The sequence below is a fragment of the Ovis canadensis genome, chromosome 9 (genome assembly GCF_042477335.2).
Source record: "Ovis canadensis isolate MfBH-ARS-UI-01 breed Bighorn chromosome 9, ARS-UI_OviCan_v2, whole genome shotgun sequence".
NCBI lineage: Eukaryota > Metazoa > Chordata > Mammalia > Artiodactyla > Bovidae > Ovis > Ovis canadensis.
Window position 1 is genome coordinate 47,345,057 of NC_091253.1, and position 288,358 is coordinate 47,633,414.

Consider the following 288,358-nt stretch of genomic DNA (forward strand, 5'->3'; position numbering starts at 1 on the left):
CTGACTATTAAACTCCTCTCTAGGATCACCCTTTGTGAGCACTCGCATATAGATGCACGTTTATGTGCCCATTCACAGGCCTATCCTCTCTCCCCTCCCCCTTGCAGTTGGCATTTGCACCATCCTGAGAGCCAGAACCTCCTTAAATCTTGCGCACCAGGCAACTCACCTTGTCTTACCATCATCCTGACCATCCTCACATCTCCAATTGACCAATCCTGCCCACAAATTCTAGAAGTTATTGACTCACCATAACCTCTAGAGCATGCCAGGTTGGGTAGTTTGGACATTTTACGCTGAAAATAATAGAGAGTCATCAAAGAGATTTAAATTTATAGAAAAAGGCTGATGTCACTAGAGTAACCAGACACGACTCAGTGACTAAACAACAACCACCAAAAATTCGTAGAAGTCTCCCTGATTGCAGTGTGGACCATGGAACAAAGGGGAAAGGACTGGAAATGGAAAGACACATGCTCTTCCTGAATTAGCTTAGAAGAAGTGGTGGTCACTGTATCTCAATAAAGTTTATCAGAAGAGAAGTAGTGGTCAGTTCTCATGCCAGCCTAGTCTAGCTTTGGGGGTAGGGGTATTGTTGGAGTAGCTGAAAGAAAAGTTGTAAAGATGAGATAATAATCACTGAGTCCTTGAAAAATATGTAGATAACTAAGAGATCAGAATAAAGGGAAGGCAAATTCTAGGTAAAGAGTGAGCTGACAATAGAGATCTAGCCTAAGAATGATCAGAATATATACAGCCCTGTTAATATGACCCAGGACAAGATAATCTCAAGGAAAATCAGCCCCTGGGGAAGAAGTAACTCTTTTCATTGAACCCTGAGATATTCTACTGCATGCAATGCTGCTCACCTACACAGCTGAGAACTAACTGTTCTAGTTCATGTTGTGGAAGGAGTGCACAGCAACCCACTCCGGTATCCCTGCCTGGAGAATCCCGTGGACGAAGGAGCCTGGTGGGCTGCAGTCCACAGGGTCGCAGAGTCGGACATGACCAAGCAACTGACACGTATTGTGCTGTGGTCCCCAAGCAATTAACTTATTTAACCTCTCTGTGGCCCAGGTTTCTCTTATGCACAAAACTTTGGAGACTGTTTAGAGGACTATGTAAAATTTAACTTCATGCTTTTGTGTATTATTAACTGCTCTTAAATGATAGTTCTATTTATTATAATTATTAATAATGGCAACATGAGGAAATGTATAGTCATGTAAATCTGTGAATCCCTCCCCAAAATGGATCCACTAATTAATGGATATTATTCTGAAATAGGATTTTGAATTGATTCTTTCTTTGGATTATACTTGGTTTGGTCCTATTCAAATTATTATCAATAATATCAGTGAAAATAGAATATAAGTCAACTAAATTTACGAAATGATATCAAGCTGGGAGATAAAGCAGGTTTGATAGTAAACCAGAATTCAAAGCAGAAGCAAAAATGGTGGGAGAGTAGACCATTAGATGCAATTATTAGAGATTTAATTTTTAAAACAAATAAGCCTATATCAATTTTCTTTTATTCTTCAAACATGCTGACTTAATTCCTATATTATGGCCTTTGCACTGGTTTTCTCCTTGCCAGAAATGTTACACTCACTTGGCTGGCTTCAGTGTGTCATTCAGATCCCTGCTCAAAATCAACTTTTTTCTTTTTTTTTAACTTTTTATTTTGTATTGGAGTATTAACAATGTCATGGTAGTTTCAGGTGAACAGCAAAGGGACTCAGCCATACATATACATGTATCCATTCTCCCACAAACTCCCGTCCCATCCAGGCTGCCACACAGCATTGAGCAGAGTTCCTTGTACTATACAGTAGGTCCTTATTGGATATCCATTTTAAGTATAGCAGTGTGTGTACATGTCCATCCCAAACTCTGCACTATGCTGTGCGTAGTCACTCATTCATGTCTGACTCTTTGTGACATTATGGACTGTAGCCCATGAGGCTCTTCTGTCCATGGAATTCTCCAGGCAAGAACACTGGAGTGGGTTGCCATGCCCTCCTCCAGGAGACCCTCCTGAGCCAGGGATCAAAGCCACAGCTCTTACAGTGCAGGAGGATTCTTTACCACTGAGCCACCAGGGAAACCCCTCTATTGCCTTAGGTCTTCGCTCAAATGCCATTTCCCCTTTTAGACCTTCCTGGAGACATGACCAACAACTCCACACCTTCATAGCCACTAGACATTTCTGCTCTTTGAAACAAACTCACCATCACCTGAAATTATCTTACACGTTTACTGTATCATTTGAAGACTTTTGTTTCCCATGAGAATACAGTACAAAAACTTTGTCTACTTGCTTCCTGTTGTATTATCAGAGACAGAAACTTTGCCCTGTATGTTGGTTGAACAAACAAATGAGTTGATGAATAAATGAATGAGTGAGTGAACGCTTTTTATGAGGCACCCAGACTTTCAGCATTTTCCTTGACTGCCTTCCTCCTAATTCTGGCTTACTACTGTAAAAACAGTATCATGTAATTTATGCTTCTGGTTTGTTGAGTATATAACCACTAAGGGCTCATCTTGCTTGGGGAGTTCTGTAACTCTGCTTATGCATAATTAGACAACAATTACCTTCAGCATATAAATGTTTTAGATTCTTTCCTCTTTGGTTGGTCATACTGTTATAAATGATTGGAAGGATCTGTTGTTTGAAGAAGCACCAAAGACACTTCATACTTGTTGGAAGGATTTGTTGTTTGAAGAAGCACCAAAGACACGTCCAAATAACCTTATACATACCTGAAATTTCTCCTGCATAAAATATTCTTATCATCTCTTTTAAGAGTTTTGAAGCTTTTCTTATCACTGCAAGGAAAGAAATCCCAGTAAATTAAAAGGAACAGAAGCTGGAAATATGCAGGCATATTTGTGGCTCGAGTCATTGCACTCCTTGTACATTATGTGGTTTGCCTCAGTATGTGGAAAAATACAGTAAGTGCTTCATTGTATGGAGGGTAGTTGTATCATGTAACTTAGATGGTTTATTCTTTCTTGGAAATATTTTATGATAAACACATAATATGCTGAAATCTTTTCTGATAATTAATGTCTATTTGCTTAAAGAAGTAATTGTTATCTTCAAAAAGTATGTTTCTGCTCACTCCACCTTTACTAAAAGCCTTCACTAAAAATGTTCCAATCCCATAAATGTCAGGGGGAAATGCCTGTAGGTTTAGTGAAGTCATTTATGCATAGGAATATATGGAACAAGTAAGACTTGCCCATCAAGAAAGACAAAAGGAAGAAATCTGAGTTATAAATATCTTAGACTTGCTTACAACAGGAAATTTTCAACTTTTCTGTTTCAGATAACATTTCTCTGCTATTATTGGGTGGGGGTAAATTAATGTGTACAATGTATACAGAGTTTTCTGTTACATGTACAACATTCTTCAATATGAACTATTTAAAATAAAATCAGGGCCTCTCCTGGCAATCTAGAGGTTAAGATTTCTCATTCCAGTGCAGGGGATGTGGGCTCAATTCCAGGTCAGGGCACTAAGATTCCACAGGCTTTGCAGCCAAAAAACCAAAACATAAAACAGAAGCAATATTATAACAAATTCAATAAAGATTTTTTTAAAATAGTCCACATCAAAACCAAGAAAATGTTTTAAAAAATAAAATCATTAAAATCATCAAAATATTTGGTTTAGTTTCTGACCCTCTCACTAGCATCAATTTCACTAAGAAACACTTCTTTTGTATTTAGTCTTGCGATCTACTGCTCTTCAAGGTCTACTGCTTTCTTTTTCTTTCCAATCTTCAGAATTTATGGGAACTTAAAAAATTCCTGTCTGTAATATTCTGATTTAGGCATTCTAACCTGATTATAAAATTAAGATGACATCAAAAGCATAAGCTAAAACTTCTTCTTATTCCAAATGCTCACAGTTGTTTTGTATGTACAATTTCAAAACATCTGTTTTATATAAAAATTTGTTGAATATTAAATCATATAATTATGATTCATAATACTATATACTTCAACTAATCTTGTCTTTATTTGTACATTATAAAGTCTTATTTTATCATTTACTCATGTTGATCAATAGAGGTCAAAGATACTCAACAATAATATTCTATATTAAAGTTAGAGATAAAGGAACAGTGCCTCTCATATGAATATTTAGAATCTTCTGAAACACTGTTTAGAAGCAAGAAACTGTTGGTGTGTTATTTGTCATCTGCTAATGATTCTTACTCTCTCACTTCCAAACTACCTACTTTAATAAATCTCTAATAAATCTGTCTATCATAGTCTCTTCAGAGAAGTTATCAATTTTTTTCTAATTTATGCCTTATTTAAATTATAATTGTAATTTCTCTATGAGAAAAACCCTTCGCTCCTCTTTGTAATTATCCCATGATATAAAGTCCTATTAAAATTTTACTTCCTTGAAGAAACTTTTATAATCTTCCTCCATCTGATTTCTCTATAAAGCATCTGTTTGAATTTATTTGGAACTGATTTTGCATTATATTTACTTGACCTTGTTCATCTGCTGAGTTTTTTTCATGGGTGTATTACATTGCTTGGGTAAGGTGAGGTAAGGTAAGGTGAAGTCGTTCAGTCGTGTTCGACTCTTTGCGACCCCGTGGACTGTAACCTACTAGGCTTCTCTGTCCATGGGATTCTCCAGGCAAGAATACAGGAGTGGATTGCCATTTCCTTCTCCAGGGGATCTTCCCAACCCAGGGATCGAACCCAGGTCTCCCGCATTGGAGGCAGACGCTTTAACCTCTGAGCTGAAAATTACTCATGGATGGAAATTACATCTTATAATTTGCTAAGACCCCTCACAGCCTGTCTATATCATATGCACAATGAACATTCTACAGTTTAGTGTATGATTATTATAAAACTTTGTTACAACAGAACACAACTATTGACAGGGTACATCTCCATAAGTTAGGTAACTGCTTTATTCTAGGGGGACAGGGTAGAAGATGACAACCTGTACATACCAATCTAGTCCTCATGCAAAGGTTTATTAAAATGCCCTTTAAAATATAATAAGCATCTACATTTAAGTAGTTGTGTCCTTGTTTAAAAGATTCTCTCATTAAAAACAGCAAAGACTGGGACTTCTCCTGGTGGGCCAGTGGCTAAGACTCCACACTCCCACTGCAGGGGGCCAGGGTTCTATCCCACAGGCCGCAGCTAAAGAGTTCTCATGTCACAACCAGGATTGAAGATCCCATGTGCCATAACTAAGACTTCGTGCAGTCAGATAAATAAATAAAGATTTTTAAAAAGAACAGCAAAGATTTTCTTAGTGAAATTATTAATACATGTCCACATAGAGACAGGCAGGTAGATACTGATACATGCTAGTGTACACATAGGACATTAGAAGCTTATGAACAATACGTGTGTGTGCTCAGTCATAGTCATGTCCAGCTCTTTGAGACCCCATGGATTGTAACTCCAGGCTCCTCTGTCCGTGGGATTCTCCAGACAAGAAAACTGCCGTGGGTTGCCGTTTCCTCCTCCAAGGGAATCTTACCGACCCAGCGGGTCAAACCTGCATCTCCTGCAACACTTGCGTTCATAGAAGATTAACAAGAATATTTTACGATTCATATTCCTAAGTGTGACTTTGTGGATCTTTTTAAGGGTTAGATGCTTCTGGAATGTCCAGTCCTCATTCTCTCCTGGATTCTGGTGGGTGTTACCAGGTGGGAAAGATGCCCTGCTGCTCTTGATAGCTACACTCAGAGCTGGGACTTCTCCAGCAGGACAGCACTTCCCTTGCTCAGGACTGTGCAGGAAGATGCTGCAGTGTCCAGGCTTTCTGGGGACTGGGAGTTGATGAATATAAAGTGACATCATGATTATGCCACTATCAGAGCATCTGTTTTTCTCAGTAAGTGTCTGATGAAGTTCTGTCAGCTGCCTCTGCTTTTGCTAAGCAGTATGAGAAATTTCACCTGGGGTAGGATGAGGGTCAGCTCCATCCCCTGTTCTCAGGTAGCTTACAGTCTGGAGAGGTTAACTAAGGAGGAGCCACTCGACTACCATCAATTGAACAGGACAACTTATGAGCGTGTAGTGAGATCTGAGTTCTGAGATATATGCAGTCTAATCCAGTGTAACTCAGGAAGACCTTCCAAGAACAGCATGCTTAAGATGTTGATTAGGAGTTTGGGAACTCAGCCAATCTAAAATTCATAAGCAATTATTCTGCTTTACAACTGTGAGAAAATTGTGCTGGTATTTAAAGTTTCTGGGCTTCCCTGGTGGCTCAGATGGTAAAGAATCCACCTGCAATGTGGGAGACCTGGGTTTAATCCCTGGGTCAGGAAGATCCTCTGAAGAAGGGCATGGCAACTCACTCCAGTATTCTTGCCTGGAGAATCCCCATGGACAAAGAAGCCTGACAGACTGCAGTCCATGGGATTGCAAAGAGTCGGACATGACTGAGCAACTAAGCACACACACATTTAAAGTTTTCTACCTACCACCTTGAATAAAACTCTCAACTAACTTCCCTGGTGTCTCAAACAGTAAAGAGTCTGCCTCTAATGCGGGACACTCGTGTTCGATCCTTGGGTTGGGAAGATCCTCTGGAGAAGGAAATGGCAACCCACTCCATTATTCTTGCCTGGAAAAGTCCATGGACAATGGAGCCTGGCAGGTTACAGTCCATGGGGTCACAAAGAGTCAGACACAACTGAATGACTAACACAGTCAGTTAACATCTAAATAGGGAGTACAGGCTATCAGAGGAAGACAAGTGCAAACTGATAAAACACCGTCATCACACATGGACATTTTTGTAGCTGATGCTACAAAAATCCATACTTCTACTGCCATTTCCTTCTCCAGGAGATCTTCCCAACCCAAGGATCAAACCCAGGTGTCCCGCATTAGAGGCAGACTATTTACTGTCTGAGACACCAAGGAAGTTAGTTGAGAGTTTTACTCAAGGTGGTAGGTAGAAACTTTAAATGTGTGGGTGCTTAGTTGCTCAGTCATGTCCGACTTTTTGCAGCCCCATGGACTGCAGTCTGCCAAGCTTCTCTCTCCATGGGGATTCTCCAGGCAAGAATATTAGAGTGCGTTGCCATGCCCTTCTCCAGGATCCATACTTCTATTCTATCAGAAGCACCACAATGGCAACCTATGGTGATTTGTTGTCCCAAAAGCTATTGATAGACTGTTAGGCTTTCTGTAGATCAGTCAGCTGAGTCAGACAGAGCTTGTTCGATTGGGTGGAATGGGGAAATGGGGAATAGAGACACTCCTTTAGTTCTCCCATTTTGTTTTTCCCCAACCTCCCTGCCTCCATTCCTCTACCTCGTCCCTCTCTTGTGACAGACTGGCTGGCAATTTGCAAGTGTTGATGTCCTCCATTAATGTCTACTTCGAAGTCTTGGTCACTGGTGAAATGAGCAGAAAATTAAGGATATGTGGAATTTGTGACTAAATACAACAAGTTGGAATCACTGAGCTGCAGCTCAAAAGATTGATTTTTACCAATTTCGAGAAAGGAAAAAGAGTCACAGAAAAGGTAACAAAGAATACATCTGACTGGTTGTGAAAGTAAACAGGGGAAGTTATTGTGTTGTACTGAGGGCAGGTAAGAAGTGGATGGTTAGGTGTATGAGTGAAAATATTGACAATGAGAGATTCTGTAACAGATGAGTGAGGGAAGGATGAGTGGGCGGAGGAGCTAAAAGGCATTCTGACATTTTGTTAAAACCTCCCACAACATCCCGATCATTTGCAACTGATTTCTACAAATGTCAGAAATAGCATTGCTCATCCTGAAATACCAGGTAACTGAAAAATAGAACGCCTCCATGAAATTCTGAGCATATCTTTACCAAACACTGAGAAGCCAGAACATCTGCTTTAGAGAGTTCAGGGGGAAAACACACATTGAACCCTGAAGACTCCAGTGTTTTAAAGAGAAGAAATTGGTGATTAAGCATTGTTACCATCTGTGGTTCAGGGACCTCATGTTTCCTGACTTGTCCTTTTCTCCTTATTCTCTCTGGCTTATCTATTTTGCTCGTTAGACACTGTATGATATAATGGTAGAAAGGAGGAGAAAAAACCAAATTAGTTCATTTTTTCTGGCTACTAATGGACTGATTTAATATTTGATTAGGAAGAGGCTGGAATGAAATTAAAAATTCCGGTTATTTGTGTCACCTCTGATTTTTTTATTCTGGGGAAAATGAGAATTCATGAGCTCTATACAAAATAGATGGATGATGTTTCTATTATGGAAGTAGCTAAACATTCTAAGCTCACAGTTGGCAGAAATACTTTAAAAACTATCCTTAGTACATTATTTTACCCAGTCTATGAGAATGCACAGGGCATGTATATTAGTCTAATATTTCAGATACTGTGCAAGCAAATTCTGACGGCTTAACCCTTTAGAAACAGTTTAAAATCTTGAAGTAACTGGGAGTTCTGAGCCAGATGAAAATAAGAGTTCATTTATTTCATAGAAGTGGGCACAACATCTCAGTACTGAAGCCTAGATGTTTCATAGATGGAAAGGACCTGTACAGATTCAAACCCTTTCCATCACTAATTAGTTATAGATGATATTTGGCAATATAGACTTCCTCAGGAAATTTTTATATGTGTTCGGTGTGAATAACAGGATAGGAAAATCACTTCATTTAGGTTCAATTAAACTGACAGCATCTGCATGTCCTAAACAGTCTCAGCTCCTGGGGGCAATCCTTGTTATTCCTGGTAATGGATCAGTTCAACAACTCCAAATCTTAGAGACCAATGACACCTACTTCTCCTTCATCTGCACCCTTCATGGGAGAGTTTCCAGTTCCTGCTAAATCTAGATTGACTCACCTTCCCGTGTTTGTCCTTTCAGCTTCTCCAGCATTTTTGTGAGTGGTTCCCTGTATTCACATCCCTGTTTCCTGCCTGCCTGGATCCTGACTCATGCTTGGGGGATAATAATATCATTATTGACAGTGTAGGAAAAGACTGTTAGGGGCCCCAGAGACAACTGAGGGGAGTCAGGTACAGTATTAGTTTGCTTGAAACGTCCAATCCGTGGTAGTCTGGTATTTATGTACATACTATAGCATACAAGGGGTTTCCCTGGTAGCTCAGACAGTAAAGAATCTGCCTGCAATGCAGGAGACCTGGGCTCGAGCCCTGGGTTGAGAAGATCCCCTGGAAAAGGGGATGGCTACCCTTTCCAGTATGCTTGCCTAGAGAATTCCATGAACAGAGGAACCCAGAGGGCTACAATCCATGGGGTCACAAAGAGTTGGACACAACTGAAGTGACTTAGCAGCAGCACAGAATACAAGATTATGTCCTAGCAATGTCAGATTGCTATAAATGGGACTTCCCTGGTGGTCTGTGGCTAAGACTCCAAGATCACAATGCAGGGGCCCCGGGTTCCATCCCTGAGAGCTAGATCCCACATGCTGCAACGAAGAGGTCCCATGCCGCAAGTAAAAGACCTGGCACAGACAAATAAACAACTATTGAAAAACAAGTTGCTAGAGGTGTGTAGCCACAGACTTCTGTCTTCTAAACTCATCCTGTCATAGAACAGTAGCAACAGTTCACAGATGCTGCTGGTCCAGAGGCAGAGCAGTGTGAGTAGTACCAGTCCAGTAAAAGGCTAGAAAGAGAGCTTTCCTGAGGATCAGAAAATGGGCTGGGAGTTAGAGATGAAAAGTCTGCAGTTACAGGCAAATCGATGGTAGCTGGAGATAGGGAACTGGGGGAAACAATCCGCAGGAAAAGTACATGAGCACAAGCAGGCTGAGGGCAGAACATCACAGGTACTAGAATGTACCCACAGGTAAGCAGGCAGTCTGAGAAAAACGAGGAGCGAGGGTGGGAGCAGAAGGGCCCATGGAGACAGAAGTGTGGGCTGGGGGCAGGCCATTTGGGTCCACTGTGGTGGGTGCCCTGCCCAGAATGCCTCAAACAGGCACTGAGTTCCATGTGCTCTGCTAATTAAGTCAGGCTGCAATGTGTATCCTTCACATTCATACAGTGAAATCATGCTCCCCCCACCAAAGTGATGATACTAGTAGGTGAGGCCTTGGAGGTGATTAGGTCATGAGAGTGGGGCTCTCGGGAGTAGGGTTAGTGCCTTCATAAAGGAGGCCCCCAAAGAGCTCCCTGTCCCTTCCCCTGTTCCATCTGAGGACACAAGGAGGAGCTGGGCTCTCGCCGGACACCACATCAGGGGCTGCCTTTATCTTGGACTTCCTGGCATGCAACACTGTGAGAAAATAAACTTCTGTGGTTTATAAGCAACTCAGTCTATGGCATTCGTGCTGTAGCAGCCCAAACAAAACAAGACACGGGCACACGAACGTATGACATCATTTAGAAAACATCCCATCCAAATAGTTAACCCAAAGGTGGAATAGCTTGCTTGAAAAATCTAATCACAGAGAACACTGCCCTCACTGATAAAACAAACATGAAGTGTCAGTACTAACAAGACTTTCTGGGGTGATGAGAGAAATGTTTTTTCTCTGTGCCTCCATCACATGGCTAATGGCACTTGAAAAGTGGCTAGTGGCACTGAGAAACTGAAGCCTTCATTCAATCTAGTTTTTAAATTTAAATAGCTCACATGGTTAAGGACTGTGTTATTGGACAGGTAATTCATATGACTCATAGGCAAGGTTGATTTAGAGTAAAAGATTCGTAGGTTTTGGCACCCTATGAACCAGCCTTTAAATTCCCTAATTACTAACTCCATGACCTTGGATACCTCACTCACCTTTCCTGGGCCTGAGTTTCTTCTTAATAAAATGGAGATCACAATATTTATGTTTAGGGCCATTGTGATGAATGGAAATGAGGCATGTATACCGTCTAGCACAGATCTGTGAGTGTATGCTGAGTCATTTCAGTTGTGCCCAACTCTTTGCAACCCCATGGATTGTAGCCCTCCAGACTCCTCTGTCCATGGGATTCTCCAGACCAAACACTGAGTGGGTTGCCCTGCCATCCTCCAGGGCACCTTCCTGACCCAGGGATTGAACCTGCGTCTCTTAAGTCTCCTCCTTTGGCAGGTGGGTTCTTTACACTAGTACCACCTGGGAAACACAGACCTGGTACACAATAAATGAGAGCTATTACTAGTGTTAAATGACGTGAGTCAGTACTCATGGACATAACTTAACTGTTTTGATTCATCGATCATTAGCATGAACATGTAATAAATTGTGAAATGTGCAATAAAGATAACCCCTGGCTGTTGCCTGTGGTGGAGTCACCTCTTCCCATAGCAACTGGTGGTGCTTTTCTACTTAGAGACTCTCTTATCTCCGCTTTGCCATGAGCTGTGCTTTTTCAGCCTGATTGCTTCTAGCAAATCCTCCTCCTCCTAAGAAGCATCCCTCAGTGCTTCTTCTATAACCTCGGCTGTTCAGGGGAAAAGATAAATCAAGGTTGTTCAATCAATAACTATAATTTTACATACAATCCTAAATCCAAGGAGTCTTTTTCTGTGGAATTAAGAGCAGGTATTCACAGAACTTATTTACCTTCACCCTGGCTCAACATCACAATCTCTTGGGGGGTTTTTTTTAATACACAAGTCAATCCCTCTTTCCCCCCAGACCAGAGAGGTGGTGTCTTATGGGCACTCAAGAGATTCTGTTTTAGGGTCTGAAAAGCAGTGATGTATGCCCTGTTCCTGGAATGGGTTCCGGACAGATGGGGTTGTTGGATCCCTGGTGAACTGAGAGATGTTACAGTGCTCTTGGACAAGGAAATGGCACTGACATCACATAGATCTGATGTACGGACGTGGGAAAACTCTGGATATGTGATTGACATTTTCACTGGGGAATCATAGCCAATCATTTGAATAAATGTCATTCAGAGCTGGGCCAGGATTTCAGAACTACTCTTTGTTTTCTTCCTAAGCTACCCTGTCCCGAATCTGGAGATGGTTGACCTCCTTATACTATTCTTTTCTGGGGCTCAGATCTGTTTATAATGTATTACTATTTGGCTTACAGGCTTTTATACATGAAATGTCACTGGTTGTCCATACAATTGGGTACGTACCCATGTGAAGAAAGACTGGTGAAAACTCTGAATAAGGATCAGAATTCCCATAAGAAAAAACCCTTGGAATCAGAGGTTCAAAGCAATGCCTTTGGGTGCATGCAGCCCACTCCCTCACCACCAGCACTCCTATCATTCACGGAATCTGTGAGTAATGGCTAAGCAACCCTCTGACTAGTGTGTGAATGCTCCTAGGGTACTAGTCGAACATTGTTATCTACTTTTAGAGACAAGAATCTCTGAGACAAAAGAATTCCAAGCACAGGCCAATAGCCCACTTCTCCTGATGAGTAAAATTCCAGCATGACGAAACAAAGTCAGCAGTCCTCCAGAGTCTGTAGCAGACCCTACAATTGCCAGTTCATTTATAAAAAAGAAATGTTTTATATCAGCAAATACTGGGGATTATGAAGGCGCCTGTTATTGGAATAATTAAGACGAAAACATTTACTGGGATATTCCAGTTTTGAGGTGTTGTTATCTTCTCTCTTGTTTTCTAACCACATCTTTTATTAATTTTTTGCTTTTGGGAAGGACAAAGTGAAAATATGGAATCCACCCTGGGCAACAGTAATGCCCTAAATGACACCCTTAGTCCTGTCTCAAGGCAAGCCTTCCTGATAAGTGACTGTCTTGTCATCTACTTTATTTCAAAGGCCATTTAGGTGACAAGGAAGCTGCACTGTTTGGCTACATTCCTGATTTTCAGAGCCTAGGTATTATGGGAATTGTTTATGGCTTTTTAAGTGAGTATTTTGGAAAGTAATGTAGCTCAAAATAGAATAAGCTAAAAAGACAATTTATTGGTGCATTTCCTCAGACATCCAGCAGTTCTAACTGGTTTCAGAGATGGCTGCCCTGCCCATGAAAAGTTAAAATGTTAGTAGATGATCAAGTGAAGATGTCAGTGTGTTAGTCACTCAGTTGTGTCTGACTCTTTACAGCCCCATGTACTGTAGCCTGCAGGCTCCTCTGTCCATGGGATCCACCAGGCAAGAATATTGGAGTGGGTTGCCATTTCGTTCTCCAGGGGATCTTGCTGGCCCAGAGATCGAGCTCCTATCTCCTGCACTGCAGACGGGTTTACTGTCTGAGCCACCAGGCTGCCTGGAGGGGCTTGTTGCTGTTGTCAGGACTCTACCTGTTTCCCTGGCTCAGGTGGTTTTCCTCTCTAATAGGTTTCCTCCAGCTGCTGCAGGTCTCCATGGCATGGTCTCAGAAGCTGCCACATCAGTTCAGAAAAAGGACCACCCCCTCATTAGAACATGTGCCAGCCCCCCTCCACTTTGTGCCAGGGATGAGATGCACTCTGATTGACAGACCTGGGTCATGTGCTCCTGCAATGTCGGTGGAGGGGTGTCATACACAAAGGCAGGAAGCAATTCCCAAAAGGAAGAGGTTGGGGTAGAGATAGACTATTTCAGAGTGAGAAAGGTTGGTTCCATTTGCTATGGGAAGGATGAAATATAACTTCATTCTACTGTTACATGACTTTGGGAGTTAATGGAGACCACAACATAATCTGTGATCACATGGAATACATTAGTATGCCAGAGGAAAGTTCCATTGAAAACCCAGTGTCATGTCACTTTCTTAAAATGGTTCTCTTGTAAAAAGCCAAAGACTTATTATGGGAGCCTGAGTTTTCTTTATTTGATAATTTCTGAACTTGCATGAAACAAGAGTCACATAATTCAAATATAGATGATCCTCCTGAGAAAACAGGATGAATGCAACTGCATTTCAAATGTGCTAAAGATATAAAATAAAATTTTGCTACATATTTTAGAGAAGTAATTATGTTGTGAACTCATATCTCATTCAAAATCAACCATTTTGATAAATACAGGTTTTCTCTTTTAGCATTCCCAATAGTAAACGCTAAACAAGAATGGGTTTAATCTTCCTAAAACAATAAAACCCTCAAAACCCCAACCAAGTTATTAGGCAAATCAAAAGAAAAAGCATTACCAAACCATGCATTATGAGATAAATAAGGATGCACCCGGAAACAATTACTTAATTTATAAACATCAGTTGGTCTATACTCTAGGGTTAGTACATGGTACCCGAAGATTTTTTTCCTATATTCTCTAATGTCTTCTTCAAATCTCTTTTGGAGTCTCAAAAATACCTTCAGCATGTATGTGGAACCTAAAAAAATGGTATGGATGATCTTATTTACAAAGCAGAGACAAAGACGCAGATGTAGAGAACAAAAGTATGGACACCAATGGGGAAAAGGGTGGGTGGCATGAATTGGGAGACCGGGGTTGACATATACACATTACTGATAGTAGGTATAAAATAGATAACTAATGAGAACCTACTGTATAGCACAGAGAACTCTACTTAGTGCTTTGTGGTGACCTATATGGGAAGGAAATCCAAAAAAGAGGAGATTTACGTATACCTATAGCTGATTCACCTTGCTGTAGAGCAGAAACTGATACAACATTATGAAGAAACTATGTATTGAGGTCTTCCCAGGTGGCTCAGTGGGAAGGAATCCACCTGCCAATGCAGGAGACACAGGAGATGCAACTATGCTCAAATAAAAATTAAATTTAAAAAAAAGCAAAACAAAACCAACCAACCAACAAACCAAAAAAAAAAAAAAAAAAGCCTTCAGAAATTTAGTTTACAAATATTGAGAGGGTGTATCTGAGTAGATGAAAGTTAGTCAGTAGAAAACGTTGTCAGGCACCGACATCTAGGTAGGTGGACTGGCGAGTTCTCACACTCACAGAACAGGCTCCAGGTTTGGGGTTTCCTGGCAGTTAAGATCCAGCGCTTCTCGAACCTGCAGGGAGTCGGGGGCCAACGCGGGAGCGCTTTGGAGGCGGGGCGGGGGGTGCGATAGGAGTGAGGGGTGGGGTGATCTGGGGGAGGTGCTAGGAGGGGGGGGGGTTGCAGGAGGGGTGGGGCCGGGGGCGGGGCGCCCGGGGGCGTGCACACCGGCGGGGACACGCGCTCCCGGCCGCGGCAACTCGCTCCAAGTTCCCTCCCTCGCTCCCTGGCGCTGGCAGTCAGAGTCCTCCCACTCGGCTCAGACCGAGCCGCCGCGGCCGCCGCCAGCTCGGCCCCCCGCTGCCTCGCGCCCCGGACCCCGCGGCCTTCCCAGTCCCTCGCTCTACCCTCCGGTGGCCCCGGCGGCCCGGCCCTCGTCCCTCGCGGGCCTCGACAATTTTGCCTGCCGTCCCCGGAGCCCGGTGCCCGGCTCGAACTGCACAGAGGAGCGCGGACGAGGTAAGGCTGGGCCGGGGGCCGAGTTGAGGGGCAGCGCCGCGCCCCGATCGCTCACAACGCCGAAGCTGCGCGCGGCCGCCCAGCAGCCGGGTCCGCCCCTGCAGCTCCCGCCCAGCCTGGGTCTCGGTTTAACGGGGCGCGCGGGCCGCGTGGCCCAGACCGACCCCGGCCGGTGTTCCGGGCCACGAGCTCGCCGCGCGCCGGGGGTAGGCGGGAGGCCGGAGCGGGGGCCCGGCGAGCTGGGCGCGCGGGTAGGGGCTCCGCCCGGGACCCCCTCTGCCAGGGCCCTCTCGCGCGGCCTCTCATCTCTGGTCCTGAGTACTTTGCGAGAATCGGTCTCTTTTCCTCGTGGGCTGGGAATTCCTGCAAGATATGCAGATTCCGAGGCCCCGAAAGTTTGGTTTGGGGGACCCCCTCGGGCTCCATTCGTGGTCTCAATTGTCTGGACTTTATTTGAAAGCGTTCAGATCTGAAATGGAATTAAGAGACCCCTGGCGCGCTGGCGCCCCATCACCCCGCGGAGCTGGGAGCCCGGCCGCCGAGCGCGCTGCCTGGTCCACGGGCTCTGCTGGTGGTGGTGGGGACCCAGGCGGTGACAGCTCTCCCTCCGTGCGGGGTGCAGGCCGGGGAGGGAAGCGAGGAACTTCATCGTGAGCTCAAATCCCTCTGCAAAGCGGAAAGCGAGCACCTGATGTCCGGTTTTTTAACCCTTGAGAGTTGGTGTTCAGCTTTATTGAGCCACAAAAAGTAAGCAGGCTTTCTTTCCCGCCCGAGACAGGAGCTAACTGCGTTTTTCCTGCCGGCCACGTCCTATTCACAACCTGGCACACATCTGTAATAACACTGCGTGGCTGGTATGGTCAGGGCTGCGCGCTGGTCTGATTTTGAGGAGGCAGATAGTAGAGTAAGCATTTTTTGCAGTATAAATAGTAAATGACTGTGAACGACTTCCATTTTCTTCATTTCCCCTGTTGGAGCTCAAGTTATTTATTTAGCCTTTTCCTTCCAATTTACACTTAGAGTCGTTCCATGGAAAATACCCGAATTAACTTGTACTTATTTTGCGACGTCACCACTCCTAGTCATTCCAATGAGCTATTTATTAAGTACAGTTATTCTGACATAAGGGTGAGTTAATGGTAAGCCAGCCTTCTTCCTTGAGTTAACACTCCATCGTCTTGCCCTATGGTATTTAATCTGTGCCATTACTATAGATGGTATTTTGACAACCTGATAAGCTGTAAAGAGCTTAGCATCGTGCCCTCCGGGACATGGTGCTAGGGAAGTGTCAGCTGGTTTTATTTATAATTTTTATTATCAGTCCATATGTTTTTTTTCTCTATGGAAAATGGTTGTTTTGTTTTAATCCCCGATCTTTTAATTTATGGTCTGTTTTATGTCTGCGGTTTAGTTTTAGATCAGGATTGAGGTTGGGTTGTTGTTTTGCTTATGACAGACAGGCTGTTGTGTGTGTTCTTATACATGAGATATAGCAGATCTCAGAATGAGAACACAGTTCTGCACATGCTCATATGCAGGCACACTTCATGAGACCTCATTGTCCTTAAGGGCCTCCTTGTCTAGGGAGAAGCCTAGACATTAGGAGAAACCTGGGCTCTGAGCCTCATCCTGAACCCCCTTGTTCTGTAGGTTTAGAATCATACTTTCAATTCCTTGTGGCTGCTAGCACAGCAGTTAGGTGGTTCACACTGTGTCAAAAGGTAATAAAAGATAAATATATGTACCTTTTATACCTACATCAGCCAGAACACATAATTCTTATCCGTGCTTTAAAATCTGCAGAGTGTATAGTGTAACTAGCAAAGAAAAATTAAAGTGGCTTAATGATCATGTGTTCGTAACAGAAAGGTGATGTCTGTTACCTAGACATTTGAAAAGATTGTTAGGAGTTAACCCTCATTTTGAGGTTTCCCCCCTCCTCATCACTTTTAATTTTGAAGTGACATCTTTTTCATTCCTAAACAGTTTTCTTAGCTAAGTCAAGGCTCGATGTTAACTCGTGGGGCCCTGCAGAGCTGGGCTGCTGTGGGGACCATGTGGCGGTAGATGGTGCTATGACCGGTGCTGGTGGACTGACATGTGTGATCCAGTGGAATTGGAGGAGGGATTCCTTTCTCAGTTTTGTTTCTCATCCTCTCCCCAAAATACACTCTTTCTGCATTGATACCTTCTAACAATCTTCTTAGGAATAGACTTTTAAGAAAAGTTTGTTCTTTGCATTTTCAGCTTTTTACGACTATCCTCTCTGAAGAAGTCCAGGTGTTAAGAATAATTCCAGGTATTCCAGATGTTAAACATTGTTGGCCAAAATTTGATTTAGTTGACTGTACCCTAGACTCTTCTTTTCTCCTAACAGAGGAAGATTGATCATTCTGAGCCTAGAGGATCTCTCAGCAAACCTGGGCTTTTTTCTTTTTCTCCTCAACACTCAACTCCTAGGAGAGAAAAACAAATAAGAAACCTACTCACTTCTTGACTTTAAGACAGCCACTTAATAGGGTGAATTCTCGTGTATTCTGGTTTTTACCGTCATTCTGCCACTCCATACAATGCTGCAAGAGTTGAAATTCAGGCTGAAGCCTCTGGAGCTCTGCAAAGGCATGACTCATCCACAAAAAATATATTCACTCCACTTAGTACAGCACCGAGCAGAGGAGGTAGTGCAGGAACAAGGGGGTTCTGGATTGTAATGAGGATTATCTCTCTGGCCAGCTTGGGGACTGGCCAAGTCCCAGGCAAATGACACTGCATTCTCTAAACTCCTGCAGCACAGGGTCCTTGCTGTTATCTCCTTGCTTCAGGTGAGGCTAAGCGACCTGGCTGAGTCATGGAGCTCCGGAGAAGCAAAGCTGCAGTTTTAACCCAGGTGTGCCTGTGTCCTGGTGGCTCAGTGGTAAAGAATCCACCTGCCAATGCAAGGAGGTTCGATCCCTGGGTTGGGAAGATCACCTGAAGAAGGAAATGGCAACCCACTTCAGTATTCTTGCCTGGGAAAACTCGTGGACAGAAGAGCCTGGTGGGCTACAGTCCATGAGGTCTGAAAGAGTCAGAAACAACTGCGCACACATGCGTACACATAAATGTAGTATGGATTCTAAATTTTGTTGGGATAAGTTATGGAGTGATTTGTATGGAAGATTTTTGTAGTAAGAAATTTAGCGTTTTGTTGTTCATAGATGTCGTGGTTGAAACAATTAGTTCAAGTCATTAGATACCAGCGGGGAAATATATTGCAGAATACACTTTCATTGTTTTTAAACCCAGGTTTGTTCCTGGAATGTCTTTATGTGATACGAAATTCTTGAAGTTAAATCATACATCTTCTCTCCTATTCTGACATGTTTGATTCCCTCCTGCTTGTGAGAAGGGCCTGGGAGTGATTTTCACATTTTAAACTTTTTGCAGTTTGAGTCCCCTAAGGATAATCACATAAAAACACAGCATTTAAAGACATGAGACTTGTTTTTAATTTTTTTTTAAAGGAAACATTAGTAGGTGAAGCAAATTGCTTCCTTTTCCCAGTATGATTAAACAATTCTAAAGTGGAACTGGCAGTAAAGATGGAATTTGAACATTATAAACACTTCAGGGAGAAATTCAAAGGTGAAAACTCAGCCCAAGGAAACAATACGTCATTTGGCAGACAGATTTCTAGAAAAATTATAAGAATTCTGTGCTGTGTTTTATACATCAGAGCAAGATCAGTGGGTTTTGAAATTGTTCATTTCCAGGTAAAACTTTCAAAATTACAGTTTGGAAGCATATGGGAAATTTTGGAATAGTTAGGTTGTAATGCAAAGCATTCCCCCCCCCCCCCCAGGGCCCTGTTAGAAGTTACTTTCATCTTTTTTGTCTTTTTCAGGAAGAATCACTAATATCTTTCAAAATAGCTCTTCTTGGCAGCATTTTTTTGGTCCCATTGACTGGAAGGTTATGAAAATAAAGTAATTATGTGAAATAATGTAGCTTAGTAATTTCTTCTATTATGATTGCTATATTAAACAGATATTTATAGAGGGTTCTTTGTGTGCCAGGTCCTGGAGATAAGTAGTGCCCAGGAAAGACAAGGTCCCTGCCTCATTGAGGGATTCGAGTGTAAAGTGGGACAAAAATAGATGAAATAAACAAGTAACTGAAAAGCTAATTTGAAGCAGTAATAATTGCAGTCAAGACTGAGGGTGGCATTCTTATCTGAGGACCTCATGGAGGCTGATTGAGTGGAGACATTATGTGAGAAAAAGAAGCAACCTCTGGAAGGTCTCTGGGCCGGGAAGACAGACAGCCTGTGCAAAGGCCCTGTGGCCTTTGTGAGGAACAGGGGACAGTAGCAGAGGAGCCGAGCAGGGCCTACCTTGAGGACCCAGGGTGAGTGGTGGTGGTGGGGGAGTTTCTGTTTATTCTGCAGGCAGTGGGTCCTGCTGGAGGGTGTGACTCACTCTCATTCTCAGGTTGGCAGCTCATTGTGCCCACCTCGTGGTGACCAGTACCAACTGGGCTGCAAGAAAAGCAGAGGAGGTATGTTGAATTTCTGCTCACCTGACACGCTATTCCCTGGTGGCTCACTGCAGCGCAGGAGACCAGGGTTTGATTCCTGGGTTGGGAAGATCCCCTGGAGAAGGGAATGTCTATCCACTCCAGTATTCTTGCCTGGAGAATTCCATGGACAGAGGAGCCTGATGGGCTACAGTCCACCAGGTCGCAACGAGTTGGACACAACTGAACGATTAACACTTTGACACAGTATTGCTCTTAAGATGCGTCATTGCTGTGTACACCATTGAGAATGAAAGGAAACTTCCCATTAAGCTCTGCTTGTAAGGACCGGCTGTGACGTGGATCCTCATTTCAGATGTCAACACTGGAAAATAGAGTTGCCTTAGATTTGGTGAAATCTGTTTTTTCCTGGAGACCAGGCTGAGAGGGCCTGCTGGTTTGTATTTCAGTTTTACTTGTGCCTGCATAATATGAGTTGAATTCTGTGATTTGGAAGGGTCTGGGGGAAGCGGCTGTGTAGAGGGCTCTCCTACCTCTGGATTGGAAGCTAGTGTAGAAAACTGCATCCCCTGTGTCTTTCTGCTGCTTCACAACCGCGTGAGAAGGCATTTGCAGATAATGTTCCCGCAGGTGGACTGCAGACTGTGGATGTCAGAGAATCAAGGGAACTGGGACAATCTGGATCTACCAGGCTCAAGGGGACACACAGACACTGTGTGCTCATTCAGAGTGGGCGGCACATCCCCTGGGAGCTCCGAGCTTTGTTTCTCTCTGTCACTGGGAGCAGGGCGGGTCGAGGGCTTGGGTGACCAGGCCAAATAATTGTCAGCCAGCAAACTAGTAAGTGGGTCCCTGAGAGGCTGGGAGAGGGCGCCTTGCTCATGGACCCGGTGTGGGTTTAAAGATTGGCTCTATGGGCTGAGCAGGTTCCTCAGGCTTCGGGAACCTCAGTTTCCTGATCCATCAGATGAGAAACTGCGGGACCCACTTCAGGGGATCATTGTGGGGTTTAAGGAGGATGGTGCTGGCAGAGTAGCCAGCTCTCCGTGGAGCTTGGTTGGTGTCAGGGGTTACCATCTCTTGGAATGTCCTCTGTCCCTGTATCCGTCTTGAGTGTTCTCCTTACACAAGTCACAGCGTGAAAGTCTCTTTTTGAGAGACTCACCCCAACCGCTGAAGCTAAGGTACCTCCTTCTCCAGCCATTCTCTGGCCCCCAGGCTGGTGCTATTTTCTTCAGCTCATCCCTAAGGGAAATTGTGTATCTGTTGTTGTTGTTGTAAGTGTGTTTCTCCAGGTTGAGCAGGTCACTGTTGCAAGGACTGCTGTGTCCACAGGGCCTGGGATGTGGCTTATTTACCTACTGGCTGTGCAGGTGGCTCTGCTGACAACGGGTCCTTCCCATGGGACCCAAAGGACAGCAGGGCTCTTCTCTGACTGTTTTTTCGGCTGCAATGATGGGCCTTGCAGACCAGCGGTAGAATTCTGGGATCCAGCAAGCAGGCTCCAGCCAGCCTTCAGAGAGGACTTTGGGGATGGAGGTTGGGGAAGAGGGAAAATTTCTATCTGGAAATATGGGTTTCTTGGGACTGTGGGACTGCTTGTGGTTTTGCATGTCAGAGGGTGTCACCTGCTTCATCTTCCAGCAAATGTCACCAGAGGCTGATTACCTAATACCTGATATACCAGCTTTTAGGCACCCTTCTCCTTCTATAAAGCACACAAGAAAACGTGGTGGGGAAGTGTGCCTGCCATACAAGGGACCGGGCTATCACATGTCACACTGCTCTTCCCCCTCGGAAGCTGGCATTGGAACTGGGGTGGAGCTGGCAGCCTGGTGAACCTGCCCGGTCAGCCCTCTGGATCATGGGTTATTCCTCCCATTTCTAAGTCGTATTTTGTTACTGGTGATGCTGTATCCATTATAATGGCTTTTGTTGCTTCACTGATTTTGATCCTATGTTTTTGTATTTTTTTGAAAAGGAAATCATTTTGGAAATAAGAATATTGGTATTTTCTTCTCTAGGCTTTCATCTTTCCCAGTGCTTGCTTGTTGACTATAGTCTTTGGGTGAAGTTTAACACATAAAATGCAAGGATATTTTCAAATTCTCATGCAAACCCTCCAACCATCCTAGATGGGTGAGCCTGTTTACTCACCCACATGAAAACTATTAATCATCTTCCAATCCCTGGCTCTCAGGGGGCCACCGTTTCCATCAGAAATGGACAGTTGGAAACTGGGAACTCAGTGGTGTTGGGAAATACCAGTGACCCCTGACAGCGCTTCTGTTTTGACTACATAGTTAGAACAAGGTGAGTTGGGAGATTCTCTGTACACTTGACTATGAGTTGGGGATTTTTAAAATCCTTTTAGTCTATCCCTGGCCAGTGCTCATTCAAATAATCACTGATTGGAACGTTGTGATTTTAAGAATCAGATGTTTTTTTCTTCCCAGTGAGTTTTGTTCTTGTTCAGTGACCTTGAAGGAAGAAGATAAATCATTGTAGTGGTCTGGAATTCGACTAGTCCTGGGTGCTCTTCCCAGCTCCTGTAGGCTTTGTTTTAACCTGCAGCAAGACTCGGTGTCTAACCAGCCTTCTTACACTTTTTGGTCAAAGTGGCCACCATCTTTCAGGGGAGAGATTGGCTGTCTCATAACTGAGTTCTATAATTTAACAGAGATTACTTTTCTAATCCTTGTTAGTGGATTTATATTTACAACTTTTGTAGGGGAGAGTATTGCAGAGTCATACCAAATCTATCTTTTGTGGAAAGTTGAAATATTCTGTTAGGTCATGCTGGTGGATATATGCAGTCTACCTGCATTGTTTGGAATTCTTTTGTTGTTTGTTTGGCTGGGGCGGGTCTTCGTTGCTGTGTGGGTGCTTGCTCCAGCTGTGGTGTGCAGACTGCTCACTGTGGTGGTTTCTCTCATTGCAGAGCCCAGAGCCTGCAGTAGTTGCAGGCTCAGTAGTTAGTTCTCCGGCTCTAGAGCACAGGCTCAGTAGTTGTGGCACACGGGCTTCGCTGCTCACGGCATGTGGAACCTTCCCAGTCTAGGGATCGAACTGGTATCCCTTGCCTTGCAAGGCAGATTCTTATCCCTGGACCGTCACGGAAGTCCTTGGAATTTGGTTTTAAGTGAATTTTCCATACAAGTGATGGGAGTCCCATGCATGGGTGTGTGCATGCTCAGTCATGTCTGACTCTTTGTGACCCCATGGACTGTAGCCCACCAGGCTTCTTTGTTGCAGGGATTTCCCAATCAAGAATACTGGCGTGGGTTGCCATTTCCTCCTCCAGGGGATCTTCCTGACCCGGGGATCAAACACGCGTCTCTTGTGTCTCCTGTATTGGCAGACAGATTCTTTACCCCTGGCCACCTGGGAAGCCCCCGGAGTCCTATGCATGGCAGGTAGTCTGAGTGGGGTTACACTTCTCCAGCTGTAACCCCCATGCTCAGTGTGAGCTTTGCAGTGGCCACATTTTCCCAAGTAGAAGCCACCCTGCCCTCACTGCAATGTGAAGGGTTCCAGCTCAACTGGCCAGGTGGGCTTATTGGATTTCTCCCACAGGAATTTTTCCTTCCAGAATCCACAGACACACATCCGAACCTCTTCAGTTGTTAATCCTCCATTGCTATTTCCATGTGCCTTTTCCAGTAGAATCTCAGCACGAAGCATTCAGCTGTTGAAAAGCTCTGTAGTTTCTCTGGCTCTTTCCCAAAAGGTGTTGCAGTGAGCTGAGTAAATGATCAAGAGACCACACCCTGCCACTGCTGCTGCTGCTAAGTCGCTTCAGTCATGCCCGACTCTGTGCGACCCCAGAGACGTCAGCCCACCAGGCTACCCCGTCCCTGGGATTCTCCAGGCAAGAACACTGGAGTGGGTTGCCATTTCCTTCTCCAATGCATGAAAGTGAAAAATGAAAGTGAAGTTGCTCAGTCGTGTCCAACTCCTAGCGACCCCATGGACTGCAGCCCACCAGGCTCTTCCGTCCGTGGGATTTTCCAGGCAAGAGTACTGGAGTGGGTTGCCATTGCCTTCTCCAGACCGCACCCTAAGGGCTTTTAATTAAGGAAACCAGGACGTTATCACATGTTCTTACACATTTTGTCTCAGGAATACTTAAGGATCTTCATTTTATTTATGTATTTATTTAGATGAGAAAAGGAACATCTATTAGCTTGCAATTTAAAATATAAAGCCCTTCTCCCTCAGTGGTTTAAAATGGAACAATATCCTATACCTGAGGACAGGAGAAAGGGGTGCTCTCAGTTAGATGAACAACTCTCCTGCCCCAAAACTTTTATGTTTATCACTGAAATTTACCTTTCTGAATTCATTAAAAAATTGTTTTAAACTTTTTATTTTGCACTGGAATATAGCCGACTAACAAATAATGTTGTGATGGTTTCAGGTGAACAGCAAAGGGACTCAGCCATACATATACCTGTATCCATTCTCCCACAAACTCCCCTCCCATCCAGGCTGCCCCATGACATTGAGCAGAGTTCCCTGTGCTGTATATTAGGTCTTAAGGACCTTCACATTACTTTGGATTTTTCATTTTACCGGATAGTATTGACTATTCACGTATACCTTGTGTTGATATGGGTTCTCCACAGAAGCAGAACCAATAGGATCTCAATCTTGATCTCAACGAAGTTTATTTTAATAAATTGGCTCTTGATGGTTTTGCAAGTTGAGAAGTCCCAAAATGTTTCATTTGCAGCAGGAAATGCACCAGAGACAAGGGGTCAGCCCCGAGGGAGGGTGGGAGAGACTGGGTCTCAGCTCAGCCAGGTACAGAGAGATCTTATCCCTTACCTGCCATGTGGGATTCAGGTCCTCCACCGATGAGACGAGGCCACCTACACTGGGGAGGGCAACAACTGATTAGTCGCATATAACCAAAATGTACTCATTTCTCCCAGAGCTCACATTTAGATCCACTCATTTAGAATGGTCTGGGCTTTCCTGAGGTTCCATATCTGCTCCTGTCTGGATCATGAGTTGGTTTGAGACTAGAAACGACCACAGGCAGCACTTTGGTACCAAGCCTGGGAACCTTGACTGTGGTGGGTAGCCCTTGGAATCAGGTGGTGTGGCCTTAGCAGGTTCCAGGAGGTTGACTTTCGGGTCTTTTATTAAACTCCAGACAAGAGTTTTGTCTAGAATCCTAATCCCCTTAGATGAGACTGGCTGAGGCCAAAGGTAAATAGAGCTAAAATCTTTTCTCCTTCCAAGTTTCACCATTAGAACATGGATGCCAGGCCTTACTGAGCTGTTTTCCAAAACCGGTGCTCAGATTTTGGCTAACTGATGTAGTAACTGCCTCCCAAGTGGTGCTGGGGTAATCAACCCACCTGTCAATGCAGGAGACACAAGAGATGTGGGTTCGATCCCAGGGTGGGGAAGACCTGGGATCCACTGGAGAAGGAGGCATAGTGGAGGCAGGAAAGGGAAGAAGGCCCAGGCAGGGATATCAGCTGGAGAGGAAGAGCGGACTAAGACCTGAGCTGTGGGGGAAGGCACCCCAGAAGCACGGGAGATATTTCAGAATCAGATGGAGGGGGAAACCCAGAGAGGATGTTAGAGGGGGCTGGGGTCCTCACTGCAGGATTGGGATGATGGTGAGCTCCAAGCATCACCTGGCTTGGGTGTATTCTTGCCTGGAAAATCCCATGGACTGAGGAGCCTGGCTGGCGACAGTTCATGGGGTTACAAAGAGTCAGACGCAGCTGATGTGGTAACTAGTGGTGTCAATAGTGACTGACGCCACTGCCATTTCTTTGTAGCCCTTAGAATCCAGTGGTGTGGCCCCCATACTCATGTATGCTTGAGTGCCTGCTGTTTACCAGGGACCATGAATGCTCTCTGGTGGGGTGGATTTCACTTGTCTTGCTTGAAGCCCTGGTGGCTGAGCCTCTGGGCCACCTCCTGTAGAGCTTCATCTTCATCTCAGCCGTCTCTTAGAACTTCCTTTCCCTAGTTCTGCCTCCAAGTTCCTGCCCATCATGGGAGAACTGACGTGACCTCTTCCAGCCATGTCCATCATCTCAAATGCCCTGTTGTCCTCGTGGAAAGTGTCCATGTGACTGGGGTCACATGCATCACAGTGTCGCTCACTTGGCATGGGGGGTGCAGCATCCATAAAGCACAGATTCGTCTTTACAAGAGAAGAAAGTAAAGCTTTGTCCCTTTTTCTTTTTACTGTTACTTTTTGACCCCTCCATCCCCTCTTTGAACAAAAAGTAATACCGAGGGAATATTGTATCAAAAGCTATTTTTTTCTTATATTTTGAAAAGTAGCAAAGCTCCCTTAAGAAACTTCCCTCTGCTATTAAGAGGGTAAATTCCTCAAACCTAAAATAGCAAACCTAGTAGTAAGCAAGACAGCTTTTGTCTGTGCTCATAGATGCTTAATGCTTTGTGATCTAATGAAGCGACTGTGTGAGAGCCACGAAAACTTGCCTTTGGGAAGGAGTGACTTCTCCCCTCCATCTCCTGCCCCCCTACTGCATCTGAGCTGAGGCTGCGCCTGACCAGAGTCTCCCCCCCCCCCGCCCTGAGCTGAGCTGGAGAGGCCTCGGAACTGAGGGCAGAAGTCTGGCCAGTATTCTTCAGCCCATGTTCGTACCAGCTGATGCTTGGAGCTCACCATCACCCTGATCCTGCAGTAAGGACCCTAGTCCCCTCTGACATCCTCTCTGGGTGTCCCCCTCCGTCTGACTCTGAGATAATCTCCCCTGCTCCTGGTGTGCCTTCCCCCACAGCTCAGACCTTGGTCCTCTTTTCCTCTCTGACTGACAGTCCTGCCTCTACCGTCTTCCCTTTCCTGCCTCCACTGTGCTTCCTCTGAATCAGCTGTGTCACCGCTTGTAACATTGCCTGGCCACCCCAGGCCCCACTCAAGTGCCCAGGACAAAGTCTTGTTAACCCACCACCCAGGGCTGCCCTGCCTTGGCCCTGGGGCCTCTGCAGCCACTTCCCTGGGCTTTGCCTGGCGTTGCCTCTGCTGCTTCCTCTCTCTGCTTTATGCCCTCCTGATCATCCTAAAAGGCTGTTATGCCTCATCTTTAGTTATTTTCCTTGACCTCATGTGGTCTAAATAAAAAAACAGAATAAACAATCACACCTTTTGTGATGTTCAGGTAACTTGAATGCACACGCGCGTACTCAGTTGTGTCTGACTCTTTTCCACTGTATGGACTGCAGCCCGCCAGGCTCCTCTGTCCATGGGATTTCCTGGCAAGAATACTGGAGTGGGTTGCCATTTCCTCCTCCAAGGGATCTTCCCAACCCAGGAACCGAACCCAAATCCCTTGGGTCTCCTGCTTTGGCAGGCAGGTTCTTCACTGCTGAGCCACCTCGGAAGCCCAAATAACTTGAATGCGAAGGCGTAAAAGTATGTCTCTGCCTTATCGCTACTGTGGGATTCAATGGAGGGACAGGAATTGTATCTCACAGCTTTATGTGAGTATCTGCTTGTGTCCGAGTCCGCTCTGCTGCCCTGAGGGTGGTTTGCATCTCAAGATCAAGGCCAAGGGCCTCTGCGGTGCAGGGGAAATTTGAAGATAGGATGAAGATACCAGTATTGATAATATCCTGAGAGATTATGGAGAAGACAAGAGATGCCAGAATTAAATGCCCTGATTCTTCAGAAAATGCCAAGAGATCCTAGCCCTGCATTGTCCAGTGTGTTGACCACTGGTCGCATTTGACTTCTGGGTACTGGCTTGGTGGCTGGCGTCAATCATGATATCCTCCAAGCATAAAATATCACATTTTGAAGATTTGCTTGGAAAAAACATGTAAAATAGTTCATGAATAATTTTTATATTACATGTTTATGTGATACTATTTTGGACAGATAATATATTATTGTTAAAATATATCATCAAGCTTATAAATAAAATATATTGTCAAAATAACTTCACCTGTTTTGGATTGATAATATAGTATTATTTAAATATATTATCAAGTTTATAAGTAAAATAGATTATCAAAATGATTTCACCTTTTTTTTCATTTTTTTTTTTTTTTAATTTTGCTATAGCCACAGGAAGTGGCGCTAGTGGTAAAGAACCTGCTTGCTAATGCAGGAGACATAAGAGATGCAGGTTCAATCCCTGGGTCGGAAAGATCCCCTGGAGAAGGAAATGGCAACCCACTCCAGTATTCTTACCTAGAGAATCCCATGGACAGAGGAACCTGGCAAGCTACAGTCCATAGGTTCGCGGAGTGGGACATGACTGAAACGACTTAGCATGTTACTCACAAGAAAATTTAAAGGAACATACACGGTTAGCGTTTTTGACTTGCATTGCATCTTCCTGGGAGGATGCTGTTCTAGACTCTATGATTTATGGCTTTTCCTTCTCATCCTTGGCAGCGTCCTGCAGCATAGTGTGGAGCAGATGGCTGGGCACTCGTAGGAAAGGAAGTAGTGAGAACTAAAGGGAAGAACAGATCGTGCCAAGTGAGCCTCGTTTGTTTTTTATAAGGTTACGAGGCTAGGCGATCAGACAAGTTCTCCTCCGATAAGCTTGAGGACAGTTTGGGGAGCATGAAGTTGTTTTAATGGTGTGACTGCTTCTGTGGCTGGTTGGACTCAGTTCCCAGAATAACTTGTGTTGATGGTTGTGTTGAGGACAGGCTGGGAGATGCTCTCAGGCTTCCCATAGTGCTTGTTTCATAAATGAGAGTCATTTGTGAAGAGGTCTAGTTCAGTTAGATTTGGGTAGTCTGGAAAAGGTTACGCACACCAGCCCTGGTTGGCAGCTCATTCATCCATCACGCCTGTTGAGGGTGTGTTTGCTCAGACACCACGCTGACTGGGTGCTGGGTGTGAGGACTAATGATACATTGTCCCTGACCTCTAGAGTGACCTTCAAGCTATTATATTTGAAAGATCATTCTGGCTTTGCCCACTGGGTCCCTGTTTGGCTGCATCCATATAGAAGTGGATAATTCTGCATCTGGTCAGGCTTCTTGAACCATAGTTGAAAATTATGGACCTTCTGGGCCTTCCCAGGTGGCTCTGGTAAAGAATCCACCTGCCAATGCCAGGAGACATAAGAGACCGATTCGATCTCTGGGTCAGAAAGGTCCCTTGTAGTAAGAAATGGCAACCTGCTCCAGGATTCTTGCCTGGAGAATCCCATGGACTGAGGAGCCTGGTGGGCTACAGTCCATGGGGTCACAGAGTTGGACACGACTGAGTGACTGAGTATGTACGCATGCATGGATCTTCTGAGCTGTTAGCAATCTAAGAGGCTGGTGGGAAATTCTTTTCGGAGTTGATGTAGCCCATCCATGGCCCTGCTTCCCTCACTTTTGATATTCCACGTGTGCAGGAAGCGGGTGCAGGCCACGTTCAGGTGGCATGGGGTTATCTAAGACTCTGCTTGGGTCACTTTCCTGAGGCAGCAGTCCCCCTGTCTGTCCTGCTCATCACCTGGGTTGCAGGATATTCCAGAAGCAGCCATATGACATCGCTACCTGTATTTTGGTGGAGGTGTAGTCAGTATGTCCTGAGTTATTACCCACTGTGCTTGACACTTGACATGCTTACAGATTTGTCAAAAACACAAAAGACAAATAATTTGATGACAATCAATAAACTTTAGGCAGAAATGAAGCTCAACTATAGCAACTTAGAAGGAATTTATGTGTGATTTCTTCTGTATTTTGCTCTGTTTCTATGCTTTAATTTTCTCTAAGCCCTGAAGTTTTTTAATTTTCTGTTTGTCTCTGATTTTATTTTCTTTTTTCTTAAATGTATCTTACATCTTTTGGGGAAAGAAGGCCGATTTAAAGTAAAACTAGAGGCTTTCTTAATGTTTGGTTTAGACGTTAGTTTTTTGAACTCTTTACCTTGGGATGCTAGGAGTTTTATATTTGACCTTATCAAAGCTTTCATATTAAATACTTAGATCAGCGATGAGCAGCTTTCTGATTTATTTATGTATTTTTTTGTAAATGAGAAAAAAAATTAGAGGTTACTTTTTTTTTCTGTTAAACATTACAAGACTTGTTGAGTCCTATGTAAAGGGGGATGAGGCTGAATTTTTACAATTTAGTTATCTCTTGGGTAGAATATCTCAAAGAGGGGTTTGATTAGATTTCTGGGCCATGAGCAAGGTGCTCTGTGGGTATGTTTGGTCACAGTACCCGGCAGGCAGGCCTCTGGGCTCCTGTGCCTGTGGAGAGCTGCTCAGGGTCCCCTGGGGTTACCTCATTTCTTTCTCAGAACAGCCTGCAGGGTGGTGTTACTATGGTCCCATGTAACGTGGTTGTCAGGAGCTGAGATGGCCTCTTTGAGGTGCTGGCAAGGGGAAGAGCTGGTCTGGTGCCTGTACTCAGGGAGCCGGGGTGGCTGCCTCAACTCTGAGCAGTCAGAGAGGCCCCCACTGGCCTCCTGGCCTGGCCTCCCCTTTCCTGGGGTCATGCTGTTCACCACGCCCACCCAGCCCAGGCTGGCAGGATGAAGTCAGCCTCCCCATCCTTGTCTTCCCAGCTGGAGATCTCTGCCCGTGGCTTCTCCCGAGGTGTCCTGGGGTCCATTCTACCCTGGGGTGTCCCTCTGCCTCCTGCCCCCTCAAGCCACGAGGGGCTGTTGGTGGGTCGGGCAAGCAGAGGTCCAGAAGGGGTTGTGGACAGTCAGTGCTCTTTCCCCTACTCTGAGCCCAGAGTGTTCCAACCCTGACTCGTGTCCACCTCACCCATAACCTGCCTTTGTAGTTGCCATTTCCAGTTCTATCTTTTCTTTGAATATGTTGCCTCCTGTTCAGAAGCTCAGAGTCAGCTCCACGGTAGATTTAACAGAATCTATTCAGGGCCCTGTCTCAGCGGCGCATCGTTGTTGGAAAACAAGGTCATACCTCTCTTTAACACCAAAATAATCTGATAAATGCCTGTGAGTGGAGAAGGGGTGGAGTGAAGTGGCCGGCCTTCAATCCTGGGGCGTTTGTTACCGGCTGGAAAGGAGGCCAGGCCCTGTGTCTCTTGGGGGCAGGAGTATCTGTGAATTGAGATTCTGGCCTCCTGTTTGCAGGGCGACACTTTTGTCTTCTGTCTGGCTTGGCAGAGAGTCAAGTGGAATGGGAGTTCTCAGGGTGAACTTGGTGTCACAGTTCTTCCTCGAATGGCCCTTCGGGGTCACCTGCTCCAGTGGTCCGCACTGTGGAACCCATTACATACCTGGGATTCTGGAGCATCTGAGTGGAAATGGATTTGGGGGGCTGCCTAGGTAGTCTCCAGGATGACAGTGATGCAGAGGTGGCTTTAGGAGCCCTGTGTCTGGGCCATGATTCTCAGACTCTAGCTCATCAGTCACCTGAAGAGTTAAATAGTTGCTGGTCTCTTCCCAGAGTTTTTGATTCACTGAGTTTTAGAAGCCCTGAGAATTTGCATTAAAAAAAAAAACTATTAATTTTTATTTATTTTCTCTGCACAGGGTCTTAGTTGCAACATGTGGGATCTAGGGCCCTGACCGGGGATTGAACCCAGGCCCTCTGCATTGGGAGCATGGAGTCTTAGCCACTGGACCACCAGGGAAGTCCCTAAAAATTTGCATTTTTAACACAGTTCCTGCTGTTACTGAACCACTGATCTGGGCAAAGTCCTCTTTTTTTTCTTTTGTGAGAAAACGAATATCATTGAAAAAATTTTTCATACTACAATGATATCTTTAGTGAATTAAATTGTTTTGCATTGAGTGTTTCCTTAGCAATTCTTAATTGAGAACTTGTGAAAATCACAAGTGACTATTCAAAGGGTTGGGTATTCTATTTTGGCTAATATAATTTCATCATGATTAAGTTCAGTGTATTAAATAATGTCAAAGTCTGTTAACTTTTGAAAACCATGATTTACAAAAAACACAAGTAGAAATATATATATAAATAGGAAATCCTGCTTGGGCAAATTAAAATGAAGACCTCAGTCCATTCAGTTAATAGTATCGGTCAGTTGTACAGTTTTCAAAGCCAAATGATGGCTTCCCAGTGTTCATCTCAGTTATAGGAAAGGAAAACATATGATTTCTGGATTCAGTTAATGCATGTGTTTTAGATTCCAAATTCCTTTAACAGTAGCATTTTTGAAAAATCAAATGTTATGATACCTGAGGGCCTTCCCAGGTGACTCAGTCGTAGAGAATCCGCCTGCCAGTGTAAGAGACACTGGAGATTTGGGTTTGATCCTTGGGTTGGGAAGATCCCCTGGAGGAGGGCATGGCAACCCACTCCAGGCTTCTTGGCCGGGAAATCCCAGGAACGGTGGAGCCTGGCGGACTACATAGTCCGTGGGGTTGCAAAGAGTTACATATGGCTGAGCGACTGAGCATGCTCACAGACACACAGATACACACATACATACTACCTGAAGCATTTAATCTAAAGGTTGCCAGATGCTTCATTTGAGATTCTCTAGGCACCACACAACTTTGCAGGGTCCCGGAGGGTTGGTGATTGAGGTTGGGTGTCTTGTAGGGAAAATGCTGCGAAGACAGAAAGGGTTATAAAAGCTCTCCGTGGGGCGGAGGAGATGACCTGTGTGTCACAGGCTCTAACTTTCTCACCATGAATCTGAAACAAAGTGGGTAATTTTTAATCTAACACTGCTGTTTAATAAGCTGTGGACGTGTATGTTCTTCTCTAAGCATTTTGCATTTGTCTTTCGTCTGTGTGCATTTTCATAGTTAAAATATCAATTCAGTTATGATTTGCTTTTGGGGGTGCCATTTAGTAAACATTTGAAGGCCTTCAAAAGCAAAGCTATGATCTTCATATTTTATTTATGACTATAATGGAAATCTGTTCTTGAACATATTCAGAGATCATAAAATATTTTTTTTTCATAAAATATTTTAAAATGTATTCAGTATAAGATGTCTTTGTTAATTAACATCAAGACTCTGGGCCATGAAAATGTACTTATTGCCTTAGATTTAAAAAATGTTTTTCTGAAATAACATCCTTGTCCTGCGTGCTAAGTCAGTCAGTCATGTCCCACTCTGCAAACCCATGGACTGTAGCCCGCCAGGCTCCTCTGTCCATGGGGGTTCTCCAGGCAAGAATACTAGAGTGGGTTGCCATTTCTTCCTCCAGGGGATCTTCCTGACCCAGAGATCAAACCCTCATCTTTTTTGTCTCCTGCATTGGCAGGGGGGTTCTTTTCCACTAGCACCACCTGGGAAGCACCAAATTTGGGGACTTTTAATTTTTTTAGCTGAGTTAATGCTGTCCCTCCTTTCAGACAGCTTGGCTCTTTTTAAAAACTGTTTTAGAGTACATAAAGTTTACATTCTTGGAACACTTTTTCTTATTTCAACAAAAGTCAGTTAGATGCTATTAAATTGATCAAATTTAAATAAATAGAGTGAAGGTAGTTTCTAAATTTAGTCTTAGGTCCTTAAGTAAAATTGCCCTCAGTGAGCTGAAACTTTTTTTTCCAAGTTACAAGGATTTAAAGTGACATCTAGTAAAATGTGTATTCTATAATTAAAATAAATCCCATTTGGAAATAAATTTGACTCATAGAAAGTTGAACTATTTCTTATTATATCATTCAATTCATTCTATTTTTATGGTTTAATTATATAGTTGACCCATTTAATCTAAATACCTCACAAAATAGAAACTAGGGTATCTTTTAAACAATTTTAGAATCTGAGCTATCCGCCTTCTCTTTGGTGAGTGGAGCCAGAGAGAACCAGAACAGGTATTCTCTGTGCCTTTTTGATGATCTTTTTATCTGTGAAATAGATACTTTCAGATAAATGATTGCCCTGGCCACAAAGAACACTGGGAGTCGACATGCAATCGGTGTTGTCTACTGTTGCATAACCAGTGACCCCAAAACGCAGTGGCCCCAAAGGATAAAGGTTTCCCACTGTTGCATTTCTCTGGGAATTCAAGAGTCTCGGAGGCTGCAGTCAGGGGTTGCTAGGACCACAGTCACCTGGAGGAACTGCATCCAACGTGGATGGCCGGTGGGTTGATGCTGCTGTTGGTGGGATAGGGAGAGCTCAGTTCACCCTCCCCAGGGGCCTTTCCCGATACTCTTTGTTTTGGTTAGAGGTCAGCTTCTTGTCCAGGGAAGCACCAGAAGGGTGATCCTTCATTGTCTCAGACTGGCTTGCTGCCCAACTCCAGGGAGTTTGTCCTGAGGTGCCTCCTGGTGCCAGGATGTGCCAGGCGCCAGCTTCTGGGCCCCCAGGAGATGTGGATGCCATGAGCAGACACACAGGTGCAGAACGTGGGGCGAGGCAACACACCCAAGGAGGCTTCCCTGAAGAGGGTCCCACCTGGATGCAGTCCAGTCTTCCTTCCTCTTGGGGAAGGGTGGGTGTTGGTAGGTGAAGGGATGGGCTGGCCGTGGGGAGCTGGTCGGGGAGAGATTTGGACAGAACTTCTAGCCAGGTGGGCAGGACAAGGTCGAGGGACTGAGTCCAGTTACCTTCTTCCCATCCTTTGTGGGCTTGTCATATATTTTACTTGTACATGTATTATTCTGTGGGCTCCCCAGGTGGCTCAGTGGTAAAGAACCCACCTGCCAGTGCAGGAGATATAAAAGACACAGGTTCCATCCCTGGTTGGGGAAGATCCCCTGGAGGAGGGCTTGGCAACCCACTCCAATATTCTTGCCTGGAGAATGCCATGGACAGAGGAGCCTGGCATGCTACAGTCTATAGGGTCGCAAAGACTCGGACATGACTGAAGCGACTTAGCACACAGGCACACATGCATATTATTCTAGGTTGCTTTACAGCCAGATACCTTTTTAAGGAATATTTTGTTTCACTTCTTGGGAGTGCAAGCTATTTCTTCCTGATGGAGATCAGGGTGGAGTAAGAAGTGGACATTCAGATCTCTCAGAATGAAGCTAAAGTCTGAGTTACATTTGTAACTTAAAAAAAAATTTTTTTAAGATACTTTTAAAAACATTTATCCCCGCATTTATCTTTTCTGTTCTCTTCATCCCTTCCTGTATTTTTCAGTTTTTCCATTTGGTACTATTTCCCTTCAACCTGAAGGACTTTCTCTGTCATTTAGTACAGTGTGGGCCTGCTAGGAACAGAGTGTTCAGCTTTTGTTTAGCTGGAAACTTCTTTCATTTGCCTCCATTTTTGAGGGATAATTCTGCCACATATAAGATTCTAGATTGGCAGCATTATTTTTCCTCTCAGCCGTTTAGCTATGCTCTTCCATTCCTTGTTTTTTAAAGATTTTTTTTAATGTGAACAATTTTTGAAGTCTTTATTGAATTTGTTACAATACTGCTTCTGTTTTATCTTTTGTTTTTTGGGCCATGAGGCATGTGGGATCTTATTTCCCTGACCAGGGATCAAACCTACAACCTTGCATTGGAAGGTGGAGTCCTAACCATTGGGCAGCCTGGCAAGGCCCTCTGCTGTCCCACTCGGTTTCCCTGGGCCCTGATGAGAAGTTGAGCATCCTTATTTTCGTTCTGCTGTGTGTCTTTTCTCCTTGCTTTTTAAAAGTTGTTTCTATGTTTTATTTTTAGCAGTTAGACTATCATATAGATGGGTCTAGTTTTCCTGGTATTTACCTGTTTGGGATTTATTGAGCTGCTTGGGTTGGTGGGATGACTTTTTCAAATTTGGAACATTTTATTCATATTTCTTGAAATATTTTAATCCTATTGTTCTCTTTTCTCTAATTACTGTACTTGTTATCTCAGTAAATGATACTAATTCTCAAATCATTGATACTTAGTTCTTTTTCTCCTGTTCTTTTTCTCTGTTTAATTTGGAGAATGTAAGGTTACTGACCTGTTCTTTTGCAGTGTCCCATTAGCAAACCCACTCAGTAAATTTATTTCAAATCTTGTATTTTTAGCCCTAGATTTTTATTTAGTTCTATTTTAGAGTTTCTATTCTGTCCTAAAATAACCAATCTCTTCTCCCATTATATACTTATTTTCCTATAAATTCTTTAACATATTTATTATAGTTAAAGTCCCCAACTACTCATTTCATTAATGGAGTAGAGATTCTCTTTTTCTTAACTGTTATTCTTAATTATGGATCACAGTTTCCTATTTCTTAATATATTTTGTAATTTAAAAAATTGTATTCCAGGAGTCATGAATAAAATAGTAGATTGAAGTATAATATTTTGTTTGTTTCACTTCTTGGAGAGTGCAGGCTCCTCCTTTTTTTTTAATATTATTTTTTATTGGAGCATAGTTGCTTTTCAATGTTGTGTTAGTTTCTGTTGTACAGCGAAGTGACTCAGCCACGCATATACATATATCCTCTCTTCCTTGGATTGCCCTCCTATTTAGGTCACCATAGAGCATTTAATAGAGTTCTCTGTCCTTATAGCAAGTTCTCATTAGTTATCTATTTTATACATAATGTCAATAGTTTGTGTGTGTGTGTGTGTCTGTGCTCAGTTGTGTCCAACTCTTTGTGGCCCTGTGGACTGTAGCCTGCCAGGCTCTTCTGTCCATTGAATTTTGCAGGCAAAAATACTGGAGTGGGTTGTCATTTCCTTCTTGCAGGGATCTTCCCAACCCAGGGATCAAACTCACATCTCCTGTGTCTTCTGTATTGGCAGGTGGATTCGTTACCACTGAGCTACCAGGGGAACCCATATATATGCATTCTTAAAGTAAATGCCTGAAACTGAGATGTCAGCCAGTGAGTTCCCTTGCCCTCTGGCCCTGGATTGACTGGAAAGCACTGGCAGATGACCAGGGCCCAGCTGAGTGTATGAGTGACATTCTTCTAATTTTCCCTTTTCCCAAGACTGAAATCTGTGATACCCGTGCTATTCAAATGAGCCACCACTGCCAACAGAACAAGATATCTGAAAGGGAATAAAAAGTAAAATCAAGCATTGTTCTCTCAAACTTGCCCTGAGACAAACTCCTTTTCCTTTATGTAACAGACTAATCAAATGTAGGTCAGAGAACAGTAAGAGTTAAAGATTCAGAAATGGAGTGCATTCATAGCTTTGTGGTTGCTTTAAGGGGCTCCTCAGACAGTAAGAAATAGAACAGATCTATTTATCATAGGTCTGAGGACTGTGAAGTCCAAGATCAAGGTGTAGGCAGATTCCATGTACCATAAGGGCTAGCTTCTTGTTCATGACAACACTCTTGTTTCTGAGTTCTTGCTTGGCAGAAGATGCAAGGAAGCTCTCCGGGGTCTCTTTTATAAGGGCACTAATCCTGTTCTTGAGGGCCCCATCCTCGCCACCTAACCACCTCCCAATACCATCACTTTGGGGTTCAGGATTTCAACGTATTAATTTTGAGGGAAGACATGCAGTCCATTGCAATGGCATTCCTAGTACTAATGGTTGAAAGGAGTTTGATTATTTACCATCTTTCAGGTTCCAAATCACTGGTGTTAAATGTATTGCTATTTAATTCAGAACAACCCCAAGCAGAACTGAGATCCAAATTTGGATGGTTTGACTGTAAAACAGACACCTTTAACCGCCAAGCTATAAATACTACCTAGTTCAAACACTTCTTTGATGATGAATCAATTTATTTTTTATGTGTTAGATTGTTTTGTCAATCACTTCTTATTCAACCAGTAATATTTTATCTAACATCTACTTTATCGTGGACATTGATTTGAGAGTAGAACATGATAGACATGAAAGAATTCAAAGACTGTTTGTGAAACATGCAATTTAGCTGAAAAGTAAGGCTTACATAAAAGAGCCAAACAGCCCAAAAAATGCTACAAAAGATCATACAGTAAATGCTCTGTTTTTATGGAGCAAGCTATATTTCTTACCATGCAATTTAGTATTCCCATTAAGAGAGCAGAACTGCCTTAAATGTAATAGAGCCATTAATTTGATGTTTACTTATAGTGTCAATCTTTCCCTGCCAGTCCTTTATACTGATATTAATTTCCCAAAGCTCTAAAGATATTAATAGCCTACAGGAGACATTGAATATAAAAAGTTAAGTCCTCAAAAAAAAGAAAAAAGTTAAGTCCTCTACGAAATTACACCCTGACTTATTTCAGAGACATGCCACTAGCCTGGCTCATAGCTCCCCTTGCTCACGTGCTAGGGGGACAGCATTGACAGTTTGAGGGGTGTACCAGGGAGAGAGGGACTGAGAGCAGTTTTCTGCAGGGCTGGTGATGCTCGTTCTTCTGGAGGTGGCCAGTGCAGTCAGGCTCTTTCTGTTGTAAACACAGTGATGTATATTATTTTGTTGTTTACAAGTCATGTCGGACTCCTGTGAATCCGTGGACTGTTGCCTGCCAGGCTTCTCTGTCCATGAGATTTCCCAGACAAGAATACTGGAGTGGGTTGCCATTTCTTCCTCCATGGGATCTTCCCGACCCAGGGATCAAACCCACATCTTTTGCATCGGCAGGTGTGTTTTTTACCATTGAGTCACTAGGAAGCCCAGTGTATATTCAGCCCCTCCGTTTTTGTGGCCCTGCTGAGTGAGAAGCACCTGGCTGTACATTTCCATCCTGAAGGCCGTTTTCCTGTGACTTGAAAAGTAAGAAGTGCCCAGTAGACACCTGCTACCCCCTGAATGAACCCAGAGGACATGGTGCTGAGTGGAGTAGGCCAGTCAGAAAAGGACCTCTACTGCGTTCTCCTGCTTACAGGAAGTACTTAGAGGAGTCAGAGTCCTAGAAAGAGGGAGAGAGAGTAGAGTAGTGCTTGTTAGGGGCAGGGGAGAGAGGGACTATCCTGCTGGCTCAGACGGTGAAGAACCCTCCTGCACTGCAGGAGACCAGGTTCTACCCCTGGGTCAGGAAAATCTCTTGGAGAAGGAAATGACAACCCAGTCTAGTATTCTTGCCTGCAGAATCCCATGGACAGAGGAGCCTGGTGGGCTATACTGTCCACGGGGTTGCAAAGAGTCAGACACGACTAAGCACACACACACGGAGAGAGGGGAACAGACTTTAATACTTAATGGGTACAGAATTTCAGTTTCTTGAGATGAAGCAGTCTGGAAATGTTTGGTGGTGATGGTCACACAACAGTGCAAAAGTACCTAATGTCACTGAACCATATCTTTAAAAACAGTTACAATTGTAAATTCTGTGTTGTACATATTTTCCCACAATTAAAAAAGTGTAAAAATATAAAACATGATGCCTCAATAAAGCTTGTGTTTAAGTGTTAACAAAAAAAGTGCCCAGTAGATTATATTACATTTTATTAACATCATGCTGAATTTTTGTAGAGGAGAAGAAAATACCAGTATTGTTGGCGCTGTTCTCCACATGCTTATTAATGAGAAGAATAGTTGTTGTTTTTTTTTTTTTTAAGAGGAAGCTGAAAGTAGAGATCCTTTGGCCTGAAATCATTGCCACCTGCTTTGGAAAGCCCTTGAAGGAGACTCCAGTTGTATTTCTCACCTAGACCGGAGAGCCCAAACCTCAGGGTTGTGAAACAGGTCCGTTCTCCTAAGGATCAAAAAATAATAATAATAATAATGGGGGAAAACTGTGCCCACATTCTCAGTGAACATAAGGAGTGTGTGCCTTTCAAACAACTTAAGTGATTCTTGGAGCTCCTGTAGTCCAACATTGACTATATTGTGTAGACTAATTTTTTAAGGAAAAAAAAAAGGAGATTTGAATCTCATCAACACTATCTCTTACTTGGTATTTATAGATGCCCAGAGGATGGAAGTTTGCCAGTTTATAATCAAAGCAGAAAACAGAAATTTGTTGACATAATTTCTTGGCATGATATACTAGGATTATTTAAATAGTATTACATAATTTCTATTTTTTGGTTTTCAAGGAACATAGTGACTTATTTTATAGATAGTCATTTAAAAATTAAAATTTATAGAAGTATAATCATCATATGACCCTGTAATTCCACTTCTGAGTATATACCCAAAAGAATCCGAATCAAGGTCTAGAAGAGATCTTTGTTTCAATATACCCATGTTCATAGCAGCAGCATTCACAACTGCTAAAATGCGGAGGCACTTCGTGTCCATCAAATGATGGATGACTAATCAGAATGTGGTTGATACACAATGCAGGACTCTCTAGTCTTAAAAAGGGAAGAAACTCTGACATATGCTACAACATGGATGAACCTTGAGGACATTATGCTAATTGGAATAAGCCCATCACAAAAAGACATACAGTATGATTCCACTCGTACAAAATGCCCAGGCAAATCATGGAGACAGAAATTAGAATGGTTGCCAGGGGCTGGGGAAGGGGGAATGGGGAGTTATTGTTTAATGGGTCTGGAGTTACAGTTGTACAAGATAAAAGGTACTCTGGAGATGGATGGTGGTGATGTGTACAACATTGTGACGTATTTAATACCACTGAACTGTACACTTAAAGACAGTTAAGAGGGCAAGTTTTATATATTGTGTATTTTACCATAGTAGAAAAAAATGAAAGAAAATTTAAATATCAGCCTCCAGAAAAGATAAATGCTATAAATGCCTTCTATCTTAGGTTTTAATGGATTCCTTATCCCTGTTTTTTTTTTTTCTTGACAGAAATGTTTTTCATAATGTAGGTTAGCAAGAGATTTTGCACATAAAAATTTGAGTAGCTACAAAATACATGTTTTCTACAGTAGGTTCTGCTGGATGAAGAAGTACAGAGTAATTTGTTTTTTTGTTTTTTTTCAGTGTTTTGAGGAACACTGCTTTCCACAGTAGCTGAAGCAGTTTACATTCCCACCAGCAGAGTACAAGTCTTTCTTTTTCTGTACATCCTCAGCAACTTTTGTTATTTATGGTCTGTTTGATGACAGTCATTCTGACAGGTGTGGGGTAATAGCTTATTGTGGTTTTGCTTTGTTTCTCTCTGATGATTAGTGATGCTGAGCACCTTTTCATGTGCCTGTTGGCCATCTGTGTGTCTTCTTTGGAAAAACACTTATTCATTCACATCCTCTGCCCACTGTTTAATTGTGTTGTTTGTTATTTTGATACTGAGTTGTGTGAACTCCTTCTGTATTTTAGATATTAACCCCTTATCAGATGTATTATTTGCAAATATTATCTCCCATTCAGGAAGTTTTCTTTTTGTTTTGTCGATGGTTTCCTTTGCTGTGCAAAAGCTTTTAAATTTAATTAGGCCTCAATTGTTTATTTTTGCTTTTATTTCCTTTGCCGGAGGAGACAGATAAAAGAAAATATTGCTACAAGTCATGTCAAAGAGTGTTTTGCTTTCGTTGTCTTCTAGGAGTTTTATGGTTTCCGATCTTATATTTAGGTCTTTAATCCAGTTTGAGTTTATTTTTGTAAATCAAGTGAGATTGTAAATACAATGACTTTGGAAGAACCGTGTTGACCAAAAAGAAAATCTCTCTTAGTTTATTTTGGATTTGGGAAGTCTCTGGTGTTGTACAAGTTTAAAATTTTTGAAGGAAGGAAGCACTTCTGTTCCTTCTTTCCAGATTAGCATATTAGTCCCACAGAATATGTCAAGACCATTCTGGTTTATATTTACGTTCATGCGTCTAAATAACCATCCCACAATCTCGGCTGGTGCTTAGGGAACCACTATAAACTCTATTTGTTTTGTTATTTTATTAATCTCTTCTAAATGAGCTATTATTTCCAGCTGTGTGTGTTAGTCACTCAGTTGTGTCCAACTCTTTGTGTCCCCATAGACTATGTCTGCCAGGCTCCTCCGTCCATGGAATTCTCCAGGCAAGAATACTGGGGTGGGTAGCCATTTCCTTCTCCAGGAGAGCTTCCCAACCCAGGGATAAAACCTGGGTATTCCCACATTGCACTTTCCATCTGAGTCACCAGGGAAGTCAATTTCCAGCTACTAACTCAGAATCATTAAAACCCTGGAAAATGACAATGTATATAATTGGATTGCAAGCAATTAATAACTGTGCTAGGTTTAAAAAATGTATTTGTATAATAAGCTGTGTGTCAGAGTACCATTTTGAAGAGTGTTAAGAATGAACAGTTGAGATGGGCGAAATTTGTTTTAATATATTATTTGAAACTAGGTGCATTTATCTTTAAAAATATTTTTGTGACATTGACATTAGAGGAAACATTTTACAGGTTTTCCATTGTGACATTCTTCAGAAAATTCTATCTTGGATATTTATGGGTTTGAGAAAGAAATGGCAACCCACTCCAGTATTCTTGCCTGGAGAATCCCATGGACAGAGGAGCCTGGTGGGCCACAGTCCACGGGGGTGGCAAAGAGTCGGACACGACTGAGCGACTTCACTTTCACTTTCACTTAAGTGTTACTATATGCAGAGAATCAGTGAACCGAACACATCTGAGTGAATTTATTGAAACTTTTCATATGCCTCTTTTTTTGTCAAGTCTAGAGAAATAGATCTATTTCAACTCAGTCCAAAGAAATTAATTGTTGGAACACATGAAAGCCCTCTTTTTAAGGTGAGTTCACAGCATGTGAGGAGCCTGACAGTGAGGTGATTATGGTCTTTTTAGATTGAATCTCAAGAAGATGTCTCTAGCTGTATGATCCTGCCTTTTGGGAAATACAAGTTAATTTTCCAGAATGTTTAGAAATCAGTGATTCATAATCGAGTCACTCTTGTGTGCCTGGCATCTTCGCATGTTTTTACTGAAACATCTAACTCCAAAGTAGGGACTGTTTCCATTTGTTCATGAAAAGTGGGCAGAAGGAGGTGGCTCAGCTACGAGGCCCCGCCCAGTGAGTGAACGCCTCTTTAGCTACTTCCTTTGCGATCTGTTGGCATTTAATCTTCAAGATGACCTGTGAGGTCCTGGCTGTAGTTATCTCCATCTCCAGACCAGGAAATCTGGCCTCTGAAAGGTTTATTCACTCAAGGTCACATGGTTAGTGAAGGTGTGAGAGCAGGATTGAACTCGGCTGATGGAAGAATACTCAAGAGTCTCCATCAGGTAAATATTTTGGTTCCGGTGCTGTAGTCCAGCTTCGACTGCCTGGCTTCCTTAGGGAGTCACCGCCTTTAAATTCTGTCGCTCCAGGGTGATGGGGTGTTTGCCTTGACTTAGGGCTTCCCTGCCCTGATGGTAAAGAATCTGCCTGCGATGCAGGGGAGACGCAGGTTCAATCCCTGGGTTGGGAAGATCTCTGGAGAAGGGAATGGCAACCCTCTCCAGTATTCTTGCCTGGAGAATCCCTGTGGACAGAGGAGCCTGGTGGGCTACAGTCCATAATGTCACAAAACAGTCGAATACGTCTGAGCGACTAACACCCCCATCCCCATACAAACACATTGTATGAGACTCCCAGTTGCTCCATATCCATGCAAAACACTTGATGTTTTTTTTAATCCTTGTAACTTTAGCCATTTTCATGAGTATACAGCGGCATCTCATTGAGGTTTTAGTTTCCATTTCCTACTGACTAATTATGTAGCAGAGCTCTTGTGCTCCCTTGGCACTGGTGTTCTTTGCTGAAAATTTGTGTTCAGATCCCGTCTGTTTTTTCGGTTGTGGTGGATCTTCGTTGCTACACTTGTGCTTTCTTTGGTTGTGGAGAGCAGCTGTGGGCCTCTCACTGCAGAGCCTTCTCTTGTTGAAAGAGCATGGGCTCTAGAGCCTGAGGGCTGCAGTAGTTGTGGCTCACAGGCTTAATTGCTCAGAGGCATATGGGATCTTAGTTCCTGACCAGGAATCGAACCCACGTCCCCTGCCCTGGAAGGTGGATTCTTACCACTGGACCACCAGGAAAGTCCTCTCTCTCTCTCTTTAATAGTTGTTGTCTTTCTCTGAGTTTTAATACCATTAATGAGGTAATGTGGAGAATTGTAAAGAAAGTATTTTGTTGCTGACATATTTTCAGGAAATGAATATCTTTAATGGACATTTTGTTTCCTACACCATTTTTTTTCCTTTTTTTGCACATGTATAGCAGGAACTGCCGTCATCTCTTGGCTTGTTTTAATTTACCTTGCCTTGCTTTGCTACATGTACTTTTTACTGACTCTGTCAACTCATAATCTCTGGGAAAACCACTTGTGAAGGTACTAATTACGCCTCTAAACAGACATGCACACATATCCATCTATCATAGGCAAACCTTGACTCCCCTACCACTGTGAGGGCACCCTAGTGATCCCAGTGGACACTCTGCAGTGGGCACAACATCCTCTCCTGCTTTCTGGTTCCCCTGCACCCACTGCTGTTCAATGTAAATTACTGGGGAGTCAACTAGTGACTGTTGGTGATGATAAGCTCCTGACTGGGGTGGGTTAAGTGCTCTTGAATGACTCCAGTTTTAGAGAACAAGAGATCTTCTAAACTGATGGATGTAGTCGTAAATTAGTTTGAAATCCTTACTTTAAAAACTGCTTCTGTAAGCTTTAGAATACCGAGATTTTGCTTGATAGCTAGCTATAAAATCTACTTGGAAAAAAGTATTGTAGCAAAGCTGTGATTGTGATTTGGCTATGAGTTGTTGTTGTTTGATCCCTTGACCCCATGGACTGCAGCACGCCAGGTTGCCCTGTCCTCCACCATCTCCCAGAGCATATCATCCACGCATCTCATCCTCTGTTCTCTCTTTCTCCTCCTGCCCTCAATCTTTCCCAGCATCTGGGTCTTTTCCAGTAAGTCAGCTCTTCACATCAAGTGGCCAAAGTATTGGAGCTTCAGCTTCAACATCAGTCCTTCCGAAGAATATTCAGGGTTGATTTCCTTAAGAGACTGATTTGATCTCCTTGCAGTCCAAGGGACTATGAATAAGACAGGGTAATTCTATTTTTATTTTGTAAAATAATTAAATTAATTTAATGACTTTTGACTATGCTCAGTTTCTGTTGCTGCGTATGGGGTTTCTCTAGTTGAGGTGAGCGGAGGCTACTCTCAAGTTGTGGCCCGCAGGCTTAGTTTCCTTGCAGCATGTGGGGTCTTCCTGGACCACAGATCAAACATGTGTCCAAGTCCCCTGTATTGCCAGATGGATTCTTAATGACTGGACCACCAAGAAAGTCCAGTAATTCTATTTTTAGAGTAGATGTTTCTAGGTTAGACAACCTAAGAGTATTTCATGGCCTTTAGTGGTTTATCCTAGCTGTATCTGTGGACCAAAGGCAGAATATGTTCTTGATCATTGTGAGCAATGTTTTGTATTAATATGGGATTCCCTGGTGGCTCAGACAGTAAAGAATCTGCCTGTCAATGCAGGAGACAGGGGTTTCTATCCCTGGATTGGGAAGATCCCCTGAAAAAGGAAATGGCAACCCACTCCAGTATTCTTGCCTGGGAAATAACAGAGGGGCTTGGCAGGCTACAGTCCATGGGGTCTCAAAGAGTCTTACATGACTGAGCAGCTAGCACTTGTATTACTATAAAGTTGAGTTGATTCATCAAGACGTGTCCATGCTGTGTAGGATAATGAATGAGTAGAAAAGCTGATGAAACTGTGAGCTCATGGGGGGTTGCTTTTGAAATTTATGATCTGATAGAGCACTGGATTGGCACCTAGCAGATCTGAGATCTAGGACCAGCTTTGCTGTGTGACTTTGGAGAGGTCACTTGGCCACTCTGGGCTTTCCTCTGCTCTGAAATGAGTCAGTTGAAAGACTGGTGCTGTGAATTATTTTTATTACGATGGTTTTGAGGTCATGTGACAACTTTGAAAATAATTCCAGTCTTGAAGTTCTTCATCTGTGGTGTTATTCCTCATTCCAGACATAATTGCATGGCTTGTCTGTCTTTATTGCTTTCTCTTTGTTACTCTTTATTACTTTCTCTCTTCCAAAGTAAGAGAAGGAAAAGGCAAAAATAATCATAAAGATGAAAAGGAATTTTTGATACAATATTAGAATAAAACAAAAGCCTGTTTTCGAAATAGTAAAATGCAAAACTTTTTACTTTGTTATTATGGGTCACAGTCAATTCAAATTGGGCCCAGAGGTATTTTGGATTAAAATTTCTCTAATGTCCTCATAAATGTTTGTGATTTTATTCATTTAAATTTTTGGTGTCCCTTATATTTCAGCAAGCAAATAAAATCTTAAACTGCAGGCAGTAAGCAATCAAAAAGAGCCCATAGAACTTAGGGTTTATGTTTCTATTTTAATTTAGTGTTAATTCTGACTTTATGTTCCTGTTGAGTAGTGAGACAAAGGGGAAATAGATTATTTTGAAAGTTTTGAATGTGAGAGTGGGAATTATCAGTGTTAGTTATTGAAATAGACATTTTCAGGCTTGCTTTTTACTTTTTCTGAAGCTATTCAAAATCTAGGTCAAGATTTGCAGCCTTACTCATGAACTTCCGGCACATTGTTCACTACGTATTGCTCCAGAAAGGAACTAATGATGGTGGGGAAACTGGTGTCCACCTTAATGAAGTGGTTCTCAGGCATCATCTGTTGAAGTCCCAAATGCCTCCTTAAAAAATCATACTGTTGATTACTCCTGTACCCGTGCAAAACATGGAATAAATTTAAAAAAAAAAGTATCTATGACAGAGCATCTTCCTTCCCTGTTGGCTGGCTCCCACTGTCAAGTAAACAAAGATGTCATTATCTGGCTGACGGCACCAGACGAAAGCAGATGCTAAAGGAAAAGATGGTTAAGTTTTCCATCACATTTTCTTGAGCTGCTAGCTGTCCACATAACAATCACTCTCATGATTCATCCAAGTGTCTCCAAATAGAGTAAGAGCATTTACAGAAATGGCAACTCACTCCGTGTATTCTTGCCTGGGAAATCCCATCGACAGAGGAACCTGGTGGGCTATAGTCCACGGGGTTGCAAAAGAGTCAGTCACGACTTAGTGAGTGAACAACAGACCTAAGAACACTGACTTTCCTCCAAAAAGCCTCAGTTTCTTTCCACGTTTGTGAAGTGGAGTAACATTGTTTCTGGACCTGAGTAGGTGCCCAGTCAGTGTTAATTATTTCCTTCCTAAAAATGAAATACTCAAAAACTGGGGTAGTGTTGCTTCCAAGAGCTGACCTTGCATCAGGAGAATAAAGAAAACCCAGGACAATGAGGCACGTGTTTGTGAGCTCTGGTAGGAACTGCGTTTGGAGGACAAGATAAGAGAAAATGCTGACTTGTAATATTTTATTCCCTTGCAAACATTAACAAAGTTTCTGCAGTACAAACAACATAGCTCTCTCTCCTCCCCAGTTATGCAGTTTCTTGTGAGGAGGCGACATCATTTCCTGCTCGGTTTTGTGAATTACAAGGATGCTGTGTCCTACTGGGGATGCTGGGCTTGGAATGAGGTAGAGAGAGGCTCACAGGGATCTCCAGGCTAGTGGCAGCCCACAGGCTCTTTAGGTTGTTTTCCATTAAGGGCACAAGCAAAGCCCGCCTTATAGTTGACTTTTGTCTTTTTCCCAAATCGAGCAGCTCTATAAGAAAGAGGCTTTGGACCCAGATTTTTCCCAGGTAGATTAGGAAATATACACTCTCTGTTACATGGTAAAACAGTTTCTCTTTAATGATACTTGAAAAACTAATCACTTTTCTTCTCCAGAATAATCAGAATCATCTCTGCTCTTTTATTTTAGCTGTCTCCAACTGGACATCCAGGGCGCCTCTCCTGTTCTTTCTGACTCTTGAATTGGAAGCTAACAAGACTCTACAGCCTGGAAAAGAAGTAAAAGGTAATACATGTTAAAAACTGTGTTATTAAATTCATGTGTACACCTGATGACCATAAAGTAATGGCAGCTCCTTATTTGCCGAGTGGAGTTTGGGTGTCCTTCCCTGTTTTCCCACTATCTCCCTCCTGTCCCTCCCCCCTCACCACCCCTCCCCCGTCACCACCACCCAATCCCTCCTTGTCTTCTCTCTCTGTCTCCTCCTTCCCTTTCCTTCCTCTCCCTTCTTCACACGTATTCACTCAACAAACGGGTGTGTGGAGTCTGTCCTGTGGGGTCACTGGCAGGAGTGGGAGGGACAGCCTCTGAAAAGGACCTCCCCCCAGCTCTGTGCTGCCAGGTCTGAGTGAGAGGCAGTCCTTGCTTCTGGCTGTGCCCAGAGCACTCCCTCGCCAACCACCCGGGCCCTGAAACGTGTGCGCTTCCCCGGCTCTCTTTGAGGTTGGCCGGGTGCTTGCTTACAGTTGCTTTTTCTGCAAATCTGGGGCTCTTCGAGGCTCAGTCCCTCATCAGTGGACTGCCACCTGACAGATGAATTTGTAAACACTCTCACTTAGTGTGAGACCTGCTATATTTTCTCCAATCACTAATAGAACACGTATTATGCAAAAAATTTAAATGACCCCGATCTATGATGTAGAATGTGACTGGTCTCTCCCAAAGCCTGGAGATAACACTGGCTAAATTTGGGTTCACACACTTCAGTTGCTTTCCTCTCTGCATAGACTCATGTTGTTAGTAAACGTGCTTAGTTTGTAATAACTGCCCTAATCCCACAGGGTAAGATTCTGTGGGGAAAGGTGGTTTCGTAATTTCTGCTGATGGCCACGCCTTCTTTCTTGTGCGTGGCCCTTGCAAATGCAGATGGCGGGTTCTGTGAGCTGGGGACCGTGGGTGCTCCCTGTGCCTGTTCATCTCGGTGGCTTCTGCCCTCATTTAGTAAACTGATGTTTACCCCCCCATCTTGCCTTGATAGTATATTAGTCGCGCCAGGATCTGGGAAGAACTAGGGCTCAGGTGCTGCCAGCCAGGTGAGCATCCTTGTCCTGGACGCTGGGTGGGAACGGCGAGCTCCTACCTTGGCTGAAATCCTCCTTCGTGGTACACCGCCGCCAGCCTGGCTCTGGAGACATTGTCGCATCTCTGCTTGGCGCCTCTGTCTGTCCTTAAGGAGCCAGCAATCTCCCGCCTGGTGGGACTGCCCTCACCTGACTTTCTGCCTCCCTCCTAGAGGGCAGGGGCCTCATCTCGCTTCTGAGACACCCGGCTCCTGCCTCCTTCTTCAGCCTCGGTCGCCTTCTCAAATACCCTCTGACTCTACCCCATCCCCACTTGCTGCCCCCCTAACTGAATATTGGAAAGCAACTGGCCACAATTCCACAGCCCTTGGTGCACTGTTCTCCTGGGTGTCTGTCTATCTGTCTCCATGCATTGTCAGCAGCTGAGGGAGACCCTGGCCTGTTCAGCCCAGTGACCAAGAGAGCCTGTTGTGGTCCAGCATATGATTGACTGTAGGAACTAAGAGATGGATGAGTGTTGGGAGGACATCGGGCATCGTCCCTACCCGGTCTCTTTATCCTGGGATGTGGCAGTGCCTGTATCCCGTGGGATGCCGTGTACGCTGGTCAGATGCTCCGGAGACCGTGGAGCAGTGCTAGCTTTGAGGCAAGGCATATTTTCCTGACTGTGAGTTCTTCTAGGAAACTTGAGATGGTCCCCAGTTAGATTTATCAGTTGGCTTATCATCGAGGGGGCCTCCAGCTCTGGGCAGCCCAGCTCTGGTCCCCTCTCATCTGCTGTTGGAGCTCTTCTCACAGGTGGACAGAGCCAGAACTTCCTGGGGCTGGTGGCTTTGATGACAGTGGGCTCCGGGTCAGCATCTGGACTCAGCCACGTGCAATGTGCATGATGTTGGAAAGCTGTTCACTTTCTGTGCCTCAGTTTCTTCACCTGTCACATCAGGATACAGGCAGAGTCCACATCATAGGCTCCTTGTGAGCATCGAAGGATGAGTTGCTGTGTAGGCTGGTGCACAGATGTATAATCCACGTTAGAGCTTCTGTTCTATTGTCTTCTGCAGAACAGAGGTGACAATACCTATTTCTCATAGTTACTGTAAGCATTAAATGAGGTGGTGCCCATAAAATGGGGCCTCTCAGGTGGCTCAGTGGTAAAGAATCTGCCTGCTGAGCAGGAGATGCAGATTTGATCCCTGGGTCAGGAAGGTCTCCTGGAGAAGGAAATGGCAACGCACTCCAGTATTCTTGCCTGGAGAATCACATGGACGGAAGAGCCAGGTGGGCTACAGTCCATGGGGTCACAAAGAGTTGGACAGGGCTGAGAGACCAGTCAACAATTATGCTGGCTGTTTTTTTTGTTTTTTTTTAAATTTGTATAACTTAAAAAATTTGACTTGGTTACATGGTTGCACATAAGTTATGATTGGTCCTGAGATTAAACAAGTAAAAATAATACAGCTACTTTTCAAAATTTATAGCAGTGCCTTGGGAAAGTTTCTGCAAACCACAGAGAAGTTGAGTTGTTGCTCCAAACGGAGAGAGTGGGTTCATCCCCTGCAGAGGTGACCTTTGATTTCAACTCTCATTGAGTTTCCTTTCTTATTTGTTTTTGGCATTGATCTGACCTGAGTACCACCTAAGAGCAAACCATTTAAGCAGGAATATGTTTCAATATTTAATGATACTCAGTTCTTCAAACCCTTCACTGCCTAAGAATTTGTACTAAGTGACCTGTTTCTTTAAGATTCTGTAATATTCACTTAGATTTTCCTAGACTGGATTTCTCTGATTAATATGCAACCATATTTTGCTTTGGGTTTCCCAGGTAGCTCAGTGTTAAAGAATTCGCCTGCCAATACAGAGCTGCAAGAGACTCGGGTTCAATCCCTGGGTTGGAAAGATCTCCTAGAGAAGGAAATGACAACACTCACTCTAGTATTCTTGCCTGGGAAGTCCCATGCACAGAGGAGCTTGGTGGGCCACAGTCTGTGGAGTAGCAAAGAGTCAAGACAAGATTGATCGCATACTTTTACTTTTTTTTTTTTAACCTTGTTTTATTGTTTAGTTAAAGGAGAAAAACAGCTGATGGTAGGTTTTGGGATTTGAGGATTTTTTGAGATCGCTAAGTTAATTGATAGACTTCCTATGTATTCATGGCATAAAGGTACAAGTATGTTAAAAAATATTTCCAGTTTGGTCTCTAATCCTAGGCTCTGATTAACCTTCTGCAAAGCCTGTTATCTGCAGTAAATGATTCTAATTGGTACATATGCTACTTTGTAAAAAAAAAAAACCAAAACCCAATACTTAGCACTTTTTCCAGTTTTTGTACACAGATGTGTAATTTGGCTTTCCTTCTCTAAAGGAAAATTTGTGGACTGAAATTGTTTCAAATTCAAGGTGCACACTTCAGTCATAAAGATGAAGTTCCATCTTAAGGAGGAGTGCTGTTTATAGTCTTCTAAATTTTTTTACGAGCATCTCTTTTTCAACGAGTACTGTCTGGGCTGTGTTTTCTGACTTGTTTTCTGAGTTAATTAGAGTTGGAAAGCAGATGTCTCTTTTTTCTCTTTCTCACTGTTTGGTGTTCAGGGCCACCAAGCCTTGTTATCTTTGTTTTTGTCCCCTGTGTTCAACCTGCAGTTTGCACGTCATTTCAGAGAACCTCTTCCTTCTCTGGCCTCTGTCTGAGCAGATAAGGATCACCAGAACATGACGCAAGCAGGGATGCAGGCTGTAGGGGACCCAGTGAATTCTAGATTGTTCTGACCTAGTAAGTCACCCAATTTGTGTTTCCTCGTCTTCAAAAGGTCCTTGTAGGAGGATAATTGTACCTGTTGAAAAAGCGTGTCATTCTTCTCTCATGAGTAATTGCTGATGGCTTATAAATGTGGCCTAGCCTTTTCTCACTTAATTTTTTTTCCTTAAACTTATGTTTAATTGAAGGATAATTGAGGTACAATGTTGTGTTAGTTTCTGCTGTCCAGCAACATGAATCAGCCTTAAGTATACATGTACCCCTCCCTCTTGGACCTGTCTCCCACCCCTCCCATCCCTCTGCTCTAGCTCATCTCAGAGCTTTGAGCTGAGCTCCCTGTGCTCTACAGCAGCTTCCCACTCGCTATCTGTTTTACATATGATAATACATATGTTTAAGCGCTACTCTCTGAGTTCATCCTACTCTCTCCTTCCCCTTGCCCTGAGTTCACAAGTCCATTCTCTATGTCTGGGTCCATACCTGCCCTGCAAGTAGCACCATTTTTCCAGATTTCAAATATATGTGTTAATATATGATATTTGTTTTTCTCTCTCTGACTTGCTTCACTTTGTATAACAGACTTCTGGGTTTATCCACCTTGGTTCAACTGACTCAAATTCATTCTTTTTTATGGCTGAATAATTTTCTATTGTGTCTACGTACCACAGCTTCTTCATCCGTTCATCTGTCGATGGCCATCTAAGCTGCATGTCCTGGTTATTATAAATAATGCTGCAATGAATCTCAGTATTGCTCACCCTGGATCCGGTGCCACCAGCACTCCCCATCAACCCTAGGACATCATCGATGTCTGTGCTCTTTTCTCAGAACTGTGTTGTACTTGCCATATGAAATCCTAAAATGTTTAAGATGGAGATGGTGCCAAGTTTAATTCCTTATTTTACAGAGGAGAAAATTGAGACCTTTCGACAGCTACTTTCATTTAATATATTTATAAGAATTCAGCAAAGATATGCTTTTCTGTTTTTATAAGAATATATGTATTCTTCATGTAATTAAAATATTTACAGAAAGTACTAATAATTAGTGTATTAAATCATACTGAGCAACTTCCCCAGCAGTTCAGTGATTGAGACTTCACCTTCCAATGCAGGGGATGCAAGTTCCATCCCTGATCAGGGAAGCTAAGATCCCACATGCCTCGTGGCCAAAAAAAACCAAAACATAAAATAGAAACAATATTATAAGAAATCCAATGAAGGCTTAAAAAAAATCATATTGAACGTGGTCAGCCTTTGGTACACTCCCCAGTAAAGGACAGCTGTGCTTCACCTGGGGCTCTGGGAGCAGAACTGGTACCCAGAAGTGTCCTAAGTGGCCACGTGGTTGCATTTGCTCTTTAACAGTTCACTTAACACATATGTCCTGGCATCCATGGTACCATGTGGGAAGGCAGGCCCCCTGCTCTTGAGAAGTGCACAAATTACTATCCCCAAAGCAAATTCATCTGTGTTCTGTGGCAATTTATTGACTGTCTTGAAAGCAAAAGCTGTTTGTTTTCCCCTGAGCATTTCATTTTACCAGTATCCAAAATAACACTCTTAACGAGTGACTCATGTGCACACACTTAACAGACCAGACCAGGTGTTCCTGGGCTGTGGGTCCTCGAGGGTCTCCCCCAGATCAAGACCAGCATTTGGTAAGCTCAGTTTTAATGAAGCTGTAAATGTCCACTTACAGCTTTTCCTTTCTCCATCATCCTTGTTTCAGCAACTTTGTTGGCATAGGGTTTATTAGTAAAATAAATTTTAGTGACAGAAAAGTGAAAGTCGCTCAGTCGTGTCTGACTCTTTGAGAACCCATGAACTATACACTCCATGGAGGCCAGAATACTGGAGTAGGTGGCTGTTCCCTTCTCCAGGGGATCTTCCCAACTCAGAGATTGAACCCGGGTCTCCTGCATTGCAGGTGGATCCTTTACCAGCTGAGCCTCCAGGGAAACCCTATAGTGACAAATGCACATGCTTTTTGTTTTGTTTTGCTTTTAAAGAAGGGTTTAGAAATGGGAAAATCTTTTTTCTAGGGTACAGCAAAATAATGTAAGCACATGAAAAAAAATATTAAGTGAAAATGATCATTTTAGTAAAAAAAAAAAAAAGGACTACCCTTTTAATCTGAAACGTGGTACTGTTTCCCACTCTTCTCCTTTTTTATCCTTTCCCCCATACGCAAAACGTCCTGTCATGATTAAGGATTTCGGTGTTCCCTATCACTTCATTGATGGTGACATTTCAACCACATGTTTGCAAGTGTTCTTTCAGGGTTCAGTGCCTCCTCCTCCCCCATAGTGACTTGTCATTGTTCTGTTGCTTCTGCCTGTTTGGGGTCTGGGGGGGCACAGTCCAAGGAAGTCCCAGCAGGTATGCCGTGAGCGCCAGGAAGGGGAGCTGAGGGCATTACCCTGGGGGTGAAATTCACTCGTCATGGTGGTCACCGGCTGTCACAAACATGTGGTGTCAGGGTTTTGGCAGGACTACACTGGCTGGAATGACCTGTCCGGTAAATGAGGACATCCCTAAACCAGTGTATACACCACCCCCCTCTCAGTTTCAGTTGCAGGACTCCGCAATCCTTTTGTGACTTGACTGCATGGTTGACAGCTAGCTTCTGCAGTAAGCCAGGGAGCAGCGCTAAAGATTAAACTTATTTCCTGGTACCTGGCTCCGTCTCGTGTGGAATAAGCAGAAGTCAGCTTGAGTCCTTGGCAGCATTTGGACTCAGATAAGCTATGTAAAGTCTCCAAGCCTTTGTTTCCTCACATTTATCTTGAAGAGAGATTGCTTCCGATTTCTCTGTTTCCATAAGACATTGTGGTTTTTTTTGTTTGTTTTAGATAAATATTGAAAGTTCATTACAAATGTATAAGAAATAAGCTTATGTAAATACGGATCATTCTTAATTTTTATTGGAGTATAACTGCTTTACAGTGTTGTATCGGTTTCTGCTGTACAGCAAAGTGAATCAGCTATAAGGACATCATTTCTGATTGGACTCATACTCAGGCAGTGAGTAAGAACAGGTAACGCTATTAGACTGAAAATAGTATTATTCCTACTTTTCAGCTACTGTACTCTATGCTTGACCCAGAATATTACACTAATTACATTTATCGTGAAGACATTTGAGAATCATAGATGTTCGTTGATTTAGAAATAGAACATATGCATTTGTATTAAGCTGTTGAAAAACAGGGTTTGGGTGGTTTCCTCCGCTTTTCTAGCTCAGTGCCACAGTGATGGGAATTGTGGGTGGGATGCTGATGTCACTCAGAGATGATACCACGTGACCCTTTTGGGGTTTGCCTGCCTTTTACGCAGATTGTCTTATACAGCATACCTGTTCGCTGCTGGCTTCTTCAGACTTTGGTTTACCTGGACTTTTTGATGTACAGGCTTAAGTTTTGCCCAGTGTAGTCTCCCTATATCATTTCATGCTTTTATTTATTTATTCACTTTTGGCTGTGCTGGGTCTCCATTGCTGTGCACAGGCTTTCTCTTTGTTGTGGTGTGTGTGCTTCTCACCGCGGTGGGTTTTCTCGTTGCGGAGCACAGACTCCAGGGTGTGAGGGCCTCGCTAGGTGCAGCTCCCGGGCTCTGGAGCACAGGCTCGGCAGCTGTAGCGCGTGGGCTTAGATGCCCAGCATCATGTGGTATCTTCCCAGACCAGGGATCGAATCTGTGTCTCCTGCATTGGCAGGCGGATTCTTAAGCACTGGACCACCAGGGAAGCCCTCCCCATATCATTTCTTAAGAGAGTGGTACTAGTTGGGTGATGATCACATAGACTCTGGAGAGCAGTCTTAAGATGTGGGTGCTCTGGACGACTTTGGAACAGCTGGACTGTGTGTGCAAGGCCCCTGTGCAGTTCTTTAGGCAGGACCACGCCTTTCTCCGGCACTAAATGGAGGTGCTGGGGAAGACCTGCTTTTCTGTGGATGTTGTTTTCCATTATCTCAGAGCTGTAATCTGCATCCAAATCAGTTATCAACTCTCTCTGGACCCTTGTTGGGAATTTGAAGTAGATAAACAGCACCTGCTCATTAACATGTCAGCTCTTTTCTGATTTCTAGCTGTCCTACTTCACACTATGGAAATAGCCTGGCTCCCTCGGGGCACTAGGCAGGGACACTGTTTGCACTGAAATGAGTGAGATGATTTTCCAAGGTGGGAGCGGAACACAGTGGGCATTGGTTGATATTTAAAGAACAGGAGTGAAAGCAGGAGGCCCCTCACCCGGGAGAGATGCCAGGGCTTTTTGACACTGATTCTTTTCTAAGATTTGAAGTCTTGTCGATGGCTGATTGTATACACTGGACTTGTTTGTCCACTGGGTGTTCCCCTCCCCACAACGAGAGGTGACTACTCAACATCAGCTCAGGTGGCCGGTGAGGGATGCCCCATGTCATCATCAGAGCCCTGACGTGCACAGGAATTTGCTTTTCAGCCCCACATATGGCTTCACATTGTGGGCTTTACCTTTTCAGGAAGTTGGTCTCAGGGAGACTCTTACAGATTTCATTTTCATTCTGGAATAAATCACTGACGAATTCTAAAACCCATGACAAGCTATTTGGTCTCTTTCGGCCTTGATTTTCTTGCCAAAACGGTAATACTATACAATATTGCACCGCATCTGAATGGTGGAATAGTGGTTATATTGTCAGGCCCTGTTCTAGATACTTTACATGTTATCACCTCATTTAATCTTCATCACATCTCTGGGTTGAGTTATCTCCATTTTACAGATGAAGAAACTAAGGCATAAAGAGGTGAAATAGCTTGTCCAGGGTTACACAGCTAGGAAGTAGTGAAATAAGATTTGAACCCAATCAGACCGGCTCTAGGATTTCATTCTCAAAGATATGTGGCACTGTCTCTCCAAAAAAGTAACATACTGCCTGATTCTTTCTTATTTTGGTTTGATTGTGTGAACACACATGTGCCCTTTCCTGGGAGGCATGTGGACCGGTGAATATGACGGCCCTTGGTCTGGTACTGACGCAGGTTTGGGGGGCTTGCTTGAAGTCCTGTCTGTGATACTTGGGGGTTACTTCCTGCAGTAACCTGTGGAGACTTTCATGCGCTCAGAGACACCATGTGCGCTTACCAGAGTGGATGGCATGTGGTCCTGGGCACCACTGACATGGACCACCATGCATCTCCCAGGGTGCATAGTACATCGCAGCCTGTCCCACTGGCTGCCTAGCCCTGTGTAAACTGGCTAATAGCCTTGTTTACAGAGATGCAGACGTAGACAACAGACTTGTGGATACAGGAGGGGAAAGAGCATGGAGTGAATTGAGACAGTAGCTCTGATATGTGTACGCTACCATGTGTAAAGCAGAGAGCTACTGGGAAGCGGCTGTATAGCAGCTCAGTGCTCTGTAGTGACGCAGACGGGTGGGATTGGAGGGCGGCGGGAGAGAGACTCTAGAGTGAGGAGATAGACGTATACATATGGATAATTCACACTGTTGTACAGCAGAAACTAACGTAACATTGTCAAGCAATTATACTCTTAAAAAAAATTTCATGACCATACAGTGAATGAATATACTATACCTATGATAAGAGTTCACGCTTTATAAGCTCACCTGAGTACATCAAAGCTCCCTTTCAGTTAAAAATGCATGAATGAAAAAAATCAATATTTTATGTAGCAAACTTTCATATGCTAAAACTCCTATATGAAAACAACAGCTACGAGGAGAATAAAACTGCCGGGACTGCACCAGAAGGATCAAAGTAAGTCCCTGTGCTCATTTCTAAAGCAGATGGAGTTGGCCAGGCTGTGGATATTATACTTATAAAATAATCGGCTTAGTAATTTTGGAAATTATAGACCTCACGCAATAGAGTCACAAAATAAAAGCCAGTTTGAAATATTTTGGCCATTGTGTAGCTGCAGGCCAACAAAACTCACTCACGCTTTAGAACTGGGGATTCATGGATACTCTTTAGGAAAGTGCTGGTTCTGGTTAAAACCTGGCAGCACTTGGAAATTCTCATAAAACAGGGACAAAAGACCGTGTGGATGAATTGAAACAAAGCCTGCAAACTGCTTTACCAATTAAATATGTTCAGTGTTAAATAGAATGGATAGCATATACATTTGGACTGCAAGGAGATCAAACCAGTCAATCCTAAAGGAAATCAACCCTGAATATTCATTGGAAGGACTGATGCTCAAGCTGAAGCTCCAGCACTTTGGCCACCTGATGAGAAAAGTCTACTCATTAGAAAAGACCCTGATGCTGGGAAAGATCAAGGGCAGGAGGAGAAGGGGGTGGCAGAGGATGAAATGATTGGATGGCATCACCGACTTAGTGGACATGAGTTTGAGCAGAGTCTGGGAGATGGTGAAGGACAGGGAGGCCTGGTGTGCTACAGTCCACAGGGTCACAAAGAATCGGACACAACTTAGCGATTTACTGATCAACAAGTTTGTATGTGATTTAGTTTTAGGAAATAATAAGTTAACGGCTAAAATAAAAAGCTTTATTTAAAAGGCAGCTTTAATTCATTGAAAGTCTGAGTTTAATAGTCTGTTGAAGAGTTGCTTTAAAACTTAGTGAAGTGACATTACTCGTCATCTGACAGTAAGTGGGTGAGTACAGGTCTGTGTGCAGTGGGCTAACTGTTGCCATGTTTATTCCAGGAGAAATCCTATCACTGCGTCTACCACATGAAAGGTTCAGGGCACTAGAACTACGTTCTCTCTCTCTCTCTTTAATGTGTTCTTTTCCCATATGTTGGTGGTGATTTTTTTTTTATTGACAGTTAGTTGATTTGGGGCTTCCCAGATAGCACTAGGAGTAAAGAACCCACTTGCCAGTGCAGGAGATGTCAGAGACTCTGGTTCGATCCCTGGGTCAGGAAGATCCCCTGGAGGAGGGCATGGAAACCCACTCCAGTATTCTTGCTTGGAGAATTCCATGGACAGAGGAGCCTGGTGGTCTACAGTCTGTGGGGTCACAAAGAGTAGGACATGACTGAAGTGACTTAGCACATGCACACATATAGTTGATTTAAATGTTGTATCAGTTTCTGCTATATACAAAGTGATTCAATGATACATATGTATACATTCTTGTTCATATTCTTTTCCACTGTGGCTTATCACAGGATGTTGAACTGAGTTCCCTGTGTCCCACAGGAGGACCTTGTTTTTTGTCCATGGAATTGTGTTCTCAGCCACTCTGAGCGACCCTGGGTATGTTACATTCCTCACGGCTGCAGTGTGTCCCCGTCTCTGACGACGTGATCATACTCTCCCTGGCTGCTGCATCGCTCTTCATTTAGAAGGTTGACAGGTAGAACTGGGAGGTAGTAAGTTCCAGGCAGGTGGGGAGTTCTGTGTGTTTGTGATAGCTCTGTGCCCAGGGTCTGGACCAGTGCCTGACCCCAAGTGGGTGCTCCAGTGAATGGACTGACCTGCTTGCTCCCCTGCCCGGGTGCCCTCTATGCTCAGAAGACCCGGGTCTCTCATGTTTCCATGAATGGCTGTATTTCATGTGAGGCCTTGTCATGCGATTCCAGCTGCTTCTATTGATTACAGTTCACTGGCCACCTGTGCAAACTGTTGCAGTAGTGGAACACACAAACCAAGGATTCTTTTCATCTTATTTAAAGGAATTATATTAAGATTGTCATACCAAGGACTTCCCTGGTGGTCTAGTGGTCAAGACTCCATGCACCCACATTGGCATATACACTAGCGTGTGTGAAATAGATAGCTAGTGGAAAGCTGCTCTATAGCACAGAGTTCAGTTTCGTGTTCTGTGATGACCTAGAGCGATGAGATGCGGGGTGGGAGGAAGGCTCAAAAAGGAGGGGATATATGTGTACATATAGATGATTCGCATATTTGTACAAGAGGAACTAACATAACATTATAAAGCAATTATACTCCAATAAAAAAACAGACTCTGTGTTTCCAATGTAGGGGGCATGGATTCCATCCTTCACTAGGCATGATGACGAAGTTTAGCATTATCACATGAACTATGCCTGGATTTTCATATTTTCTGCAATGAAATTGTCAGAACTAGTCCCTACTGTATCTAAATACACAACAGATGGTAAAGCGTCTGCCTGCAATGCCGGAGACCTGGGTTCGATCCCTGGGTTGGGAAGATACCCTGGAGGAGGGAAGCGCTACCCACTCCAATATTCTGGCCTGGAGAATTCCATGGACAGAAGAGCCTGGCAGGCTACAGTCCATGGGGTCACAAAGAGTCGGACACAACTGAGTGACTTTTCCCTTCACTTCATGGACTTTAAAATAAAATATTAGCAGCTCAGTCTTCTAGCTTCTCAGAAGTGATTTGCTGGTCTGTGGCAGTTCTGGAGTGCCCACTTCATAGGTGAGGAAACTGAAGCACCGTTTGTAGGAGCCCAGGCATTAACTGTCAGATTGAACCTACAGCCTCATCATCCCATGTATTATGTTCTTCCTGTTATACTGTATATACCGAAAAACTCCCACTAAGTGCAAGTTACCCTTTAAGGAATCAGAAAACCAAGATGTCTTAGTACCACTTCTACATAGATAGTTTCTTCCCTTTTGGTTCATCTTTAGGAACCCCATAGATTAAGGATTTGAAGAAGGAAATCTTTGTGTACATTTTGCCATTTCTTTAGTCTTCAGCCTGTATTACCTGCTCACTTTCACTTTTTCTTAAAAAAATAGCTAATTTCTTTATTTGTTTGACTGCATTGGGTCTTAGTTGCCCCATGGCTTGTGGGATCTTAGATCCCTGACCAGGGATTGAACCTGTGTTCCCTGCTTTGGAAGATGGATTCTTAACCACTGGACTACCAGGGAAGTCCCCACATTCACTTTTGTAGAAGAGTGATTGATGCCAAGTCAGGCAAGCATTAGTTGTGAGTTTTAAATGCTCTGTCCCCATGCTTATGCTCGACTGTGCTGTTCGACCTGAGGATGGCTGTGGGTCACCGTTTCCTGGGTTGGTAGTGGTCCAGTTGAACACACATTGCCAGGTGCCTTTATACAGGGAGAATAATACGTGGGGTCTTAGATCTCACAGCTTGAACCAAAGAGCCTGTTCAGATTTCTAGAGCTGTTGATGACATACTTTCAAAGCAAAAGAAAGTTGGATGGAAGTTACGAAAATACTGGTGATGCAGGGAGCATTTTCAGACAATCCTGAAATAGTGTTCCATGCATGAACTTGATTAGGTGGCAAATGGAGACACGATAGATTTCCCCTCCTATGAAACTGTGCAAGAAGAATGAGCTACTTTACATTTGGGGGGAGCAGATACGTAAACATTCTGTAGGATTCCAAGTGGTGACATCACTCTTATGTCACTCTGTAGAGAAGAGGTCAGCGTTAATGACCTGAGTGTTGGCATCATGGTTTCTGTATTCTGTGTTTGGGTAGGTTGCTTATAGCGAGGTGTGAGGACCAGGGAGTGTATTCATGGGCTGTAACCCTATGTGGCTGGATCTGGAGGCTGCTATTTTCCCCTCTCCCCATCACCTAGACTTGTACCTAGAGGCTGCGGAACCTGGGATGTGGCTAACCAGAGATAGACCTCACGGGATGGTAGTTATTATCCTCTTTTCCTTTCTTTCTCTCTTCTTTCAAAACTAACATTAATCAAGCAAGATGCTTAGTAAGGATTTGAAGACGTTGTTTCCTATCAAACAGCAATGGAGGAAGTCTGTCTCTGTAAGGTTTATACTTGTTTTGCTGAATGACTGCTCTCTTGTAAAACTTGAGAGACTATTTAATGTGTGTAATGAATATTGAGATTTTAGTGTCTTTAAAAATAGATTCTTCACGTAGGAGGTTAGTGTGCTAGGCGACCAATTTAAGAATTTTGAACAGAAATCCTTTTAATGTCAAAGGAAGACTTAAACTTCAGTTTCTTTCTTTAACCTCTCTTTCAACTTCTCCTGAACAGTTATTAGCATAAAAGCTTAATGGATTCACATTCCTTGGATTACATCTGCGCTGTAGAAATTCAGTGTTGATTCTAAACACTTGCCTAATAATCCTTCAAGCCAGCCTGAGGCTCTCCAGTGCTTGAACCTAGTTCATTATCACAGAGTCAATCAGCAGTGAATTATTTAATAAACAATATTTTGCCGTAGATTTGCCCTGACTTAGTCTCTTTCAGAAGCACCTGCAAGTTCTTTTCAGGAAAATTTTCTGTTCATAGTTTGAGGATAAAAATAGAAGCCTTGAGTGTTCCTTTGGGGATGAGTTTGGTGGTGCTGAATATATATGCTTTTTTATTTTAAAAGGGATGCTGACATTGATTGACATAAGATTCGGTATTAATTTCACTCTTCTTGCCTTCTGAGCCCTGATGTCCTGACTCTCATGACAGTGTCCTCTTCAGGAGCCATCCTGTCTGTGGTCATCTCCTCCTTCCTCCCCTTCCCGCTTCCCCAGCTCTGCTTCAGTTTTGTCTTCTCCCTCGCTGCTCTTGAATTGATGTATAAATCAGGGACATGCTTGGTTCATTCCTTCTCCCCTGCCCTCAGGACCTCGTGACTGTTTTTCGGTCCTCCCAGGTCAGTCTCTCTCATCTCCCTGCCCCTCTCTGTCCATCCACGTCCTGTGACCTAAGTGTGCCCTCCCGCAGGGTTCAGGCTCGGTCACTGGGTCACCTTCACCCAGAACATCACACCCACACCTGTGCTTCCCCATTGATGATCTCAACCTTTACACCACTTGCTAGACCCATATCATCAGCATTCCACTCCAGGCTCAAGTTCACGATGTCATGAATGACTCCCAATCTTTCTGTTAAGCCAGCACCCTCTTCTGACTGTTCTCCTAGTACCGCTGAGCCTCCATTACCAAGGAAGAATCTTGGAAAACCTCAGAGTATCCTCTCATTAAGTATTTTTGTTCTTTCATGTTTGTCCTTTTCTTTCTGTTTCACCTGTTCCAGCATTAGTCGCTCAATTGTGTCTGACTCTTTGTGACCCCCTGGATTATAGCCCGCCAGGCTCTTCTGTCTGTGGGATTTTCTAGGCAAGAATACTGGAGTGAGTTGCCATGCCCTTTTCCAGAGGTCTTCCTGATGCAGGGATCGAACCCAGGTCTCTCGCATTGCAGGCGGATTCTTTACCATCTGGGCCATGCCCCAGGTACTACCTGTTGCAAGATAACAGATATTGCTGAAGCCTCTGACCAGTCTCTCTGCCCCCTGTCTGCTCCCTTTTCAGTCTTCCTTGAGTGTTGCCTGTGGGTGGATCTCAATGAAATTAGTATCTCTTCTCACCTTCATTCTTGAAAGTCTCGCCCTAACTCCCCTGGACCATGGGTGTAAAAGTTATGGATGCGGGAAGCCGGCCACTCAGCTGCAGCCACATCGAGTTCAGATTTATATCCCAGCCATTCCTGCTGTCCTCCTTGGAATCCTTCTCAGCTGTATTGATCTACTTGTGATCTGGAAGGCTTTTTGCAAACCCTACTCTCTTCCTTTGCTTGAAATCCCCTGCCCCTTTTCCTCACTCAGCCAAGGAATGATGATTCATGCCATCTATTAAGCACTGCATGCCTTGTAAAATGCTGATCATCACAGCACACTGTCTGCATGTAATCCTCACAGCCACCCTATTGTGCTTGCCCCATTCTGTTATTCTTTCTAGACTGTTCTCCTGGCTCCTGCTTCAAAAGGTTCTGATAAGAGTTATATGAGATGCTCTTGAGGAGCGCTTAATGCAGTGCTGGGGCTGAGGTGCCCTTCATACAAGCTGTCACTGTCTCTTTCATTGGCCCCCTCGGGCAGATGGGACACCGAGATTCGATGTCCATGGCGAGGCTGTGGGTCTGTGTGACCGAGGCTGCAGGTTCCCCAAAGCTGCGCCAGAATCTCCCCCAAGCCTGGCTCTGAGCCCCTTCAGTAGATCTCACCAGCACAGGCTACTTGCCTTTATGCTTTTGTTTTTACTCAAGAATAAATTTATTTGTTCAGTTGCTAAGGCATGTCCAATTCTTTGCGACCCCATGGACTGCAGCACGCCAGGCTTCTCTGTTCTTCACCATCTCCTGGAGTTTGCACAAACTTATGTCCATTGACACTGATACTATCCAGCCATCTCATCTTCTGCTGCCCCCTTCTTCTCCTGCATCAGGATCTTTTCCAATGAGTCAGCTCTTCGCATCAGATGGCCAAAGTATTGGAGCTTCAGCTTCAGCATCAGTCCTTCCAGTGAATATTCAGAGTTGATTTCCTTTAGGATTTACCAGTTCGATGTCCTTGCTGTCCAAGGGACTCTCCAAAATCTTCTCTAGCACCACATTTGGAAAGCATCAGTTCGTTGGCTCTCAGCCTTCTTTATGGTCCAGCTCTTACATCCATTCATGACTACTGGAAAAACTAACTCATTAGCCACTGAGTTAAAGAAACCAAAATTCAGTATTCATAATCCAAGAGGCCTTGTCCCACCTGCAGTGCAACCTTATGCAGCAGAGTACCGGGGGACCATGTGGTGGGTGGGCCGATTGCCTTTTGGGATGGAGCCCATCAGCAGAAATCCTCTATTCCAGGTATTCCCCTCCTGGTCCTCTTGTCTTTATGTATTATTGCTTTTTAAAGTCCTGCACACTTATTAACCAGATCTCCGCAGACAATGTATAAATGCCTCGATGGCTAGGGTCACGATTTGTCGGCTTCACTGCATCCCACCCCTGCATTATTTATGTGCCTGTGATTTCTAAGCACCGTGTTTTGCATCCTTGACTTTGTCTAATGCACAGCAGATGTTAAACATCTGACGGCTGAGCCGAAGAAAGTTCTTTCAGGAATAATTTTAAGTGGTGGAATTTGAAAACAGCTTGTGCGAAAAGTCACAGCTCATCCTTTTAAAAATAAACGCCAAATAAGACAAGCATTATCGCAGGGAAATTTCTCACTTAAGAAAAACCATGGTGGAATGATGGGGATTAAGATTTTCATTTCCTCCCAGCAGGACTGGTAGAATAGATACTGTGTGTGTGTGTTCATAAACTGTAATGTTCAGTATTCTCTACTGTAATCACTCTATCCCTCCCAGAATACAGTTACTGTCATTTTACGTTGCTGGGTCAGGGGTGAAATGTTTGGTTTGATTTAGGTCCCAAACTCTGGTATGCTCTGTTTCTGGGGAGTCAGCATGATTTTAATATAACTTTATTTGGGGAATTTTGGAGGTTAGTGAGGAAGATAATGCTCCCTTTCCATGCATGGGGAAAGTTTGTTGCACTCAGACTGTCATATTAGAGATGTGTACACTTAATTGTGGCAGATTAAGATCTATAAGCCATCTTTCATATTAAACAATGGATAGATGCAGCCGTGAAATTAAAAGACACTTGCTCCTTGGAAGGAAAGCTTTGACAAACCCAGACAGCATATTAAAGAGCAGAGACATCCCTTTGCTGACAAAGGTCCGTGTCGTCAAAACTATGGTTTTTCCAGTAGTCATGTGTGGATGTGAGAGCTGGACCATAAAGAAGGCTGAGTGCTGAAGAATCGATGCTTTCAAATTGTGGTGCTGGAGAAGACTCTTGAGAGTCACTTGGACTCAAAGGAGATCAAACCAGTCAACCCTAAGGGAAATCAACCCTGATTCATTGGAAGGACTGATGCTGAAGCTAAAGCTCCAGTACTTTGGCCATCTGAGACGAAGAGCTGACTCATTTGAAAAGACTCTGATGCTGGGAAAAATTGAAGGTAGGGGGAGAAGGAGATGACAGAGGATGAGATGGTTGGATGGCATCGCAGGCTCAATGGACATGAATCTGAGCAGACTCCAGGAGATAGTAAAGGACAAGGAGCCTGGTGTGCTGCAGTCCATGGGCTCTCAAAAAGTCAGACACGACTTAGCGACTGAACAATAACAACAGATGTATTTTATGAAAAGCTAGTTTTCCTTCATTAAAAATACGTAGTTGATCACAGTCCTTAGGCACACAACAAATGTCAGAACAGCCCTTAATTCAGTCAATTGTTTCTGTTTAACTCGTGAGCGTCTTGGATGGATGGACAGATGGAAATACACACTGTCTTAATTGACAGCTCAGCATCATTGTGGGCTTCCCTGATGGCTCAGTGGTAAAGAATGCGCCTGCCAATGGAAATGCAAGAGATACAGCTTAAGTCCCTGAGTCGGGGAAGATACCCTGGAGGAGGAAATGGCAACTTGATCCAGTGTTCTTGCCTGAGAAATCCCATGGACAGAGGAGCCTGGTGGGCTGCAGTCCATGGGGTCACAAAGAATCAGACTTGACTGAGCAAGCATGCTTGCACAGCACCATTGCACCAAGATTACATAATTCACAGGTAACACTGCATCTTAAGCAGTCCCCATAATACTAATATCCTACTGATTGAAATTGCTTGTTTCAGTTCTTTATAGAGACGTTTCTCGTAACAGACTCTGGATAACTGGAATTCAGGCACTGACTTACTATCTTATGTTTTTTTTTGGTGCCTAGCAGGGAGTCTGGCATGGGGTAGAAATGATACAAATATCTATAAATTAAGTAGGATTGCTTATAGAAGCAAAATGAAATGCAGAATATGTGTATTTTAGTGACTAATGGTTGCTCTTAAGAAAAGCAGTGGGTAAACATTGTCTAATACTTACTTTTTCTTGTATAATATGTAGATGGCATGTATTTCTTAGCCTTTCTTGGAACTAGTCAATAAGCACTTACAAAGGATACTGTGTTAAGTAGATAATCAATTATTCTTTTGATGAATAAAATATGAGCACCTTTCCTATATATCATGGAAACCTGAATAAATTATAATGTTCATTATGCCATTGGTGATCATGCTTGTAAAGTATCATGGAAGGGCTGGTTCCTCTTCTGACATTTCTGAGATGTCCTACTCATACATGATAATCTTTAGAGTAGGCCTGTGTGTGTGTGTGTGTGTGTGTGCGCGCGCGCGCGCGCCCACTCATGCATGTTAGTCACTCAGTTGTGTTCCACTCTTTGTGACCCCATGGACTGTAGCCCGCCAGGCTCCTCTGTCCATGGGATTCTCCAGGGAAGAATACTAGAATAGGTTGCCATTTCCTTCTCTAGGGGCTCTTTCCCACCCAGGGTTTGAACCCGGGTCTTCTGCATTGCAGGCAGATTCTTTACCATCTGAGCTACCAGGGAAGCCCCCAGAGTAGGCACGATCATTAAAGATTTGTATATTCTGCTTGGTCCCAAATATCTTGGTTTTGTAGGAAAGATAAGTGATTTCCTGGAAGAGCTCTTATGCTTTTCGTCCTCGTTCACTTGTTGGCTATACATTTCTGCCCATGAGGACAGTTTTCAGTACTGGGAGGTGCTTATACAATGTTATTTTCTATGAACAGATAGAAGCTGGACTTAGAAAAAAGAGCATTGGTTTTCCTTTGCTGCAGGATATTTCCAAAGTTGTTTCTCAGCTCAGGGTTCAGTGATCACAAGTCCTTCCTGGCTAGACTAAATCTGCTCAGGGTCTCGCACTCCAGATGTTGGCTGGCTGTGTTCTAGATCAAGGCTCTGGGGAGGACTCAGTTTCTAAGCTCATTCAGGTTGTAGGCAAGACCGAGGCTGAGGGCTGCCATTCGTTCCTAAAAGTTCCTTGAAACCACTCATAGTTCCTTATCCTGGGCCCTCTCACAGCATCAGAGCAGCATCCATGTCAGAGCCCCCTCAGCTTACAGTCTCTACAGTCTCTTAATTTTCTCCTCTGTGACCAGCCAAAGAAAGCTCTCTGCTTTTAAAGGGTGAAGAGAGTAAAGAGTCCACCCAATCAGTCCCCCTTGCCGAGGTTGTACGTGCATGCCTGCTCAGGCACTTCAGTCATGTCCGACTCTTTGTGATCCCTTGGATTGTAGCTCACTTCTGTCCATGGGATTCTCCAGGCAAGAATACTGGAGTGCGTTGCCATGCCCTTCTTCAGGGGATCTTGCTGAACCAGGAATTGAACCCAAGTCTCCAGCATCAGCTGCATTGGCTGGTGGGTTCCTTACCCACAGAGCAACCTGGGAAGTCCTTGCTGAGGTTAATGTGCCTTATAACATTGCTAATCCCAGGAGTGAAGTCCATTGTGTTTACTGTCCTATGATTGGGCAGAGCTGTGCCCCAAGGTGCTGGGAATTCTGGGGCCACTGTTTGCATTCTGCCTTCACAGAAAGCTCAGTTAAGATGCTTGGGAAATGCCAAATTTACCTTCATATACTTTCCTTTTAAAAAAATATTTATTTGGCTTCCCAGGGTCTTAGTTCTAGCATGCAGAATATTTAGTTGCAGCATGTGGGATCTAGTTCCCTGATCAAGGATCCAACCTGGACCCCGTGCTTTTGGGAGTTTGGAGTCTTAACCACTGGACCACCAGGAAGTCCCCGTAATACTTTGTTTACCTTTATGATGCTTTCACTTTGAGACACTGGAGACTGTTTCATGGACTTTCTTCTTTCTTAACCTTACTGTGTTTCTAAGAGTTAGAGAAGTCTGTCCTCCATGTGAAGATATGTTTCTACAGTTAGTAAGACTTAGGGTTTGATATTTATGATTTTCATTCATTTGATCTGTATTCTTTTAGCCAATCATCCTGAGGCCAGTGGTGGCCAGAAGAAGATGGAATCAAGAGGTCAGAGTCTTGCAGTTAACATAGAAACCAGGCTGATCCAGGCTACATCCTAACCTAGGTGAGAAACTTAACAAGTGAGGTCCTAGGGAAGACCATGAACTTGAGCAGTGAGGCTGTAGGGAGCCACCCTGTGTTCATAACCAGAGGGCTTGCCGGAATCACTATTTGGGGTAGATTAAACCATATATATGGTTAGAGGAGAGAAGGCAGAAGAGAAACCAGCCAGGGATGCAGGAGTGAACACTCATTTATCATTGGCAAGGGAGATTTTAAAATTTATTGCATTCCTTGAATTGCATTAGTAGTAGTGGCTCTAGTTAAATAAACAAGAGTAGGGAAAGTTAAACAAGATGAAAGAGACAATCTACCTGCCTGACCTGTGATCAGCTGAGTGCTATTCGGTTACTTTTAGTGGAGGCTGTACTTACTTAAGAGCTTGTCAGTGGTGTTAGTGGTAAAGAACCTACGTGCCAGTGCAGGAGACATAAGAGATGCAGGTTCAATCCCTGGATTGGGAAGATCCCTTGGCGCAGGAAATGACAACCCACTCCAGTACTCTTGCCTAGAGAATCCCATGGACAGAGAGCCTGGCAGGCTAGAATCCGTGGGGTCCCACAGTTGGCCATGACTGAAGGACTTGACACACACATCCATATGTAAGAGGTTTTTAGCCTGGACATCAGGAAAAGCCTTCGGTCAGATGCATATTTCACGGTTACGTTCACTGCCTCCAAACACCACACTTCGGTCTTGTTTCAGTCACTGACTTAGTCACATACTTGTGGTTTTCTTGGAGTCAGTGTTCAAAGGACCTTGGTTTTTACTTCCTATTTTCTCCACTGTTTGACCAAAGATTATTTTTAAGATTAAAAAACAAACAAACAGAAGTCATCTCTGAGCCTGGGAACCGGACATTAAACATATCTGTTTTCACACAAGCTTAAAAATGGTGGGTTTTGCATATATTTAGTGTGGCATTCTCACCGCATAGTTGGCTGATAAAACTATAAATAAAATGCCACTATATAGCTTTGCAACTGTGGAAAAGATAACGTCTAGCTTGATCTTTTGTGACTAAAAGTTCTGATGTAAGGCAACTAACTATAGTGGGAAAAGGTCACAGAAATCTGTGCTTAGGAGTAAAATTGGAGATGTTGAGATGCTGACATTTCTCAGGCAATCCTAGGTAGTAAATCATTTATTCATTCAATAAATATTTGCTGATAAGTTGCTCTGAGCCGGGTGGTAGTCTTCTGCAGACTGGGGATATAGTGGTAAAGAAAAACAGACCAAACGTTCTGCCCTAGTGAGGCTTACATTTCAGTGAGATGAAGCTGAAATACAGAAGATAAATATATCAAATATTTGTTATTTCAACTGTTAAAAGTACTACGGAGGAAAATAAAGCAGGGAGATGAGCAGATGTGTGTGTTGTGGGAGTGGGTGCTAGCATTTTAGAGGGCATGGTTGGAGAGTTCTGAGATGACCCCTGTGCTGGGTGGGTGGGGCTAATGGCATACAGTGAGAGGGATGAATAACACTGCTGTGACTACTAGGTTATCTCCTGTAAGACTCTGTCTTGGCAACAGAGATTCTCCTCGTGGCCTTGGAGAAGGGAGCTATGAGCTGTGTCTTGGAGAAAAGGATGGCCCTCCCAGCCAGTAGGAAAGCTGGAGCCTCAGTGCTCCAGCCTCCAGGGACTGAATTCTGCCAGCAACCACGGGAACTTGAAGGAGGCCCCTGAGCTTTGCAGAGGAAGGCTGTCCAGACCACACTTTGAGGGCAGGCTTGGGAGACCCAGCTAAGCCATGCCTCGACAGAGACTGTGCAATAGTAGGTGGGTGGGATACTTGTTACAAGGCAACAGAAACTGATGCAGATGGGGGCCAGGGAGGGCCTTGCCAGGAGGGGAGAGATACATGGAGACCTTGAGGTGCTGTATGCCTTGGCAATCCTGAGGTCAGGGAAGGAGATGAACTGGAGATGGACATGTGGGAGCCGGGCGCACACATGGGACTTCACGTGATCCCTAGGACAGCAAGCTCGGAGAGTCAGGACAAGGCCTTCCAACAGTGGGCCTTGGTGCTCCAGGAAAATATTTTCGATTATTGTATCTCAGGGAGTTTTATGCTTTATTATAAATTTTTGTTCAATATTTGGCCTGACTTAAAATATTTTTCTCTCCCTCTCTGGAACTTCAGCTCAGTTTAAAAATGTTTCTGTTTGGTTTCAGTATTGGGTGTGAGACCTGAGGAGTTGGGGAGTGAAACTGGATGTAAAAGTCATCTTACTACCTCCTGGGGCTTCACTGGTGGCTCAGTGGTAAAGAATCTGTCTGCAGTGAGGGAGACGCAGGAGACGTGTGTTCAATCCCTGGGTCAGGAAGATCCCCTGGGAAAGGAATTGGCAACCCTCTCCAGTATTCTTACTAGAGAATTCCATGGAAGAGGAGCCAGGTGGGCTATAGTCCATGGGGTTGCAAAGAGTCAAACATGACTGAGTATACACACAAACAGGCACAATATTAAATGAGTAAACTTTAACTGTCATTTAAAATCATGAAGAATAGAGTCATTATTATTTTTCTGTGTATACACAGCACACTATTAATACACATAAATGAGATATTGAAAGGTTCAGAAGAATTTGAAATATAATTTAATTAGGATGTCAAGTCAATAATAAACCTTTTTCAAAACTTGGTAACAAGACTATATTTTTAATACAATATGCAGGTTTTGGAGGTAAATTCTAATCAGATCTCCCTTTTCCACTCTGGGAAAAATATTCTATTCTGTCACCATAAATTAGTCTTCAGTTCAGTTCAGGCCCTCAGTCGTGTCCAACTCTTTGCGACCCAATGGAAGGCAACATGCCAGGCCTCCCTGTCCATCACCAACTCCCAGAGCTGGCTCAAACTCATGTCCATCAAGTCGGTAATGCCACCCAACCATCTCATCCTCTGTAGTCCCCTTCTCTAGCCTTTAATCTTTACCACTATCAGGGTCTTTTCAAATGAGTCAGTTCTTCACATCAGGTCGCTAAATTATTGGAGTTTCAGCTTCAGCATCAGTCCTTCCAATGCATATTCAGGACTGATTTCCTTAAGGATTGACTGGTTGGATCTTGTTGTAGTCCTAGGGACTCTGAAGAGTCTTCTCCAACACCACAGTTCAAAAGCATCAATTCTTCAGCACTCACCTTTCTTTATAGTCCAACTCTCACAGCCATACATGACTCCTGTAAAAACCATAGCTTTGACTAGATGGACCTTTGTTGGCCAAGTAATGTCTCTTTTTAATATGCTGTCTAGATTGGTCATAGCTTTCCTTCCAAGGAGTAAGCATCTTTTAATTTCATGGCTGCAGTCACCATCTGCAGTGATTTTGGAACCCAAAAACATTAACACTGTTTCCCCATCTATTTGCCATGAAGTGATGGGACTGGATGCCATGATCTTAGTTTTCTGAATGTTGAGTTTTAAGCCAACTTTTCACTCTTCTCTTTCACTTTCATCAAGAGGCTCTTTAGTTTTTCTTTACTTTCTGCCCTAAGGGTGGGGTCATCTGCATATCTGAGGTTATTGATATTTCTCCTGGCAATCTTGATTCCAGCTTGTGCTTCTTCCAGCTCAGCATTTCTCATGATGTACTCTGCATAGAAGTTAAATAAGTAGGGTGACAGTATACAGCCTTGAGGTACTCCTTTCTTGATTTGGAACCCATCTGTTGTTCCATGTCCAGTACTAACTGTTGCTTCTTGAACTGCATACAGATTTCTTAGGAGGCAGGTCAGGTGGTCTGGTATTCCCATCTCTTGAAGAATTTTCCAGTTTGTTGTGATCCACACAGTCAAAGGCTTTGGCATAGTCAATAAAGCAGAAATAGATGTTTTTCTGGAACTCTCTTGCTTTTTCGATGATCCAACGAATGTTGGCAATTTGATCTCTGGTTCTTCTGCCTTTTCTAAATCCAGCTAGAACATCTGAAAGTTCACGGTTCACATACTGTTGAAGCCTGGCTTGGAGAAAAAATGTTAAGGATTACTTTGCTAGCGTGTGAGATGAGTGCAATTGTGTGGTAGTTTGAGCATTCTTTGGCATTGCCTTTCTTTGGGATTGGAATGAAAATTGACCTTTTCCAGTCCTGTGGCTACTACTGAGTTTTCCAAATTTGCTGGCATATTGATTGCAGCACTTTAACAGAATCATCTTTTAGGATTTGAAATATTTCAACTGGAATTCCAGTTAAATTAGTCTTACGTGACATAGATGGAATCATCCAGTGAATACCCTTCATACTGGTTCCTCTCATCCCATAGCATGTCTTCAAGATTCATCATGTCTTTGAAGTTCATCCTTTTTGTACCAGTAGCTGAGTAATATTTATTTCATTATGTACTGCAATTTGTTTATCTGTTCTTCTGTTACTGAGCATTTGGGTTGTTTCCAGTTAGACATTTTGAGTAAAGTTGCGTGAACATTGCTGAATAAGTCTTTTTATGGATATTCATTTTCTTCTACCTTGGATAATACCCCTGAGTGGAATTGCTGGATAATCGGGATCAATGTTTGGTTAATTCAGACTTTCTTGTTAGCAGTGTGTGACAGTCTGTTTGTTCCATATTCTTGTCAACATTTGCTATTGTCTTTTTATTTTTAGTAAGTTAAGTGACTATGGAATAGTGTATTGTTATGGATTTAATTTGTATGTCCCTCATGACGGATGTCTTTGACCATCTTTACATATACTCCCAGGTCTTTTGTGCATCTTCGTGGCAAAGTGTTTGTTCAAGTGTTCACCTTTTTTAAGCATTTTGATTGTCCTTTGTTATTGATTAGTTGTTCTTTCATTTTTTTCTGGCTAAAAGTTCTTTTACATTTATGTAAAGGATATATTTTCTCTCATTTTGCCTTTTCATTTTCTTCACAGTGTCTTGATGAGATGAGCAGAAGTTGAAAAAACTTTTCAAAGACCATTTGATACGTTTTGTTTTTTTTTTTTACAGTCAGTGTTTTTTTGTGACTCTAGGAAATTTTTGCCTACCCCAAAGTTGCAAAAATCTTCCCTTATGTCCTTTTCTAGAGGGATTATAGTTTTAGTTTTTAACTTTTAGGTCTCTGAGCTATCTTAGGTCAATATTTATGGGTATCTGGCTGTCCCATCATCATTTGTTGAAAGGGCTTTACATCCTTCATTGAATAGTCTGGGTTCCTTTGTGAAAAGTCAGTTGTAATTTTGTGGGTCTGTTTCTGAGCTCTCTCTCCCTCTGCCTTGTTGATCTAACTTGTTCGTTCTCATTAAATTACAGTGTTGGAATTTCAGCGTCTTTAGTAGCTTCCCATCCTTTTCTGGGTGGGAAATCCTTTCTTATCGGTTGGAATTCAGGGCAACCACGCTGTGGGTTCCTCACTGTGGCATACATTTCCACCAAATGCAGAATAAAACTGATGGATGACTGACAGGAATTTTGCAGGTGGACTGTGTTTTGCAGTTGGATGACTTCAGTTTGTTCAGACATGAGAAATTTGGTGTCATACATTCCATTTCACTGCAATTTAGGTCATAGAGTCATGCTGAAAAGAAACACGTATGAAGGCATGAGTGAGCACAGACTGCAGAGCAGCCCCCAAACTAGTAAATCAGGAGGAACGGTAGATTGACTGAAATTCCAATTAATTTCACACGACTGAGCCTCACTGTTGTTTAAAATAGCAGTGCTTTAGGATTGCTTTCTCTTGGTTCCCCACAGAGGCTTGTTTTGTTTGTTTGTTTGATCCTCCCAAAAGGCACACAGCATCAGCATCTTTGGGGAAGACAGAAATTAAGTTATTTTTCAAAAAGAAAATAATAGAAAAAATTCTGTATATGTTCCATTGCTGAAAATGAGGACATTTTAAGAAAAGTTGTAATAACACATCAAAAAGATGTTCCTTCTCTCTCCTTCCTCACCTGGCCTGTCCCAGGGCAGGGTTTGGAGCAGAACGTCTTTTCTTCATCTCTGTGGGACCCTGGCTCTCAACCAGAGCGTCTTCATAGGCTCAAGTACTGATTCTCATCAGTTGGACCATCCATCCCACTGATGGAAGAGCAAGGCCTATAAGGTTTCCTGTGTATCTCAGCCAGACAAGCCAGGATCCGCTCTTTCACGTGGATGAGCTGTGCCCAATGTAGACAAAATAAAATGAACTAAGAACCACCCACTTCCCCTCCATCCCTCACTCTCAGGATAAGGGAACACCAGGTACCATCTTCTTAAAGCCAGATTACAAACTTGCATCACATATTCAAATTATTCTTGTTCTTAACAGTGAAAGCAAATTTGAAGATTATGCTTGCCCCTTTGGAGGAAGATGATTAAAACTTCCAAAGCTTCTTTAATCTATATAGGTGCAAAATACCATCATGATATCAGGTGGGCAGTTCCTATCACTGCCCTGTAGACTCCTATAGTGCTTTCACACTAATCTGTCAGGAACTTTATGCCATTTATTCCTATGGCAGAACATTTCTGCAATATTCATTTAAAAGCCTTCTCTATAATTTAGTACAAGAAAGCCAATTGTGTAGGCTTGACTCAGACTTTGTGTTAAAAAACATTCATCATGTGCGCTTCCACATAAGAGGAATTTAAACTCTCCTCTTCATTAGGAGACCTGCCTGCAGTAGAATTAAAATAGCTTCGCCCTGAATGGGAACACTGACTTGGCAAAGATCAGGAGCAGTCATTCAAGAGGAATGTAATCAGAATACTTGAAATTTAAATTAGCTTGTAATCTGACTTTGAAAATAAAGTGAAAGAGAAGCTCAAGAAAGTTTCCTTTAAGGGGAATTAATGTCCTTCCAATCACTTCCAGTTTCAAAGCTAATAACATACATATGATAAAGGTACTATGCAGTGAAGCTTATCTTTTCCAGGTGCTTGTTCTACCCGATACACTGATACTGGGCTTGCGAAAGGTGCCCTACATAGACAGAACCCACATCTAAAGAAATGACTTTCAAGCATCACCAGAAATTTACAGACTCTTCAGTTCTGTTTGGAGGGACAACATTTTCCTTTATTGCGTCCATAAAGTATACACTGTTAACCCAAGCAAGAACCTTAAATAAGTGACATAGATTTTCGATTTTACTTAGAAACTATTCAGATGGTCATATTTTCAAAGGATTCTTTCTCTTCAAATAAGTTCTTCCTCATTCTTGAAGAACATAGTATTTTTTTCTGCTCAAATTACTGAGTGGTAAACTTTCCAGGGAAATGCACGCGTGCTCAGTTGCTTCAGTCATGTCCAACTCTTCGAGACCCCATGGACCGTAGCCCACCAGTCTCCTCTATCCATAGGATTCTCCAGGCAAGAATACTGAAGTGAGTTGCCATTTCCTCCTCCAGGGGATCTTCCCGACCCAGGGATTGAACCCGAGTCTCCTGCATTGCAGGTGGATTCTTTACCACTGAGCCACTGGGGAAGCCTTTCCAGGAGAATAACACTTGTTAAATGGAAAAGCTTCCCTAATTATTATCCCTGCCTTGAACACAATTACATAATGAAAAATTGATTCTTTGCTGTAAAAGGAAATTTAGAAAAGGATCCCTATGTATGAAAATAGAAATAAGAGGAATCTAGGGAATCTAGATTCAGAAAACCAGTCACCATTTATGAAGAACTTCACAGTCAAAAAGAAACTGGGGGATGATTATTTTCAGTAAGGAAAAAAAAAAGTCTTGACTTTTGACATTACAGGTGATTACACACTTAACAGTATAGGTAGAACAGAGCTCAGTTTGCTTCAAGGCAAATTTCTGTTAAGTAAATCCCATTTGCACTTTAATTTCTATTGTAGAACTTTAAAAATTGGTCCCCAGATATAACAAAATTACCTTTAAAATCTACGCATATAAATGGAAATATCTCTCTAACAAAACCTTGGAACCATTGTCTGTTAATGATACTGAGCTGTGATTTGCAAGACTTTTTAAACTGTGAGGGTGAAAATAGAGTCAGTTCAGGCACATACTGAAAGGTGACTGCTTTGCTTCCAAAGTGAAAGTAGTAGTCACTCAGTCATGTCCGACTCTGTGACCCCAAGGACCGGAGCCTGCCAGGCTCCTCTGTCCCTGGAATTCTCCAGACAAGAATACTAGAGTGGGTTGCCACGCCCTTCTCCAGGGGATCTTCCCAACCCAGGGATCGGACCCAGGTCTTCTGCATTGCAGGCAGATTCTTGACCTTTTGAGCTATCTGGGAGGCCCCTGCTTTGCTCTACCTTATTTTAAACTTAATTCTCACTGGAGGAGTAGCAAAGCATTCTTCCCAAACTGCCAGAGTTCCAATCAATCTTCAGTAATGCTAATGTTTCTGCCTTTATATCCAAAGAAATTCTTTTCTTTTTTCTCCATCACTGAACCTTCATGGCTTCTTTCCAGGCATTTGAACCTGGAGATGTCTTTTAAATGCGTAAGGGTGCCTTTAGGTAAAAGGAGAGAATTATCCAGATGACTTAGGAAAGAACTATCTGAGTCGTAGTGAGCAGTGAGTCCTTACTCCAGCGTCAGCTGAGGCTCTAATGCTTAATAAGCATCAACAGATTGACAGTCCAGGCTGAACCTTTGGTTCCCACTCTGTTGGTTTGACTTCTGGCTCAGAACAATTAGCACATCAGAATCCTGGTCGCGGAAATTGCTACTTGCTAGCTGGTTAGCAAAGCTGAGCTGTATCCTGTAAACTGCCGGGAGAACAGAGACACTGACCCTGGGGAGGCAGCAGGCACCTGGGAGCCTGAGATGTTAGAGGAGCCACTCCTTAAAAACTTGTTTCCTGTCATTTGTTATTTTTCTTCCATAGGAGTGGGGAAAATATCAAGTTTTAATTGAAAATTTATGTTCAAAGACTTCCCTGGTGGTCCTGTGGTTGAGACTCTGTGCTTCCACTTCAGGGGGCCTGGGTTCGATCCCTGGTCAGGGAACTAAGATCCCACATGCTGCGTGGTGCAGCCAAAATAATAATAATAAAGTGATATTTAATAAAATTGCAAGAATAAGTTTATGTTCAACATTAGTAAGAGCACTGCTACTGCTGCTGCTGCTAAGTCGCTTCAGTCATGTCTGACTCTGTGTGACCCCATAGATGGCCTCCTACCAGGCTCCTCTGTCCCTGGGATTCTCCAGGCAAGAACACTGGAGTGGGTTGCCATTTCCTTCTCCAGCACATGAAAGTGAAAAGTGAAAGTGAAGTTGCTCAGTCGTGTTCGACTCTTAGCGACCTCATGGACTGCAGCCCACCAGGCTCCTCCATCCATGGGATTTTCCAGGAAAGAGTACTGGAGTGGGGTGCCATTGCCTTCTCTGATTAAGAGCACAGTGGAAGCATTTTAAAGTTCAGGCAAGTTGACCATGCAAAGATAAAAACTACTCTCACTCTCACATTTGCCCCTAGACTTTTTCTCCATATGTAGTCACAGAAAATTGTGCATATATACACAGAAATAATTTTAACAGAAGTAGGATAATATATATCGATTCAACTCTCACTTAATATTCAGCTATATTTCCACTTAATAAATATTCCTCTAAAGTATAACTTTGAAATAGCCGCATTCTATTCCATTCATTTTATTTATACACCATCATTTATGTAATGGCTCTTGTTGAATGATCTTTTCTTTTTGCTCTATAATAAAGGATACTGTGATAAATTCCTTACTTGCATTTTATTTGCACATATCCTGAATGGTTTGTAATTTAGCACTTGATCCCAACTATTTCCTTAGGATGAGTTTCTCAAAGTGAGTGGCCAGGGGTAAATGTATACACATTTGTAAAATTTTCAAGAAGTTTTTTCAGATTATCCCAGAAAAAAAAGTCATGCCTATATAAGGTTCATAATTTCTAGATGTTATTAATAAACTCTTAACAGTATAGGGTTTCCCATCTGTGTTGTACTCAGGGTATATTATTATTTATTTTTATTATCTAGTCCTTTTTCTTAAGAGGGTCAGCTTTTCTAATTACATTAATACCATTTGGCCTGGATGTTTTAATTTTGCCATCAGCCAAGTGGAGAGAACTTAAATAATGTTTGTAATATGCTGAGCACTCTCTACATGCTTTCTGTGTATATTAACTCATTTTATTACACAGCATCATCATACTTATGGTACAGATGAGAAAATTCAAGCCTGAGGGCCTTAAGTAACTTATCTAAGGTTGCCAGCTGGAAGGTGGCTGTTGTTTAGTCAATAAGTTGTGTCCTACTCTCTTCACCTCATGTACTGTAGCCCTCCAGGCTCCTCTGTCCGTGGGGTTTTCCAGGTAAGAATACTGGAGTGAGTTGCCATTGCCTTCTCCAGGGAATCTTCCCAACCCACGGATTGAAGCCACGTCTCCTATGTTGGCAGATAGGTTCTTTGGCACTGAGCCACCTGGGAAGCCTGGAAGATGGCTAGACTGGGATAAAAAATAATGAGACAAAAGGTGAGAAGCATACGATGGTATTATTCTAGCAATGTCATTCTCCCAAGGAGTATCCTTCAGGATGTAACCTCTGAGGTTCTGCTGTGGCCCTTTTCAAGACAGCTGCTCTTTGACCTCTGTCTTATTGCTATTCAGTCGCTCAGTCATATCTAACTCTTTGCAACTCCATGCACTGCAGCACACCAGGCTTCCTGTCCTTCATTATCTCCCAGAGTTTATTCAAATTCATTCTTTGGTCTCTACTGGCTTTAAAAGTTTCATAAAGACCTCAGATGAATTTCATACCAAATTATGTTCTGTAGTTACACACTTGTTTGGATAAAAGTCTAATCTTTCAAAGTTAGTCATGTTAAAATATAATTATGAACGTTCATGCCATGCATACTTGAAGTTCTTCCATGAAGCTCTTGCTTAAAATAGTAACATGCCTTACTGATGCAAGATTATATGTCTTGATTTTGGACAATATACATAGAATTGCATTCCCGAACTGGTACTGATACTTTATATAACTGTTTACAACTGTAGAAAACTGCTTTTGACTGAAATGTGTAGGCATTCCACTTCAAGAGACAGAGCTGAAATTTAGGACATTAATCCACTTATTGTAATTGAAGGTTTTATAAGAATTATGCCATGGTCAGTAGAGGGAGTCTAATCCTGGGTCCTTTTGGGAGGATGGAGATTAACAATGAGGAAAACACATTCAAATCCTAAAAATGCCTGGTGGAGTTCAGGAAACTTGGTATGATCTGAGAATGGAAGGGAAGCTTTTAAGCTCAGGTCAACTTCTGCCAGCTAATTCATAGCTTTTATCAGATAACAATGTCTAGGAATTATTATTATATCTAATTATTGTTTGTTGTTATGTGGTCACTAAGTCATGTCTGACTCTTTTGTGACCCCATGGACTGTAGCCCGCCAGGCTCCTCTGTCTATGGGATTCTCCAGGCAAGGATACTGGAGTGGGTTGCCATTTCCTTCACTTCTAAGTATTAGATTATAATAATTAGTATATATCAGATTTTAATAATATTTAATTATATATCCATGGATTATAATAATTCATTTTGTGTGTGTGTAGGAGCAACCATGTTGTTGCTGTTGTTTAGTTTCTTTTTTTTTTTTGATGAACAAAATTGTCCATCCTTTATTCATATTTTACCTGGTTTATTTATTTATTTATTTTTATTTTTTTTTTGTTGTTTAGTTTCTAAGGCATGTCCTACTCTCTGTGACCCCATGGATTGCAGCATGCCAGGCCTCCCTGTCCTTCACTATCTCCAGTGCTTGCTCAAACTCATGTCCGTTGAGTCAGTGGTGCCATCCAACCATCTCATTCTCTGTCGTCCCCTTCTCCTCTTGCCCTCAGTCTTTCCCAGCATCAAGGTCTTTTCCAGTGGGTCAGCTCTTTGCACCAAGTGACCAAAGTATTGGAGGTTCAGCTTCAAGCGTCAGTCCTTCCAAAGAATATTCAGGGTTGATTTCCTTTAGGTAACTGGTTTGACTTCCTTGCTGTCCACAGGACTCTTAAGAGTCTTCTCCGGCACCACAGTTTGAAAGCCTCAGTTCTTTGGTGCTAAGCCTTCTTGATGTTCCAACTCTCACATCCATACATGACTACTGGAAAAACCATAGCTTTGACATGGTTTTAGTGAAAAGAAAAACAAAATGGAACCACCAGACTGTTGGCACTTGGGCCTTCCACACCCTGGCCCCAGGTGCTAGAGGCCAGAAGGAGCGAATGAGACACAGCAGATGTGAATTATGTGTGTGTAAGTTTTGCGGGGGGGGCTTCCGTGGTGGTTCAGATGGTAACGAATCTGCCTGCAATGTGGGAGACCTGGATTCAATGCCTGGGTTTGGAAGTTCCCCTGGAGAAGGGAATGGCAGCCTACTCCAGTATTCTTGCCTGGGGAATCCCATGGACTGAGGAGCCTGGCAGGTTACAGTCCACAGGATCACAAAGAATTGGACACAACTGAGTGACTAACAAATCTTTCTGAGGATTAGTCCTACACTTAAGGGCTTCTTAGGTAGCGCTAGTGGTCAAGAACCGCCTGGTGATATAGGAAACACAAGGGACACAGGTTCGATCTCTGGGTTGAGAAGGTCCCTTGGAAGAGAGCATGGCAACCCACTCCAGTATTCTTGCCTGGAGAATTCCATGGACAGAGGAGCCTGGCGGGCTACAGTCCATGGGGTCGCAAAGTGTCGGACCTGACTGAAGCACACACAAACACCTCCACCTAAAAGCTTTTTTATTCTTCTTCCACCACGTGATCCCTTACTCTGAGGCCTGAGAAGCAGGCACACTCTCAGGGAAATGGGCACCCCTGGGCTGATCCAGTGAAAAATGGACCTGTGATAAAGCCATTTCAAAGTCCAGAGTACTGCCCTCTGTAGTCCACTGAGCGGGCTGGAGTGACAAACAGTCCAAGAGGTTGGGACCATGTAAATCTGTACTGGGGGATATGGCAGGCAAGTGGCCCAAGGAAATGGGGAGGTGGTCCCTGGGAGAACACCCATGATCTTGGCACTGTGGTCAGTCATCGCTGACTCATGCTGTCCACCACGCCAGGCCAGTGGGTCCTAGGAAGTCCCTCCCCGAGCAGCTATGAGCTGCCCTAGATCGTCAGCGTAGAGACGATGCAGTGTGTTTCAGCTATTTGTACGGGGGGTGCCCAGGGCTTCTGCACCTTAATGTGGTGACAGCTACCGCCCAGGCAAAGCAAGCCTCGTGTCAGTATCTCCAGAACTGGCCTCCTTGCAGGTTCCCGAGTCCTTCTGTCTCCTTGCTCCTTGCCATTTCATCTCATTTCACCACTCCTAGGAAACGAGGATCATTGGAAGAAAATGATCTAGGTTCCCCCAGAAGAGTGATAAGAAGAATGATCAGCAGGGCTTCCCTGGTGGTCCACTGGTTAAGAATCTGCCAGCCACTGCAGGGGACCCAGGTTTGATTCGTGGTCTGGGAAGATCCCACATGCCACAGAGCAACACGCACCGTGCACCACAGCTGCTAAAGCCCAAGGGCCCTGGTGCCTGCGCGCCGCGACCAGAGAAGCCACTGCAGTGAGAAGCCTGTGCACCACGGCTAGAGAGCAGACCCTGCTCGCCGCCTCTAGAGAAGAGCTCTCGTGCAGCAGCGACGACCCAGCACAGCCAAAAATTAAAGACAGAATGATCGGCAATTAACTGTTACCCAGTTTCGAACTAATATATGGGCTCTCAGTGTTGAAAGATAAGACCTAAGAAGGGATTATTGCTTCTTTCTCTTACAAAGTGTGTTTAATGTCTTACACCAAACAGGCATGAGACAAATTAATCAAACAGCTTTTTAAAAGTGCCCCTTTTTGAGCCAGCAGTCTGTTCCGTGAAGAGGAAGGCAGAGCTGTTGGCATTCCCAGATGAATGCCTGCGAGTGGTACCAGGCTGGATGCTGGCAGCCTCCAGGGATCTGTGCCTTAGGCCAAATCACTGAAGCCAATTCCTCTTGGAGTTTTAGCTCCCGATAATGGTGATCCCGCTTTGATAATCCATGCAGGCTCTGCTGCGAAGTAGCACCTGGGACAGTCATTTAAAGAAATTTGTGTCTATTATATTTTCTCACGGTTGGTGTCTATGTCTGCATTTCCTCAGTTTTTCACTCTTTGATGTATAGACCAGGATTCTCTGTGCTTTGCTCTGACATTTATCGGCCATGATATTCCTTCCCTTGGATTATTTCTCATACAGTTTGTGGTACCCAAAGAGGGAAGGATGAAGGATGCCCCATAGTAATTTTTTTTCCCCCACAGCTACTAATTAATCTCTGGGAGGATTTGGTTCCTCACAGCAAATCATAATGCCAGGTGGCACTAGTGGTAAAGAACCCGTCTAACAACGCAGAAGACGTAAGAAAAGCAGGATGGATCATTGGATTGGGAAGATCCCCTGGAGAAAGAAATGGCAACCCACTCCAGTATTCTTACCTGGGAAATCCCATGGACAGAGGAGACTGGTGGGCCACAGTCCAAGGGGTCACAAATGAGTCAGACACGACTGAGCACACACATACTACTGCTACACTTAACAAGCATTATGCATGTGCTGAAGGCAGGTTGAGCATGTCAGTGTTTTGTAAAGGTTTTCAAAGAAAAAACAAAACACAGCAAAGTTACAGAAATGAGAAGTTTGCATGTTATCACTGGATTGGAACTTGGATTGGTAGAACATATACCGATTTGGGGGAATTATGAAAAAGAAGTTTTAAGAGATTTGGTTAATATGATTGAAGGACTGTTAATTTTGAGGAACATATTGGAAGATAAAAGGATAAAAGTTGCATTTGACTAGCTATCCTCTCCACTGTGAGCCCTTTTCACATAAATGTGTCATTTTAAATTTAATCAGTCTCATTACAAACCTTCTCAATTTATATCCCATTGAAAATACTTTTTCAGATGTATGTGGTTAGTCATTCAGTCATATCCAACTTTGTGACTCTATGGACTGTAGCCCATGAGCCTCCTCTGTCCATAGGATTCTCCAAGCAAGAATGCTGGAGTGGATTGCCATTCCCTTCTCCTAAGGGGTCTTCCCCACCCAGGGATTGAACCCAGGTCTTGTGCATTGCAGGCAGATTCCTTACCATCTCAGCCACCAGTGAAGCCCTTTTTAGATTTATAATAGCATTTAATCTATATTACAAATCACTCACAAAATGAAATTATAATCCCTCATTTCCCAACAATTCCTTTTGAGATTGGTTCATATAGAGTCAGCTGAGGTTAGTGAATAGTACATATCCAAAAAGAAGGAGGGGAAGTAATGTTTGTTAGTACAGTGAATACCAGTAATGGTTCTGTGTGCTATCAAGTCTGCTCTTGGCTTGTCACCATTGATTACTTCCTTTTTCAAATGTATTTTTAATTGAAAGATAATTGCTTTACAATATTGCTTTGGTTTCTGCCATGCATCAACATGAATTATACATAGGTATACATATGTCCCCTCTCTTGAACCTCCCTCCCACCTCCTACCCTTTCCCACCCCTCTAGGTTGTTACCGAGCCGTGGTTTGAGTTCCCCAAGGCAAACAGCAAGTTTCCACTGGCTGGCTGTTTTTCACACGGCAGTGTATTTGCTTCCATGCTACTCTCTCCGGTCGTCCCACCCTCTCCTCCCTCCCCCACCCATCTCCGTAGTCTGTTCTCTATGTCTGTGTCTCCGTTACTGCCCTGAAAATTGTTTCATCAGTACCCTCTTTCTAGATTCTGTTCCCATTGGTTATTTCTAAATGGTGTTTCTGACAAAGCTGTGCCCTGGAGAAGTTTAGATACTTCTTTTTAGAGTAGTCTGGTACGAGGAAAGGAGGGAGATACTGTGGTGTTGTGAAAAGATAGCTGCTATGAATAACAGCTTAATTTATAACTTGCTCTGTGCCAGGGTCCATGCTGAGCGCTGAGTGCTCACAGCTCCCGGCAATGATGCTGCAAGATACTTCCCGCTATTGCCTCTGAGACTCAGAGACATCCAGTCACCTGCCCCGTGCCACACAGCAGGGAATAGCGGATCCCAATAGCCTGATTGTTGGAAACCATGCTTTTCTCCTATGCCTCTCGCGAGATTCAGTTTCTGAAGCTATTTTTACCAAGAAATTGTGCTGTGGGCAGATTTCCTTAATTTTTTAGTTTACAGTGACTTCTGGTGCCCCTTTTCCATCTCTTGTGCTTCTGAATTATTATTCATCACTGTAGTCAAAGTGATGATTTTTGACACCTTGATTAGTACATTCTCAGGATGGGTGGGAATTAGCATGGTATTTCAAGCTATATTGAGAGACTAGTTAGCACTTTAGGACAAATAAGTGGCAAATTGCTTATTAAGGTAAATAAAAACTCCAATTTTATACCACTACCACTAATATCATCCTACTACTGAATTTATTATTTATTCCTCTGTGCTAAAATCGGTGTTTTTTTTTTTTTAATTTATTTCACTGAAGTATGGCTCAGATGGTCAAGAATCTGCCTGCAGTGCAGGAGACCAGGGTTCAGTCCCTGGGTCAGGAAGATCCCCTGGAGAAGGGAATGGCTATCCACTCCAGCATTCTTGCCTGGAGAATCCAATGGACAGAGGATGGGATGCAGTCCATGGGGCCACAGAGAGTCATACATGACTGAGCAACTTAACACACTTACAGTTGATTTGCAATGCTGTGTTAATTTCTGCTGCTGCAGCTGCTGCTAAGTCGCTTCAGTCGTGTCCGACTCTGGGCAACCCCATAGACGGCAGCCCACCAGGCTCCCCCGTCCCTGGGATTCTTCAGGCAAGAACACTGGAATGGGTTGCCATTTCCTTCTCCAATGCATAAAAGTGAAAAGTAAAAGTGAAGTCACTCAGTCGTGTCCGACTCTTAGCAACCTTACTGTATGGCAGAGAGATTCAGTTATACATAAATATACACTTAATTTTTATATCCTTTGGAATCTGTAAAGTTTTTTTTTAATTTATTTTATTGAAGTATAGTTGATTTACAGTGTCATGTTAATTTCAACTATACCAAAGTGGTTGTTATACATAAATATGCATCTTCTTTTTCATATTCTTTGGAATATAAGTTTTTTAAAAATGTATTTTGTTGAAGTATAGTTGATTTACAGTGTCATGTTAAGTTCTACTGTACAGCAAAGTAATTCAGTTATACCTCTCTATATATACACATTCTTTTTCATATTCTCTGGAATCTGTTAAGTTGAAGGAAGCTGGTCACCCCATACATTGATTTAACCACTCTTTGTTTCTCTAGATTGGAAGAAAAACAAGAATGCACTTTAAAAACCACTTCTGGTTTATAAGGTGACCCATCAATCCTCACGGTGACAGGAATCAAGATGATTTTGTCTGCGGGGTTTCGTTTATTAAAATTTAATTTGCTCCTGCGCTTGGCTCTGGTCGCTCTGTGCTAGCAAACTAGCTATAATTAGATTAGCAGCCTGCTAAACGCTGGTGACAGCTGAGCCTCAGAGAGCATGTGCCGGATTCCGCCCCAGCCGCTCCTCATTGGTTGCCAGCCGAGCTGCTCGCCGGTTTGATAGGTTTCCACAGAACTCTTTATGCTGCATTGGAGACACGGATACAGAAATACTCCGCTGCGTCCTGGCCACGGCCGAGGTGCTTAGCTGGTAACGTTACAGAAGGAGTCGGGCACCCAGGAGAAGGCGGTCGTCTTTGTTGTGAGAGCAGGGCAGTCACTGGCTGCCGAAAGGGCTCAGGGAAAAAGTTTCAGCTCATGGTAATTACTTTGCATCTTTATCTCGCCTGCAAAACACGGCCATGCATGAAATGAAGCGTGCTCATCATGTCATCTGCTTAATTTGATCTTGCTTTTGTTAATGTCACGCACCCCTCCAGCGTTCCATCTCGAATAAGCTCTCCCGGAGGAGGCTGAACTGGTAAACAACCAGCTTCTTGGGGGCGGGAACCTTGTTTTTACCTGGATGCTAGAGTGCAAGTGCTAGGGAGCGAATCTTACTGGTTTCTTTGCTGTTTGGGGGAGCCCGACGCTGCATCCATTTAGGTGTCTCTGGAGGTGCGTTTTGGTACCCGGGCGACTTTGTTTGCACCGGTCCGGACTCTCCTGAATAATGAACCCTGGAGGAGAGTTGGGAGAATCACACTTTAATTAGGACAGAGCGGTGGCCCTCCTGGTGTCAGCGCAGGGTCTCAGCAGAAGTAACCTCTATTGTTTCTTCAAAGATCTGTGCAGCCTTCATTTTGGATGGGTTCTCTTTGTTTCCCCCTCTGTAGTTTTCATGAAGCCTCTTTCTTGTAGAGGATGTTTGCATATCCCATTCTTCCAGAGACACTGCAAGGTGTGTATTCGCCCTGTGCCAGACAGAATTTTTGGCTCAGGCTTTGTTTAACAGGGATGCTGTTATGGGGAGTTGACATCACAGAAGGTGGGGTTCTTGCCACTTTGACTGATGTTTAACAACATTGAAAAATTTCTCTTTGTGGTTGCCTGGATGATTTTGTAAATTAAACAGGAAATAATCTTGAATTCTCTAATAAAGATGTTGCATTGGGAAGAAGAAAATATTTAAACAGCCAAGGCTGAGCTTAAAGAAACGCAAGCAAATGCAATCGAAGTGTTTGCTTTTCAGTGTATCTAGAGTACAGCTTCTCTGCAGAGTTTCTGTTTTATTGGGAAAGAGCCCCCTTGCCACTGTTTAGCCCCCAGACTTAAAAATTGATGTCCTCACCGTATCAGATGGTGGAGACCACAGAAACTTGTGTATTGAGTCACCAGTCACACGGCTGGCTGACTGCCACCATGCGTCTGGGATCGGTGGAGAACCCTGCTGGTATCTGAAAGCCGTCAGGAATTATCTCCCTACTCCTGAAAAGCCAGGCGTTGCCATTTAAGAATCTGGTTAAAATAATTGCTTTGAATTGAAGCTATAATCTGGCTCAAGGCGTTCAGTGTGTTCTTTGGTGGAGGACAACTTCAGAATACTAACTGTGGTTTTCTCCCCACCCATACCTCCCAGCCCCTGCAAATTCCCTCCCTAATCCTTTCCTGGGGCATACTCTTTTCTCCCAAATAATAGTTTGTAAAAAAAGAACAAGGAATATTCTGAAAGTTTGTCATTTATGGTGATAGGGTGTTGTCTGTAATAAGTTGGATGCGGTTCCTTGTCATCCTGCATCTCAGTTTTGAGATACTGTGTCTGGTGAGATGGTCAGTGGAGGAGTCCCCCTGCAGCCAGCTCTGACTTCCTCTTCGGACGCCCCGATAATGCAAACCACACCCCTGGTCACATCTCACCAGGATGTGTAGAGGGGGCAGAGGGCACGGTCCAGTTCCTGGCTTTGCTCTTCCTCACCTGCCCGGAACCCTCCTGCCTCTTCATTTTTGCCTGCTGCCTGTGCAGATATGGAAAGTAACCTCCTACCCACAGATGGGCTTGGACCCACACTTGGGGAGGAATTAATTGATGTGATCCCATCCTTGTCTCTCCCCTTTCCTTCTTTGAATCTCATAAAATGCTTCCTAAATTACCTTGGCCTTAGAGCATTCTAAGAAGTTGACTGTCTTAAAAGTAAATTATTGTTGTCAAAGGTACTCTGTGTGAACCTCCCTATGAGCATCTCGTTAGGCTGTGCGTCATGGGAAGCCGAAGGAAGTGGTTCTGGCTGATGCTGACTCTCAGGTTTGGATCCTGAGACTTTCTGTGTCTAGAAGGAACTTTTTATTAAAGATGTAAACATTAATATAATGGTGTGTGAATATTGTGTAGTGATTTACTATGATATCCCAGAAGATCTTTTAACATACACGAAAGGGGCATTTTCCTATTCTGATAGCACCAAATAGTTATTTATGTTGTTGCAAAGTAACCAAATCTGCACTTTCATCTTCAGATGAATCACATCTTAAGTTTTTTTAACTACAAGAAGGGAAATCTATGTTTTTCTGAGATAAAGAAGTAAAAATTAGTGTCTGAGGCACTTGAACATTTTCTTCTTATAATTCTATAGCTTTTTATTGATGAATGACATTTCTGACCTATCAAAAATAGGCCTGTGAGCATGAACTCGAGTATAAAACATGTAATAGTTTAAAAGTAAAACATTATCCAAGTGATGCTTTCTAACCTTTTCTTTTAGAGTTTTATAATCACAGTAGGAAAAATGATAATCAGATTAAAGTTGAAAAGTCCTTCCATGTAGATTTGATGTTCCACAAAGAAACTGAGGTGAACAGGGTCTGAAAGTTCTAGTGGAAAGAAAGGAGGAATGGTCAGTGGACGCCGGGAAGTGAAGCGCTGCAGAGTTCTCCCTGCAGGTGGCTTTCTGGCTGGTTCCCTGGGCATCTGTGGTATCAAAAGCACTGAGGAAGGGACTTCCCTGGTGGTCCTAGGGTTGAGACTCTACCTTGCAATGCACAGGACTTGGATTCAGTCCCTGGTCGGGGGACTCAGATGCCACATGCCACAGAGACACCAAGACGCGAAACAGCTAAATTAAATGAATAAGTAATTAAGAAAAGAAAAAAAGCAGTGAAGGAAGTCTGTCATTGGCAATCGATAAGTATTGCAGGGTTGACACTCCAAAACCTGCCTGGGCTGTGAAAATGTTTTTGGAGACATTAGGCCTCTTCTAGGGGCTTCCCAGGTGGCACTAATGGTAAAGAACCTGCCTATAGATGCAGGAGACAGAAGAGATGCGGGTTTGATCCCTGGGTTGGGAAGACTCTCTGAAGGAGAGCATGGCAACCCACTCCAGTATTGTTGCCTACGAAATCCCATGGACAGAGGAGCCTGGGAGGCTGCGGTCCATAGGGTCACAAAGAGTCGGACACAACTGAAGCAACTTAGCACGCATGCGTGCACTCAGTATCACTTGTGGTCTTATTTGTGGTCTGTAATAAATGTCATAAATAGAAACTATCATGTATTTTCTTCCTATTTTTGCTTCTCAGAATGCACACTAGATTGTTGCATGAAAGTATTTTTGTTTCGATAGATTTATATCATATGGGATTCAAAAATAATTTTTAATATATCCAGTAATTTAAAAGTGCATCATTGGGAGTTCTGTGGTGGTCCACTGGTTAAGACTTTGCCTTACAATGTAGGGGGTGTGGGTTCAATCCCTGGTCAGTTAGCTAAGATACTACATGCCTTGTGGCCAAAAAACCAAAACATAAAAAACAGAAGCAATATTGTAACAAACTCAATAAAGACTTTAAAAATAGTCCACATGAAAAAATCTTTTAGAAAATAAATAAGAAATAAAAATGCATCTTAAAGGAAAATCAAAATGCCTTCCTAACTCTTGTGCTCTTAGTAATTCAGGGATTGCTTTTGGAACTGCCTGCATTGCCAGGAACTATCATCTGCTATTGGATGTCTCAGAGAAGGCAGTGGCACCCCACTCCAGTACTCTTGCTGGCAAATCCCATGGCTGGAGGAGCCTGGTAGGCTGCAGTCCATGGGGTCATGAAGAGTCGGATACGACTGAGCAACTTGACTTTCACTTTTCACTTTCATACATTGGAGAAGGAAATGGCAACCCACTCCAGTGTTCTTGCCTGGAGAATCCCAGGGACGGGGTAGCCTGGTTAGCTGCCGTCTGTGGGGTCGCACAGAGTCGGACATGACTGAAGCGACTTAGCAGCAGCAGCAGCAGCATTGGATGCCTGTTGGCTCTTTTATTTGTTTAATTAGCTTTTTTATTTACTTCAGTCATTTATTTTGTTTGTGGTCATTAAAGAGAAGCCCTTAAAATCTGGGCTTGGAATATAACACTTCTGTTTGACCTTACTATGATTAAGGCCTTCTGCTCTCTTTTTACATTTGATGGAAAATGGAGAAGGCAATGGCACCCCACTCTAGTACTCTTGCCTGGAAAATCCCATGGATGGAGGAGCCTGGAAGGCTGCAGTCCATGGGGTCACTGAGGGTCAGACACGACTGAGCAACTTCACTTTCACTTTTCACTTTCACGCATTGGAGAAAGAAATGGCAACCCACTCCAGTGTTCTTGCCTGGAGAATCCCAGGGACAGGGGAGCCTGGTGGGCTGCTGTCTATGGGGTCGCGCAGAGTTGGACACGACTGAAGCGACTTAGCAGCAGCAGCAGCAGACAGATTTTCGGGGCTTTCCTGGTGGCTCAGTGGTAAAGAATCCACTTGGCAGCACAGATGTGTGTTTGATCTCTGGTCTGGGAAGATCCCCTGAAGAAGAAAATGGCAACCCACTCTATATTCTTGCCTGGAGAATCCCATGGACAGAGGAGACTGGCGGGCTACAGTCCACGGGGTTGCGAAGAGCTGGACACGACTTAGGGACTAAACAACAACCACCACCACCTTTATACTTGCTGTCTCTGGTTAAATATGTCCTTGAAAAAGTTGTCAAAGCAAGAACACTGAGCTTGTAGATGAAGTGGTTATATAAGAACTAACACAGTTTGGTTTACTTCCCTGTTTGTTTTTGCTTTCTTATTGACTAAGTTTTAAAAGAATTATCATTTTCTGTTCCTGTATACAGTTAATAGCCTGCCTATTTTTGTCAAATAGAAAAGCAATAGCCATCTCTTTTTTGCCTCTATTTTTAGCTGTTTTGTGCAGTGGAGAGTACTTGAAGGAATCAAGGATTCCCTGCAATTCCTGCCTGCAACTGGGCAAACACTTACTCCCCTCTCAGGTAAGTCAACTGCTTTGTTTTGATCCATTCTGAGCAGAAGATATTGATTCTCTCTGAAACCCATGTCAGTATCGCCCTAAGACAGAGAGACAGAGGTTTCAGATACTTTGCTATCTGGCAAAAAAAAAAAAAAAAGGCATCCCACTATTGAGGTGCTACAGGACCAAAAATATTAATAACAGTAATGATGACTTTCTTTCCCAGGGGTTTCCATGTTGTTGTTGATATGTCTGCTGGCAGTTACAGTCTTTTAAGGGCTATGTCATATTAATAGTTACTAGTAATCTCCCTGATAACTGGAAGTGCATGAATTTGAAGACAAAATGAAATGAATGAACAGTGAGAAGCGCTATGTGCTTGGGGAATAAGGTGCTGCTTTCTGGCTAGCCTAATGCTGTGGGGCTAGCAGCAAGCACCCCAGGGTTTGGGACACAGAGATCTCTGTGGGACAGCCTCCCACGGGAGGTCACGTCAAGAGGGCAGAGCCTCGATGCCAGCCAGGGGACAGGCCAAGAGGGTGGGCAGGTATTGGAGGATGGAATGTTTGTGTCCATCCTGGGAAAGACTGAAGGCAAAAGGAGAAGAGGGCAGCAGAGGATGAGATGATTGGATGGTGTCACTGACTCAATGGACATGAGTTTGAGAAAGCTCCAGGAGATGGTGAAGGACAGGGAAGCCTGGCATGCTGCAGTCCATTGGGTTGCAGAATCAGACATGACTGAGCAACTGAAGAATAACACAACAACATAAAGGACATCGCTGGGTGCTTTGTCCCACGTCCACACCACTACCAGATTCCTTCCTGATGGTGAGCATGGAAGCTTCCTATAATCAGACACATCTTCTCATGACGGAGCTGAGGAAGTGGCTGAGCAGAGATCAGTGTCTAGGGGCTTCCTCCGCTTTGACAGAGGGACTGAGATCCCACTGTCACCAAATGAAGTTGGGAATATTTAGGAAAGAGAGGCAGCTCTCTGGTTAACACAGGTCTGCAGGGACCTGACAAGTGGTGAGAAGCAACCCTTATGAAATCACTAAGTTTGAGCCTTGGTGTCCATGTCCCTGAGTGACCACATGTTTTGGTTTCATTGCCAGCCTTCCTCCAGCCTCTTTTCCAGCATTCATATGTAACACACCTTTTTACTTGGACAGCATACCACGCATTTTATAGTTGTTTATTATTGCATAATGCAGAACTTTATTGGGTAGATGGTGTTGGCCTCCAGCAGTCTCAGCATCTAACTCAGGCTGACAGATAAGAATCAGCTCCTGCCTAGTGGAATTCTACAATGTGTGGAGAGATTCAAGAAAAAGCCAACAACACATATCAGTGATCTACCCTGAAATCCATCAATGTTATCACCATGTTACCTTATCCCAGATGTGAGAAGCTCTGACATGAAAGCCTTGAGCTCCTTTTGGCTGGAGGAAACTTGGCGTCTCCTGTTCCCAGCCCCCAGGTCATAGAAAGGCACCTGCTCACAGGTGGGTTTTATGGAGGTTGTCTCCAATAGAGCCTGTCTTCCCAACTCCACTTGTTCCAGGAACCCACCCCTCTTGAGTTGCCCTCAAGTGCAGAGTTTTCTGGAATATGAGACTTTCAAGTGCTAAAAGCAGGACAAGTCCCCAGCAACAAGGGGCATCTTTATCCCTCTTATGATTCCCTGCACCACCCCCTCCCCTCCACCCAAAGGCTGGCTCCTGACAGTAAGGGAATTGGCTGCCCAGGTGACACCAGTGGTAAAGAACCTGCCTGCCAGTTCAGGAGACAGAAGAGATGTAGATTTGACCCCTGGGTCGGGAAGATCCCCTGGAGGAGGAAGTGGCTGTACCCTCTAGTATTCTTGCCTGGAGAATCCCATGGACAGAGGAGCCTGGAGGGCTGCAGTCCATAGAGTTGCAAAGAGTCGGACAGCTGAACACACGTGCATGGTGACCAGGAAAGTACCGGGCGTGGGAGGTGGAGTGGACACAGGCGTAACCTCAGCGCCTCTGCTTGCTGGCCCTGCCAGTGGCTTTCAGCTCAAGCCTCAGTTACCCACATCCCAAGTAAGAATACAAACACAGCCCTACGGATTTGGGGGAGGTCACATGGCAGCCACGGGAAGTGTCAGGGCAACTTAGGCCTGGAAGAGTAGGGCCACTCTTCCTCCCTCCTGGATAGGCTGCCTGGAGGAGATAGTGAGTCACCTTCACAGCGGCATCGTCTTGAGCTTTGTCAATATTACTGTTTGGCAAGATCTTGCATCAGGGAGATGAGAAAGGAGTCAACCCTGTCAGTCCTTAACACAGTGTCATCAGGTTGTAAGCTCTAGCTCTGGGTCCCTGTGTCTAATTCTCAAATAATGCCAAGTCACTGTGTGCTGCTGCTGCTGCTGCTGCTGCTAAGTCACTTCAGTCATGTCCGACTCTGTGCGACCCCATAAACGGCAGCCCACCAGGCTCCCCCGTCCCTGGGATTCTGCAGGCAAGAACACTGGAGTGGGTTGCCATTTCCTTCTCCAATGCATGAAAGTGAAAAGTGAAAGTGAAGTCGCTCAGTGGTGTCTGACTCTTAGTGACCCCATGGACTGCAGCCTACCAGGCCCCTCCGTCCATGGGATTTTCCAGGCAAGAGTACTGGAGTGGGTTGCCATTGCCTTCTCCCATTGTGTGCTGCTGCTGCTAAGTCACTTCAGTTGCGTCCGGCTCTGTGTGACCCCATAGACGGCAGCCCGCTAGTTACTTTAAATTGTTTTTGTATCAGTTTTCTCTTAGGTAAGCTAGAAACAGACAAAAAGTACTTTAGAGATTGCTATGAAAAGCATAGTTTCTGTCTTATTGTCCAAATGTTTTCAGTTGTTTTAGGCTATTTTCACATGTAAAGTTTGTTAAAACTTTCTTCTTTTCTGAGTTTACAAATGCCAAATAAGTCTCCTTATGAAGAATATATATTACTATTGTCATTAACATTTCTCACCACTCCTCGATGCATTCGTTTAAGATTGTTACGTTTTTAAAGTACAAGATGGGTCCTTTATTGTTTTCTTGAAAGTGGTCCCTTCTTTAAGGAAACTAAAAAAGAAAAGGCAGGCGTAAAATGACCTTATCATGTTCTTTGGGTCAAACTGTTGAGTGTTTTCAGCCTAGAAGCTCAGTGCTCCTGTGAAATGTGTATGTGAGTCACCCTTCTGGGGACACACAGCCACCAACCTTTGTGCATTATTCATGTGATTGAACTTCAGGAAGTAGGTTATAATGTTCCCTTTGGTTGTAGTTGCTTGTTATCTTAATCAAACTTAAGCAATTGATAAAGTCAGTTTTCTCCCAGAAAGTCGCCTTTTTCAAAACCTCTCGGGATGGAGTTTTGTTCCTTTAGAGCATGAGTGCTGGGGACTTGAGATTGCTGGCAGCAGAAACACCGTTGCACATTTGTGTGTGTGTGAAATGGCCCTGACCGGGCATGCCTGCTAGCTTTCCACATCACTTCTTCTCCATCTCAGTGTCTCATGAAGCTGGTCATCTGCAGAAAGGAATCTAGTTCTTGTCCATGACTTATCTTCCTTTCATGCCAGCATCTCTGACTTCTGCCTTTTCCCACATCAGTTCTCAGCCAGGCCAGTGACTCCGAGCTCAGGTTCCACCAGGCCTGTCGGGTGGCTCCTTGAAACTGGCAAGGCTGACCTTGAGCAGGTCTCCTGGGGCCAGGGAGAGCCAGCCACCAACGAGAACCTGACCCAGCTCACTGCCTTTTAGAAAAGAAGAGGGAGATGGGGAGGACCTCTGGAAATAGCAGCTGGGATTTCAGTTGTTTTATTTCTCTCATAAAAATTGAAGACTTTTGGAAGAATAGAAATAGGGATATTCCCCTCTCTAAAATAAACCTCCACGACTCAGTGGTTAAGACGTGACCTTCCAATGCAGCGGGTGCAAATTCCATCCCTGGTCAGGGAGCTAAGATCCCCCATGCCTTGTGGCCAAAAACAACAACAACAACAAAAAAAAAACCCATAAAACAGGAGCAATATGGTAACAAATTCAATGACGACTTTAAAAATGATCCACATAAAAAAAACTCTTTAAACTTATATAAATAAATAAAGTTCTCCAGTACACAGATTCTATTTGTGAGGATTTAGCACACATTTCGGGGAAGGCAGTGGCACCCCACTCCAGTACTCTTGCCTGGAAAATCTCATGGACAGAGGAGCCTGATAGGCTGCAGTCCATGGGGTCACTGAGAGTTGGACACGACTGAGCAACTTCACTTTCACTTTTCACTTTCATGCATTGGAGAAGGAAATGGCAACCCACTCCAGTGTTCTTGCCTGGAGAATCCCAGGGACGGGGGAGCCTAGTGGGCTGCCGTCTATGGGGTCGCACAGAGTCGGACATGACTGAAGCGACTTAGCAGCAGCAGCACACATTTATAATGAAGTTCAAGAAGCCACTGCTGATTGCAATTTAAATTATTAAATTACAAATTAAGTGATTTGGCATACTTAAAACACTCTTTTCTTAAATGAAAGACATATTCTGTAGGTTGCTGTGTGCACAGTTTGTTGTTCCTTATTAGTGGCTGTTACACTGTAAGTCAGTTCATTGTCAATGTAGTTTCTTTTCTGCAAAAAAGCAGAAAAGTTAAGGCTGTTGTCTATGGAAGGCCTGCTCTGGGGTGGGGGTCACAGCTCCCTCTGCAGTCTTCACATGCCCTGTAGATTAGTCTTTGTGGTGTAGACAAGGGCACAAGAATTGTACAGAGAGTAACCATGTGACCAGACACACGCTGAGTATAACACCCAGGTCCACCTTGACTCTTCTGTCAGACCCCAGACCTGAATATCATTGCTTAGTGATAGAATCATAAATGGGATGGGAAGATCGGTTGAGGGAAATTGGGCTATGGGGAAAGGGGTGGGAAAGTTTCCAGAGGACACAGCTGTCTGGTGGAATATTATGAGACCCTAGAAGCCAGGGGCTTCCTTGGAGGCTTACTGGTAAAGAATTTGCCTGCAGGACAGAAGAAGCAGGTTTGATCCCTGGCTTGAAAAGATCCCCTGGAGTAGGAAATGGCAACCCACTTTAGTATTCTTGCCTGAAAAATTCCATGGACAAAGGAGCCTGGCATGGGCTGCATTCCGTGGGGTTACAAAAGGGTCGGAGATTACTGAATGACTGAGCATGCATGCTGGAAACCAGGGCAAGTCCTCAATGAATAACAGAAGGGAAGAGGCCAAAAAGTCAAGTGATAAAGAGGCTGTCAGAGCAGGGGTACACCTTCAGGAAAACCAGACCCTCCTGTCTGGTCTGTTCTCCAGCCTGCTGGGTATCTGCTGCCTCACTGTGATCGAGAAAGCATTTGTGTGTTGTAAATACTGACGTTCAAAACCGCATGACACTGCTCAGGACCGTGTGATCCTTGAGCACTGGAGTGTCCTCTCCACACGGGTCTCTCTTCAGTAGCCCAATGCTGTGGTCTCAGTGGGGGTGTGTCCCTCCCCAGATTCCTACGCTGAAGTCTGGATGGCTCCTGTGATGATGTTAGGAGCTGGGGCCTCTGGGCGGTGCTGAAGTCCTAAGGGTGGGGCCCTCCTAAATGGGATTAGTGCCCTCTACAGAGAATGCTCCAAGGAGAAGCCCCACCACTTCTGCCATGTGGGAACACAGTGGGGAGCTGCAGCCCAGAAGAGATCCCCACCAGAACACAACCATGCTGGCCCCATGATCCTGGATGTCCAGCCTCTACAACTATGGGAAATAAACATTTGTTGTTCATAAGCCACACAGTCTATGGCATTTGATATATATATATAATATATATATATAATATATATATATATAATATATATAGCGGCCAAAACATAACTAAGACACCTAGGGTAAATGTAGTTGCTGTGTAATACAGGGAGCCCAGCCTGCCACTCTGATGGCCTAGAGGTGTGGGGGAGGGGGAGGGGAGGGAAGCTTAACAGGGAGGAGATATATATATGTAATTATGTCTGAATCTCATTGTTGTACAGCAGAAAACAATGCAACACTGTAAAGTAATTTTCCTCCAGTTAAAAACTAAACTTAAAAGATGTGGTTGAATATTCATTTCTGTTATTTTGTTAGGTACTGTGTTCACAGATATAACAGAAAACCTGAAAATCCTCCTAATCTGAGTTTCTTCTTTGGGGACTTCCTCCTGTTTGGCAGAGGAGGTGAAATTCTTTCTCGCACCTGGTCTTTCTGGGGTGTTTGGACAGACTTAACTCTTGTAGGTTCATCCGAGCCTAAGATATTGATCTCTTGCTTTTACTTGAGTCTCATGGGCCTGATGCTCTGGAAGACAGACTTAGAGCTGGGCTCAGCAACATCCTTGGTCAAAGAGAAGCAGCTTTGACTAGGACAGTCAGTGGAAGGACCCTCCTCTGGACCAACGGAACTCATGGTTCTTTACCCCATGTGCCCACAGAGGCATCAAACCTTGCACACTCTCCCTGTGCCCCGGGCATTGGTATTGTCATCTCTTTGTCACCAAACAGCTCCATTCCTAACTTTGCCATTTGCTTGTCAATTTGCCTTAGTCTTTGCTCTCAGACCAGTCCACTTAGTAAGCAGAAAATTCTGAAGCCCTGTTTTCCTCTTGTTGCTTCCTGCTCCAAAAATCCTGTTTCTGTCTGGTGGTTGTTTTTCAGTCGTTAAGTTATATCTGACTCTTTTGCTATCCCATGGACCCTAATCTGCTGGCTCCCCTGTCCATGGGATTTTCCAGGCAATAATACAGGAGTGGGTTGCCATTTCCTCCTCCAGGGGATCTTTCCAACCCAGGGATCAAACCCAAATCGCCTGCATTGGCAAGTGGATTCTTTACCGCTGAGTCACCAGGGAAGCCCTTCTTTCTGGTTACCTTTCTGTTTACCTCTGACATTACCTATTAATGTCAGAGTGAAAGTGAAAATCCCTCAGTCATGTCCAGTTCTTTGCAACCCAATGGACTATAGCCTGTCAGGCTCTCCTGTCCATGGAATTCTCCAGGCAAGAATACTGGAGTGGGTAGCCTATCCCTTCTCCAGGGGATCTTCCCAACCCAGAAATCGAACTGGGGTCTCTGCATTGCAAGCAGATTCTTTAACAGCTGAGCTACCAGGAAGCTTGGTAGTTAAAGCCACTTCTCAACTGGGCTATCCACCTTCGTCTAAAGTCAATGTCCATCTCTCTCCTCCTGTTCCCCACACATTTTGCTCATCAGAGTTTGTGAGCTTTCCCTTGCCTGGAATTCCTTATCAATTCCTGTCTCCCAGAGTCTGAGAATTCCTTTGAGGCCCCTTGTAAAACTTACTTTTTCCATTTAAAAAAAAAAAAAAAAAAGAGGATTTTGAGCAAAATCCAAGAATTTTTGCCAGTCATTCATTCAGATTTCTTCACAATTAAATATATACCAGGTACATTTATCAGTAGTCTTGAAATTATTTTTTGCTTGAAGTATTTATATGATTCTCAAGTTCCATGGCAAATTGATGTAAAATTCATCCTTTAATGCAAAGACTTCCCAAGTTCTAAGTAAGAAAGTGAAAAACAAGTAAATCAGAAAGAGAAAAACAAATATCATATATTAACACATATATGTGGAATCTATAAAGATAATGGTGATGGAACAATTTGCAGGGCAGCAGTGGAGACACAGACATAGAGAAGAGGCTTGTGGACACAGTGGGCAGGGAAAGAGAGGGTGGAACAAATTGAGAGAGTAGCATGGAAACGTAGACATTGCTGCTGCTGCTGCTGCTAAGTCGCTTCAGTTGTGTCCGACTCTGTGCAACCCCATAGACGGCAGCCCACCAGGCTCCCGCATCTCTGGGATTCTCTAGGCAAGAATGCTGCAGTGGGTTGCCATTTCCTTCTCCAATGCATGAAAGTGAAAAGTCAAAGTGAAGTTGCTCAGTCATGTCCGACTCTTAGCGACACCATGGACTGCAGCCTACCAGGCTCCTCCGTCCATGGGATTTTCCAGGCAAGAGTACTGGAGTGGGGTGCCACTGCCTTCTCCAACATAGACATTACCATATGTAAAATAGATAGCCAGTGGGAAGTCGCCCTGTGACTCAGGGAGCGCAAACCAGTGCCTGTGACAACCTGGAGGGGTGAGATGGGTGGGAGGTGGAAGGGAGATTCAAGAGTGAAGGGACATAAGTGTATCTATGGCTGATTCATGTTGATATATGGCAGAGAACAACGCAAAATTGTAAAGCAGTTATCCGTCAATTAAAAATAAATAAATAACACTGCCCAGGCTCTCAGTTGTTTGCTGTTTATTAAGAGCAGTGCTATACAAGCCACCCCTGTTGTCCACGTGGCACACCGGGAGGACGTGGGCTGGGGCTGAAATCAGAGAAGAGACTGCAGGTTGTTTTTGCTGAATTCATGGAGTTCTGTGTCCTGATGAACTTCCTGGAGAGGGAAGAAGCTATTTATCAACCCAGGAAGCCCTCCACGAAAATAACAATTTTATTCACCAACACAGAATGGAAAGCAATTGTCAGTTCTTAAATGTCCATAATAGACTGACATCTAAATAGACACGTGGAAACACAATCAAGAGGAAGATTACAGCATCTCCTCCGAGAGGTAAAAGAGACCCACTGATAGCATGAAGCTCAAGTAGAAACTGGATCAAGATTCCACTTGAGGGGCCCGGATCAGTGTTCCTCTCCTGTATGGAGGCCCTTCTTATCCCTAAATCTGCATCTATTCATAACTTTTATTCCCAGTACTCATGGTGCCTCAATCTGTCAGTGCAGGCAGGTCCTTTTTTCATTCTTGGAGGACGTGTTGTTATTGTTGCTTTGTTGTTAAATCTCATCTGACGCTTTGCCACCCCTGTAGGCCACCAGACTCCTGTATCCATGGGATTTCCCAGGTGAGAATACTGGAGTGGGTTGTCATTTCTTCCTCCAGGGATCTTCCCAACCCGGGGATCAAACCCATGTCTCTTGCATTGGCAGGCTTCTTTTACCACTGAGCTACCAGGGATGCCCACCTGAGGACATAAGAGCACTTATTGATCTGGTTTGTGTTACAGGAAGTTGCCTCTACCAGTTTCTCATAGATTATAAGAGGTGTGAGGCGGGAATTCTGTGTTAACTCAGTGTGTCTTTAGAACCCAGCACAGCCTCTAACATGATAGAGGCCTGAGAACAGTTTGTAAGGATTAACATAACTGAGGATGTTCTGCACGTGTAGAGGGTGGTTGTGGGTTTCTCGTCTGCTGCTGTACGAATGTGACGTGTCTGCAGATATAGGCCGTGGCCACGTGGGGGTTAACAGGGCCAGCGGCCCAGGACCTGTGTCTGTTATGTAATGTGCTACATTCTGCTTTTGTGCAGCTGTTTATTCCTTGCTGCATTCCTTGAGTGCTGCTGGTTTGCACACGTGGTGTTGGTGTCCGTCAGTTGTGTACAGGGCTCACTTCACCATGGGACATGCCGCCCATCTAAGGTGGCCTCCAGGAGTGAGAGTGGAGTCAGGTGCCTCATTCGCGGCCTTGGAGAACAGCTCTTTTATTCTAAACATCCTTCAGTCACTAAGCATTTGAGTAAGAGATACTCAATATGATTGAGAAAAACTATATAAACCTGTGACCTTAAGTCTCCCATTAAGAAGCAGGAATTGAAGAAGACACTTTATGCCAGATCTGCAGCATTTTAGGGTTTCTCATTGTACTATATTAATGACACTTGACATTATGTGTGTTTGCCGTGTGTCTTATTAATCTTAAGTATGACTATGTTTCAGAGCACTTTTTGATAATTAGACATTTGCATCCAATCGATCTCTTATTTTTAGTGCTATTGAAACCCACTTTTGAAGTGCTATGTGAAGTGTTCTTAAATTATAAACTAATAAGTAGTGACTTTATTGGCACTTAGCCATGTCTGTGAATAGGACGGCCATGTGATTCTGAGGGTATGTCTAGAGAGTGCAATTTCTGTTTTCTGCTTGTGCCTTATTGCCGTGATATATACAAACGGCCTCCTGCAGATTCCAGTCTCCTCCTAGGTCGGTAAGGTGATGACCTTACCGAGGACCAAAGAGAGTGATGTTCTCGAATGCGTTTCGGAGTCGGAGCATTTCGCAGTGAAGACACGGGCTTGCTAGTGGACGGAAAGCTACAGAGCATAAGGACGTACATGACGTGGCACAAGTAGGAGACTGTGGAGCTGGGGCTGCGCCTGGCATTTACCCAGCACTTCCCAGGGGCCAGGCTTGGTGCTGAGTCCCTCGTATGCGTCACCTCCTGAGGTTCTTACAGAAGGAAGCTGTTGAACAAGCAGGTAGATTCCAACCCTGCTTTGGCTGCAGATCCACCCTTCTCTCTCGATTGTGCTCAGTTGTGTGCACCTCTTTGCAACCCCAGGGACTATAGCCCACCAGGCTCCTCTGTCCATGGGATTCTCCAGGCAAGAATACTGGAGTGGGTTGCCATTTCCTTCTCCAGGGGATCTTCCCAACCCAGTGATCAAACCCAGGTCTCCTGTATTGGCAGGGGAATTCTTTACCACTGTGCCACCTGAAAAGCCCCATCCTTACCGACTTGCCAGAGTGTGTCGCATGTGATGGTTTTGCTGTGCTTAGTGTTTCTCAGACTTTGGAAGTAAATGTGTTTTTCCTTCTTAGGAACCATATTCTTTCAGCCAATTAGATTGACTGAAGGCTTCTCTGACCACAGGATCCCCTTTAGGCGAGTTTATCAGGTGGTGACCCTGAAGAGAAACAGTGCTGTCCCTCAGCTCTGTCCTCACTGTGGGGCCAGAATGCCTCTCCTGTCCCCCACCAGGGACACAGGTCATGGGCACTGTTCCCAGCCCTCTGACTGCAGGCTCCTGATCAGCAGTAGCCATTTGCTTTCTTCATACAGACTTACGCATTTTACGAAGCACTTTCACTTCATCCGCTTGGCAATGGGGGAACTGTTATCCTGGCACTGCGAACGAGGAGGCAGATGCCTGAGAGACGGTAACACTTGAGAGCAGCCTGTCTCAACGCAGAAAGAGCCAGGATACAAGCCCTTCTGTCTCCTGCTCCATCCTGGCTCCAAGACCAGACCTCAGAGCTCTGCTGGGACCAGCACCTCCTGGTCCATCATAGAATCAATGACTCACCTTTGTCAGTGGTTTTCGAACTCTGTTTCTTCAGGTATTGGGTATTTGAGGCTCTGCTCCAGCCCAGACCCTCTGCGTCTGCCTGTTTTACATATGATGTCCCAGTGATATCAACTTGAGGAAAGCTGCAGCTGAAAACTGCTTCAAAAGACAGCTGAGTCCCAAAGTTCTTACTACACCCAGAGCTCTGGTCTCTAGGGGCCAGTGCCAGTTTTTTGAAATATCAATGAAATTGATATAAACATGAATACATTTTCAGTAGTAAAATGTTGGGCTTCCCTGGTGGCTCAGACAGTAAAGAATCTGCCTGCCGGTGCAGGGGACATGAGAGACGCAGGTTTGATCCCTGGGTCAGGAAGATCCCCTGGAGGAGGATGTGGTAACCCACTCCAGTATTCTTGCTTGGAAAATTCCATGTTTAGAGGAGCCTGGCAGGCTACAGTCCATGGGGTCTCAAAGGGTGGAACATGACTGAGCAATTAACACTTTCACTTGCTTTATACCTGGTAGAGTATGCTAGGATTACAAATAATTTCATAATTAATAGTAAGGGATAATCACAACTTTCTGTCTTTCCATTAAAACGTTTATTGTACTGCCTGCATATGTATATTCAGAGAGTCTGTATGAAAGCCCAGATTTTCTCACCTCCCCAGAATCACTCCATGGCTGTCTTCATTATTTTACTGACTTGCTGTATTCCCAGTCCCTTCAGGGCCCAAAGGATGCTTTCAAGTCATATATCTAGTTTAGAACTCCTCTAATAAAATGCCGTTTCCAGAGAGAATGTGCCATCCTTCACAGTTCAGTTTTGAATTCGATGAAATGGTCCCCTTTCTCTCCATAATGCATTGTGTCCTCTTATAGTTTTAGAAGAGATTTGAGGAGAGGGACCTGTATATGCTGCTTTTTATAGGGCTGCCCTGGTGGCTCAGACGATAAAGAATCTGCCTGCAATGAGGAGACCTGGGTTTGATCCTTGGGTGAGGAAGATCCCCTGGAGAAGGAAATGGCAACCCACTCCAGTATTCTTGCCTGGAGAATTCCTCGGACAGAGGAGCCTGGCAGGCGGGCTGCAGTCTGTGGAGTCACAAAGAGTCAGACATGACTGAGCCCCTAACATGTTCATTTTCATGAATATGAACACTTAGTTTTAATAAACCAATTTCTATTTCTCCCATTTCTCAGATTTTAGAAAGATTTAAACACGATTCTCTATCGATTGCGTGCCCTGGAATTTGTGTGGAAGTTTCGAGAACGCTGAAGCCAGTTCTGAGTTAGGCCTTTGTCCTTGGCCAGCCCCCTCCTTGGAGTGTGAGGAGGGGCTGCAGGAGAGGAAGTGATATTTTGTCCCCAGAACCATGAAGGACAGATATTTCGGCCTTCACGCTAGGTCTTGGATCAGAGGGCTCCCAAGGTGAAACCCATGCACGTCCACTCGCTGCCTTGTAAATTTGATTGCTTGTAAATCTGTGACATTTTCCCTTGTAACAACAGTTTTATCTTCTCATGGACATAAATACTGTCTCTGACAGTGGCGGAGTCTGGTGCCGTGAATATTCCTTTAGCGATGGTAAAAACTCTGTAATAAAGCTCTGAGGTTTTAGAATGACAATGAAATGCTCCAACAAAGGGCAAGGACAAGCTGAAGTAAAACCTTCACAGACGAGTGGTTTTATTTCACATCAACTCTCCGGTTCTGATGCTGCCATCAGAGGCTGCCTCCCTGCCTTGTCCCTGTGAAGCTGGGGCCTTCAGCAGGCAAGGATCATGAAGGATTTCATCACTTGAAGGTCATTGGTGGCTAAGCTGTGATTTCTACAGTTCTGAGAACTTAGAGATATCTCAACCTGGTCCTTTGTGCAGGGCATCTATTTAGTTGTTTAAGGTTTATATTTGACTGCTGCCTCCCTCAGCAGTGGTGCTGAAAACATGGTGTCTTAGATTCACAGTCATTTAGTTTTGTGACTTGATTTACTTCGGGGTGTCTTGGTTTTATGGTTTTACCCTTCCTCAAGAAAGACATAGTAGAATCTGAACTCAAAGCCATGATCTTCTACTACTCAAGATACATTTCTTTCCCTGGTAATTTTTATTTTTATTAGCACTCGTGATTACACTTGGCGGTTATTCTATTTGGTGTGATAAATGGATTACAACCAAAATAAGAACCAAAATAATTGTGTTACCTTGAAAAGACACTCACTTGGAGCAACACTGTAAACCTGCTAACATTGTAATGATATGACAGAGCGTTAGAGAAACAGGTGTAATATGGAGACATTGATAATAACTTGTACTTCTGAGTGAAAGTTATTCATTTCAAAAGTCATGATGCCCTTATTTATTTTTAGATCAGGAGATCATCTTTTAGAAAAAAAAGTATTTCATAGAAGTAAAATACTGTTGAAACATTTTTTTTTTACTTTAGAAACGTAGAGTTTCTAAAATTGTGATTGATCTGTTAGAAATTTTTGTTATACCTGATGTATGATTCTGTCCTTTTCCCGAAATGTGTCACCAGTTAGCAAGATTCAGCTGCAGTGAACTTGTTTTGCTCAAAAGAAAAGCTGAGGTCTGTGCACACTCTTAGAAAGTCAATGTTTTCCTCTCATCATTTATGTAAGATTGACTTGAGTTTTTCCCCACATGGCCTAGCAGAGGACACAGGCTGATCTGAAAAATATTAACAGTACTAACAACATGAACAGTAATAGTTACTAACAACAGCTGACATTTATTGGATGCTTGCTGTGCATTCTGCCTCCTTTTAAAGCTCTACCTGGATTTTCTCACTTGATCCTCACCACGTGGTTCAGATCCCTGTATCAGGAGGAAACCGAAACACAAAGGTCCTGTCCCTGTGGGACTGTTTTCCACTTGGGTCCGTGACTGTAGGTCTGGTTGGACCCTTGTCTCACAAGTAAACACTGCCTTTGGGTGGACCTCTGCAGAGAAAAACAGAGATATTACTTTGCCAACAAAGGTCCATCTAGTCAAGGCTTTGGTTTTTCCAGTGGTCATGTATGGATGTGAGAGTTGGCTTGTGAAGAAAGCTGAGCGCCAAAGAATTGATGCTTTTGAACTGTGGTGTTGGAGAAGACTCTTGAGAGTCCCTTGGACTGCAAGGAGATCCAACCAGTCCATGCTAAAGGAGATCAGTCCTGGGTGTTCATTGGAAGGACTGGTGCTGAAGCTGAAACTCCAGTACTCTGGCCACCTCATGTGAAGAGTTGACTCATTGGAAAAGACCCTGGGAGGGATTGCAGGCAGGAGGAGAAGGGGACGACAGAGGATGAGATGGCTGGATGGCATCACCGACTGGATGGACATGAGTTTGAGTGAACTCTGGGAGTTGGTGATGGACAGGGAGGCCTGGCGTGCTGTGATTCATGGGGTCGCAAAGAGTCAGACACGACTGAGTGACTGAATTGGACTGAACTGAACTGCAGAGGGTCAGAGTAGTGCCCGTCTGGAAGTGAGCTCCGGAAGAGAAGAGAGAGGGGTATTTTCATACTCACCTCTCCAGCCAGAACTGCCAGTGAAACAAAGCAAGTGGAAACCTTTCCTTCTGCACCATCCCACATGGAGACGCCCTGGCTCGGGGACTGCTGATGGTCCGCATCAGGTCATGGGCATCCGTACATCTTTTGGCAGTTGGGGTGTAAGTGTACGCTCACCCGCACTCTCTGCTCCCTCCTTCTCATGACACTTGGCCATTTGTCATGGCTCAGTTGTCCAGCTGGTGTGCATGGAGCCCCTGCTGGACAGTGGCCACCCGTGCACTTGGTCTCCTTGAAGGCTGTTGGGAATGTCCTTCATTTCAGCTCAGCCTGTCCTATCTCTGGGGACTCAGCATCAAGACTGGATAAGCAGGTGCTGTAACTCACAGCAGGAAGCAAAGGGAAATCTGTGGGTGACTTTGTCACCCCCACTGACCATCAGAGCGCCCCTCTCACGTTGTGTTGTCCACACCCTGGAGAAGAGGAGCAGATGAAGCCTCGGCAGCTTCTAAGTATGAATGCTATATGCATCCTCATAAAGATAAAAATCCTGCCCAAAGTTACTATGGATGGTGACCCTGAAAAGCCAAAATGCAGATCTCTGTCTTGCCCTTGTGCTTGCTGGGTTTTAGGGATGTGTGATCTCTCCACAGCGAAGCAGTCTGTTACCATGGAAACGCACTTACTAGTCTCTAAGCCCTTCTGGGTAATTCCAGGAACATTAACTCTCTACTAGTATTTTTAAAAATGTATCCAAGATTAATATCTGACTTTTGAATAGTTATAATGATTGAAAGTAAAGCATTCCTTTCAAATTACAGACAGACACGTCTCATCTGAGAAGTATTACATTCGATGTGAGTAATAATCATACTTCATTCAGGCAGAGTAACCCCTGCCAGGACACTCACCTTCTCTTTTAAATCTCAACTTCCTAATGGAGGGACTGTCCCTACTCAGACAGGATGACGAATTGTTCAAAATCTTCTGTGTGCAATGTCTGTATTCCTGCAAATTTCTTGGTTTAAACTGGGAATAGCCTCTAAAGGAATGTGCAGAACTATTCAAGGTTATACATTAATAGTAGTGTTAATTGTGATATACTTAAATATTTTAATACAGCTTTTAAAATGAATATTTAATAAGTTTAAAAATTAAACACAAGTAATTTTAAGTATTTAAATGTTTTTCAAACTCTGAGAAAAGTGTGTATTTTTATAACATTTATTAATATGTGATTTTTCTATCATGTAGCATATGGTATTACATGGAGGAGGGCCTAATGAAGGCTGTGTGTTTTACATGCTTATTTTCATTTTAAAAAATTTTGTTGATCTCCGTCCACCCCTTCATACTCTTTCCTGCTTCCTGCTTGCTGAGCGTTAAATGCAGCTCCTTTGTTCAGCGTCCCAGTCATGTTTTGTGAATTTGTGTAGGCTTTCTGCCTCTATAGCATGCTCCCATGATGCTGTCTGGCTAAACCTTTCCCTGCCCTAACCTTTGTCCCTTTCCCCCTTCTCTTCTCCTGTAACTTAGAGTCTAGGAAAATCTTTTGGAATTCAGGGAAGATAAACAGCCTCTCTGCTGGTTCTGTGTAGTACTCAATCACATACACATTCACAGACAGCATATAGCGAAATGACACTTCTTAATCTGGTGTTTCCTTAGTAACTTTGGAAAAAATAGTCATTAGTTCAATTGATGGGGATGGGTTGTAGTTTAGTTCCATAAGACTGTTATTCCCTGTGAAGGTAGGTAGACGCCTTCACAGAGGGCAGCATGCAGGTGTCATATGTTGATTCTGTTCTCTGTTGAGTGTATTTCACATACTGTATTCATTTCCTAGGGCTGCCTTAGGTAGTATGCAAGCGTGCTAAGTCACTTTAGTTGTGTCTGACTCTGTGACCCCATAGCCTGTAGTCTGCCAGGCTCCTGTGTCCATGGGATTTTTCAGGCAAGAATACTGGAGTGAGTGGCCATTTCCTCCTCCAGAGGATCTTCCCAACCTAGAAACTGAACTGTGTCTCTTATATCTCCTGCATCGGCTGGTGGGTTCTTTACCAGTATCGCCACCTGGGAAGCCCAATCAGTGTGGCTGCATTTAGAGTGGAGTCCTGAGCACCCTGCCCCTGTCAGCTCCACTGAACACTCTGCTTGTTCATGACCTTGAGGGGCTGCTGCTGCTCAGTCGCTTCAGTCGTGTCCGACTTTGTGCGACCCCATAGACAGCAGCTCACCAGGCTCCCCCGTCCCTGGGATTCTCTAGGCAAGAATACTGGAGTGGGTTGCCATTTCCTTCTCCACTTGAGGGTCTACTTATTCCTAATTATACCAGCTTAACCTTGTTTAAAGAATAAATTGTGTCTAAACTTGTGCCAGCAATTGTTACTCCCAAATGGCAATGAAATCACTGTAAACATCTTTCTAACCTTTTCATCAAGTGATAATTTCATTTTAATCCCAAAGTAGCCATGACCGTAATGAGTATTTAGTCAGAATAAACCACAAGGTATTATTAATTAGAGCTATATTGATTTCCAATCTAGGTATACTGACTTCCTCCAAAATCTAATATTTTCCATATTTCAGGAGTTGATTTCTCGATGGTGTGTTGCTGCACTTCAATTTAATCATGGTGGATTTATATTATCAGCAGCAAGATAGCCAGGTTCTAAATGGCATCTGGAGGTTCACCAGTGTTTGTATCTCTTGGTACCCGTTTCCTTGATCCTGAAAGTCTGGGCTCACCGGCCAGGAGGCAAAGTAACTGTCTTAACAGTCCCAGGCCACGTGCTTTATTTCCCTAGGGTAGATGCTATAGCAGAAAGCTGGAGTTTCCTAACTCAAATATATTCTGTTTAAGTGGTGCTTAGGCTCCGTATCTAAAACTTGAAAGGAAAGGAAACCTTTTGTATTAACGCTGCGTAGTTATTTTCTAGACCCGCACGTCTTACTTTTCCTTTCTCTCAACAATGCTGGCTTTTTCACCAATGCTTTTCAAGAATGTGTTTACACTGAAGCAGAGTGAGGATGTTAACAGGAGCAGATGGCAGATGACTTTGCCACTGCTTCAGTGGAACTCAGAGTGAGTTCCTCTGCCTCTGATCCACAGAACTGGGAAAAGATGACACGGAGCCGCAAAGGATATTCCCACAAACCCATTCACTTCTGTTTTAGAGTGAATCTACAGCCTACATGCTGCTAAGTCACTTCAGTCGTGTCCAACCCTATGGACTGTGGCCTGCCAGGCTCCTCTGTTCATGGGATTCTCCATGTAAGAATACTGGAATGGGTTGCTATGCCCTCCTCCAGGGGATCCAACCCAAGGAGCAAACCGACTTCTCTTATACCTCCTGCATTGGCAAGCAGGTTCTCTACCACTAGCACCATCTGGGAAGCCTGTATCTACAATGTGTGTGTGTGTGTGTGTGTGTGTGTGTGTGTGTGTGTGTGTACTTAGTCTCTCAGTTGTGTCCAACTCTTTGAGACACTGTGAGCCTGCCAGCCTCCTCTGTTCATGGGGATTCTCCAGGCAAGAAAACTGGAGTGGGTTGCCATGCCCTCCTCCAGGGGATCTTCCAAACCTAGGTCTCCCACATTGCAGGCAGATTCTTTACCATCTGACCAAGCCAGTTTCTTATTGTATAACTTGATTGTAATACTAGAGGCTTACCATTGTTTACATAATTTGATCTTCCATAAAATTATATATACTTCATGTCTGACTTTTGCTTCTGATTGTGTCTAAATTAACTAATTAACTATTTTTATTTAAATGTAGCCAACTGCTTTAAACCAGAATACATGGTTTCAGTTATGGAAAGAAATTTGTGCAAAGATGACTGTAAAGCTAGTTACGTTTGTTGCATAAGTGAGCTGATTTCCACCAAGGTCATATCAGTAGAGGTCACTCACAGCCTCTCCTCCTCAGCCTCCACCTTCAGCCTCCGTTCTCCCTTCCTGGTGTTGAGCCTTAGTCAGTACTCCCAGTGCAGTTTCTGCTTTTGCCAATTCTTATGTCCCATGTGTTTTCAGTGGGGATCTCTCAACCTCCTTCCTGGGAGGACTGCCCACCTTACCTCCACAAAGCCCACTGCCTTCCCAAACTCACTGTGCCTCTTACATTGGTCATTCCGTGAACCGAGATGGACTGAGGCTAGAAACCTCAAAACCATTAAAGGGGTACAAGAAGAGAGTGACATGATCAGACTTGTGCTTCAGAAAAGTCTGTCATCCTGGGAGAAAATATTACTGTCATATTATCAGCTGGATTTCTGTACTAGCAATTGTGTACAGAAAGAGAAGTCTGCCTTTGCTTCGCCTTTCCTGGGAGATGAGAGCTTCCTCGGATGGGTGCAGCCCAGAGCTGTAACCTGCAGAACCAGGTGCACTGGGATGGGGAGGAGGGGATGGTTTCAAAGACTTTGGCTATTTTCATAAAATTGCTTTGGGCTGCATGTTACCTAAGGTTGGAGAACAAGTTTTGGTGCTGGATACACCTAGGTTTCATCACAGCTCTACTGCCTGATGGGTGGTTACTTTTCAGAATGTTTCATTTTTCCTAGATTCAAATGTCTTTTTCACCTCTGAATGTTCATGCAAACCTTAGGAACTTGAGAACTGCCCCAGCTTAAACAAATAGGAAATAGTCTGTCGTAGCCCATGGAGTTGGAAGAAAACTGATGCATTTGAATTCTACCCCCATGTACATGGTTCCAATCTGCGTGAATTTCCGTTACACGTTTTAGCTGAATAAAACCAGTTGCTTAAAGCCACAGCCCACATTTCAGTTACTGCAGTATATTGGCTGTAGTTACATGAACTATAAACCTCATAGCTAGCTCTTCAGTCTGTAAATCTCTAAGTAAACAGCAGGGGCTCAGCTTGACCTATGACCAGTCACATTGCTTTATTTGGAGTCTGCCATTGATAGGTCACTGCACAGGTACTGGTCAGCTCACCCACAGACAGGAAGCATGGAGCTGTGCTTCCTCGTTTTGAGGTTGTAACTTATGACTTTCTGTAAACATGGATACTTCTAAGAGAATTGGTCCAGACAGATGGACATGCAGCAGAGCCGTGAACATGATGCTGCTAAAGTGAGAATCCCATCAGACGTCTGTAGAAGATGCTCTGACTGTGGGGAAGGTAACGCTGCCACCATCCCAGATGCCCCAGAGGTGCAGACGGAAGCCGAGCAAAGAGAGATGAGGAAAGTGACCGTGTCAACAAGAGTGAAGATGTCCCAGAGGAGATGACTTCATCAGAAATGTCCCTCTAAAGGAATTCTCAGAGATATTCTGACTTCGGAAGCCGATCCGAACTCAGAAGAGTGACAGTTCTCCAAGTATGGAAAAGATGCTCACCCCTTTCATAAGCAGTGGGATGAAATGAGGAAGGCAGGCCTGGATTATGCAAACTGCTCTAGATAAACTTACAAAGAAAGAAAAAGTTCTCAATCTGATTATGTTGCCAATTCAAATATGTTTTAAGTTACAGCATTCATTTCCCTGTACATTTATAACCAACAACAAAAGCTTTAAAGTTTTGGCCAAAAATTGTTAAAAGGGCAGAGAACCATCGTTTTTGCTGTTGATTATTGAGCTCATTTGCCTGGTTTCAGCCTGTTTGGTTCTTTTGACAGTCCTAACCTTGCAAAGCAAGGGACCATCTGTAGTGACAAATAGTCAAACCCACCCTGTTGCCATTTGGATTGCCTGTTACTGAAAATTGGTTCACACATTCATTTTAATATCGTCAGTATTTGCCAGTATTTTCCTAGCCTTTTGAAGGCAGTTCATATCGTCAAAGATACCATAGTGATGCTAGACCTTCTCTGCCTTTCTGTTATTTGTGACTGTTAATTTTCAAAGAGTCCAAAAATTCATATTCAGAGACTTACATTTTAGTGATAATTTTAGTGAAATATTTCTGTACCATAAAAGTTCTTTAGTGAAATATTTAGTAGTTTTAGGAAATATTTTTGTACTAAAAAAGTTTGTTTTCATTGTACAGGAGGGCCCCACTGGTATGCCCCATGGGCCAACCGCCAAGTCACTGGATCACACATAGTGCGTTGTTCTGTCAGTTCCAGACTGATCACTAGATTTACGGTTTATATTTGCCATCTCTTGGGGGGTGAGAGAGGCAGTCTTGTTTGCTTATTAAATCAACAAGCAGTGGGGCCTCATTGTGTACTTTGTGGTATGCAGGCAGAATGTTTTGACTTTATAATGTCTCAAATAATTAAAACTGTCTTGCATCATTCAACCTTGTAAAAAATACCTATAATTTAAAGGCTGCAAATTGTTTGCTTTTGAAAGATGTTAGTATCATGAATAATAGCAAGAGCCTCTAGGTGGTTTGGATGCGTCAGATCCAGTGCTATGGCTTGTGGAGGAGAAAGGGCCCTTGATTACAGTTTTGGAAAAGGCCCCCTGGGCCACCAGCATGCCTGTGACATGCCGGTCCTCACGGGGCCCCACACTGACAGCCTGCTGGGCCACATTCGGGCACCAAAAGCCTTGGGTGGGGATGGTTTGTGCTTTTAAGCATTGGTTTAATAGTGTTTAGGAAATGAAGCTGATTTAAACACAGAGTAAATCTGTGGGTGGAAACAGTGACTTCTTTGTTGTCTTTTGCAACTTATAGCAAAGTGGTCGTACAGCAAGGTGACTCACTGATTTTGTTCCTTTATGGATCTGTCCTTCTTATATACAAGTTTCCCTGGTGGCTCAGATGATAAAGAATCCGCCTACAATGCAGGAGACCTGGGTTTGATCCCTGGGTCGGGAAGATCCCATGGAGTAGGAAGTAGCAATCCACTCTAGTATTCTTGCCTGGAAAACAGGGACAGAGGATTCTGGTGGGCTACAGTCCATAGGGGTTGCAAAGAGTTGGACATGACTGAGCAACTAACACTTTCTCCATTTCTTATATACATAGATTTTCATGCAGTTTCTCATGCGATTTATTCCATCATAGTCATCACCTTTATAAAGAAAAAAAATTAAAATTTTTACTCCAAAACACTTTGGTCTGAACCTGAGGTGAAGATTCACTTGAGAAGCAGCAAGAAGCTGCTGTTAAGGGACTTCCTGGTGGTCCACTGGCTAAGACTCCACGGCCCCAATACAGTGGGCCCAAGTTCATGCGGGAACTAGATCCCGCATGCCACAACTAAGCCCGGCACAGCCAAACAAATATTTAATAGTAAGAAAAGTTGCTGGTGACAGTAAAGAATTAGAAGTGGTGATTTTGTATATAAGCAGCTCCTGCAGCTCAATTCCAGAAAAATAAATGACCCAATCAAAAATTGGGCCAAAGAACTAAACAGACATTTCTCCAAAGAAGACATATAGATGGCTAACAAACACATGAAAAGATGCTCAACATCACTCATTAGTAGAGAAATGCAAATCAAAACCACAATGAGGTACCATCTCACGCCAGTCAGAATTGCTGCTATCAAAAGGTCTACAAACAAATGCTGGAGAGGGTGTGGAGAAAAAGGAATGCTCTTACACTGTTGGTGGGAATGCAAACTAGTACAGCCACTATGGAGAACAGTGTGGAGATTCCTTAAAAAGCTGAAAATAGAACTTCCATATCACCCAGCAATCCCACTGCTGGGCATACACACCGAGGAAACCAGAATTGAAAGAGACACATGTACCCCAATGTTCATTGCAGCACTGTTTACAATAGCCAAGACGTGGAAGCCACCTAGATGCCGAACAGCAGATGAATAGATAAGAAAGCTGTGATACATATACACAATGGAATATTACTCAGCCATTAAAAAGAATGCATTTGAATCAGTTCTAATGAGGTGGATGAAACTGGAGCCTATTATACAGAATGAAGTAAGTCAGAAAGAAAAACACCAATACAGTATACTAACACATATATATGGAATTTAGAAAGATGGTAACGATGACCCTGTATGCAAGACAGCAGAGGAGACACAGATGTAAAGAACAGTCTTTTGGACTCTGTGGGAGAAGGCGAGGGTGGGATGATTTGAGAGGGTAACATTGAAGCGTGTATATTATATGTGAAGCGGATCGCCGGTCTAGGTTCCATGCATGAGACAGGGTGCTCAGGGCTGGAGCACTGCGTTGACTCCGGGGGATGTGATGGGGAGGGAGGTGGGAGGGGGGTTCTGGATGGGGGGATACATGTGTGCCTGTGGCTGATTCATGCCGATGTATGGCAAAAACCACTACAATATTGTAAAGTAATTAGCCTCCAATTAAATGATTTTTTTTTAAGTGGTGATTTTGAAAACCCTTTCCTACTTCTCAGATTGTGGATGTTTACTTATTTACTAAAATCTGTAAACAAAGGCAGTTTCAGGAATAGGGAAATGTGGGCTATTCGACCCTGAACCACCCGCGGCGAGGGGAAACTTTCAGAGTAGGTGCAGGACCCCCAGGCAACCCCAGGGCCCCCTCTAGGCAGGCCCTCACTTCAGGCTTGATGAGAAAGATTCCACGAAGCTTCTGCTCTGCTGGAGTCCTGTGTGAGCTTTCTGGCACTTTCAGGAATTGGCTGCTGGTCCTCTTCAGCCCCCTGGCCTATAAGTGTCCCCTCCTGGGGATGCCAGCTGCCCCAGGAAGCCGCCAGCTCCCACCAGGCCCTTCCTCACTGCCTACATCAGCAGTGAATGCCCACCCAAGACTCTTCCTTCTGCGGGGGCTGCCTGCCCCTTCTCCTGCTTTGCGGTTCGGTGAACTACAGTGAAAACATAGAGCAATTTTTCCTCACCCTTCCCGGGAACTTCACACCTCCTTCACCTGGGTCCATCCAGAAGTAATTTATTCTCACCCTTTCATTGTTTAGTTGCTAAGTCATGTCTGACTCTTTGCGAGCCCCTTGGAATATACCCCTCCAAGCTCCTCTGTCTATGGGTTTTCAGAATACTGGAGTGGAGGCTGCATTTCCTTCTTCTGGACCCAGGGATCGAACCTACATCTCCTGCATTGGCAGGCGGATTCCTTACTGCTGAGCCACCGGGGAAGCCCTCTTCCGACCCTGTACCTCCTTTTTATCGGGTGCCTGTTTTGCTCCAAGGCACCTGACATGCAGGATCTCAGTCCCTCAGCGACCCTCTCTAACCCTGTTACAGACACTGCAGGAGGTGGAAGCGGCCACCTGGTTCAGGAATTTGCCAGGAAAGAGCAGCATTTGGGTATAACACTGTCCTCTTGTATAGCACATGACACTCCACACATCACAGGACTGTGGTCCGCCTGCTTCATTTCTGTCTTCCCCACTAGACTGTGAGGTCCTCTGCCTTATCTGTTTATCATCACTTCTGTCTCCACCCTACACATCCAGCCCCATGGTTGGCTCAGAGCTCCCGTTGTATAAATGAAGTTTATCAAAGGACCAGATGAGAGATTGAATGGAAGCTTGATCAGTTCCCAAGGAGCCTCACAGTCAGAACAGAATCACCAAGAAAGACTAAAATCCAGTTTCATGAAATTAACATAAAGTGTGCAGGAATCATTTTCTGCTATTCAGATTTGGCCCTGGTGAGAGGCTTTGTAAATAGAACTCTCACAAGCCCCAGGGCTAAATTTACTTATTGATCTCAAACAAAGACACAGTAGCTGTTTCTGTGAAGGGCGCTTATGAAAATGATGATTGTAGTGTTTTCTACAGTACTGAGCCTGGGCGGGCCCCTTTTCTGGTCGCTGGCCAGGCGGTACATGAGGGCAGTTCGGGGACAAGCGCCTGTCAGTGTCTCTAGTGGCCTCTCCCCCTCCCCAGCCGTGTGCCCCACTGCCACGGTGAAGGACAGTTGGGAAAATGAGGTCAGCTATCCTGGACAGTGGCAAGGTGCCCAGACACTGATGGGGAAGCCAGAGGGCCAGCCCGCTAGCCTCAGAAGCAGAAGGTTGTGGGGTTGCCAGAGTGGCCTTTTGAGCCGGTGCAGTCCAGCCGGCTGTGGCGGTTGACCTTAGATTAATAACACCCTGCTGCCCTTCTGTGCAGCTAATTTATTATGGGAGTGAGTCAGGCCAGAAGAAAAAATTCTACTGTAATTATTCAGTTTACTCACTCAAAGGCTGTAGTAGTGAGAGGCTCAGAGTCAGGGGCAAAAAAAAACTCAAGACATTGTACTTCTGTGTTTATTCTGTTCCTTCTTCTCTTCCATGACTAATGATCAAATGGCACAAGAAAACAGAATTCCCTGAGAAACTGACATATAAGACAGCACAAAGGTCTGAAGCCAAAAGAAGTAATCTGTGATTTCAGGCTAACAGAAATTAAATTTGCTATCTTCCTAATATGGGCTTCCCTAGTGGTTCAGACCATTAAAAAGTCTGCCTGCAGTGCAGGAGATCCAGGTTTGATCCCTGGGTCAGGAAGATACTCTGGAGGAGGGAATGGCAATCCACTCCAATACAGTAACCAGGAAAATCCCATGGACAGAGGTGCCTGGAGGGCGACAGTCCATGGAGTTGCAAAGAGTTGGATGTAACTGAGTACACACATCTTCATATATTTTTTACATCTGGACTGTTTAGAGTTATGTATTCAAGAAACTCTTCTGTGCGGGTTATCATACTTGTCTAGAGGAGGAATTGTTCTTATTAGAATCATTTGCCCCAAACCAGAAAGTAGTACTAAATGCATGATTAGAAAAAAGAAAAAGAAATTTATGTTTATTTATTTATGAAATGTATTTATGACATTATTATGCACTTTAATTTGCAGAGGACAAAAAGGAAAGGAGCTGGTTAAGACAGTTAAAATTTAAATTTCTCCATCAGAGAATCAATGAAGAAATAAATAATAAATGATCACTTGGAAATCTTACATTGATATATATATAATAAAAATGTAATTCAGTTTTAAGATAACAGTATTTCAAGTGTATTTTGCCTGCTGGCATTATTTTTCTTATTTCTTTTTTTTATTGGTGTATAATTGCTTTACAATGTCATGTTAGTTTCTGCTGTACCGCTAAATGAATCTGTTATATGTATACATATATCCACTCCCTCTTGAACCTCCCATCCCACCCCCATTCCAGCTTATCATTTCTTTCTTTACCATAAATCAGAGCTCCTGACCAGGGATTCTTTTTATTCTGGAAAAATTACATCAAAACTTGATCTGGACTGTGTTATTGGCTAAGTGTTAAATGTCCTTTTTTATTTCAAATGCAGACCAACAGAGGGAAGAAAATCTGATTAAAACAAGTGCTTTTCTTTTTCAGTTTTTGAGAAAATTTCCACAGAAAGCCAATTATGTATTAAGTGTTTGCATGTGTCACTTGAACAATACTGTAAAATTGTGCCAAGCACTGTAAGGAATGGCACAGGAGGGAAAACACTGGTGATGATTGTTCCTCAAATAAAAGGTTCCTCTTTAAATAACTGTACAAGATGCTCCAGGAAAGTCAGTTCCAAATTATAATAGGCCAAATAGAAAATCTCTTCTAAATGTTATTTTGGAACTTTACTTTCCTGAAGATAGCTTTACTTCTAATTCGATAAAATAGATCTGATTGGATATTGTTACTTGATAATAGAAATTCATAAATTTTAGCTTAGGAAAAATATTGGACTTCTGAATTATGTGAATTTGTTAATCTTTGTAAAACTGATTTTATGTTTTGTATTTATTTGCCATTCTCTGTATCTCTTTTTGCAAACAGAAAGCAACATTCTAAATATACATGTTGAGATTGTACCAGACCCATCCCTCATCTACCCGTAAATTAATAAAAATAATTCTATGTTCAGAAAATGGCTCTATCAGTATAATGCCATGGAAATACACTCCCCACTCCTAAACTGTCCCTCCAGTGCCTGGTTGACTTATAGTTAATGTGGATTTTTAAAATTGAATTCAAGTAGATCAGAAGAAAGAATTGTGAAGAGGTTGGGAGACTTCCGGACACAAGAATGATGACAAGACAGTTCATAACTAACAGCCTGGTTCTGGGGAGAGCACCAGAAATCTGGAAAAGCTAATACCTACAGACCTGCTTACATGTACTGTAGTCACGTGATAGCCGTGAATTAGCAATAAGCAGGTATGCATGCATGCATGCTAAGTTGGTTCAGTTGTGTCCGACTCTGTGCGACCCTATGGACAGAAGCCTACCAGGCTCCTCGGTCCACAGGATTCTGTAGGCAAGAATACTGGAGTGGGTTGCCATTGCCTTCTCCAATAAGCAGGTATAGAAGTTCATAAACTACTTTTGAAAGGTCCCATCACAAATGCTTCTTTAAATAAAATGTTTCAGTTCAGTTCAGTCGCTCAGTCGTATCCAACTCTTTGTGACTCCATGAATCACAGCACACCAGGCCTCCCTGACCATCACCAACTCCCGGAGTTCACTCAAACTCATGTCCATCCAGTTGGTGGTGCCATCCAGCCATCTGATCCTCTGTCGTTCCCTTCTCCTCCTGCCCCCAATCCCTCCCAGCATCAGAGTCTTTTCCAATGAGTCAACTCTTCGCATGAGGTGACCAAAGTATTGGAATTTCAGCTTCAGCATCAGTCCTTCCAATGAACACCCAAGACTGGTCTCCTTTATGATGGACTGGTTGGATCTCCTTACTCTTCTCTCCTTAAGAGAAGACTCTCAAGAGTCTTCTCCAACACCACAGTTCAAAAGCATCAATTATTCGGTGCTCAGCTTTCTTCACAGTCCAACTCTCACATCCATACATGACCACTGGAAAAACCATAGCCTTGACTAGACAGACCTTTGTTGGCAAAGTAATATCTCCGCTTTTCAATATGCTATCTAGGTTGGTCATAACTTTCCTTCCAAGGAATAAGCATCTTTTAATTTCATGGCTGCAGTCACCGTCTGCAGTGATTTTGGAGCCCCCAAAAATAAAGTCTGACACTGTTTCCACTGTTTCCCCATCTGTTTCCCATGAAGTGATGGGACCAGATGCCATGATCTTTGTTTTCTGAATGTTGAGCTTTAAGCCAACTTTTCACTCTCCTCTTTCACTTTCATCAAGAGGCTCTTTAGTTCCTCTTCACTTTCTGCCATAAGGGTGGTGTCATCTGCATATCTGAGGTTATTGATATTTCTCCCGGCAATCTTGATTCCAGCTTGTGTTTCTTCCAGCCCAGGCTTTCTCATGATGTACTCTGCATATAAGTTGAATAATAAGGGTTACAATATACAGCCTTGACGTACTCCTTTTCCTATTTGCAACCATAAATATGGGGAGAGTCAGTGGAAGGGCTTCTCTTCTCTGTGACCCCCAAGGGTGCACAGGCCCCTCATTCCCTGACTCTAGGAGCTAACTGAGGGATTAATACCACATCCTCTCAGCCCTTCATTGAGGCCAGGCTCATCTCTAGCCTCATGCTAGGCACTTTATGTCTTATTTAACTAAGAATCAAATTTAGCCATGGATATCGGATAGCCATCACTTGGATTAGTTACACTGGCAAAAGGCCAGTGTAGTTACGTGGCAAAAGGCCATGAGTAAAAGGTATAACTCTCTTTTGGGTTGTCTTTTAGTACAGTTTAAAATTATAACAATATTAAAATTTAAGATTAGTATCTTCATTTCAGGGGCTCCCCGTGTGGCTTAGTGATAAAGAATATGTCTGCAATGCAGGAGACACAGGATTGATCCTTGGGTCGGGAAGATCAACTGGAGAAGAAACTGGCAATTTACTGCAGTATTCTTGCCTGGAAAATCTGATGGACAGAGGAGCCTGGCAGGCTACAGTCCATGGTGTCGCAAAGAGTCAGACACAACTGACTTAACTGAGCACACGCACACACATGCATCTTTACTTCAGTAGCTTACTTAGTCATTTTTACAAGTGAGTTCCAATTCATTTTTGCCTGGAAAACCCTGACTGTCCTTGTGTGTGAGCTAGACTTCAGAGGCCTGATTGTCACAGTCTGTCCTTGAGTGTTTGTTTGTGTCATTCATAACGGCCCCCAGGCATCCTGCGGGTTCACCTTACTGCTGGGACCTTACTGTGTGGAGCAGGTAGTGCTGAGAACCCCCTGGCCTGAGCCCGGGCTCCTGCTGGGGTTGCAGCCCCAACTCCTGGTCACCCAGCCCCCTCCTGGTCCCACCTGCTTCCAGATGAGCGCTGATTCCCATCAAACCAGGAAACAATTTCTAGCAGTGTGTTCCCAAGAACATTCCCGAAGGAAATAGCATCTGGTTTTATGGCTTTCAGGGATCTTTTTTTTTTTTTTCCTTTTTTTTTTTTTACTTTATTTTTTTTTTTAATTTTTAGTTTTTTATTTTTTAAATTTTAAAATCTTTAATTCTTACATGCATTCCCAAACATTAAAGTTTCCTGCAAAAGAAGGAAACAGATCTCTGGTGGAGAGTGATTCATAAATACAGCAGGGCCTCTGGGTACAAATCTTTCCCCGTGTTTCATAGGCATTTGTATCTATAGCCGCTTTGGACTCAGGTCTTGGCTAAAACTCAGCAAGCAAAGGAAAAAGGTAGATGTCAGAGGAGAGTCTCAGTGACTCTCCATCATTTCTTAAAGGCCTACGCTCACTCCTGGGCTTCCCAGGTGACACCAATGGTAAAGAATCCACCTGCCAGCTAGATGCAAGAGATTGCAGGTTTGGTCCCTGGGTCGGGAAGATCCCCTAGAGAAGGAAATGACAACCCTCTCTAGTATTCTTGCCTGGAAAATTCTATGGGCCGAGGAGCCTGGTGGGCTCCAGTCCATGGGGTCACAAAGAGTCGGACACGACTGAGCACATTACACATTTACACATTCACACATTCACTCCTAGCCTCTTTATTTGGGTATTCTATGTTTTAAAATAACTGACATCCTGCCTGGCCTTTAAAGTAATCCATGAACTTAATAAGTTTGCTCTCGCCTGCCCTCTGGATCTTTAATAAGCCAGCCCTGCCCCTTCAGAAGGGAAGGACTGACTAATAACTCCAAGCCTAATATTTGTACAGGGAGACACCATTTTCCCAGATTATTGCCCTGATGTGAGGGGGCCTCAGAAGTCCTGATAGATTCTGTCTGAGATTCGGTCACCTTTCCATGACAAGGGGTATTGTCAGTCTGGGAGGATTCTCCCAGAAGCCATAGTGGCTGGGCCTAGAGTCATACAGATTTGTATTTAGTAATCATTTATTATGATGAGAAGACGAGAGTAAATTACGTGTTTCCAGGAATTCTCAGGACTTTCCTTGAAAGCTGTAGTTAAGCATAACAGTCAGAAGAGATACTGGCACTGTCCCCACGTGTGTCCATACCCGGCCCCAGGGCCCCCTCGTCCTCGCCAGCCTCACACTGGCCTCGTGGTTTCTGTTCTTCGTCATGAATCTCCAGGGACTTCCCTGATGGCCCAGTGGCTAAGACTTTGCCTTCCAATGCAGGAGTCGAGGGCTCAATCCCTGATGGGGGAACTAGCATCCCACATGGCACCAGGTGTGGCTGAAAATTTTTTTAAAAAATAGCAATAGTAAAGATAATGAGACTCCTCTTTTGTCTCTCTTGAACCCCAGGAGGGGGACGCCAGGCTTCTCTTCCTGGACTCACACATCAAAGGCAGTTTCTTTTCTTAGTTGCCTGGAGGGGTGGGGAAGGTGTTAGATGCATTGCTGGCAATGAGGTGAGAGACAGACCTTCAGAAAGGGTTAATTATCCAGGTGTCTCTTCTAGACACTTTGCATATGTTAGTTTATTTCCCCCTGATTTCATGGCCTTGGGAGATGGGTCATATCTCTTTACTGATGAGCAGATTGAGACACAGGGAATTGAAGCACTGATCTCTTGCCAAAGGACGGTTAGCTGGTGAGGTGGAGGCCATATCTAAACCTCGCAGGTGCCTCTCCAGACTCTGTGCTGTGCTGTCCTCAGACTTCAGGCAGCAGGGAAAACGGTCTTAAGTGGCATCAGGGGCTTTCCTGGTGGCTCAGTGGTTGAGAATCCACGTGCCAGTGCAGGGGACACAGGTTCAATCCCCAGTCCGGGAAGATCCCACATGCCACAGCAACTAAGCCTGCGGGCCACGACTGCTGGGCCTGTGCTCTAGAACAAGAGAAGCCCCCACAGTGAGACACCCGAGCACCACAACCAGAGTATCTCCACTCGCCACAGCCAGAGAAAACACATCATAGCTACAAAGACCCAAAACAGCCAGAAATAAATAAAAATAATTTTAAAAAAAGAAGTGACATCAGACCACCAGAGTGGCCGAGTGCTCTGGGGTCACCGGTGCCTCTGGTGGAACGCTTGCTGTTGTTTTCATCTGTGAGTTGTATCACTGTAAATTCTGGGGATATCTGTCTTCCTCAGAACATGTGATCACGTGGATGAACACTACTGTTTTCTGAACTATCCCACTTCCCACTTAATCATGTCTGTTCCTGTGCCGCACCCCAGCCAGTCTCTTAAGGTGACTTTCCTGCCTTGTTTTCCATTTTCTCTACAACTACAGAAAGGAATTCCCCTGCATGTCCTTGTAACGTTCTGCCTGCAGTGCTGGCAGAAGCAGAATAGCATAGTGATTCTGAGCTGGGGCTTGAAAGTGAGACAGACCTGGGCTGGAATCCTAGTGCGGCCACTCAGCAGCACTTGGAACTTGGGCAGGTTCGGGTTCATTCACTGGTTCAACGGGTTTCTGTGGGCTCCTGTGTGCCAGGCACTGTTCTGGGCTCCAGAGATGCAGAGAACAAAGGCTGCTCCAGTGAACTGAATACGAGTGTGGGAGACAAACAGTGAATAGAGGAAGCTACAGTATTCCTGTTGGCTCCATCTTTAATAAATATCCAGAAATGGACCAGTTCTCCCCGCCCCACTACCGTCTCCAAGCTCCAGAACCCTGGGATCACTGTGCCATCCAGCTGCTTGCCCCTGCTTCTGTCCTGGCCCCAGAGCATCAGAGAGCCCCCCATCTCCTGAGTCCAGGCCCTCACTCTGGTGGCACCCGCTCTGCACAGGGAGCGTTGTGGTCCTGCTGCAGCCCCCATCGCCCTTCTTTCTCCCTTCTCCCTCCCAGCCACACAGGTGCCTCCAGGCCTCTGCTCTAGTCTCCCCAGCATCTCTGTGGTCTCTCCCTCACCACCTTCAAGCTTTGCTGAGACATCTCCTTTCCAGTGAGTCTCTCTCTATCTGGCACATAGAACCTTGCTGGGATGTCTTAATAGGAGAAGGTGATTCAGTCACTGAACAAGCGAATATGCCCGTCCTAAAATTCAGACCAGATCAGATGTGTTCTGTCCCATTTCCAGTTGTTCTGTGACCCAGCCATAGAACACATCAGCCCATTTCAAAGGTCTGGAAAGTCCTCCTTCTCCAAGACACCGAGATTTGGATGTGCCATGACGTTTAATGCAGAGGTGCTGAATGAATGAACATTCAGCCTCTTAGGAAAAGATCAGGAAGAAAACAAGTAAATGATCATATTGAGCAGAACTGAATTTATTGCCTTCAGGCTTGTGATTCTGGATTCCAGAGGCTGGAGGATATAATGAACTGGAATGCATCAGGAATGGTTTGTTCACCCCAGACCATGCTGAGATTCTCCTTATTGCGCTGCATGTGGCATTTGGGGACTGCCTCTAGGATTCGCAGCCTAGCAGCTCCTCATAACCTAAAGAAAGACAATGAAGAAGACCAGAAAGCACGCATCTCAGGACCCCAGGGGATGGCTTAACGCACAGAGCCTCTTTTATGGCAAGTTTATTTTCTAGCATTTTTGTTCAGCTCCATCCAGAACCCTTTAAGAAGAAAAATAAAATAAAATCAATTGTAGGTATACCAATTAGGGAATCAAAGTGCAGCCATTTTTCTGAGTCTAATGAAGCAGGAGGCAAGCCGACTCCAGGAGCAGAGTTGATAGGCTGCTGTGCGGTGCCTTCTTGGTGGCAACCGGACTCAGAGTCAGGAGCAAAGACCGATTTGGTCAAGTTCACCCCCAAAGCCAGACAATCCATGGACCAACGTTCAGGAAAAGAGTGGGGGAAACTTAGAGAGGGGAGCTCAGAGGGAGCTATTGTGGAGAATAGGGGGCAGGTTTGGGGGTGTCCTTACGCTCTCGGCACCTTGGTTTCTTCATCGGGCAGATGTGATCATGGCCCCATGTGGTCCCGTTCATGTTCCAGTTCCATTTTTTCTAGCTGAAGGGAGAGTGAGTATTTTCTTGGACAAATTATCTTGAGCATCTTGACGTCTTGGGGCCTCAGTTTCTTCATTTATAAAAGGAAGGCTCATAATAGCTCCTGCCTAACAGAGATATTGTGAGAGTTGATGTCTGAGTATCTATGAAGCCCTTTCCTGCAGGCCTGGTGCAGTAACACCAGCCAGAGGTGGTGTCTCTCATCATTGCTGCAGGTAGTATGTACCTAGGGTATATGTCTTGCTAATAAACACAGTCCTCAGCTTCCATGGTGGCTCAGTGGTAATCCACCTGCCATTGCAGGAGACACAGGTTCAATCCCTGGTCCAGGAGGATTCCACAGGCCATGGAGCAACTAAGCTTGTGTGCCACAGCTACTGAGCCTGTGCTCTAGAGCACAGAAGCCACAACTGCTGAAGCCCGCATGCCTAGAGCCCTTGCTCCAAAACAGAAGGCGCCACCATAGTAAGAATCTCAACTGGAGAGTAGCCGCTGCTCACCAGAGCTAGAGAAAGCCAGCACAGCGGCAAAGACACAGCACAGCCAAAAATAAATAAATGTATAAAGTTTAAAAAGAAGCACAGTCCATCTTTATAACCTGAAAGCATTTTTTGCAGTTTCCTTATTTGATCTGCATTAAAGAGACTCAGGTTTCCTGTTTCTTTTGAAAACAAAAGGAGGTTAAATTCAGGACAGCCTTTTAAAAATCAAAAGTATCTGTCTTTATAAAAACTTATCTATATTGTGAAATCTCTCGTCCTCCAAATATGTGAGTATCAGGAAGATTCTGGGGTGGGCTCTTTAGATGTACAAAGTATATATCCTGTGTGCACAGGTGTCATTAAGTTTTCAAAATGTTTCCCAGTTATCATCAATCTCTTTACTGATGATAATGTGGTTTCCATAATCCTGAGGGACTTAGTCGGACATACTCCTTTTCTCTTTCCTCCTCTCTGCACTGACCCCGTTCTGTGACATCATTTCCACGTCTTTGATGAATGAGCTCATTCTCTTGTGGAAATGCTGATCCCGGTGGCAGGAGCCATGTGGGCTTGATAAAACCAAAGAGCAGGTATCAGTGTCTGGAGACTCACTGACGATGAGAAGGGAAACCGGCCTCACACTCCAGGGTGTTCAGATTTCAAACGCTCTTCCCATCCAGAAACTGGCCATCTCATTTTTCAGGACTGAGTGGCTTATCAGGGTGCTGTATCAGAAGGTCCGCACTGGGAGGTTCAGTAAGTGGCTGGCTGGGGTGGAAAGCTTCATCACAAATGATTACTTCTGAGCAGGGGATCTTCAAGAAGGAGGTATGGCCGTGGTACAGGAGCCCAGAAGCTTCCAGAGAGGCTGCACTGAGGAGGTATTGATTCAGCATGCTCTTATTTCCAGCTGCAAACCAGCAGACTCTGCATCAGCTTCAGTTGTGAATGTCTTCCAGACACTGAGGTTAAAAATTCTGAAAGTCCACTCTTGAACCTTAAAAGTGTAGTTTGAAAAGTGCCTTTTAAAATAACTGTATCTGTAGACATGAATTTGGCCCATCCAGGGAATACCATCTCCCCTTGCTATTCTAAAACAAGTAACAATAATAATAATGATCATACATTTTAAAAAAACAACACTCAACTGTATTTGTGCTTCTAGCCTTACAATCTCATCTTTCTATTCTCATTTTAACATTGCCTATAGACATTATTCTTATATATTACTTTAAACATTCAGAGGTAATGTTATTCATGATTTTTCTGAACAAGTGGGATAATGGTATCCTCTAGTCAACAAAAACCACATTTCCTTCCACATGCCTGCGTCTTGAGGTCGCTGAACTCCAACCAAGATGGAGGAATAAAGATCAGACAGCATTGCTGAACAAAGTTCTATTGTTTAGTCCCTAAGTCGTGTCTGACTCTTTGTGACCCTGTGGACTGTAGCCTGTCAAGTTCCTCTGTCCTTGGGATTTCCCAGGCAAGAATCATGGAGTAGGTAGCCATTCTTTTCTCCAGGGGATCCTCCTGAGCCAGGAATCGAACCTGTGTCTCCTACATTGCAGGTGGATTTTTTTGAGCCACTAGGGAAGCCCAAAGAAAGTTAATGTTTCTCTTAATTTGAGTTTGAGTGGGAAACATAGAATGTCAGTTTCTCATTGGGATAGAAGAGCTAACACACCAAACAACTTGCTTCTCACTTGGCAAGGTTTTGAAAAATTGGCTGAAATAGACTCCTTATTTTCTTGTGGGTCCTTATAGCCTTCTTGTGGCAGTGCCCATAGAAAGTGTTCAGACAACTCTGAAGGCCCTGGTCCCTCCTGAGAACCTGTCCACAGACCCTTCAGGCTGCCCTCGGATAGCAGGTGGCCACAACTCTGATCCCCAGGGCTCTGGTGTGGACTGTGCCCAGCATTCTGCTGAGTGTTCTGTACTTGTTACATCATTTTCAGCCCATAGGCATCAGGTAAGGCATCTTAAGTGTCCCATTCTTTCACTGTCAAGAAAGTCGAGGCTCAGTGTAAGTTAAAAACCTGCTTCGGGGACATGCGGCCAGTGAGCAGTGGAGCCCAAGGTTAAGCCAAGTTCATATATACATTGAGTCAGCATTTGTCCTGTCACCAAACATGGGAGCAAAACATCCTGCCTCCCACACTTGCATCCCTGACTCCAAGGACACCTTCCGCCAGAGCACATAGTTTCTGATAGGATGAGGATGGAGGAAAGTCATGTGGCCTCAGAGCATTTACAGAAGATACCAAACTCCGTGCACCTGTAAATATGTTCTCATTATGCAGGCCACCCTGAACGTAGTATGCTGTCTTCCTTCCCGGATGGCTTTGGGAAATCTTCATTAGGCGTCGCTTTTTCTGGGTGCTTCCCTTTGGTTCTTTCTGATCTAGGTCTCCTGGTCTGAATTATCCTGTTAACTGTTTAATAGTGAAGAGTGAAGGGAAATGTAGGAAAAAGAGAATGACCCACCGAATTATCCTGTTAACTGTTTAATGGTGGAGAGTGATGGGGATGTAAGAAAAAGAGAATAACCCACTGATACTCATCTAGCAGCAGAAATCCCAGGCCAGATGCCTCAGGAAGGGCACTGATATTTCCACAGGTAACTTCTTTCTCTGTCATTTATTTCTAAATCAGAACATGTGCTTACAGATTGCCAGATCACATCCAGAAGTAGCTGCCCCTTTGCTGTAGCCCAGGTTCAGTGGTGGAGAACTCAAAACAGCAGGAACAGGAATACCAGCCTATACTGTTGACATTTTGATTTATCTACCCAAGAACGGGGCTTCCCAGGTGGTGCAGTGGTGAAGAATCTGTGTGCAATGCAGGAGACTTGGGCTTGATCCCTGAGTCAGGAAGATCCCCTGGAGAAGGGAATGGAAACCCACTCCAGTATTCTTGTCTGGAGAATCCCATGGACAGGGGAGCCTGGCAGACCATGGGGTCGCAAGGAGTTGGACACAACTGAGCAACTAACACACACGCACACAAAACATAGCCACAAACTCTGCTATGTACACAGTTTGTATACTGCAACCGTGTCTTTTCAAAAACTGTCTGGTTTCATTGAGTTACTCATGGCCTCCTTTTGTCTTTAACATCACTTTCTGATCCACCTAGAGGTAGTCTGAATCCCACATATTCCAGCATCTGAATAGTGTTTCACCAATACGCACACATCTCCTCCTGGAGCTTTTTATCCCAGGGTCACTCCAGCCCCAGTTGCCCTGAGCTGCTCAGCAGCTGCTGGTACTTCTCGTTGACAGAACCAAAGAAACACCCTCAGATACTTTTCATTTTATTGCTGAGGTCCGGGGGTGCTGCTCTTTTCTTGGGTCTATGTAGCTTTTCTTTCCGGGTTGATCCCCACCCCCACCATCTGACAAAGCACAGCCTCTGTGAGCTTCACTGTCTGGGAGGTCCACTTTTATATCCTTCAGTTCAGTTCAGTCACTCAGTCGTGTCTGACTCTTTGCGACCCCATGAATCGCAGCACACTTGGCCTCCCTGTCCATCGCCAACTCCCAGAGTTCACTCAGACTCACGTCCATCGAGTCCGTGATGCCATCCAGCCATCTCATCCTTGGTCGTCCCCTTCTTCTCCTGCCCCCAATCCCTCCCAGCATCAGAGTCTTTTCCAATGAGTCAACTCTTCGCATGAGGTGGCCAAAGTACTGGAGCTTCAGCTTTAGCATCATTCCTTCCAAAGAAATCCCAGGGTTGATCTCCTTCAGAATCGACTGGTTGGATCTCCTTGCAGTCCAAGGGACTCTCAAGAGTCTTCTTCAACACCACAGTTCAAAAGCATCAATTCTTCGGCGCTCAGCCTTCTTCACAGTCCGACTCTCACATCCATACATGACCACAGGAAAAACCATAGCCTTGATTAGACAGACCTTAGTTGGCAAAGTAATGTCTCTGCTTTTGAATATACTACTAGGTTGGTCATAGCTTTTCTTCCAAGGAGTAAGCGTCTTTTATATTCATGGCTGCAGTCACCATCCTCAGTGATTTTGGATCCCCAAAAAATAAAGTCTGACACTATTTCCACTGTTTCCCCATCTATTTTCCATGAAGTGATGGGACCAGATGCCATGATCTTCATTTTCTGAATGTTGAGCTTTAAGTCAACTTTTTCACTCTCCTCTTTCACTTTCATCAAGAGGCTTTTGAGTTCCTCTTCACTTTCTGCCATAAGGGTGGTGTCATCTGCATATCTGAGGTTATTGATATTTCTCCCAGCAATCTTGATTCCAGCTTGTGCTTCTTCCAGCCCAGCGTTTCTCATGATGTACTCTGCATAGAAGTTAAATAAGCAGGGTGGCAAGCAGTACAGCCTTGATGTACTCCTTTTCCTATTTGGAACCAGTCTGTTGTTCCATGTCCAGTTCTAACTGTTGCTTCCTGACCTGCATACAGATTTCTCAAGAGGCAGGTTAGGTGGCCTGGTATTCCCATCTCTTTCAGAATTTTCCACAGTTTATTGTGATCCACACAGTCAAAGGCTTTGGCATAGTCAATAAAGCAGAAATAGATGTTTTTCTGGAACTCTCTTGCTTCTTCCATGATCCAGCGGATGTTGGCAATTTGATCTCTGATTCCTCTGCCTTTTCTAAAACCAGCTTGAACATCAGGGAGTTCACGGTTCACGTACTGGTGAAGCCTGGCTTGGAGAATTTTGAGCACTACTTTACTAGCATGTGAGATGAGTACAATTGTGCGGTAGTTTGAGCATTCTTTTGCATTGCCTTTCTTTGGGATTGGAATGAAAACGGACCTTTTCCAGTCCTGTGGCCATTGCTGAGTTTTCCAAATTTGCTGGCATATTGAGTGCAGCACTTTCACAGCATATATCCTTACATGTCTGAAAAGTGTCTTTATTCTTGTCCTTGTGCTGAAGAAGGATTGTGTTGTTCATTCGCTCAGTCGCGTCCAACTCTTTACGACCCCCTGGACTGGAGCATGCCAGGCTTCCCTGTCCTTCACCATCTCCCAGAGTTCACTCAGATTCAAGTCCATTGAGTCGGCAATGCTGTCTAAGCATCTCAACCTTCCCTGGGCGTATAATTGTAGGTTAAGAAGCACTGTCCCTCCCTGCAAAGACTGCGCCATTGTTTTCTGGAATCTAGTGCTGCCTTAAGAAGTCCAAGGCACTCGGGCCCCTTAGGTGTCCTGCTTTGTGAGATCTCTTTATCCTGATGATTTCCTTTCACAGTGACGTGACTCTTACTGTGGATTTTGTTTGTTTGTTTGTTTGCTTCTTTTTTCTTTGAACTGCTCTTTCTGGCTCTGAATCTCTGGACCCTTCCATCAGACTAACTTTTTTTAGTATTATTTCTTAAATGATTTCTCCCTTCCCTCATTCTTTGTTTTCTTTGCCTGGGGTTTTTAACAGTTTGACCATTGGACCTTCTGGATGGATCCTCTCATTTTTATCATCTTTGCCTTCCTGTTTTCTAACTTTTGTTATTTTGCTCTACTTTCTGAGAGATTTCCTTGATTTTCCTTCCGATCCTCCTATGGAAGAAATCTTTATTTAAATTAAATATTTCATTTCCAACTCTTGTTTTTGCCTTTTTTAAAAAATTTTTTTAAGGTTTTTATTTTAGGGCTTCCATACACAGCCTCACTGGTTTTTTCTAGATGATTTCCTAGACCTTTTGAAGTTTTCTTCAAATGTCCTTTGAATTTCTCATTTTCCTCCCAGTTCCTTTTTTCCTGTTTGATTACTGAGTCTCTGGCTTCTATGTTAGGTGCTTGGCTGCCCGTTAACACTTAAAAGGGAGCTGCTGAGCATTAGGTGGACAACTCAGTTTATGAAGGTGAGGGTTGTTGATGGTGGGAAGCACTGGCTGGGATCACAGGCTGAGCTGGCACACACACACACGCACACGCGCGCACACATACACACACACTCCTCAGAGGGAGATAAGCTGCCTCCTGAAAAGCACCCTCTGACCCACTGCTGGCACTGGGAGGGCTCAGGGGAGGAGGTGAGCGTCAGTATAACTCAGTCCTGCCCTCAGCTTGTTTCTGGCCACCTAAGGGTCCTGTGGCCCCCTGCATAGGTGCATGGGGGGCTGCCTCGGTGCCATGTCACAGTGGGGACTCAGGCCAGCCAGTACTGAGCTTGGAGCTTCATAAGCTCCATGTTCTCAGCTTGGTTTCTAACCCCCAGCTCGGGGCCTGTCCTGCTCCGGGGGTCCTGCCACTTTGGGGGCGGGGGGTGATGCCAGGACAGTACAGTCACTTTTCCCTGGGATTTCCCACCAGACACTTAGCTTATAACTTCCCAGACCCATTAGGTTAGTTCCTACTCATCCATCCGCTTTGTCTCTCTTGCTCTTTCTAGCTTTTTACTATTGTCTTCTCCTTTAACAAGGTCTTGGGAACGAAAGGAGATAAACAAAAGAAGCCACAGTTTTGAACCAAAAGTAACCTTTGGGATTTTGTTCACTTACTTTATGTATATTTCACATTATTCAAATTAGAGCCAGTCAGTTTGTAAGCTAATAATAGTCCCCATAAGATGCTTCCCTGTTTAGAAACCATTTTGCAGAGAAAGCTAGATTCTGGAACACATCCACATGACATGGTAAAGATTTTATATAGTTAGCAATTATAACTTATTGGATTATTAACATAACTCCTGCTTTATCAAGATTAATTGAGAAAGAATTTGTCAGTTGTGCCAGACTTGGTTTTGTTTCTGTCCTGATTATAGATTCTGAGAAACAGTTTCCTCCTGTACAGATGTCCTTTGGAAGATAGAATAAAAGCAGATTTCTAAGTTAATTAATAGTGTTTGTGACAGGGATTCAGTTTTGTTCTGTTTCCATGGGAAATGTGTTATTCTGATTCCTTACAAATGAGGAGGATTTGGTATCCATATAGGAAAATCTTCTTCAATTTTATATCCTCTTTTACATCTCTGTTAATCTACTTTATCTTAGCTCTCTTTTATCTCAGTGTTTTATTTTATTTTGGGGAGGGGCAGTGGAGTGGTCCCTGGTTAATTAATAAAAGTATTAACCTGGAGAAATTGGTAATAGAATCATTCAGCCCTTAAAAACAAAAGACTGGGTTCCCCAGTAACATCTTCTTGGCCACAGGTCTAATAATTGTTGTTGCTTAGTCGCTAAGTTGTGTCTGACTCTGTGACTCCAGGGACTGTAGCCCACCAGGCTTTTCGATCTATGGGATTTCTCAGGCAAGAATACTGGAGTAGGTTGCCATTTCCTTCTCCAGAAATCACAGCATCGTGGACTTATAATAGATCTGTTCTTGGATTACTTTGTCTACCAGAAAAATTTCATCCTCCAAGCCAAACAGATCTAACAGGCTACCTTTAATAGAGCCTGGAATTCCATATGACACTCCACAAGTCATTTTTCTGATTAGACCTTTTGATTAACTTTGCTGACACTCTTTGAATCTCAGAAAAGCCACTAGAGCCTATTCCTTAGTAACTTGTGTCCAGAGAGGTGGAAAATGATAAGGATGCGTCCTGAACTGGCCAAAATTTAAAATATGAAACTCTTCACAATAGCTCAAAAAAATGAAATACTTAAGTGTATACCCAACAGAGTTGGGCTTCCCAGGTGGCTCAGTGGTAAAGAATCCGCTTGCCAGTGCAGGAGACAGGTTCAGTCCTTGGGTTGGGAAGATCCCCTAGAGAAGGAAATGGCAACACACTCCAGTATTCCTGCCTGGAGAATCCCATGGACAGAGGAGTCTGGTGGGCTACAGTCCATGGGGTCGCAAAGAGTCAGACACGACTAGCACACACAGACGCACACCTAACAAAACGCATACAGGAGTCACATGCTGAACACTAGAACTCAGACGGAAGCGAGCAGAGAAGGCCCGCATCACTGGAGAGACAGCCCGTGCTGACGAACTGGAGACTCAGTCTAGTAAAGGTGTCAGTTCCTCCCCCACTTGCAACACCTGGCAAAATCCCAGACAGATTTTTTGTAGATACAGGTTCTGTTTTGATGCATTTCTTTTTGTTACAAGAACATCTGGAATTTCTGTGTGACTTGAAAACGATGAATTGACCAGGGAAATGATCTTTCAAGTAACACCAGGCACTTTCAATGCTTTCAGTCATGTTACTGTGAAAATTCATTGCCTGCCTTCTGTGGGCTGGGTTGCAGGCTGAGTGCCTTCCATCTGTGCCCTGCCATCTTCACAGCCACCCTGTGAGGAAGATGCTGTTATGATCCACACATAACAGATGGGAATGAAAGCACCAAGTGGGAACTGACTTGCCCAGGGCCACAGAGCTTGAGGACACAGAAGCAGGATTCAAACGTGGACCCCCTAGAGTCCAAAACCTGATCTGCACCCTGTGTTCCTGCCCTCTGGGGGTCTCAGGCCACGTGCCTCTGAGATAATCCTGCTCTTTGACAATCCCTGTAATTTCCATCACTTCACTGCCTAGTTCCCCTCCAGGGTCTATCCTGGGTGCTCCCAGTCTAACACTCTGGTTCAGGCTAAAGATGCGAAGACGAACACTGTTCCAAATTGCCCAACCTGAAGAGAATATGGGACCCTTTTCAGAATAACTTTTTTCTTGAGATTTTTCCTTAGAAGAGACTTTCCCACCTGTCAGAGCAGGGTGACTATAGAAGTATCATCGCTTCCCGTGCAAACGGGAGAAATGGATTTTGGAATGACACAGCACTTTTCTCAGGTGTCAGGCAAAATAGGTCACTTTAGAGTGTTTATCATAACATTTGAAAAAAGCTGGCATTGAGAAATGAGAAGCTGAATATTGAGTGGTTCTTCCTGCGATGACTGGAAATGGGCTGCTGAGATATGTTTTGAGATAGACAATAGGTTTCTTATGTGGTTTCTTTTTTCCAGTGTCTACCTGAGATAAATTTCATTTTAATGGTCAATTGTAAGTTGATAAAAGGAGCAAATCAGTCATTATATTATACATACTGGCTTCATTTATCAAAATGTCTTTCTAGATACACTTGTAAACACAGGAAAGCTCTAACTCCTCGAGTTCTAGAAGGAGCAGTTGGAGTGATCTGGAGGACCTTAGTGAGTAAAGGTCCTTAGGGCTTCCCAGGTGGTGCTAGTGGTAAAGAACCCACATGCTAATTCAGGAGATGTAGGAGATGCTGGTTCAATCTCTGGGTCAGGAAGATCCCCTGGAGCAGGAAATGGCAACCCGCTCCAGTATTGATGCCTGGAGAACCCCATGGACAGAGGAGACTGGAAGGCTATTGTCCATGGAGTCACAAAGAGTTGGACAGGACTGACACAACTTAGCACACATGCACAGTGAGTAAATAGATGAACATGAACATTTAAAAGCCTCCATCTACCTTTAAGGCTATTGAACAAAAGGGAAGAATCCCATTCCCTCCCTGTAGAAATCAATAAAGAATGTCCCAGAAGAGTCGGATCCCCTCTAAGCTAATGGAAGAGGAAATTACATGAATCCAAATGTTCAACTGGAGACACTGGCATCGCATCTGAAGTAGTTTCTGGCAGCATCTCTCAGTTTGGAGCCTGTGCCTTCATTTTGCAGACATATGAGGTCCTGACTGCAGAATTTCATAAGTTGGTTACTAAATTCCAGTTGCTGGCTGAATGTTTTCTGAAGAACTTGGGTGATGTGATGGCAAACCCAGGCTGACCTGATACACGCTTGTGTAGCTGCTGTTGGCACGTGTTTACTCCAGTGAGCATCCCGCGCCTGGTAACTGTAAAAGCTCCCTCTGACCTCTGGGCACCAGCCCGCCTTCCTGGCTCCTGGTCATCACCCCACTGCCTAGTAAACAGCTCCTAATGTGGATTTCCTCCATCAGCCTGTAGACTCGCGGGCAGCTTCAGAGCCTGTGCCCTGCTTAAAGCACTCTGCACGTTCTGTGTATAGAAACATGCTGTGTAAGAATTAAAAGACGCTTCCTCCTTGGAAGAAAAGCTATGACAAACCTAGACAGCATATTGAAAAGCAGAGATATCACTTTGCCAACAAAGGTCCTTCTAGTTAAAGCTTTGGTTTTCCAGTAGTCATGTATGAATGTGAGATTTGGACCATAAAGAAAGATGAGCACTGAAGAATTGATGCTTTTGAACTGTGGTGTTGGAGAAGACTCTTGAGAGTCCCTTGGACAGCAAGGAGATCAAGCCAGTCAATCTGAAAGGAGATCAGTCCTGAATATTTATTGGAAGGACTGATGCTGAAGCTGAAGCTCCAATACTTTGGCCACCTGATGCGAAGAGCTGACTCATTGGAAAAGACCCTGATGCTGGGGAAGACAGAAAGCAGGAAGAGAAGGCAGTGACAGAGGATGAGATGGTTGGATGATATCACTGACTGGATGGATGTGAGTTTGAGCAAATTCCAGGAGTTGGTGATGGACAGGGAGGCCTGGTGTGCTGCAGTCCATGGGATGGAAAAGAGTCAGACAAGACCTAGCAACTAAACCACCACCACTGTGCTCCGAAGGATTCAGGCCCAATCCTCCAGGCAAGCGCAGTGCAACTGTGCGTGCATGAATGGTTGTGTCCAACTTTGTGGCCCCATAGACTGTAGCCCACCAAGCTCCTCTGTCCATGGGAGTCTCCAGGCAAGAATACTGGAGTGGGTTGCCGTTTCCTTCTCCAGGGGATCTTCCTGACTTGAGGATCGAACCCAAGTCTTTTGTATCTCCTGCACTGGCAGGCAAATTCTGTACCACTGGGGCCACCAGGCAAGCACAGGGAAGTCTGATTTTTATCTTAGCAAGTGAGGACTAGATTGTGATGTTTGTGCCTTTCAGAAGATATTCTCATTTCCTGAGCAAGCTATTAGGATAATTATTTTCTCCCATCAAGGGTGCAGTGAAACTTTGAGAGCCCCACAGAGAATCTTATCAAAGAGCTTCTATTGTCACTGCCACTAACTGGGTTTGTGGTAGTGGTGGTTTAGTTGCTAAGTCATGCCCAACTCTTTGTGGCCCTATGGACTGTAGCCCACCAGGCTCCTCTGTCCACAGAATTTCCCAGGCAAGAATACTGAAGTTGGTGGCCACTCCCTTCTCCAGGGAATCTCCCTGACCCAGGATCGAACCTGTGTCTCCTGCACTGCAGGCGGATTCTTTACAGACTGAGCCACCAGGGAAGCCAGTCTAATGGGGTTTAGGGGGCTATAAGAATGCTTCTCCTCGCAGAGTTTGCAGAACATCCTCCTGCCTCTTACCCACCCTCCCCAAGGCTTTAACCTCAGGCACATTGAGCCCTGTGAACTGCAGCTTCTCCCAGCAGTGGGCACACAGATCTGCCACAAGCAGGACAGGGACTTTGTTCTGGAAGCAGCCTGAGGTCTGGCATCCTCCAGGCAAGGGGTTGGGAGGGAGCCTGCGAATGCTGTTTCCTCCCTTCCTTCCTTCTGGGCTCACATCCAAACCCAGCCACTCTTCACTCCTGGCAGCCTGGGACATCTCCGTAACTGTTGAGGGCTGTATGAGGGCACATGCTTTTAGAAAACAGATGGACCTGGGGTTGCTCCTTCAACTGATCAGCTTTAGGCAAGCCACTTAGACCTTCTGAGCCTTGGTGTCCCTGCCTGCTAAGCAGGACGGGTGATAACCTGTTGATTCTAAGGTGTCCATCTATCTGGCGTGAGGTATCACAGAAGGATAGTTTCCCATTAATGACTTTCACTGCTTTTTTTCCCCTTCGAGTTTAGTGGTGACACCGGTTCAGACACCTGGAAGCTCTGAACATCAACCACCTTTCGCCCCAAGCAAAGTAATTCTTTTTCTAGTTAAAAAAAGAAGAACTGCATTTCTCTCTAAACATATTTAAGCAATGCCAGAGAATGAAGCTTAAAAGCCAAATCCCGTTTTTTCACTTTGGATGAGTCATTTTTCTTTAGTAAACAGGAATGAGAACCTTACAGTTAATCAAGGTAGAGGCAGCTAGTTTCATTTGAAAAGAAAACCATGAAGGAATAGTGTTAGAAAAGTGTATTACATTTGAATGAATATTGAAGGTAGAGTTTTCAGATCTCATGAAAGGTTTTTGTCCATCTAACACTGTGTATAGTTTTCAAGGTATTTATCAGATTATTTTTCATATAATTTTTAAAAAATTATCACCCTCCTTAGTAAGCCTCTTCAGTGAGCTGCTTTGTTTTGGCAACAGGAGTAGGGAGGTGGAGAGGTATAAGCAAAGCCTTTTTGATAGTTTTAGCTTTTTTTTTTTTCAGCTGCACCGCCCAGCACATGGGATCTTAGTTCCTCCACCAGGGATCAGGCCCATGCTGCTGCCTTGCAAAGCAGCTTCTTAACCACTGGATGGCCAGGGAAGTCCCTTAGCTTTATCACATCCTGTGCTGGACACGAGTCAAACAAGGAGACTCTGATCTCTACTGTCCTGCATGGTCCAGAGCTGCGCTGGGCAGACCAGAGCAGGCAGCCTGCCCCCAGGTGTCTATGGCTAGGGGCGGGGCACTACCCCACTCCACAATAAGGACTGGAAGGGGAGCACCAGGGAGGTGGGATGGGACACAGAATGAAAGATCAGAAAAGGCTTGGCAGTGGGCTAGGGGACACGTGCAAGGCTCTGGTAGAGGAGGGCTGGGAGAAGCCAGGGCAGGGAGCAGAAAGGGCAGGCAGGCATGAGAGAGCATGCCCGGGAGGAGGGGATCCTGGGGGCAGGTGAGGATGGACCGGCAGAGCACGTAGCAGTTTGGCCACCTGCCTGCTGCTGTTCTTCCGGTCAGCTAGGACAGAGCAGGCCTAGGCATGGTGGAATGACCACATCAACTGTTCCCAAGCACCTTGTCACTGGACCCAGAGTAACATTTCAGGTGCAGACTGTGGTGAAGCCTTACCCGGTGCTGTTCTAGGCTTAAAAATGGTTTATATGAGACATGTTAAGCGCTAAAGATTAAAATATGTGCTGCAGAAATAGGTGCTAGACTCGCATGTCTTACTTTGAAAAGTATTTGTCTCACCATTCCGTCTGAATCCTTCGTTGCAGGCAGACACTTTACCATCTGAGCCACCAGGGAGGCCTTAATGAAAAAATACTGCTTGTCTTTTCTGAGTACACTTGAGACAAGGAACTAGTTATTCTAACAAACGCTGAACTTTTCCAGAACCAAAAACGATTCCAGAGATGGAAAATAATTCTAAGTGTTGTTTGGCAAACGAGATCAGCCATAGTCGCTCTTGTTCTTAAGTGAACCTACTAGTTTCACTGTAAAACTCAACCTTGTGTTGACTTCCCTTTGGACCATATTTGTGTTCTAAGCACAGTTCAGGGCTAATGGGCCCCCTAAGTTGTGAAAAACAGTTCCAGTGTGTTTCTGGGCTGGTGTCTCTAGCTCTCCAATCGGAAGAAGGTACTTGTAATGTTGTTTCAAATTTGTAAACAGTGCGTCCTGAGGTTCACTTCCCAGGCTTTTTATCTGAGGCTATCCTCTGTGTGTGTGTGTGTGTGTGTGTGTGTGTGCTCGCTCTCAGGAGGCTATCGTGTGTGTGTGTGTGCTCGCTCTCAGGAGGCTATCTTTGTGTGTGTGTGCTCGCTCTCAGGAGGCTATCTTTGTGTGTGTGTGTGTGTGCACGCGCGCACGCACGCACGCGCGCTCTCAGTCGTGTCCCACTCTTTGCAACCCCATGGACTGTAGCCTGCTAGGTTCTCTGTCTATGGAATTTTGAGCCTTTACTATACAAAACGATGAGCTCACTAGTCTACTGACGTGAAAGAGTTGCTCAGTCATCTCTGATTCTTTGCAGCCCCATGGACTATAGTCCACCAGGCTCCTCTGTCCACGGGGTTTCCCAGGCAAGAATACTGGACTGGGTAGCTAGCTGTTCCTTTCTCCAGAGGATCTTCCCAACCCAGGGACTGAACCCAGGTCTCCTGCACTGGGGGCAGATTCTTTGCCATCTGAGCCACCAGGGAAGCTTTGCACTTTAGGCTTTAGTTCATCTGGTGCCCATTTTAGTGAGTGCCTACTGTGTGCACCACTGAGGGCTTCGGTAGAACTGGCCGTGAAAAGCGAGTTCCCCTTGCTCTCCAAATGCTCTGTGTCACGCACAGAATGAAACATGGTCTCTGTTCCCGTTGTTCTTTTCAGTCTCATTATTTTCATCAGAGTTTGGCTAACTTTGGTGGATCTGCAGTCACTGGTGTCAAGAAAGAAATGCATGGAACTCAGTTATTAAACATTTCACCTTCTCTGCATGCACATTTACACCATGAACGAGTAACAGGATTATTTGATTTAACAAATCAAGTTTAAACGATTTCTTATCTTCTTCCTGCTGGGGAAAGAAGCTGGTTCTTAGCAGTGAGTGGCCAAGAGAGTAGGTCTTAGATCTTAGGAAGTAGAATATCATCAGTGTGGCTTCCTAATGTAAATATACTCACAGTATTTAAATGTAAACCATTTAGAATTACATCACATGTATTTTTTTGAGAGCTGGAGTGATGCCGTGACCTGGGAAGATGGGCCAGGGTATAGGCATAGAGATCAGGTGTGGAACCCACAGCTGCCCGGTAGTCTCTCAGACAACGTTGTTGCTGTCTTTGGACATCAGTTTCCTCATCTATGCATGTGCTCAGCTGCTAAGTTACGTCCAACTCTTTGCAACGCCCCAGACTGTAGCCCACCAGGCTCCTCTGTCCATGGGATTCTCTAGGCAAGACTACTGGAGAGGGTTGCCATGCTCCCTTCCAGGGTATCTTCCTGACCCAGGGAAATCCGGAACCTGCATCTCCTGCATCTCTTCTTTACTGTGAAGCCACCTGGAAGCCTATTCCTTGTCTGTAAATTAAGGATAATAACACTTGCTTTAGAAATCTTGGTGGGATTGAATTTTAAAACCTAGAAAACACATTAGTACAGTTCTCTGTACATTAAGAAGTGTGTGTATTAGTCGCTCGGTCATGTCCAACTCTTTGTGATCCCATGACTGTAGCCCACCAGGCTCCTCTGTCCATGGAATTTTTCCAGGCAAGATTACTGGAGTGGGTAGCCATTCCCTCCTCCAGGGGGTCTTCCCAACCCAGGGATCGAACCCAGGTCTCCTCCATTGCAGGCAGATTCTTTACCATCTGAGCCACCAGGAAAGTCCCTACATTAAATATATGGTACGTGGTGGCTCAGATGGTAAAGCCTCTGCCTGCAATGTGGGAGACCCGGGTTCTATCCGTAGGTCAGGAAGATCCCCTGGAGAAGGAAATGGCAACCCACTCCAGTACTCTTGCCTGGAAAATCCCATGGATGGAGGAGCGTGGTAGGCTACAGTCAATGGGGTCACAAAGAATTGGACACGACTGAGCAACTTCACTTTCACATGCTTAATGAGAAATGGTCATTATAAACAGATTAATTTTTAAACATAATTTAGATATGATTTTCCTAATACATTCCTGGTGAATTTGGTCCACTCCCCCCAAATCACTGATTTACTTTTTCTCCTTTCAAGTTGATATGTGTCACTGTTTTAACTCATTTATTGCACAGTACTTACACACATATTTAACACATATTTATTTCCTTTACCCCAAGGCTATTCATTAGAAATTGAAAATATTTTCACAAAGAAAGTTTCTGTCTGAATTGCCACTCTGCTACAGTCGTCATAGAGTGTGTACAGATTTACAGCCAAAGAAAAACCCAGCATGCAGAGTGCACATGCCTGCAGTCCATGTCAGTGGGAGAACCGGGCCCAGGGTCCCGAGCCACACAGCCCTGGATTCTGGCCTGGGTACCATTTACAAGGGCTTACTCTCTTGCTGGTATGGGGGATCAGACGCCTCATAAGGGGGTGATGGTGAGGATGGATGAGATGGCAAATGAGAACCCAGAAATGGAGTCTCTGTGTGCATGCTCAGTCACTCAGTGGTGTCCGACTCTGCAACCCCATGGACTATAGCCCACCAGGCTCCTCTGTCCATGAAATTCTCCAGGCAAGAATACTGGAGTGGGTTGCTGCTGCTGCTGCTGCTGCTGCTGCTGCTAAGTCGCTTCAGTCATGTCCGACTCTGTGTGACCCCAGAGACAGCAGCCCATCAGGCTCTGCCGTCCCTGGGATTCTCCAGGCAAGAACACTGGAGCGGGTTGCCATGCCCTATTCCAAGGGAACTTCCTGACCCAGGGATCGAACCTGTGCCTCTGTATCTCCTGCATTGCAGGCAGATTATTTATCCCCGTGCCGCCTGGGAAGCCCAGGGTTTCCAGGAGCTGCTGCTAACGTTCACTGTACTTGAGTTTGTGGGGATATTATTGCTGCTGCTAGATGGTGCTCCTGGTCTGCCTAACTGGGAGCCAGTTAACTCTTGCATGCATGCCCAGTCGCTCAGTCATGTCCAGCTCTTTTTGACACCATGGTCCACTGCCTTCCAGGCTCTTCTGACCATGAGATTCTCCAGGCAAGAATACTGGAGTGGGTTGCCATTTCCTTTTCCAGGAGATCTTCCCCGCTCAGGGATCAAACCCAAGTCTCCTGCATTGGCAGGTGGATTCCGTACCACTGAGCTACCTGGGAAGCCCCTCAGCTAATGCCTAGCCTCACCTTAACTAGCTGGTCTCCTGAAACCTGAGACCTCAGGCTGCTGGTGTGTGGACAGGGCCAGGGCTCTGCTGGACTCTGTACTCATAAAAAGTTTGGTGTGCCTCGCATGTTCTCGTAGCCGGACAGAGACCATGTGAAGCACCTCTGGGAGAGGACAGAAGAGGCTAAGATAGCATCATTTTATATTTCTGTGGATAAGGCCAGCCCTATTGGGCTGTAATTAGGAATTCAGTTGCCCTGCTTTTTAATTACTTGTCTTTTTTTTTTTTTTTGTATTGAGGAAGTCATTGTATTTCCAAGCAATTTTTGGTGCTGGTTCCATGCAGCCCCAACTTCTGACATCTCAGGTGCAGGGCAAGACCCTCTTGCCCCCCACATCCATGCAAGTTGGTGGCCCTATTAGAACAAAACTTTCTTTGCCTTTGGTTAAGACTGTTGAACCAGAAATACAGTTTTTCTTCTGATTGTTGATTTCATTTTAATTGTCTTAAATAAGAGAAGGGCATTTTAAAAGAAACTCGTAACATTTTCTTTTTTAGAGTGGACTCACAAATGAAGCCTGTGAACAAGTTTTCTAAGTGACCTTGGAGAATGACATTAAAGTCAGGGCTCCATTCTGGACTGAGATTTAGCCAGCTGCTTTTCTCCTATCAATTTTAGATTTGATTTCATTTTTAATAATGGTTTTATTATTTATTCTAGGCTGTTTCACTCGCACAACTGTTTGTTTGGAAATCTAAAACCACTTATTATCGTTGAAACTCAAATAAAAATGGGGTCACACCGGTGACCTTGTAGACAGAAACTGCCTAGTCAGCCCACTTGGACAGAAATAGCACCCACGCTATCTCCTGAGAGCAATGGAATTAAGACAGAAGATCATTCCGTTACCGTAAAGCTTGAAATGTAAGGATGGGGGTGATGGTGCCAAGTTGAGGACATGGGGGCAAAATTTAATAACAGCTCATGTTCCTGAACAGACGGGCTGCCCCACCTGACCCTTTCATCACACTCCCTCATGGAATTCTCACCACAGCCCTGGGACATGTAGGCATGATTACTGTCAGCGTGTCGTCAGGAGGAAACTGAGGCACACTGAACTTGGTAAATGTGCCCAGGGCCCAGAGCTGTTAAGTGCCGGACTCCAGAGTAAATGAGGTTGACCTTAAACCCGGGACCTGGCTCTGAACTGAGGGGCTCGGCATCAACAGGCCAACAGATGCCACCTGGACCCTTTCTACTGTCCGGCCTGGATTCATGAGGGATGAATGGGAAGTGAGTGTCCTCTTTTCTCAGGCCCCAAGAATGCACCCTGAATTCTCTTCTCCACCTCTGGGATGAAATCTCAGACACCACCCATAGCCTCTTCAGTTCATCTTCAATAATTCAGAGTCCTTAGATCAGTTTCAGGCATGAAAGACTGAAAACCTCCAGCATCTCTCATCCTGTTTGGGCCGCCTCTGTTTCCCAGCTCAGGCCTTCTGTTGGCTTGGAAATCTCAATGGAGGCGGGAGCTTCACAAACCTGTGGTTTTCCCTCTTCCCCCTTTCCAGCTCCTTACTAGGTGTCGCTCCTAACCTAGGCTTCCCTGGTGGCTCAGACAGTAAAGAATCTGCCTGCAATGCGGGAGAGCCAGGTTCCATCCCTGAGTGGGCGATATCCCCTGGAGAAAGAAACAGCTACCCACTCCAGTATTCTTGCCTGGAGAATTCTATGGACAGAGAAGCTTGGCAGGCTACAGTCCACGGGGTCACAAAGAGTCGGACACAACTGAGCAACTTTCGCTTTCACTTTTCTAACCTGGGGACAGGCCCATCCAGGTCTGTGAAGATGGCAGGGTCTTCTCCTTGGCTGTGTCACCTGGTGTCCCCGCACATGGGGGAGCCTGGAACTGGATCTCTTTGGGAGCTTTTGGGTTCCCTGAGGGGCAGCCACATGTCTCCCAACTCTGGCGGTGCTCACAGCCTCCCCTCAGTGCAGGGCTCTCTGGCCTCAGTTCCTTTTAAGATAACCCTACACTGGGACTTCCCTGGTGATCGAGTGGTTAAGACTTTGCCTTCCAATGCAAGGGGTGTGGGTTCAATCCATAGCTGGGGAGCTAAGATCTCACATGCCTTGTAGCCAACAAACCGAAATATAAAACAGAAGCAATATTGTAACAAATTAATAAAGACTTGAAGAATGGTCCACATTTAAAAAAATTTTTTTTTCTTCTTCTTTTAAGATAACCCTAGAACACCTTTCCCAGGTGTTCATGTGGCCCAGAAAACCAGCACTTTGTACTGGTGGAAACGCAGCTTCCTCTGGCCTGTGTCCTGGGGTGGAGGGTCCAGCACAGACCCTGTGTCTAGCCCTCTCAGACTCCATCAGCTCTGCGTCGGGCTTTCTGGAAGGGTGAGAGGGTCCTGAGTCTAGCCTCAGCCTGTTTGCGATGGGGGTGGGCACAGGCCATGGTCCAAACCACTGCTCTAAGCAGAGAGCCAAGGCGGCCTGATACCGGCTCCTTAGGTGATGTCTTCTACTCCTTCTTTGCCCCTGACGTCACACCAAAGTGAAAGTGAAAGTCGCTCAGTCATGTCTGACTCTTTGTGACCCCATGGGCTGAATTCTCTAGGCCAAAATACTGCAGTGGGTAGCCTCCCAACCCAGGGATCAAACCCAGGTCTCCCATAATCCATTTTGGGTGGATTATTTACAAGCTGAGCCACCAGGGAAGCCCAGTACTGGAGTGGGTAGCCTATCCCTTCTCCAGGGGTTCTTCCCAACCCAGAAATCGAACCGGCGTCTCCTGCATTGCAGGCGGATTCTTTTACCAGCTGAGCTACAGGGAAGCCCGGATATCACATGGAAGCTCCTGGGTAATGAGTTGTACCCTCTCCCCTCTTCCCTGCAGACTCACTCAGGTCACAGCGCCACCTGGAGGCTGTTGCCGTAACGCTGTACATGACTCTAATTTTCACACATTGATCCAAATACCAGTGCAAGTGTGTGCTGCCCAACCGTGTGCCCAGCACACCCTAGGAGAGCCCAAGGGTGGGCTCTGCTCCTTGGTCCACACCCATGAAGGTCTGAGAAGGCAGAGTTGGCCTCTTGGCATCTCTTCAGTATTCCAACCTGTGTTTCTATCCTCCAGCTGCACAGAATGGATGTCAGAAGAAACAAGGCTTACAGGACCTGCTAAAAGGTAGAGAAATGGTTTACCCAGCTGGTGGAAAGTGAAAACAAAGTAATGAAAATGCAGGGGCAAGGATTCTTTTATTATGTAGCGTGTGAAGACCTCCAGCCAACTGAAAGCATAAGCTAAAAACTGGGATACTGGAATCAAAAGCTGAAATGTTATTAGGACAACTCCATGGTTTCTGAGAATATTCAGAGTGAGGATGTTTTTGGCAGAAGACGATTTCCTTTACAGCTTGGAGCTGACTGCTGATGGCAACGCTGAGGTCAGAAGAGAGAAGATCCAGCCACCAGGAGCTGAGGAATTGCAGCGGGCGATAAGCAAGAAGGCACGTCACTCAGAAATTGAAAAAGTACAGGTCCCGCCGAAAGGATAGTGGTTTGGACTTAATGCTTCCAGATGTCTGGGCCTCTCATTTCTTAGTCTCCATTTGATTTATCTTGTGCAAATTCAGGCTTTTTTGGATACGTGCTTTTGTTACTCCGCCGTTTACCTTTTCAGTTTTATAATTCTCCTGTTGCACTCTTTACAAGTTATTTTCACAGCATAGAAGGAGCTACTAAAGTGAATGGCATTGGGAGGGGAAAGAAAAGGGGACAAGCATGGCATATTCATATTAAAATGGGCAGGTTAGTGTCCTCCAAATGCAGTGTCGTGGCTTCCTTTAACCCACGGAACTAAGCACTGAATTTAGGAATACATTTTGCGTCTAAGTATAATTTTGTGATGACCACAGTATTGTTGGCTGTCTGCGATACAAATGAGGGAGAGGGTGAGTTTCCTGAAATCCTGCTGGTTAGGGTCATCTCAGCAGAGGGAGGGCAGGTGTGGATGTGCACAGCTGGTTCCGTTCTCATGGGCTCAGGCCTGGGGTGCAGAGAAGGGAAGGAGAAAAGACTAGACTAGTGTGTGAGCAGGAAGCCCAGAATCATCCTTCGCCGCCGCTCACCCTTCACAGCCAGACCGATGCCACGTTCAGACGCGATGGGACGCATTCAGGGTGGTTTGGCCATAGACCCAATGCCACGTTCAGACTAGTGCAGGTCTTAAAACATCTCTTGAAATCATTCGGTCTTCCCTCCAACCCCAGAGACACCTGCCTCATGAGGGTGATGTGGATGAAAAGAGCCTCTATGCCCTTATTTAACGTTCTCAATTCCCTGAGTAGGTAGGTAGTATCACTGTGCCCATTTTAGAGATGGGAAACCTGAGACCCTGGATGGAGAAGTGACCTGCCCATGGCTGCTCAGCCCTTCCAGGGCAGAGACAGCATCCAGGCCTAAAGGTTGTGCCCCAGGGGGTCACCCCTTAGAGCCTCTCCCTCCCCAGGCCAGCTCTGCCCAGCCTCCCTGCTCTGCTCCCCTTTCATCCTGGCCCCTCCCCGCAGCCCCTCCCTCCCAACGACACACCTGACCCTGCTGCTAATGCATCATCACCCTGTAAGGCTCCCCCGTTACGCTGCCTGAAATGCAGAGTCTGTCCATCCTGGTCTCACTCCCACAGGGCGGTCACCATGCACCCCTCTCCCCCAGCTCAGCACTCTGCACTGACCCCTGGGCGTGTTTCAGGTTTCTCGGATGAACCATGAACTCGGTGGAGAGCTACCCTGAGGAAAGACGCCCCAGCCAGTTCTCTCCTCCTCTGTCTTCTGACTCCCGAGAAGTGGCGGGCGGGGCAGCACTCTGACAGTTCTGCCAGACTGATCAGCATTATTCAATTAATAGTCATAGTATGTGTTTTAAATCTTTTTTCTAAATTGTCAAGACGTTCCTGTTTCTTTACATCTTATACATAATTGCGCAGCCACTAGGTACTAATGGATTGATTCAACCCAGCCCACGGTTCTGTAAGCACCATTAGATTTTGAGTGCTTTTCTCTTGCATTTATAAAGAATTCAAAAGTTAATGCTGTTATGGGAGACTGTATTCTTATTTCAGTGAGGCTTCTCTGCTCCTAAATGAAAAAAACCCAAGATTACAGTTATGAAGTTCGCCCCAATCAAGTTGGAATCTTAACGGCTGATGTCAGTAGGCTCAGATGCTGTTACCAGAAAACCAGGAAGCAACATGGGACATGTTTACTTGGATTGTAAACATTTTGTGATCTGAAGCTAAAAGAGTCACTCTTCCAGAACTCTTTTTAACCTCAAAGGTAAACTGCTTCTTTGCTCTTTCCCTCCAAGAATGTTTGCTGTTGTTCAGTCGCTAAGTCGTGTCCAGCTCTTTGCATCCCATGGACTGCAGCATGCCAGGCTTCCCGGTCCTTAACTATTTCCCAGAGCTTGCTCAAACTCATGTCCATTAAGTCGGTGGTGCCATGCAACCATCTCATCCTCTGTCATTTTCTTCTCCTGCCTTCAGTCTTTCCCAGTATCAGGGTCTCTTTCAGTGAGTTCTTCAGGTGCCCAAAATACTGGAACTTCAGCTTCAGCATCAGTCCTTCCAATGAATATTCAGGATTGATTTTCTTTAGCATTGACTAGTTTGCCTTTGCAGTCCAAGGGACTCTCAAGAGTCTTCTCTAGTACCACAATTCAAAATTATCAATTCTTCAGCACTCAGACTTGTCTAGATCCAGCTCTCACATCCGTACATGACTACTGGGAAAACCATAGCTTTGACTATACGGACCTTTGTTTGTAAAGTGATGTCTCGCTTTTTAATATACTGTCTGAATGTTTGAACGGAAGGCATTTTCAAGCTCACCAAATTCAGCACATTTTCGTTTTCATTGATGAGATCCAGACACTGAGATGTGAGGTGACTCAGAGTGGAATTAGTCAGACTCCCTCTTTAAAGCCGTTTCTACCTTTCTTCTGCCATAACACACATGAGAAATGACCAGAGTTCATGTACTGAAGGAGCTTCTACTCATAAATCAGAGATTGTGGTCCACCCCAGGATCCTTGCTGCATCTCCAGGACTTTGTTCTCACCTAAAGTTTAAAGATCAGTTAGGTATTAACTGTCTGGTTCGCCTTACTTACCAGGAGCGTGTGGCCCATGATTGAATTTTAAAATAAAGAGCCATCACTCAGGGATCTGGGTTTGCTGCATCAAAAATGAAGGCCATTCTCCGTGGCAGCCCCGTAGCTGGAGACCCCTCCACAGAGGCCGCAGTCACCGTGACCTGCCTGACCTCAGTGTCGCGGGATGCATGTTGCCTGGGTTACAGGAATTTGGCTTTATGCATTTTTCACATAAACTGTGTGGACATCAGCTCATTTTCTATCCCTCGCTGCCCCCCAGGTTGTAAATGCTCTGAGACTAGTGTACTGGGTCTCCCCAATGTCCCATCCATCAGTTCAGATCCTGGTCTTTACCTAACCACCCAGTGAGGAGCTGGCAGATGTGAAGTTTCAGTTTGCTGGGATGGCTGTTTCCACGCCTCCAAAGCCATAGACTTTTACTCTGTGAGAGACCGGAAAGCCAGGCTCACATCCCCTGTGCCGGTATCTAGGACGTACTCTGACGCTCACCCATGCAGGACTCAGAGTCCTTCCCATTCCTCTTCCACCCAAAGGCTGGACCCTTTTCCCAGATACCACCTGGGGTCTGGTGAGAAAGGCAGAATCTGCGGTTCACCTCAGCCTGCTGAGTCAGACTCAGGGTGTCGGGCAGATTCCCGGAAGCACAGGCACAGCTAAGTCTGAGAGGCATCACTGGAGCCGGCAGGGAGTCACTTTGTCTTCCTCCCTGTGTCCTCTGTCCCCAGCTGGCTCTGCACCCCTTCAGCTCTCCGCACACAGATAACGTGGCCCCTCCAGCCCGGTCCTCTCCATCAGGAAGGAGCAGGCAGGGAGAGCTATGCCCACCATGCCCCCCGGGCTGGGCTGCTGTTGAGTTCACGTTGTCCTCACTCAGAGAACTGCCCTACACTCTGGTTCTGTGACATTTTCTCCTCCAGTTCTTTTTATGCTTTCATGACATTCTCAATGAATATTCAGTGGAGTAGAATGTAGGCAAAATGGTCTGTGAACTGGAGTTTCCCACAGGCTGCTCTTCTGTCTCCTTAGCCGTCCACCAGGGATCAAGCAGGACTGGATAATTATTGATACTTTAGTCGATGAAGCCCTACTTGGCTGAGGTCAAATTTTCCTCCCCTGAAACAAGATGAAGAGGCAAAGAGCCCCCTCCAGGCCTGCTCCCACCAGTGCCCGGGCACTCCTGCAGGCCTGTCTTGACATCAGGGTCAAATGAGCCTGCCATCAGCAGAGGGTCTTGTGCCTGGTCGCAGCTCATGAACACAGGTCATGGTTATCACGTCTGTGACGTCACAGTGTAACTCCAGGTTTCCAGGTGTCTTGAATGTGAGTCTACACTCCAAAACACCAGGTGGTCTATAGCACTCTGTGCCAGCCAGCACTGTTGAAGCACCAAGAAGTGAAAGAGCAGGATTAGGATTATGACACGATTAAGAGAAGGTGCACTCTTTGCCACCTTCATTATTTTTGAAGTAGGTTCAGTGTGTCAACTAAAATAGGTAGGAAACATCAGTTGTGCCATGTGGAGCTTCCCAGGTGGCGCTAGTCATAAAAAATCCACCTGCCAACACAGGAAATACAGGAGATGCGGGTTTGATCCCTGGGTTGGGAAGATCCTCTGGAGGAGGAAATGGCAACCTATTCTAGTACTCTTGCCAGAAGAACCCTATGGACAGAGGAGCCTGACAAGCTACAGTCCATGGGGTCACAAAGAGTCGGACACAACTGAGCACATTATCCTAAACCCAACCAGTTCCTACAGCTTTTTCTGTGGCTTTCAAGGCTTCTTATAAGATGCCTTCCCCCTATCCCCAGAGTTTAAATTAAAACTTTTCAACTGTGACCACAGTCATCTCTAGACATCATCAGTGTGTTGACTGTTATTAGGGAAACTGGGAAGCAAAGACAGAAAAGGGGCTAGAAACGTAAGGAAATAATAACTGTTTCTCTAACGCAAACCTCTCAGGCTGCTTTTATGTCTACTAACGGCTACCCTCACACAGCCCACTCCACCCCTGTGCATGCCTGGAGGAACCCTCCTCAGGCTGTCTGCCTCTGCTCACCCATTCTCAGGGTTTCTGTTACATGAAGACAGAAGGTAGGGTGCAAGGAAGACACGCTTTCTGGGGAATGCTTCCTACAACATAGCCTGGGAGTCCTGGGACCTCAGTCCTGAGAGTGCAGAGGGATGAATCGCATTTAGTTTGAATGGTACCAAAGCCCCCTGGACAGACAGGTGGGCGTGCTGGAAAGTCAGTTGGGGTGGATATTTTGGGGGGTCCAGTCCAAATATGGTGGACTTAGAAAAGAACACTGTTGTGTAGGCCAGAGTGAGCTCTAGTGCCAGTGGACGCTATGTGATAACTACAGCTCATCGTGCGAAAAACCTTCCCATAAGAACAGTATGTGCTGGAATCATAGAACAGTCTAGTCACAGGCCAGTGTTCCCATGGGCCCTTTTTCAAACTGGAAATAACTCACTCATTCTTGGGCTTCCCAGTTGACACTAGTGGTAAAGAACCCAGCTGCCAATGCAGGAGACTGAAGAGACGTGGGTTTGAAAGCTGGGTGAGGAAGATCCCCTGAAGGAGGAAATGGCAGCCCACTCCAGTATTCTTGCCTAGAGAGTCCATGGACAGAGGAGCCTGGTAGGCTTCAGTCCATGGGGTCACATAGAGTTGGACATGACTGAAGTGACTATTCACGCACTCATTCTTGGCTGCTCAGAACCTCGTGTTTTTAGAGGGAGAAGGAGTAGTGGGGATCTCCTCCAAGCACTCATGTCACAGATGAGGAGGCAGTGCCCCAGGGGAAGGGGCCCAGGCTCTGCCCCAGTCACCCGATGGGTGATCTTTCCACTTGCTGGAGGTTTGCGGTGGTTCTTAGCCACAAAGCTGATGGGCATAGATGTCTGTCAGCTCCTTCACTCTGCCCCTGAACTTTTCAGCACTGCCCCTTCCACAGACACATGTTGGAAGCTGCAGCGGTAAGCAGTGAAAATGTCATACGTGCTCAGGAGAAACAAGGCCTCTCCTGGGGGCCCTCAGGTTTCCTGGGGGCAGTCCTGTGGGGTTGCCTCTGAGCCCAGACTCTGCTCCTACTCTGGCTCCCCACCGCGTCTGTGGAGGACTGGCTTCATAGGGGAGGCGCACCCAGGCAGTGATTGAGTAGACCCACAGGCTCTGAGGAGGAATCCTCACTCCTCAGAGCATTTCATTCAAAATATGTTCAAAGAAACAATCCTACTTCATCTTCATGAGAGGAGGTGGTTTTCTAAAACTAAATTGAAGTATCATAATGGCACCACACAATTAAATCATTAGGAGGAATTGCCTTGGGGCTTCTTAAATCTTGCATAGGAAAATATTTTTATTAGAATGAATCCATTTGCAGATTACCGAAGTGGTCTCTAACAAAACATGATGATGAGTGTTCTTAGAGACGGAGTTTTCAAAGATGTTAAGGACAACTATCAGCCCCCGCCCAAGCTTATTTTAATAGACACTCTCTTTTCTTATCATGAGAGCAGATGATTCTATACTCAGTTCAGTTCAGCTCAGTTCAGTCGCTCAGTCGTGTCCAACTCTTTGCAACCCCATGAATCGCAGCACGCCAGGCCTCCCTGTCCATCACCAACTCCCAGAGTCTACCCAAACTCATGTCCATCAGTCATTGATGCCATCTAGCCATCTCATCCTCTGTCGTCCCCTTCTCCTCCTGCCCACAATCCCTCCCAGCATCAGAGTCTTTTCCAATGAGTCAACTCTTCACATGAGGTGACCAAAGTATTGGAGTTTCAGCTTCAGCATCAGTCCTTCCAATGAACACCCAGGACTGATCTCCTTTAGCATGGACTGCTTGGATCTCCTTGCAGTCCAAGGGACTCCCCAGAGTCTTCTCCAACACCACAGTTCAAAAGCATCAATTCTTTGGCACTCAGCTTTCTTCAGAGTCTTACTCTCACATCCATACATGACCACTGGGAAAACCATAGCCTTGACTAGATGGACCTTTGTTGGCAAAGTAATGTCTCTGTTTTGAATATGCTATCTAGGTTGGTCATAACTTTGCTTCCAAGGAGTAAGCATCTTTTAACTTCATGGCTGCATTCACCATCTGCAGTGATTCTGGAGCCCAGAAAAATAAAGTCTGACAGTGTTTCCCCATCTGTTTTCCATTAAGTGATGGGACCAGATGCCATGATCTTAGTTTTCTGAATGGTGAGCTTTAAGTCAACTTTTTCACTCCCCTCTTTCACTTTCATCAAGACGCTTTTTAGCTCCTCTTCACTTTCTGCCATAAGGGTGGTGTCATCTGCATATCTGAGGTTATTGATATTTCTCCTGGCAATCTTGATTCCAGCTTGTGCTTCTTCCAGCCCAGCGTTTCTCATGATGTACTCTGCATAGAAGTTAAATAAGCAGGGTGACAATATACAGCCTTGACGTACTCCTTTTCCTATTTGGAACCAGTCTGTTGTTCCATGTCCAGTTCTAACAGTTGCTTCCTGACCTGCATACAGGTTTCTCAAGAGGCAGGTCAGGTGGTCTGGTATTCCCATCTCTTTCAGAATTTTCCACAGTTTATTGTGATCCACACAGTCAAAGGCTTTGGCATAGTCAATAAAGCAGAAATAGATGTTTTTCTGGAACCCTCTTGCTTTTTCATGATCTAGCAGATGTTGGCAATTTGATCTCTGGTTCCTCTGCCTTTTCTAAAACCAGCTTGAACATCTGGAATTTCACTGTTCATGTATTGCTGAAGCCTGGCTTGGAAAATTTTGAGCATTACTTTACTAGCGTGTTAGATGAGTACAGTTGTGCAGTAGTTTGAGCATTCTTTTGCATTGCCTTTCTTTGGGATTGGAATGAAAATGGACCTTTTCCAGTCCTGTGGCCATTGCTGAGTTTTCCAAATTTGCTGGCATATTGAGTGCAGCACTTTCACAGCATCATCTTTCAGGATTTGAAATAGCTCAACTGGAATTCCATCACCTCCACTAGCTTTGTTCATAGTGATGCTTTCTAAGGCCCACTTGACTTCACATTCCAGGATGTCTGGCTCTAGGTGAGTGATCACACCATCATGATTATCTAGGTCATGAAGATCTTTTTTGTACAGTTCTTCTATGTATTCTTGCCACCTGTTTGTAATGTTTTCTGCTTCTGTTAGGTCCATAACCATTTCTGTCCGTTATCGAGCTCATCTTTGCCTGAAATGTTCCCTTGGTATCTCTAATTTTCTTGAAGAGATCTCTAGTCTTTCCCATTCTGTTGTTTGCCTCTATTTCTTTGCATTGATTGCTGAGGAAGACTTTCTTATCTCTCCTTGCTATTCTTTGGAACTCTGCATTCAGATGCTTGTATCTTTCCTTTTCTCCTTTGCTTTTCACTTCTCTTCTTTTCACAGCTATTTGTAAGCCCTCCTCAGACAGACATTTTGCTTTTTTGCATTTCTTTTCCATGGGAATAGTCTTAATCCCTGTCTCCTCTACAGTGTCACAAACTTGCATCCATTGTTCATCAGGCTAGTTCACACTAGATCACACTATCAGATCTAGGCCCTTAAATCTATTTCTCACTTCCACTGTATAATCATAAGGGATTTGATTTAGGTCATATCTGAATGGTCTAGTGGTTTTCCCTACTTTCTTCAGTTTAAGTCTGAATTTGGTAATAAGGAGTTCATGATCTGAACACAGTCAGCTCCCAGTCTTGTTTTTGCTGACTATATAGAGCTTCTCCATCTTTGGCTGCAAAGAATATAATCAATCTGATTTTGGTGTTGACCATCTGGTGATGTCCATGTGCAGAGTCTTCTCTTGTGTAGTTGGAAGAGGGTGTCTGCTATGACCAGTGCGTTCTCTTGGCAAAACTCTATTAGCCTTTGCCTTGCTTCATTCTCTACTCCAAGGCCAAATTTGCCTGTTACTGCAGGTGTTTCTTGACTTCCTACTTCTGCATTCCAGTCCCCTATAATGAAAAGGACATCTTTTGGGGGTGTTAGTTCTAAAAGGACTTGTAGGTCTTCATAGAACCGTTTCACTTCAGCTTCTTCAGCGTTACTGGTTGGGGCATGGGCTTGGATTACCGTGATACTGAATTGTTTGCCTTGGAAACAAACAGAGATCATTCTGTCGTTTTTGAGGTTGCATCCAAGTACTGCATTTCTGACTCTTTTGTTGACCATGATGGCTACTCCATTTCTTCTAACGGATTCCTGCCCACAGTAGTATATATAATGGTCATCTGAGTTAAATTCACCCATTCCTGTCCATTTCAGTTCACTGATTCCCAGAATGTAGATGTTCACTCTTGCCATCTCCTGCTTGACCACTTCCAATTTGCCTTGATTCATGGACCTGACATTCCAGGTTCCTATGCAATATTGCTCTTACAGCATTGGACCTTGCTTATGTCACCAGTCACATCCACGGCTGGGTATTGTTTTTGCCTTGGCTGCATCCCTTCATTCCTTCTGGAGTTATTTCTCCACTGATCTCCAATAGTATATTGGGCACTTACTGACCTAGGGAGTTCCTCTTTCAGTATCCTACCATTTTTCCTTTTCATACTGTTTATGGGGTTCTCAAGGCAAGAATACTGAAGTGGTTTGCCATTCCCTTCTCCAGTGGACCACATTCTGTCAGACCTCTCCACCATGACCCACCTGTCTTGGGTGGCCCCACACAGCATGGCTTGGTTTCATTGAGTTAGACAAGGCTGTGGTCCACGCAATCAGATTGGCTAGTCTTCTGTGATTATGGTTTCAGTGTGTCTGCCTTCTGATGTGGAGAAGGTGATGGCACCCCACTCCAGTACTTTTGCCTGGAATATCCCATGGACGGAGGAGCCTGGTGGGTTGCAGTCCATGGGGTCGCTAGAGTCGGGTACGACTGCGCGACTTCACTTTCACTTTTCACTTTCATGCACTGGAGAAGGAAATGGCAACCCACTCCAGTGTTCTTGCCTGGAAAATCCCAGGGACGGGGAAGCCTGGTGGGCTGCCGTCTATGGGGTCGCACAGAGTCGGACACGGCTGAAGCGACTTAGCAGCAGTAGCAGCAGCAGCCTTCTGATAACTTAGCAGCAGTAGCAGCAGCAGCCTTCTGATGCTCTTGTAACACCTACCATCTTAGTTGGGTTTCTCTTACCTTGGACATGGGATATCTCTTCATGGCTGCTCCTTACCCTGAACAAAGTCACCCTTCCTGACCTTGAACGTGGAGTAGCTCCTCTTGGCTCTCCTGCGCCCGTGCAGCTACCATTCCTAAGACATGGGGTAGCTCCTCTTGGCAGCTGCCCCTGACCTCAGACGTGGGGTAGCTCCTTTGGGCTGCCACCCCTGACCTCGGACGAGGGGTAGCTCTGATTTTTTTTATACTAATACCACTTTATTTATTTTGTAAATTAGTTACTGGATATGTTACTTGAATCAGTTCAGTTCAGTCACTCAGTCATGTCCGACTCTTTGTGACCCGATGGACTGCAGCATGCTGGGCCTCCCTGTTCATCACCGACTCCCAGAGTTTACTCAGACACATGCCCATTGAGTCGGTGATGCCATCCAACCCTCTCATCTCTGTCATCCCCTTCTCCTCCCACCTTCAATCTTCCCCAGCATCAGGGTCTTTTCAAATGAGTCAGTTCTTTAAATCAGGTGACCAAAGTATTCGAGTTTTAGCTTCAGTAAGGCAATGGCACCCCACTCCAGTACTCTTGCCTGGCAAATCCCATGGACGGAGGAGCCTGGTAGGCTGCAGTCCATGGGGTTGCTAAGAGTTGGACACGACTGAGCGACTTCACTTTCACTTTTCACTTTCATGCATTGGAGAAGGAAATGGCAACCCACTCCAGTGTTCTTGCCTGGAGAATCCCAGGGACGGGGGAACCTGGTGGGCTGCCATCCATGGGGTAACACAGAGTCGGACACGACTGAAGCGTCTTAGCAGCAGCAGCAGCATGTTAGTTTAGTACTTACTCTCTTAATACTCCTAATTATAACCAACGTTGCTGAGTGGGTCTAAACCAGTTTTTGGAATGCAGATGCGCTCACTCATCAGTGTTCTCTGCCAGCAGTGACAGAGAGGTCGTTGGTGTTCAGAGGGCTGCAGAGATAAGTGTGACACTGTATCATGTGCTGAGTGGTAGTTAGTACGCTAAGTCATGTCTGACTCTTTGCCACCCCATGAACTGCAGCATGCCAGGCTTCCCTGTCCTCCAGTATCTCCCAGAGTTTGCTCAAATTCAGTCCATTGAATCGGTGATGCCATCTAACCATCTGGCCCTCTGTCACCTTGTTCTCTTGCCCTCAGTCTTTCGCAGCATCAGGGTCTTTTCCAATAAGTCAGCTCTTTGCTTCAGATGCCCAAAGTACTAGAGCTTCAGCTTCATCATCACTCCTTCCAATGAATATTCAGGACTGATTTCCTTTAGGATGGACTAATTTGATCTCCTTGCAATCCAGGTGACTCTAAAGAGTCTTCTCCAGCACTACACATCCAGCATCGATTCTTCTGTGCTCAACCTTCTTAATGGTCCAAATCTCATGTCCATACATGACTACTGGAAAAACCATAGCTTTGACTAAATGGACCTTTGACAGCAAAATGATGTCTCTGCTTTTTAATATGCTGTCCAGGTTTGTCATAGCTTTCCTTCCAAGGGACAAGTGTCTTTTACGTTCATGCCTGCAGTCACCATCTGCAGTGATTGTGAAGCCCAAGAAAATAAAATCTGTCACTGCTTCTACTCTTTCCCTTTCTGTTTGCCATGAAGTGATGGAACCAGATGCCATGATCTTAATTTTTTCTAATGTTGAGTTTCAAGCTAGCTTTCTCAGTCCGTCATCAAGAGGCTCTTTAGTTCTTCTTTACTTTCTGCCATTAGAGTGGTATCATTTGCATATCTGAGGTTGTTGATGTTTCTCCTGGCAAGCTTGATTCCAGCCTGTGATTCATCCATCTGGGCATTTCACATGATGCACTCTGCATATGTTAAATAAGCAGGGTGACAGTATATAGGCTTGTCATATTTTTTTCCCAATTTTGAACCAGTCAGTTGTTCCATGTCTGGTTCTAACTGTTGCTTCCTGACTCAAGTACAGGTTTCTCAGGAGACAGGTAAGTGGTCTGTTACTGCCATCTCTTTAAGTAGAAAGATTTATCTTGGGAGTATTAATAAGTGTTTCACTGTAGTGGTCTTGGCTGGGGGGTGGGGGAGTCAAGTTTTTCAGAAGGCCATAAATGAGACCCATGAACGCTTAACTGTTATACAAGTTTTCTATAAAGTAACATATTTAGGTATGATTTACACTTTCAGCTTGCCTTCTTAGTTCTCTGGGGGACTTGGAAAAATACCTACAAAACAGTTGATTTCTGCGCATTGTGTGAAAAATCATGGAGCATTTATAATCAGAATATCTTTTTATATGGTTGATGTAGAAGTATTGCTAGGGGTTTTCTTGTCTGTTTGGTGCTTGGTTAGTTTAAAATAAGCTTGTATTTAATGAGATGAACTTAGTACACATTCCATTTACAGGAGATGGTGTTTTCAAATACACTGGTTAGCGAAAATAAGATAAACATGTTGACTTTTTAAAAACTGTTTTGTGATTACTGTCATTTCTTGCCATCTTTTAAGTTTTTGAAGTGTTAGGTTCTTGTTAAAGTTAGATAGAAGTCAGAAGTTTTGCTTCATTGCAAACCAGGCATCTTGGAAGTCACCGAGACTGTAGCTTAAGCAGATAAGAGAGCCACAGGAATCCAGTGGCATGTCAGGAACTGGGAACCGGGCTTTGCGGACCAGCATTTCTACTGTCATCTCGTGTTTCCTGGGTTTGGGTTTAAGTGATGCCGGGCCGGGCGTGATCGGGAGGCGGGTCTCTCTGATGGGGAGGGGCCAGGAGGAGTTGGCGCGTGGGAACCCTCCGCCGCTCTTTTTCCGGAGCTGCGCCGGCTTCCGAGCGCCGGGCGCGGGCGGCGGGGGCCCGTGCGGCCGCCGGGATCACCTCCCTCCCGGGCTGGCGGGGGCACCCCGGGGCGGGGGCGGCGGGGCGGGGGCGCGCGGCTTCGCTGTTGCTACAGCCGTGATGTCACTCGCCCATCCTAACCCGCGGTTGGTTGTTGTGTGTTTCAGCTCTGCCTGCAGTTGAACACAAAGACCTGGAGGAGACTCCCACATCCTTCGGGGAGGAGAAAGGAGGCGGCGAGGCCCGATTAAAGGAACTTGGGGGTTGGTTGCCTCTCTGCACCGGCCGGCCGGCGAGGGGGCGAGGGGATTAGAGTCCCGGGGCGGTGACCGAGCAGGAGATGAGGCGCTGCCGCCGCCGCTGACCCTCGGTTCCGGACCATCCGCTGCGCTTTGTGCCGCCCGCACATGTGTCTGCCCGGCGCATCCGGAGGCGCGCACACGAGCATCCACCACGGCCGCCGGGGAGAGAGTGCCCGCCATGCCCACGGAGAGCCTACAGACAGGTAGCATGGTGAAGCCGGTCAGCCCCGCCGGCACCTTCACGTCGGCCGTGCCCCTGCGCATCCTCAACAAGGGGCCCGACTACTTTCGCCGCCAGGCGGAGCCCAACCCCAAGAGACTCAGCGCCGTGGAGCGGCTGGAGGCCGACAAGGCCAAGTACGTCAAGAGCCAGGAGGTCATCAACGCCAAGCAGGAGCCCGTGAAGCCTGCGGTGCTGGCCAAGCCCCCAGTGTGCCCCGCCGCCAAGCGCGCGCTCGGCAGCCCCACGCTCAAGGGCTTCGGCGGCGGCGGCGGCGGCGGCGGCGGCGCCAAGAGCGAGGGGGGCGCGCCTCGCGAGACCCTGAAGCTGGAAATCCTCAAGAACATTCTCAACAGCTCCGAAGGCTCGAGCACGGGCTCGGGCCACAAGCACAGCGCGCGGAACTGGCCGGCGCCCCGGGCTGACGCGGCCGAGCTGCACCGGCACTCGTTCGCCGAGTCGCTGCGCGCGCGGCCCGCGCCCGGCCGGGGCAGCCCCCAGGAGGGCGGCTCGCACGTGGGCCGCCGGCCGCCCGAACCCGCCTCTTCCGCCGCCGCCGCCGCCGACGCCTTTCTGCACGTGTCGCACAGCTCCTCGGACATCCGCCAAGGGCCCGGGGCCAGGCCCCTGAAGGCCATCCTCCCCTGCAGCAGTTCCGCCCCGCCGCTGCCCCCCAAGCCCAAGGTGGCCGCCCCGGCCGCAGTGAAGTCCCCCGAGGCCGAGGCGGCCGAGCCGGCCGGCGGGGTGGGCCGGAGACCCTCGCTGCAGCGCTCCAAGTCGGACCTGAGCGACAGGTATTTCCGCGTGGACGCCGACGTGGAGCGCTTCTTCAACTACTGCGGACTGGATCCAGAGGAGCTGGAGAACCTGGGCATGGAGAACTTCGCGCGGGCCAACTCGGACATCATCTCGCTCAACTTCCGCAGCGCCAGCATGATCAGCTCGGACTGCGAACAGTCTCAGGACAGTAACAGTGACCTTAGGAACGATGACAGTGCCAATGACCGGGTGCCCTACGGCATCTCCGCCATCGAGAGGAACGCGCGCATTATCAAGTGGTTGTACAGCATCAAACAGGCCAGGGAGTCGCAGAAGGTGTCCCACGTGTAAGAGGCAGCAGCGCGCCCGGAGGGAGGCAGGGGGGGTCTCTGTCCGCGCCTCGGCACTTGTGAAGGTTGTGAGGTCTCCTTGAAGTGTTGTGAGCTTCTCCACTCTCTTTGTGTTGCTTGTTGTGCAATGTCTTTCCAGTTGCATGCCCGCCAACACGGGGACTGACCTGGCGTCCTCGGCTACCATCGCTGCAGAGCCTGGCCGGTCGCGCGTCACCCGCCCCAAAGTGTCAGGCCACATCCTAATTTAGGGCTTCGATCTTTGGCAAAACTGTTTACACGGAAAACGGTATACAACTTCTTCAATATTTATGTGGTTCTAGTGTTTTTATATCCCGCGCTATGGTGTCTTAATTAAAGGTTTTATCAACTGGCTTTTAAGTTGGGAGTAACATCTTTTTGAATTAAAAAAAAAAAAAAAGCCTATTTGCCTACATTTGAGACCCAAATGGGAAAATAAACGGGCTCTGCTATCAAACAGATAGTGAGGGATCCCAGAGAGAACCGGGCTGGGCTTTCTGAGAAAGAAGGTGGGGAATCTGGTGTCAGTCATTTATTATTGACAGTCCTCTTGCCATTTACACAAGTAATGGTTGGGGACACATATGTTCTGTGTCTGATTTGGTGTATAAACGTTGATGGTTCTGTGTAATACTGACCCCAAGGAAAGACAATCAGATACAATGAAGGGGATTAAATCAGGAGGTGGGGTGTTAAGAGGGGCTTGTTGCTATTGATCTGATTTGGGTTGATTTAAAATTTTTTGACTATCAATCATTTGACAGAACTGGCCACCCTAGAGCTGATACTGAATTTTTTTTAAAGATGGTTTTTCAGTTGAGAATTCCAAGTGGATTCTCCTCCTTCCCTTTGTTGTAATTGTTTTATCTGGGAGAGGGGAGTGGGGCTTGGGTGGTAGGAACTACCTGAAGACCACTGAACACAAATGGAAATGCCAGCCATATCAGTTTAGAGCCTTCTCTTCAGAAGTCAGTACCTTTGGTAGCTGAACCAGATCTGGGCAGCATGACGATGTCCTCATACATATGTTAACCTGTGAGGCTGCAGGGAGCTTGAAACATGACTCTGTGTAGCTTTTCAATCCGAAGATCCGTAGGGCTGCATATCAGCTTGTTCCCCCATAACCTGTCCTACAGGTGGTCTAGTTGGCTGTCCCTCAGCTGACAGTCATCCTGCAGTAGCCAAGGGGTCCACCTGGGATGCTCGGCTTCCTCGCTCTTGTAGACACGCCCTGGAGCTCCCAGCAGCACTGCCTTAGCCTTCGTCAGCTCATAGGACACTTTTTATGCTGTAAATGCTGTAAGACTTTGTACATACTTCAGTTGTTTATGAAATCTTTAAGAAGAAAAAAAAAAGAAACGTTACTTAATAAATAGCTCTGGTGCAGGCTCCATGGTGGTGGTTTCTCTTTGTCTTTTCCTTCACTCCCTCCACAGAAGTTTCACTTTGGACCAGAAGGAGACTTTTGAGGGCCTTGAAGAAACAGCATTTCATTAAGTTATATTCACCATATCACAATTATTCTGAACAGCTGTATTCTTCATTGTAGTTAGATCAGTGTGCTTTTTGCTAAAATAATTTCATCAAGGTTCCTAAAATCTGCTGCTGCTGCTTAGTTCACAACTTCCAGGTTTTTTTTTTTAATCTTTTCTTAAAATCAGGATTTTTCACATCTTTCACCAAACTCTTAAGTTGTAATTATTTGTTACAACTTCTGACAGTGGAGTTCTGACAGTGGAGACATACCTTGGAAATTCATAGCCTTGTTCTTATTTGAACAAACCCAAGATCATTAACGTTACATGTGTTTATATAGTAGTCCACTCATTCATTCATTCATTCATTCATTCGTCTATCAAAAGGGTATATGATGAGTGATTCCCTTTTCAGGCCTTACCATTGACCCAAGACTGCTGTGGCCAACAGCATGGTATCTGCCTCAAGGAACTTAGATTTTCACTTGAATTTTCATTCTAGTGAAGTATCATTCCTCCCAGTGGACGTGTCTTATCTCCTATTATTAATCGGACATTGAGTATTCAACAGCTATTTAATGAATCAAGTTATTTGAAGATTAACATTTTTAAATGTTCCATATAACATGTAAAAGTAAAAGAGGATCATTTTTAAAGTTTCAGAAACAATATAATTTCCAACTTTTACACTCACCAACATTTTCCTTTGAAAATCAGACTTGGTTCTTTGACTCTCTACTGGTTTTGAACTTTTCTGGTTCTCTTCTTCATTTTAGTTCAACTAGAACTCTACTTGCCAGAAGAGTCTGAAATACTGCTATGAGTGGTGATGGTAGAATGGATTAAAGAGAATAGGATGAAAGCTTAATATTTATATGCACACACATTTTCTTCCTTCATCATTTGGGTAGAAATGAAGCCATTTAAAATATTCATGGCTTTAGTATTTATATACCCATTTCTTTCTGGGGCTATTGAAATACCAAAGATAGATGTTACTTTCCTAAAGTAACTGGTGTTGGGATATGAGGGCTTGGCAAATTTAATATCACTGCCTATGCTGTTTTAGTTATAAATTTTGTTTCAGTTCTTCCAGTGCTTCAAAACCACCTTAACCTGTGTTCCAACAAACCTATAACTCACCCCACTATTGTTCAGTCTAATCGTCTGTGGCCTTTATACCATGAACAAATGTGAGGCTTTGGGTTCTTATGGAACTTGGGAATTCCTTATTTTCTTTTTGTCCTTGAAATTAGAGCTTCTATAAAGGATGATTTCAAATGCTTCACATTAAATCCAAGAGTAAGCCATTTCCTAATTGTGAAGTCCTTTTTGCAAAATGCTCACTTCTTTTAGCTTATGGGTATAAGTATATTGATAGTGTGTGTGCATGTGTGATGACACTGTGTGAATATAGGGCTGTAATATGGTTCAGCCCACTTTTATTCCCCCACACAGTGTAGAGTGACGCAGGATTGCACTAGCTGGCCCTAGAGACTAGTTGTTTCTTTCTGCAAAGCAGCAGAAAGAAATCCTCCCATACCCACCTCCTCTATCATTGACTCTGTTCAGACTCTCTTCTTCTCTTGACTGCACTGTTATTCCTACAACTTTCTAACTGGAGGTCCCCCTCTACCCAGTCAGCCTCTACCCATCTCATTTCTTGCCAAGGATATTGTAATCAACTCTGTTCATGTCGTTCTTCTAAGTAAAAACATCCTTCCAATAGCTTGCTAATAGGATTAATCCTAACTTCTTAACAAGATTGTCAGGCATCTCGCTGTCAGGCCTCAGGTTCTGTGTCTCTTTTAGCCACCAAGCCTAGGCCTCTGGGCTCCAACCAAACCGAAGTTTTCACTGGGGACTTTTTAACCACTGCATCAGTGATCTGTCTATATCTATGTGGTGGTAATGGTGACTCAGACAGTAGAGAATCTGCCTGCAGTGCAGGTGACCCGGGTTCAACCCCTGGGTTGGAAAGATCCCCTGGAAAAGGGAATGGCTACCCATTCCAGTATTCTTGCCTGGGAAATACCATGGACAGAGGACCCTGGTGGGTTACAGTCCATGGGGGTCACAAAGAGTCAGACAAGACTGAGCAACTAACACACCCAGTGATCGATGGCTGCTAACAAATTTCCCCACTATTCAGCCACTTAAGACAGTAAGTATTTGTTATCTTGGTTTCTGTGGATCAGGGATCCTGGCAAGGCTTAGCCAGATGGTTCTGGCCCAAGCTGTCTAATCAGGCTGCAGAGAGGTGTCAGCCAGGGCTGCATCATCTGAAGGCTTGAACTGAGGCTTCTAGGAGAGCTCACGTGGTATCAGCAGGAGTCCTTACAGCGTGGTAGCTGGCTCCCCACTCTCCCCGAGAGAGTGACCTGGGCAGGGAAGAAGCCAAGTCACACACCTCCACCATGCCCAGCTCATCAGGAGAGTATCACCAAACACAGTCCACACTCATGAAGAGGAGAAGGAGGCTCCACTGTTCTAAAAGAACGAAGATCAAAGAATTTGTGGGCTTTGTGGTATTTTTTAAGTTTTTTAAAATGTGGACTTTTTTTAAAGTCTTTATTGAATGTGTTATAGTATTGCTTCTTGTCTCGGTTTCTTGGCTCAGACGTATATGGGATCTTAGTTCCCTGACCAGGGATCAAACCTGCACCCCTGCCCTGGAAGATGAAGTCCTAACCATTCAACCGCTGGGGACGTCCCTGTGGACTTACTGTAATAAATATCACCACTACTGCTATGCCAGGGACGTCCCTGTGGACTTACTTTCATATCACCACTACTGCTATGCCAGGGACATCCCTGTGGACTTACTTTAATAAATATCACCACTACTGCTGAGTTCCTGGGACTCTTCATTCTGTGAGAAATGCTTTCCTTTCCCTCCTTGGCCTTGTAGACTCAGCTACCAAGCAGTGGGGTGTTTTTGTTTTTGTTTTTTTTTTTAGTTTCAGAATTGCCTTTTCCTGTTAGATATGATTTTTGTGATGACCACCACGGCCCCAGCCTTTGCTGGACTACGTGGGTGCCTCTCTGTGAATTTTGAGACGGTATACTTTCCCCAGAATATTTTATTTTCTGCCTGGGGACAGAGGTGGAACCTCCTAATAAATTTACAAATCTCTGATGGTTATGATGTGAACTATGGCCCCAGAATTGGGCATAGAAGCCCAGGGTATAAAGCAGATCTCACTGAGTGTTTGCTTGATACTTTTAAGCTATCACATTTAAGTCATATTCTGCTTACATAAATGTTATGAATGTTACAATGAACCCAAGGTGGTAGTTACTGTCCCATTTTAGAAGTGATGAACATCAGATCCATGGAGATTAAGCTCCTTAAGCAAGATCCCAGAGGAAGTAAGTAACAGAAGGAAACTGGGACCCAGTTCTGTGATTATTGCTCTGCTCTGGAAATCAATTCTGTGATTCTTACAGCCCAGCTCAGGACCAGGACAGGCAGACTGGGTGTGTTGTACTTAAAAACCAAAGCACCCTTAAATTTATCTTGATAATTTTATCTGCCGCCTGTGTGCACAAGCATGTCTCAGACAGTCAGATTTTCAGCAATTTCACTCTTAGCAAATGGTAACCGATAATTTTTTTTTAAGACTTCAATCCACTGAGTTCAAAGAGATGAAGCTGTAGAGTCGCATTCTTTCAGCTCTGAGTGAGCCGTTTTGAAGCCCCATTCTTCTATTTTGGTCAAGGACTTGAAGAAGGGCAAACAGTGGAGGGAAAGGTCTGGCCGCAATTCAAGGATCAGGAGACACATTTGGATGATGGGGTGATTTGGCATCGCTCCCCTATCCCAGCCTCAGGGATGCACAGTGTACACTGACCAGGAGGTGCCCCGGGAAGGAATGAACAGCAGAAGGCATTCCAGAAGAAAGGAGAGTCTTCACTTAGAAAAGACAACTCATCTCACCGAGATTTTTGAAGTGTCCAACCTGCCTTGTCCACTTAGCCCTGGAGGATGATGGGAGGTTACACCAACTTTACCTTTGTTGTCTGAGAGCTGCTGGGTCAGGGGTCAGAGGCTGGACAGCTGCAGGCTTGGCTCTGAACAAGTCAGCTGCACAGAGGGCTTCTTGGGTGTTTAGCTTGTGCCCTTGCTTTGGTAGAAACAAAGAAGAAAGAAAGTCCAGAGGGCAAAGGACATCCACAGCCCTTTGGAGCCCCTTCCTTCAATACCTGAGACCCATCTGGCTAAGTTTGCCTCCACTCCCTCATCTGTGAAGTGGGAGGAAACCAGCTGATGTGTGTGTTCTCTTGGCCTCAGGGCTGAGATAACGTGACAGCACTGAGAGCTGTTTGGGAAGCACCAGAATGAGGTGCAAGGAGTGAAAATTCAGAGATGACTGGGCTCCTCTTTCTCCTGGCAGGCAGGAAAGCAGGCAAGGCCTGATGGGGACCCAGACCCATTACTGAAGGACATTTGCTGCACCGGCTGCCTGAGCATGTTTTAGTTGGGGAAAGAAAGAAAGTCTGTAAGAGCCTTCTTCTCTGATTAGAAGGAATCTCCAGCAACTGTCTAGGTTGTCAGAAGCTGATAGAATCGAGTGTGACCGGGTACAGACCAGACACAAAACTACAGAGTGTGTTAGTCACTCAGTCATGCCCGACTCTTTGCAACCCCATGGACTGTAGCCTGCCAGGCTCTTCTGTCCATGGAATTATTCAGGAAAGAATACTGGAGTGTGTTGCCATGCCCTCCTCCAGGGGATCTTCAACCCAGGGATCAAACTCCGGTCTCCTGCATTGCAGGAAGACTCTTTATCATCTGAGCCACCAACCAAAACGAAGCTACAAGGATGACAGTAATGATGACACAGTCTTTCACAGGCTGGGCATTTAATTCATTTCTTATTCACGAAGCAACCATCAGGATGTCTTTGATGCAATGCTAAAGTAAGCCAGTTGTCACATTATCTCATTACTCTCACAAGCACCTTAGAAATAAGTTAGAATCCATTTTGCCAATGAGAGATCAGAAGATTAAACAACTTCTCGAAGCCACACATCCAATAAGTGGAAGAAGTGAAATGCAAACCCAAGTTAATAAAGCACATCCTAAGACTCATTCCACAATGAGTTTTTAGCATGTAGGCTGGTATGAGCCATTTTTGCTTCTTTGTGGTAAGCTGTCTTGCAGAATATTTCTCAGAAGCTTAAAATACCACTGTGTATCTTGGTTTGTGATTTCTCATATAGGGAGTGACTCAAAACTCCTTATCATACCTGACCACATCAAGATGGAAGTTTCTCAGTTCTTCTGAGAGAGACCATAGTGATCCATTGTCTCTTTCCAGCTTAGTTTACGGAAGAAGAAAGAGATGCACAGAAATGAGGTGATGGGTTTCAGCCAGGGTTGAAGAGTAGATGGAGGTAGAGCCACGTGCCCTGAGGCACCCCCGAAACCAGTATGTCCCAGACTCAGAAGACCCAGTACCACTAACAATTCCATCACATGAGGTGATTAGCATAGACTCAGTTATCCTACACTGTGTCCCTTGCCTCATAAACTATCAGATATTTAAAGAAACTTCAACTAGGAGACTATGTTAATATACATGACTATACTACTATACTGGAGAAGGAAATGGCAACCCAGTCCAGTATTCTTGCCTGGAGAATCCCATGGACAGAGGAGCCTGGTGGGCTACAGTCCATGGGGCCACAAAGAGCAGGATATGACTGAGTGGCCAGGGATCAAACCTCTGTCTCTTCTGCCTCCTGGACTGGCAGGCAGATTCTTTACCACTAGCGCCACCTGGGAAGCTCTAATATACATGAACTATCTTTAAATTAACCCTAGCAGGTATAAAATACTTTCAAAAATTAAGAAATTTCTCTAGGGACAATGTTGGCAATTCTGGAAATGATGACCACTATTTTCATATTATTGTAGTGCCTCCACCATCCATAGGTGTCCAGAACTCCTTGAGAGCTTAGGTACCATTTTTCCAGGCCTGATGCCTCTGCCTCCTGCATTCCCCGGGGCAGACATTGCCACTGTTTCCAGTATGCGTTCCCTCTCCTCTGGGCTCACAAGTAGTTTGCATTCTCACACCCCACATTGTTAGGTGTGGCCAATGAACCGTGAGTAGAAGTGACCAGAGTTACAGCTCAGACATCTAGTCCCAGATCTGCCATCTTTTCTTGCCCCAAACATGGAAGCCAATAAAATTCCTCAGAGCAGCAAAACTTCAGAGCCACCAGGACCCTGAATGAGGACAAGGTTGAAGACAGCCCTCTGCCCCTGACCCAGGGGGTGAACTTTGACCTTGTAAACAACCAAGAGTTTGAAGATTGCTTTTTTTTTCTGCAGCACAACCTAGCCCATTGTGACTATTGTCTCAGAAGAAAAGCAACCAATATAGACATAGCAGCACGTACATAGAAGACCACGTGGCAGAATCAAATGGCCAGGCTTACACGCTGTTTCTCAAAGTGCGCCCTCAAAACCTGCTTGAATTCCTTGAGGTTCTCAGGAAATTCCCAAGCTCTGCTCCAGGCCCAGGAATCTGCTTTTTTAACTAGTGCCCCACAAAAGATTCTGAGATGTTAAAATTTGGATCTCAGCTTCCATCTTCCCAGAATGCCCTTCCTTCCACTGAGTGTGTTCATGGGATTTTTCTTAGCTCCTTAGTGTTCATCTCCACCCGAGCCTCTTCCTTGCTTGGCACTGACCACAATCAGATATACTGACATTCATTACGTTATTGTCTGTCATGGGCACTTTTTATCCCCTCTACATGTGGCAGCACCCGGCACAAGGGCAGTGAATAAGATGCATCTTTGGAATGAATGCATGAATCCCTGCCATGCCCCGCCACTAATCCCCCCTCCATGACCTGTCCTCCCACCCATCCTGTTCCCATCAGTGACACTGTCCGGCTAGAAATGGGGACTAGAGCTGGCATTGAAGACTTTCTTTCTCCAGTTTTTATTTTTGGAAAATGAACAAATGGCACATTTAAGGTAAGAGGAGTTCACACTATAGACCTCTCTGTATAAAGGGATTTGATGAGTGTTTCTTGCACAACCACCTTACAAGGAAGGTGATGTCTCCTTCTCAGTGATTACTATAGTTCAAAGGCAGTAAGGGACTTTTCTGGCCCATCCAGTGGTTAAGACTCCACATCTCCAGTGCAGGAGGTGCTGATTCCATCCCTGATTGGGGGACTAAGATCCCACATGTCTCTCAGTCAATGAATAAATAAAACCAAACAATAACAAAGGCAATGAGAAGTTCCACTCATTGAGGTGGGGAAGGAAGGGGGAACGAAACTAAATCTGCAGACAGACTTTGATCTGGCGCCCCTCATTTGTCCCGAAGATCAAGGAGTAGCATACATACCTTTTCTTTGCCAGACTACAAAACTTACCCTTAACAGTATGAAAATCCATACGGTAGGTAGCGCTGCTGTAGTAACCATTGAACGTCTTCTGGCCAACAGTCTCCAAGGCACAGCTGATGCAGAAATACCTCCCACCTCAGCCTTCCCACGTGTGTGTGCTGACCTCTCAGTCACGGGTTCACCAGCCAGTTGTGCTCTGAAAATTCTGCTCATTGGGAAAGATTTAAAAAAAGAAAAGCAAACCACACATGAGTGCAACGTTCCTTCCACTGAGTCAAACCACAGTGGCTGGTAATTAAGAACATACGGAGTTTCAATGGGGGCAGGAAAGATGGAAGGGGGGACCCTCACAGTACCACCTCTGAGGATGCTTGAGTTTGCAGGTTTTGCCTTGCTAAGTGTAAATAAGTTGGAAGTGTTCAAGGATTTCTAGGCAACCTTAATCTTTCCTGGTTGTTTCTTCTCTTTTATAACAGATGGAGAAAAACAGCCAGGTGAGTTATTTATGTGCATCACAAACTCAGCTCTGTCAGGCTTCCGAATGTTTCAGTCACATCCTTTTCCTCTTATTGAGCCCTAGAGCATTTAAGGACTTAAACTACTGAGCATTTTATTTTGGTGGAAAATTATGAAATACTCATTTAGTAACTTCATGATCATGTGGTTATTTCACAAGAGTTTTTCTGTTTTCTTCGAATGAATTGACAGCTGTACAGGGTTTATGAAGGCTTCCCAGGTGGTGCTAGTGGTCAAGAATCTGCCTGCCAATACAGGAGAACTAAGAGACATGGGTTCGATCCCTAGAACCAGAAGATCCTCTGGAGGAAGGCATGGCAACCCACTCCAGTATTCTTGCTTGGAGAATCCTATGGACAGAGGAGCCTGGCTGGATACAATCCATAGGATCACACAGAGTCAGACATGACTGAAGCGACTTAGCACACACATACATGGTTTAAGAACGTGGGACTCACGTCTGTGGCTGCGGAAGAATCACTCCACTGGGCCTGGACAAAGGCTGGATGTGTTTTGTCCATGTTTCAAATTTCCCAGAGTACCTCAGTGTACAAGCATCTGATATAAAACTAAACTCCTTCCCTAAAGACATCGTGTCTGACTTACGGATTTTCATCCATCTACTGAGAGTTCTCTAGTTGAAAGAATCTGTGAATTGAGATTTAGACAGCATTTTAGGTTCCCAAGGCTTTGTTTTCACCATCAAATTCACCACCTGGTGCCTTTTAAATCCAGTTTAATAGCTGAAATGGATTTTTGTATTTTCTGCACTTAAACGATTATGTGTTCATATGCATGCACACGTTGGATTTCTTAAATAATTTATTCCAGACAAATGTGCCGAGGGTCACGTTACCTCACAGTTATTTCTTAAATTAGAACCCTAGTGATTTGGGGAGGTCTGTTCAGAGAGATTTGAAATTCTATGCAGCCCAGCAGAGAGTGAGGCTGATTTCAAGCTAAAAATGAAATAAAAAGCATCTTCTCTTCTTTAGCACTGATTTGCTCTTAACTGTTTTTTTCCTGGTGATTGAGCTGCTTTTTCACCCATTCAGTTTTATGGGGGAAAAAAATGGAGAGCAGACATCTTACTTAGTGAGAAGGCAGCGCATGCATGCTCAATTTGTCTGACTCTTTGCAACCCCATGGGCTGTAGCCCACCAGGCTCCTCTGCTCATGGGATCTGCCAGGCAGAAATACTGGAATGGGTTGCCATTTCCTTCTCCAGGGAATCTTCCTGACCCAGGGATCGAACCCACATCTCCTGCATTGACAAGTGGATTCTTTACCATTGAGCCATTAGGTGAGGGAAGCCCCACCTCTACTTTTTCCCCCACAACTGGATCACCACTCTCTGGTTAACTGTCTGATGTGTACTGGATGTAGGTGCTTAAGGCTTGTTGGATGAATGTAGGATAGCGAGAGGCCAAGATCACTTTGGGAGTCTAATCTGAGGGGATGACCAAAAAGGCTCCCAACAGGTTGCTCCCCATCCACTGTGTGCACCCCCTTCACTGGGCTCCCCAGTGGTAATTACACATATGGCGAGTCCTTCCCTGCAGTCCCAGTGACTAGCGATAAAGAACTCACCTGTCAATGCAGGAGACGTAAGAGACTCGAGTTTGATTCCTGAGTCGGGAAGATCCCCAGGAGGAGGGAATATGTATACACTCCAGTATTCTTGTCTGGAGAATCCCACGGAGAGAGGAGTCTGAAGGGCTATAGTCCATGTGGTCTCAAAGAGTTGGGCACGACTGCAGTGACTTAGCACGTACACAGCCTCTTCCACCTCATTCCCCTTCAAGGAGTCACTCTCCTGCTCCAGACCCTGATCTAGGCTCGAGGCCTGGAGCTACAGCAGGGAGCACCCCCAACCACCTGCAAGGAGCTCTGGTCGTCTTAAAGATTAAGTCAAATAAGTCAGATGAGTAGACTGTTAGACAGTGACGCATGCTTAGGAAGAAGGAAGAAAACAGGGATGAGGGCTAGAAGTGGCTTCACCCAGGGTGTCAGGTAAGCAAAGACTGAAGAAAATGAGGGGGAAGTTTGCAGACACCTGGAGTGCAGACCAGCTGTAGACACTGCAAATACACCTGGGGAAGCTGGCCCGCAGGGCTGAAGGGGATGAAGGGAGATCGGGTAGGGCCTGTTCAGTATTTAGCGGTAAGCATCGAAGAAAGAAAAATGTTCTAGAAATCAAATGCTACTTAGGGGAAAGTCCAGGTTAAGCAAACTTAAGCTGTTTCTCTGGGATCTTTATCAGAGCCATTAATCTCTGAAAGACGGTTTTAGTGCCAACTGTTCCCTAAGTGTATGTGAGTCCGGAACCACTTTCTAGGCAACTCAGATCTGTAGAGATCACAGAAGCAAGCTGAGGGGTGGGGGATGGGGGCTTTGGGGGCTGACTTCAGGACCACCTGCTGTGTCCCCAGGGTATCCAGCCAGCTGGAGACATTAAAAAATCCAAGAAAAAGGAGAAGGAATAAAGGGAACTGCTGTGTCAGGTGACAGAAAGATTATCAAAATATTCCATTTTCTTCACACACAAAATTCCTTACTGCCAATTGCCACCATTAGCCAGTCCTATTTTTATCTTGTTTATTAACAGCATTTGTGTAACAAAAAAGTGAATAACATGGAATAATTTAATTTCAAATAGACACCTTTTTTATATCTTATAGTAAAGTAATAACACATGTGTATAATTATATTTATACATATATAGTGGGCACACACTATTTTTATATACATAACATACATTTACTTAAATATACAGGCTTCCCTGGTGGTTCAAATGGTAAAGAATCTGCCTGCAATGCAGGAGTACTGGGTTTGATCCCTGGGTCAGGAAGATGAAATCCCTTGGAGAAGGGAATGGTTACCTACTCTAGTATTCTTGCCTGGAGAATCCCATGGACTGAGGAGCATGGTGGGCTACAGTCCATGGGATTGCAGAGTCAGACACAACTGAGTGACTAACACTTTCACATGAGTATATATCATTATATACATGAGTACATGCTATACTTATATATGTAGGTAACATACATACATATACTATATATACGCATATTATCAGTTCAGTTGCTCAGTCATGTCCAAGTCTTTGCAACTCCGTGGACTGCAGCACGCCAGGTTTCCTGTCCATCACCAACTCCTGGAACTTGCTCAGACTCATCAGTGATGCCATCCAACAATCTCACCCTCTGTTGTCCCCTTCTCCTCCTGCCTTCAATCTTTCTCAGCATCAGGGTCTTTTCCAGTGAGTCAGTTTTTTGCATCAGGTGGCCAAAGTATTGGACCTTCAGCTTCAGCATCAGTCCTGCCAATGAATATTCAGGATTGATTTCCTTTAGGATTGATTGGTTTGATCTCATTGCAGTCCAAGGGACTCTCAAGAGTCTTCTCCAACACCACATATTATAACCTATGCTAAATGTTCATACATAATATATATACATGTACTATAGATATACTTATAAATATATGTATATATGGTATACATACAATATGTATCCACACATGTGTATGCGTCTGAGTGTATGTGTGTGTGTGTGCATGGGCAGTATATGTACATCTGAGTTTGTGTGTGTATATGTAATAGCAGGTCTTCCTCCTTGAGCTCAGAGCTCCGTGGTGAGCTGGAAAAGGCCACCAGGAGAAGAAAGACAACAGAAACTAGGAAAACCATGGAGATCAGCAGACATTCGCAGCATCAAGTCTCCTAGAGCAGGAAGTCAGCGACCTAGGTCAGCCATGGGGCTGGGGTATTTCCGAGCGTCCACGTCTCCTGCCCATGGAGACATCTCCCACCCTCCAACCTGCTCCTGGCTGGCCAGGCCCTCTTTCCTCCTCCATCCCAGGGGGAGGCAGCAGAGGGATTGGAGGAGCCCAATCCCAGTTCCTTCTCCCCCTCCAGCAACTCAGTCACATCTGCCGAGCCTCAGTTTCCTCATCTGTGAAGTGGACACACTATTGCCTCCTCCTCGGCAGGTGCCAGGGTTAAATTCATGTGTGCAGCAGAAGACAGGCCGGTGCCTCCCCTCCTCCTCCCTGTGGTGCTCTTTCCTTCCATGTTGGACGTGTGCACTGACTTTTTGCAACCATTATGGAATGTAGCCCACCAGGCTCCTCTGTCCATGGGACTCTCCAGGCAAGAATACTAGAGTGGGTTGCTATGCCCTCCTCCAGGGATCAAACCCACATCTCTTGTGTCTCCTTCACTGACAGGTGGGTTCTTTACTACTAGGGTCACCTGGGAAGCCCAAAGTGTTAGTCACTCAATTGTGTCTGACTCCTGTGACTCCATGGACTGTAGCCAGCTAGATTCCTCTGTTCATTTGATTCCCCAGGCAAGAATACTAGAGTGAGTAGCCATTCCCTTCTCCGTGAAAGATGGGCAGAATGTATTGTCAGGACAAAGTGTCCAACTTTAGGACAGGATCAGCCAAGGGAAAGTGTCTCTCTCATTCATTTACATAAGCACTACTGCTGCTGGCCAGGAGAGTCTGAAACCCAGAGAAGTCCCCCGACAGGTAAGCAGAAGAGAGGGCGGGGCATCCATGTTCGGAGCTCCACCCACCTCTCCCCAACTCTCAGCCTCCATCCCGTGAAACCCAAATCGGAGGACCTCCTCTCCAGCGCTTCCCATCCTGTCCCCCCAGCTTCACGCACATGCGCTTTTCCCACCAGGAAGTGGCCTCGCTTCTACACTTGCTCATGACAATTACTTATTGCAGGGAACATCTGGCAATAAGTCATGAGTGGCCCCATGGCATGTCTTCAGTTGTGTTTCAATTTGTCCTTAGAAATTGTTATTTAAATGTTACTTTAGTCTATTTAACTTTTCCCACTGAGAAGGCAATGGGAAAACCCACCCATGGAACTGTTCACAGTATGGCTTCATCTGGGAAAACCCACTTTGCTTACGCTCTGCCCAGCTTTAATTCCAATGCAAATTGACTTCCTAAGACTTTCTGGTTTGGCTTTATCTATAAAAATAACAGTAGTCCTAAAAAATAATTGTGGTTCCAATGGCATGTAGAGATGTGTAGACACAGGCAGTTAATTAAAGACCTAGAGAGACCGTCAGGTTCTGAACTGAACATGGCCATTCCTGTCACTGAGAATGCCTGCAGTCCAATACCAATTAATTGCTTTAAATTAGGTTTTCCATTGTGCTGCTTTGTTACACTAATAGGAACTTCAGTTGGGGTGGAGAGGAGAGAGGAAAACCAAGGAGAGAGAGAGAGAGGTTCCCCTGAAACCTGTAAACTATTTTGAACTTGTTCAGTCTCTCAGTCTACTGAGCATCCCCATGGACTATAGCACACCAGGCTTCCCTGTCCTTCACTATCTCCCAGAGTTTGCTTAAACTCATGCTCATTGAGTCAACAATGCCATCCAACCATCTTAATCCTCTTTTGCCCCTTTCTCTTCCTACCCCCAATCTTTCCCAGCATCAGGGTCTTTTCCAATGAGCCGGCTCTTTGCATCAAGTAGCCAAAGTATTAAAGCTTCAGCATTGAAATAAAGTTTTCTAAAAAATTATTTGGCTGCACCAGATCTTAGTTGCACCATGTGGGATCCTTTCAGTTGCTGCAGGTAGGGTCTTTAGTTGTGGCTTCCAGGATCTCGTTCCCTGAACAGGAATCAAACACAGGCCCCCTGCATTGGGAGCTTGGAATTTTAACCACTGGGACCATGAGGGAAGTCCCTGGAATTGTAAAGCTTTCTGTAGAACTCATTTGGTATTATAACTCTGCAGTATGCCATACCTTACCTAATAGACAAGGATTTATACCTGCTCACTAAGAGTCAGGGCTCAGCTGTGCAACACTGTTATGGCCCTGAACTTCGAAGTAGAAGGGGGCAGTTGGCTGGAAAACAGACCAAGTGTGGGAAGCCCTGAGTGAAAACCACCCCATTTACAGAGTTCCTTGGACTGAGACCTTTGGTGTGTACATCTCTCACCACTAGTTCAGGACGGCTGAGGGGCCGCAAGACCACCTAACAGGGTGGAACGATGTTCTAGGTACTGTCGGAAAGTGAACACTAGAAGGCGTTACATCAAATGGATTTTGTGTGTGTGTGTATTCACACTTTCATTAGAGAAGTTGTGCTCTATAATTTAGGGATTGGAAAGTATAAACAGAGGGAACAGGACTCTGCCCTGTGAATTCGTTTGCGGCTTGCTCTGTCTGAGCCGATATTTTAGGCACACTAATCTCGTTTCTACCCTAAGACCTTGCAGATAAGATGATGTGACTGAGATAAGACACAAGGCTGCCCAGAGAGCTGCAGACACTCTCCCAGGACTGTTCCCTATACACCAGCCACTTGGCAACCAGCAGAAACAAAGGCCTCGTCTCTCCAAAGAGCACACAGTGTCCAGCACAGCCTGTTACGTCTCCAGCATCACTGACCTCTGTGTGAGGCAGCATCTCTTATGTGACCAGAGTTGGTGAATTAGGTAGAAGATGCTGCACCCAAGGATGCTGAAGATGGGGTGCTGTGCTCCCCATGGGACAGAGGGGAAAGTCTGTTTCAAGGGGCAGAAGGAGTGAGCAGAGGACCCTCCCACCCAAGAAATTCAGACAAAAATGGGGAGCACAGCAAGCCAAGGCCACTTCCAGGACTGGATGTCTAAGTGGGTCAAGGTAATGACGCTGGCCTCAGCCTGGCTGTGGTCCTGATTCATACGTACTGAGGGCACTTGGCTTTGGAGTCAGACATGTATTGTCTTGTCTTGGAGATTTGCTAGGCTTGTGAGCTTCAATAAAGGTCTGATGCAATTATTTCATCTACTGGGTTCTGTTCTCCCAAGATCCCCAAGACAGAGGAGTCTTCTTTCCACCCAAAGCACTGAAGCTCAGCTGCACGGTGGCTTTCCTTGTCCCTCATCCAAGACAGGGAGTGTCCTCGTTGGTGTGTGAGCTTGAACCTGGGCCCACAGACCTGAAATAGGATACGTTTCCCTTGTATTTATAAATTGGACTCATCATGGGAAACAACCAATAGGAGTGATTTATTTTTATTTTAGAATTTATTATTTTTATGTTAGAAAAAGATAAAGAGTAAATGAAGGAAAGTTATGACTAACCTAGATAGCATATTAAAAACCAGAGACGTTACTTTGTCCACAAAGGTCCTTCTAGTCAAGGCTATGGTTTTTCCAGTAGTCATGTATGGATGTGAGAGTTGGACTATAAAGAAAGCTGAGCACCAAAGAATTGATGCTTTTGAACTGTGGTGTTGGAGAAGACTCTTGAGAGTCCCTTGGACTACAAGGAGACACAACCAATCAATCCTAAGGCAGATCAGTCCAAGGTGTTCATTGGAAGGACCAATGTTAAAGCTGAAACTCCAATACTTTGGCCACCTGATGTGAACAGCTGATTCATTTGAAAAGATCCTGATGCTGGGAAAGATTGAGGGCAGGAGGAGAAGGGGACGACAGAGGATGAGATGGTTGGATGGCATCGCCAACTCAATGGACATGGGTTTGGGTAGACTCCAGCAGTTGGTGAAGGACAGGGAGGCCTGGCGTGCTGCGGTTCATGGAGTCGCAAAGAGTCGGACACGACTGAGCGACTGAACTCAACTGAACTGAAATGATACATTGATGATTCTTAGGCAATTTTTCAAAATGAACCTTAGAAACAGTCCAAAAACAGAGCTCTGCAGTATTTTAAGAAATGACACCTGTATGAGGATGCATAGGGCATCTCCTGCAGTGACTACTCAGAAGTTAAGTCTCATTTAGATGTATGAGTTCCAGCCAGTTTACTGAAAGGCATCTGTGCTCATCATAACACCATACACCTGCAATCACTCCAGAAACACCGTCATCTTAGTTTGGAAACAAGTAACGTATTGTTTGTCTGGGGTCATGTCCCTCTCACTGTCACAGAGATTTATTGTCTAAGAGACTTGGGGGCACATACCCAATAAATATGGGGTTTGTCATGCCCCAACCCAAACAGAGCCTGGTGACCCCTGCTCAGCCCCAGGTGTGGAATGGACTGTAGGGAACAATGGTCAGGCTTTTACGAAAGCCCAACTAGAATCATTAGTAATGAGGGGCAACCTCATTGTCTCCTGCATTGGCAGACAGGTTCTTTACCACTAGGGCCACCTGGGAAGCCCAAAGTCTTATTCGCTGTTTTATTATGTGTTCAATTCAGGCAATGAATGTGGAAGCAATAATGGATTAGAATTTCACCATTTTACCACCAACACAGCAATAACTGATTCAGGCAAGAGTCATCAATGTATGCTAAGACTCACGGATGCATGCATGCCTCGTGAGGAAGGAGGATTTATGTAGTGTCCAAGAATCTCCCCACGAATTCCTAGTTCATTACAAAGGGGCAAATAATAACCTTCCAGTGGAGAACCTCGCGGACACCATGTTAACCAACAGATCCAAGTTAACATCACCAGTGTTGCAACAAACCAACCTCATGTGATTCCTGGTAAGATACAGCGAAGGGACAGAGCATCATCTCCATAAACCCCATGTGGAATAGGAACTGGGATGGAGAAGGAGCAGAAAGACTCTTGCTTGGTTCTTATGACAAGCTCAGGGACGCAGGAACCCAGGGATTACAGGAGAGGCTCGTTCCTGTATTAGGAACAAGGATGTATTCAGTGCAGGCTGATGGTTTGGCAACAGTCAAGGAAGTGTCAGAGTGGGGCCTCTCACTGGACATCCAGCTTCAGCCCAAGTCTTTACTTCCTGCTGCCTCTCCTGGGCCTCAAACATAAGAGGAAGGTAGTGAGTGGCTCCAACAAGGGGAAGGAAGCCTAGTGGTGAGAGCACACAGTGGGAAACTGCAGACCTGGGCTCCTGTCCCGCCCTGGGCGCCAGACATGGGTAAAAATGCTGGGAGGAGGGATCCTTTCTGAAAAGGCAGTTCCTGCCTCATCTATGATTCTAGGAAGTAGATCTTTCTGTCTGAAGTCTTGTTGCATAGTCTTGGCAACCGTTCATTTGCAGTGTGATTTGAAAACTTGCTCTGAATGTTGTAAGAGAAGCAATTTCCTTCAGAGTCAGATGTTTTGACAAGATGACTACATTATCTTAGATTTGAGACAGGGAAAAAGAAGTCCTACCCCACTAGGCAAACTGTGCCAAGTGTAATAAAAAATGAAGCCAAACTCCCAGTGTCTCCCCACAGCAGGTCAAAATCATTAATTTACTGAATCATTTACTCGTTGAACCATATTTTCCGAAGCCATATCTCCAACAACAACAACAAAAAAAAAGAATCCTTAATATATAAAAATTTTCTAGCACTTAGAAACCTAATTCTTGATGGGCTGAACTGAACAACAAAATGACAGGATGCCCCCACCCTGAAGAGGAAGGAGGTTTTGCTTAAATGTCTTTATTGTGGGACATTTAATGAACACCTACTGTGTGCAAGGCATCACGTTTGGGGATACTAAGGAAGGTTTAATATAGGACATGAATGAAAGGGGAATAAATGATGGGTAGACTGTGCGTGTGGACTTGGAAGGCAGGGCCTCTACAAGCACCAGGGGTGGGAAGGATGGGCCTTATGGGAAGGATGGAGTTTATATAAAGGACCTAAGGACCACTGCCACGATGTTGGAAAGGTAGATAAGGGCTAAAGAATTTGAACTCTGCAATAGACATAAGAGACTTGCAGTTCAATCCCTGGGTTGGGAAGATTCCCTGGAGGAGGGCATGGCAACCCACTCCAGTATTCTTGCTTGGAGAATTCCCATGGACAGAGGAGCCTGGCTGGGTATGGTTCATGGGGTGGAAAAGAGTTGGACACAACTGAGTGACTAAGAACCCTTGCATGAACTCCTTGAGGAGGAACCAGTGTCTACTGTGTCCCCATCCCCTCCCTTCCTTGATTAGCAGCTCTTTGGAAGGCTTCTGTGCCCAGGAGCCCCGCAGGACCCTGCTGGCTTTCACTCATCCATACCCCTGCATGCTTCCCACCCACCTACACTCTTCCTATCCTGATCTTCCACAGTGAAGAGGTGCCAGAAAGGGGGCACAGGATTTGAAGACAGAGAGTGGGGGAGCCCCTCTGAGCTACTGAATCTGGGTGGGGAGAATGGGGGTGTTCAGAATGAGACTTGAGCCTTAGACGCTAAAGACACATAGAGTTTGATGGGGAAGGAGAGAGGCTCCTCTTCCCCAAGCAACAAGAGGGAGGGAGGTGATCTTTTTACACACCCCTCCACCAACTGCTGGAGGCTGAGGGGACCCAAGCTGCTGTGTCACCCCCTCCCTGCTACACAGAGCAGCCAAGAGGTGGTCAGAGGCAGTGGGGGTCATACTGGGGTACAGCAAGTGGGCTGGAGTTTTTGTGGAATTTCCGCTGGGTCTTGGACACACATTCCAGCCTGGGTTGGTTAGAAAGAGCTGAGGGCAAAGATCCATTCAGCTTGTGTAGGAATAAGTTGCGAACCCAGAAGCTGACAGGAGCCAAACAGCCCATAATATCTGATGCTCAGGCAGAAGCTCTGCTCTGGGTTTCCAGCGAACTTTAACGACATCTTGGGACCCTGAAGACACTCATGCCAGGCTCGTCTCCTCATGCCCATGGTCTCTGGCTGGAAGCATGTCTGGTCTACAGGATTCTCTGCAGCCCCCCTGAAGCACATGAGTGTTCTTTGGAGTTTGGAGTTGGCCTAACACTAGACTCTACTGCTCAAACAGTAGAGAATCTGCATGCAAAGGAAATCTGGGTTCGATCCCTGCGTTGAGAAGATCCCCTGGAGAAGGCAGTACTCTTGCTTGGAGAATCCCATGGACAGAGGAGCCTGGCAGGCTACAATCCATGGGGTCGCAAAGAGTCGGACATGACTGAGCGACTAACACTTTCACTTTCTTACACTTAACACTAGACTCATGTACCTGCATTTGAAGCAGCCTCTGTTGTGTTTTTACAGGAAAACCGGTCTCTGAAGAGCAGCAGGGACAGATTATGGGAGAAAGCCACTGACAAGATAAATAATGGTCTGGCCCATTGGCCCTGAGTACCTGGAAGGCTCCGAAGGATGCATCTGCTGATCTGCACCCTTCACTTGGCAGACGTCAGGAGGAAACTCACCTGACACCCAGAAGCCCTATTCGAGGGACAGGGGTGGGGAGCAGTCGGTCTGGGAAGCAGTATGGATCTGCAGGATGCTCATTCACAGATACATGCAGGAAAAAGGAGTCAATGTTCGGAAGCGTTTCTGGCGACCTGACGTGGCTGCAACAGCCAAGCATCGGATCAGGAACTCTGTCTCACTGGGCAGATAAAACACTGGTCTGTGACAGACTGGAAATGAAAGCAACAACAATGAACACAAACAAAAAGCCAAAGAGATCCTTCACCACAGCCCGTTTTAACAGTGGTGCTATGGGGAGCGCAGTGGGGAGGGGACTGGGTTTCAGCGATTTGTCATTAGCATGTATTGAGTGCCAGCTGAGCAGCAGAATCCTAGGAAGGAGGAGTCAGTCTTGTCCTTAAGAAGCTCTCCGGGCCCTTGGGAACATAGATGGACCAACAGATGCCAGGAACCCAAATGGATAGACGTGCGATGTCAGGATAGAGCTTACTCTAGTTCACCGCCCAGCACCTCCGGAACAAGGATGCTCTTCTTGGCCACCGGGGGTGCCTGGTGTTGATGACAAGAGCACCCATGGCTCAGAGGGTAAAGAATCTGCCTGCAATGCAGGAGACCCAGGTTCTTCCATCCCTGGACCAGGAAGATCCCCTGGAGAGCAGAACGGCTACCCGCTCCAGTATTCTTGCCTGGAGAATTCCATGGACAGAGGAGCCTTGTGGGCTATAGTCCATGGGTCCTACAGTCCATGGGTTGCAAGAGTCGGGACGTGTCTGAGTAATTATCACTTTCACTTTACATGGCACCGGATCCTAAATTTAAAACTTTATATGCAGCTTTATTTAATCCCCACTAGAACCCTCTGGGATGGTACCTTATTGTCACTTACAATTTACAGATGTGGAAATTGAGGCTCAGAGAGGATAAAAGAAATCTCGTTCGTGATCATAAATTTAATAAATGGAGCAACCAGGACCTCCCTGGTGGTATAGTGGATAAGAGTTTGACCAGGGTTTGCTCCCTGGTCTGGGAAGATCCGGTATGCCATGGGGCAAGTAAGTTTGAGCACCACAACTACAGGGCCAGTGCTCTAGAGTCCAGGAGCCGCAACTACTGAGCTCCTGTGCTGCAGCTACTGAAGCGAGAGTGTTTTAGAGCCCATGCCCCTCCACAAGAGGAGCCACCACAATGAGAAGCCTGAGCACTGCAGCCAGAGTTGCTCAGCGCAACCAGAGAAAGCCCGCACGGCAACGAAGACCCGGAGCAGCCAAAATAAACCGATAAACAGAGAAACCAGAGTTCACAGACCACCTGACTTCAGAGCTCAGATTCTTAATCCCTCTTCCACGGTCTTTAATCAATCCCGTTATCTCTGCCTATTTAGTAGGGGGTAAAGACTCTTTAAATGCCTCTTTAGCATCTCACAGTAGTTGGCACACAGTAGGCTCTTGTGATAGAGGAGATGATTGTTCAGCAGATATTCAACCCCTCCCTCCCCAGCCAGACTCCAAGGAAGACAGGTACCTCCACCCTCATGGATGAGCGTGGCCGTGTGACTTGTCTGGCTCATAGAATGTGCCAGCATGCCAGCTCTGACCGTAAAACACCATGTTTCGTCCCACCCTTCTTGTGCTTCTGCCAATCCTTGGATATCCCATAACCTAAAGAAGATGGAAAGTAAATGAAGCGAATCCAGATCCATTTCATAATTGAGAACCAAGCTTAACACAGCCAGCCTCCATCAGCCAACGCCCACCTAACAAGCAGATGAGTGAATAAGGAACAAAAGGGTATTGTTGTCTGTCACTGAGGCTTATAATTGTGACTGTTCATTTGGTAGCAGTACCTGATGATTGAAATGTTCAAGAAATATTTGTTGAATAATGAATCTGGTACCTTGGGGGCAGAGAAAAAGGTACTGAGTCAATGGAAGGGGAAAAAAAAAGGAATTCTCCCAGGGGAGCACCTCCTTGAGTTAGTTATTTATCCAAGTTTATCCATGAATAGGGGCTTCCCATGTGGTTCTCATGGTAAAGAACCTGCCTGCAATGCAGGAGACATAAGAGACTGGGGTTCTATCCCAAGGTCAGGAAGATCCCCTGGAGGAGGAAATGGCAACCCACTCCAGTACTCCTGCCTGGAGAATCCCACGGATAGAGGAGCCTGTCGGGCTACAGTCCATAGGGTCACAAGAGTCGGACATGACTGAGCAACTGAGCACGTATTCTTGAATGGATTCCCAGTGCTTCATCCAGCACCCAGAACTGAGCAGGGGGATTATCATCAACTAGATGAATGAAATCCAAAACATAGATTCATATAAAATGATGTATATGAGCTAGAAAAGACTTTTTAATCTAAAGGATTAAAGTTATTTTTTAATTAATTTATTTTAATTGAAGGATAATCACTTTACAGTATTGTAGTGGTTTTTGCCTTACACTGACATGAATCAGCCATGGATGTACGTGTGTTCCCCATCCTGAACCCCTCTCCCACCTCCCTCCCCACCCCATATACTAAAATCTACAGCTTAAAAGCCTGGTGTCCTTAAATCTTATCACAGTCCAGTGTCTAAGATCTCAGATGGTCACAGCTGTCCCTTCGTCCCTGTACATCTGTTGACGTCACATGAAGCTAATGCTGAAAGTGAAGTCCTTCCTTCCTTTCTCAAAATAGGCATGTTGACTCGGGTGCCCGCCTCTCTCCTTTGCTGACAGGGCTCAAAGGAGAAGTGATGAAATGACAGAAGGCAGACAACGTACCTAGGATTGCTAGTGTGAAAGAAAGCCAGTGGTGCCAGCAAACTTCCTTAAAAAGGCTGCTCTCAAAAGATCCTGGCTGGGTTTTTGCAGAGGCAAGAGGTTTAAATAAACATCCCAACTTTCATATGCTTATCAAGACTGAACCTCTGAACCTGTCACACAGAGAAAGATCTAAAGCGAGAGAGTAAGAAAGACTCAGGGAGCTCATGAATACAAATTATATTTAACTGAAAGTGCCCTCTTGCTCCTGCTGGTTCCCACAGAAGGGAGAGAGACAGTATTTTGAACAGATCACTCAGAACCATCAGTGTTCGTAGGTTACGTCTAAAACAAAGTAAACAGTGTGTGAAGTCCCCTCAACAGACACAAACCTGATGACAAAATACAGATTTGCCTGGTGTAGTTCATCTAGAAGTATCAGAGATGTTTTTTTTCTGTATTATATTATCACTTGATTTCCATACATATTTGATATATTCATATTCCCAGGTTTTCATTTGTCCACTGCCTAAGCAGATGGCTAATAGTATAAAAACTTGGAACTTATTAAAATTTCTGAATCCCAAGCCATTTGCTTTATTTTGAAGAGCAAATTGAGTATTTGAGTGTTTTAAGTATGTTATTCTTTCCACCTTGATTAGATATTTAAATTCTGTTCTAGATGAACTAGTGAAATCACAGTCATGGAAAAGTTAAGAAAGAAGGCATGATCGGGCCTTTTAAAGAAAAAAGTCACTAATTCCTCAGGAGGAGGTAAGAAAATCTATGCAAACCCCTTGTACACTGTTTATTTATATAATATACATTATAAAGGAATCTTATTTTTTTTCCATGTCACTCAAAATAGCTTATTTTATTGTGCATTAAAACTAGTCAGCCTGTTGGTTTCAAAAATCACTGGACGAGTCCAAGTTTCATTAGTTTTACCTGCATTTTTCAGTGACACTCTCTTCCCTGCTAACTGCTAAGCAATTCGTTTCTTCTGAGTGGCTTCCCAAATTATTTGATAAAGATATTGTCAATTAATTCACATCATTATATCCGGTGACTATTCGGGCAGGGCCAGAGGGTCACCTCTGCGCGCCGTGGGAAATAAAGCAGGAAGGCCAGCCTCCATCCCCTCCCAGCTCGGCCCAGGGCTTCTCCCATTGCCGGAGGACGCGGTTCCCGGGTCCCTGAGGCTTCAGGCCCTCCCTTCTGTGCGGTCCGCCTCTCAGCAATTCATTGTGCTTCAGAACCCCTGAAGTTAAAAGCAGCACCAAACCAACAGACCTCCTGCTGGAATGATCCAGAGCCTCAAAGTTACCCTGCCTCATTCTCCATCTCCTTCTACCCAGAGCCAGACTTCTCAAGGCATGAGTAGGGAGGGGACACAAGAAAGATGAGTAAGTATGTCACCTCCTTTAGCTCAGGCCTGTGGCTCAAGGATGTTGATGGGAGGCAAAAACCTGGAGCTTCTCCAGGGTGGGCTACATATATCTCCGTGTGAGCTGAAAATGGGCTCACAGGAGCCTGGGGCCAATTGTGACCAATGACAGCATCCATGCAACCCTCACCTGCATCAAGGTAGCTCATCTACTTTCAAGGAGAGACCTTGTACCCAGACTTTCCCAAAGAAAAGGGTACAGACTAATCTCTCAAAAGTTCTGTTTCATAGGAAAATGATATCATTTCTGTAACTATAGTAATAGTCATAAATTAACCCTGCCTTTACTTGTAATAGCCAGATTATTTAGCTAGAATTATTGAATAAACTTGTAATTTTGCTGGAAAACAATTATGAAAATTTTAGGCCAATTTTAAATAAACTATCAAAATACATGTACACATAACTGTGTGAACAATATGTGAACTATATATGAACAGTAAATAAATATGTAATTCTTAAAATTCTGGGTTTACTGTGTTACTAAGGATGATATTTAATATTCATAATATTTAGACACATAACCCATTATTCATCTCTATCATTTACCTATCTCTATCATCTTGTTTTCTGATATCTTTTAGCTCTGCTCAATAACAACCTTTGGGTTATATTAGTGTTTGTCATAAATCAGAGATGTTCTGACTTTAGATACTCATGAAGTTTTATTGACAATCTATTTGCTCGAATTTAGTAACAGAAGGAATAGAATAGAGTTGCAAATGGATTCTTCAGTACCAGCGGCTGTTCGAAACATACTTAATTTGAATTTTTCATCTACACAGCTGTTTTTATTTGCTCTGAGGTATTATTGCAAAAAGGATTCAAGCAGCACATGTGTTACACTAAGCTCAAGGCTCACTTGAACATTTTATCTTCCAAATCCTGAACTATGGTTGACCCTTTCAAAATTCAGGTTTATACTTACTCCTAAAATTATTCCAATTCCTGTTTTTAGAAAAGAAGTATTGAGAATAAAAAATCTCTCTCAGAACCTATTAAATAATTATAAATGGAATTAAATTATTAATATTTCTTAAATAAATCAGTTAAACATTAAAGACACAAGTAAACCAATTCCATATTTGCTAGTATTCCATTTGTTTAAAATATTATTGATATTTGTTCCTATTTCTCTATTATCTAGACTCCTGACTCCAGAAAGTCAGTCACAAAAGGCCTCTTGAATATGTCCCATTTTCTAATATTAGGAGCCTTACCTATGAATATTAACTTTACGTTTTAGTGATGACTTTTTCATGGTATTAATATCTATTATAAAGCTACTAGAAAAAGAAAGGGCTTCCCAGGTGATGCGAGTGTTAAAGAATCTGGCTGCCAATGTAGGAGACACAAGAGACATGGTTTCAGTCCCTGGGTTGGGAAGGTCCCCTGGAGAAGGAAATGGCAGCCTGCTCCATTATTCTTGCTCGGAAAATTCCATGGACAGAGGAGCTTGGTGGGGTTTCAAAAAGTTGGACACAACTGAGCAACTGAGCATGCATACACAGAAAAGAATGTGATGCAACCATAAAACCTACACGCAACACATCATGTCAAGTATTTTATATTAACCTTAAAGCTAAAAGCTACTGCAAGGAGGGATTTTCTGAGGTAAAAAATCGTTTCTTTGAATATCATACATTTTATCTAGTTTCATTTCAGGAAGATGAAATGCGGTGTTTGTAGAAATGCTGGGTTTTCACTCGCATCCCCAAACACACAGTAGGTTCCCTGTGGAAACAGAAAACAGGTCTTCAGCAAACCTTAGAGGTGAACACTAATTTGCACCAACTTTAAGTTTTAGCCATGATAATCACACCCTTGGAGAATGTGATGGGGAAGTTAAGGAGGAAGATGACTGATGTCACAGTAATGTTAGGACCAAGGATATGAAGACAGAAGAGCCTGGGAGACATTTGGGAAAGGGTATGAACTTCTGCAGTAGGAGCCCTGAACAGCAGCCCCGGGGGTCAGATACAGGGGACAAAGGATCAGCCAAACCTTGAAGGCAGAGAAGAAGAACTTTTCTTTGTAGGCAATCAGTTCAGTTCAGTTCAGTTCAGTCATTCAGTCATGTCTGACTCTTTGTGACCCCACGGACTGCAGCACACCAGGCTTCCCTGTCCATCACCAACTCCCAAAGCTTACTCAAATTCACATCCATCAAGTCAGTGATACCATCTAACCATCTCATCCTCTGTCATCCCCTTCTCCTCCTGCCTTCAATCTTTCCTGGCATCAGGGTCTTTTCTAATGAGTCAGTTCTTCACATCAGGTGGCCAAAGTATTGAAGTTTCAGCTTCAGTCCTTCCAATGAATATTCAGGACTGATTTCCTTTAAGATTGACTTGTTGGATCTCCTTGCAGACCAAGGGAGCATCTCAAGCATCTTCTCCAATACCACAGTTCAAAAGCATCAATTCTTCGGTGCTCAGCTTTCTTTATAGTCCAACTCTCACAGTTTGTTAATTGGCTATACCCTAATACAAAATAAAAAGCTTAAAAAAGAAGAAATAGTGTATCTAGAAAGTACTCATCTAGACACAGCAATATACATTAACTGAAGGCCTTTTACATTTTCATTCCTTAAAAATAAAACCTTTGTTCCTAACAAAAATATTACTTAGCTCTGAAAGTCATGATACACTGGAGCCAGCTCACACAAGTGCACAAGAACCAACTGTTAAATTTCTAGGAAATTTTCAAACTAGTTGTTAAATATAGCCATTATTAAAAATCACATAATTTGTATTACTACATAATATCACATTGTTATATTCTATAAAAAGGTATAAATACTTTAAACTCAACACTGTCTAACTATTTAATTGCATCTTACTCTGCTCTATCCTCTTGAGTAAAGTTTCTTCATTTTTATTTGTATCCAGATGGTAGAAACACTCTCTAATGGTGGCCAATATACATCTCTCCCCAGCTCCACAATCTGCGGGATCATGTTGGTACTCTGAAATCAGCCATGGTGGGTTTATTTACACCAAGAGTATAGCTGAACACTACAAGTCACTCCAACCCTCCAACCCTCAACCCCAAGAACTGCTTGTTGAGCATCCACATAGGGACTTTCCTGGTGGTCCAGTGGTTAGGACTTTGCCTTCCAGTGCAGGTGGTGAAGGTTCAGTCCCCGATCGGGGAGCTGGGATCCCACATGCCTCACAGCCATAAAACTGAGGCATAGAACAAAAGTAATATTGCAACAAATTCAACAAAGACTCTAAAAATGGTCCACATCAAAAGATTCTTTAAAAAAAATTCCTATAGATACTCGATCACATCATCTGTAGATTTTGTGGTAAGAGTTAATTAAGGGGGTGGCCCGTATATTTACTATAATGCAAACCAGTTATCATAGGAATTGTTAATCACAAATTATAGTCAGTTGTTAAATGTTTCTGTGAGGCCTCTGTGTAGAAGTACACTCCCCAGAGAGAACATCATATTAGCACTTGCTGCACAAAGCAACTGTTTTAGAAACTGCCTGACCATCTAGTCAGCTGAAAGCATCTTTAATTTTTACTTCTTGACCACGCTGCATGGCCATGTGGGATCCTAGTTCCCTGACCAGGTATGGAACCTGAGCTCCCTGAACTGGAAGTTGGAGTCTCAACCACAGGACCACCAGGGAAGTACCTGAAAGCTTTTTTTAAACCAATATTTCTCTGGGGAAAAACTTTTTTACTCTAGTAATCATATATTAAGGCTAAAAAAAAAAAGGAAATCCCATGTAGAAACCCAGCTTGGACACTACTCTGTATCAGAAAATACAGCTTTTGTTCTGTATTCCTGGATTCTAGGTGATAAATCTCAATTTTCCGGACACTGGCTTGTTCCTAACCTGATCGTACCCTCACAGAGTGACTTGGTTCTGTTGACTTCTGCGTTTGAGTTTCACACTTACATTTACTGCCTTATCACTTCGGTGATTCCTTTTCTTGATAAAAACATAACAGAGAAAACTTACTTTTAAAACTCAAATTAATTCATTTCCAACCACATTAGTTTTACTGTAACTTAATCATGTGCTCGAGTAAATGAACTTACTGTCTAGTTTTTCTAACCTATGAATGTAGAGCAGATTTCAATAGCAGGGGCCTCAGTGTTGGCCCCAGGAAAAGAAGGCCAAGACTATCTTGAGACCCCAGAATCTCAAGGAGTTGCTAGTAGCTAATCTGGGTTATAACCTGACAGCAGCTCTTTTTGTTGTTGATTTGTTTGTGCTGGTGTAGCTTTCACCGAGACCTCTTTATCAGATGACCTAACAACAGCTGGAAAGTTTGACTTAACTTTCTTCTCCTTCTACCTGTAGTGAGAGGCTTCTAGGGGCCTTGCATGCCCAAGAGGTAAATATACTTTAACTAATAAACCATACAATAGGTTTTACTATATTGAATTCAGACGGTCAAGAAGAAAAGCAATTTACAAATGACATCTATGATGCAGTATTATTTAAGACATAGGTGGGATTTAACATAATATGTTAAGTTTAGCCATTATTTGTAGGCGTCATCCTCCCCTTGATGTATGGAACCAAATAGGAAGACATGATTCTAATGACTCTTTCCAAAACATCATTTTAACTGTGTGGGCAAGTTCAGGGAGCTCCTTCCAGGAAGAGATCCATGTATGAGATTCTAGAAGATCTTGGCACTAGTGGTTGAAGAACCCGCCTGCCAATGCAGGAGACAAAAAGAGATGTGGGTTTGATCCCTCGGTCAGAAAGATCTCCTGGAGGAGGAAATGGCAACCCACTCCAGTATTCTTGCCTTGGAAATCCCATGGACAGAGGAGCCTGGCAGGAGCCTCTGTGTGTCCATAGGGTTGCAAAGAGTGGGATATGACTGAGTAACTGAGCATGCATTCTCCAAAGACACTGCAGTAATGTCTTACAGGTGTATACACTCTCTAACAGATGGTAGACATATAGTAAGAGATAGACACATTTATATGAATGTACATACCTGGCCCCATTTCTTTTGGATATGAATGAATATCTGATGGCAATGCAGGCGTCTAAGCTAACATTTGTTCTTCTCTACTTTTAAATTTCCTCCCTGCACTCATCACAAATCATGTGACCACTTACCCCAGATGAAGAAAGTTGTCAGTGGAGGAATCCATAAATGTCCTGACAAGAGCATAGGCCAGCCTTGGGCACCAATTTACGGGCTCTGCCTTTATCCAGTCACTTCCTTGGGAGCGTCACTGCTTTACACACCGTTTTGATAAGAAGCCTCCTAGAAGAAGCATCTTAAGCGAGATGCATATGGAAGCCCTTGCCAGTGCCCACCCACAGGCAGAGAGCTGCTGTCAGTAAACCAGGCTCCTTCTCTTACCCATTTCATGTTGCTAAGGAAAAATCAGCACTGAAGCATGAGTCATCTAGAATATATTTTTCAACTTGGAAAGCAGCAAAATATGTATCTGAGGATCTGAGACTAGCTCTGGGCATTAAATAGGAGGTTTCTGAGTCTGATAATTTGATTTAAGGGACCATTTTTACACAGATAGATTTATATTTGCATTTTCAGGTAAATATAAGCAGTGTATCACTGATTTTCATATGTAACCTTCCAGCTAAAAATGGTGGTAGGGGTCAATTGGATGAGGAGAGTTGGGGGAAATTATAAGACAACTCTTGAAATAAAATGATGTGATATAAGTTGTAGTCTGGCATTTTGGGGGGCGGTCTGGGTCTTTGTTGTGCCATCTGGCCTTTTTCTCTAGTTGTGACACAAGGGGGCTTCTCTTCTTGCAGAGCATGGGCTCTAAAGCATGGGCTCAGTAGTTGAGACCCACAGGCTCAGTAGTCGCGGTGCACCGGCTCAGCTGCTCCAGGGCCTGTGGATCTTAGTTCCTTGACCAGGGATTGAACCCATGTCCTTGCACTGGGAGGCAGATTCTTAACCGTTGCACCACCAGGGAAGTCCCATAGTCTGGGTTTTTTTCTCTCTTTCTTTGATTTAGACAAGGAGGAAAGAAAATTATAAATACTTTCAGTAATGAACTTGAGTTCCATGCAACTGACAGTAGAAGTGAGATTGGCATATATTTTGATTGACATTAGCAGTCTATTCCTGTTCATTTAACTCTGAGTTGCCATTTATTTTGGTATTAAGTTAATAGAGAGGGAAAAGACATACCATCTTGTCAAGGTATGAAGAGAAATAGATCTGATTTCCTACTGGGAAATTATAAACATCTCTTCTTTCCTGTTGGGATAAAATCAGAACCGTAGTTCATTTCCTATTGGCCTGATACTGGCTGCCTCTGTGTCATTGTTAATGCAGAAGTGATGAGATGGTTTGTGTGTCAGAATCACAATGGTGAAAAGTATCTGTGCACAGAAATCATGCAAAGGGCAGCTTGGAGAAGAGGAATATGAGATAATCAGATGCATGTGTTGGTAAAGTAAAATCGTGAATGTGCATAATTAACATATGCTTTTCTTCAGATGCCTGGATCTTTTTCTCACCTGAATATGTCATTTCTTGTTATAGCTCAATAAGTATTTATTAAAAGTCTTTTATTTTATTGAAACTATCAGTGGATTCTTTTTTTTGTTACATGCAATTACATGCTTATCAGAAGCAGAAGATGAAAGCTATTTCCGCTGTCTGGTCCATAGTGCAAAGAAAGACCACAGAGGCTTCTTATAAAGGGAAGTCTACCTCCGTGAATTATTAATAGAATGTGATGGGAATGAGAAGTTCCAAGGGGCTTTTCACTCCCCTAGTGGATGTTTGAGAGAAATTACATTCTTGAAAAAGGAACGGACTGTTGGCAAGTGTCATCACCACTAGACCTGGGATAAGGCATGGAATCACATCCATGTATCCTGAGTGACCGCATTCTCCCCACTGCGTTATGCGGTGCACGTCAGTTCACCAAATCTCCAACTGTCCTTCCTTCCTCCTTCCTAACATAGCCCTGGTCAAGTCCTCTGGTATCTACAAATACAATCAGGGAAAGGATCTCAGCCTCACCCCAAGGGCCTCAATGGAGAACCCAAAGTAAAAGTAACATGTACAGATTTAACGGGCCTTTAGTAGAACATCACTAAGTCATTGCTAGAACTACAAGTTCAGTGTTTCGCAGAGTGGAATCATTTCTTCCCTGGTCCACCTTTAAGGGTGCAGAAGTTTGTTCCTTTCCTTATGATTACAAGGACGTGAAATTAGATATGGCTTGCTTTGCAGCCACACAATGTCTGTCACAACTACTCAGCTCATCAGTTTAGCACAAAAGCAGCCGCAGACAATATCTCAATTAAAGGGGAGGACAGCTGTGTTCCAACTCAACACTATTTATAAAACCTGTTTGCGGGCTATTTGGCCTGAGGGCCTTAGCTCACTGACCCATTGTCTAGGGCATTGAGAGCGTATCCAAGAGATCTATTATAGTGATGAACCATGGACTGGAAGCTGGAAATGGATGAAGTGGATACACAAAGGATGTGACTGATTGAAAATGGCTTGGAGGACCCATGGGATCAGTGAACAACCAGAATATGGGTGCCGGTGAACCTGGAGAGAGAGAATTGAGTGCCAGTGTGTTCGTTACTTGACATCTAGTTGTTAGACGGGATGCCCTCTGGGATAAGAGCCCTATGAGGATGGGAACCTGAAGCCTTAGAGCTTTGTGGGCATCCTTTAAATGTTCCAGGGCTGAGTCTAGGTGAGAGGAAGGAGGATTGCACCGAGAGCAAGGAAAATGCTCTCAAATCTGGACCCCTAGAGTTTTTCTAAGTCTCCTTTATAGATTGTCATGAGCAGCAAGTTGGGCTGACTTTATAGGATTCAGGTGATGCTAAGTGCTCAGTCGTGTCCAACTCTTTGTGACCCCATGGACTATAGCCTACCAGGCTCCTCTGTCCGTGGGATTTCCCAGGCAAGAATACTGGGGTGGGTCGCCAGTCCCTCTTCTAAGGGATCTTTCCAACCCAGGGATCGAACACAGGTCTCCCTATTGCAAGCAGATTCTTTACCACTGAGTCACCAGGGAAGCCTTACTTCTAGCACATCTGGTACCATATCCCTTCCAGATCATCATTTCTTAATGTTTTATGGGGGGCCGAGGGAGACACAGTTTTATTCTTGCACAATCACCTTAATTGATAACTTTCACCCAACAACATTCTTGCTGTGTCTTTCTCAAGTGACCTAGTATTTATGTTGTATATATTCTCACTAGGAAAATTTAATGGTCATTACAGATATAAAATGTTATTATTTATAGCCAGTTTCCCAAATTAACTCATCTGTTTATTCACTCATCTTATATGTTAGTCAGATAAAAATACTTAAGGCACAGTCTCTGCCCTTAAGATACTGAGTCTGGAGTTGGAGTGGATGATTAAATAAATACTTGCAAGACACTGAATTGCTACAATGAAACAAAAAGAGCAATCATTTGTGATGCATCACAAGTTTCTTTTTTGCTGCTTTCTACATGCCAGGCAGAGAAAAATAAAATATTTTCTTTGCTGTCAAGGTGGTTAGAGGCTAGGTGTAGATATATAAACAAGCAATTGCACGATACCGTTTATTGCTACAATAACAGATATGAATAAGCTACAATGATAACACAAAGGAAGGAAAATCACTTTGCTTGGGAAGCTAAGAAAGTTTTCACAAAAGAGAAAACTTCTGAACTGGATCCTAAAAGATGGCTATGTTATCATCAAAAGTAGAGGAGGCTTCTCAGGTGGCCCATTGGTAAAGAGTCCAACTACGAATACAGGAGATCTGGGTTCGATCCCTGGGTCAGTAAGATCCCCTGGAGAAGGAAATGGAAAACCCACTCCAGTATTCTTGTCTAGAGAATTCCACGGACAGAGAAGCCTGGCAGGCTAGAGTTCAGGGAGTCACAAAGAGTCGAATGTGACTAAGCACACGCATGCAAGCGCAGAGGAGCATTCTAGGGCAATTGGCAAATATGTGAGGCTTGAGTTTGGCTGGAGATCTAGGACATGAAAAGTGAGTAACAGGCCAGGATGGCAAGTTAGGAGGGTGGGAGAAGAATATGCCAGAAGGAGAGACTGAGACCTCATCAGTCAGGCAGGCGATGGGAGACCCAGGAGAGTTTCATCAGGAAGATAAAATCAAGTTTGTGTCTCAGAGAGATGGAGGAAAATGGACTAAAGGAAGGTTCAGAATGGAGACAAAATTTTTCTAGTTTATTTTTCTTCATTTAAGAAAGTTTTCAACACAACATTGTAAAGCAATTATCCTTCAATTAAAAATAAATATTTTCAAAAAAGAGAAAAAATTTTTCTGGTTATGACCAAATAAATTGACATAATCATTCATGGGCTGACTTACGAAACACAAAAACTCAGGAGTGGGATGTTTCACCAGGTGCCTCGTCATTTTCACCTGGGCTGGGTTAGGTCCCCTCCTCTGCATTCAGGACTTGGAACCTGCCTACAACAGGTCTTATGGTAAATATCCACACATGAGTACTTCTCTGGCACCAAACTGGGAATTCCTTGAGGATGAGGAACAAGACTTATTTACCTTAGTGCACATCTGCCTAAGATCTCCCTGTATGAGCTCAAGGATTACTGAACTGAACCAAACACTTAATGCTTTGTATTCAATAATTGTTGCATAATTGGAGTTGAGACCCTGATGCTGGGAAACACTGAGGGAAAGAGGAGAAGGGGACAACAGGATGAAATGGTTGGATGGCATCATCAACTCAATGGACATGAGTTTGAGCAAACTCCGGGAGAGAGTGAAGGACAGGGAAGCCCAGCATGCTGCAGTCCATGGGGTCACAAAGAGTCGGACGTGACTGAGTGACTGAACAACAACAAAGCAGTCCTCTTGTTAACCTGCAGCCATGCCTAACAATGAAAACAAGGCGACACGCTCACTTTCCAAAGAAGAGCTTAGCTGTTGCAAATTTAAATAATCTAAAAGAAAAAAGGGACCTCTACTGGGTTTAACATGATTCTAAAGTCTTTAAATTAGATTCTTTAAATCTCCTTATAATTTACTTCCCAAGATGGTTCCAGGAAATTTGGAAAACTCAGCAGTGGCCACAGGACTAGAAAAGGTCAGTTTTCATTCCAATCCCAAAGAAAGGCAATGCCAAAGAATGCTCAAACTATCACACAATTGCACTCATCTCACAGGCTAGTAAAATAATGCTCAAAATTCTCCAAGCCAAGCTTCAGCAATATGTGAACCATGAACTTCCAGATGTTCAAGCTGGTTTTAGAAAAGGCAGAGGAAGCAGAGATCAAATTGCCAATATCTGCTGGATTATCGAAAAAGCAAGAGAGTTCAAGAAAAACATCTGTTTCTGCTTTATTGACTATGCCAAAGCCCTTGACTATGTGGATTACAATAAACTGTGGAGAATTTTGAAAGAGATGGGAATACCAGACCACTGGACCTGCCTCTTGAGAAACCTGTATGCAGGTCAGGAAGCAACAGTTAGAACTGGACATGGAACAACAGACTGGTTCCAAACAGGAAAAGGAGTACGTCAAGGCTGTATATTGTCACCCTGCTTAATTAACTTCTATGCAGAGTACATCATGAGAAACTCTGGGCTGGAAGAAGCACAAGCTGGAATCAAGATTGCCAGGAGAAATATCAATAACCTCAGATATGGAGATGATGCCACCCTTATGGCAGAAAGTGAAGAACTAAAGAGTCTCTTGATGAAAGTGAAAGAGGAGAGTGAAAAAGTTGGCTTAAAGCTCAATATTCAGAAAATGAAGATCATGGCATCTGGTCCCATCACTTCATGGGAAATAGATGGGGAAACAGTGGAAACAGGGTCAGACTTTATTTTTCTGGGCTCCAAAATCACTGCGGATGGTGACTGCAGCCATGAATATAAAAGACGCTTACTCCTTGGAAGGAAAATTATGACCAACCTAGAGAGCATATTCAAAAGCAGAGACATTATTTTGTCAACAAAGGTCCATCTAGTCCAGGCTATGGTTTTTCCAGTGGTCATGTATGGATGTGAGAGTTGGACTATAAAGAAAGCTGAGTGCTGAAGAATTAATGCTTTTGAACTGTGGTGTTGCAGAAGACTCTTAAGAGTCCCTTGGACAGTAAGGAGATCCAACCAGTCCATGCTAAAGGAGATCAGTTCTGGGTGTTCATTGTTAGGACAGATATTGAAGCCGAAACTCCAATACTTTGGCCACCTGATGTGAAGAGCTGACTCACTGGAAAAGACCCTGATACTGGGAAAGATTGAGGGCAGGAGGAGAAGGGGACGACAGAGGATGAGATGGTTGGATGGCATCACCAGCTCAATGGACATGGATGGATTTGGGTGAACTCCAGGAGTTGGTGATGGACAGGGAGGCCTGGTGTGCTATGGTTCGTGGGGTTGCAAAGAGTCGGACACAACTGAGTGACTGAACTGAACTGAAGATGATTCCTCATTGTACAACACATGAACATGAAATAAAAGCAATTTTTGAGGTAATATTAGAAAATACTAGTTAAGTTCTAACTCAAAAGGATTATCATAAGCAGAGACAGAAGATGATGCTGTACGCAGATAAACAGCTTTTTATGACTCTATTGAGGTCTGCGGCTTAAGACACTTATCTCTATAGTTTTATCACTTCACTTGCTCCATTGTACCAACAGAAGAGCTGTTTTAGTTGACTTTATCTTTTCATTTCCCCCCGAAATGTTGCCTAACACAACTTGATAGTTGTGAGAGTATTTCAGTAGTGTGTTAGCCATTGGATAAGATATAACTTCAAATATGAATTCCATATTGTATTATTTATATTAACAGTGTAACTTAAAATATACTGATGCCCTTCAGCACTATGGAATAGATGAAACAGTTTTGTCTAGAAGTCCTAAGATGCTGTTTGGATCTTCAAAGTTGTGTTATTTAAAAAGAATGGTGGCAAATAAATTTTTACAGGTCGAAAAAGAAAATAATCCTTGGGTAACCTGCAGGACGGCTACCCAGATGGCTCCAGTGGTAAAGAATCTGCCTGCCAATGCAGGAGCAGCAAGAGACGTGGGTTTGATCCCTGGGTTGGGAAGATCCCCTGGAGGAAGAAACGTCAACCCACCCAAGTATTCTTGCCTTTATCCCATGGACAGAGGAGCCTGGTGGGCTTCAGTCCATGGGGTCACCAAGAGTTGGACACGACTAAGCGAGTAGCACTTCCCTTCAACCTGCAGTAATGGGTGCGGCAATACGCCTCAACGTTACCGCTTTGAGAAGTCTGGTTATGCTTTTAAGCATGGGTGTGTCCTAGAGTACATGACATTTACAACCTAATGCTAGAACTCCTGCATAGATGGTGATGTGCATTCTCAGAGAGGATTTGCTTTTCTTCTTCTAGGCAAGAAAGACCCCCAACTTTATAGGTCTTATATTTTCATAGTGACAATAGTAACACTTAGCATCTATACAATAGACCCATATGTTTTAAAAGATACTACATTTCTATGGATTATGTCTTGTGTCATTAATTTTTTAATTTATTTTTAATTGGAGGATAATTACTTTACAATGTTATGTTGGCTTCTGCCATACATGAATCAGTGAAAGTATACATATGCCCCCTCCTTCTTGAACCTCCCTCCTAACCCCCCCCATCCCACCCCTATTTAATTTTTATAGCTGACATATCACTGATGAACAGGTGGTTTGACTTTCCAAGGTGGAGCGGGGAGACAGCAGAAGGCGGCATTCTTCAGTGACGAATCTCACCATGTGGTCACGTTAGTTGGTAATCTGTTTATTACTGAATTTCTTCATGTAAAAGTGAATAAGTAATCAGGAATTTCCAGCCCTACAAAATGTACTGAATCAGTCTTAAATGACCGCTTATCCACTTGTTAACTGCCAGAAACCATGGAGAGTCTTTCATCACGGAACTCTACAGATGGCACAAGCACTTTACTCTGCCCCAGGCATCACCTTCAGTCTCATTTTTGTTCTTCACATCAGGCCCTTTGTACACCATGACACTTCCATGCATGCAAAGTTTCAGAAGATTTAGGTATGAAAAGCGAGAATGATTTGAACTAAATAAGTATATCAAAATGAGTCACTGTGGGAGACTGTCAAATCACTTTCATTCTGCGGTGTCTAAGCTGTCTGGGATTTAATCCTAGAAAGTAGATGTGATGTTTATGTTGTATGTTAACGAGGAGGGTGTATGGGGTGAAATTATTTAGATCAGTGAACTTCGAGTAAGCAGAATGCCATCTATAATGTGAATGGATCTTATCCAATCTATTGAGGGCCTGAATAGAAAACAAAAAGATCAGCCTTCCCATGTCAGGGGGAATTCTCCAGCAAATGCCTTCTGTCAGATTCTTCAGCATCATCGAGTCTCCTTGATCTCCAGTGGCCCCCTCAGACTGGAACCTTATCAGTTTTCCTGGGTCTCAAGCCTGCCAGCCTCACCCCTGCAGATTGGGACTTACCAGTCTCCATAACCATGTGATCCAACTCCTTATAACTAGTCTCTTTTTATATATACATATCCTATTGGTTCTGTTTCTCTCGAGAACCCTAATAAGTACGATATTCATCAATAGGTCAATCATTCATCAATAGCCTTATGGAACACAGAACCAATATTGATTGGTCTCTGGCTAGGTGGCTCAGGGGTAAAGAATCCACCTGCCAATACAAGATATACAGGAGACGAGGGTTAGATACCCTGGAGAAGGAAATGGCAACCCACTCCTGTATTCATGCCTGGAGAATCCCATAGACAGAGGCACCTGGTGGGCTACAGTCCATGGTGTCACAAAGAGCCGGACACAACTGCACAAGCATGCACGCACACTAGACCACACTAAAAGTGACTGCTCTGGGAGGAATGCTTTGTCATCACTCTCTGGCTTGCTTGTCACTCTTCGAATTTCTTCACAATCCAGTGAAGGGCAGATCTAGGTCCCCAAGCCTGTAGCTACAATTTCCCAGACCAGATAACTGACCAGGGAGTTAGAGGGTGGCTAATCCAGGTTTGCTGGCTCACCCACTGCCAGCACTGATCTGTGGCCCGGGGGTTGGGGACCCCTGCTCTAAAGCATGGAGCCCAGGGCAGGAATTTCTCTGATCTGGATCAAAGGAAGGCACTGACGTGAGGGTTCTGTCCAGAGACAAAAGTCTGCTACTGATGGTGATGGAGGCAAGCAAAATGAGTGATACAAACAGAAAAAGGGAAAAGACACTAATAATAAGACTTAGTTTGCTGCAAGACAGTTTGGGAGTCCATTCAGTTCATCTGTAGGAAAGAGAAAGAATAGTATAAAAGTTGAAATGGGGAATGGGGTACAAACTCAGGAGGAGAAACTTGAAAAGATTTTTCCAGATTATTACACTCAGAAGTATGGACAAAATATAACCAGGTTTAGAGCTGGATTGTGAAGAGGCAAAATACAGAAGAGATTTAGCTAATGGAATTCTGGTAGTTTTGTTGGTTTTTGGTGTTGTTTAAGGACAAGATGGTTGAATGGTATCATCGACTCAATGGACATGACTTTGAGCAAGCTCTGGGAGATGGTGAAGGACAGGGAGGCCTGGTGTGCTACAGTCCACGGGGTCGCAAAGAGTCAGACATGACAGAGCAACTGAACGACAACAAGAAATATTTAGCACTGACAAAACTTAGATTTGGTCAATAGGAGAGGAGTCTTCCAATCCAAGAGGGAATGTTGGCGATGAGACAATGTGGAAGGCAGGCTATACAGTGGGAGTGCTGGGTGGGTGAGAGGGGATCTGAGAGACGGGGGACTTCCTTGGTGGTCTAGTGGCTAAGACTCTGACTTCCCAGATGCAAGCGGCCCAGGTTTGATCCCTGGACAGGGAAATAGACCCCACATGCACAACAAAGACCCGGCACAACCAAATTAATTAATTCTTTTTTTTTTAAAGAGGAAAGCTGAGAGGCAGAAATGGTCCTCCTTTCATCCTACAAGAAAGAGCTGTGAAGCTGGGTGGGGCAGGGGCTGGACAAGTAGGTCCCATTACAGGTTGTCATAGAACAGCATTATTACTTTAAATAGCATCAAAAACAAATGGGTATTTTTGCTCTAAGGTTCATCCTTCCTCTTCCCACACTTGCACACTCAGTTGTTCAGTCGTGTCTTACTCTTTGTGACCTCACAGACTATACCCACCAGGCTCCTCTGTCCATGGGATTCTCCAGGCAAGAACACTGGAGTGGGTTCCCGTTTCCTCCTTTAGGGTATCACTCTGACCCAGGGATCAAACCCATGAATCTTACTATAGGGGCATAGAAGGAAAATTCTATTTCAGTGTATTTCTGTCGCTCCAAATCCTCAAGAATCCAAAGTATCATTTCTCATAACAAGACTAAACTATAAAAATGCCTAACCATTTACAATGGAAATCTTCTTCAGTAGACGCAGCCTGGGAGGCTATCTTAGAAAATGACTTTTGCTGTGAATGGAAAATTTCTCTCCTAAGAAGTCATTTCCTAGTCATCTTCATTAATAAAGTATGATAAATTACAGTTTTATTTTTAATTGTTACATATACCATTGGTTATTTTAAACCTTAAGCTCTGTTGAATTTAAGGCAAATATGCATTTGCTCTGGGGACAGTGCTTAATTGATGATATTCAGAGTTTAGAAAAAAGAAAATATAAAATTTGTACACAAAAGCAGAGACTAGTAATTTTCTTCTTTTATTGCAGCTGGATATTCTACATGATAGAAAAAATTAAATGGGGATTTAGAGACTCTTTCTTATATTGTAGAGTGGAGAGCGTTTATGATTTTACTTTAATTACCTTCAGATTTTTATTTGTTGTCTAAATTAATCAATGAAAGTTCTTTTGTCTTGCATTTATTATTATCATATCTCTTGAGCAAACTTATTTTCTTTGTGTCAGAGACAGACCAAGGGAAAAGAATTTTCAGAAGTAAGCTAGAAATAAGATAATACGAAATAAGAAATTTTCTAAATTTTCTAGAACACTGATATTCATTAGCTACCCAGTGTAACAGTCAGTACAGGTATTTAAATGATGACAATGAGTATATTTCAGGGAAACCCATGATCCTAACTTGTTCAGATTTCCCAAATATTTGTCTCCATCCTCTACTTTGCATATCCATGGGCACGTATTTGGTTAGCACTTTTCCAGAGAGACAAAGAAGTTTGTAACACTGCAGATGAATTAGCCCTGGATTTTAGCAGATGGGGGCTTCCCTGGTGGCTCAGATGGTAAAGGATCTGTCTGCAATGCGGAAGACTCAGGTTCAGTCTCTGGGTTGGAAAGATCCCCTGGAGACGGGAATAGCTACCTACTCCAGTATTCTTGTCTGGAGAATCCCATGAACAGAGGAGCCTGGCAGGCTACTGTCCCTAGGGTCACAAAGAGTTGGACACATGGAGAGACTAACACTTCACTTTCAAAGAGCAAATAACCATTGTGGAACTTGAAGAATCCATTATCATAAAGGTCTTGGTTTCAAACTCTGTGGCTGAATTTGGAACAAGATTAAATCATCTGATCAACAATAATAAACAATATGCAAAAATCTGCATCATGAGAATAAAGAAACTCAAATCCCGTGCACAATAAAAGCAAAGCCAGAAGAGACACACAACTGGGCAGGAATCTGGAGAGTGGTGCTTTTTTGTTGCGCCTTATCCTGGGGTACCTTTTTCTCTCAGAATCAGGTTATAGCTGCTTCTGAAGGCAGAATGTCTGAGTCAGAAATAAGCGAACGTGTCTCACTGATCTTTACTGCCTGTCTCCCTGGTGCTAATTGCAAGAGTTCAGGATTACGGTTTTCTGAACTGAGCAGGATGCCTGATCTGAAAAACTTGCCAAGGTTTTTGAAGATGCTTTAAAATGGTGGTTCAGATTCAGTCTTGAGGAATAAAAACTCAGTTAACCACAATAAAGCACCATCAGAGAGAGGGCAGAGAAGTATAGAAGTTTTGTGATTATCATGAAATTAATTTTAATAATGCATTTTATTTAACCTAATATACCCAAAATATGATCATTTCAACATGAATAAATGTCAATTCATAAAACTACTGACATACTATATATAGATTTTTCATGCTAAGTCTTTGAATCCAGTGTATACAGCACATTTGAACTTGCATACAGTACATTTGACCAGCCAGGTTTCCCCATTCAAGCGCTCAGCAGCCACTAGGGGCTATCAGTCATGTAGCTTCCACATTAGATGGTACAGTTTTAGCACAAAAGTCCTGCTTTTGGAATCAGATCAATTTTTATTCAAAATATGATGTACTCTTATTAGCTATGTGGCCTTAGGCCAGAGACTTAACTTTCTCTCTTTCCTTTTTTCCTATAAAATGAAATGAATAATATCTAACTCTTGGACTTTGGTGACAATTAAAATAAATGCTGTATGTAAAACTGTCCACAGTGTCTGTCCTGTGGCCACACCAATGAATGCTCACATTTAGAGTCAATGACTATAGTACAGATATAGTTTTTAGGCCAGTTAAAAACAATTATCCTGATGTTAGAGTATCCACTACATTCCAGATAAAGGTAAGACATGCCCAGACTGTGCCAGGCTATGTCACCAGCCCAATGGTAAATATGAAGCACATGACTTCCTCCGTGTAGGTTTTGAAACATGTATACATATTGGAGATGGACTTTTCTGAAGCTCATATTAGGAACTGTCAGTGGGAAACCTTTTGGCATTCAAGGATGAGATCTCTGTAATAACAAAAAGCAAATGAGCCTCTCCAAGACCAATTGTTTACATTACTGCTAAGTCTCTGAGGAGCTAAGGCCAGTGCTCAGCCAAGTGATTTGAATGAATTCTCAGAAGCCCTGATATCAATGAGTTAATTATACTGTCTACAGAATACTTTCATTTAATGTTTTGGAAGAAGTTACTGTCCTTGCTTGATTCCCAAAGAACGGCTAATGGTTACTGGCTTCTCAGAGAGTACTAGTGGTCCCAAGACTAGTACTTAATAGCTTGTTCATGATGTCAATGATAAAGGTGCTTATTGAACCCTCTGGTATGGTGGCTCTAGTGGTAAAGAATCTGCCTGTCAATGCAGGAGACCTACAATATGCAGGTCTGATCCCAGGGTTGGGAAGATTCCCTAGAGGCCATGGCAATCCATGCCACTATTCTTGCCAAGAGAAACCCATGGATAGAGGAGCCTGGCAGGCTTCAATCCATACATAGGGTTTCAAAGAGTCGGACACAAGTGAAGCAACTTAGCACGCATGCACAGTACCCCCTGAACTATTACTGACCCTCGTTAAACCTAGCCATCTCTGACCCTAAGGAAGTTATTGTCTGCATTCCAAAAGTAGATGGTTTGGTGATTCTTTGTTTATTTACACTGTGAAATCATGGTTATCAAGATCTCTGCACCCTGGCTAATCAGTAATTTTTGATCAAATGTTTTATCAAAAAGACACAACCCTAGGGACTTCCCTGGAAGTCCAGCAGTTAAGAATCCACCTGGCAATGCAGAGGATGTGGGTTCAATCCCTGGTCGGGGAACTAAAATTTCTTATACAGGTAAGCAACTAAAAGCCCATGGCCTCTGTAGCCCAGAAGCCACAACTAGAGAAACCTTGCACCACAGTGAAAGATCTCCTGTGACACAATAGAGGTGCTGTGTGCTACAACTAAGGCCAGATGCAGCCAAGTTAATTAATTTATGAAAGACAGAACCCTAGAATGTCACAGTAGTTCATCTTTACGGCTGAGCTGGCTCTCAGAGAATGGTGGTCACAAGGTGGAAAGGTTTCTAAACACACTCACTGAGAGTTTATAATAAAGTCACATATGGCAAAGTCTTTTCTCAAGATGTCCTGTGCTTTGGGGGTGGGGAGGAGGGGGTGGGGAGCACGGGGCAGGACCCCACGATGATGAAAGCAATCATTTTTCCTTTTCCCAGCTCTGCAACACAGGACTAAAACATCCACAACACAGAGCTCAAACCTCCACAGTCCTCTGAATAGACTTGCCATGACTAAAGGACCCTCTTTGATTTTCACTACTCAGCAGCTACAGCAACCCAGAATTTTGAGCATGCAGAGGAGCTCAGCTGAGCTGAACAGCTGAGTCGATGCATTTCATAAAAAGCCCCTTGCAGCCAAAACCAAGGGAATCAATATTGCGACCCATATTAGTTACACAGCTGAGGATTTTAAAAGGTTCATTTAAATAAATAAGACTAGGCGCAAAAGAGCAATGCCTCCCTTGATGGGGGTAGGGGAGGCTTGGGAAGTGAAATAAGTGCTGTTAGCCATCCTCACATGGAGAGACGCTGGTCATGAAACATCCAAGGCTAAAGTCCGGTCTGACATAAAGTAGTGAAGCTAAAGAGCAGAAAGGAGAAAGATCACTTCTCTCTGGGTTGGAGAGAAGAAACTTCCATCCCTGCTCTGCACCATCGGGGGAAAGTACGCTGAGCACAGATAGCATAGGCTATAATCCACAACCTTGTCTGAAGGAACAACATTTCATCACTTTTCCAACTGCAGGGCTAGTTGTTTTCCTGTCTTAAAAGATGCGCTGCCTCTGTATAAATCAGTGTAGCCAGACTGCCCCATACATCTAGTCCTTGCTCATCAAGAGACTTGAACCCAAGAACTGTAAATTCCAGCAGCCCACAATCCATTCAAAATAGCTAGAACCCCATAAGGTTTTGTTTACAGGTTCCTGTGAAGATCATGCTTGCATGCTAAGTTACTTCAGTTGTGTCCGACATTTTGTGACCCCATGGACTGTGGGCTGCCAGGCTCCTCTGTCCATGGGGATTCTCCAGGCAAGAGAATGGAGCAGGCTGTCATGCTCTCCTAGAGGGGATCTTCCCAAACCAGGGCTCCAACCCTCATCTCTTATGTTTCCTGCATTGGCAGGGGGGTTCTTTACCACTAGCACCACCTGGGAAGCCCTGTGAAGATAATATTTAAACATAAATGGGCAATCCTGAAATTTCCCCTCATCACTGCCTCCCTGATGGGTCTGCAGGGGGAATGAAGAACCTTTCTTGGATGATCTGTGGGCAAACATGACACATTGAGATACTCCTGTATCAAGGAATAAACAGCAAGGAAAAAGCTTAAAGGCAAAACCTCTATTTCTGATTCTACATGGGGTTGGCACAAGGATAAGATGCAGATAAGCGGTTTGTTAAACTATTAGGAGTGATTACTGATTAAGATGGTTGTAAAATACTTATGATTATAAAATGCCTATGGAAAGTTCTAGAAGTTCAAGATAATAATACAAAATTATGCTCTTACTATAAAATATAAAAGTCTCTTTAAAATATACATTTTCATATTGCATGTAATTTATTTTATACTCATTCTCAAAGCCTTTGCTATGTAGATCACAACAAACTGGAAAATTCTTCAAGAGATGTGAATGCCAGACCACCTGACCTGCCTCTTGAGAAACCTGTATGCAGGTCAAGAAGCAACAGTTAGAACTGGACATGGAACAACAGACTGGTTCCACATAGGAAAAGGAGTATGTCAAGGCTGGATATTGTCACCCTGCTTATTTAACTTATATGCAGAGTACATCATGAGAAATGCTGGACTGGAAGAAACACAAGCTGGAATCAAGATTGCTGGGAGAAATATCAATAACCTCAGATATGCAGATGACACCATCCTTATGGCAGGAAGTGAAGAAGAACTAAATAGCCTCTTGATGAAAGTGAAAGAAGAGTGAAAAAGTTGGCTTGAAACTCAACATTCAGAAAACTAAGATCATGGCATCTGGTGCCATCACTTCATGGCAAATAGATGGGGAAACAATGGAAACCATGAGAGACTTTATTTTGGGGGGCTCCAAAATCACTGCAGATGGTGACTGAAGCTATTAAATTAAAAGATGCTTACTTCTTGGAAGAAAAGTTATAACCAATCTAGACAGCATATTAAAAAGCAGAGACATTACTTTGCCAACAAAGGTCAGTTTAGTCAAGGCTTTCCAGGAGTCATGTATGCATATGAGAGTTGGACTATAAAGAAAGCTGAGCACCGAAGAACTGATGCTTTTGAATTGTGGTGTTGGAGAAGATTCTTGAGAGTCCCTTGGACTGCAAGGAGATCCAACCAGTCAATCCTAAAGGAAATCAGTCCTGAATATTCATTGGAAATACTGATGCTAAAACTGAAACTCCAATACTTTGCCACCTGATGCGAAGAACTGATTCACTGGAAAAGACCCTGATGCTGAGAAAGATTGAAGGCAGGAGGAGAAGGAGACAACAGAGGACGATATGATTGGATGGCATCACCAATTCAATGGACATGAGTTTGAGCAAACTCCGGGAGTTGATGATGGACAGGGAGGCCTGGCGTGTTGCAGTTCGTGGGGTTGCAAAGAGTCGGACACTACTGAGTGACTGAACTGAACTGAAGAGTGTTGGAACAATCTCAGACAAAAACTGAGGAAACAAGCTTAAAATATGTGGCTTTAAAAATACAAAACATGTGGCTGGAAGAAGCTGCTATTTTACAGGATACACAGACTTGCAAAGGGAGGGTTCAAATGCCTCTGCCATTACCCAATCCCTGTTCCTTGTGAGGGGTATGGAATAAAGGGCATAGTCACACCCCCCGTGGCTCAGATGATGTCTCTGTCAAGTTGGATAAATATCCTGGAAGGATCCTGGAGAGCCTAAGAGGTAGGCACAACTCTTCAGAAAACAGCAGGCAGCTCTTGGGGCCTTAGAAGGTAGGGAATAGGTATCTTCCAGCTGACATTCTCCCATGGCTCTGGGCACTCAGGCTCTTAATGCCAGAACATTCTTGAAGGGCCTCATCCACTTCTGATGCTTCAGGTCCCAAGAGGTCTGCTGGGAACATTTGAAGAGTGTGATTGCATTACTGAAGCCCAGAGAAAAGAATGTTCTAGGGTGAAAGCGCTCACAATGTGAGTAAATGAGAATTATTTTTAGAAATATTCAGAGTTGGGTCAATAATCAGCATGTGGAGAATTGCAAATGAAATGTTCTCTGCCTTATGGAATCCATCTGGGCCGTGGCCAAAGGAGGATCTTTCATTTTTCAGGTGAGATGTGGTTCTTAGGTTATGATTAACGGCCCATGAACATTTTTTACAAAGGCAAGTACTCTTGACATGTACTGGAGAAAATCCAATTATAGCGATTTTGTCTCTTCCATTTCCTTCCAGAGGTAGTTGTGGGGATGGTATTCTTTGCCTATTTCTTTCTCTGTGCTCTTAGATAATCTTGAAGACTTGGAAACTCGTTGTATTTCTAAATGTTCCTACATAGGCCGTGTCTAGTTAAGCCTTTTCAAGAGAAAGAGAAGTAAATAAAGAATTAAAGTCAAAGAAGACCCCATTTACATTAAAACAAATCTCCACTTCTTTCCATTTATCAACTGGATGCTGTCTGCTTTTCTTTCATCAAAAGATCTATATTGTGATAGCTTCCTTCCACATTACACAACGACTTGTTTGTGACTCAGATGGTAAAGAATCCACCTGCAATGTAGGAGACGCAGGTTCAATCCCTGGATTGGGATGATTCCCTGGAGAAGGAAATGGCAACCTACTCCAGTATTCCTGCCCGGAAAATCCCTTGGAGAGAGGAGCCTGGCAGACTGCAGTCCACGGGGTCACAAAGAGTTGGACATGACTGAGCACACATGTAACGTAAAAGATGAAAGGAGACAGTTACTTACAAATTCCGCACATTTCCTTAGCAGAATAGAGACATATGGGACCTAAAGCAAGTTGCTGAATGAGCTGCCTCAAGAACATTTGAAAATACAGAGTTGAGGTGCACTCCAGGAACTGGCATTTTTTTAATGTGTTTTTGACAGCTTCAGAGAGTTAATGGAAACTGAATTATATTTAAAGCTATATAAGAGAAAAATCCTTTTTCCTCAGAGTTGAGTTCTCAAAAGAATTTCTAACACTAAGCACTTCAGCATCAAGATTCTATATACATACAATTAATTTTATTACAGCTTTCCTCATTTCTCATTTATGCTGTAGGAAAAGGCGGATTTTGCAATAAGCAGTATCCTTTCAACTCATTTTGTCCACAATGAGCCAGAGTCTCTCTGGTATCAGCAGGCCAGACCATGCTGAACAAAGAGAAGAAAAGTCAAAAGTTGGACATTGTTTATCTGAGACATGAAATGGGCTGAACCATTAAGTGACACTACATTCACAAAAGGGACAATGGCATCACACTGAGGCTTTTCCTTAGCTGTGACATTTCTTTAGGTTCTTTTTTGGCATAAAAAATTTGGGACTTTTGTGAAAAAGTAGAAACTCCTCACAATGAAAATCTCATTTTGAGGTGAAGATTAGAGGTCTTTACTCTCAAAGCTGCACACAGGGTCTTTAAAGAGCTCAATGTTCAAACTTTTCCATCCAAATTTAAGAGGAAAATGTACAGGCAGTGGCACAAAGGTCAAGGTGCTCTGAAGGTGAATTGACAGAGGACCATTGAAACTTGTCTTCTCTGAGCTCCTGACAGGCACAGCAGAGGAGGGCTCTTCTTGAGAAAGAATCCTGAAGGCTGAAGGAATGAATGGTGATGATGTGAACACAGGAATGAAATCTAGAATCAGGTTGGCCAGGAAGATGGTATAGAAAACCAGAATGAGCTGTGTGGCCAACCCACTGATACTGGCAAAGACTGAGGGCAGGAGGAGAAGGGAGGGGGCAACAGAGGATGAGATGGTTGGATGGCATCACTGACTCAATGGACATGCGTCTGAGCAAACTCCGGGTGACAGGGAAGGACAGGGAAGCCTGGTGTGCTGCGGTCCATGGGGTCACAAAGAGTCAGACACAACTTAGCAACTGAACAACAATAATAAAATGTCAATTTTCGGGGTTTCCCCTGTGGCTCAGCTGGTAAAGGATCTGCCTGCGATGTGGGAGACCTGGGTTTGATCCCTGGGTTAGGAAGATCCCCTGGAGAAGGGAAAGGCTACCCACTCCAGTATTCTGGCCTGGAGAATTCCATGGACTTGTATAGTCCATGGGGTAACAAAGAGTCAGACACAACTGAGCAACTTTCATTCTTTGTTTTTTGGCTTCCCTGGTGGCTCAGATGGTAAAGCTTCTGCCTGCGATACCTGGGTTCAATCCCTGGGTTGGGAAGATCCCCTGGAGAAGGAAATGGCAGAAGCCTGGTGTGCTGCGGTCCATGGGGTCACAAAGAGCCGGACACAACTTAGTGACTGAAGAACAACAATAAAATGTCAATTTTCTAAGTCCAAATTCTAGGGAACCAGAAAAGACCCTGATGCTAGGAAAGACTGTAGGCAAAAGGAGAAGGAGATGACAGAGGATGAGATGGTTGGATGGCATCGCTGACTCAGTGGACATGAACCTGAGCAAGCTCTGGGAGATAGTGAAGGACAGAGGAGCCTGGTGTTACTGCAGTCCATGGGGTCACAAAGAGTTTGACACAACTGAGCAACTGAAAAACAACCACAACAAAGAGACCAAACACACACAGTGGAACCCTGGAAAAGAAAAAAAAGAGAAATACTTAAGAACAAGTTTTTCAACTTGTACTGTACAGTGTTTCCCTAAGAAAATGGGAAATTGTGACTTTGATTCAGTCCATACCCCCTGCCCCAAAATGTTACATGACTGTGTAGTGTCTTTTTTTCTTTTTAATTTTACTCAGTAAGTGCAACCTTAAATGAAAGATTAGACTTAACAAAATAGATAGGTTGGTTTTAGCTCTGACATGTAATGAGCTGAGAAATTTGTCACTCCTGCTCCAAATATAAAGAATGCCGGAAAAGGAATGTCTTTACTGGGACTCATCAGAGAACTGGAGTTGCAGAGCAAACTCCACCCTGAAATCTGGAAAAACAGGAGGATCCAGGGAGTCACACTTGCCCTGAGCAGAAGCTGCTGGAGCCACACGCCAGTAGGAACAGTTAAATGGCAGCTGGGGTAAGTTACTGGAGGCATAGTATGGGCAAGTATGAGCCTGAGCCACTGTGTGTGTGCATGTGTGGGTAAGCTACTGGAGGCATAGGATGGGCAAGTATGAGCCTGAGCCACTGTGTGTGTGTGTGTGTGTGTGTGCCTGTCACTCAGTCGTGTCTGACTCTGTGACCCCATGGACTGTAGCCCACCAGGCTCCTCTGTCCATGGGATTCTCCAGGCAAGAATACTGAAGTGGGTTTCCATTTCCTTCCCGAGAGGATCTTCCTGACTCAGAGGTCAAACTTGCATCTCCTGCTCGGCAGGCGGATGGGGCAGGGAGTTTAATCCAGGAATGTCAACAGGATCTCCAGGTAAAGATCCAGGAATGATGCAGATGGAGGAAAGGAATCACCACTGTGAAATGTCAGGGGCTCCTCGAGAAAAGGCCCCTCTCCAGGGAAAGGTCATCACCAGAGCCCTATCTTAATGGATGCTGAGAGGGAGTCACCCAACTCCAGCCCCCTCCGGTCTTCCTGTTTCACCCAAGGGGAATTTGTTTTTAACTTTAGAAACACTTGTGAAAGTATTAACCCACAGATGCAAGCCCACAAAAATCTAAAGTTCAATTATAAGATTACAGAACATTGCCCCTCCTCCATAGGATCTTCCCAACGCAGGGACTCAACCAGCATCGTCTGACTCTCCGGAATTTATAGGCATTATTCTTTACTATTGAGCCACCTGAGAAGCCTCAAGGAAGGGGACTTAGGGAAGCCCAAAGAGTACCTGGCACCTATGGCTACAACAACATTAAACATAACCCAACTCCTGGCTAGTTTAACATAAAACCTCACATTAAATTTCTATTTACCTCAGTTCCCATGACCTGACACAGCACATCTAGATTTCAACAACAACAAAAAAAATCATAAGACATGCTAAAGTTCCAGAAGGAGTACAGTCTGAAGGCACAAAGTAAACATAAAACCAGACTCAGATATGACATAAAGTCTGGCATTATCATGCTGCTGCTGCTGCTGCTAAGTCGCTTCAGTCATGTCTGACTCTGTGCGACCCCAGAGACGGCAGCCCACCAGGCTCCACCATCCGTGGGATTCTCCAGGCAAGAACACTGGAGTGGGTTGCCATAGAGGGAATTTAAAATAACCATGATCAACATGAGGAGGGCTCTTATGAAAGAAGTAGGCAACATGCAAGATAACACAGTTATGTAAGCAGAAAAGCTAGAACTCTAAGAAAGTATCAAGGAAATGCTTAATTAATGAAATGCTTAATGAATGAATTTAATTAATTAATTAATGAAAATTGCCTTAGATGGGCTCATTGGTAGACTATATGCCACCCAAGAAAGAACCAGTGAGCATGAAGATAGGTCAATAGAAATTTCCTAAACTGAAATGAAAATTTTAAAAGAATGAGTAAAACAGAGCAGGACATCTAATTACTGGAAGACTTTTACCGTGTAACTTACATGCAATGGAAATACCAACATAGAAAAAAGAGCAAATGCAGCAAAAAATATTTTAACAAATAATGGCCAAGAATTTTACAAAATTAAAGATAGAAAACAAGTCAAAACTTCAGCAAGCTCAGAGAACACCCAAGAAAATAAATACAAAAAAGGAATACCCTGGCTGCTGCTGCTGCTAAGTCGCTTCAGTCATGTCTGACTGTGCGAGCTCATAGATGGCAGCCCAGCAGGCTCCGCCATCCCTGGGATTCTCCAGGCAAGAACACTGGAGTGGGTTGCCATTTCCTTCTCCAATGCATGAAAGTGAAAAGTGAAAGTGAAGTCGCTCAATCATGTCCGACTCTTCGCAGCCCCATGGACTGCAGCCTACCAGGCTCCTCCGTCCATGGAATTTTCCAGGCAAGAGTACTGGAGTGGGGTGCCATTGCCTTCTCCTTGGAAGATCAAATTTAAACTGTAGAAAACCAAAAATAAAGAAAAAGACCTGAAAGAAGCGAGGGAAAATAAAACACTTTACCTACAGAGAAACAAAGATGGGGATGACAGCAGTCTTCTCATCAGAATCAATAATCACTTTAAACATGAATGGTCTAAATACACCAACTAGGGACTTCTCTGGTGGTCTGGGGGTTAAGAATCTACCTTCCAAGGCGAGAGACACAGGTTTGATCCCTAGTGAGGGAACTAAGATCCCATGTGCTGCAGGGCAACTAAGCCTGCATGTGCTGCAACTAGAGAAGCTCATGCGCCAAACAAAGACCCAGAGCAATCAGAAATTTTTTGATTTAAAAAATAAATACACAAAACACAGAGATTATCAGGGTGGATTAGAAAACAAGACCCCAAGGGACATTCATGTGGAAACTATGAACCTACAAAACTATACATTTCTAAAAATAACTTTTAAGTACTTATATATAAGTAATATCTTTTAAGCAAGTTTTATTCTCTTTTTTTTAAGCAGTAAAAAAAGTAATCTTATTTCTAGTGTGTCTCCATTTACACTGTCTGACATCCTTTTCAGACCATTTTAGTACTAGGTACAAATCTAAATTTTGTCTCTGGTATTTATTAATTGTCGTTCTTTGAAATATAAATTAGATCAATTTATTTAACTCTGTCATCTTTCACAACAACATAGCTCAAGAATGCCACTGAACTTTAAAAAAGAAAAAGATAATGTGAAAAGTAAAATTCTTATTTAATTGGATAAACATAGACATGAATACATGTATTAATATACTCGAACACGACTAAGCCACTGAACTGAGATGAACTGAATTCTCCACTATCCTTCAGTTCAGTTCAGTCACTCAGTCGTATCCAACTCTTTGCGACCCCATGAATCTAACACGCCAGGCCTCCCTGTCCATCACCATCTCCTGGAGTTCACTCAGACTCACATCCATCGAGTCCGTGATGCCATCCAGCCATCTCATCCTCGGTCGTCCCCTTCTCCTCCTGCTCCCAATCCCTCCCAGCATCAGAGTCTTTTCCAATGAGTCAACTCTTCGCATGAGGTGGCCAAAGTACTGGAGCTTCAGCTTCAGCATCATTCCCTCCAAAGAAATCCCAGGGCTGATCTCCTTTAGGAAGGACTCGTTGGATCTCCTTGCAGTCCAAGGGACTCTCAAGAGTCTTCTCCAACACCACAGTTCAAAAGCATCAATTCTTTGGCACCCAGCTTTCTTCACAGTCCAACTCTCACATCCATACATGACCACTGGAAAAACCATAGCCTTGACTAGATGGACCTTTGTTGACAAAGTAATGTCTCTGCTTTTCAATATGCTATCTCGGTTGGTCATAACTTTTCTTCCAAGGAGTAAGTGTCTTTTAATTTCATGGCTGCAGTCACCATCTGCAGTGATTTTGGAGCCCAGAAAAATAAAGTCTGACACTGTTTCCACTGTTTCCCCATCTATTTCCCATGAAGTGATGGGACCAGATGCCATGATCTTCGTTTTCTGAATGTTGAGCTTTAAGCCAACTTTTTCACTCTCCTCTTTCACTTGCATCAAGAGACTCTTTAGTTCTTCACTTTCTGCCATAAGGGTGGTGTCATCTGCATATCTGAGGTTATTGATATTTCTCCCATCAATCTTGATTCCAGCTTGTGCTTCTTCCAGTGTTTCTCATGACGTACTCTGCATAGAAGTTAAATAAACAGGGTGACAATATACAGCCTTGATGTACTCCTTGATGTATTTGGAACCAGTCTGTTGTTCCATGTCCAGTTCTAACTGTTGCTTCTTGACCTGCATACAGGTTTCTCAAGAGGCAGGTCAGGTGGTCTGGTATTTCCATCTCTTTCAGAATTTTCCACAGTTTATTGTGATCCACACAGTCAAAGGCTTTGGCATAGCCAATAAAGCAGAAATAGATGTTTGTCTGGAACTCTCTTGCTTTTTCATGATCCAGCGGATGTTGGCAATTTGATCTCTGCTTCCTCTGCCTTTTCTAAAACCAGCTTGAACATCTGGAAGTTCACTGTTCATGTATTGCTGAAGTCTGGCTTGGAGAATTTTGAGTATTACTTTACTAGCATGTGAGAAGAGTGCAATTGTGCGGTAGTTTGAGCATTCTTTGGCATCACCTTTCTTTGGGATTGGAATGAAAACTGACTTTTCCAGTCCTGTGGCCACTGCTGAGTTTTCCAAGTTTGCTGGCATGTTGAGTGCAGCACTTTCACAGCATCATTTTTTAGGATTTGAAATAGCTCAACTGGAATTCCATCACCTCCACTAGCTTTGTTCATAGTGATGCTTCCTAAGGCCCACTTGACTTCACATTCCAGGATGTCTGGCTCTAGATGAGTGATCACACCATCATGATTATCTGGGTCATGAAGATCTTTTTTGTACAATTCTATGTATTCTTGCCATCTCTTCTTAATATCTTCTGCTTCTGTTAGGTCCATACCATTTCTGTCCTTTATCGAGCCCATCTTTGCATGAAATGTTCCCTTGGTATCTCTAATTTTCTTGAAGAGATCTCTAGTCTTTCCCATTCTGTTTTTTTCCTCTATTTCTTTGCATTGATTGCTGAGGAAGGCTTTCTTATCTCTTCTTGCTATTCTTTGGAACTCTGCATTCAGATGCTTGTATCTTTCATTTTCTCCGTTGCTTTTACTTCTCTTCTTTTCACAGTTATTTGTAAGGCCTCCTCAGACAGCCATTTTGCTTTTTTTGCATTTCTTTTCCACAGGGATGGTCTTGATCCCTGTCTCCTCTACAATGTCACGAACCTCCATCCATAGTTCATCAGGCACTCTATCTATCAGATCTAGTCCCTTAAATCTATTTCTCACTTCCACTGTATAATCGTAAGGGATTTGATTTAGGTCATACCTAAATGGTCTAGTGGTTTTCCCTACTTTCTTCAATTTAAGTGTGAATTTGGCAATAAGGAGTTCATGATCTGAGCCACAGTCAGCTCCTGGTCTTGTTTTTGTTGACTGTATAGAGCTTGTCCATCTTTGGCTGCAAAGAATATAATCAATCTGATTTTGGTGTTGACCATCTGGTGATGTCCATGTGTAGAGTCTTCTCTTGTTTTGTTGGAAGAGGGTGTTTGCTATGACCAGTGCATTTTCTTGGCAAAACTCTATTAGTCTTTGCCCTGCTTCATTCCATATTCCAAGGCCAAATTTGCCTGTTACTCCACTTTCCTTAGAAGGATTCTTAAAATCCCTTTTATGTTAGCTCTTTTATTCATCATTTCGTGTGTGTGGTTTTTTGTGTTTTGTTTTTTTTTTCTTTGCCTGCCTGTCTCTCTGACCAAGATGATTTCAAATTTAATCATTCTCACAATAATGTACTTCAAAATGGTTTTCACGTAAAAAGTAAAAGCAGCTGCAACTGATGTGCAAATGTTAAATCCCTCAGGTTCTGAAACTCAGATTGCATCTCAAGAGTGAGTGTTTGCTAATTTGCTGAGTGTCTTTTTGAAGGGTCAGTGTGTCTCTCTATCACGCTTCTCCTCTCTTCTCAGATTGCTACCTACCAACCTGAAATTGTCTGCCTGTGATCAAGCAGACTAGAGTCAACTTCAGGTTTCTTAAGCAAAAGAGCATTAATAACCTCAAAATTATTATCCAACCAGTCAATTCTAAAGAAAATCAGTCCTGAATATTCATTGGAAGGACTGATGCTGAAGCTGAAACTCCAATGCTTTAGCCATCTGTTGTGAGAAACTGACTCATTGGAAAAGGCCTTGATGCTGGGAAAGAGTGACGGCAGGAGGAGAAGGGGATGACAGAACATGAGATGACTGGATGGCATCACTGACTCCATGGATATGAGTCTGAGCAAGCTCCAGGAGTTGGTGAGGGACAGGGAAGCCTGGCATGCTACAGTTCATGGGGTCACAAAGAGTAGGACATGACTGAGTGACTGAACTGAACTGAACCTCAAAACATAGCACATGAAACAGTCCCTTGGTGCCCTGAGACCTTCCCTAAGCACTTTTTAATTTTCTCTGCTGCTGCTGCTGCTGTTGCTAAGTCGCTTCAGTCGTGTCCAACTCTGTGCGACCCCATAGACGGCAGCCCACCAGGCTCCCCCGTCCCTGAGATTCTCCAGGCAAGAACACTGGAGTGGGTTGCCATTTCCTTCTCCAATGCATGAAAGTGAAAAGTGGAAGGGAAGTCGCTCAGTTGTGTCCGACGCTCAGCGACCCCATGGACTGCAGCCTTCCAGGCTCCTCCATCCATGGGATTTTCCAGGCAAGAGTACTGGAGTGGGGTGCCATTGCCTTCTCCGTAATTTTCTCTAGTTCCACAGAATAAGAAGTCACCCTGTCTCTCTAGGGTTCCAGTTCCTTGGCTGTGTAAAACAGTCTATGATTCAGGGACAGTGAATAGAATTCAACACTCTGTATTGCCTAGAGTCCTTAAAAACCAGAAGTTCATTTCATTTTTGCATGTTTCTTAATTGAAAGACAATTCAAAGGGGGAAAAAGTGTTGGGAGGGGCTTGGCTTGCCAATGGGTGAGCTGCACCTTTGCTTTCATGGCATAGCAAGAGAATCCTGGAAGCCTTACTTGGTTCTGCCATTTTGCTATCGAAAAATAAATCCCATTCTATTCAGTTTGCAAAATAACCAAACAAATTTGCTATCGAAAAATAAATCCCATTCTATTCAGTTTGCAAAATAACCAAACAAAGTCATTCATTTCTTAATTTTTTTCAGTTTCATGGCAATAGAAATAAGTTATCCAGATTTTCTTTCACTGAAGTTCGGGGTTTTCCTTTCTTTCCCAATGTTTTCCATGGACTGCCTCCCCCCACATCACGCTGGCCCCTTCTTTGGGAGTTAAGCACAAAGCGATAGAGACATACTGGACATATTGATCACCAAGTAAAATGGTTTCCCTGGCAACCATAACTCAATGAAGCCCATAGAATTGCCTTCCTTTTGCACATGAATTTTTTTTCTAATAATTTCAAATACCACAGATGGCAGAAACTGACACAAAAGTACCTGTTCAAACTGTATTGTTGCAAAAATAAAGCTGATTTGGGAAGAGATACTTTGCTGTGTTCTGTGGTTAGCTAATGTATTTCTAATTTTAGTATAATTCCTCCATAATTATGAAATGAATTCATTCCTTTGTGTGTTGCAGTATGTGAATGGATTAGTTTCATTACTGCCACAATAAATCACCACAAACTTAGTGCTTAGACTAACAAGCATTTATTATCTTAGAGTTGAACAGGTTAGAAGTCTGACACATGTCTTAGTGGGCTAAAATAAGGTGCCAGCAGGACCCCACACCTCCCTGGAGGCTCCAAGGGAGACAGCATTGTCTTGCCTTTTTCGATTTCTAAAAGATACTTGCATTCCTTGGCTCAGCTCCCACCCCCCCCCCCACCTCCCTTTTTAAGCCAGAAACATCACATCTCTCTGGTCCTTCCTCCATCACTTCACAGTCAGTAGAGATTCCTGCTTTTAAAGACTCTTCTGATTATACCGGGGCCACCTGGACAATCTAGAATAATCTCCCCATCTCAAGGACACACTCTTAACCACAATTGCAAAGTTCCCTTGGCCATATTCACCTGTCCTGAGGATTAGGTCATGGCGTTATTTAAAGGACCACTATACTGCCTGCCACAATGAGTCTCTTGTCTGGCACACTGACCAAAAATAATCCAAGACGCTTCTCAAAATATTGATAACCAGTAAAGCATGCCCTTTGAACTGCTTCTTTTAAGTACTGGTGATTATTTCACATTGATTTAAAGCAGAGGTCAGCAAACTTTTTCTGTAAGGAGCAGATCCTATATATATTTGGCTTTGCCAACCATGCATTCTTTGTTACAACTACTCAATTCTGCCATCGTAGTGTGAAAGCAACTATTGACAATACATGGATGAATGACCTTGGCTGTGTTCCAATAACAATTCCTATACAAAAGCAGGCATTGGGCCAGATTTCGTCTGTGGACCATAGTTTGCTGATTCGTAAACCAGAGTTGTGAAATCTCTAATCTGATGACTAAAATTTGACCATGTTTTCAAAACTGAGATCTCTTTTTTTGGATATATAACTCTTCACTTGGACTCTTTAGCAATATAAGGAAGAATATAAGCATCTTCATTATTGTAAAATGTTGGTTGAGTACTAGTGACAGGAATAAGACCACAAAGAAGTAGAAGACCAAGAGAGCCTTCAATGGGCTTGTAATTGGATAGGTGACACATATTCATTAAAGGGTAATAACATCATTTTATCTATATATTTCATTGAATACATTATTTAACCTCCAGAAATACCATCTTTAAAAGTTATATAATGGGAGTTCCCCTCTGGGGAGTTCCACTTCTGGTAATGGCAAAGGACTTTTTATTGAACTAACCCATCTGCAGACAACAATGATAAACTTGGGACAAAATATTTTAAAAAATAAGTATATGTAGGCAGTAGGGACTGACCAAAAGCACACAGAACCTGGAGAGGAGTCGTCCTTGGAAGAAAATAATTTCTCTGGATAAAACTTTGTGCTTGTATGACTTTTTGTTGAAGGGCACACCCCAGTCTATGTGGCAAGAGGTGGACGAACTAGAACAGAAACCTGGTCTCACTAGCTTAACAAGTCAGAAGATGGATTCGGGAGATGCTAGGGAGCAGAGAAAATAAGTAAGAAATTCCAGAAATTAGGATCACAGAAGAGGAATCCTCAAAACCACATATGATTCTGTCTAAACCTTTGGCTGAACCCTGAACTTTGTATGCACTGGAGCAACACCAAGATTTCCTGTGAAAAGCAACAGCTGGAAGGTTTCGAGAACTGAGCATTTTCAGCTGCTATTCAAGCCAGGGGAGCTGGAGATTGAGATTTGCTTCCAATATTTTTAATACCGTTAAGTTGCGGCTACAACAAAAATCTACACTTACAAGAGAAGAAACAAAGTACCCTGAATCACTATTTTCACAAATCAGTGTTATCATTCAAAATGTCCAGTGCTCTATAAAGCATGGGAAGAAACAGGAAAATGTGAACAATTGCTAAAAGAAAGGTAGTGGTAGAAACAGATTTTAAGATAACACAGATGTTGCAATTAGAAGGCAAAGACCGTGTTGTTGCTTAGTTGCTAGGTGGTGTCCGACTCACTTTCAACCCCATGGACTGTAGCCCATCAGGCTCCTCTGTCCATAGGATTTCCCAGGCAAGAATACTGGAGTGGATTGCCATTTCCTTCTCCAGGGGGTCTTCCCGACCCAGGGATGGAACACACCTCTCCTGCACTGTGAGCAGATTCTTTACTGCTAAGCCACCAGGGAAGCCCAGCAAGGACTTTAGATGTGGTCTAATAAATATATCAATGACTTAAAGAAGAACATGATCATCATAAATTAACAGGAGGAAAAGACCAACAGAGTAATGGAAACTATAAAAAGAGGACCAAATGGAAACTTTAGCAGAGAAAAAATAAGATGTATATAATTAAAAATATTTATTGTGTAGGCTTATCAGCTTACTGGAGATAGCCAAAGAATGTTAGTGAACTTGAAGATAAGTGTGAAGAAAAGGAGATAAACAATTGAAGAGAGTGTGAACACCCTTAGTGGTAGGTACAACAGCAAATGATTAACATAAGTAAATTGGAGGAACAGAAGGAGAGGAATAACATGGGACACAGCAAAGTTGATGAAATAATGACGAGCAGGTTTTCACATGTAGTGAAAAGAAGATATAGACCTCAAGAAGCTCTGCAAACCTCAGAGAGAAAGAGGGAAGGAAGGAAGAAAGACAGAAGGAAGAGAAAAAAAAAGGAGAAAAAGAAAGAGAAAGAAAGGAGGGGGAGGAAGGAGGTAGTAAATACATAACACGTTAGTTAAATTGCCAAACACTGAAGAGTAAACAGAAAATTTGGAAAGCAGTCAGAGAAAATTGTCATGTTATATATAAGGAAGCAATGACATAAATAATGGCTGGCTTCTCATCAGAAACAATAATGGTTGGACTACTATGTCTGGCAAAAATATAAAAAGTGACTTTGGAAGAAAATCATCTTTAGATAGTTTCACCAGGAAACCTGCAGTATAAGAAATACTAATAGAAACACTTTACTTGGAAGGTAAAAATGACACCAGATTAAAAATTTGGTTTCTACAGGAAGAAACAGAGTGTCTCAAGTGGGTACATATATAAGACTCCTTTTTGCTCTTTTTTATCTATCTCTCCATGTAATTTTTGCTTTTCTTAACTTATTTAAAAGCCATGACTGAGCACAGCACATGGCAGTGATATATGATTGATAAATAGCCTAAAGGAATAGATCCATTCTTATATGATCAGCTGATTATTTTAGCCAAGAGATCAAATTAATATGGTGGGAAAATTAAAGTCTTTTCAACAAATTATGGTTTTAAAAACTGGTTGAGGGTAATTCAGCTGTGTCACAGAGATAAAAGTAACCTAAAAGTTTTAAGAAACATCTAGAAGGCCTTATAAATAGCTGAGAAAAGAGGAGAAGCAAAAGGCAAAAGAGAAAAGAAAGATATAACCATCTGAATGTAGAGTTCCAAAGAATAGCACGGAGAGATAAGAAAACCTTTCTAAGTGAACAATGCAAAGAAACAGAGGAAAACAATAGACTGGGAAAGACTAGAGATCTCTTCAAGAAAATTAGAGATACCAAAGGAACATTTCATGCAAAGATGGGCACAACTGGGGACAGAAATGGTATGGACCTAACAGAAGCAGAAGATATTAAGAAGAGGTGGCAAGAATACACAGAAGAATTGTACAAAAAAGATCTTAATGACCCAGATAACCACAGTGGTGTGATCACTCATCTAGAGCTAGACATCCTGGAATGTGAAGTCAAGCGGGCCTGAGAAAGCATCACTACAAACAAAGCTAGTGGAGGTGATGGAATTCCAGTTGAGCTATTTCAAATCCTAAAAAATGATGCTGTGAAAGTGCTGCACTCAATATGCCAGCAAATTTGGAAAACTCAGCAGTGGCCACAGGACTGGAAAAGGTCAGTTTTCATTCCAATCCCAAAGAAAGGCAATGCCAAAGAATGCTCAAACTACTGCATGATTGCACTCATTTCACACGCTAGCAAAGTAATGCTCAAAATTCTCCAAGCTAAGCTTCAACTTTACGTGAACCAAGAGCTTCCAGATGTTAAAGTTGTATTTAGAAAAGGGAGAGGAAACAGAGATCAAATTGCCAACATCCACTGGACCATAACAAAAAGCAAGAGAATCCAGAAAACATCTACTTCTGCTTCATTGACTACTCTAAAGCCTTTGACTGTGTGGATCACAACAAACTGTGGAAAATTCTTTAAGCGATGGGAATACCAGACCACCTTACCTGCCTCCTGAGAAACCTGTATGCAGGTCAAGGAGCAACAGTTAGAACTGGACATGGAACAACAGACTGGTTCCAAACTGGGAAAGGAGTAGGTCAAGGCTATATATTATCACCCTGCTTATTTAACTTACATGCAGAGTACTTCATGTGAAATGCCAGGCTGGAAGAAGCACAAGCTGGAATCAAGACTACCAGGAAAGAGATCAATAACCTCAGATATGCAGATGACACGACCCTAACGGCCGAAAATGCAGAGGAACTAAAAAGCCTCCAGATGAAAGTAAAAGAGGAGAGTGAAAAAGCTGGTTTAAAGCTCAGCATTCAAAAAACGAAGATTATGGCATCCAGTCCCATCAGTTCAGTTCAGTTCAGTCACTCAGTTGTGTCTGACTCTTTGCGACCCTCTGAATTGCAGCACGCCAGGCCTCTCTGTCCATCACCAACTCCCGGAGTTCACCCAAACTCATGCCCATCGAGTCGGTGACGCCATCCAGCCATCTCATCCTCGGTCGTCCCCTTCTCCTCCTGCCCCTAATCCCTCCCAGTATCAGAGTCTTTTCCAATGAGTCAACTCTTCGCATGAGGTGGCCAAAGTACTGGAGCTTCAGCTTTAGCATCATTCCTTCCAAAGAACACCCAGGACTGATCTCCTTTAGGATGGACTGGTTGGATCTCTTTGCAGTCCAAGGGACTCTCAAGAGTCTTCTCCAACACCACACTTCAAAAGCATCAAATCTTTGGCGCTCAGCTTTCTTCACAGTCCAACTCTCACATTCATACATGACCACTGGAAAAACCGTAGCCTTGACTAGATGGACCTTTGCTGGCAAAGTAATGTCTCTGCTTTTCAATATGCTATCTAGGTTGGTCATAACTTTTCTTCCAAGGAGTAAGCGTCTTTTAATTTCATGGCTGCAGTCACCATCTGCAGTGATTTTGGAGCCCCAAAAAATAAAGTCTGACACTGTTTCCACTGTTTCCCATCTATTTCCCATGAAGTGATGGGACCAGATGCCATGATCTTCGTTTTCTGAATGTTGAGCTTTAAGGCAACTTTTTCACTCTCCTCTTTCACTTGCATCAAGAGGCTTTTTAGCTCCTCTTCACTTTCTGCCATAAGGGTGGTGTCATCTGCATATCTGAGGTGATTGATATTTCTCCCAGCAATCTTGATTCCAGCTTGTGCTTCTTTCAGCCCCGTGTTTCTCATGATGTACTCTGCATAGAAGTTAAATAAGCAGGGTGACAATATACAGCCTTGATGTACTCCTTTTCCTATTTGGAACCAGTCTGTTGTTCCATGTCCAGTTCTAACTGTTGCTTCCTGACCTGCATACAGATTTCTCAAGAGGCAGGTCAGGTGGTCTGGTATTCCCGTCTCTTTCAGAATTTTCCACAGTTTATTGTGATCCACACAGTCAAAGGCTTTGGCATAGTCAATAAAGCAGAAATAGATGTTTTTTTGGAAATCTCTTGCCTTTGTGATGATCCAGCAGATGTTGGCAATGTGATCTCTGGTTCCTCTGTCTTTTTTAAAACCAGTTTGAACATCTGGAAGTTCATGGTTCACGTATTGCTGAAGCCTGGCTTGGAGAATTTTTACCATTACTTTACTAGCCTGTGAGAAGAGTGCAATTGTGTGGTAGTTTGAGCATTCTTTGGCATTACCTTTCTTTGGGATTGGAATGAAAACTGACTTTTCCAGTCCTGTGGCCATTGCTGAGTTTTCCATATTTGCTGGCATACTGAGCACAGCACCTTCACAGCATCATCTTTCAGGATTTGAAATAGCTCAACTGGAATTCCATCACCTCCACTAGCTTTGTTCATAGTGATGCTTTCTAAGGCCCACTTGACTTCACATTCCAGGATGTCTAGCTCTAGATGAGTGATCACACCATCATGATTATCTGGGTCATGAAGATCTTTTTTGTACAATTCTTCTGTGTATTCTTGCCACCTCTTCTTAATATCTTCTGCTTCTGTTAGGTCCATACCATTTCTGTCTTTTATCAAGCCCTTCTTTGCATGCATGAACTATTCCCTTGGTATCTCTAATTTTCTTGAAGAGATCTCTAGTATTTCCCATTCTGTTGTTTTCCTCTATTTCTTTGCATTGATCACTGAGAAAGTCTTTCTTATCTCTCCTTGCTATTCTTTGTACCTCTACATTCAGATGCTTATATCTTTCCTTTTCTCCATTGCTTTTCACTTTTCTTCTTTTCAGAGCTATTTGTAAGGCCTCCCTAGACAGCCATTTTGCTTTTCTGAATTTCTTTTCCATCGGGATGGTCTTGATCTCTGTCTCCTGTACAATGTCATGAACCTCCGTCCATAGTTCATCAGGCACTCTATCTATCAGATCTAGTCCCTTAAATCTATTTCTCACTTCCACTGTATAATCATAAGGGATTTGATTTAAGTCATACCTGAATGGCCTAGCGGTTTTCCCTACTTTCTTTAATTTAAGTGTGAATTTGGCAATAAGGAGTTCATGATCTGAGCCACAGTCAGCTCCCAGTCTTGTTTTTGCTGACTGTATAGAGCTTCTCCATCTTTGACTGCAAAGAATATAATCAGTCTGATTTTGGTGTTGACCATCTGGTGATGTCCATGTGTAGAGTCTTCTTTGTGTTGTTGGAAGAGGATGTTTGCTATGACTAGTGCGTTCTCTTGGCAAAACTCTATTAGGGTTTGCCCTGCTTCATTCTGTACTCTAAGGCCAAATTTGCCTGTTACCCCAGGTGTTTCTTGACTTCCTACTTCTGCATTCCAGTCCCCTATAATGAAAAGGACATCTTTTTTGAGTGTTAGTTCTAAAAGGTCTTGTACGTCTTCATAGAACCGTTCAACTTCAGCTTCTTCAGCGTTACCGGTTGGGGCATAGACTTGGATTACCGTGATATTGAATGGTTTGCCTTGGAAATAAACAGAGATCATTCTGTCGTTTTTGAGGTTGCATCTGATCCTATCACTGCATGGCAAATAGATCAGGAAACAATGGAAACAGTGATAGATTAATATTCTTGGGTTTCAAAATAATTGCAGATGGTGACTGCAGTCATGAAATTAAAAGAAGCTTCCTCCTGGAAAGAAAAGCTATCACCATCCTTGACAGCATATTAAAAAGCAGAGACATTACTTTGCAACCAAGGTCTGTATAGTCAAGTTGTCTTGTAAGGATATGAGTTTTTCCAGTTGTCATGTAAGGATATGAGAGAGTTGGACCATAAAGAAGGCTGAGCACTGAAAAATTGATGCTTTTGAACTGTGGTGTTGGAGAAGACTCTTGAGAGTCCCTTGGACAGCAAGAAGATCAAATCAGTCGATTCTAAAGGAAATAAATCCTGAATATTCATTGGAAGGTCCAATGCTGAAGCTGAAACTCCAAAACTTTGGCCACCGAATGCATAGAGATGACTCATTAGAAAAGACCCTGATGCTCAGAAAGACTGAAGGCAGGAGTAGAAGGGGACAACAGAGAGTGAGATGGTTGGATGGCATCACCAATTCAACGGACATGAGTTTGAGCAAGCTCTGGGAGATAGTGAAGGACAGGGAAGCCTGGCATGTGGCAGTCCATGGGGTCACAAAGAGTCGGACACAACTGAGTGACTGAACAACAACAAGAAAGAAGGAAACAGAGAAGTATATCTCCGCACTTATGGTAGGAGAAAATTCCTTATGATCCAGAAAGCATTCTACACAGAAGGAAATATTGATACAGTATATTTCATCAAAATTTAAGATTCTACTGATCAAAAGACACTGTCAAGAATATGAATGGACAGGTCACACCAGAATAAACATTGCTTTATAAGTTTTGATGTAATAATAGGGGCTTCCTTGGTGACTCAGATAGTAAACAATTTGCCTGCAATGCAGGAGACCTGGGTTCAGTCCCTGGGTTGGGAAGATCCCCTGGAGAAGGGAATGGCAACCCACCCCAGTATTCTTGCCTGGAGAATCCCATGGACAGAGGAGCACACTCAATAGACTACAGTATCGTGTAAATTTTTATCTGTGCTAGCTAGGAAACCAAAGCAGTCATGTGACTTGCTTTAATTTGACATTCATTTTATTGTGGTTGTCTGGAATGGAACCCACAAAATTTCTGAGGTATTCCTCTAGGCCCTTTTGGAGAAAGGTTTGGCAGCTTATTTAATTTTAATTAAATGTTTTACCTTGCCTGTTTTACCTTGCCTTTACCAGGTGTCACCAGTGTAAGAGATCAGGGTTTGATCCCTGGGCTGGGTAGATCCCCTGGAGAAGAAAATGGCAACGCACTCCAGTACTCTTGCCTGGAAAATCCCATGGACAGGGGAGCCTGGGGGAGGGGCTACAGTGCACCGAGTGGCAAAGAGTGGAACATGACTGAGCATGCATGCACGCCTGGTTACCCACCTTATCCACTAGAAATTTCACTCCCAACGTTACTCTAGGGAATAAAATTTGTATCTCCTCCAAGCATACTCCAAGTCATTTACTTAAAACAGCCTTAGCGTGGAAACATGGCAAACGCTCATCCATAGAAAGGCAGGTAAACAACTTCTGTGCTTTATCATGCGATGAGACACTACATGACAACAACAGCAGCAAAAAGGAATGAAGTACCGACAGAGGAAAACATGGACGCGTCCCACAGATCCCATGTGTGACAGAAGCTAGACACAAAGGCACCTGCCTGGTGGTTCCGTTTACAGAATGTTCCAGAACAGGCAAAACTCATTTGTGTCTAAAAAATGTCAGAAAAACTGTTGCCTTTATAGGGGGGAGGGGAATCATCTGGAGGTGGTGTGACAGAACTCTTTAAGGTGATGGAGCTATTCTATTTCTGGATAAAGTATTAGGCAGGTGTATGTATCAGTTAAATGCATCAAATTGTGCACTTAATACTTGTGCATATCATTATATATAAATTTTATGTTAAAAGAAACCCTGTAAGGAAAAATTAAACTCTAGTTAGTAAGTTTGCTTTCCACACTTGCAAAGCGCTTAGAGAGACAGAACATCACTTCTGTGCTATACCTGACAATATACATTACTGGAATCTAATGAAGGAGAAATAGCCAAACCCGAAATGAAGAAGAGTCTGTAAAATAATGCCTCTTTTCCTTTAAAATGGCAATGTCCAAAAGATTTTTTAAAGGTTGATGGATTGTTGGGGATAAAATAGTCTAAAATTAGCATGACAAAAAAAAGCATTTGTAATCCTGAATTACATGCTACATGAGAAAATAAAATTAGATATAAAGGCCATGATTAGGATAACTGACACTTTTGCCTGTGTGGATCAGATCACAGTCATGTATCAATGTTAAATTCACCTTTTTAAAAAAATTGGACTGTGATTATATAGGAAAATATCCTTGTTTTGGGGAAATATACTTTGAAATATTTAGAAATTAAAAGGACTCAATGTCTTTACATTATCAAAGGCTCAGAAAAACATGCAGATATAAATACATAGTGAGAGAATGATAGGTCAAACGAGACAAATGTAAATGGTTGGTGAATTTGGATAACTGGTTAAGGGAGTTCCAACACTATTCTTGGAATGATAAGTTTAAAATTATCATAAAACAAACCTAAAAGTTACAAAAAGCAAAACAAAACATAAGTAAAGGAAAGCTATGGTGCAAAGGTTGCATTTGTAGGGCTGCTCTGGTGGCTCAGAGGTAAAAAATCCACCTGCCAATGGAAGATCCCTGATCCAGGAGGATCCCGCATGTCATGGAACAACTAAGCCTGTGCACCACAACTGCTGACCCTGTGCTCTAGAGCCCAGAAGCTGCAACCAGCAAAGCTCATGAGCCACAACCACTGAGCCTGAGCGTCTAGGGCGCATGCTCCGCAGCAAGAGAAGCCATGCAATGAAAAGCTCACACACTGCAGCTAGAGAGAAGCCTTGGCTGGCTGGAACGAGAGGAAGGCGTGTGCAGCAACAAAGACCCAGAGCAGCCAAAAACAAATAAATAAAGAGAATGATAAATTTTTTAAAAAACCATTTAAAGGAAGATTGCATTTGTAGTAATAACCACACGGGTATAATGAAAATAGAAAGGTTTGGGCTATATTTCCATGAAAAACAATCAACAAACAGACTAAAGATAAACAGTTACGACAAAGCTGCCTTTTACATTCTGCCTTGTTGTTCCAGGTTAACTAGAACATGAACCAGGAATTTTGTTTCCTGATCTTGAAAAACTTTGTTGTCTGTCTTCTTTCCATGTTCCTGCTTTGCTTTTCACCCTCTCATGTCTGGAATTCTCCAAATCATGGGTTGCACTTGGATCATTTTCCACAAATGGTTTCAGAGTTAAAGAATTATCTCTTTGTATAAACCCCCAACAGAAAGAAATCAAATATTTACTATAGCTAAATAACAGAATATTCCACGTGGGAAAATGCCAACTAGGTCCCATGTTTTCCCGAGTTGCTTTAGATATTGTAGCCTATGTAATTTTAGAAGGAAATCCCATTTCAAATTAGCAAATAAATGATAGAAGGCTTATTTTATTTGTAAGGAGCCACTAAAATTGGACTTGAAAAAAGGGAGGGAAGACATGATTATATTGCTCTTTTGTTTAACTGGAGAGAAAGGGGATGGACCTTAATTTATAATGTGGGTTGAACTTTTCCCATTTGTAAAGAACTTTATTGTGGAAATAAATGGGCTGTATGTGGTTTTTGCTTACTTCTCCCCCTCCAACCCTGAGTTCCCCAATAATTTTTTTTTTCCAAAGCTGCAATTACTGAGATTACAAATAATGTGAAGCCTTACAGCTGGTCCTGGCATGTCTCCAGCACATAATCACCTGTTGTGTGTACTAATTCCTGCCATGATTAAGCCCCTCTATTCACACGAGGCTCTGACAGGTCTATTGTTCCAAATGTCATCAGTAATAGAACAGGCATATAGTTTCCTCGCATGTTTTCTATGTCAGTTCAGTTAAGCTGCTGTTTTGTATATCTGATGAGTGATCACTTTTCCTGGAGCCTAGTATTGTCAATAAAAGACTAATGATATGTGGTACCACAGCTTAGTTAGAGATAAACATGGGTTCAAACAAAGTATTCTAGAAAACATTAGAAAGCAAGTTTCTTGGGTTCCACACTGAAGCAGTAGCCACAGAATGGTCTTAGTTTCTTTTAAGATAAAATGCCAGGACTTAAATATAACAATAATAACAGTTTCCTTTGTTTTGAGAAAATAAGCTTATGGCTAAATCTCTGGAAATTTTCCATTTAAAATATGTGTTTAATATATTTCTCAGTATATATGTTCAATTTGTTTTTAACATATTACTGACAATGAAGGGAATGTTTTTGAAAGCATTTTATTATTTCTCAAAAACTCAACTCTAAATAATAATTAAATGTGGCAAATATTATGAAACAGATAACAGAGCTACAAAGCTCACTTCAACTAAAAGAAAAATCCATTCTATAGGTGATCGTGAAAAGTGGAAAATTACCAGTGCTTATTCTGTTGTTTAAACTGAAATTTGTGTGTGATTCTGAAAAGCTCCATTGAGAAAAATTGGCACAGCGGTAAAGTGACCCAAATGGTGATGCCAAGAAGAATAAGGAGGCTTTGTGTTAATGCGTAAGTTCCATCTCCTGATGATATCTTATTCAAATTCATGCAGGCTTTGCTAATATCTTTCACCTGCTACCAATCGCATTTGTGGTTGCAACTAGATTCCTCCGGTCGTTAATCAAACATTAGCCTCACTCTGCTTCTATAGGTCAGCAGTCACATCTGTACTGTTCTGTAGTCTGACATTCGCCTGAAGTAGGGTCCAAGACCACAGGAGGTTACTCTGATTGTGCAGAGATATATCTGCAAAGAATGCCTTTCCCAGATCCATCTGAGCCGCTAGCTGCAAAGATAGAGAGATGGGTGGGTAGGCACATACATAGATAATAGATGGTAGACAGACAGATGGTAGACAGACATAGATAGATAGATAGATGATAGGTAGATAGATGATGGAGAGATGATAAACAGATAGATAGAACATAGAACATAGATAGAGCTTCCCTGGTGGCTCAGACGGTAAAGAATCTGTCTGCCACGCAAGAGACCCAGGTTCAATCCTTGGGTTGGGAAGATGCCCTGGAGAAGAGAATGACTACCCACTCCAGTATTCTTGCCTGGAGAATTCAGGAGCAGCCTGGCAGGCTACAGTCCACGGAATTGCAAAGAGTTGGACACAACTGAGTGACTAGCACTTTCACTTTTTTTAGATACATAGATGATAGATAGATAATAGATAGATGATTGATGATAGATAAAGATAATAGATGATAGATAGAGAAATCAGAACTCCCAGCTCCAACATTTCCAGCCTCCAACCACACGCACAGGACTTCTGATCCTTGCCTCAAGACCTTCACTGCTTGTCATGTTTTATCACCAAGTCCCCTGGACTGCAAGGAGATCCAACCAGTCCATCCTAAAGGAGATCAGTCCTGGGTGTTCATTGGAAGGACTGATGCTGAAGCTGAAACTCCAGTACTTTGGCCACCTCATGCAAAGAGTTGACTCACTGGAAAAGACCTTGATGCTGGGAGGGATTGGGGGCAGGAGGAGAAGGGGATGACAGAGGATGAGATGGCTGGATGGCATCACCGACTCGATGGAAATGAGTTTGAGTAAGCCCTGGGAGTTGGTGATGGACAAGGGGGCCTGGTGTGCTGCGATTCATGGGGTCTCAAGGAGTCGGACATGACTGAGCGACTGAACTGAACTGAACTGTACTGATCACCAAGTCCCAACCCTTCCCTTACATATAGTGAAGACTGAAGACTTTATCCCTAATGGATCAAAGAACTTGAAAGGTAGTCAAAAGTTATCAACCCAGTTAACAGCAAGTTAAAAAAAAATACACATTAAAAAATACTGATGTGGTGTCCCTAGGTCAACCTCCTACTGATCTAGAGGAAGAGAAGGTTTGAGTTGGAAGGCCTCTGGCAATCTTCCAAGACACTCTGAAAAGAACGAATACTTTGGGAACAAGATTTTAAGAGTGGGAGATTCTAAACACAGTTTCCGAATTCCATCCTTCGATCAGCACAATACAAAGCTGTCTGACGTGGTGTGTTTTCATTCCAAAAAGCATGTAAATTAATGAATGCATAGGGTATGAGACTTTGTCCTGGGCAAGTTATTGCCTTCCTCTCCTCCTCCTGAATGAAATCCCAGTGTGCTGCCAAGGGGCAACCTCTGTGAGGACAGATAAATCTCATTAACTGTAGAAAACAGTCAAACATGTAGACAGCAACCTAAATTGGTACTTAGGCTCTGCCATGTTGCTAAAAATAACAACAGTAACAATTGCCCCTGAGACTGCTTGATAAAATGCTTTCAAAAATAATAGTTAGGAATGCTACTGAATCATCAATTATTTTTTAAAGTCACCTGTTAACTGCCATAGCACCTTCTCTGTTGATATAATTTCCTGCAGTTATTCAAGCTGTTACAAATGTAACATAATTTTTACACAATTTGGGTGGGGAAGCATGTTAGTTTTATTTTGTGAATGGAATAATATTTTAAATATGCTGGGAGAGCTTTTTATTTGAAAAACTAGTCCATACCGAGTCCATGTGAAAAGAGGAGCAAGAACTATTCCAAATAAAAATCGCCTACTTTATCTTCTCAATATATTTTAGTATTTTACTTTTTAGAATTTCTTAAAGCATGTGCTAGTGCTTAGTCATTCAGTCATGTCCAATTCCTTGAGACCCAAGGACTGTAGCCCGCCAGGCTCCTCTGTCCATGGGATTCTCCAGGCAAGAATACTGAAGTGGGTGGCCATTGTCTTCTCTAGGAGATCTTCCTGACCCAGAGATTGAACCCGGGTCTCCTGCATTGCAGGCAGATTCTTTACTGTCCACCAGGGAAGCCCTTCTTAAAGCTAGTTACCCTGTAGAAAATAGCATAACCTCACAAGGATGCATATATAGATTGCACACATATATAATACACTTATTAGAGTCTCATAATAAAGTATGCATATCTAGATATATTCCAAATCAGGTCATATTTCCCCACACACAGGAAGTAAATATGCTATGTATACAGATTGGGGAAAGGTGATACAGGTTAAAGCAGTAAAAAAATATCTTTCAGAGCATGGGCCCTGGAGTCAGCTATATTTGATTCCTACCTGTTTCAGGAGCCCTAGGAAAATTGCTTATACATTCTAAGACTCAGTTTCCCCACCTGTAAAATTGTTGTTCAGTTGCTCAGTCATGTCCAACTCTTTTTGATTCCATGGACTGCAGCATGCCAGGCTTCCCTGTCCTTCATTATCTCCCAGAGTTCACTCAAACTCACATCCACTGAGTCAGTGAGGCCATCCAACCATCTCATTCTCTGTTGTCCCCTTTTCCTCCTGCCCTCAATTTTTCCCAGCATCAGGGTCTTTTCCAATAAGTCAGTTCTTCACATCGGGTGGCCAAATTATTGGAGCTTCAACTTCAGCATCAGTCCTTCGAATGAATATTCAGGGTTGATTTCCTTTAGGATTGACTGGTTTGATCTCCTTGCTGTCTAAGGGACTTTCAAGAGTCTTCTCCAGAACCACACTTCAAAAGCGTCAATTTTTCAGTGCTCAGCCTTCTTTATGGTCCAACTTTCACATCCTCACATGACTAGTGGAAAAATCATGAAGTGAAGTGCTAGTCACTTATATCTGACTCTTTGTGACCCTCTGGACTGAAGCTCACCAGGCTTCTCTGTCCATGGAATTCTCCAGGCAAGAATACTGGAGTGGGTTGCCATTCCCTCCTCCAAGGGATCTTCCTGACCCAGGGATCAAACCCAGGTTTCCTGCATTGCAGGCAGATTCTTTACCATCTGACCCAACAGGGAAGCCTACAGCTTTGACTATACAGAACTTTGTTGGCAAAGTATGTCTCTGCTCTTTAATATACTGTGTAGCTTTTCTTCCAAGAAGCCTAGACTGATGGACAGTGAAATCTGTGTGCATGTAACTATAACATATGCATACATAATCATAAAAACACATACATATAGATGTACATATACACTCGTACATATATACATACATTACATACAGGGAAAGAATTGCTTGCACTCAAAGGAGAAGGCTATTATGAGATTATTTTGTGCTTGTGTTATTGCAGTATGTCCTGGGCCACATTTCATCTTAATGGCCAAGCAGCAAAGAGGACTTGGAAGGCACATGCAGATGGTTATTCTGCTCTGTGTCCAGATGGCTTCTCTACAGTCTTAGCAGAGCCAGCTTCTGGATTCACCTTGAGGAGTGTACATGGTCATATTTCTCTCGGCAATGCAATGACCTGAGAGCATGAGGAGACTCTGCAAAACCACCACTCTGATGTAACTAGTGCCTGGTGGGGGATCAGTGGAAAGAAATAGAGGAAAACAATGGACTGGGAAAGACTAGAGATCTCTTCAAGAAATTCAGAGATACCAAGGGAACATTTCATGCAAAGATGAGCACAATAAAGGACAGAAATCATATGGACCTAACAGAAGCAGAAGATATTAAGAAGAGGTGGCAAAAACAAACAGAAAAACTATACAAAAAAGATCCTCATGACCCAGATAACCACAATGGTGTGATCACTCACCTAGAGCCAGACATCCTGGAATGTGAAGTCAAGTGGGCCTTAGGAAGCATCACTACAAACAAAAGTAGTGGAGGTGATGGAATTCCAGTTGAGCTATTTCAACTAAAAGATGATGCTGTGAAAGTGCTGCACTCAATATGCCAGCAAATTTGGAAAACTCAGCAGTGGCCACAGGACTGGGAAAGGTCAGTTTTCATTCCACTCCCAAAGAAAGGCAATGCCAAAGAGTATTCAAACTACCGCACAATTGCACTCGTCTCACAGGCTAGTAAAGTAATGTTCAAAATTCTCCAAGCCAGGCTTCAGCAATACGTGAACAGTGAACTTCCAGATATTCAAGCTGGTTTTAGAAAAGGCAGAGGAACCAGAGATCAAATTGCCAACATCTGCTAGATCATCGAAAAAGCAAGAGAGTTCCAGAAAAACATCTATTTCTGCTTTATTGACTATGCCAAAGCCTTTGACTGTGTGGATCACAATAAACTGTGGGAAATTCTTTAAGAGATGGGAATACCAGACCACCTGATCTGCCTCTTGAGAAACCTATATGCACATCAAGAAGCAACAGTTAGAACTGGACATGGAACAACAGATTGGCTCCAAATAGGAAAAGGAGTACGTCAAAGCTGTATATTGTCACCCTGCTTATTTAACTTCTTTGCAGAGTACATCATGAGAAATGCTGGGCTGGAACAAGCACAAGCTGGAATCAAGATTGCCAGGAGAAATATCAATAACCTCAGATATTCAGATGATACCACCCTTATGGCAGAAAGTGAAGAACTAAAGAGTCTCTTGATGAAAGTGAAAGAGGAGAGTGAAAAAGTTGGCTTAAAGCTCAACATTCAGAAAACAAAGATCATGGCATCCAGCCCCATCACTTCGTGGCAAATAGATGGGGAAATACTGGAAACAGTGGCTGAATTTTACTATTTCCAATTTTTCCTATTTTCTAATATTTTTCCAGATTATTTCCAAAATCACTACAGATGGTGACTGCAGCCATTAAATTAAAAGAAGCTTACTCCTTGGAAGAGAAGTTATGACCAACCTAGACAGCATATTAAAAAGCAGAGACATTACTTTGTCAACAAAGGTCTGTCTAGTCAAGGCTATGGTTTTTCCAGTGGTCATGTATGGATGTGAAATTTGGACTGTGAAGAAAGCTGAGCACCGAAGAATTGATGCTTTTGAACTGTGGTGTTGGAGAAGACTCTTGAGAGTCCCTTGGACTGCAAGGAGATCCAACCAGTCCATCCTAAAGGAGATCAGTCTTGAGTGTTCATTGAAAGGACTGATGTTGAAGCTGAAACTCCAATACTTTGGCCACCTGATGCAAAGAGCTGACTCATTGGAAAAGACCCTGATGCTGGGAAAGATTGACAATGGGAAGAGAAGGGGATGACAGAGGATGAGATGGCTGGATGGCATCACCAACTCAATGGACATGAGTTTGAGTAAACTCCGGGAGTTGGTGATGGACAGGGAGGGCTGGCATGCTGCAATCCATGAGGTGGCAAAGATTCGGACATGACTGAGTGACTGAACTGAATGTCTGGGGAAACTAAAAGCAATTCAAGGATGGGGGATAGATTTGTCCAGTATATTGCCTGTTCTATGAGTCTGAGTAGGCTCTGGGATTTGGTGATGGATAGGGAAGCCTGGCATGCTGCAGTCCATGGGGTCACAAAGATTCGGACATGACTGAGCTACTGAACTGCACTGGTGGGGGACCCTATAGATAGGTGCTGGAATATAGTCATGGTTGCTCTCTGTGTTACAGTTCCATATGTTACAACCCCTTGAGACAGAATTACATTTCTCTTTACACAGGATAATTGTTTCCAAAAAGATTGGAAGGAAAAGGGTGGTCTTTTGCATCATCACCCAGCTATTCATCATTTCTACTGCTCTTCTTTTTCTGCCCTGAGGATCCAACTTTCCATCTGCTATCATTTGCCTTCAGCCTAAAGAATATTCTTTAGCTTTTATCGTAATGCTACATGGTCTTCTGATGACAAATTAGTTTAATTTTCTTTTATTTGAAGATGCCTTTTTTGCTCTCATTTTTGGAAAACACCGTGTATGAGGAATAGAGATGAGGATGATTCCTGAAGCCTTCACTTGCAGGACTTTTTACACTTCTTCATGAGGCAGCATGCTTAATTAAAATGGTATTGTGCTCTGCATATGCTTGTTTTTATATATACAATAAGCAATTTCTCCTCTCTCCTCCCCTCCTTTGAGCGGAAATGCTCACACTCTGACAGACAATATCAAATGTCTTCTCTTCTGAGAAGTCTTCCTTTATTATCTGAAGAAGAGTTTGATGAGTTGCTCACTGTGCTAGCCAGAGAAGTGCTGATACTTAGTCTTTATAGTTATATAATTTATATTAAATCCCAAGAAGAAAAAAGAACAGATCACAAGCTCAGATGGTGAGGATGTCGTCAGTGAGACCATGTCTTATCTGAGCATTTCTTTCTATTTCTGATTCCATTTACCCTCCACTGAGAAATTCAAATAAAAAATATGTTTTTCAAATATCATATATTAATGCATATATATATATGGAATCTAGAAATACGGTACTAATGAACCTATTTGTAGGACAGGAATAGAGACTCAGAAGTAGAGAACAGACTTATGGACACAGCGGGGACAGGAGAGAGTGGGACAAATTGAGAATTGAGAGAGTATCACTGAAATATATACACTGCTGCTGCTGCTAAGTCACTTCAGTCGTGTCTGACTGTGTGCGACCCCATAGATGGCAGCCCACCAGGCTCCCCCATCCCTGGGAGTCTCCAGGCAAGAACTCTGGAGTGGGTTGCCATTGCCTTCTCCAAAATATATTCACTACTATGTGTAAAACAGCTAGCTATTGGGAAGTTGCTATATAACAGCGAGTTCAACCTGCTGCTCTGTGACAAATGAGAAGGGTGGGAGGGAAGCTCAAGAGGGAGGGAACAAATGTATAGCTACGGCTGATTCATGTTGATCTATGGCAGAAACCAACACAACAGTGTAAAGCAATTAACCTCCAATTAAAAATAAATAAAAATTTTAAAAAATATGTTTTTGTTTATTGATCCAATTATGTGGTCTTCTTCACTAATGAATTTTGTGTGTGATTTCCCACTGCTGTCACCATGAGATCTTTGACTGCAGACTGCATTCTTTTATCTTTCCTATATTTACATAACATAGTCCTATCTCTTCTCTTCTTCTAGTACTGAAGAGTTCATTTGGTCCTTCACCCACAACAATGGGAATAAACACAAGGTCCAACAGAACTGGAAACTCGAGAGAGTTCCAGAGCTCTTTCTGATTATCCCTGAAACAATGTCTGGCTCTGGTCCCAGGAGCAAGGCTATGCAAAGAGGGTTGAGTGGACACAGCACTGTTCTGGGAACTTGCCATCATTCTTAACACTTTTCAAAGGATACACAATTCTGGCTTGACAGCGTTTCTTTCTGCATTTTCAAAAGGTTATTCCATTCTTTTCTGTCCTTCATGGCTTCTGATGAGAAGGTGGCTATTAATCATCATTGTTCCTCTGTAGGCTATGTGTCAGCATTCAAGACTTACTCTTTATCTTTGAGTTTTAACAATTTACCACAATGTAACTTAGCCTTGGAGTTTCCTTGCTCATTGCGGTTTTGTTTGCATGGCATTTTGTATCCAAAACAGTTTTAACTTTCACCAAATTTGGAACACATTCAGCTATTATTTCTTCAGGTGCTTTTTTCCTGCTCTGCTCTCTCTCCTCTCCTTCTCATAATGAAGTGAAGCTGTTCAGACGTGTCCAGATCTTTGCGACTCCCTCTGATACTCCTATTATATGTTTGATTATTTTATCCAGTCTAACAAGACATTGTTCATTTTCCACAATCTTTTTTCTGCTTTTCACCTTGGACAAATTTCTATTCCTTTATCTTTGAGTTCAGTTCCTCTTTCCTCTGTCGTATCTATTTGACTATTAAGTTTTCCTAGTGACTATTTTTATCAAAACTCTAATTTCAGTCCTATAACTTCCATGTGCTCCTCATTTTGTTGTTTTTATTTCTCTGCTGAGATCTCCCATTTCTCTGCGGAGGTTCTCATTCACTGAAAACACGTTCTGTTTTACTTCATTGGCTGTTGCTATAATAGCTGCTTTAATAAACTTATCTGTTAGTTCCAGCATCTGGTTCATCTTCAGGTCAGACACAACTCATTTTCTTTTCTCTTGAGAGTGTGTTCCATTTTCTTGGATCTCTGTACATTGGATAATTTTGACTGTATCTCAGACATTATGAGTGTTAACAGATCCTGGATACTGTTATTTTCTCTGTTTTCTTTGTTTTAGCAGGTAATTTTCTTGGCTTGTCTTGAAGTGCAAATTGTTTCCTGGGCAGAAGTTCAGTCTCACTCTGGATCGCTTGTCTTTAGCTGAGCTGCACTGAGTCTGTTCCATGCAGGCATATATTTGGGGTCCAGCAGAGACGCTGTGGATGGAGATTGGGGATCCATGCTCTCCCAGGATTACCCCTGTTCTCTCCAGCATTCAGTTTCCTGGCTTCGCTATACTTTCTCAGATCAGAAAAACTGAGTTTTTCTATACGCACCCCTGCCACTGCTGAGTCAGGCAGTCCACACTTAAGCCCCAGACCAAACGCCACGGTGATGGAAACTTACTTCTACAGACCACGTCTCTCTCTCCCTGTGAGCACACGTGCCCTGGCCAGCATGGTGTGTCTGCTGCTGCTCACTATCTAGAATCTCATTCTTTTACATCCAGTTTTCACAGTTGGTTTCTGCCAGGAAAGGGAATCCTACAGGAAGGTCTCAGTCTTTCAGATCCATAAGTGGAAGTTTCAGCCTAAGTTTATTTTTAAAATAATTATGTACCCAGATGAAAAGCTTCTACATAAGTATTTTTTTAAAAAAATACTTTTTAGAGCCTATTGAGTGAAGTAAGCCAGAAAGAAAAACACCAATACAGTATACTAATGCAAATATATGGAATTTAGAAAGATGGTAACAATAACCCTGTATGCGAGACAGCAAAAGAGACACAGATGTATACAGAACAGTCTTCTGGACTCTGTGGGAGAGGGCAAGGGTGGGATGATTTTGGAGAATGGCCTTGAAACATGTATAATATCATATGTGAAATGAATCGCTAGTCCAGGTTCGATGCAGGATACAGGATGCTTGGGGCTGGTGCACTGGGATGACCCAGAGGGATGGTATGGGGAGGGGGGTGGGAGGAGGGGTTCAGGATGGGGAACACGTGTACACCTGTGGCAGATTCATGTTGATGTATGGCAAAACCAATACAATATTATAAAGTAATTGCTGCTAAGTCACTTCAGTCGTGTCCGACTCTGTGCAACCCCAGAGATAGCAGTGCACCAGGCTCCCCTGTCCCTGGGATTCTCCAGGCAAGAACACTGGAGTGGGTTGCCATTTCCTTCTCCAATGCATGAAAGTGAAGTCGCTTAGTTGTGTCCAACCCTCAGCGATCCCATGGACTGCAGCCCACCAGGCTCCTCCGTCCATGGGATTTTCCAGGCAAGAGTACTGGAGTGGGGTGCCATTGCCTTCTCCATGTAAAGTAATTAGCCTCCAAATAAAATAAATAAATTTATATTTAAAAAATATAAAAGAACTTTTTAATCTAAATATAAAGTGTGTAAGTGTTAGTTGCTCAGTCATGTCCAACTCTCTGCGACTCCATAGACTGTAGCCCACCAGGCTCTTCTGTCCATGGCATTCTCCAGGCAAGAATACTAGAATGGGCCACCATTTCCTTTTCCAGGGGATCTTCCTGATCCAGGGATCAAACCCAGGTCTCCTGCAATGCATTGCAGGCAGATTCTTTACCATCTGAGCCACCAGGGAAGACCAATTTAAATATAATGAAGGTGTTAAAAAAAAAAAGCCATCTTTTTCACTTGCTGAAATAAATGCCTAGAGATGCCCAGTCAATCAATAAATGTCTGAGAGGTAAAGCTTCTCTTATCCTCAAGGTGGAAGCACAGTGGAATAATTTTTAATACAGCAAATATTTACAGAGTGCTTATATTTACTCTTCAGAATGCCAAGATGATTAAGGTTCTACAGTCACGCCTGTTTTAAGACAGAGAAAACAGAGGCACAGGAATTTCAGTAAGTTGACAAGGACTTGGTGTGAAGGAGCCTTGAAGTAAAAGGACCCCATGAGCAACCCAGGCCTCCTCTAGGCTGGACTCGGACAGCCCGTCAGAGCCCCAGCACAGGCCACACCCAACAAGCAGAGTCAAAGGGAAAGTGAGCTTGGAGAGATGGGTACCGTGGAGTTGGTGGAAGCTGCCACCCACTCTGTCTTACCCCCCACTTCCTGCCCAAGAGAGGAGGCACAGAAGCCACTGGAAGAGGCCTGGGGCGGGTGAGGAGCTGCAGAGCACAGGATCTCCCCATCTGAGGCACTGGGGGAACACAGTCAGCAGGAGCAGCAGAGCAAGGCTGCAAATGTGCAGAAGACACTGACCACACCTCAGTGGACCCAGGAGCAAGACACCCAGAAGAGGCAGCTCTCCTTCTCCTCCCGCCATTAACCCTCCTCCGCTCAGAGGCCATCAGAAAGAGAAGACCCTGGGGGAGAACCTTGAGAGACAGCTCTGAACAGAGTTTGAGCTTTGCATTAACAGATAAGAGGCTGATGCATTTAATGTGTGTGTGTGTGTGTGCGTGTGTGGGTGGGTGTTAGTCACTCAGTCATGTCCAACACTTTGAGACCCCCATGGACTGTAGCTCACCAGGCTCCTCTGTCCATGGGATTCTCCAGGTAAGAATACTGGAGCAGGGTGCCATTTCCTTCTCCGGGGGATCTTCCCGGCCCACGGATAGAACCTGCCTCTTTTATATCTCCTGCATTGGCAGACAGATTCTTTACTGTCTGAGCCAGGAAGCCATAAAGAGAATGACCAACGGTATGGTAGATACTCTCATCAGGCGGCACACTAATAGTAAAGAATCTGCCTGCTAATGCAGGAAGCATCCTGAGGTGTTAAGTTTGATCCCTGGGTTGGAAAGATCCCCTGGAGTAAGGCATGGCAACCCACTCTAGTACTGTTACCTGCAGAATCCCATGGACAGAGAAGCCTGGTTGGCTATGGTCCATGGGGGCCACAAAGAGTTGGACATGACTGAAGCAACTTAGAACACATACACATCACAAATACATTGTCAGCTCACAGAAAAACTAAACATGAATACTCTTAAAAGCATGAGAAGGTGTTCAGTCCCACTTACAAGAAGGGCAATTCAGCTTAGCACTCCCAGACACACCCGAATCACTCTGCAGGTGGACAAAAGTCACAGGCTGGAGCCCCCCTGGAAGACACTGGGCCTTCTCGGGGCAGTGAGACCCACGCTGGTCTGCAAGAAGTTGGTCACAGAAAATTCCTAAACTAGCAGCTCTTGAGGCAGAGATTTTATTGTGTTTATTTTTTTACTCCCCTAGGACACTGTATACTGCTGCTGCTCAGACACTGAGTTGTATCTGACTCTCTGCGATCCCATGGACTGTAGCGCACCAGACTCCTCTGTCCATGGGATTCTCCAGGAAAGAGTACTGGAGTGGGGTGCCATTTCCTTCTGCAGGGGATCTTGCCGACCCAGGGATTGAACCCAAGTCTCTTGAGTTTCCTGCATTGGCAGGCGGATTCTTAACCACTAGTGCCACCTAGGAAGCCCAGGACAGTGAATATAACACATAGGAAATGCTCAATAATTTGTAGTAAAATGGAGCCAAAATTTCCATATTCATTATATACTCTATTTATTGGCATGAAAGGGAAGAGGCGAGCAAGGTAGAAGGGGGCTACTGCAGTAAAATACTTCTATTTTACCCTGAAATTACTGCTATTAGCATGCAATGCCAGCATATTGTATTCTCTCTATGGCATTTCAGGGACTAACATACGCCAAACAACACAATGATACATGAAGAATGAAAATTAATGTTTCCAAATAAACGTTTCGAGGGAAAAGGACTTCTCTTTCAGAAAGACTTTGTTTATTACTGGTGCATTCCAGAGAAACACATTTGTAATCTGGACAGGATGTGCTTATGAGCTAATACATTCATTTTTCTGCCCCCCCCCCAACAAATAAAAATGTCTATCATCTAGTATGCAATTCAGAAAATGGAAATTGGCCCAGGAACTAATTATAGCTCACAAAGAAAAAAAAACATACCATTTTGATGAATATGTTTTCCTAGCATTTTTGTTATTTCTGTTGGTAATTGCAGAAAATAGTTTTAGTGGGTACAATTGTTATGGTTCTCTATGTATTTCTATTCTACGTTATGAATAAGGCAGTGTTCCTTGCAAGTATTTTGGGATCCATCTGGAGAGAGGGAGCGACAGAAACCAGAAGATGAGCTTTTCTTGTTTCAGTGTCTTATTTTGAAGTGTTTGTTAAATAAAAAATATATACAATGTGTAGTCTGAGACAAAAACTTACACTTCTACTTTCAGTTTTGAACGGACAAAAATTCATAGAGTACTTAAGTATCTGTTTGAAGACACACACAAAACTAGAAAACTGTGCACGCTTGGTTTGTTGGATGCAGGTTAGAATCAGCCAGCTGTTTCTCTCTGGAGGACACTGGGGACACTCTTTGGCAGACTGTGTTTTGAAATGTTTTAAACATTCTATTCCAGGATACCATATAGTCCCAGAACTACTGCTGCCCCAGCTGTTAGGATGAGGAATTTGATGGGGGCAAAGAATGTGGAAACAGAAGAATTACTACATGAAAGAGAGACCTGTTTTAAAACAGCCTGAAAGTCTCAGTGTTTTATAGGTTTATAACCATGAATTTCCAAATAAATTTCACAATTTATTCTACAATGACTTAAAAATCCTGCTTACTACTGGCATGCATTTCAATTTTAAAACACATTTTCCCATTCAATTAAAGTAATAAGTGATGTCTGGGACCTCAAGGGAGCCCTAAAACCCTTGACCAATCATAGAGTTGTCAAAATACTGTATATTTTAAGTGAAACAAAAATAGGACAAAATGAAAAATTAAATTTGTATTTGAGATAGATTATCTTAAAGACTGGTTTTTTAGGTGGAAATAAATTAATCAGAAGTAGTAAAACAGATTAGTAAGAAAATGATGAGGATCTATCTATTTCATCAATTATGAAGACTTTAAAGTGTTTTCCTTCCTAATTTTTTATGAATTTCCAGTCCCTTAACCTAGATGAATCATCACTGATATCCTTATAATGCTGGGTACTGTACTTGGTCAGATTCTTTGAGACCCTATGGACTGTAGCCTGCCAGGCAGGAATCCTCCGGTAGGAGTGGATTGCCATGCCATCCTCCAGGGGATGTTCCCAACCCAGGGATCGAACCCAGCCAGGTCTCCAGCATTGCAGGCAGATTCTTACCATCTGAGCCAACATCCTTACAGTAAGGTTGTGGAAAAATGAGATTTTTCTCAAGTAAGGCACAAATTGGAAAGGAAGGGTGAGATTAAAGAGTATATATGTAAATACGGAAGTGAGGTAAAAGTTATGTAAGTAAGCTCAGTTGGGTCCAACTCTTTGCAACCCCATGGACTGTAGCCCGCCAGGCTTCTCTGTCCACGGGATTTTCCAGGTAATAGTACTTGAGTGGGTTGCCATTTCCTCCCAACCCAACCCAAGGATCCAACCCGCAACTCTAGCATTGGCAGGCAGATTCTTTGCCACTGCTCCACCTGGAAAGCCCTAGGAGAACTAAAGCCTTCCATGAAATAACTTCAGTTGATGGCAGAACCCAAAGTGGAAGCACCAGTAGGCATGATCCTTCCAGAGAGGAGCCCACCATCCACCCACGTATGAAGAGACACAAAGAGTATGTGTGGTGCTTAGCACCAAAGTGGGACTAGGGCTCGCCATCCAGCCTGGCATGTAGCAGGGGCTCACCCACACCTGTGAAATAAGTGAGTGGACAAATGAATGGACAAAGGAGTTCTGAACCCTGGGAGAGTTTGCTTCTTCGCATGCATGCACACCTTCCTGGCTACACAATCACAGGGGTTGGCAGGGAGGCAGGTCAAGGAAACACAGGAAGACTCTCTTGCCCAGGATGCCCAGGCTCTTTTCCACCAGCCCTTGGGAACACACTTCAGGCCTGGGCTGTGCACTCTCCCTCAGCCCTATTTCTCTTCCGCTCCAGGCTCTAAAAGGATACTTCTGAGGTTATCCTTGTCCTTGAAGGTGAGCTTAAGAGGCACTGAAGGGTCAATGGTGACTCTTCCAAGAGGTCTTGGCGAGAACTGACCCCTGAACCCACTGGGGCTGAGAGAGAATGATTGAGTGCATCATGGTTAATGTTTTAAAGTCTTCTAATTTTTACAGAGTCTTGCTAATAGGCAGGCTTCCCAGATGGCACTAGTGGTAAAGAATCCACCTGCCAATGCAGGTAGACTTAAGAGAAATAGATTCATCCCTGGGTCGGGAAGATCCCCTGGAGGAGGGCATGGTAACCCACTCCAGTATTCTTGCCTGGAGAATCCCATGGACAGAGGAGCCTGGAGGGCCACAGTCCACGGGGTTGCAGGAGTTGGACACAACTGAAGCAACTTAGCATGCACACTAATAGGAATGAGCTATTATTTGATTTGTAAGAAGAGCTTTATTGGAACCATTTTTCTGAGGAGCAGCTTAAGACAAGATATGGCCAAGTGACCTGCTTGTGGTTAGTAAGTGATAGAGCCAGGACCGGGAGCTGAAGAGTCTGATTGCAAGGTCATCACTCTGGCTACCAGTTAATTAGCGAGGCAACATCTATGTCAGTCCAGGTTTTCATTACACAGAGAGCATCAGGTTAAGCCTGGGTCTCAGCTCCTGCAGCCCTTGTTCCCTCACAGCTGAGCCCCTTAAACTCTAACTGTAAGCTTGCCCTTGCCCTGGATCGTCACACTGCCATCAGTGCATGGTTGAGGCTTGTCTTGGTCTCCAGTCCCACTGATCTCCAGGCCAGGGCCCCCGGCCATGCTGTGGGCGGCTCCCTCCCAGTGATCCTGATACAGGGGCTCCTGTTTCCCCATGTCCCAGTCTTGGACTCATGACCTGCCTCCACTCTGACCTTCCATGTTCCTCCCCATGGACACTGACCACTAGGTCTCTGCCCCTGTATTAACAGCGTTTATTCAGCATGGACTTAAGGGGCAGCCACAGGTCAGTTGTGAACATTTGGCAATAAGAAAAATTAGAGCCCTGCCCTCGTGCGGCTCATCATCTCTCCTGTGTGACTGCCACAGGACAGGAATGACAAATCTGATGACTGCCCTAAAATGAGGGCCATGGGGTTTGAAGAGCTAATTGAGACTGGGGAACAGAGGTCAGCCAAGGTCAACTGACAAATTTTGGATGACATTGCCATGTGCATATCAGATTGGAATTTACAACCCTGGAAGCTGGAACTCGTGCAGCTCTGGCCTATCCCCTTCTACTCTCTGTAGTAATAAATCACAGACTGCTCTCATGTCAGGATAGGGCAAAAAAAAATCTCTCTTATAAACATGTCCCCTATTTGTAGTGTATTATTCATTTAAATTGAGTCACTTTTTTTTTCAATTTTTCCCATCTAATTCACACCTTTCTAATTACACATACCCCTTATCAAAGACAGTCTACTAGAAATGGGCTTGGTGGCAGTTAGTCATGCCAGCAGCAGATGGGCACATAAGGCTTCAGTTCAGTTCAGTTCAGTTCAGTCACTCAGTCGTGTCCGACTCTGCAACCACATGAATCGCAGCATTCGAGGACTCCCTATCCAACATCAACTCCTGGAGTTCACTCAAACTCATGTCCATCGATGCCAGCCAGCCATCTCATCCTCTGTCGTCTCCTTCTCCTCCGGCCCACAATCCCTCCCAGCATCAGAGTCTTTGCCAGTGAGTCAACTCTTGACATGAGGTGGCCAAAGTACTGGAGTTTCAGCTTTAGCATCAGTCCTTCCAATGAACACCCAGGACTGATCTCCTTTAGGATGGACTGGTTGGATCTCCTTGCAGTCCAAGGGACTCTCAAGAGTCTTCTCCAACACCACAGTTCAAAAGCATCAATTCTTCGGCACTCAGCTTTCTTCACAGTCCAACTCTCACATCCATACATAACTACTGGAAAAACCATAGCCTTGACTAAATGGACATTTGTTGGCAAAGTCTGCTTTTCAATATGCTATCTAGGTTGGTCATAACTTTTCTTCCAAGGAGTAAGCATCTTTTAATTTGATGGCTGCAGTCACCATCTGCAGTGATTTTGGAGCCCCCCAAAATAGTGTCTGACACTGTTTCTGCTGTTTCCTCATCTATTTGTCATGAAGTGATGGGACCAAATGCCATGATCTTTGTTTTCTGAATGTTGAGCTTTAAGCCAACTTTTTCACTCTCCACTTTCACTTTCATCAAGAGGCTCTTTAGTTTCTCTTCACTTTCTGCCATAAGGGTGGTGTCATCTGCATATCTGAGGTTATTGATATTTCTCCCGGCAATCTTGATTCCAGCTGTGTTTCTTCCAGCCCAGCATTTCTCATGATGTACTCTGCAAAGAAGTTAAATAAGCAGGGTGACAATATACAGCCTTAATGTACTTCTTTTCCTATTTGGAACCAGTCTGTTGTTCCATGTCCAGTTCTAACTGTTGCTTCCTGACCTGCATACAGATTTCTCAAGAGGCAGGTCAAGTGGTCTGGTATTCCTTTCTCTTTCAGAATTTTCCACAGTTTATTATGATTCAGTTCAGTTCAGTTGCTCAGTCATGTCCGACTCTTTGCGACCCCATGAATCGCAGCACACCAGGCCTCCCTGTCCATCACCATCTCCCAGAGTCCACTCAGACTCACGTCCATCGAGTCAGTGATGCCATCCAGCCATCTCATCCTCGGTCATCCCTTCTCCTCCTGCCCCCAATCCCTCCCAGCATCAAAGTCTTTTCCAATGAGTCAACTCTTCGCATGAGGTGGCCAAAGTACTGGAGTTTCAGCTTTAGCATCATTCCTTCCAAAGAAATCCCAGGGCTGATCTCCTTCAGAATGGACTGGTTGGATCTCCTTGCAGTCCAAGGGACTCTCAAGAGTCTTCTCCAACACCACAGTTCAAAAGCATCAATTCTTCAGCACTCAGCCTTCTTCACAGTCCAACTCTCACACTCATACATGACCATAGGAAAAACCATAGCCTTGACTAGACGGACCTTAGTCGGCAAAGTAATGTCTCTGCTTTTGAATATACTATCTAGGTTGGTCATAACTTTTCTTCCAAGGAGTAAGCATCTTTTAATTTCATGGCTGCAGTCACCATCTGCAGTGATTTTGGAGCCCCCCAAAAATAAAGTCTGACATTGTTTCCACTGTTTCCACATCTATTTGCCATGAAGTGATGGGACCAGATGCCATGATCTTCGTTTTCTGAATGTTGAGCTTTAAGCCAACTTTTTCACTCTCCTCTTTCACTTTCATCAAGAGGCTTTTTAGCTCCTTTTCACTTTCTGCCATAAGGGTGGTGTCATCTGCATACTGAGGTTATTGATATTTCTCCCAGCAATCTTGATTCCAGCTTGTGTTTCTTCCAGTCCAGCATTTCTCATGATGTACTCTGCATAGAAGTTAAATAAGGAGGGTGACAATATTCAGCCTTGACGTACTCCTTTTCCTATTTGGAACCAGTCTGTTGTTACCAGAGCATAAAAGAAAGCATACATGTGTACATGCTCAGCCATGTCCGACTCTTTTCGATCCCATGGACTGTAGCCAGCCAGGTTCCTCTGCCCATGGGATTCTCCAGGCAAGAATACTGGAGTGGGTTGCCATTTTCTCCTCCAGGGGGTCTTCCTGAACCCCCTGGACAGAGGATTGAACCTCTGTCTCCTGAGTCTCTTGCAATGGCAGGCAGATTCTTTCCCACTGAGCCACCTGGGAAGCCCAAAAGAAAGTATAGAAGGATATATTCAGAGATGTAGTACATATATACAGTGGAATATCACTCGGTTATTAAAAGGACTGAAATTGGGTCATTTGTAGTGATGTGAATGGATCCAGAGTCTGCAATAGAGTGAAGTAAGTCAGAAAGAGAAACCAACATTGTATATTAGCTCCTATATAAGAAATCTAAAAAGATGGCATAGATGAGCCTGTTGGCAGGGCAGGAATAGCGACGCAGATATAGAGAATGGACATTCGGACAAAGGAGTTGAGGGGAAGTGGAGGGTGGGATGAACTGGGAGAGCAGCGCTGACACACACACACACTGTCATGCATAACATCGGCTTCCCTGGTGGCTCAGTGGTGAAGGCTCCGCCTGTCAATGCAGGACACGCAGGAGACCTGGTTCGATCCCTGGGTTGGGAAAATCCCCTGGAGAAGGAAATGGCTACCCACTTCAGTATTCTTGTCTGGAGAATCCCATGGACAGAGGAGCCTGGTGGGCTATAGTCCGTGGGGTTCCAAAGAGTCAGACATGACTGAGCACTGACATGAAGGATCGGATGTGTAAAACAGATAGCTAGTGAGAAGCTTCTGCATGGCACAGGCAGCTCAGCCTGGTGCTCTGTGATGACCTAGAGTGGCGGGATTGGGGTATGGGATGGAGGTCCAAGAGGCAGGGGATATATGTATACATATAGCTGATTCACTTTGTTGTACAGCAGGAGCTAACAAAACACTGTAAAGCAATTATATAAAAAATAATAAAAATAAAAGCTAAAGTAGCAAAAACAAGAAAATATTCAGAAATATACAACTATCTGTTACTTCAATTTTTGAGGTGTGGTTTACCCACCTGAACTTTGTTTCAGCTTAAGTTCATTTATGGATTTTTGAGAGGCATTTAAGGCACCCCAAGTCCATCCTTGACCCAACAGACGGAGTGAGTTTCCACTTCCACGGCACCCAGTTCCCTCCATGACTCAGAAGAACCTGGAGACCTTAGCTGGTCATGCAAAGGCAAGATGAGGGGACATCACTGCACATCCCAGCATGCTCCTGTCAGGAGGAGGGGTCACTGTGGGTCAGGCTCAAGCAGGGGTACAGAATACAATCTGAGCGACAATGCAAAGTCAAGTCCTGGCTTTAGGCCAAAAACAAGAATGAGCCTGATTATATTACATATTTAAGATTCTCTTTCAAAATGAGGCAAGAACTTCTCTTTGTCATAAGAAATCAATTTCTTAGCTACCGTTTCATCTCAGCACAAATATTCCCCTGCTAGGTCCTTTAAAACACCATTTGTTAGAGCGATTACAGAATGAATTCCAGTCCCTATTTAATTCTTTCAAAAATCATCTTTCACTTTTAAAGGATATAAAAAAGCATATGGATGAGCATATTAATCACAGCTCCTATTTCCAGGGCCTGAGTGAATAGAAGCGTTTATGTTAATGGTGTATGTGGCTGAGCATATAAGTCTGGGAATAGTCCCGATTACCAAAATTATCTCTTCTACTGCAACAAGAAGATGACTGAAAGAATAAATAACTGTCACAGCACACCCCATCCAGGCTACCTTGTGGAGGTTAAATTGTTGCTCTTTGAATTGAGGTCACAGAATTTATATTCTGTAACACTGCCAGTCACAACACTTAAGCCATGACAGAATCAGCCAAAACGTTGAGCCACCTTCTTTGGCTCTGGTTCTGAATTAATTCAGAAAGTCCCAGTTGCATCCACTGTGGCCCCCTGGAGAATCAAACGTTATAAAACTATCCCTTATTTACTTACACTGAAATATCTTGCAATCAGTTCCTTAGTGGAAAATTGGCACCGGTTATTCACAGGACAACACACATCTCTCACATATGGGCCACCAAGACACTGGATGTGAACACTGAGCAGACGTAAATATAACAAATGATGTTGGGGAGTGGGGAGAGCTACTGCACACTTCAGCGGCCTGGTTCCTCGAAGACTATTTAGAGCTAAAGGAGGGGCAGCCATCTTGGGACTGGCAAACTAGTCAGTGTTATGTATCAATGGATCAAAGTCACATTCATCAGGACAAGAACAACTGTCTCCAGTTTTCTGTCTACTGGTTTTCCTTCCATGAGGTAGGACGGACTCTTTCCATCATGAGCAAAAAGGATGCTCGGATCTGTATACCATTTCCAGGGAGGAAGAAACTTAATTACCATCACGAAAACAACCGATTTTTTAAAGCCAGTTTTAAAAACACTGTGAACAACTCACTTGGTTTTTCTACCAGTAAAAAATATACCAGCTAACACCTAATTGGGCTTTCCTGGTGGCTCAGACAGTAAAGAAGCTGCCTGCAGTGCAGGAGACCTGGGTTTGATCCCTGGGTTGGGAATATTCCCTGGAGAAGAGAACGGCAACTCATTCCAGTATTCTTGCCTGGAGAATCCCATGGACAGAGGAGCCTGGAGGGCTACAGCCCATGGGACCACAAACAGTCAAACACAACTGAGCAGGCACACACGAAATAGCTAATCATCTCTGAATGCCAGATCAGGACCATGAGAACCTAAAAGTGAACAGAACCTGGACAACACTTTCTGCCAGGTTTTTATCTGAGGAACAAGAATTAGGAAAGGCTTCGGAGATGAGAAGAGTAGCCTGTAACATGGGAAGCTGAGGTCTCACCACGTTATGGCATATTTCTTCAACTTATCAGAACAAAATGGTAATAAGCACAGAGACTCAAATACAACATATTAAATTGCTAAATGGGGCTTTTTTTATAATAGGAAATTCTTTTCTAGAATGTCTGGGATTTGGCAGCATACCATTGAAATAAGTTGTCTTTTTTTTTTGCAACCTTGAGACGACACCCATCCCTTCTACTCTGCAGTAGATTGACTTTGCTCAGCACAGACACACGTTTAACCAGATGAGAAGAAAGAGAACCCGCTTCACATGAAAGGCTGAAGATGACAAGCAGTGGGGACCTGTGTCCCTGAAAACCCCTTCATGACCCCTAGTTCATTCAGACTCACGGAGAAAAGGAAAAGGAATGATGATTTCATATGAGAAGGATTTCTCAGTTGAGAGACTCCATAGATTCTTCCCTTTCCCCCCAGGGTCTGAATACAAAGAAATGAGCTTGCATTAAAACCAGACAGATTTCCACCGAATATAAGGAAGAACTTTTCACCCATTATGATGATGAAACACTAGAATAAAGTTCTCTGTGAAGTGTTCAAGCTAAATCTCTTTCCCAGAAATATTAAAGAAGAAAATAAAAACTATCCATCATGAATGATCTAGACATCCCTCTGGATGAAAACAGCAATTTCTCAGGGTCCTTCCATGGCCCAACTCTCCTATGTGCCTTAGTCATCCTTCCCTCCTCCTAGCTACAGAGGGAAATGGCTTCCAAGGATAGTGGAAGTAACAGGGGCATTATTAACAAATGTTCACATCTATGCCTCTTGTCTCTGCAACACTAAAGGTAAGCATCATTATTTCCAGTTTATAGGTTCTGAGGCTCAGGGAAGTCAAGAAGCTTATCAAAGATCACACAGAAAATAAATAACAGTCAGCATCCTAACCCAGGGGCTTCACTTACAGGAACATCTCTTGCAATTAGTTCCCTGATGGAAAATTGGCACCAGTTATTCATAAAACAATACACATCACACACTTGGGGTACCAAGGCACTAGATGCCAAATACTGAACAGATGTAAATATAACAAGGGGCTTCCCAGGTGGCTCAGTGGTAAACAATCCACCTGCCAATGCAGGAGATACAAGAGACCTGGGTTCAATCCCTGGGTCCAGAAGATTCCCTGGAGTAGGCCATGGCAACCCACTCCAGTATTCTTGCCTGGAAAATTCCATGGACAGATGAGCCTGGCAGGCTACAGTCCATGGGGCTGAAAAGAGCTGGACACAACTGAGTGACTGAGGACACACATATCCTAAGCCAGGGCTATCTATGAACAAGTCTGCATGACCCCACGGAGAAGCCACGCCTTACTCTTCCAGCATGCTGCCTCCTAGTAACCACTGGAGGCTGACCCCTCCACCCATGAAAACTCTGCAGGACACCCTCCAAATGTGTCACTTCTAATCCGTAAAATATAACACAGCATGCCTGGAAAACTAGCAAACAAGTATAAGATCACGAATGAAAAGAGAAAGATAACTGATAAGGACAGATTTTAAAAAAGAAAGTGAAAGATCAATGAACACACACTATACCACATCCTCCACTACCTGAGATCTCATGAAGTCACAAAGAATTCACTAGGTTCACAAACTAATGTGAAGGGAGAAATAAATGGTGCAGCCCTAGCAAAGCCTGAGAAAATTGCCCCGTGATTTCTGCAACAGGAACGTGAGAAACTGAACAACTGTGCTAGGGTATTGTTTTATTCCTTCCGCTCAAAGAAACAGGGCCCTCCAAAGATAACAGTCCCATCTGTTTCTCTGAGACATTGGGTTACCAAGGCTTGATAACTAAAGATTCTTTCTCACTCCTTCGTCATTAACAATTTGCATTTGAGGTCACGGAAGGAGGGAGCAGATCCCTTTAACATGGGTGCCCCATGGGGATAATCCCACCTGTTATGAGCATTAACTAAGTGTGGGCTTGGTAACTTTCCCAAGAAACATGGCTCCCTGAAACTCCCCAGACTCACCAGCTGGCTGGCCCCAGATCCCTGCTGCTCCCTCTGGCCAGGTGGCCTCAGACTGGAAGCTACTTGTGAGAACTCTTCATGAAATGCATCCCCCAAATAGTCTTTATTTTTCTTGGAGCATGTTTACAAAACACTGCTAAAATGCTCAGCCAGCAAAACACCAATTCTGTCCTGTACCTCTTTTAACATTAAAATGAACAATCATGTGTTGAGAATTTGATGCAAAGACTAATGAAAGACTCACTCTGCCTTTCTGGAGTTCACAGAGTAAAATGGAAGATCAAAGTGACCATAACCACAGAATGATGTGGGGCTCTGATAACAGGATCCAGCAGCTGCAGGGAGTGGAGGAAAGGCACTTAGCCCAGATCACACTCTCTGGGAATGAAGCTGGAGCAGAGCCTTCCATATCAGTCCACTCAGGCTGCCATAAAAATCACCATTGACCTCTGCTTACACAGTAGACATCTATTTTCTCACGGTTGTTGAGGCTGAAAGTCAGAGATCAGGGTGCCAATAGAGATGGTTTCAGGAGGGAGCTCTCTTCCTGATTTTCAGATGGCTGCCTTCTCACTGCATCCTTGTCACAAAGTAGGGACAGAGGGAGAGCTCTCTGGGATCTCCTCTTATAAGGACACTAACCCTATGGGATCAGGGCCCCACACTCATGACCTCATTATTTCCTAAAGGCCCCACCTCCAAATATAGTCACATTGGCATGTTAGTGCTTCAAAGTAGGAATTTGGGGAGGTCACAACAGTGCTTCCCAGGTGGCACTAGTGGTTAAGAATTCACCTGAGAATACAGGAGATGTGAGTTCAATCCCTGGGTGTGGAAGACCCCCTGGAATAGGAAATGGCAATCTACTCCAGTATTCTTGCCTGGAGAATCCCATGGACATGGCAGGCTACAGTCCTTAGGGTTGCAAAGAATCAGACATAACTGAGAGACTGAACAATTCAGTCTAGAGCACCTTCAGAATGACAGGAGAGTCCAGGTCGTGGGCAGTCCAGGCAAGGAGAGCTTCCCAGGCTAACACGCCAGTGAGCACAGGCTGAAAGCCTCAGGCAGCAACACAGATCAAGGATGTTCACCCACCCAAGATGGCTGACATAGAGGAGGATGTAGTGAGAGACAGCACAGGGAATATTCTCTAAGCAGTGTGCATTTTCTCATGTGGGCAGTCAGGACTTTTGCAGGACTCCTCATTAAAAAGTTGAACAGATTCGTATTTTAGGAGAAAAACAGTTGACGCACATTTTAAGAATAAGCAGGAGGACAAAGAGAATTGGAATTATGGACCCAGGCCATGGACACTGCAGTAATTCTGGGAAAGACACTAAGGGGGTTTGCCAAGATAGTTGCAATGGACAGGAGGATGAAGTGAACATTTGAGAGTCGTTAGGAAGCAGAATGGCAGGAATGGATGGCTAGTGGACAGAGTATGGAAGGGAAGGATAGAGAAGAATCCTAGGTCTCTGGAAGGGGTGCCTGAGTGATATTTATGTCTTCATTTTATCATTATCATCAAGGTCAAACCACATCCTTTGCTTGTCTGTTGTTGCTGTTGTTCCATTCATGGGTAATAAACTTCACTTGACACACTAGTGGGTCTGGCATGACGATCAAGGAGTAAAGATGATACAAATCACAATCAGTATAACATTTGGGGTTTAATACTTAATGATGGTAGAAAATTTAATGAAATAAATAAAAGATCACAATTTGAAGCCCCGTGTGTGCAGATATTTTGTGCGTTACACTAAACAATGGGTAATTATAGGAGTTGATACTGACTAAATTAACCCAACATCACCCAAATATTGTTCCACACATAACTGAAGTGAACATTATTTACCATAAGTTAAGTGAAATTTGCTCAGTCGTGTCTGACTCTTTGCAACCCCATGGACTGTAGGCTGCCAGGTTCCTTTGTCCATGGAATCCTCCAGGCCAGAACACTGGGTAGCCATCCCCTTCTCCAGGGATCTTCTCAACCCAGGGATCGAACCCAGGTCTCCTGCATTGCAGGGGAATTCTTTATCATCTGAGCCACTAAATAAATGTATTAATAAAATATTCTACTTTTCAATTACTTTGTCATTGAAATCCAATTCATATTTTTTTACTTATAGCTCAACTCAACTGAGTTAAGTTACATTTCAAGTACTCAATAGTCACGCATTGCTAGTGGGTCCCATATTGGACAACAGTATTCCAGAAAAGTTCTTGATGCAAGCATTAGATATCAGCATTAAGTTATTAGTTGTTAGTCAAAAGGTCAAAGTAATCGCTTATTATACAAAATATGAAACAATGAGTGTTGTTTTTAAGAAACTATAAAACTCCTAGAGGAGAACATAGGCAAAACACTCTCCGACATACATCACAGCAGGATCCTCTATGACCCACCTCCTAGAATACTGGAAATAAAAGCAAAAATAAACAAATGGGACATAATTAAAAGCTTCTGCACAACAAAGGAAACTATAAGCAAGGTGAAAAGACAGCCTTCAGAATGGGAGAAAATAAGCAAATGAAGCAACTGACAAAGAACTAATCTCAAAAATATACAAGCAACTCCTGAAGCTCAACTCCAGAAAAATAAACAACCCAATCAAAAAATGGGCCAAAGAACTAAATAGACATTTCTCCAAAGAAGACATACAGATGGCTAACAAACACATGAAAAGATGCTCAACATCACTCATTATTAGAGAAATGCAAATCAAAACCACAATGAGGTACCATTTCAAGCCAGTCAGAATGCCTGCGATCCAAAAGTTTACAAGCAATAAATGCTGGAGAGGGTGTGGAAAAAAGGGAACCCTTTTACACTGTTGGTGGGAATGCAAACTAGTACAGCCACTATGGAGAACAGTGTGGAGATTCCTTAAAAAACTGGAAATAGAACTGTCTTATGACCCAGCAATCCCACTGCTGGGCATACACACTGAGGAAACCAGCATTGAAAGAGACACTTGTACCCCAATGTTCATCGCAGCACTGTTTATAATAGCCAGGACATGGAAGCAACCTAGATGCCCATCAGCAGATGAATGATAAGAAAGCTGTGGTACATATACACAATGGAGTATTACTCAGCCATTAAAAAGAATACATTTGAATCAGTTCTAATGAGGTGGATGAAACTGGAGCCGATCATACAGAGTGAAGTAAGCCAGAAAGAAAAACAATATACAGTATACTAATGCATATATATGGAATTTAGGAAGATGGTAACAATAACCCTGTATGCAAGACAGCAAGAGACACAGATGTATAGAACAGTCTTTTGGACTCTGTGGGAGAGGGAGAGGTTGGGATGATTTGGGAGAATGGCATTGAAACATGTATAATATCATATATGAAATGAATCGCCAGTTCAGGTTTGATGCATGATACTTGATGCTTGGGGTTGGTGCACTGGGATGACCCAGAGGGATGGTACAGAGAGGGAGGAGGGAGGGGGGTTCAGGATGGGGAACACGTGTATACCTGTGGCAGATTCATGTGGATATATGGCAAAACCAATGCAATGTTGTAGAGTAATTAACCTCCAATTAAAATAAATTTATATTTTAAAAAGTGAAAAAAAATTAAAAATAAAGAATAAATAATTATTTTAAGTTCTAGCTTCCCAAATCTATGTAACAAGCCAAAGATTAATGCTTCTGATTTGTAAGTAAATTTTATGATGCATTGCTTATAATGCCATCTGACAACATGTGCATGCCCAATACTTGATTAGACTGTTTACCTTGTCGAAGAGAGAAACAAGACATCCTCTGCCTTCAGAGACTAGTGAGGACTTTAGGGGATAAGAAGACATCTACTCTCATTACATGCATAATCTTGTTAATGAGAAGAGCATGGGAGACTTGTAAAGCTCCGTGGATATCAGATGAGGCAGTGAATGTAAATTAGCTTTATTTACCAATATTTATCTGTCACAAGTATAATAAACTGGCTCAAAACAAATTTGACAGTAATCCTGGGATTATTACTAACACCACTTTAAGTCTTTTTCAACTCAAATGATTTTAGGTAGAAGAGAGTTTTGAACAATGTTGACTCCATGATGAAACACATGATTAAATATGTGTTCAAATTTTTCTCTTGGTGTAAAGAAAGCAGTGAGTTGCAATCTTCCAATCTTTTTCCTGGCCATATTTCACTGCTCATGAGTCCTGGTGTATATTATAACCGCTGGATGGCATCACAGACTTAATGGACATGAGTCTGAGTGAACTCCGGGAGATGGTGATGGACAGGGAGGCCTGGTGTGCTGTGATTCATGGGGTCGCAAAGAGTCGGACACGACTGAGCGACTGAACTGAACTGAACTGATACCTATAAACCATCTAAAGAAAAGGCAGCGTCTCATTCCATGCAAAGCAGAAACGAGAGGCCTTACCATATATTCATCCCAGGAGGATGTTTTCTCACCACGGCCTTTCAATGTCATTCCCGAGTACAGGTCAGGGAAACACAATCCATGTTTCCCTAACACCTACATCTTGACCCAATCCAAGCAGGAACCAAGCTTGGGCTTTTTCCTTCTCCATCAGCTGCTCCTAAGGGCTCCCTCATTGGACAACAAATAAAGCGTAGGGAGACATGATGGTACAGCTATCACTGATGACATGGCATCTGGGCTGCATGTTCAGCTTCTGGAAACACAGCCAATTGTAGTCCAAAGTCAAGTACTCTGTCTCAAACAGGGTCCAGTAGCTTCCCTGGAGCTCTTTATCAAAAGGTCTATATGGTCTGATTGCCATCTATATGTCTTCCTTGGAAATCAAATCTTATGCCTATTTTGTACAAAATTTGGGATTTTGCTATTGAGCTATATGCTTTCTTTATATATTTTGTATATTAGTCTCTTATTAGATAAATACTTTGAAGATATTTTTTCCCATGAAATGCCTTTTCATTTTGTTGATGGTTTCCTTTGCTGTGCAGAAATTTTTAGTTTAGTATGGTCCCACATGGAGAAGGCAATGGCACCCCACTCCAGTACTCTTGCCTGGGAAATCCCATGGACAGAGGAGCCTGGTAGGCTGCAGTCCATGGGGTCGCGAAGAGTCGGATACGACTGAGCGACTTCACTTTCACTTTTCACTTTAATGCATTGGAGAAAGAAATGGCAACCCACTCCAGTGTTCTTGCCTGGAGAATCCCAGGGATGGAAGCCTGGTGGGCTGCCGTCTATGGGGTCACACAGAGTCGGACACGACTGACATGACTTAGCAGCAGCAGCAGCTGCTGCAGCAGCAGCATGGTCCCACATATTCATTTTTGCCTTAGTTTTGTTTGTTTTTGGATTCAAGAAAATCATCACCAAGAGCTATGTTAAGAATATTATCACATATACTTTCTTCTAGGAGTTTTATGGTTTCAGGTCTTACATATAAATCTTTAATCCATTTTGAGTTAAATTTATGTATGATGTGAGATAGTGGTCCAGTTTCATTCTTTACACATGGCTGCCCAGTTTACCCAACACCATTTACTAAAGAGACTGTTCTTTCCCCATTGTATGTTCTTGGCTCATTTGTCATAAATTAATTGCCCACATATGTGTGGGTTTTCTTCTGGGCTCTCTATTCCATTCCATTGATCTATGTGTCTGTTTTTATGCCAGTAACATATTATTTTAATTGCTGTAGCTTTGAAATATAGTTGACATCAGGGAACATGTTGTCTCAACTTTTTTCTTCTTTCACAAGATTGCTTTTGCAATTCAGCATCTTGTATGATTCCACATACTTTTTAAGGTTTAAGAAGAATGGGTAGGATGGGCACTGTCCTATCACTTATAAAGGGTTATTAAACATCTCTGATAACTAAAAGATCATAAAATTGGTAGCAGAAAAAATAACACACAGGAGAGAACAGAAAGTTCTTCAAAACTGACACCCAAAAACAAAATTTAAATGTATAACTGACAGAAGATGGAGTCTAAAATGAAGACCTGATGATTTTGAGTACCTATTTCCCAGATAACAGTTTTAACATTAATAAAACAGGGAAAAGTGATGGAAAGCATACAAAACCATATTACTAGCGGCAAACAATATTCAAGAGAAGAACTGAACAAAGAAAGGCCTCCTGTGATCTTGGAAAGGAGGAAATCAACTAAAGACACGAATTCTCTCTAAGGTCATGTGAACATTTAATGTGATACTGACAAATGACTAACAGATTTCCTTTTATTACATAAACTCATTCAGAAGTCCACATGAAGATATAAACAAGGGTAAATATCCATAGACTGGAACATTATGAAAAAGAAAAGTACTGAGGGGAAACTAGCCTGACTAAATATATTATATATGAATAGTGAGATTAAGGTAAAAGAATAGCAAATCCAGTAATATAACCAAATTCACATGGCTATTTAGTATACAAACAAGGTTATATTTCACACTAATGGTGTGGCCACAGGACTGCAAAAGGTCAGTTTTCATTCCAATCCCAAAGAAAGGCAATGCCAAAGAATGCTCAAACTACCACACAATTGCACTCATCTCACAATGGCACCCCACTCCAGTACTCTTGCCTGGAAAATCCCATGGTTGGAGGAGTCTGGTAGGCTGTAGTCCATGGGGGCGCCAAGAGTTGGGCTCAACTGGGCGACTTCACTTTCACTTTTCAGTTTCATGCATTGGAGGAGGAAATGGCAAGCCACTCCAATGTTCTTGCCTGGAGAATCCCAGGGACGGGGGAGCCTGGTGGGAGACCGTCTGTGGGGTCGCACAGAGTCGGACACAACTGAAGCAACTTAGCAGCAGCAGCACATGCTAGTAAAGTAATGCTCAAAATTCTCCAAGCTAGGCTTCAGCAATACATGAACTGTGAACTTGCAGATGTTCAAGCTGGTTTTAGAAAAGGCAAAGGAACAAGAAATCAAATTGCCAACATCCACTGGATTATGGAAAAAGCAAGAGAGTTCCAGAAAAACATCTATTTCTGCTTTCTTGACTATGCCAAAGCCTTTGACTGTGTGGATCACAATAAACTGTGGAAAATTCTGAAAGAGATGGGAATACCAGACCACCGGACCCGCCTCTTGAGAAACCTGTATGCAGGTCAGGAAGCAACAGTTAGAACTGGACATGGAACAACAGACTGGTTCCAAATAGGAAAAGCAGTACGTCAAGGCTGAATATTGTCACCCTGCTTATTTAACTTCTATGCAGAGTACATCATGAGAAACGCTGGGCTGGAAGAAGCACAAGCTGAAATCAAGACTGCTGGGAGAAATATCAATAACCTCAGATATGCAGATGACACCACCCTTGTGGCAGAAAGTGAAGAGGAACTAAAGAGCCTCTTGATGAAAGTGAAAGAGGAGACTGGAAAAGTTGCCTTAAAGCTCAACATTCAGAAAACTAAGATCATAGCATTTGGTCCCATCACTTCATGGGAAATAGGTGGGGAAACAGTGGAAGCAATGTCAGCCTTTATTTTGGGGGGCTCCAAAATCACTGCAGATGGTAACTGCAGCCATTAAATTAAAAGATGCTTACTCCTTGGAAGGAAAGTTATGACCAACCTAGATAGCATATTCAAAAGCAGAGACATTACTTTGCCACAAAGGTCCGTCTACTCAAGGCTATGGTTTTTCCAGTTGTCACGTATGGATGTGAGAGTTGGACTGTGAAGAAAGCTGAGTGCCAAAGAATTGATGCTTTTGAACTGTGGTGTTGGAGAAGACTCTTGAGAGTCCCCTGGACTGCAAGGAGATCCAACCAGTCCATTCTAAAGGAGATCAGCCCTGGGTGTTCTTTGGAAGGAATGATGCTAAAGCTGAAACTCCAGTACTTTGGCCACCTCATGTGAAGAGTTGATTCATTGGAAAAGACTCTGATGCTGGGAGGGATTGGGGGCAGGAGGAGAAGGGAACAACAGAGGATGAGATGGCTGGATGGCGTCACCGACTTGATGGACATAAGTTTGAGTGAACTCCGGGAGTTGGTAATGGACAGGGAGGCCTGGCGTGCTGCAATTCATGGGGTCACAAAGAGTCAGACACGACTGAGTGACTGAACTGAACTGAACTGAACAGCTTGAAAAAACAAAATCGCTGTACATATTTGGCAATGAAACCAGTCTCAAATCGTTAAGCAAAATAACAAGTGCAGACCATTTGTGTAAGGTTGGAAGAATACATGTGTAAATGCTTATATAAGCATTAAATATCTCTGAATGATATAAAACAAGCTGAGAACCATGAATATATCAAGAGAGATGTCCTGGTGGCTGGGGGTATGAAGAAGTCTTTCATTTGTACATTGTGAATGTTTAAGGTTTGTACCATGAGCATGTTGATAAGACTGTTGGTGTAAAAAAGACCACTTATCTCAGTGGTAATAACCACAGTTGTTATGGTAACTAGTCTTGGTTCATCCAAGTGGAAAATAGCTGAAAAAAAAATCACTTAAACTGTGGGAGATAAAATTAAATCTTCCATGGGTCTAATTTTATGCAAATTTATACTCATTTTTACTTTTTGAATATAGTTTTTGGACTCTTCTGCCAAATGTATGAAACAAAAATATATCAAGAAATCTAATATCCAAAATCATTGCTAATGTTATGGTGTTACCAAACAGTTAATATAATTTTTTTAAATGTTAAAGTAACTACTCAATATTCCATAAAATTAAGTACTGCTAATGCATTCGAGGCTTTCTTTGTGGCTCAGCTGGTAAAGAATCCACCTGCAATGCGGGAGACCTGGGTTCAATCCCTGAGTTGGAAAGATCTCCTGGAGAAGGGAAAGGCTACCCATTCCAGTATTCTGGTCTGGAGAATTCCATGGACTATACAGCCTATGGGATTGCAGAGTCGGACACAACTGAGCAGCTTTCACTTTCACTTTGGAATGGACAATCTCTTTGAGTCTATGGCCAAATAAAGGTAATGAGTCTGGAGCATTACAATTTAGGCTTTCACGAAAATTTCATGTACCACCATCTTCTGTTCAGTTTATGAAATTTGCAATGTCATGTGCTAGGTAAACACTAACCCCCAAAACCTGGAGCCTCAAAGTGGAAAAAGTGAGATAGAAAGAAAAATAAATGATCAGACATGTTAATTATTAATATCTTGTTTGGGGAACAAGAGATGAATCACATATGAGAATATTCAGTTATAAAACTCAAACCATGTATAAACTACTTTTTCCCCAAGTCCTCCAACAGCAGTGTCTGTAACAGCACACCATTCACAGCTAGACCTTGGTGTTCTTCCTTTGAACATAAACAATTTCACAGAACATCAACATTAGACAAGGTCACTCTGTGAGCATGATAAAGCAGTCAAAACACAAGGCCACTTTATCATCTTATCTAAGGACAGACAACAGCAAGGTCACTGTGAAAACCACAAACTACCCAACACTCCCTCTTCCAACTGATGTCAGTGATAATTCTTTACTAACTACAGCTTAGACCGCACTCATAGCCTTCCTATGAAGATTTATTAAGATAGCTAATTATCCCTGCTTCCAGAGAGCCTCCAAACCAGAACAAAGATCTGGTTCCTGAAACTTCCCCCCTCCAATTATAGAACACCTTGCCGACAGACCCAGTGCTCCCCATACTGTATGGTCCCCCTCTCTGTAATGAGCTACAAGCCCAACTTGCTCAACTAAAGTGCAATCCTGGTGGTTTTGGCTGGAAAGACAAGACAGCCATCTACACTCAACAATGGACATTCTCCTTCAATTCTCTCTTTAATACATATCCATCAGGCTCCCATCCATATTGAGCCCGTGAAACCCTCTTGTCAATGGCACCAGTGATTTCTACATGAATTAGATGGTCAACTCCCAGTCCTCCAATGCTTGACCAATCTGTTGTTGCCCAGTCGCTCAGTCATGTCTGACTCTTTATGACCCCAAGGACTGCTACACGCCAGGCTTCCCTATACTTCACTGATTCCTCAATCTACTGCTCTGCATTTGCTGCCAATCACATCCTCCTACTGATGTTAATTTGTCACTTGACTTTCACAACATGTAATTTTCCCCTTTCCCTGCCAGTCACTCTCCAGTTCTTTTATGGATTCTGCCTCATCTCCCTAACTTCTAAACATTATGTACCCAAAGGCTTAGGTCTCTGACGAAGACATCCACCATCCCACCAAGAGCATCTGTGAATGAGCTTATGGTAACATATTTTCTGGTGAAAACAGGGTGGATTTGATCCTTGCTGATGGTCATGTATGGATGTGAGAGTTGGACTGTGAAGAAAGCTGAGTGCCAAAGAATTGATGCTTTTGAACTGTGGTGTTGGAGAAGACTCTTGAGAGTCCCCTGGACTGCAAGGAGATCCAACCAGTCCATTCTAAAGGAGATCAGCCCTGGGATTTCTTTGGAGGGAATGATGCTAAAGCTGAAACTCCAGTACTTTGGCCACCTCATGCGAAGAGTTGACTCACTCGAAAAGACTCTGATGCTGGGAGGGATTGGGGGCAGGAGAAGAAGGGGACAACAGAGGATGAGATAGCTGGATGGCATCCCTGACTCAATGGACATGAATCTGAGTGAACTCTGGGGGTTGGTGCTGGACAAGGAGGCCTGGTGTGCTGCGATTCATGAGGTTGCAAAGAGTCGGACACGACTGAGCAACTGAACTGAACTGAACTGATGAAGAATGAGTTTTTAGGTGGGACATTCAGTAGATAACATGCTGGTGGGCATTTTTTAATGTTTGAGAGGAACTGCCATTTTATATAGCTTTGAAAAGTTTGCTGAGTGTTAGACTTATGTTTTTAGAAGAAATTACATTTAGAAAGTAATTTTACTCCTAGCTAAAATATTTTATTTCCATAATAGAGATATTTAGAATAAGCTTGGGGAATCATTCCAAATGAAATGATAAAAGTTTATTTCAACAGTTTAAAATATTGTCAACATGCTTAGTCTGTCCTACTAAACTTGGGCCTGAGGCTTACAAATCATTTGGTTGTCATCTGTCCAAAATAACATCTTATCTTTTGAGGCATCTGCGTAAGAAGTTAAGATGCTGAAGGACATACCATTATTCATTGCTATTGTTCTCAGTTTGAATAGAAAAGTAGAAGCAAAATAGCCCTATCTAAGATCATCAGGTAGTGCTGATTATGTACTGTATAATTTATGATAAGAGCTGGGGTTTTTTTTCCCATTTTCCATGGATCACTCATTTTAACTTAGATTCTGACTCATTTAAGAGCAAAGATTATACTTTCATTTGAAAGTTTCACAGTAATTCCCTAGTTATACCAAGAATCTTAGTTTAAATTTATTGCCCAGCACTGCTCTTGAAAAACTCTTAACTACCAAAGATTTCATCTAAATTACCTACCTGAAGTGAAAGTGAAAGTCACTCAGTCATGTCCGACTCTTCGCGACCCCATGGACTGTAGCCTGCCATGGGATTTTCCAGGCAAGAATACCGGAGGGGCTTGCCATTCCCTTCTCCAGGGGATCTTCTCCAGGGACTGAACCTGGGTCTCACGCATTGCAGGTGGATTCTTTACCGTCTGAGCCACCAGGGAAGCCAAAATTATCTACCTACCAGTGTATGTTTTGGAAAGCATTTTAGATAATGGCACTTCTCAGTTCCTCTGGGAATGTTCATACCTAATAAAAATGCCATGGATGAACTGTGAGAGACACTCACAAAGACACTGGACCCTTCTAGACCATGTATTTATGGGATAAGAGATGGAAAACCAAGAAAGGGCTAGTAGACCCGTCAGATACAACCTTTGCCTTCTAACTCTAGAAAGCTAAATGGGGCCACAGCACAGTGACAACATCCTCTGGTTTATATCACCCACAACCTGGAAGCAGTACGGAAGCTATTTAAGATTCAGAGGGAGAAACTGCAACACTATTTCTTCTCTATATATTCCTGCTCTTGAGTGGGCAGGGCAGTTCAGGGGAGTCGACTGATGTGATCGGCAGGAATGCGCTTTCCTCATTCCTTGTTTCTCCTTCCACTGGCTTGACGCTGACGGGTGTGATAACCCTGGGGGCCACATCTGGGAGATGCGGTTTCAATACAGCCACCTACAAGGAGTCAGCAACATCACCCATTTCAAAATCTGAGTGAAAAATTAACTTTTGTTGTGTTTGAGCCATTATACTTTTTCAGGCTATTTGTTAGAGCTAATAATGCACCTTAATAATAGAAGTGTGTAGGACTGTAACTGTAGTTCTATGACAGGCATCACTACAAGGAAATGGTTACAGATATGCAAAAAAATTCATGTGCAAGGATGTTATTACAGCATTATTTATGATAGTAAAGCAAACTGGAAACAAACTCAAGGTCAGACAAAAGGTGGTTAGGTAAGTAAACATTTATGACAAAATAGTTCTAAGCATTTAAGATAGATTTTTAAGTCAAAAGATGCAACAACAATTTTAAAAGAAACTGATTAACACTTGCAAAGTAGTTGCCACATTATAGGCAGTCTTCTTTCTAACAACTTTAATCTTCACAACAACCCTGTATGGAAAGAAAACTGAAGCACAGAGGTTAAATAACTGACCTAAAGTCACACAGCCAATAAATGGCAGAGCTAAGAAATAAACAGGTAATGATATGTGAACATATCTATTAGATATGAAGATTAAACGGCAGAGAGCAAAGCGCATTTACACTCTTATCTTTATTGTTTTGTGTGAGTGGGTTGGGTCAATTGCGGGTCACTCATTCATTCATCCACTCATTCAGAAATATTTACTGAGGGCTCACTACATGTGAGTGTTGCTTTGAAGCAACAAGACTGACTTCATAAGCTCCCCATACAAGCAAGAGAAACAAAAGAAATAAATAACATGTAATAAAATGTCATTTGAAAAGTGCTATGAAGTAAAGCCAGATGAGGAGGTAGAAGCTGATGTGGGGGCAGGGGGCATCACCCTAGGAAGGACCATCAGAGAAGCTCTCTAGTGGGGATTGTTTGGACAGAGACAAAGAAGTGGGTCATGCAGAGTTTTGGGCAAGGATTCTGTTCTGGGCAGAGGGCAGGGCAAAATACCAGGAGGTGGGAACAAAACTGCAGTGTCTGAGGGATGGCAGGAGAGCCAAGGTGGCGCTAATGAAACGCATAGAGAAGAGAGGGAAGGACAGGAGGCTGGGGACAGGTAGGCCCAGTTTGCACAGGGCCATACTAGAGAGGAGCATGGCTTTGTTCTTAACTCCCCGGGTAGTCTAGGGGTTAGGCCCGCTGCAGGGAGCACAGGTTTGATCCCTGGTCAGGGAACTAAGATGCTGCATACAAAAAAAAAATTTTTTTTTAAATAAAATATATGTGATGGGAGGTATTGCAGTTTGAGTTCCTTAGGAAAGACGCCAAGATGGAAATGTGTGGGTGAGAAGTTTCGGGGAAGTGGTCTCAGGCATCTATAGCTACAAAGGGTGGGGCTTTTCCGATGACTCAATGTGCAGTGCAAGAGACACAGGAGACTTGAGTTCAATCCCTGGGCCGGGAAGATCCCCTGGAAGAGTAAATGGCAAATCACTCCAGTATTCTTGCCTGGGAAATCTCACTGACAGAGGAGCCTGGCGGGCTACAGTCCATGGGGTCCCAAAGAGTCAAACACGACTTAGCGATTAAGCACACACAGAGTGTGAAAGAAGCAGGATTTGGCAGATGGAAAAGAGGTACTGTGATGCAGTGCACCCCACTGGGAGCTCTGGAGTGAAAATGGCCAATACAACTTAGACTTTATACCCCTGCACCAACCATCAGTGGATTCAGGCTGCCATGAAGGTGATCTTGGCTGAGGTGACTCTCTCCAATAGAGCAATTCCTAAAGAGTGACTCGCTGAGGGCTGTTAGCTGCCAACTGTCCCACCATCTGGGGGAAACAGTGCTTCGGTCCTGGGGAGGGGTATCTGGGCAACACACCAGAGCATCCACTACAGGAAGCCATTGGAGGGTTTTGAGTGAGGAGTGACATGTTTTTAACGATCACTGGTTGCTGTGTTGAGAAATGGTTGTATAATCAAAAGTAGAAGCAAGGAGACCAGTGAGAAGGTGAGTGGCTTGGCAAGTATCCAAACAACTTCTTGGCTAGTGATAGCAGAGAATCAGAACATCCATTGGAGAATTCCATTTATTCTTTTAACATGAGCAAGAATGTCTGCAGAAAGTTATACAGATCCCTGAAGGCACCATCAATCCCCATTCAGACAGAGACAATGCCAGGATCACGTCCTGCAATTATAATAAAAATTGGTCCAGAAAACTGGAAACCTTACAAAGAAGAACCTGAACCATAAGGATGACTTTGCTATATCCCTTTAAGAAAGTTGAGAAATGATGTAGCTGTTCATTGAAATTAACGACATAGACAAAAGAGGAAGTGCCAATTTTCCTACCTTGAGGGGAAGCCATATTTGGTCCAGGCTACAGAAAACTTTTCTACAACAAGCACAGCAAGAGGCATCAATGCAAAATCCTAGATCAAAAATTTAACACTAAGTCATCTGGTGCATGAACTCATTGGGCTTCCCTGGTGGCTCAGTGGTAAAGAATCAGTTTGCCAATGCAGGGGATGTGGGTTCCATCCCTGAGTCAGGGAAGATCCCGTGAAGAAGGAAATGGCAACCCACTCCAGTATTGTTGTCTGACGGGCTATAGTCTGTGGGGTTGCAAAAGAGTTCGACATGACTTGGCCATTAAACAACAATAACAACATGAATTCATCATAGACTAAAATTAGTAAATATTTTGCCAGTTTGGATCTTAAAATAGCTCCCCTCAGGAAAGTGGTTCTGAAACTTTGTGTGAGAACCACCCTGGATGCTTGTTGAAGGAAGTTCCAGGCTTCACCCTCAGACATGACACAGGTCTGTGTGTCGTTCAAGCACCCAGTATGATTATGAGGGAGGGGACTGATGGACAATTCTTGGGAAACACCATCTCAGGGAACAGTCACCTCAAGGCAGGAGACAACTTGCATCCTAATGTGGCCAACCCGTTATCTTGGCAAGTAGAGCTGTGACATGCAATTGTGAATGAATCTGTGGTTGCTGTCACCATAGACAGCCTCTGCCCAAAACAGCTGCATGTCGTCCTTCAACAGGCCGGGTTTAAAGCACCCCTCAGTCACAAAGTCCAGCCCCCAGTTCATCACATGAGCGCCAGAAAAGAACTCGGCTGAAAGCGGCTAGCTGAAGGAAGTGCTGCAGATGAAATCACAGGAAGACAGGTAATCAGTTGGACTTATCGCCACATCTGTTACACCGTATAAGAAAGTTTGGTTTCACACCCAAAGTGAAAGAAGAGCTTAAAATCTCATAAATAATACATTGGAGAGAGAAAAGTTGCTCTAATGCAGTGTCCAGAGAAGCCCTGCTAAGATAAAAGGTTCTGTTCAGTGTTTATCTTGTTGGAGAGAACAAGGCAGCCAGTGAGGCAGAGGTGTAATTGACCCAAAAGCACATATAAGAAACGAACCAAGGAGACCAGGGATTTAAAAGTCTCGAAAGAGAGTTAGGTAGCATCAGGGTAAAATCCCAGCCAATCTGCAATTCAAGTGACATGAAAACATGTTTGATTCAATATACCAATGTACTGAATTTGTATCACATTCAACCTTTGTTCCAGTGTATTTGGCAAGGTGCAAAAATAAATTTGAGGTTAAAGCTTTAGCATCTTGTCTCTCTGAGACACACAAAAGGATACAATTAAACAGAACAGCTGGTTAAAAGCTTTCTTGGAACCTCTAGGAAGCCAATACATTCTATCACTAACACCAGAAGCTGAAATCTACACTAAATATTGAATTTGTAATCCAAGATTCTTATTAATTCTGTTCAACATAAAGTCCAGTCTTCTTACAGGACTATACAACTAATGTTAGAACATCTGTTTGATGGTTATGTGAGCAGACATTTAAAACTGCCTTCTGTCCGAAGTTCTATTACTGAACATAAAAAGAAGAGAGAAAAAGACTGTCATTAGACAAAAGGCGGGGCTAGAAAATTATATTTAGTATAAGATAGTCAACTCTTAATCATCTATAAGAGTCAAGAAATAAAGCAGAAAAAAATAATTGATATTTGACTTTGATATAATATTGATTTATCTTACAAACTATTTTCTCTTAAAAACTATGTTTAAGCTATTTTTGACTCATTTATCCTAAGCACAACTATAAGGAATAGAGACTGGCCCAGAAAAGATTGTGTCAGGATTAATCTTGTTGGGAATTACTGCTTACTCTTGATAACTGGATAAGAATATAAAAGTTGAATATAGACCCTCCACTTCAATCTTTGATAGACCAATTAGGAGATTTGCCCGCCCATCAAAAACAACCACACGTGTGCATCCTCAATTGTGTCCGACTCTTTTATGGCCCCATAGACTGTAGCCCAGCAGGCTCCTCTGACCATGGGATTTCCCAGGCAAGAACACCCTCTCAAAAGCAGGAAAAAACATGGATAAGGCAACTGCTTTCAGCCATTGGGCGGCAGTTGCGGGCGGGGGGGGGGAGGGTGGGAACAGAACCAAGTTCTAGACTTCTAATAGGGCCTCTTCTGCCAAACTCAGCCACAAGTGACCACCCAAAGGATACAGAATTATAATCCTTAAGAAAAGGAAAACATACAAAATAAGTTCCACAATAATCCTGATTTCTGCCTTCTGTGGCTGGGAGGGGAAGCCCACTGGACACAGCAGTCTCGATGAACTGAGATGAACTGAACCGAGTTCTAGACTGCTGAGGCAGCGGGAATTTGCAGAGCAAGATATTAGAGAAGTGGGGAAAGCACAGAGGCTCCCTACAAACCTGCATGTGGATTTCCCAGGTGGTCCAGTAGATAAGAATCCGCCTGCCAATACAGGGGACACAGGCTCAACCCTCAGTCTCTGGTCTGGGGAGATCTCACATGCCATGGGGCAACCAAACCCATGCACCACAACTAGAGAGAAGCTCCCACTTGCCTGTGTGCAGCAGTGAAGACCCAATGCAGCCAAACATAAATGAATAAGTAAATAATGACTCTGCATGCACTTTGAGTCCTTGGTCAAGGACTATGCTAGGCATCTGCAGGGTATATCTGCAAGTGTGCTCAGTCATGAATGACTCTTCACAGCCCCAGAGACTATAGCCTGTCCATGGAATTTCCCAGGCAAGGATACTGGAGTGGGTTGCTATTTCCTTCTCCAGGGGATCTTCCCCATCTAGGGATCAAACCCACATCTCTTGCGTCTCCTGCATCGTCAGATGGATTCTTTATCATTAGTGCCACCTGGGAAGCCTGGGAAAAACTCTAAAGAGCCAACAAAGATTGTAAGCCTTATCGCTGAGACCTTCATGGTGATACCAGAGGTTACAGGGTACTGAAAGACATTGGAGGTCCCGTTTAATCAGAATCATCTGCTCATTAAGCAGCCACATCCTGGATTAAGAGCCATGCCCTAGGACCAAGTTCATTATACTGCATTATACTTTTTTACTTTCCCTCACTTCCTTCTTTTCTCTTTGGATGGGGTTCCTATGAATATGACCAGCCAAAACAAGCAGATTGTGAAACTAATCAGTTAGGTTTCAGTGAAAAGGGGAAAGACCTTCACTTGGTGATTGAAATCAGGCTAAACAGTAGACTATGGAAGAACCCGTGCATCCTTCTAATAAGGCCTCTTCTGCCAAACTCAGCTATAAGTGACCACCCAAAAGGAGGCAGAAATAGAATCTGTGAAGCTACAGAACACCAGTTTTGGCAATTATGACTTCTAATGTGAGTTCTGTGTATCAAAAGAGTGAATTCACTGTGACAGAAGTGTTTTCTGTCACTTGTGTGCTGGTTGAGAGTCCATCAATCCCGCTTGCCAACAGAAAGCCTCTGACAAGGTCATCAAGAAAGTCGCCCTTAAGTGACTGGTTGCAGACGATTATTACATAAGCACTTGGGGCTGGCTGTGAAGTGTTGAAGGCTGGTGGACACTAAACAGTCCTAGAGATGGGAATTTCATGCTTAGAAATGGAGAATAATACCACATTTGTCCTGCTGAACAATCATTTGCCAACAGAATACAGTTTATCACCAGCAGAATACAGAATCTGCTTGCAGAAGACAAGGACTGCATTATAATTTCTTGCTACTGACTAGACTTTGATGTTTCTGTCCTAGGGACTCAAACCAATGATCACATAACTGTGCTCTGAATTAATTCAGGTACAAAATAATCACATTTCCTTTGGAGTTACATGATCACTGTGCAGGCAAGTGAAGCAAAGATATGCATGTAATTAGTCTGTGACTGTGTGACTCAAGTCTAAGAATGTTATTTGCTCATCATAAGACAATTTAAACTCTCTGAACAAAAATAATCACTTGAATTGTATCACTACTCACATCGTAAGTTTGAGAAGTACAACGACATGGAAGTTTCCTAGTATTTCAGCAGAGTGGACTGTGGGTAACCTCTAGGAAAAACTTGGCTATGTGACAAACGCCAGCTTCGAAAGTTCACTTTAGGGAAGAGAAATAATCTTTTGGGATGTATCAGGTGCCATTCTCCCAGCTTACTGATTTCTGTCACTAAAGAGAATCCAGGGTCTATTTATTCTTGGGGAGATATAAGAGGAGTCTCAGACTAAATAACTTATGTTTTTCTTCTTCCTATTGTTCTCCAAATCTGGCTTTCCTAAAAGCCGGGTGAAACACTGGTGATTACTTATTAAACAGGCACTATAAGAAAACATTTCCAAAAAAGAATTATTATTAGAATTTCACAGCTTCATTGGGGAAATCATTTACATACCACAAAATTCATTCATTGTTAAGTGTATAATTCAATTATTTTTAGTAAATATGAAGAACTGTGCAACCGTCACCACAGCCCAATTTTAGAACATTTCTGTTGCACTAAAATCTTCCCTCCTTCTCATTTATAATCTCCACTCCCACCCCCTCAGTCCCATGCAACCACTGATGTGCTTTCTCTATATTCTCCTATCTCCTCTGGGAAATTCATAAAAATGAGATCAACACTGTATAGTCTTCTGTGTCTAGATTCTTTTACCTGGTATAATGTTTTTGACATTCATTCATGTCGCAGCATGGGTAAGTAGCTCTCTCCATCTTATTGGTAAATAATCTTCCACTGGAAAAAGATACTACATGTTGGTTATCTAGTGAGTGACTAGTTGACAGATATCTGGATTGTTTCCAGCTTGAGGCTATTATGAACACTGGCACAAGTCTTTAGGTGGACATCAGTTTTTAGTTCTGTTCAGTAGACACCTAGAAAGGGAATCAATTGTTGGGCTGTGTCTTAAATTTATGTTTAATTTTTGAGGAATATGCCGAACAGTTTTCCAGTGTGGTTCTACAATTTTCCATGCCCATCAACAATGTACAAAAGTTCTGTGTGTTCACATTTTCATCAGTTGTTGGCCTTTTTTTATTATAGCCATGTTCATGGGTATGTGATAGCATCACACTGTGCTTTAAAAGTTCATCTTCCCTAATGATGACAGTGAGCATCTCCTCCTGTGCTTTTCTGCCATTCCTATCTTCTGTTGGAAAGTATCTATTCACATATTTTTTCCCTTTTTAAAATTAGGTTCTATTTTTGAAATGGTAAGCATGAATATATTTTTCTCTATATATCTGGATACAAATCCTTTATCCAAAAATCAGGGGATGAAATGGTTAGACAGCATCACCCGCTCAATGGACATGAATTTGAGCAAACTCTGGGAGACAGTGGAAGACAGAGGAGCCTGGAGAGCTGCAGCCCATGAAGTCACAAAGAGTCGGACACAACTTAGCAACTGAACAACAACATTTATCCAAAATATGATAGGCAAATATTTTCTCCCCATCTGAGGTTTGTCTTTTCATTTTATTCATGAACCCTTTATTCTTGCTTTTAAAAAATCTTACTGAAGTATAACTGACCTACAACACTACCTTAGTTCCAGGTACACAACATAGAAGTTCAACATTTCTATACATTTCAAAATGATCATCACAATAAATCGAGGTATCATCTGTCACCATGCAAGTTATTATAATATTATTGTGTATGTATCCTTTACTGTATTCATGGGGCTTTTTAAAGAGCAGAAGTTTTTACTGTTGCTGAAGTCCAAAATCTATTTTCTTACTTATGAATTGTGCCTTTTATACCATAAGCTGGACATCTTTGTCTAACCCAGAGCCACAGTGATTTTCTCTTATATTTTGTCTGGAAGTTTCTTTGTGTTGGGTCTTCCATTTAGACCTGGATTTAATTTTGAGTTAATTTTTGCATACGATGACCAAATTCTAAGTTCATTTTTCTGCATATATATATATATATATATATATATATATATATATATGTATCTAATTGTCCCAGATTAGGTTGCTGAAAATGCTATATTTAACTCATTGAAATGTCTTTCCATATTTCTCAAAAATCAGTGGACCAGTCCTAGAATAGCTAAAACAAACTTGAAAATAAAAAAAGAGGATGAAATGGGAGGAATAAAACTGTTCATTATTAAGACAATATACAGGCTATAGTAATTAAAACAATGTATGTTAGAAGAGCTACCAAAGAAATTGAAACCAAAACAATGAGATATCACTACATACTTTCCGAATGGCTATGTAAAAAAATGAGGACAACACACTGGAAAAGATGACGAGAAACTGGATCATTTGTACTTTGCTGTTGGGTCTGTAAAATGGTACAGCTTCTCTAGAAAAGTTCACTGGTTTCTTAAAAAATTAAACATGTAATGACCATAAACCCATCAATTTCACTTGGGCATTCATCCCAAAGAAATGAAAACATATGTTCACTCAAAAAACCTGTACACAATTGTTCTTAGCAAACCTTTTTGTAATAACCAAAAAATGGAAATGACCAAAGTGTCCTTCTACAGGTGACTGGCTAAACAAATTGTTGGTACATTCATTCCATTGCATACTACTCAGCAATACAAAGGAAAAACTCTTGATACACTCAGCAACTTGGATGAACCTCCACAGAATTATGCTGAGTGAAAAGATCCAATTCCAAAATGTCACCTGTATATGACTTCATGTATCATTTATACAATGTATGTATATACCATTCTTGAAAAGACAAAATCATACAAATGAAGAATAGATTAGTCATTGCCAGAGGTCAAGAATGGAGAGAAGACAAGTGGGTGTAGCTATAAAAGGGCAAAAAGAGGGACCCTTGTGGGGATGGATGTGCTGTATGTATTGACTGTATCAATGCCAGTATCCTAGCTGTGACATTCTGCTGAGTTCCCATAAGATGTCACCTTTAGGGAAAACTGAGTAAAGGCTGCCCAGCATCTCCCTGTATTACTCACTGTGAATCTATATTTCAAAGCAAAAATTTTTAATTATAATTAACTATTAGTGTAATTGTTTCAGAACTCTGAATTCTGCCTTGTTGATTTACATATTTATCTTTATGCAAATTTCAATCTTGATTACTGTGTCTTTATAGGAAGTTTTAAAATTTAGCAGTGTAACTGCTCTGACTTTGCTCTTATCCTTTAAAATTGTTTTCGTAATTCTAGTTCCTTTGCATTTCCATGTAAATTTTAGGATCATCTTATCGATTTCTACAAAAAAGGTCTCCTGGCATTTTTGATGGAGATTCTGTTGAATCTACAATTTGAGGAGAATTGAAATCCTAGCTCTCTCTTCCAGTCCATAAACATGGGATATGGTTTTATTTACCTCTTTTTAAATTTCTCTCAGTAATATTTTTTAGCTTCCATTGTGAATGTCATATTCTTTTTATTGTTTAATCCTTAAATACTTATTCCTTTTGATGTTTTTTTGAATGAAATTGGTTTCTTTATTTCATGTTTGCAATGTTCTCTGCTAGTATTTCAAATCTGATTTTGGTATATTAATCTTGTATTTTACAAACTTGCTATACTCATTTATTAGTTGTTCCTGTCTTTGTTGCTTCCTTAGGATTCTCTACATACAAGATAGTTTCATCTGAAATTTAAAAATGAAAAGAGTCCTTTCAAATCTAGATGCCCTTCTTTCCAACCTCTCCTCCCCTCCTCTTCCCTTTCTTTCCTCTTTCCTTCCATCTTTTCCCCCTCCCTCTTTTCCTTCTCTTTCTCTCTTCTTTTCTCCTGCTGTTCTTCCTTTCTTTTTCACTACTACATGTCCTAAAGCCTCCAAAACTATTGATTAAAAAGGCCAATAGTTGATACCAATGTCTTGGGAACTGATCCTCAGAGAAACACAGTAATTTCATGATGAAATGTAATGTTAGTTACAGGGTTTTCATAGATGCCCTCTATCAAGTTAAGGAAGTTCACTTCTGTTCCTATTATTTGTTGAACCCTTGGCTATTTGTCACCAAATTTGGGATGTTTTGGCCATTATTTCTTCAAATATTTTCTCTGTCTCTTCCTCCCCTCCCTCTGAGACTCCCATTATGCATATTTTAGTAAACTGGATGTTGTCCTGCATATTACTGAAAGTTTGTTCATTTCTCTTAGGCCTTTTTCTCTGTGTTATTTAAATTGGATAAATTTGATTAGCGTATCAAAAGAGCGATGATCCTTTCTCCTGCCATTTTAATTTTGTTGTTGAATATATTTAGTGCATTTTTCACTTCAGTTAATATCTTTTAATTCTAGAATTTCCATGTGTTTCTTTTCTAAAGTTTCTATTTTTATTTCTATTTTCTATTTGTTGAGTCAATGTCATATTTTCCTTTAATTCTTTAAATATGGTTTCCTTTAGTTCTTTGAACTTATTTATAATAGCTGCTTTGACATCTTGGTCTGCTAAATACAACATCTGGGGTTACTCAGAGATAATTTATAAAGTTGGCTTTCTTCCCTGAGTGTGGGTTATATTTTCCTGCTTCTCTGCATGACTCGGCATAATATTTTGTTGAATATGAGCATTTTGGCAGTATATTGTATTAGGTCTGGGTTCTGATTTGTATGTGTGAGGGGGAACTGTTGTTGCTGGATTTTTTCATTGGTTTGGTTTTAGCAGTTTTCTCTGTACTAAATTTGCCATATCTCTCTCCCCCAGGCAGATGAAAAAGCAGAAGTCTAAGGAATAAGATGAAAGAGATTCAGACTCTAGATACAGACCAGAAATTGGATCATGAAGCAGGGGCCTTAATAATTGGGTGGTCTCTTAAGTGGTCTCTCTGGAAGAGAAAGGAAAGGAGAGGACAGCAAGGGTTGGGGCAGTGTGATGGAAGGTGTGTCCACAGAAGGTAAAGGGGCTGGACGGGGAAATATCAGAGTTGCAAGTCATGTAGCCCAGTGCTACCTAACTGGCCTGATGTTAAGAGTCATCTATATAGCTAAGTGAAATTAGATTCCCTGATCCCAGCCATCTTCTACCAAAAACTTCCAAAGACGGACTCAGAAACAAACACTGCACCAAGTTCCTCTTTTGATTCTCATGATCAGGTGAGCTTCATCAAAAAATATCTAATGCTGAATCTAGTAAGTTTCTGAAAATCACAGAAGGGGAAATGAGTGAGCAGATAGGAAGAAAAAGAAGAGGGAACTGGGGATTAGCTAGTGGGGCATCAGGGAAAGATTGAAGGGAGAGGAGAAGGGGCTAAAAAGGTAGTGGAGATGGAAATGCTGGAGATGGGGAGACAAGCAAGGCCAGGCGCTCCATGAGGACAGGGACCAACCTGCCTGTTCATGTCGGTCCTCAGCTCTCTAACAGATGCCTGGCACATCGTAGGCTCTTATGCATAAATAATTTAGGTGTGGGATCCAGTTAACAGTGAGATAGATTAACCTTAAAAAGCAAGATGACGGTATCTTACTCTGGAGCTACAGGGCAGGATGAAAGGATGTATATATAGTTTAAGGGCCCGGAACAAAGAGAAGATGATATTTAATAGAAAAGACTTTACAGTTAGCTAAAAAGGAGGTTCAGGCATTGAGAGAGACTTGTAGAGAAATTGTGATGATACAACTGTAGAGAAATGTATACACTTAGACTCTTTTAAATATAGCTGCGCCCTCTTGTTGTTCAGTTGTTAAGTCATGTCCGACTATTTGCGACCCCATGGACTGCATGGACACCAGGCTTCCCTGTCCTTTATCTCCCAGAGTTTGCTCAGACTCGTGTCCACTGTGTCCATGTTGCCATCCAGTCATCTCATCTTCTGCTGTCCGCTTCTCCTCTTGCCCTCAATCCTTCTGAGCATCAGGGTCTTTTCCAATGAGTCGTCTCTTCACAATCAGGTGGCCAAACTATTGGAGCTTCAGCTTCAGCATCAGGCCTTCCAATGAATATTCAGGGCTGATTTCCTTTAGGATGGACTGGTTTGATCTCCTTGCAGTCCAAGGGATTCTCAAGAGTCTTTTCCAACACCACAGTTCAAAAGCATTAATTCTTTGGCACTCAGTCTTCTTTATGGTCCAACTCTCACATCCATACACGACTACTGGAAAAATCACAGCTTTGACTATACAGATCTTTGTCGGCAAAGTGATGTCTCTGCTTTTTAATATGCTGTCCTAGGTTTTATTTATAAATGGTAACTCTATATTTTAATGGTAACTCTTTAACAAACAAAAGCTTTGTCCAATCAGTAAAGGATTTAAAAGTTACAAATCAAAGATCAAGACATTCTAACGAATGGTTTCCCTTGAAAGAGGGAAGAAGTAACAGCAATTTGACTGAAAGCAATAGCATCAGCTGAGTCCTACGGAAACAGAAGTAAATTCTGGCAATGATTAGGGGAAATTATTATGGAGTTAGATCAGGTTCTCCACATTCCCTTTGCTGACTAAAAAAGAAAACCTAAAGGAAATTCCCTGGTCTTCGCCAGCTGTAGGACAAACAGAAGGTGATACTGATAAGGTAGCTATCTAATGACAGGCTGGAGGTGGCCCCTGACTCAAGACACGATGCCCACTGGGAACAGGAACAACCGCAGGGTTTCATGAGAGATTGACCAAACCTAGAAGGAGAGTAGTGCTAACAACGCAGGTTTCTAGAAGTAAGTTACACAGCTGGAGGACACCTACCGTCTCAGCTGTGAATATGCCTGCGGCTGCCACGACATCAGAGTGTACACCCAGAAGTGCCCAGTGGTCAGACTCTAGGTCCTTGCCCCAGCTTGACTATCTCACAGGGCTGGCCCAAGCTGGGAGAAGAGAGACAGGAAAGATCAGAGCACACTGGGAAGTACTGATGCATTAGAAATTCAGCCTCAAGGGTAGATGGGCTGCAATGTGAGACAGGTGCTTTCTGTACCTAGATTACATATTTATTACCAGGTCAAACATTAATAGGTAATGCACTTGATGTTAGCTTATATAGCTATATTCTGCCATCAAATCCTTTTATTTACTTATGAATATATCAGAGTCCCTTTCTTGAGAGGAGAAGCGAGTCACTATTGACTCACCTTCTGAGAAAGAACACCAGGGATTCCAGAAAACTGAAAAGGCTCAAGAGAAAAACAGTAATGTGCATTCTAAATATGTCACTCATAAGCACGTCCAGACAGTGTCAGAAAATACTACATTTTAGTTGTGTGGTGATTAAGAGTCTTCTGGGAGAGCGTACACCCATGGCATCACCAAAGGATAGTCAACCATTTTGCCAGAATATAATAAAAGAAGACAAGTTTGGCAAAAACTGTGGACTGACCAGTATAGATCTTCCCCTGCTGCTCTGTAAATAGCAAAGAATATGCTATTTTGATTGTGGATCATCTTTTTATATGAAAAGACAGTTTATTCTATTTATCCCCAAACTCTTAAACTACTGGATATAATTTTCCACTTCATTCCAGAAGTTTCCATTTGAGATGAGAAAGAAGAAAACTCATTCATTCTACAATAAAAAATAGCCAAACATCCTATTTAGTGTTATATAGATTTAACCACACTCTATATGGCAAAGCAGACATCATTTACCACTGAACCTAAATAATAACAATAATAATTTTTGAAGAATGCTATAATAGAAATTACTGTTTCATTTATGGAGGGTGATCCCTAGAAACAGAACATGAAGTGAGGGGTATGGGAAAGTGGTGAATATATAGTTAAGACACTTCAGAGCAAATAATTATCAACTACAGGGATATGAGAAGCTCACAACACAAGATTGTGAAAACAATTAAAAAGAGGAATAAGATTGTGAATGGAGTAGGGACAACTTGGAGTGAACTGGCAGATTTCAAAATCCAGATGTGCTTGTCATGGATTTCCCCCAAACAGGAAGAAGTTCTTCCTTTCTGCTCTAGTGGGCGAGTCAGTCCTAGGCAGGTCCTGAAACAAGTCAGTGCCCAGCCGCAGCCTTCTTGAGAGGAGAGGAGGCTGCCCCATGTTCTTCCCTTCTCTGGAAGACTCGGCCACTGGGGGCCTTGCTCCCACCCTGTTCCTAAACCTTAGGGCCACAACTTAGTGCCTGGTCCCACAGCTCACCCCTCACTTAGACCCTTTTCCTGTGGTCACATTACTAATATGTAATATTTCCTGACACTATCTTGAAAGTACTTATGAGTGACATATTTAGAATATACATTACTATTTTTCTCTTGAGCCTTTTCAGTTCTCTGGAATCCCTGGTGTTCCAGCTTCCTTATAAGGTGAGTCAATAGTGACTCACTTCTCCTCTCAGGACTGGGACTCTGGTGCACTCATAGGCAGACAAAAGGATTTGATGGTAAAATATGGCTATACAAGCTAACTTCTAGCGCATTACCCTCTGGACAGGTAGGGGCTTATGACCCGGTTACCACTGGGACAGCGACTCAGCTTGGCATGTACTTGTTGCTCAACAAACTTCTGAGAAATGAATGCATTCTATCAATGTCTGGGTGGGTTTCTCCTAATAGGATTCTTTTCTCCACGCCTTCTTTCAAAAGTTCAAAAGACTTTCTGTTTGTTTTGTCAATTTTTTTTTCCAGATATAAGGAAAAGATCAAACAGAACAAGAATAAAAGCATTTTATTCTAGCAGAGTTAAAAGATGACATCATGGGAAGCAATCAATAGTCATTTATTTTAATGGGACTTATTACACTGTTGACTGTACATTGGAAACAAAGATCCGACAGTGGACAGACAAGCTCGGGGTGGGGGTGGGGGGCACTTGAAGAGATATGATGGAGGAAAAGGTTTGAAGTTTTCTTCCTTCCTGATAGAAAATAGGCAAAATTTTCCAAGTGTAATTTCACAAGTAAAATAGCCAAACTCCTTAAACTATTCCATGCTTTCTAAAGCAGAAAGAGGAGGCTGGTGGTAGAAACATGATCCAATCTCTGTACAGAGCTCACTGCCAGTGAGGCTCAACTTCTGGGGATCTTGACATCTGGGAACAAATGTCTACATCAACACATGTCCTTTCCCCCATCATATGAGGATGAGAAGCTACTAAATGTATATTATTCATAAGCTAGTGTGATGCTTTTCTTACAAAATACACTAATTTGGTTATTTTATTATGGCTACCAGCTGGTTGGATGGCATCACGGACTCAATGGACATGAATCTGAGAAAAATCTGGGAGATGGTGAAAGACAGGGAAGCCTGGCATGCTGCAGTCCATGCGGTCACAAAGAGTTGGACACAACTGAGCAACTGAACAAAAACAAATAACCGAAATTGAGAAATGAAACACAGTTTGTCTCTTCTAGTTTTTCCAACCCTGCCTCCAAATTAAAATCAACAGAGTCTTCTTAAAAATTACACATGCCAGGGCTCCCTTCCAGAGATTCTGGTTAACTATTCAGGGCTTTCCAAAGTTTCATGGTTTTCAGACTTTTAATAACCCATTTAGTTGGTATTTTTCAAAAAATATAATTAAAAAAAGAAAAACATGATCCCATTGCTGAAATCCTTCTCAAAGTGTAACGATCAGAACTGGATGCAATGTAACACACAAGGGGTGATCTTACGGGACCCTCCTGGGGGTCCAGCAGTTAAGACTTTGCCTTCCAAGGCAGGGGGTACGGGTTTGATCCCTACTCAGGGAGCTAAGATTCCACATGCCTCGTGGCCAAAAACCCAAAAAAACATAAAAGAGAAGAAATACTGTAACAAATTCAATAAAGACTTTAAGAATGGTCCCAAATTTAAAAAAAAAAAAAAAAAGATGTGATCTTACAGGGCAAACCACGGCAGAAATAGTCCCTCTACTGCTGTCTAGAATCATTTCACACAGGAAACTTTGGGTAAAATTACCTCTTATTTTTGACTAACTAATCATCATCACACTGAATCTGCAGTTATCTAAACCCCCAGAGTGGTAACCAGAACGGTGGTGCTGGAGAAGACTCTTGAGAGTCCCTTGGACAGCAAGGAGATAAAACCAATCAATCCTAGAGGAAATCAGCCCTGAATATTTATTGGAAGAATGGATGCTGAAGCTGAAGCTCCAACACGTTGGCCAGTTGATGCAAACAGCTGACTCACTGGAAAAGACCCTGATGCTTGGAAAGATGGAGGGCAGGAGGAGAAGCAGGGACAGAGAATGAGATGGTTGCATGGCATCACCAGTTTAATGGACAGCAACTTGGGCAAACTCCGGGGGACAGTGAGGGACAGGGAAGCCTGGTGACCTAGAGTCCCTGGGGTCGCAAAGAGTCAGACACAACTTAGCAACTGAATGACGACAACAAGCCCCTCCCAGAATAAATCTCACTCGTGCTGATACGTAGCATTATCTGCCATGACCACTGTTTTGGCAGTGTTTTCACTTCCATGAGGGTGAAAATGGCCAAATTTTTTTAATGGTCAGAAGTGCATCAAGATCCTGACTGCATAACCCCATGGTGCTCACTATCTTCTATTCACCAAACATATGTCCTCAACCCTTCAAGTCTCTGCTGCCCCCAGAGAACTACAAAGGCCTCAACACATCTAGCTGCCTTCCCAGCCTTGAATTCTTGACCATGGCCTTGATCGTGACAAAGTGCTTCTCACATTTAACAACGCTATTCACCTATCAGCTTCTCCCCGAAACTCTCAAGGCTCCCTGAAACTCTCCCTCCCAAGGCTCTGCTGAGGTTTGCAAAGTCCTCTGTCACTACACCAGCCACAGCTGTCATCAATTGCAAGTATTTTAATTGTGTGCATTCCCTCCTACTTATCAAAGACTCAAACTAAGGATGTCTCTAAACCCCTCAGCTTAGTTCTATAGATACTTGGCACTCAGTGAACGTTTTATGAACAAATGCATAAAACATGAATTCTCACAGCTTTCCAAAAGTGCAAAAGTAAATTGAAAATTGGGTATTGTGTGAGTAATTTCCATCTTGTGTCTTCTAAAATGACCTCGTATTGGCTAGGAGGGTGGGAGGAGAGTTGTTTGTTTATTCCTGTATTAGAATATAAAGCTGTCAGTTAACATAATATACTAATCTCCAGTAAGGTTTAAGATTATTTAACAAAAGAAAGACTTGAAAGACAAGACGTAAAAGAACAAAGAGCAGTGGCAGACTGGGATGGCAATACTGTCTTCACATAATGCTGTCTGCTTTCTCCTGTCATTTGGGCACAAGGCTTCAACTCAGAGAATGTCATGATTAGATCTTTATGCACAGCTGGTCCACCCTGAATGTGTGTAACTTTCTTTCACGACTTCCAGTTCCCAGTGGCTTCAAACACAAACAGCATCTCTCTGAAAGGATGGAGTGTAGGTGATAACACATGGTAACAGTGTATCAAGGAATGGCTTCTGTGGAGCAGCAAGTGCACTTTCAACTGCATAAAAATGCCACAATTTTGTAGAGAAGATATGGCAGTGACATATAATGGAGATTAAATAAATCTTCCATCCTGTCAGCAACTATAGATACTCCTCTGGAGTTTTAGTCAGTTCAATCAGTTCAGCCGCTCAGTCACATCCGACTCTTTGCGACCCCGTGGATTGCAGCACGCCAGACTTCCCTCTCCATCACCAACTCCCGGAGTTTGCTCAAACTCGTCCATCGAGTCGGTGATACCATTCGTCTCATTGTCTGTCATCCCCTGCTCCTCCCACCTTCAATCTTTCCCAGCATCAGGATCTTTCCCAATGAGTCAGTTCTTCACATCAAGCAGTCAAAGTATTGGAGTTTCAGCTTCAGCATCAGTCCTTCCAGTGAGTATTCAGGACTGATTTCCTTTAGGATTGACTGGTTTGATCTCCTTGCAGTAGAAGGGATTCTCAAGAGTCTTCTCCAACACCATGGTTCAAAAGCATCAGTTCTTCAGTGCTCAGTATTCTTTATGGTCCAACTCTCACATTTATACATGACTACTGGAAAAACCACAGCTTTGACTACATAGAACTTTGTCAGCAAAGTAATGCCTCTGCTTTTTAGTATGCTGTCTAGCTTGGTCATAGCTTTTCTTCCAAGAAGCAAGCGTCCTTTAATTTCATGTCTGTGGTCACCAACTGCAGTGATTTTGGAGCCCAAGAAAATTGTCTGTCACTGTTTCCATTGTTTCCTGATCTATTTGCCATGAAGTGATTGGACCTCATGCCACAATCTTAGTTTTTTGAATACTGAGTTTTAAGCCAGCTTACTTTTTCACTCTCCTCTCTCACTTGCATCAAGAGGCTCTTCAGTTCCTATTTGCTTTCTGCATAAGGGTGGTATCATCTGCATATCTGAGATTATTGATATTTCTCCCAGCAATCTTGATTCCAGCTTGTGCTTCATCCAGTCCAGCATTTCACATGATGTACACTGCATACAGGTTAAATAAGCAAGATGACAATATACAGCCTTGACGTACTCCTTTTTCAATTTGGAAACAGTCCATTGATCCATGTCCGGATCTAACTGTTGCTTCTTGACCTGCATACAGATTTCTCAGAAGGCAGGTAAGGCTGCTTGGTATTTCCATCTTTTGAAGAATTTTCCAAAGTTTGTTGTGATCCACACAGTCAAAGGCTTTGGAGTAGTCAATAAAGCAGAAATAGATGTTTTTCTGGAACTCTCTTGCTTTTTTGATGATCCAATGGATGTTGGCAACCTCTGGAGTTTCAAATGCTATCTAAAACATTTCTAATGTGGGGACTTCCCTGGTGGTCAGTGGTTAAGACTCTGCAAAATGCAGAGAGCCCAGGTTTGATCTCTGGTGTGGGAACAAGATCCTACATGCTGCAACTAAGAGTTTATATGCACAACTAAAGATCCCACATGCTGCAACTAAGACCTAGGAGAGCAAAATAAATATGCTTAAAAAATTAAAATATTACTAAAGTGGACACAATTTGTCATAACTAGCAGGAACCTAGCATTAGAAAAGAAATGTTTAAATGACAAATAAGATGTGCTGATATAAATGTACAGAGAAAACACATATAATGAGATTCTCTGTGTCTAGTTTTCTAGTTTCAGTTTTCTAACTGATCAAACTTACCTCAGTTTTGAAAAAACTTTTCTTTATCCATCAACCCTAACTTGCAGATGAGTTCTTAAGAATATGCATTTGCAACAACATGTATGGACCTTGAAGGTGTTATGTTAACTGAAGTAAATTCACAAAGAAAAAGACAAATACTGTATACTCTCACTTACATGTGAAATCTAAAACAAATACAAAACAAAAAAACAAATGAGAAACCATGCCAATCTCATAGAAAAAGAGATCAGCGGGGAGAAAAGGAATTCGGTAAAGTGTTCAAAAGGGACAAACTTCCAGTTATAAGACAACTAAGTTCTGCTGCTGCTGCTGCTGCTAAGTCACTTCAGTTGTGTCCGACTCTGTGTGACCCCATAGATGGAAGCCCACCAGGCTCCTCCATCCCTGGGATTCTCCAGGCAAGAACACTGGAGTGGGTTGCCATTTCCTTCTCCAGTGCATGAAAGTGAAAAGTGAAAGTGAAGTCAAGGATGTAATATACAGCATTAACACTGTTGTATGGTATATATAAAGCTGTTAAAAGAGGAGAGCCTAAGAGTTCTCATCACAGGAAAAATTTTTTTTCTTTTCTTTTTATTGTATCTATACAAAATGATGAATGCTAACTAAACCTATTATAATCATTTCACAATATATGTCAATTAAGCCATTATGCTGTATACCTTAAACATATACAGTAATGTATGTCAATTACTTCTCAATAAAACTAGAAAAAAAGAAGAAAACTAGGGAAGAAAAACTATAAAAAAAGAAAATATATTGATATCTACTACAATTAAGAGAAAGCACACACCAAACCAGACCTTTTAGCCCTTCTGCAGAGGCCTGGTGTTATAAGGACAAGAAAGGGGGGTTAAGGGTTTAAGCTCCTCAAAACTTTCAGCATAGCAAGCCTGGTTTTACCTGTTTTACACATTGGTCATCTATAAAACAGGCTTCCCTGGTGGCTCAGTGGTAGAGAACCTGCCTGTCAATGCTGGAGACATGGGTATGATCCCTGAGTCAGGAAGATCCCTTGGAGAAGGAAACAGCAACCCATTACAGTATTCTTGCCTGGGAATTCCCATGGACAAAGGAGCCTGGCAGGCTACAGTCCATGGGGGTCACAAAGAGTCGAACACATCTTAGTGACTAAACAGCAACAACATCCATAAAACAGATTTAATGACTTCAGAAAGCTTGAAAATCACGATACTGAAAAAGTTAGAAGCCCCAGGGCAGCAGAAACCTGTGGAACAGATGTAGGTCACCAAGCATCCAACCTGGACTCAGCACCAACCAGACATGTAACGTGGAACCAGCCACAGAAACCCTACTTTCTTGGCTATATCATACATAAGTCAGATAAGCAAACATTCAAAACCAATATACACAAAATGTTCAGACACAGTATCTAATTTGCACAGTTCTATGAAATGGGTGGGTGTGTTTGTGTGTAGGCATGTGTGTGTGTGCATAATCAGGAAATTATCAAAAAAGTTAATTACACTGCCCAAGGTCACATGTAATGGGGGCCAGAGACCTAGAATTAATGGGAAGGTCCCCTGGAAAAGGAAATGCAACCCACTCCAAGATTCTTGCCTGGGAAATCCCATGAACAGAGGTGCCTGGTAGGTTCCAGTCACTGGGGTCACAAAGAGTCCAAACATAACTGAGTGACTGAACACTTATGCACACAAGATGAAAATTACTTGGAAAAAAAGCAGAAGCTTCAAAAAATGTAGCACCGCTTGTTTAGAAAATGCCTACTTCTCAGAAGGACTGAGGACAACACAGAAATTATATAAATTATCTCTTAAATAAATCAATGTTTCATTTCCCTGGCATTTTCAGAGAGTGTTCCACATGAAGCCAAGACTTTAAAGAATATGTCTGACTCTTTCATGTCTGAGCATATTGAGAAAAAAAAAAAGTTTGTGCACTTTCTTGATGATTTCAACATTAAAAATACTGGTTATTGTACTCTGTTCCACCAAACTAGCAAACAAGAAACAAATGCACTTCACTAAACACGTTTATGCTTTTGAGAGCTCCTAGGGCCATTGCAACACAGCGGATGGTTTGCCTTAAGTGACCCAGCTGCTGGGCCGCTATCATTTATTATCGAGACTTCAGACCTTGATGTTCCACACCTTCTCCCGTACTTTACATGCAATTTTACTGCAAAAGGCACATATGTCATGACAAAGCACCAGGGATTTTGCCAGTCAGAGGCATGTTTCCTTGCTTTTGCACTGCAGCCTATGTTCCAAATCATTAAGAATGTCAGGTTCTTAGGGCTCTGTTAAATACCTTCATGTTGTTCACAAATCCTGTGTACATACAATACATTTAACAATCACAGATATTTCTTTCAAATGGTGGTTACTATACCTCCAGATACATTAAAAACTACTGTACTATTTTATAAACCAGATATCTATTATCAAAAAATAATGAAATTGTATGCCTCACTGCTGCTAAACCATCCCAGTCAGCCAAATTATCATATTCCTTCATTCTGAGTGTTCCTGAATAAACATTTTAATGTTTCTGAAGAAAAGCTGTGACAAACCTAGACAGCATATTAAAAAGCAGAGACATCAACTTGCCAACAAAGGTCCGTCTAGTCAAAGCTATGGTTTTTTTCAGTAGTCATGTACAGATGTGAGAGCTGGACCATAAAGAAGGCTGAGTGCCGAAGAATTGATGCTTTTGAACTGTGGTGTTGGAGAAGACTCTTGAGGGTCCCTTGACAGCAAGGAGATCAAACCAGTCAATCCTAAAGGAAATCAACCCTGAATATTCATTGGAAGGACTGATGCTGAAGCTGGAGCTCCAATACTTTGGCCACCTGATGCAAAGAGCTGATGGTGGGGAAAGACCCTGATGCTGGAAAGACTGAGAGCAGGAGAAGGGAGCAGCAGAGAATGAGGTGATAGATGGCATCATGGACACAACGGACATGAGTGTGAGCAAGCGCCAGGAGATAAAGGACAGGGAAGCCTGGAGTGCTGCCATTCTTCGGGTCACAAAGAGTCGGACACGACTGAGTGACTGAACAATGTCATGCAGACATATGCTGACTCACGTGTAAGCACCAAAATGCTGCTTTCCACTACTCCTACCTCTTCTGGCTCCTAAACAGTCATTTTGGCTTGACAAAATAAATGGATGTAGTTTTTACATATGTGCAAAGTGACTCCATTTCAACAAAGTCCGGACCTTTTGCTTCTTTTGTGCAAGCTTTCCGCTGGTGCCAATGAGAGCTTAGCAAGAGAAGGCATGAGGAATTGGTCCATTGTTGGAGGATGGAGAGGAAAGGGCATTTTAGGAAAGTGGATCATTTTGTAAAGTCACCCTCCAAATATGGTCTTGGAAGAATCTGTTTCTTTGTGACATTGTGGTAAGTTCTTTCAGAATGTCAAAAACCTTGCTGAATAATTAAATAGATTTTTTTTAAGCAAACAGATCTTCATCTTTAAATAACAGTGACTAGAAACTCCCTAGACATATAACCCTACCCTGAATGCTTATGGGGCTGTGCAGTGACCCTGTAAATTTTCCTCTGTTGTGAAGTTACTTGTTCAATCATAACCTTGGTTTATCATCTTAACTGTGTATTTTTGCTGCTATCACTGGACTGAGCAGTTTCCATCAGTCAGTGCAACAAAGGCCAAATTTATCTTTTGTTCCTGAAGTTTCATTTATGCTGCAACCTCAAAAACCAAACAACGAATTTCACTTTACCCCTGTTACTGAGCTAGTGGTTGGCAATTTCTAACAACTTAAAAAGAGCTTGAAACCCAGGGTTTCAAATTCAGATTAATATATGGTTATTTAAGCCACAAAGGAAATAACGCCATCTAGTCAGGATATTCTTGCAATCAGGAGAGAGTTTGCTTCCAATCAGTGATCCTGCACGCCAAAACACTTTCTGAGAAGTACATTTATAGATGTATTTTTGAACTTCCTGTGTGTCTTGCTATGAGAAGAAAAACATCCCTAAAGGTACAATTCTGCAAAACAGAGAAAGACAAGAGAGCTGTAAAGCTGACACACGCTGTGCAAGACCCTCTGAGACCCTCTTCTAGGTAGAAGTGAGCAATACTGTGTCACACCTGATATGGCAAACTGGGAGTCACAAAATCTGATGTGTCGGCAAAGATCCCTGACGAGGAAACAAAAAAGATGTGTGTGTGTGTGTGTGTGTGTGTGAGAACATAATGAAAGAAACTACAGCTTTCTAATGGGCTTTCCAGGTGATGCTAGTGGTAAAGAACTTGCCTGCCGATGCAGGAGACATAAGAGATGTGGGTTTGATCCCTGGGTCAGGAAGATCGCCTGGAGAAGGGCATGGCAACCCACTCCAATATTCTTGCCTGAAGAATCCCATGAACAGAGGAGTCTGCAAGGCAATAGTCCATAGGGTCACAAAGAGTCAGACACAACTGAAGCAACTTAACACACACATACATACACACACACACACACATACATACACACACACACACACACATACATACATGAAAAAGTTTAACCCTACAATTCACTACTTCCATTTTTTTACATTTATTTTATATCTTGTATGCATATTATTTGCTTCTTAAATGTTTACTGCCATTAAAGTTACCTCATAGCAAAAAAGAAATATAATCTTATCATAGTAATTGAATGCTTCTTCCATCTTAACCAAGCATCCCTCCAAACGGTGGCTGTAACTTCTGCAGCAGGAGGCACAACAGCGAAATTAGCACAAATTCCTTTCTCCTTCTTCACGATTTCATGGATAGAAGATCTATTCTTACCGTAGATCTTAGCCATCTCAGTGTCTTTCCTTATAAGTTGAGGACTTTCACCTTTTCACTCAAAGGAAGCACTTTACAGCATCTCTCTGTCATATGTGAACCACCAGCCTCAGTGCTCTTGCACTGTGTGGCCATTATTAAGTAAAATCAGGGTTACTAGAACACAAGCCCTGAGGTACTTTGACCGTCAATCTGATAACCCCGACAGCGGGCAGGAGACACCCAACAAGGGGATGACGCAGGACCGTAGTGGCACGAAATTTCATCAGGCTACTCGGGACGGCATGCAATTTCAAGCTTATGAATTGTTTATACCTGGAATTTTCCATTTAATATTTCTGGATTGTGGTTGGCCAGGTGCAACTGAAACTATAGAAAGTGAAACTCCGGATGAGGGGGGAGAACTTGACTGCCAGCTGATGACTCGGGCAGATGGTGGCAGAGTACAGAAAACGGGGCGATCCAACTGCTAAATAATAGGGATAGTGGGGGAAACAGAGTCACCAGCATGAAAACAGTACTCCAGGAAATAAAGTTCAACTGAGTAGAAAGAGAATCCCAAGATAGATATTATTGACAAACCACCAATTCTACAAGAATCGTACAGGCCTTGAGAGGACAAATGACATGACCAATTAACTGGACATAATTCTAAAAATGAACAAATATAGCAAGGCCACTGAGGGGAAAATTACTGGCAATGAAATGTCTGGAGTACTGGATGTCAGTACAAAGAAAGAATAAATTAGATCCAAATGTCACATCATACACCACAATAAATTCTAAATGAGTTAAAGTGTAAAACAAACATTAAAACTGTGTCATAAAAAAATAGATACACGTGTCAAATGACACAGATAAATGTTTTAAAAAGAAAGCAATGAAATTCTCAAACTGACAACATACCTAATAAAAGTTTAACATTCTGAATATATAGAGAGAACTGATACAAATAACGTCATTTTCTTGGAGGCAGGAAAGAAACACAAATCAAATAAATTTCAGTTACCACAGACACAGCTGTAAAACCAAGCACAATAAATACAAATAACAAGAGTCAAAGTTAAAAGACAAAAATTTTACGGCAAAGATATTCACAGTAAACCACTTGACTTAATGTCAGACAATATTTACAAAGTCACGATAACACGGAGTGTCTATCCACATGACCACTGGTGAATGTGGAGGCGGTTGTCAGAGGTGGGAAAAGGCTAAGTGTGTGCAGCAGTAACATTTACTACAAGGGACTTCCCTGGAAGCTTGGTGGCTAAGACTTCACCTTCCAATGCAGGGGGTTTGGGTGTGATCCTTTGTCCCAGAGCTAAGATCCCACACACATCACAGCCCAAAAAATCAGAACATGAAACAGAAGCAATATTGTAACAAATTCCTTAAAACTTTAAAAATTGTTGTTGTTGTTTAGTCGCTAAGTCATGTCCAACCCTTTGCAACCCCATAGACTGAAGCCCACCAGGTGCCCCTGCCCATGGGATTTCCCAGGCAAGACTACTGGAGTGAATTGCCATTTCCTCCTCCAGATCTTCCTGATCCAAGGATTAAACTTGCATCTCCTGCATTGCAGGCGGATTCCTAACTGCTGAGCCACCAGAGAAACCTACATCAAAAAATCTTAAAATTTACTACTGAAGAAATAGCAATTTAAGCACTTTAAAAAGTAAATAAAATGGACCTAATTACCTAAAGAAAGAGACAAAAGTGTGTAAAGTCACAGATCTGGAGGCCAGACTTAAGGGAATGGACAGGGTAGAACAAAAGAATGCTGTTTTCTACAAGCCTTCTAATACTATAGCTCCTTTGGTTAAATGCTGGATTTGAAAATCACATTTTTTTCCTAGCACAATTAGTTATTTAACTTGTGAACAATCTGAGCATAATCGAGATTTCCCATTTCCTTATGTGTGATTTTGTCTGCAGGAAGCACTAGAAATAGTGCATCAGATAGACTGAGCGGTCATTTTTCTTGAGTCAGTGAGTCGTGTTCAACTCTTTGCAACCCCACAAACTGTAACCCACCAGGCTCCTCTCTCCGCAGGATTTCCCAGTCAAGAATACTGGAGTGGGTTGCCATTTCCTTCTCCAGGGGATCTTCCTGACCCAGGGATTGAACCTGCATCTCCTGCCTTGGCAGGCAGATTCTTTACCACAGAGCCACCAGGAAAGGCCAATAAATTTGGTAGGAATACACAAAACACACACTCTCATCAGTTATCTACCAACTACCTCTATGCAGCAGGTGTACAAGCCACACCTAACCACATCTCTAATTATGAATATACATTAGTCATGGAGATGAGCAGCAATAAATAAGTCCAGCTGTTTATAACACCAACATCGACAATTTTAGTATTTTGCATATTTTTCTCTTAACAAAAAGATTTTTAAAATATTATTTCTTTTTCTCTGGTTAATCACTAGTGGTTTATGTTTTATTCATTTATAAATAACAGCATTATTTTTTCACATAGTAAGCTATTCAAAAGCAGAGACATGACTTTGCCGACTAAGGTCCCTTTAGTCAAGGCTATGGTTTTTCCAGTTGTCATGTATGGATGTGAGAGTTGGACTGTGAAGAAAGCTGAGTGCCAAAGAATTGATGCTTTTGAACTGTGGTGTTGGAGAAGACTCTTGAGAGTCCCTTGGACTGCAAGGAGATCCAGCCAGTCCATTCTGAAGGAGATCAGTCCTGGGTATTCTTTGGAAAGAATGATGCTAAAGCTGAAACTCCAGTACTTTGGCCACCTCATGCATAGAGTTGACTCATTGGAAAAGACTCTGATGGTGGGAGGGATTGGGGGCAGGAGGAGAAGGGGACAACAGAGGATGAGATGGCTGGACGGCATCACCAACTCGATGGACGTGAGTTTGATTGAACTCCAGGAGTTGGTGATGGACAGAGAGGCCTGGCATGCTGCAGTTCATAGGGTTGCAAAGAGTCGGACACG

At 43.5% G+C, this 288,358-nt stretch overlaps 1 protein-coding gene across 8 annotated transcripts; it reads left to right on the plus strand.

Annotated features, from left to right (window-relative positions):
- The first annotated feature begins 14,983 nt into the window (after window positions 1-14,983).
- On the plus strand, window positions 14,984-159,447 carry FAM110B (family with sequence similarity 110 member B). Of its 8 annotated transcripts, none has more exons than XR_011259227.1 (4): window positions 14,984-15,328; window positions 47,323-47,418; window positions 90,404-90,492; window positions 143,687-144,332. XR_011259227.1 is itself a non-coding variant. In XM_069601025.1 (4 exons), exon 4 carries the CDS (start codon window positions 156,885-156,887, stop codon window positions 158,034-158,036), a length of 1,152 nt encoding a protein of 383 aa, XP_069457126.1. In that variant the 5' UTR covers window positions 14,984-15,328; window positions 47,323-47,418; window positions 90,404-90,492; window positions 156,572-156,884; the 3' UTR covers window positions 158,037-159,447. The 8 variants fall into 8 exon arrangements, 4 of the variants coding, with proteins under 4 accessions (XP_069457126.1, XP_069457128.1, XP_069457127.1 ...); XR_011259228.1 differs by lacking the exon at window positions 143,687-144,332 and adding an exon at window positions 140,814-140,834; XM_069601025.1 differs by lacking the exon at window positions 143,687-144,332 and adding an exon at window positions 156,572-159,447.
- Window positions 159,448-288,358: the final 128,911 nt, after the last annotated feature.

What these genes read in the sequence shown, in the direction of transcription:
- FAM110B (XM_069601025.1), top strand. Translation starts at nt 156,885, where the DNA reads ATGCCCACGGAGAGCCTACAGACAGGTAGCATGGTGAAGCCGGTCAGC.